The following is a 288,358-nucleotide window of genomic DNA, read 5'->3' as shown; positions in this document are numbered from 1 at the left end:
TAGGCCAGGATTTTACAAGCCTTCATGGTTGCTCTTGCTCTGCCCTCTGCCTACCGCTCTTCCTTTCTGCCCTCAGCTCACTCTCCAAACTCAGCTTAGATTACACCTCCTGAGAAACCCTCGCTTGTCTGATCTGAGGTTAACCCATCTCTGTTAACCCATAAAGTCCTCTCTCTGCTCTAGCCTGGCTTTTGCCAGAGTTATCAATGTAGTGGACTGTGTCATTTCTCAGACCATGAGTTCATGGTGGGCAGATATTCTGACTCATTGGCCTTTGTATCCCCAAGTCCTAGCACACAGATCACAATAAGTCTGTGTTGATCAACTGATTTCTGTGCCTTTCTGATCCCTCTTGGTAGTTGTCAATTCTTCCAGTTTGTGGATAACCACTTGGTTTTTGCTGGCCTCCATTATCTCTAGCACAAGTCTTTATTTATTCAGTAAACATTCTTGAGTGTTTACACACTACGTGGACCTAACATAGATGGTGAGGTGTGGTGATCCATAATTTAGAAGAAGCAATTCTTTGGCCCTTCTCTCCGCGCCAGTCATGTCTAATGTAACTCTTCAGCTCTCATCCCCTTCCAGGCATTGGGAAAGGTGAAAGGGGCAGGATTGTATACAGCCACTTCTTTTGTGTAGCACACATTATTTTTACTCACATACTAATGACTAGTATTTAATCCCTTGGTCATAACAGGTTGTAAGGTGAGCTATGATATGTAGCCTATAGTTCATTGGTCATACGCTGTGTGAAAATTTAGGATTTCTCTAATCAAATAGGGGAGAACAGGCATTGGTGAACAATTAGTAATCTCTGCCTTAGGAACTATACTTGACAGCCAACATTGTAAAAGACAGACATGGCCCCTGCCCTCCTGAATTCTTATGGTCCAGTTGGAAGATGGGCCATGGACAATTAATGTTGCTATGTGTAGGGGTCAATGACGAAGCAAGGTCAATAACAAGACATGAAGAACAGGTGAGGTGAGACAAGTGAAAGCTGTGGGGAGGGGAAGTAATAGTTCCCACAAATGGAACTGCACAAATGCCTGGAAAGAATAAATAATATGATATATTTCCGGAACTGAAAGATGTTCAAAATGAAGGGGTGAGGATGAAAGGGAATGTGAGGCTGAAAGAGCAAACGAGCGGTAGGAAACAGGGGCTTGTGCCATATCAAAATGTTTGGGGTTTAGCCCATGATTGATAGCCAGTGGCACAATTTTTTTTTTTTTTTTGTGGTACGCAGGCCTCTCACTGTTGTGGCCTCTCCCGTTGCAGAGCACAGGCTCCGGACGCGCAGGCTCCGTGACATGTGGGATCTTCCCAGACCGGGGCACGAACCTGTGTCCCCTGCATCGGCAGGCAGATTCTCAACCACTGCACCACCAGGGAAGCCCTGTGGCACAATGTTTTAAACGAGGAAATAAAGGAAATCACAGGGGCCACACAAAACTGAGAAAAGAAGAATTGGATGACCCATAAAGTTGCACAGGCAAGGAGTGTGCTTCAAAAATGTATCCTTGGGCTTCCCTGGTGGTGCAGTGGTTGAGAATCTGCCTGCTAATGCAGGGGACACGGGTTCGAGCCCTGGTCTGAGAGGATCCCACATGTTGCGGAGCAACTAGGCCCGTGAGCCATGGCCACTGAGCCTGCGCATCCGGAGCCTGTGCTCCGCAACAAGAGAGGCCGCGATGGTGAGAGGCCCGCGCACCGCGATGAAGAGTGGCCCCCGCTCGCCGCAACTAGAGAAAGCCCTCGCACAGAAACGAAGACCCAACACAGGCAAAAATAAATAAGTAAACAAATGTGGGGTTTAAAAAAAAATGTTTAAAAAAATGTATCCTTTGTCTGGGGGAAGGGGCTGGGGAGAGAAGAGAAGTAGAGCAGGGGAGGGAGGCACAACATTTGGAGAAGCTGTGACTAAGTTTAGCTGCTTGAAGGAGATTTGCCAGAGGCCTAAATCCAATGCACGGAAGCCCCAGGGCACCCAGCAGCACCTCACATCCTGTGCTGCTTCCCAACCCAACTACCTCGAAAGATGCAAGAAGGGTGAGGAGGGGAAAGAGGAGGAAAAAAGCTAATAGCTGAACTCCCCTACTTTCCAACTGTCCTCCGCCATTTGAAAAGTGAACTAATAGAGGGTTAGGGACGAGTGGAGACAGATCTGTGCTTGCATCCTGCCAAGCAGAGGAAAGAGCAGTAACGTTGCAGAGGTATTATTATGCTGCCTCGCCGGCATCCTTAGAATAAACCCCCAAAGAGTTCAGGTTGAAGTGGAACAGTCACAGTGCAGCTAACCCATCCTGCACTTAGAATGAGCTATGGCAGCACTTTACCTAAAGACACAAGTGCAGCAGCTCTTACAATCACGAGGATTCTTGCTTGTTTACATCTTCTGTTGGGGTTCGGGGACACTCTGTTCATGGCTCCACAGATCCCCCAAAGAATGAACACATCCCTTTCTTTCACTATCTTTCTGCCAATGCTTAAGAAAGAAAAAATTCGCTTACAGATGGCCCATGTGTGCACGTGTGTGTGTGAGTGTACGTGTGTGTGTGCATGCGCGCCAGCCCTTCCTTAGCTAGTCTTTTTTGCTAGTCTTTTTTGCTCCTTTTTCTCTTCCTGTAGCCCCAGAGGGCTAAAGAGAGCCTCTTGTCCCATCCTTGAGAGGACCTGTCAGCCAGCAAAGTATCAATCCCTTTAAGGAGTTTAAAAATAATTTGCCTTCCTGGGGCTTCCTGATCAGAATTGGGTTTGGGAATTTGGGGGGATTGCAAAGGGAAAACTACTCTGGACTGGAATTCTTGAGTCCTGAGTGTCTAAGAGTCACCGGGTGTGACCTTTAGGGGTCATGATGTGGACTGAAGGAATGCTAGGTGTTGAACCACAGACCTTCCATCCAGCATTTCCACTTCTGAGAATTTCTCCTGAAGAAATGATCACAAAAGTGTACAGAGATTACTAGAAGGCCAGTAGTAACATCATATGTAAAATTTAAAAAAAAAAGAAAAGAAACAAAACCAAAAAAATTTGGAGAAACCAAATTGTCAACTGTAGGGAATAGATTATGCTAATTATAAGGCATCTTATCTCTGCAACAGAAACACACACACACACACACACAAAGAAAAAGAAAGACTAAATTGATAAACAGCAAGAAATGTCTGGTCAGGAACATGGCATTTACCAAAGAAATAGTTTTTAGAAGTCTAATAAAATGCCTACAAGCATATTAGTTTGGCAAATCTGTATTGAATGCCTACTCTGTGCCAATGCTGGCAATACATTGCTTAATAAATACAGGCCTGGATCTTGCCTTCAGGGAGCTTATGGTCTGGCCTAGGTAAGAGCTGTTATATTTGAATAATAGTATTAAACATGATTTCGTATCTTCATTCTTCTTTTCTCCTGGGAATTGAGAAATATCTATGTTTTTGTAATTTTGAAAAGTTTGAAAATAAGTCACCTTGTATTTGGACAACACTTTCACAGTCACTATGTATCTGCTTCTCACAGCTGTTGATGCAGAGGGAGAGATGGGGGGAAAGGGAGAAGGCAGGAGGGACATGTGTCACTGGGCAGGAATCTGCTGTGGGACAGGCGTACCTACTTTACCCTATTCAGTCCCCAGGACACCTCAGGGAGCCATGCACTCACCGTTAGTGCTGCTTTGCAGTTAAGAAACCTCTCAGATCAGGATTTTAATATTCAGGGCTGTATTGGACCTGACCCAAGTTCACCAGTTCACACTTCCTTCAACTGCATGAAACTGCACAGAAACAGGTGGCTTAGGGAACTCCAACCGGAAGTTATACCATCCCCTGGAATTCCAACACAGAACTAGTTTCTGGATAAGTTTCCCTTTTTAATTCTCTACCCCCTGCCAGTAGCTTCACTTCCTATGATTCCGTTTTTACAACTGTTAAATGAAGAGGGTAATAACTTTCTCCAAAGGGTTAGTGAAGCATTAAATTAGTTAATACAGTAAAGCTCTCCAAATAGGGCCTGACAGTGCAGTAAGCTCTGGGTCAATGTTATCTGTCATCATCATCATTATCATTGTTGGTATTAATTACACTGTTTTTTGTCCCAGTAGTGCATAGACAAAACCACACCCAGTCCCCGTAGGCTCTTCCTTTTTCCTCAGTGTCTCCCTTACCCTCTAATCAGGTACCAAGTCCTGTGGATTCTGGCCTTCATTGTATCTCCCGTGGTGATAGCCTTCTCTTTGATAACTGGGGGCAAAAAAATAACAGTAGGGATTTTATCAATATGGCAGCTATCTCTAAGGGCTTAAGCTGAAGAATCAATGGATATGAGGCTCAGGAAGACAAGATGGGCCTCAGGGGGCGAGATACCAAAAGGGAAGGCTGATTAAAAGGCAAGATAAGTGATCACTTTGACAACTAAAGATGTCCCACTTCCCCGGGTTTAACAGGCTAAGCAAGAAAAGAGGATTCTCTATCTGCAGAGGTCTTTGCAGAATCTAAGCCAAGTCTGTTCTGCTAGCTTATCCAGATTAATGGAGAGCAATCGAGCTACTTAGGCTGAGCCTCTGAATGTAGGAGCCACAAGGAGCATATTTTCAAAGAGGTGGTAAAACAATTACACCATTAAAAATTATGAAAATACTGGCTCTGTGATTTTGGAATATGTAACTTCACCCCTCTGAGACTTGTTTCCCTCCCTGGTAGTTAAAGATCATAAAGTTTATCTCATGGGACTTTTATGAAGATGAAATATATATAATCGATCTGGCACATAGGAGGGAATCAATAAATGGTAGCTATTATCATTACTATCGTGGGTGATAAAATGAGGAAGACACAGCTGTTTTTTTCTGGTAAGGAAGCGAGAAGCAAATGGACATTTATTGAATAATATCTAATGAATTACACTATATGTCATATAGTATGAGTGTATATATACACATATAATCGATGCTTATTGTTAATAATTAACAGTTGTTGAAAGTTAACGATTGTTAATTGGTAATGGTTGTTAATAATATCTTAGCTTTGACAGTAGTATCTCATATTAAGACGATAAAATTAAATACCAATAAAAACTCTGGACACAAAGTACAGGGGGCTTTCTCATTGGTGAACACATTGACATGCTTAGAAGGGTGATGTGCTCTGATTCCCAAGACAGGGCACAGAAGCTCTGTTCAGGACTTGACCTCATCCTATGTGCCTTTTCACTTGGATGTTCCTGAGTTGTATTATTTATAATAAAACTGTAATCATAGGTATAGATCTTTCCTAAGTTCTGTGAGTCATGCTATCAAATTATTGAACTTGAAGAGGTCATGGGAAGCCTGGAATTGGTAGCCAGTCAGTTGGAAGCATGAGTGGCTTGGGGGCCCCATGAACATGTGGCTGGCATTCAAAGTGAAGTCAGCCTTGTGAATCCTTGTGGGGGGTTGTGATAACTCTTGGGAGCTAGTGCCAAAATTAAATTATAGTACACCAGTTAGTGTTAGAATAGTTAGGGTTGAAACCGAGCAGTGGATCTCCAAATAGCAATCCACCATTTAACAAGCTAAAGAGAAAATTGCAGGGTCATATCAACCAGTGCATAAAAGAAGATTCACAAAATTCAACATTCATGATAAAAACTCTCAGAAAATGGGAACAGAGAACTTTCTTAGCTCTATAAGGAGTATTTATTAAACCAAACCAAAACAAGACAAAACAAAAACACTATAGCGAACATTACACTTAATAGTGTAAGACTGAGTGTGTTTGCCCTAAGGTTGGTAACAAGGTAAGGATATCTCACCACTCTTACTCAACATAGTACTGGAAGTTCTAGCCAGTGCAGTAAGGTAAGAAAATGAAATAAAAGGCATGCAAATTAGAAAAGAATAAATAACATTTTCCTTATTTGAAGATGGTATGACTGTCTACATAGAAAATCCCGGGAAATTAAGGGGAAAAAAAAAGAAAGAAAAAACTGTAGAGCTAATAAATGAACTCAACACAGTCACAGAATGTAAGATAAATGTAAGAAAATAAATTTATTTCTTTATACTAACAATGAACATTGTGGACACCAAAATTAATAATATAATACCGTTTCCAATTTTTTTTTAAATAAAAAAAACACTGAAAAAATTTGTAAATCTAGTGAAACAAGTGTAGGACTTGTTTGCTGAACAGTATGTGATACAGAAGAAAGAAAGAAAAGAAGATCTAACTAAATGGAAGGACATATTGTTCTCACGAACTGAAAGACTCAACATAGTAAAAATGTCAATTCTTCTGAACTGGTATAAAGTTTTAACTCCATTTCTATCAAAATCCCACCAAGATTATTTTGTAGATATAGACAAGATTACTCTAAAATTCAGGAAAAGAAGAATAAAGTGGTAGAATGAATCTGCTTAATCTCCAGACTGCTTATAATAAGCCACATCAATTAAGATGGTGTGGTATTGCCATAGAGATAGACGCATTGATCAATGGAACAGAATAGAGAACTCAGAAATAGAATTACACAGATGTGCCCAACTGATTTTTGGCAAAGGTTTTGCTTTAGGCCAGTAAGTGTTTGGTAATTTGTTATGGCCAAAATTGAAAACTAATACAGGGTCTTCACTAGTCAGAATATGAATGAGTTCCGAGACCAAAAATTTGAGGACCACTTTACTAAGAATTTAGGCAAATATTTTAACCTTTACGAGCCTCAGTTTCTATGTCTGTAAAATAAGGATAACAATTTTCCCAATATAATAGGGCTGTTTTGAGTATCAAATGAGGTAATTCATTTAAAGTAGAATTGGTTAGTGCTAGCTAACGTGTTAGCTATTATTATTGCAGAACTATAGTTGGTTAGATCAAAGTCACAGAGGAAAGAGGATAGTAAAGAAAAGTACTAAAAATGAATAAACACTGTGAATAAAAGTCCTAAAAGTATCTTTCTCTTTAATGAACCAGATGTGACTGGAGTAAAAATGCACTCCGTTGGGTGCCCCTTCTCCTGAATCACTTTTTATTGTTCTGAAAATATTGATCTTTTGAGGTAGATTCTTCCCAAAGTTTTATAAAGTACTATAATTCTCAAACAACAACAACAGCAAAACTCACGCTAGCTCTCACTGATTTGAAATACAAAGGCTGTACTTAACGTTTGTAATTTTATTTTATTTCTGCATACTTCAGCAAATTGCTTGTGCAAGAAAGGCCTGGCATTTTCACAAATTATCTTGGTGTTCACGAGCACATTTTTCTGAGCCTGGGCTTCTATTCATGTGTCTTAGGAAGGATGGGCATAAAAAGATCTCCTTTCTTTGAACCACTGGCTAGATCAACTGCCATCATAGGCAGGGGTGGGGTACCTGCTGAGAGCATGTTATTGTTTAGAGACCAGACTGAACTTCACAACCCCCCACCAAAAAAAACTAACAAAAACAAGAATTAACATTTTTAGCCTTCAAACTATGTCTTTTAATCTTAAAACCAAGGTTCATAAATGGTTGCTCTTCCTTTATTTATGTGACCAACAATTAAATATATATTGAGCAGGTACTAGAAGCAAGACAGGGTCCTAGGCCCTGGGAATATGTCTCTTGTTTGTATAGGGATTAGAGTCTAATGTTCACTACAGTCTCGAGTTTATCACACACCAGAAATTCACACAACAGAAGTATTTCATATAGCACTTTCCACCACCTAGGTCCTAACATGGTTTATATTTGGTTGTTATGATAATGAAAAGTAGATGAATGTGTTCTTCTCATTCAGATTTTTGTTCTGTGATGCTTCCTTTATAATTTGATCTAATCCATTCCTCTCCTCTCTCTGGGTTACTCACTATCATATCAGCCTGTTGTGGTTTTTTTTTTCCTTCTTCATACTCTTTATTATGAAATTATTTTGCCTATTTATTCCTCTACTTGCTTATTGTCTGTCACTCCTATTTGATTATAAATTCCAGGAGAACATAGATGTCAAATGGCTTTTATCTCTGTAGCCTGGTGCCCAGAACTACATGTGCCATAGCCAGTGGTCAAAACACATTTGAATGAATGGATAAGGGAATCGTTAGTTTCACTTGTACTGGTCTGGAACTGCACTGTCCAATGTGGTGGCCACACATGTTATGAACTACTTGAAATGTGGCCAGTCCAGAGTAAAAGATGCTTTAAGTATAACGTACACTTTGGATTTCAATGACCAGGTCCCCCAAAAAGGTACAATATCACATTAATAAATTTTTACATCAATTTTATGTTGAAATGATAATATTTTGAATATATTGGGTTAAATAAAATATATTATTAAATATTTTAAAAGGTAATTTCACTTTTTTTTTTTTTTTTTTTTTTTTTTTTTATGTGGCACGCGGGCCTCTCACTGCTGTGGCCTCTCCCGTTTCGGAGCACAGGCTCCGGACGCACAGGCTCAGCGGCCATGGCTCACGGGCCCAGCTGCTCCGCGGCATGTGGGATCCTCCCAGACAGGGGCACGAACCCCCATCCCCCGCATTGGCAGGTGGACTCTCAACCACTGCGCCACCAGGGAAGCCCTCACTTGTTTGTTTTTTTTTACTTTTTAAAATGTGGCTACTAGAAAATTTAGAGTTTTATATGTAGTTCACCTCTGTGGCTCACATTATGTTTCCATTGGACGGTGCTGGTCTACAATGATAGCCATGAAAAACAAAACTGCAAGAAATACACAGATGTGGATAGGTTAATTAATACGAGGACCCAGGCAGAAGCAGGAAACACTTGGAATAAATTTAGATTCTGGCCCTAGGCAGCTTGGAAAGTGAACATTCCAACTTAAAAGCAGTGAAGCCAGCATTTCAGGGAGTTGTCTGACAGAAGCTAGATGCCACACCCACACTGAGAATCCGGGAAAACATGGACAAGGATTAAGGTTGTCACAGCCTCATACTAGACTCTCTCAGAAACCGCATCTCTCCCTTTGATGTGTGACCCAAATGCTATCAGGATGGTGGGCAGCGATTAATGGTGACAGCTTTACAAGCACAGTGGTGCGCAGGGATACAGACAAGGAGCTCCCCAGCAGCCCAGGAGGGACTTTTAAAGACCATTAAATCAATGCTGTGATATTTTATGTTTCACTCCAACAGTCCTGGCTTCAGATGGGCAATTCAGAGAGGCATCTGTGTATGCGTCCTAAAGCTTCTCTGGAATTACAGTGGAAGGCTGGGATAACAGGTCTGGTTCTGCTTTGCCTTAGATGTGGGGCTTGGAGACTTACACAGGTGGAGAGCTTCATCTTAGGAGGTTTGCCTAGTGAGGAGGGGCCACTTTTTGTCTGAGCCTCCTGACCTCTAATTTTTTCTTTGGATACCTTGCTTCAGGTGTGTGAATGTAAAGAAAGCCAAGGATGTTAGTGTTGGTGTGGCTCTGAAATTTTTCTTGACCGCTGCTTTTTTTCTTTTTAGTGGGTATGAAATTCCCCACAGAGGAAACATCTGACAATGCAGCTATTCTGCTTCTGTCTGAGGTCTGGGGCTCAGGAATCTGTGTCTTCAAACCCAAGTGATGCTGACACTGATGGTCTGTGTGGCAAATCTGGGACATTTGCCTCAAAGGACAGATGAGGAAACTGAAGTCCTCATAAGAAAAGAAACTTGGCCGAATGTCCACTGAATCCTGATTTCTGTAGTTGCAGCCATGATGTTTTTAATGGCTCACTGAGCCAAACCAGGACCAGGCTTTGGCAAAACTGTCAAGCAAAATATTTGGCGACACTGGAAGTTGGGGTTGCTTTATGATCTTTAATGCATTTCCTCACTTGGGTGCCAATTGCACTGGTCTATGTTCAGTTGTCTGCCAAAATAGAAGTTCTTTTTATGACCTTGCGTCCCTCAAAACACACGAAATGAAATGTTAAGTGGTGCTTCTCGGAGACTGAGTTCAAGGGTAAAATTAGATTTTTTTTATTAGTTTCTGCTTTATAACAAAGTGAATCAGTTATACATATACATCTGTTCCCATATCCCTTCCCTCTTGCGTCTCCCTCCCTCCCACCCTCCCTATCCCACCCCTCCAGGCGGTCACAAAACACCAAGCTGATCTCCCTGTGCTATGCGGCTGCTTCCCACTAGCTATCTACCTTACGTTTGGTAGTATATATATGTCCATGCCTCTCTCTCGCTTTGTCACAGCTTACCCTTCCCCCTCCCCATATCCTCAAGTCCATTCTCAAGTAGGTCTGTGTCTTTATTCCTGTTTTACCCCTAGGATCTTCATGACTTTTTTTTTTTTCTTAAATTCCATATACATGTGTTAGCATACGGTATTTGTCTTTCTCTTTCTGACTTACTTCACTCTGTATGACAGACTCTAGGTCTATCCACCTCATTACAAATAGCTCAATTTCATTTCTTTTTATGGCTGAGTAATATTGCATTGTATATATGTTTGAAACTACTAGGTTTCAAAGCTAAATGAGGTTTTTGTCTCTTTATATTTACTTTGTGTTTATTTACAACAGGGCTCATCAGGGCCTTTAATATGTTAATGTCATACAATTTATTTGACCCCAGAAATCTCACAAAACTCTAGATCGGAAAACAACAAGGACTCCAGTGTATTAAATATTACAGTATTTTACTATCCATTATTTCCTGCAATTACAACCACTATGTCTGAGGGAAGGGCTGTTATAACCTTCCCAGGTTATTGGATGAAGCCACCAAGGGGCAGGTGGTTTAAATGAATTATCCGAAAGCACAGAACTAGTAAGTGATAAAGTCCTTTCTCAAACCCAAGTCTTCAGCCACCAAATCTGAGGCTCTTTCCCACTATTCTATAGGTTGAATTAATGGGAAATTAACAAAGGAGTCTTATTCAGGAAAGGGACAGTTTCCATTTTGTACCTTTCTTCAAATTACTTTGCACATTTTTTCCCCCAGACCCAACTTGAAGCCTGCAAACAAAGGCATGACAGTATTAACACCTCAGATGGAGAATCTGTGAATAATTTGATTTGCCACCTGCATTCTCTCTAACCCTTCACCACTGACTATGGATCCTGTGCTCTCTCTATTGCTAATTATTATTTAACTAAAAAAAAAACTAAGAACGTGGAAAATGCATGTTGGATTTTAATGTCCACATGCTGGTAACCATTGTGGAATCCAAGAACAAAGTAAAATCAGGAATGAAAGGGCCCTTCTCTGTGACCCACATGAGCCCCAGGCCTTTCCATCCCTGTGAGGCCGGCAGGCTTCCCTCATCTCCAAATCCGGTTCCATGAGAGCTGGATATGACCAGGAAAGAAAGTCCTTCTGGAGCTTACTAATTTAGTGGCACCCAGAATCAAGCATGAGTTTCTGAAAGTAGATTGACAAACACCAGCTCCTTTGGGATAATATGTGATGATGGATGATCACCTCCCCTGGTCTCTAACCCAGCTGGCCTCCACATTTCTGGCCACCATATCACACAGTGGGGTTCCCAATCGTCTGTCTCCTTTGCATGCCCCTGGATGGTGGGCCTGAGCATTGTGAAGATCGTAACTTGGCAGTCTCTCTGAATCTAGAGTCTGTTTTTCCTTTTAATAGTTTCTACTTATTGTTATTCCTGTATTTACTCCAAGAGGGCTATGAGTCTCAGGCACATTTTAATAAACAAGATGAAAGAATGGCCTCCTTGAGCACTTGTGTGAGCATTGCACATGTGCATGCATGCCTGTGTGCCCCACTGAGTGCACTTACAGGAAGGAAAGGCATTCATTAGTTCCTTAGAGCCACATCGGAAGCGCGTGTTCTCTATATAAACACACCTCTGCAAATGACAAACACAATCATGAGTTGTGCAAGACCACAGCTATCCTGGCATTCAGCACTGTGGGAGCTCTTGCAGAAGAAAGTGACAGGATTTGCACAGGTGAAGCAGGACCCAGGGATATTCCCAAACTCTCTCCACAATTGCATCTTTCATTTTTACATCAAAGCAAGCCACCCAGTGCTAGAAGTACAGAGTAGTGGTTAATGCACCATGGCTTGGACACCTCTTGTGATGAAGAGCTTACTGCCTCAGGGGAACTGCCTCTGCCATTTCAGGGTTGAAATGTTTCCTTGTAACATATTCTGCTGGTCTTAAGTGGCTCTGTAGAGCTTCAAGGAACTTACCTGTCCCTTCTTCCACCTAGTGGTATTTTCTATCTTTCCTCAGGTCTCTGTAGGAAAAAGAAAATGAGTTTTAGAAGATTAATAAACAACATTCCCTTTCCTTTACAATATTCAGAACTTATTGAGAAATAAGATTCAAGAAACACACCAATGAAAATCAAACATGCCAGATCTGTTACCAACAAAAGCTTATTTGGAGGATAAATCAGGTCAGCCACTATCAAGGGCTTCCTTTCACTTCACCCTTGAAGTAAATGTACCCACCCATTCCCAGGCAGCACTGAGCCACTGCACAGCCCACCCTGCCACCATCTGGGCTGAGACTGCCTCTGTAAGCACACGAGTGAAAAACATGGAGATGTGTGGGTTCTGGGGACAGGCTGCCTCTAAAAATGGTAGCTCAGAAGGGCTGAGATGTGCACACCTAGATCCTTCTCTCAAACTCACCCACTGTGTAAGTGAATAGTCATCCTCTGGGGAAGAGAAAGAGTGAAACCAGAAAGAAACAGAAAGTCTCTCCTCTTGGGCATTAGAACAGGAATTTCCCTCCCTTCGTGGATACTTGAGTTGGGGGGAAGAGGATCATCGTTGCCCCCCGCCACCGGCAATTGCTATCTCTTGTTCAGCTGTCCTCGTTAACTCATAATCTTGGGTGGCCTTCCCTGAAAGTCATTGGTGGTTCAAATTACCCTCTTACTTGTGAGCCTGAGCATAGGTAAAACTATGATGTCTAGGCAGAGGGGAGAAAACAGGTCCAGAGAGGTTAAGTGGCTCCTTCGAGATCACACCCGGACATCAAACCCAGGCTTCCTCCCCATCTGTCTTTGCTACATCACCCTTGGCTGCCATGCTGGCTCCCCAGGTGAGGACCATTAGCAGTGCAGGCTATTGTTACAGTAGTATCTGTCAAATGAAATGACGATTCTGAGATCCTGGCGGCCTGACCCAGATGGAAACTGGCAGCCCCAGGAGGAGAGAGAGCGTTTGACTCAGCACAGTCCCTTAATCCGTCCTGCCTTCTTGCAGGGCACAGGGAGAGTCGCCATGCGTCCCTATTGCCTTAGCGAGTAAGCAGCTGTTGAAAGCACACCGAGAGCAGTCCACCAGAAAAACAACATGGAGGATTCTGTTTTCTAAAGGAAGCGGTAGATCAAAGGGGAGAAAAACGAGAACAAAGGGATAAAGATGAGACAAAATAGTTAAGGGGGAAAAAAAACCATTTCACTGTGCTAGAGCCTGAGACGGTGAGAAAAGGAAGAGGGAGCCAGCCTTCATTAATGGAACCCCACACCCTGCACACCCTTGGCGGCTGACATCCAGGAGAATCCTGCTCAGTTGGCCTGGTTTCACAGCCAACTGAAAGTATGGCACTAAACGTGATCTGTTTTAAATGTATTGCAGTTGAATTATTTAATTTGAAATTTAGCTGGTGCCACAGGCGCTGGAGCGGGAGCAAGAAGAATGAACGAAATAATTTCATTGGAAAACGGTTTAATTTTTAATTATAAGATGGGGCACTTTGAGGGAATGAGGTGATTGGTCCACGAAGCTCTGTCTCCTGGATCCGTGTGGAGTCATGACAGGCACTTGAGCATATTTAATTATCCCGTCCCGATGTCTGTCCACTGACTCTGAGAACTGACAGGGAGCAGAGGCACAGACAGCGTAATTATAATAATAACAATGATCACTGCAGCTCGTGTTTGTGTCAAGGAAATTTCCACTGATTTTCTTCATTGTTACAGATACCATAAGGTAACCTTGAAGCCTTTTTGTCTTTTTGTATAAAAGAAAAGATACGAAGCCCTTAGGGCTGTAGAAGAGAGACTTGGACTGGGAATGAGGAGAAGGGGATGCTACTTCTGTTGTTGCTATGGTAACAATAATCCTGTCACCTTGAGCAAGTCACTTTACCTCCCTAGGCCTTAACTTCCTTAATATATCATAAGGCCATTTGGGTCTGAAGACCTTTTTGATCCCTTCCAACTTTAAAATCTACCTCTCCTCTGTGATCCTAAACCAGATTCTGTTCCCTGCAGATGAGGCTCTTTTGGGAATCCAAATGAACACTTCATTCTACTAAATATCATTCTATTTATTAATGGTCATTCAATAACTCTATTGAGCAGTATTGCACTGTGATCGCTTATGATCACTGGGAATCAGGAAGACTTGGATAACTCAAGTGATGCTAACTCCTAGCCTGATAGCATTGGATGGGTTAATTGATTTCTCTAAGCCATATCTCCCTAAAATGGGGAAAATGGTAGTAGTTACCTAAGGTTTGTGGTGAAAATTCAATGAAGTGATGAGGATCCTCATGATGAGGATTACCGTTTTCTTGTCATAACTCAATTTGGAATCTATAACAAATGGTGCAAAAAAAATACACATTTATTTATGCATATGTGTATATTCATGTGAATGTTTAAGCACGGATGTGCAGAAATGTGTGCCTCTATAAGCACATGTGGCCACATAGAGGGAGACACACTTTGTCCGTATGCACACGCATTAGTGTATGCTTAAGCACATGGGCATGCACATAACCACGTGCACATCCATATGTGGCCATGCATATATTTATCCACAGGCATGCATGTGTTCAAACACACATCCGCACAGATACATATGCACAGAGGGTATTTTGACAACACTGTGAACAGCTCCAGCAGCAAACACTGTGGTAGTTCCTATAATTTAATTCAGCAGTTGTCACGAAACTTCAGTCCTGGTTTGGGAGGAGCTGGGATCTCCAGCTGCACTGGGCTTTAGCTCTTAATCATTGTAAGTCAATTAAAACAATGCTTTAAAACATCAGTTTTCTGCATCATCTGTACAATCTGAAATATAGAGTATGTACTTCATTCCAAGTGAATCAGAGGATGCTAAATCAAGAGCAGAACTTGACAATGGTTCTCCAACTTCAGGACCATAGAAACTCCCAGAGCATGCTTCAGATGCCAGTCATTCATCCTCAGCCCCAGAGATGCTTAGGCTGGCGCGAGGCCTGGGAACCTGCATTTAACAAGCCCCATCAATGATATAGATGCTGATAGTTCATGGAATACCTTTTAAGAAGCACTAAATTAGAGACTATCTGAGCCTCCTTATTTTGCAACAGAATAAGTAGAGGTCCCAAATGGTGAAGTGAGTTTCCAGAGTTCCACTGTTGCTAACAGCAGGATAGGATTTGAAGCACAGAGCTCGTCCCTCTTTCTTAACAAGGTGGAATATGGAGTTATTATTTTGCCTGTGTAGGTCTCTCAACTTCCAACAGGATTTTTAAGCTTCCCAGAGTCATTCTTCTCCCTCTCTCTCTGTCTCTGTCTCTCTGTCTCTGTCTCTGTCTCTCCAATTTTGCCCCCTTTCTTTCTCTCTTCTCTTTCTGTGTCCAGTATTTGAATAAGCATAATCAGCTAAATAAAGAGGGTCAAAAGTGGATAAATGTATCAGAAAAATATCTTGGTGGAAAGGGGATTGACTGAATTGGGAAGAGTGTAAATACATCTTGTGTTCCTATTTTGTGCTAGGTACTGTCTTGGAGTTTTGTACCAATTAGAGCTGTGATTGGCTGCAAAAAAAAAATACAGAACAACTGACTAGAGTGGCTAAAACTAATAAAAGTCCATGATTTATTTATTTATTTTTGGTTAAATAAGGATCCAGGGTGAGGGATTGTTTTGACTGCTTAACAATATTGAGACTGATGTCTGTATATTAATAGTTCTTTTTGTCATTCCCTCACGTTTGTCAACACACTGTCACAAGTCACTTGCTACAGCTCCAGGCATTGCATTAGAATTGAATTGAAGGTGAGAAGAAAGTTGGCGATACATAAGAGCTTCATCTGTCCCTTTTATTAAGGAACAAAAGCTTTCTTAGGAAATTTCAGCAGGCTTTGGCTTATGTATCATTGGGGAAGTATTTAGCTAGAAATTTGCTCTCAGAAATAAAATGGATTACATCAGCAAAGAGGAAGAGGGGATGGCTTTGGAATATTTTGCACCTTCACACTTGTGTCATAATGGAGAATAATCCATGTAGTATAAAGACAAAAGAATAGGTGCTTCTTTGCTAATATTTTGTAGGTGATGGTGGGAAGGTCATCTTTTCATGTAGCAAGCAGTGTTCAAGCTTATATACCAAGAACTGGACTAAAAGCTGTAAACATAAAGTACAAATAGTAACGGTTCAAGTACTCATTTTTACAGTTAAGATTACAGCCAGGAAAGCAATAGTGCAATTCAACATAATGTGTGCTACAATGGAGACACAGCGTTCTATTTTTGCCTGTCGTTTCCATGCTCCTTAAAGTGTTTATTCGCTCTCTGTGGGTCTTCCAATAAAGAACTAAGACCCACAAAGTTTGATATGAGCAAAACCACCTTACTAGACTCATCTTGTATTACTTTCTCCCTCATTCTGTGCACACATCCATGATAACCTTCTTTCCTTCCTATAACTGGCCTACGCTACCTTAGGGCCTTTGCACACGCTCTTCCCTCTGTCTAGAATATGTTTTACCTACCTTTTCAACATACTTCATCCATCAATCCCTATTCATCATTTGGATTTCAGCTCACAAATGATATCTAGCCCCCCTGATGAGATCATATCCCTTGTTGTCAACCATAACGCTCATACTGCCTATCATATCCTGCTGGGAGATAATTGTGGCACAATTTCATTCGTATATGTCTCTCACTCTATACTTTAGACACCAGGAGGGAAGGGGCTGTGTGTACTTGGATAACCATTTTTTTCTTCAGCACCTAGCGCATAGTAGGTACTAAATAAACACCTATTAGATAGTACATGAGTGGGTAGAATGAAGCCACAGGTTCTACTTAGGGGTTCCAGCCTCCACAAAGGATTTAGCATTTGAACTTGCCCTCTTTGATGCTCAGTTTTCCCATCTTTTAAATGGGATACAGCACAATGATTGCTAGGGGTTTTTCCAGCCTTATTTTTCGCTAAGATCTACTCTTAAGCCCTGACTCCATCTCTGTCTTTCTGTGTGCCCCTGGGCAATATGCTTAACTGCCCTCAGCCTCAGTCTCCTTCTCAATAAAAACAAGTAGAGATGATCTCTAAGGCTCCTTCCAAGGCTGAAGCATCAGTGAGTTTTTGAAACTCCAGAAGGAGCATGAAAACCACAGGATGGGAGCCAGAGGGATTCTGCTGAGTTGTGGGTTTGCAGGTGTATCTCAGCAGGTTCCCAGAAGCTGTTCTTGAAGGGACTCAGCATGTTACCTGGACTAATTTGTAAAGGAAATGAAAAGGAAATGGACTCGTTATAATGAGCACCATTAATTCACCACTCCAGACTTCACTGTTTGAACAGCAAGTATCAAGTGATGCAATTGTCATTTGTCGATTGAATTCTGCTATTTTGCCTGTTGGAAATGACCAGCCAACACCACAGCGTGCAGACAACGACATGACTACTAATTAGCATATATATTGTTTGTCCTGGTATAAATTTATGGCAAACAGCAATATTTTACACTCCAGTAAAGTTAATAAATGAAGCTTTGGGCTATAAAAATTTCATGTTCCTTTGTGCAAAGGTCAATTATAAATAGTTAAGCACATATTCATTCAAAAGCTGGAGGCCTTGCAGCCAGGAGAATGAAACATATTCTGGTCAATTTACACTCTGGCTGGACTTGCCTTTCATTTTATAGCCTTCATGACATCCTTCTTTTCTGGTCTGCACAGTCTGGTTCCCAAAGAACTTCTCTGGCTGGAGGGACTGAATGAAATGAGTATGTAAATGTTCCCAGGTCTACAGTTTGGTACCCAGAATGTGTTCAATACATGTCCATTTAAACTCATGGGGGTAGCCCATGTGAGGGAAGGGGACACAGGGATTCAGAGCAACTCCTGAATCTCTTTGCTCATGGAAAGAATACTGGACTAGAGTCAGATGATGTGGGTTCGAGTCTCAGGTCTGCTGTGAACTAGTAAGAGAACTCAGGCAAGTGACACTCTTCTCTCCAGGCCTTAGTTTTCTCATTGGAAAAAATGAAGAGCATGTATTACATTAGTATTCCAGTTACCTATTGCTGAATAACAAAATATCCAGGACATAGACTGGTTCAAGGTGTTTCAAAAATTCAGTCATTTTATTACATAGCATAAGTGGGTCAGGAAATTGGGCAGAGCTTGGTGGCAGATCTTCTGTTCCATGTGATGTCATTGGTTATCATTCAGTGGCATTTGGCTGGTGGATAGCTGGTCTACAGAATGCAAGGTACCCTCTCCCACATAGCTGGTGCTTTGGGGGGGATGGCTGGAAGGCTGGGCTCTGCTGAGACTGTTGACTGGATTTTCTATGTGTGGCCTCTCCAGCATGGCATTGTCAGGATAACTGGACTTGTATATGGCAGCTAAGGGCTCCAGAGAGGGTTTTTCAAGGGACAGGAGGTAGATGCCACCACTTTCTTAAGGCCTGGGCCCAGAAACTGGCAAAACACCATTTCCGCCACACTTTATTGTACAAAGTAGTCACAGGGACCATCTGAATTAAAATGAGGCAACATAGGTCTTGCCTCTTGACATGAGCACAAGATCAAAGATTTTTCAGCCATTTTTAATCTGCCCCTACCCATGTGTTCTGACTTTGTTGCATATTAAAACATGTTGCATGGAAAAGGATTTGGTGGGCGAGTAAGTGAGAACTAGTGGGCCAGAAGGTTGAGCAATGTTTTTTTAAACAACAACACTCCTAGAGTCTTTGACTAATTCCTTCATTCTCTTTATACTTAAATGTTTACTTTATACCAGAATCCTGCCAGGCTACAAAAATGAAACAGTGTACAAAATGGAACTTACATTCTAGTGAGGGAGAGATTTAAACAATAATAAAATAAATGCATAAAGTCAGATGCCAATATGCATTATGAAAACAAGTTGCAGTGATAGAGAATGACAAGATTTACTCTTTCAGATGGGACAATTAGATGGATTGAGAAAGCATGTGTCACACGTAGCTCAATAGTGAGAATGGAAGCTTATGGAGGGTTTACACAGTAGCATGAACAGGGTGCAAGGCCCCCAGGGTAGGAGCATTTTTGGCCAAAATGGCTGGGATGGAGTGAGGAAGCACCTAAGTGGCAGAGTTGAGATCAGAGAATTAGGCAGGGCCTTGGGAACCATAGCAGGGTTTGGAATTTGTTGAGAGCATAATGGAAAGCCACTCATGAACAAAGATGGGATGGAATCTCACTTTTAAAAAATCTCTCTCGGGCTTCCCTGGTGGCGCGGTGGTTGAGAGTCCGCCTGCCGAGGCGGGGGACACGGGTTTGTGCCCCGGTCCGGGAAGATCCCACATGCCGCGGAGCGGCTGGGCCCGTGAGCCATGGCCGTTGAGCCTGCGCGTCCGGAGCCTGTGCTCCGCAACGGGAGAGGCCACAGCAGTGAGAGGCCCGCGTACCACAAAAAAAAAAAAAAAAAAAAAAAAAAAAAAAAAAAAGATCTCTCTCTCTCTCTGCCTGCTCTAATAAACAATAAGAGGCGAGTAAGTGGGGAACCAGTTAGGAAGCCATTGCAATACTCCAAGTGAGTGAAGATGATGATGACGTTACCCCTGCAGAGGTGAAAGTGGAGAAAGGAGTCTAGGATTGGGAGATATGGTAGTAGAGATGACAGATTTTGCTGATGGATGGAATATGGGATGTGAAGAAAGAGTGAGAAATGCCTTTGAGAGTTTGGATATATGGAAACTGTGGGGAAGTAGTCTTAAATAAGTTAGTGCATGTTATGGCTATCAAGGTGAACACCTGCAGACAAAGTCTGAGGACCAAAATTCTAAGGGACACATTTAGGGGAATGCCAAGCAACTCCTCTTGTCAAAGAAAAATTACACAATACAGAGTTAAACAGGCAAGGAAGGCTTTATTGAGGACTACTGCAAGAGGGGAGAGAGACTTCATTAAACTCTGCTGAAACAAAAGACAGGAGGTTAAGAGCTGCGTGGGCTACTGGAAAGGGGCTGGAGGATGATTTGGAGAGGAGGGCGTTGGTCAATGGGATTAAGTCATCTGCATTTGCTAATTGGCCTCCATTGAAGTTAGGCTCCTACCCTCCCACAGAATCTAGGAGGTAGGGGTAGTTACCTAGATGATTACATTTTAAAGGGATGGCTCCCAGTTCCTTGAGAAAGGCATTCCTGAGTTGTTGAAGTTGCAAGAGTCTGGGAGAAGATTTATAATACATCTCAAAGAGGCAGAGGAAAAATGTAAGGCTGTACATTTTCTGAAATAAATGCTCTAAGGTAAGGGAGATCAGGGGCCTATAGTCAGGAAGAAACCTGTCCAAAGTTTAGTCAAGCTGAGGGGATGCTAATACCATTCTGGTCACTCTATCATCTGATGCTTCCAGGTCTGAAAATTTAGTCACACTTGATGGAATCCTAGCAACCTGGGTCTGTTCTGCCACAGACCATCTGCTTGACCCTGGGCAATAATATCAAATTATCTTAGTCTCTACTTCCTAATTCTTCTGCCTCAAAGCCTTTTCATTTTCTATTCCTTCTTCCTGGAAGGATCTTCTCTCAAATATCTGCTTGACTGACTTCCTCATCTCCTTCTAGTCTTTGGTTTCAGTGGGGCTGCCCTTACCACCATATAGAAAGGGGCAAATGTCACTCTGTTGCTTCTTATCCCCTTTATCCCTAATGTACTACATCATTTGTTTATTATGTTTCTTATTGATGACCTGTTGCCTCCGCTGGAATGGCAGATTTATGGGCAAAGTAGCTCATCACAAAATTACTTACGATAAGAAGAGATTTTAAAGAAAAAACCTAAGTGTACAACATTAGAGGAATAGTTAAGAAAGTCAACTCCTCTACTCAGGGGAATAGTATGCAGCCATTTAAATTATGTTTATGGAGAGAGTCTAATAATGAAAACATGTGTGTGGAAAGGATAATTTAAAAGAATCTGAATATAAGATTACAAATAAGTATATTATGAAAACAAAAATTTTAAAAATAAAGAGAAAAAATATTAGAAGAAAATACGCCATGGCACTCATAATGATGACCTATACATGTTATTATATCTATATCTGTATTTATATCTAGATAGATGTCCATTTATATATGTATATGTAATGTTTTATTCTTTTTCTTAATTTCAATATTTTTCTATTTTTAAATAATGATCAGGTTTAAGAGTGGAAAAACAGAATCTTTTAAAAAATAAAGACTCTATGAGACTCCAAGATTATAAAGTTGCTAGACCCCAATTTGTGACACATCCATGGAGTTCAAACTGCTTTGGCGCTTACAAGGGGACATGTGTAAAGTGAGTACCAAGAGCAGAGAAAGCCAGAGCCTATCTTTTGGAAAAACTCCCATGGAATTTTGAAGGGGAGTGGAGAAATAGAAGCCTGGGCAGAAGGAACTAGAGGAAGGCAAACCACAGCGAGTGTTTTGGGGCAGAAGCATGCCCATGGAGAGCTCTGGGGATCCTCCATGCTGCAGAGTAGAGCTGGGGAAGCAGTGCAGCAGGTATTATCAATACCAGCCCAGTAACTAGGCAACTAAAAGATCTGTAAAGAAAGCACAGCTTCATGAGAAATGTGGGGATGTGTTTTAAGAAGACGAGGTGGGGATTAACAGCCCTGTGATTCATGGAAACGGCAATTTGTCATCGGTGCTATCTACCGAGCGTAGGGGACAAAAGTATAGAGACAACACAGGAGAAATGTGGCAATGAACTGAGCGATGAGCACAGATGGGCGAAGCACCAGAATCACTTCACTTTAATTATTTTGAGCTCTGCTTTCACCTAGGCAATGTCCGGGGGCATTGTTCTCCCATTTTTTGTTTTGTTTTGTTTTACTCTGGTTTGTTTTTTAAATGCTGAAATCAGTTTCTTTAGGATATCTCCTTGGACCAGAGGGAAGGCTCTGTTTTACTGAATACCTACTAGGTGTCAATCATTACCAGCTGTGGTATCTTTTAAACCTCTCCATGACCAACAGTGTAGGCATTACTATTATTCTCATTTCAGAGAGCGGTAAATTAAGACTTAAAAGAGGTGGTGCAATTTTGTTACAAAATCACAAATCAGTTACTGTAGAATCCTTGCATAGAATCCGTGCCTGGCTAGCTTTTCTTACCATCCCTTTCTACATTGCCAATCAAATTATATGTATGTGAATTTTTCCCCTTGGGCTGACTTCAGAGAATCCGCAAAACCTGTTGCTCAGAATTCAGGGTATTAAGGCTGATTGCAAAACGAGGCTTTAGTGTTGAGTCTGTTGATTTTCCAGGCTGTGCACTAACTTGACAACTTCACATGCTTCTCAGCATTCAATTTTCTAGCAAAATGGAAAATGCAATTACAGTTTTCAGCAAAATATTGTTGTTGGTTCAAAAATAATTAAGCATCTTATTAAATTGCTATTTTACCAAGTGGGATGTAATGGCTCTACAGCGCTTCGTCAGGGAAAAGCAAGGGCTTTTCAGAAATGGTGTGTATGTGTCTGTCGGGGGAATGCATCTCCACTTAGTTAATAACCTGAGTTCTTAGGAGAAAGGGTGGCAAGGCGGCTCCTTTATAGGGCGGACTCTCTTATTAGGAGTTTAATGCTAAGGTTGACTGAAGCTCTTTCCATTGCAGTAGCTTTGGAATTTATTTCTCCAGGATCCATTTTCACTGCTTGACCTTAAGGGAGTTGGCTGCGGGAGAAATCCTAGGAGGTGAAACACCAGTTCTGAAAGTACTTAGTCTGTCAAAAAGAATAAAAGAAACCTTTATTAGAAAGCACAAAAAGAACTGAGCATTGATTGTGCACCTACTATGCTCCGGGCATTGGATAAAGATATTCTCTCTTTTATTTAGAGAGAAAGAGAATGCTTCATTAATATCAAAGACAAACTCACAGTTTACTAAGCATCTATGCTGTGCCAGGCGCTGTGCAAAAGTACTTAACATGCAGTTTCTCACTGATTGCCATAACTACCTTAATAGGCATTTAGCAGAGATGAGGAGCTATAAGCACAAAGAGATCAATAAATTGCCTAAGCCACAGAGCGAGTAAATAGGAGAGGTGGCTTGATTTCTAGAATCTTCATCTTGGCCACTTTTTTAATCGGTAGCTTAAAAAACTAATACTCGGATACTAAAGAATTTACTCTATGTGGATAAAAACCTTGTATAACATTACATGTTTAAAGGAAGACAAGCCTCATTTCAGAGCCTAGCTCTGTTTTGGGAATGTGGGCAACTTACTTTGTGTTTCTGAGGCTCTATCTCTTCACCAATGTTACTGAAACCAGAGTAGACATTAGAATCACCCAGAGGTGCTTTGTGACCACCTAGAGGTGTGGGATAGGGAGGGTGGGAGGGAGACACAAGAGGGAGGAGATATGGGGATATATGTATATGCATAGCTGATTCACTTTGTTATAAAGCAGAAACTAACACACCATTGTAAAGTAATTATACTCCAATAAAGATGTTAAACAATAATAAAATTTAAAAAATAATTAAAAAAAAAAGAATCACCTGGAGGGCTTGCTAAAATCCAGATTGCTGGGTCTTGCCCCCAGGGTTATTGACTCAGGTTGTCTGGAGTGGGCCTGAGGATTTGCATTTCTCCCAGGTGATGCTGATGCCACAGATTTAGGACATCACCTGGACAAACTCTATTATCCATACTCTAAATCCAAACTCTGGTTTTCCCTGGACTGAAAGAGAGAGTTTGCTCTCTATAGAGCATTAGCTTTGGGGACTTGGTCTGATTCTTCCCTCTTTATTTGCTAGCTATGTGGTCTTAGATAAGTTGATTAATCCTTTTGAGCCTCAATATCTTCATCTGTAAAATAGGGCTATTGTTTTCTTTGTCACCACCCTGTTGGGGAGAATTATAGAAGTCTCTTATGGATGGCATCTAGCCTATTTTCTGGCTCAAATACTCAACAGATGTTGATTCTCAACATTGGAAAGTTATCAAGATTATTTTCATGATGCCTGGCTTCATGTTCATTTATTTTTTTTATTCACTGAATCTACCAAGCACTGCAGCATTTTCTTGGGAGTATTTTTATTTCTTAGGTCTTTGCAGTTTCCATTATAAAAATATGCTGTATATACTGTAGAACTCCCAGATTAGAGCAAGGGCTGCACCCACACTACACATCATTATTTTTGGAAAATATTACGTGTATAGTTTTAGTTCAGAAGTCAGATTCACGGAATTCCCCAGAAGAAAGAATTCTGAGTGGTTTTGGATTTAAGGCTTCTATAACCTTCAAGGACCAGGAATCACCAGGGAAGAACCCCAGGGAGGTAAAGATCAAGTTGAAGAATGGTTAACCCCTTGATGCCAGAGGGACTGTGTCTCAAATTGAGAAATTTCCTACCCTATCCTATCAAGAAGGCATCGCTAGTGAATTTATATTAATAACTATCCATCAAACTAGTTAGAAACTTAAATGAATTAAATATGTTTTATTATTTTAAATAAAACCTTACATCTCCCACCCCCTTCAACTCCAAGCAGAAGTCCCTGAATACTATTTTCCCTCTCATCTTTGTCCAGGTTGAAAATCAATGCATCTGGTTCACCTTGAATCTCGAGCTGCATATTTTTAGCAGCAGAAAAGCCTATGTTGCCAGCATCCCTGGGAAAAAGGCAGATAACCCCCCAGTGTCCTCCAGCCAAGGAGGAGGCAGAGGGTTCAGAGGAGCAGAGTGCCTGCAGCTTGGATAATTCACCAGCCTCCATTGTTAACCAAGGAGCTTGCTGGGTGGTGCCAGGGACTAAAGGACCATGGATCAGGAGTTAGAATTTTCAGAAAAGGTCTCTGATCTCAGGCCACCAGTTCCTTTAACTATTGAGATCAAGGTGGGAAGAAGGTTTAGAGTAATTTTTAAAAAGCTCTCATGCATTATTATTGTTATGGATACCAAGCAGTATCTATTAAGGAATGGATGTAATAGGCAGTAGGAATTATAATAGTTAAAGCTCCTATATGCTTACTATGTGCTTGTTACTCACTGTTCTGTGTTCACCTTTGTTGACTCATTTTATTATAACATTTTATAGATGAGAGAAAAAAAACAAAAACAAGGAACTGAGAGGTTGATGAACTACCAGGTGCTATGTCATTAATTATACTATGATTTTGAGGGAAGGGTTTTCTTAAAACCTTAATTTAGCAGATGAAAAAAAATGAAGGTGACTTCCCTGAGATTCCAAAGCTTGCTTGAGAAAGAGCTATAGACTCTGAGCCCACAGGGCAGAAATCTTTGCTAGATTAATCTGAAGCCTTCCTGGAGGTGATGAGACTTGATCAAGCTTTGCGGTATAGAACAAACCATATTGAGGAGTGCATCTCGTTAAGATTCAGGAAGACCAGGTTCTCACCATACCTTCCCTAAAGATTTTCATTATGACCCACAACCTCTGCCCTGTTTATATGCCCAGAGTGATTGGAAAGGTCAAATGTTAAAATGGATATAAACTCTGCCTGGACTTCCATGTGATAGATCCACATGGCAAACTCCTATTCATCCGTCCAACCCTCATATCAAGGTTCAGCACAGATCTACATGGCAAACTCCTATTCATCCGTCCAACCCTCATATCAAGGTTCAGCACAGCGAGAGCGAGAGCGAGAGCGAGAGCGAGAGCGAGAGCGAGAGCGAGAGCGAGAGCGAGAGCGAGAGCGAGAGCGAGAGCGAGAGCGAGAGCGAGAGCGAGAGCGAGAGCGAGAGCGAGAGCGAGAGCGAGAGCGAGAGCGAGAGCGAGAGCGAGAGCGAGAGCGAGAGCGAGAGCGAGAGCGAGAGCGAGAGCGAGAGCGAGAGCGAGAGCGAGAGCGAGAGCGCCCAGAAATTCATCTGCGCGTGGAACAACTACAGAACACCTGCTGAACGCTGGCAGAAGACCTCAGACCCCTCAAAAGGCAAGAAACTCCACACGTACCTGGGTAGGGCAAAAGAAAAAAGATTAAAGAGAGACAAAAGGATAGGGACGGGACCTGCAGAAGTGGGAGGGAGCCGTGAGGGAGGAAAGGTTTCCACACACTAGGAAGCCCCTTCAAGGGCGGAGACTGCGGGTGGCGGAGGGGGAAAGCTTCGGAGTAGCGGAGGAGAGCACAGCAACAGGGGTGCAGAGGGCAAAGTGGAGAGATATCCGCACAGGGGATCGGTGCCGACCGGCACTCACCAGCCCGAGAGGCTTGTTTGCTCGGCCGCGGGGCGGGTGGGGCTGGGAGCTGAAGCTCGGGTTTCGGGTTTCGGTCGGAGCGCAGGGAGAGGACTGGGTTTGGCGGTGTGAACACAGCCTGAAGGGGTTAGTGCGCCACGGCTAGCCGGGAGGGAGTCCGGGAAAAAGTCTGGACCTGCCGAAGAGGCAAGAGACATTTTCTTGCCTCTTTGTTTCCTGGTGCTCAAGGAGAGGAGATTAAGAGCGCTGCTTAAAGGAGCCCCAGAGACAGGCGCGAGCCGCGGCTAAAAGCGCGGACCCCAGAGACGGGCGTGGGACGCTGGGGCTGCTGGTGCCGCCACCAAGAGGCCTGTGTGCGAGCGCAGGTCACTGTCCACGCCCCCTGGTCACTGTCCACGCTCCCTTTCCGGGGAGCCTGTGCAGCCCGCCACTGCCGGGTCCCGGGACCCAGGACGGCTTCCCCGGGAGAGCGCACTGCGCGCCTTGGGCTGGTGCAACGTCACGCCGGCCTCTACCGCCTCAGGCTCGCCCTGCACTCCGTACCCCTCCCTCCCCCCGGGCCTGAGTGAGCCAAAGTCCCCGAATCAGCTGCTCCTTTAACCCCGTCCTGTCTGAGCAAAGAACAGACGCCCTCCAGCGATCTACACGCAGAGGCGGGGCCAAATCCAAAGCTGAGACCCGGGAGCTGTGAGAATAAAGAAGAGAAAGGGAAATCTCTCCCAGCAGTCTCAGGAGCAGCGGATTAAACCTCCACAATCAACTTGATATACCCTGCATCTGTGGAACATATGCATAGACAACGAATCATCCCAAATTGAGGAGCCGTGTGGATGAAAGGCTCTTGTTACTGCAGCCAGGAGTCAGTGCTGTGCCTCTGAGGTGGGAGAGCCGACTTCAGGACACTGGTCCACAAGAGACCTCCCAGCTCCACATAATATCAAATGGCGAAAATCTCCCAGAGATCTCCATCTCAACACCAGCACGCAGCTTCACTCAATGACCAGCAAGCTACAGTGCTGGACACCCTATGCCAAACAACTAGCAAGACAGGAACACAACCCCACGCATTAGCAGAGAGGCTGCCTAAAATCATAATAAGGCCACAGACACCCCAAAACACACCACCAGACGTGGACCTGTCCACCAGAAAGACAAGATCCAGCCTCATCCACCAGAACACAGGCACTAGTCCCCTCCACCAGGAAGCCTACACAACCCACTGAACCAACCTTAGCCACTGGGGACAGACACCAAAAACAACATGAACTACGAACCTGCAGCCTGCAAAAAGGAGACCCCAAACACAGTAAGATAAGCAAAATGAGAAGACACGAAAACACACAGCAGGTAAAGGAGCAAGATAAAAACCCACCAGACCTAACTAATGAAGAGGAAATAGGCAGTCTACCTGAAAACAAATTCAGAATAATGATAGTAAAGATGATCCAAAATCTTGGAAATAGACAAAATGCAAGAAACAGTTAACAAGGACCTAGAAGAACTAAAGATGAATCAAGCAACGATGAGCAACACAATAAATGAAATTAAATATACTCTAGATGGGATCAATAGCAGAATAACTGAGGCAGAAGAACGGATAAGTGACATGGAATATAAAATAGTGGAAATAACTACTGCAGAGCAGAATAAAGAAAAAAGAATGAAAAGAACTGAGGACAGTCTCAGACACCTCTGGGACAACATTAAATGCACCAACATTCGAATTATAGGGGTTCCAGAAGAAGAAGAGAAAAAGAAAGGGACTGAGAAAATATTTGAAAAGATTATAGTTGTAAACTTCCCTAATATGGGAAAGGAAATAGTTAATCAAGTCCAGGAGGCACAGAGAGTCCCATACAGAATAAATCCAAGGAGAAATACGCCAAGACACATATTAATCAAACTTTCAAAAATTAGACAGAAAGAAAACATATTAAAAGCAGCAAGGGAAAAATAACACACAAGGGAATCCCCATCAGGATAACAGCTGATCTTTCAGCAGAAACTCTACAAGCCAGAAGGGACTGGCAGGACATATTTAAAGTGATGAAGGAGAAAAACCTGCAACCAAGATTACTCTACCCAGCAAGGATCTCATTCAGATTTGATGGAGAAATTAAAATTTTTTCAGACAAGCAGAAGCTGAGAGAGTTTAGCACCACCAAACCAGCTTTACAACAAATGCTAAAGAAACTTCTCTAGGCAAGAAACACAACGGAAGGAAAAGACCTACAATAACGATCCCAAAACAATTAAGAAAATGGGAATAGGAACATACATATCGATAATTACCTTAAATGTAAACGGACTAAATGCTCCCGCCAAAAGACACAGGTTGGCTGAATGGATACAAAAACAAGACTCATATATATGCTGTCTACAAGAGACCCACTTCAGACCTAGAGACACATACAGACTGAAAGTAAGGGGATGGAAAAAGATATTCCATGCAAATGGAAATCAAAAGAAAGCTGGAGTAGCAATTCTCATATCAGACAAAATAGACCTTAAAACAAACACTATTACAAGAGACAAAGAAGGACACTACATAATGATCAAGGGATCGATCCAAGAAGAAGATATAACTATTGTAAATATTTATGCACCCAACATAGGAGCACCTCAATACATAAGGCAAATACTAACAGCCATAAAAGGGGAAATTGACAGTAACACATTCATAGTAGGGGACTTCAACACCCCACTTTCACCAATGGGCAGATCATCCAAAATGAAAATAAATAAGGAAACACAAGGTTTAAGTGACACATTAAACAAGATGGACTTAACTGGTATTTATAGGACATTCCATCCAAAAACAACAGAATACACATTTTTCTCAAGTGCTCATGGAACATTCTCCAGGATAGATCATATCTTGGGTCACAAATCAAGCCTTGGTAAATTTAAGAAAATTGAAATTGTATCAAGTATCTTTTCCGACCACAACGCTGTGAGACTAGATATCAATTACAGGAAAAGATCTGTAAAAAATACAAACACATGGAGCCTAAACAATACACTACTTAATAACGAAGTGATCACTGAAGAAATCAAAGAGGAAATTAAAAAATGCCTAGAAACAAATGACGATGGAGACACGATGACCCAAAACCTATGGGATGCAGCAAAAGCAGTTCTAAGAGGGAAGTTTATAGCAATACAGTCCCACCTTAAGAAACAGGAAACATCTCAAGTAAACAACCTGACCTTGCACCTAAAGCAATTAGAGAAGAACAAAAACACCCCAAAGTTAGCAGGAGGAAGGAAATCATAAAAATCAGATCAGAAATAAATGAAAAAGAAATGAAGGAAACGATAGCAAAGATCAATAAAACTAAAAGCTGGTTCTTTGAGAGGATAAACAAAATTGATAAACCATTATCCAGACTCATCAAGAAAAAAAGGGAGAAGACTGAAATCAATAGAATTAGAAATGAAAAAGGAGAAGTAACAACTGACACTGCAGAAATACAAAAGATCATGAGAGATTACTACAAGCAACTCTATGCCAATAAAATGGACAACCTGGAAGAAATGGACAAATTCTTAGAAATGCACAACCTGCTGAAACTGAATCAGGAAGAAATAGAAAATATGAGCAGACCAATCACAAGCACTGAAATTGAAACTGTGATTAAAAATCTTCCAACAAACAAAAGCCCAGGACCAGATGGCTTCACAGGCGAATTCTATCAAACATTTAGAGAAGAGCTAAGACCTATCCTTCTCAAACTCTTCCAAAATATAGCAGAGGGAGGGACACTCCCAAACTCATTCTACAAGGCCACCATCACCTTGATACCAAAACCAGACAAGGATGTCACAAAGAAAGAAATTGAGCTATTTGTAATGAGGTGGATAGACCTAGAGTCTGTCATGCAGAGTGAAATAAGTCAGAAACAGAAAAACAAATACAGTATGCTAACACTTATATATGGAATTTAAGGAAAAAAATGTCATGAAGAACCTAGGGGTAAGACAGGAATAAAGACACAGACCTACTTGAGAATGGACTTGAGGATATGGGGAGGGGGAAGGGTAAGCTGTGACAAAGTGAGAGAGTGGCATGGACATACATACACTACCAAACGTAAGATAGGTAGCTAGTGGGAAGCAGCCGCATAGCACAGGCAGATCAGCTTGGTGCTTTGTGACCGCCTGGAGGGGTGGGATAGGGAGGGTGGGAGGGAGGGAGACGCAAGAGGGAAGGGATATGGGAACAGATGTATATATATAACTGGTTCACTTTGTTATAAAGCAGAAACTAATACACCATTGTGAAGCAATTATACTCCAATAAATTTGTTAAAAAAAAAAAAAAAAAAGGTTCACCACTCCAAGCAGTCATCTTTTCCTCTCCCTCTCTTTTCTGGGGAAGATTTCCTCTCTTTTTTATTTGCCCTCATGATATCTTCACTCACAGGGCACTTGAGATCCTCTGTGGGAAGAAGAATAGCAGAGTCTTGCCTTATTGGTGTCCTCATTACAGTCACGTGGACAACACTCAGGAAGTGTTTAATTAGTTATCTGAGTGGTCTTTTCTCAATTCTACAGCATTTTCCTCTCCCTGTGTAAAAGAAGGCTAGGTCATTAATTGCACAAATAATTATTAGGGAACTCTGAGCAGGGCACTGTTGTAAATGCAGGTGATACAGTTGTAAATATGATGGAATATATATTATTTAATAGAGGATGCAGCCAACGGACAGGAACATACGAGAGTGTGGGAAGAGAGAGAGAGAAAGGCAGAGGGATGAAGAAAGCAACTTAGGTAGTTTATTCACTTGTGTCTCCTTAAAATTTGTATGTTGAGGTCCTAACCCTCAGTGTGATGGTGTTAGGAGACAGATCCTTTGGGTGGTAATTAGGATGTGAGGGCAGAGCCCTCATGAGTGAGATTAGTGCCTTTATAGAATTGGCCCAAGAGAACTCCCTTGCCCCTTCCACCATGTGAACGTACAGTGAAAAAAGATGGCTGTCTGTTTAAGTGGGCTCTTGTTGGACATGAAATCTGCCAGAGCCATAATCTTGGATTTCCCAGTTGTCAGAACTGTGTGACATAAATGTGTGTTGTTTATAAGTCCTCCAGTTTATGGCATTTTTGTTACAGCAGCTCACGTGGACTAAGACATACATATACCCATCCAATCATTCATGAAAAATCAGAAGCATATATTATATGCCATGGGCTGTGCTAAGTACTGAAATATAACCATGAACAAGATCTAATACTTGCCATTAAAATACTTACACCCTAGCCAAATCCCCAGTTCTAATCATAATCATTGCCCTGGGATTTGGGCCATAAATATAGAATGGAAGCAAATAATCTTGCCTGTTATGGGCACAGCCTGGCTTGCAAGATTTCCTCATGGCTCCGGGTTTTCTCCTGGGAAAGGGAGCCATGGTTCCAGGGGCCCCATGCAGCAGTGACATTTCCTCTGGCTATTAATCAGCACCTTTACAGGTGCAGCAGCACTGTGGGGACAGGAGGATAGAGGATGTCTCAGATGCTATTTACTATCTCTCTAGAGAAAGTCTCTGACCTCAATTTCATTTATTGACCCATTTCACACTAGTGGAGTGAATTTTCAAGGCCCTTTAGGGACAAATCAGCTCCTCTTGTCTTTGTTAAATGGACATACTCCATGTAGTCATGGATGGACACAACCTTATCATTGGGAAGATAAGGTCTGAAGTGCATGATTTGGCTGCAGTGACCCACACTGCACCTAAGTTTAGAAATCAGGCTCTAGTGGCAGCATTTCATGAGCAGGACTTAGGATTGGTTCCACATTCTTATCCTAATTTGAAACAGAAGGAGGGCAGACAGAGTGACTTTGCCCCTAACTTAAATTATACTTAGGCTTCCCCAGGGAAACACCACTGCCACACGCCCCCCACATCATGGAGGACTGCAGAAAGGAATTGTATAGGACAGAAAGAAAGAATTGAAGGTAGAAAGAGAGAGAAAGTAAAAGAGGAGGAGAAAACAGGCATAGGGGATTGAGAGTATGATCAAACAGGGAAGATTTCCAGAGAGAAAAAGTAAAAGATTAAAATTAACTAATAGGATGGATGCATCAGTCAGGATGGACTAAGTTATGCTGTAGTAACAAATAACTCTAAAATTTCAGCAACTTAAATCAATGAGTTTATTTCTCATTTAAGCTGCATGTCTATTGTGAGTCAGAAGGATTATTGTGATCATTGCAGTCACTCCAGAATTCAGGTAGTGGAACAGGCAGCCTCTCATCTGTTTCTGGTCACCACGTCAAAGGGAAACTGAGTTCAGAAGGATCTCTAGCAATTAAATGCTCTGAACCCAATAGTAACACACATAATTTTTGCCTGTACTGTATTGGATGACCAAGTCACATGGCCCCACTCCCCCAGGAGGTACCAGAGCTATGCACTCAGGAATCAGAGAGTGCTGGTGTCTACCCCAAGGGGCCTGGGAATCGAAGGAGATTCCTCAGAGGTGCTCCTGCCAGTATATTGTTTGCAGAAGTGGTCAGGTCTCCAAACTCTCTCTGATGAAGATCCTGGTCCTGGTAGGAGTGTGACTACACTTCCTGAGAGTTGAAAAGGAAACTGATAACAAAGCATAGGAAGGAACAGTAAAGTTAGATAAGACCATGTTTAATGAGATAATATTCTACTTTTTCTTTCCATTTCTGCCTTTCTGTGCAAGTTTGAATTCTGGCTCCATCTTTTATGAACTCTGTGACTTGGAGGAAGTTCCCACTCTGTGACACAGATTCCTCACTTTATAAAAATGAGCATAGCAACATTACAAAAAAATATTAGACTTTTGTGGATATTTATTGAGTTAATACAGGTGAAGGGCTTAGGACAGTTTCTGACACACACTAATAAGTATTCCATGGTATTTAGCATCCTTCTTCTTAACAACTCGGTGAGGTAGGCTATGAGTCATGTTGAACGGGCTGGGAAGTGAGACCTGGGAGGCTAAGAATAATCAATATCATGTATATGGTCACTAGTGGAGCCAAGGTTCACTCACATTTAGGGACTTTGATTCCAGAGACTGAAGTTTACATTTCACATCAATATCATCATTCCAGTTGATCCCTTCAGTAGCCCTGTGGGCTAGAGTCAACAACATTTTGGCTATTACTGCCATCACTACAACTTCCAGGTATCATTCATAAAATACCTGTGTCTGCTTTACATAAAATATAGCTAAGCCTCCTAACAGTACCCTGGGGTTAAGTATTGTCACCTCTCTTTTTTAAATTGAAGTATAGTTGATTTATAATATTGTGTTAATTTCAGGCATATGGCAAAATGATTCAATTATGTCTTTTTTTTCAGATTATAATCTGTTACAGGTTATTACAAGATACTGAATATAATTCCCTCAAAGAAATTAAATAGTGCATTAGTCTGCCAGGGCTGCAATAACAAAGTAACACAGACGGTGTGGGTTAAACAACATGAATGTATCTTCTCACAGTTCTGGAGGCTAGAAGTCCAAGATCAAGGTCTTGGCAGGGTTGGTTTCTTCTGAGCCCTCTCTCCTTGGCTTGTAGATGGCCATCTTCTCCCTGTGTCTTCACGTCATCTTCCCTCTGTGTGTCTGTGTCCTAGTCTCCTCTTTTTATAAGGACACTAGTCATATTGGATTAAGGTCCAGCTGTGCGATCTCATTTTACCTTACTTCTTTAAAAGCCATGTCTCCAAATACAGTCACGTACTGGGGTACTGGAGCTAAAACTTCAAGATGTGGATTGGGGGGAACACAATTCAGCCTGTAACAAGCAGCCTGCACCCAGATGGAGCCAGGATTTAAACATAGACTATTCTGATCCCAAGTCCACATGATGCCTCCACCTTCGAGCCATTAGTAAATCCCTCCTGTATGCTTAGCACAGTGCTTGGTGTTTTCCCTTCCTTTTTTTTACATATAGTTCTCAGAGGAAATGTTGGACCCTTTGGGTAGATGAGAAAATTAGGGACTCATAGTAGGGAGGAATTTCTTCCAGTTTGGTCACTGTTGGTCACCTTGGGGTGCGTTCAGATCTTCTTACTCTTGACTAAGAAGAAACTTTCTCCCTCCTTTAGTTTGCTCCTTTGGAAATGAGGCAACCCTTTTAAAATAATGCCATATCCATTACATCACCAATAGTTAACATTTTTTACAGTACCCACTATGTGCAAACATGAGGAAAGGCACTTAACACATAGAAAGCGAAGACACAATGCCAGATTTTTTAGGAAATTGCAACCCAGCAGAAAAGGCAAGTAATAGGGAGTAAAATAAAAATACCACTCGATGTTCAATGGGAAGTACTGTCAATAAATCATGTAAAAAACATCAGAGGAAGACAAAACAACTATAGACTATGTATTCAGGGAAGACATTTTGCCAGGGCGTAAGGAATGCACTGGGGGTAGGGGTGGCTAGAATGCCAGCAATGACAGAGACAGAGGTTCTCAAGAGGTGTTTGGGGGACAATTTCTGGTCATACTCGTGCTTATCTATTAATGGTTCACCGTTGTCTGCAAAGTAAAATCCAAGTTTCGTAGGTTGCACTTTGCATCAACTAGCTGATGCTTCAGCCCTATCATCCACCCCCCACACCCATTGTGTAATGATGGACTAAAAGCCAGTCCCTAAAATGTCTTTCATTTCTGGCTCTGGTCCTTCACTTGTGGACAGGAATAGTGGCAGAAAGGAAGATGCAGGGGGCTCAGTCATGCAGGTCCAAATTCTGGCTCTGCTACTTACTAACTAGTGGGACATTTGGCAAGTTATTCAAGCTCTCATTTTGTTGGCCCATAAAATAAGAATAGTAATAACTACCTGGCAAGGGATAGGGGGAGATGTAATGAAATGAAGCAAATAAAGTACCTAACTTACCACCTACTCTATTATATATGCTCAGGAAATGGTAGTTATCAGTATAATAATGATGTCTTCCTTGTGCCAGCAACTCGCTTCTACTGCTTCTTAGCCTAAACAATTCCCACAGCACTTTTTCATGTTTACACCTGAGCGTTGTATAACTGTATCCTATTACTTACAGAGAGAAGCAATGCCATGTGGTGTTTAGGAGCTCAGTCCTGCAGTCAGTCTGCTTACCATTTATTAACTGTGTGACTTTGGGAAAGTTATTTGGTCTCTCTGTGTCTCAGCTTTTTTACGTATATGATGGAGAATAGAGCATTATCTCATTCACAGAGACAATTTGAAGATTAAATGAGTTTACACTATAGTGCCTGGAATATAGTAGCTACTCAGTAAATGGTGGTTCTTGTTATCTCCACTTCATAGAGGAAGAAGGACGTTACGTAATTTGACCAACGTTGAATGACTAGTGGGACAACAAATTTCAGCATCAGAATTTTGTGTTAGATGACTGTGCTCTTAATCACCAGGCATTTGGCTTCCTGCATAAATAAGAAACACTTCCATCTCCAAGTCCTTCCTCACTGTCATTATCTGATACACATACTTGACAACTCTGCAGGCCAGGCAACAATCAGCCTATCAGACTAGAGATAGGAAGATCTGCCTCGACTTCCGTTCCCCTTATAAAGAAATCTGCCTGGGTACCACCCATTTCCTCCCTCTACCCTCAACACAGATGCATTTTGCATATGGAAACAGAAGGCTCACTGGTAAAGTACCATGTGCAGGGTCAAATGATCAAGACCAAAATCCGGCTCACATTTAGATGACTGCTGATTTTTTGAGTTCCTGCTGATTACCATATCCTGTTAGGCACTGGTGAGGGAGATTGGAAAATGTGTGTGTTTGATTATTTTAGGAATTGGATCATGGTTCTCTCTGGCACATGGTAGGTACTCACTGAATATTTGCTGAATGAATGAATTCACAATTAACACACTTATCTACTCGTCTCTCTCCCTCTCCCTCTCCATCCATCCATCCATCCATCCTTCCATCCGTCCACCCACCTAACAGGGCCCCTGCCTCATCTTCATAATGCTCCCTCAAATGGGGGAGAAATTGATGAAAGCAACTACTTACTGTATGGTGTGTCAAGAGCTGTGATAGAAGGGGGTGCTGTAGGCAACAAGGAAAGTTCTCATGACTTGCAAAATTGTTCATTCTGTGCCACTCAAGGTGCCATCCTGCCCACACCTATATTTTCCATACTAGCACAAAAAAGTCACAATTTCAGTGAAAGCTTATATAATGCTATAGTTATGCTATTAGCAAGCAGCAACAATCATGAAAAGAACTTTAATACAAATGGAACAAAGAATGGAAGAAATCAGGTTGCATTCTCCAATAAGAAAAAGCAATATATATATACATATATATATATATATATATATATATATATATATATATATATGTATATATATATATTTGGGGCGGTGGGGAAAGGTGGTTCTGCATGAAGAACATAATCTATATCACACAAACACTGCCCTTTCTTAATACTCTGAATCATAGATTCACCAATATTTTTCTCTTGACCAAAAGGTCTTGTTACCTAAACAAGCTTGAACTATTTTTTAAAATTTTTCTTTGTTAATTTTGCGTTTCTTAGTTCTTCTCATTTCTCTCTCTATTTGCCTTAAGTATTTTTTGTTATTTTGGTTTGGTTTCGTTAAAGACACATCAACGTTTTTAATTAACTGTGTGTTAATTAAATACATATATATTTTTTCGTATCTATTTAATAAGTAGAAAGCATATAGGCAAAATAAAGCAAAATGGCTTCATCTATACACCTTTGTGTCATACGTTCAAAATAACATATTAGGGGTTCCTTGATGTTTTTCTTACTTTCACTTTACACATCTTGATAGTCGCCAAGGCCTGTTAATTTTACGCCCTAAATTTCTCCCAAACTCACCTCCCTTTGACTACCCTTAGTCGCTGCCGTATTTCCAGTCCTCACCGGTGCCTGAACCATTGCAATGGCATCTTAAGTATCTGATCTCCATTTGCTGTCCAGCAGTGCCATGCATCCCCTACAATGTTGCCAGAGGGACGATTCTAACACCCAGATCTGATCTTGCTCTCTACTAATTCAGTGGTTCTCCATCTGTTACAGGTTTAAGTCTGAGCTCCTTAGTATGATGTGATGGACTGACCTAGCATGATCTGACTTCTGCTTATGGCTCCAACTTCACCTACCACCAGACCAACTAATAGGTAGGGATCTAACAACTCTCCATATTTAATTTTTGTCCATTGTCTGCAAAATGGCTTAAAACTCCTTCTCCTTTTAATATGCTGTTTCCCTTGTCTGCTGTTTAGAGTCTTCACGATTTTTGTATGCCTCTTGTTTTTTTTCTTAACTGCCAAAACTCAAAGATAACTTTTATCCTTGCAAAGAGCCTTTATGACTCCCTTTTTACTACTAGGGCACCTTATGGGTACTGTTATCTTTATATATTGATAGATTGCATTGAAATATTTTAACTTCCTTTTTTTCTTGTAAAGTAATATATACACCTTGTAAAACCTTTAGAAAACATCTGAAAAAGCAGAATGGAAAAAAAAATAAAATTATCCATAATTTTGGCACTCCAATGCAGCTATCGTTGACACTTTGGCAGACTCTACCTATACTCTTTTCTCTAAATGTATATGTGTTTATTTTGCAAAAATATATTCATGCTCTCCATATTGTTTTGAAATTGGCTTTTTGAAATGGAAGAGTATATTGCAAAAATTATCTCCTGCCTTTAAAATTATTTCCTAATATTATTGCCAATGCTGAAACGTATTTCCTTGGATGAATGAGATAATTTCCTATTATTCGAACTACAGTTATGTCCCAAAGTTTCACATTACAAATAAGAAGGCAATTACTCTCTTTATAACTAAATCTTTGAGTATGATCACCATTACTTCTGTTTGATAAATTTCAACGGGAGGAATTTCTGGATCAATGAGGACACTCAAGTTTAAGCCTTTTGATACGCCTTTCCAAATGGCTTTCCAAAAAGGTCCTATTCATTTGCACTCCCAAAAAACTTATAGGGGTTTGCACTCCCTATAATTATATAGGATATTTGATATGCAATTAAATAAGCAAAAAGTATCTTGTTGATTTAGCATAATTCTTTCTGACGTATATTTTCCTTTACATATTAAACTTATATATATATATGTATATTAATTTTATTAATTGGGTTCTCGATTCACTTTCCAGTTCAGTATTTATCTTTTGTTTCTCATTGGTTCATAAAAGGTTCTTTATATTGCCCTTTGTCTGTCATGTATGCCTCATAAAAATTTCATTTCTTTTTGCTGTCTGCCTTTGAATCTGAAAATGATTTATGATGCAATCCCGATTGATTTGAAATGCTACCAGTACTATATATTGATTCATATATAAACTCAGATCAGTTTAAGAACATTTAAAAATAATTCGTCAGCCTGCTCCTCTACCACTACTCTATTTTTAAATTATTTTGGTTCATATCAATATTACTCTTTTTGTTTTTTTGCTTTGTTTTGTTTTTTGGCTGCATTGGGTCTTCGTTGCTGTGCATCAGCTTTCTCTAGTTGTGGTGAGCAGGGGCTACTCTTGGTTGTGGTGCACGGGATTCTCATTGCGGCGCCCGGGCTTCAGTAGTTGTGATGCATGGGCCTAGTTGCTCCGCGGCATGTGGGATCTTCCCGGACCAGGGAACAAACCTGTGTCCCCTGCATTGGCAGGTGGATTCTTAATCAATGTGCCACCAGGGAAGTCCCTCAATATTATTCTTATTGTTATTATTAAAATTAAAACTATATTATTGTAAAGTGGTGCTGGGAAAACTGGACAGCTACATGTAAAAGAATGCAATTAGAACACTTCCTAACACCATACACAAAAATAAACTCAAAATGGATTAAAGACCTAAATGTAAGGCCAGATACTATAAAACTCTTAAAGGAAAACATAGGCAGAACACTCTATGACATATATCACAGCAATATCCTTTTTGACCCACCTCCTAGAGAAATGGAAATAAAAACAAAAATAAACAAATGGGACCTAATGAAACTTAAAAGCTTCTGCACAGCAAAGGAAAACATAAACAAGATGAAAAGACAACCCCCAGAATGGGAGAAATGAAGCAACTGACAAAGGATTAATCTCCAAAATTTACAAGCAGTTCATGCAGCTCAATATCAAACAAACAAACAAATCCAAAAATGGGCAGAAGACCTAAATTGACATTTCTGCAAAGATATACAGAGTGCCAACAAACACATGAAAAGATGCTCAACATCACTAATCATTCGAGAAATGCAAATCAAAACTACAATGAGGTATCACCTCTCACCAGTCAGAATGGCCATCATCAAAAAATCTACAAACAATAAATGCTGGAGAGGGTGTGGAGAAAAGGGAACCCTCTTGCACTGTCGGTAGGAATGTAAATTGGAATATTTACATTCCAGTTGGAATGGAATATTACCTCAGCCATAAAAAGAAACGAAATTGAGTTATTTGTAGTGAGGTGGATGGACCTAGAGTCTGTCATACAAAGTGAAGTAAGTCCGAAAGAGAAAAACAAATACCGTATGCTAACACATACATATAGAATCTAAAAAAAGAAATGGTTCTGAAGAACCTAGGGGCAGGACAGGAATAAAGACACAGACGTAGAGAATGGACTTGAGGACACGGGGAGGGGGAAGGGTAAGCTGGGACGAAGTGAGAGAGTGGCGTGGACATATACACACTACCAAATGTAAAATAGATAGCTAGTGGGAAGCAGCCGCATAGCACAGGGAGATCAGCTCGGTGCTTTGTGACCACCTAGAGGGGTGGGATAGGGAGGGTGAGAGGGAGATGCAAGAGAGAGGAGATATGGGGATATATGTATATGTATAACTGATTCACTTTGTTATAAAGCAGAAACTAACACCCATTGTAAAGCAATTATACTTCAATAAAGATGATAAAAAATACAATTAAACAAAAAACTATTATTATTGTAATAGACAGCACTTACTGATCATGACCAACATAATATTTCAACATAAAATGCTTCAGAAAATATATCTGATTTGTTCTTTCAAACAACTTTGTGAAATAGGTACAATTATTATATATTTTTCAGTTAAGAAAACTGAGACATGTATTATTTACTGTCCAGTAGAACTGATATTAAAACTCAAGTTGGCCTAACACCAAACCTACAAACTCAAATCTGTACAAATAATTTCTCTTTATTAATCTTCAAAATGTTTTTTGTGTCTGTTCTCAGACGGTTTACTGTTGGAGATAAACTTTAAAATAACTTTATTAACTTTATAAAACCAGCCTTTGAATTTTTTAATAAACTTTTGATTGTGGTGTACTATACATATGTACATAAACCATAAATGAACCTGTGTGTAACCTATACACAGACCAAGAAATTTTCCCTCTTCCACTCATCACTATTCCCCAGTTAAACACTATCCTGACTTCTACACCATAAATTAGTTTTGAATCTTAAAGAAACACATACATTTACATTTATGTTATTGATTGTCTTTTCATGTGCTTTTTGGCTATTTGTATATCTTCTATTATGAAATGTCCATTTGTTACTTTGTTTTTAAATTCTTTATTTGTCTTACTATTGGAATAAAGAGTATTTTATATATTCTTGACATTCGTCCTTTCTCAGAATACATATATGTGTGTGTGTGTGTGTGTGTGTGTGTGTGTGTGTGCATTTTTCCTGTGCTTCCTATTTTTCAACCCTTTTTTTCTGAAAAGAATACCATATGCTTAATCCATTTTTCCCATTATGGTAAATACTTACTCCACAATTGTAATCTTTTAAATGTTTCTTCTCAAACTTTTATTTTTTAGCTTTTTTGTTTAGGTATATATGATCCATTTCGATCACATAATTTTGTGACTATTATGGTCAAGGTTTATGTTTTCTAGAGATAGACAGTTGTTCAGAGCATCATTTATTGAAAATACTGTCTCCAGTAAATTACTTTGAAAATTTTCTCTAACTTCAATTGAACATATATAAGTGTGGGCCTATTTCTTAACCCTTTCTCCTATTGTCTGATCTATAAATCTACTCTTTTGCTAATAGCACACTGCCTTAATTATTTGAAGCTACATAGTAAGGCTTGGAATCAGGTAAAGTATACGTTTTTAACTTCTTCTTTGCTTTCAAAATTGTTGTAACTACTCTAGGTCTTTCGGATTGCCACATACATTTAGAATTAATTTGCCAATTTCTATTTAAAAAGACTGCTGGGATTTTGATTGGGATTGCAATGAACCTATAGATCAATATGAGAAGAATATTGAATCCTATTGTTCGTGAATATGGTATATATCTCTGTATTTAGGTTTCATTCAACTTCTCTCAGTAGTACAGAAATCTTAGGTATCCAGTTTACTAAACTTTTATATCTGAATAAAACCCAAAGACTTCTCAGAAAGTAGCTCTTTTTAATTCTATTTCTGATACCTCTAAATATGAGTCAGTAATAGGTTTCTTCCTTTTGTATGTTTTCTTTCGCTTCCCTCTCTTAGCATACCAGGCAACTTTTAGTTGAATGCTACCGTGTCCTTTTCTTTCAGACTTCCACCATATCCTTTGGTAGAACATAGACTGGTGGTAAAGCACTTTAATCTGACCAGAAACTGGGCTGACATGAAGTAGAGTTGCGGTTCTTATAAAGTTTCATCTACCTGGTTTGCACACTCCTTGACTACAGCTCTTCCAGGGGTTCCCAGCTGAGATCCCTCGGTGTTTATTAGGGCCCCTCCCTGTTGTGGTTTCTGATCACCAATTTTTGTCTGGTCAGCTCTGAGAGACTTGGAATACTCTGTTCTACACTTAAAAAGGCTGCTGCCTTGCTGGCTATTCTCCTGACCTCTACAGTTCAAGAATTCAGCACATATTTCAAGAAGAAACCAGCAATAGTGCTCGCTTCTGTGAACTCTCCTTTTTATGAGAATCTTGGCTTCCTAGGTCTTGGTTACCTTGACAGTCATAAAATATTTTTTTCTCCTCAGATTTGTGAGTTCACCAAAAATTCTGCTGTTTTCTTTACCTCTTAGCAATGGCCATCTGCCTCCTTCTTCCAATAATAATAATAATAATAGGCAAATGCCCTGAGGAATAATGTGGGTAGATGCTGTATGGTACCTAAACTTTCTATGATTCTCTTCACTCTGGATTCCTGGAATCTCAAGACACATTTCCCTCAATAGTTATGTCTTTTAAACAATTATTTAAAACTTTTTTGTCTTTTTTTTTTCTTTTTGTTCTCAGTGGGAGACTGGTCTTACACAAGCTACTACATCATGGCCTGAGAATTGTCCTTTTTGTATGTGATTTATCTTTCAGGACATTTGCCCATTTCATTTATACCATCAAATTTATTGGCTTTAAGTAGTTCATATTATTCACTTATTTTTTTCAATATCTGTAGCATCTAAATGATGCCCTTCTTTCATTCCTGATATTGGTAATTAGAACGTTCTCTTTTTTTCTTGATCAGTCAAGATAGAAGTTTGTCAGTTTTAGTAGTCTTTCCAAAAAACCAACTTTTGATTTCAGTGATTTCCTATATTTTGTTCATTTAAAAAATATTACCACTCTTTATTATTCTTTATTTTTACTTCCCTTGGGTTTATTTTTCCTCTCTTCCTCTAGTTTCCTAACGCAGAAGATTAGATGATATTTTTAGAACTATATTTAAAACTATAAATTTCCCATATAAGCACTGATTTCTCATATGTCATATCTTCACAACTTTTGATATTTTGTATTTTCATGTATATTTGAATTCAAAATATTTTCAAATTTTCTGTGTAATTTCCTCTGTCATCCGTTGTTTTTTAGAAGTATGTTATTTAAATTTCAAGTGTTTGGAGAGCTTTCAAATTTTTCTCTGTTATTGATCTCAGGTTTTATTATCAGAAAACATACTTTGTATAAATTGATTTATTTTAAACTTATTGAGACCTTTTATGGTCTAGAAAATGATCTATCTTGGTGAATGTTCCATGTGTGCTTGAACAGATTGTAATCTCTTGTTTTGGGACTGAATACTCTAGAAACATCAAGTAAGTTCAAATGATTAGTAATGTTCAATTCTTCTATATCCTGGGCACATTTCTTTCTGATTGTTCTGTCAGTTAATGAGAGACAGGTATTGAAATCTCAAGTATACTTTTTGTCTATTTCTCCTTTCAATTCTGTCAGTTTTTGCTTTGTAAATTTTGTGCTTTGCTTTGTTGTTAAACATATGTAAATGATGATTTTATATTTTCCTATTATAGTCACCCTTTTATTATTATGAAATTTCCCTCTTTTCTCTAGAAATACACTTGTTTTAATGTCTGTTTTGTCTGATATTAATACAATCACTATAGGTTTCTTATACTTACTGTATGCATGATTCCTGTTTCCAGAAACTTAATTTCCACCTATATGTTTCTTTGTATTTAAAGTATGTCTCCTGTAGGCAGCGTATAGTTGAATCTCACTTTTGTATTGAGTTTGAGAATCTCTGCCTTTTGATTGGAGTATTTAATTCATTTACATTTAAGGTAATTATTAAATAAATTTAGATCTAACAATCTAATTGTTTTCCAATTTCCCCTTTTTTTTGTTTTATTATTTATTTATTATTTGTACTGTTTTATTCCTTTTGTGTTAAGCAAACTTTTTTTAGTATGTCATTTGAATTCCACAGCTGAATTTTCGGCTACATTTTCTTGCATTGTTATTTTTGTTTGATCTGGGAATTACAATATGCATATTTAAATTATTACCTTCTATTTAAAATCAGTCCTGAATTTCTTCTGGTTAAAACAAAAATAGATGATTCTGGCTGCAGTAAATTTCCAATTACTCCACTTCCATCCTTTGTAATATTTTGCCATATATGTTATCTTATACATAGATAAATAGATCACTTGATAGATAGAGATAGGTACTATAGGTATAGATAGGTACTATCTATCTATCCATAGATATCTACATAAGTATATCTATCTATACCTATATCTACATCTATATCTGTATATTACACAGATATGTTATACACAGCACTTGTTGCATAATTTTTGCTTTAAATAGCCATATTTTTTTTTCTTTTTTTTTATTAGTTTCTGCTTTATAACAAAGTGAATCAGTCATACATATACATCTGTTCCCACATCCCTTCCCTCATGCATCTCCCTCCCTCCCACCCTCCCCATCCCACCCCTCCAGGCGGTCACAAAGCACCGAGCTGATAGCCATATATTTTTAAAGAATCAAGCACGATGACTGTGGAGATGCACTGATTGGATCTCCTTTAACGTACATGCTGAGGGTAGCGTAGTTAACTGACACTTCCAGGTGCTGTTCCCATAAACAATGAGGTCATGCTTCCCCCAGACTACTCATAGCCAATGACTGAGCAAGCTGGAGATACTACATTCCTCCTCAATGTGGGATTACTGACAGGCCCTGTGGCTGAGATTTTCTTAGACATGTCCTATGGGCTGAAGACTTTCCTATTCAATCCATCTTTTGTTCTCTCTATTCACCAGCGTTGGACCTGCACTTTAGTCTGAATGCTCTCTGCCTGCTCAAATTCTCTCCCCAATAATTCTTCACATACATTTCCTTAAAGTAATCTATCACATTTAAACCCATCTAAGTGTCTCATTCTTGGATGACTTAAACTGACTTAAAAAAAACTTATATACATATAGTTGACCCTTTAACAACATGGGTTTGAACTGAGTGGGTCAACTTGTATGTGGAATTTTTTTTTTTCTTTGCAGTACGCGGGCCTCTCACTGTTGTGGCCTCTCCCATTGTGGAGCACAGGCTCCGGACACGCAGGCTCAGCGGCCATGGCTCACGGGCCCAGCCGCTCCACGGCATGTGGGATCCTCCCAGACCAGGGCATGAACCCGTGTCCCCTGCATCGGCAGGCGGACTCTCAGCCACTGCACCACCAGGGAAGCCCTGTATGTGGAATTTTTATAAAAATATTTTAAAGTAAATATGTACAGTACTATATGGTCCGTGTCTGAATCCAGGGCTGGTTGAATCTGTGTCTGTGGAACAACAGATATGGAGGGCCAACCATGGGACTTGAGTATCTGCAGATTTTGGTATTTATGGGGGTTCCTGGAACAAATCCCCTGCTGATACCAAGGGACCAGATGACTGTGTATATGATTTACAGTGTTCTTTATCCCTTCCTGTATATACAAGTCACTATCTGATTTTACTTCTTTTCAGCCTAAAAGATTTCCTTTAACATTTCTTTAAATTGTGTCTAGTAGCAATGGATTCTGTCAGTTTTGTTTCTCTGAAAATGTCTTTATGACACCTTTAGTTTTTTCTTTTTTAATTCTTTCAGTACTTTAAATATCTAAATCCAATATCTGGCTTTCATTCAGATGTTAATTATATTATTGTGCTCCTCCTTGTAGTGTGTTGTTTTATGTTGATGCTTTTAATTTGTTTGTATTATTTTTGGCTCTCAGCAGGTTTACGAGCTTATGTGGTTTTTTTGTTTGTTTTTGGTTTTTAAATTTTTTACAGTTTTATTGAGATTTTTTTGGTTTTCATCCATATCCTCCTTGGGGGTTGTTGAGCTTCTTGAATCTGTAAATCAACAAATTTAGGGGAAATTTGACAATTATATCTTTAAATATTTTTTGTTCCATTCTATCTTCTCATTCTGGGAATCCAACTATTGGACTACTTGACCTTGACCATGGGTCTCTGTGGCCCTTTATGTATTTTTTCAACATCTCTCCTTTCTGTTATTTGACTAGAAAATTTCTAGAAATCTTTCTTCAAATTCACCAATTATTTCTTCTGCCATCTCAAATCTATTGTTGAACCCATCTAGTAATTTTTTTTTCATCTCAGTTGTTACGCTTTTCAAACCTAGAATTTTAAAAATTCCTTTTCAAAGCTTCTGTTTCTGTTAACATTTCATTTCTATTCACTCATGTATACCATCTTAATTTTTCAAATTTATTTTCCTTTAAATCTTTGGAAACATTTGTGTTAGCTGCTTTGATATCTTTGCCTGCTAAATCCAATAGCTAGACATACTCAGAGTCAGTTTCTATTGACTGGGCTTTTCTAGCTTGTTTTCTTGCATAAGGGTCATACTTTCTTGTTCTTTGTATGTTTGGTAATTTGGGGTTAAAAACTGAACATTGCAGATAATATGTTATAGGCTTCTGGAATCTGTTGTGTCAGTTCTAATAGGTGGTTAACTTGGCTGTACTCACACTGAATTCCCTCTCGCTGTGGTGTACAGCAGCTGATATTTCTTTGTTCAGTTTTTTGGCTTCAAGCTGTTGCTTTTTGAGACATGTGTTCTGGATATCTCCATATCTGCATAATTTAGTGGTCAGCCAAAGTTTGGTGCAGACTTTATACTTAGATTTTATTTGAGGGTCACTCCCTGTGATTCCCATGGATTAAGCTTTCTTCCTTAATCTTCTGGTTCTTTTAATAGCTCTCATGCCTGCCCTCTAATACCTTGAGAGGCTTCCACTTCTCTGCCATCAGAGATCTGTGTGGGGTGGGCAGCTGTCTTAGGTAAGAGAGTCCCAACATCACAGTTCTTTTTGGTGCGGTAGCAGTCTTTGAAATATAGCCTCTTCTCCAGTTTTGACCTGCCTGCTCTTTGTTATTTTGCAGTGTCTTCAAATGTTTTTAAAATAATTTTGTCCAGTTTTTATCATTGTTATCTGTGTAAGAAATCACCTGTTCTCATCATGTGGCCATTACCAGAAGTCATGGTCCTGATTTAATAGTATTTTCCTCATGCTAGTTTCCATTTATGTGTAGGTAAAATTATATGCTATATTTGTCACATTTTGGAATATAGTGTTCATTACAAATTAGACAAATAAATTAAAAAGCATCCCTTCTTTTTATGTGCTTAAGAACTATTAAAGTTACTTAGAAACTGTTTCTTAAAGATTTAAAAATCTCTCCATGTCCTGGCTATTGTAAATAGTGCTGCAATAAATATTGGGGTACATGTGTCTTTTTGAATTATGGTTTTCTCAGGGTATATGCCCAGTAGTGGGATTGCTGGATCATATGTTAGTTCTATTTTTAGTTTTTTAAGGAACTTCCATACTGTTCTCCACAGTGGCTGTATCAATTTACATTCCTACCAACAGTGCAAGAGGGTTCCCTTTTGTGTTTGGAGGTTGTACCTCACTGCATAGCCTCCAGGTTTTACTCTTTCCTCCTCAACAGAGTTTGTGAGCTTACAGTTACTTTTAAAATATAAATTCCTTTTTTCTATTTAAAAAAATCTTTCCATTAAACATTCTGGGCTCTGTATTATTTCTGTATTATTATATAATAGTTGGATGATTTTCACATCACATTCATGATCACTGTGCATTTTAGACTTTCAACATATGCTTATATCAATCTTGATAATTTATATTTATTTAGAAAGTAATTTTCTACATATTTTAAAGTTTATTGGCAAAAGTGTACATCATATTCTTTCATCTGTTTAAATGACTCCTCTCAGAAAATGAAACTCTCATGCACTGTTGAATGAATGTAAATGGGTGAATGAATGTAAATGGGTGCAGCCACTATGGGAAGCAGGATGGAGGTTCCTCAGAAAACTAAAAATAGAACTACCATATGAACCAGCAATTCCACCCTTGGGTATATTTCCAAAGAAAACAAAATCACTAATTTGAGAAGATACATGCACCCTAGTGTTCATGGCAGCATTATTTACAATTGTCAAGATGTGGAAGCAACCCAAGTACCCATGGACAGATGAATGAAGAAGACATTATATACACATACACACACACACACACACACACATTACTTAACCATAAAAAAAGAATGAAATTTTGCCATTTGCAACAATATGGATGGAACTGGAGGGTATTATTCTTAGTGAAATAAGTCAGACAGAGAAAGAAAAATACTGCATGTTTTCACTTTTATGTGGAATCTGAAAAATAAAACGAATGAATATAATGAAATGGAAACAGACTCACAGATACAGAGAGCAAACAACTGGTTACCAGTGGGGAGAGGGAAGAGGAGAGGGGCAAAATATGGGTATGGGATTAAGAGGTACAAACTATTGATACTATGTATAAAATAGATAAGCTGCAGGGATATACTGTACAGCAGAGGGAATATCACCTATTTTATAATAAGTTTAAATGGATTATAATCTGTAAAATATAAATCACTATGTTGTACACCTGAAACTAATACATTGTAAATCAACTATACATCAGTAAAAAATTAATTAATTAAAATAAATTAATTAAAAAATAAATGACTCCTCTCTGTCCATAGTCGTAAGTTCTTTTTCTTTTCTAATGTGGCTTATTTGGGTTTTCCCTAGTTTTCTGTTACACTCACTTAAGTTGGCTCTTTATGTATCAACCCTGCTCTTTAGGCTCTGACCACCTTGAAGTCAAGAATCCTGCTTTGCTCACCTTTGTGTTTAAAACACCTAGTATACCTTGTAGGTCTTTTCTGATTGTGTACTTAAATGAACTGCAAAGACTCTACGTTATTTATGAAGAAACTACCGATTAAACCGATCTAAGAATTTCATTTTCACCAATGGTGAAGCTAAGAGGAAAGTGGACTTGCCCAAGGTTACATAGCAAGTTTGTGGTAGAGCAGAAGTTTCTTCTTCCCAACAAAGGATGCTGTCTTGCTAAAATGGATTAAACCGAAGACAGCTTCAATTACCACCTTTTCCACACACATATATTCAAGTAAAATATGTACTTATTCCAAAGCAATTTAAGCTCTAAAATTGTGAAAGTCTTTCCATTAATATTCTGCTTCGTAAAATCATTTTTGGTTATTAATGACACCTAAATTCGGGGCTTCTTGTTCTTGGTGTTGTGTCATCCCAGGAACATGTCAGTGTGTGATGGATGTTGCTAATTTAGTGATTCTTTGCAACTTTGTAGAGAATCACCCTGCCAGTTTTTGGCAAGAAGATTTGGTTTATTAAACTTGGAATGCACCATCCAGGGTAAATAATGTCTAGGTCTGTCCTACTTTAGGAATGTGTTCCAACTGAGGAAAATAAACAAGCTTTCTCTTTTCTCTCAGCTATATCTATTCATTTTCATATGACGATAAACATAGAATATTGAAGGAAGGATTAAGCTGGCAGTCAGGGGACCTGGGTTCTTTTTTTTTTTTTTTTTTTTTTTTTTTTTGCGGTACGCAGGCCTCTCACTGCTGTGGCCTCTCCCGTTGCGGAGCACAGGCTCCAGACATGCAGGCTCAGTGGCCATGGCTCACGGGCCCAGCCGCTCCGTGGCATGTGGGATCTTCCTGGACCGGGGCACGAACCCGTGTCCCCTGCATCAGCAGGCGGACTCAACCACTGCACCACCAGGGAAACCCGAGACCTGCGTTCTTAACCAAACTCTACCATTAACTTTCTGATGACTTATTTCCTTTCTAGGGATCACAGATCCCTTATCTTTAAATTGAAGCACTTAAATGTGTACACAGAGTCTGAGCATACCTCAGAGATGCCTTAGAGATCTCTTTTTAATGCATAAGGACAGAAAAGCTTTCAGAAGCCAAATCTTTGTCTAACCCCTGAATATAAAAAGAAAGCCCAGTTTTTTTAGAGAAGCATTTCCTTTATTTTCTGCCATTAATCAGGAATTCAAAAACTTGCACCCTTATTGTGATGGAAGCCAGCCTCTAAAACTTTCACAAGGGAGATACAGAAACTATGTTCTAAATAGTCAAAAGACTGAGAAATCACTTTCAGCACTTTTGTTTTAAAGTTGTGGGTTAAAGGAAGCAGAAGACAAAGACTTTATAGGGGCGGTGGCATTAGAGATGAACCTCGAGGAATGAATAAGATTTTCACATTCATTCATTAATCCTTTTATTCCTCTAGTACTCTGTTTATTCAGTGTGTAATTCTTGGGATCCTACTGTGGACCAGGCACTGTGCTAGTCATTGAGGAGACAATGGTGAGCATTAGGGGGGTTATTGTCTAGGGAGGAGGTAGACATTAACCTGATGATAATCGCATGAATGTATCATTACAACTTACTGTAGTTGTTATGCAATAAGAAAGTACAGTGTGACTTGATATAATTCAGTGAGGGTAGTGAAGGATGTCCAGAAAAGGCCTGCTTCTTGGATGCAGTGACCCTTGGGCTGATATCTGCATTATAACTAGGTTAAGGGGAGGTGTGGGAGGGGTAGAGGAAAGGTTCTGAAGAGGGAGGGAGACTGGTGTCCTTATAGAATGGAAACGAGGTCGGTGAGGCTGGTGCTGAGAGTCAGGAGGGGACGTAGGGAAAGGATATTCTGGGCTAAGAGCAGATATGGAAAAAAGCACAGCCTGTCCTGAGAATTACAGGTAATTGCATTTGGTACGAGCTTTCCATACCTGAGGAAAGGAAGTGGAAGTTTTTGAGGGAAAAGTAGGTTGAGTTTGTATTATAGAGAGGTTTAGTTGACAGGTTAAATAATCCCTGCTTAGGTTTAGTTGACAGGTTAAATAATCCCTGCTTAGGTACAATGTGTTAAAGAAAGTCAGAAAAGTTACTGTCCTTGGAGCATGCTTTTACAAATGTATATTTTTTGCTAGGTGAGGAGATTTAAAAAAAAAAAAAAAAGAAAAAAAAACTCACTCTAAGAAAGTGGGGGGTCTGCGAGGGACACCATGTGTGTAGACAACGGGATGAGTGTCTGCACTGATATTACCACACATCTTGCGGGCCCTTTTATGTGACTAGCTGCAAAAATGTGTGAGGAATGGAAGCCGCGCCTCTCCCTTTTCATCACCGATGCCGTTTGTTGTTGCTTTCTGCCTTTTTTCTTCCTTGAGGTGTCACCCAAACTGTACATAATGACGGGGAAAAATAAAAGCATTTCTTTTTCATAGTTGGGTTATAGTAACAGATGGTCATGTTCACTCTGCAAAGACAAATAGCTCAAGTGAAAATCACAACAGGGTTGAGAGGTGCAGGAGGAAGATTTTTGCCAGGATCCCCATTCACAGCTGACTCTGGAAAGAGGACAATGTGCTTTGACAGCTTTTTAGCCCCCGCAAGGAAGAAACACTTAAATACCTGCACTGGAAGACATAGAGGGCTGAGGAGCAGGCTAGGATACAGGAGTCATCGCACCGTGGGGGGGCAGCACGCACTCACACCCCCTCAGCTTCTACACCAAACTCTCACCAAGTCCTGTCAAGTTTGTTTCTTTTTTTTTTTTTTTTTTTTTTTTTTTTTTGCGGTACTCAGGCCTCTCACCATTGTGGCCTCTCCCACTGCGGAGCACAGGCTCTGGACACGCAGGCTCAGCAGCCATGGCTCACGGGCCCAGCCGCTCTGCGGCATGTGGGATACTCCCAGACTGGGGCACGAACCCGTGTCCCCTGCATAGGCAGGCGGACTCTCAGCCACTGCACCACCAGGGAAGCCCCAAGTTTGTTTCTTAAATTGCTGTCTGTTTCTCCCATCTTCTACCAGTTTATTCAGGTCTCTATTATCTCTTGTCTGTGCTATTTATTTTTTAAATTTTGAATCTATTGTTTATTATCTTCTTTTAAAAAATGTATTTATCTATACAGCAGGTTCTTATTAGTTATCTATTTTATACATATTAGTGTATATATGTCAATCCCAATCTCCCAATTCATCCCACCCCCACCCCCTTTGCTTTTCCCCCTTGGTGTCCATACGTTTGTTCTCTACATCTGTGTCTCTATTTCTGCCTTGCAAACCAGTTCATCTATACCATTTTTCTAGATTCCACATACATGCGTTAATATATGGTACTTGATTTTCTCTTTCTGACTTATTTCACTCTGTATGACAGACTCTAGGTCCATCCACGTCTCTGCAAATGACCCAATTTTACTCTTTTTTATGGCTGAGTAATATTCCATTGTATATATGTGCCACATCTTCTTTATCCATTCATCTGTTGATGGACACTTAGGTTGCTTCCATGACCTGGCTATTGTAAATAGTGCTGCAATGAACACTGGGGTGCATATGTCTTTTTGAATTATGGTTTTCTCTGGGTATATGCCTGGTAGTGGGATTGCTGGGTCATATGGTAGTTCTATTTTTAGCTTTTTAAGGAACCTCCATACTGTTCTTCATAGTGGCTGCATCAATGTACATTCCCACCAACAGTGCAAGAGGGTTCCCTTTTCTCCACGCCCTTTCCAGCATTTGTTGTTTGTAGATTTTCTGATGATGCCCATTCTAACTGGTGTGAGGTGATACTTCACTGTAGTTTTGATTTGCATTTCTCTAATAATTAGTGGTGTTGAGCAACTTTTCATGTGCTTCCTGGCCATCTGTATGTCTTCTTTGGAGAAATATCCATTTAGGTCTTCTGCCCTTTTTTTTTTTTTTTGCGGTACGCGGGCCTCTCTCACTGTTGTGGCCTCTCCCGTTGTGGAGAGCAGGCTCCGGACGCGCAGGCTCAGCGGCCATGGCTCACGGGCCCAGCTGCTCTGCAGCATGTGGGATCTTCCCAGACCAGGGCACAAACCCGTGTCCCCTGCATCGGCAGGCGGACTCTCAACCACTGTGCCACCAGGGAAGCCCCTTCTGCCCATTTTTTGATTGGGTGGTTTGTTTTTTTTAATATTGAGTTGCATGAGCTGTTTATATACTTTGGAGATTAATCCTTTGTCCATTGATTCATTTGTAAATATTTTCTCCCATTCTGAGGGTTGTCTTTTCATCTTGTTTAGAGTTTCCTTTGCTGTGCAAAAGCTTTTAAGTTTCATTAGGTCCCATTTGTTTATTTTTGTTTTTATTTCCATTACTCTAGGAGGTGGGTCAAAAAAGATGTTGCTGTGATTTATGTGAAAGACTGTTCTTCATATGATTTCCTCTAAGAGTTTTATAGTATCCGGTCTTATATGTAGGTCTTTAATCCATTTTGAGTTTATTTTTGTGTATGGTGTTAGGGAGTGTTCTAATTTCATTCTTTTACATGTAGCTGTCCTTTGATTTCTTTCATCAGTGTCTTATAGTTCTCTGAGTACAGGTGTTTTACCTCCTTAGGTAGGTTTATTCCTAGATATTTTATTCTTTTTGTTGCAATGGTGAATGGGATTGTTTCCTTAATTTCTCCTTCTGATCTTTCGTTGTTAGTGTATAGGAATTCAAGAGATTTCTATGCATTACTTTTCTATCCTGCAACTTTACCAAATTCATTGATTAGCTCTAGTAGTTTTCTGGTGGCATCTTTAGGATTTTCTATGTATAGTATCATGTCATCTGCACACAGTGACAGTTTTACTTCTTCTTTTCCAATTTTTATTCCTTTTATTTCTTTTTCATCTCTGACTGCCATGGCTAGTACTTCCAAAACTACATTGAATAAGAGTGGCGAGAGTGGACATCCTTGTCTTGTTCCTGATCTTAGAGGAAATGCTTTCAGTTTTTCACCATTGAGAATGATGTTTGCTGTGGGTTTGTTGTATATGGTCTTTATTATGTTGATTTGTGACCCAAGATGTGATCTATCCTGGAGAATGTTCCGTGTGCACTTGAGAAGAAAGTGTAATCTGCTTTTTCCAGATGGAATGTCCTATAAATATCAATTAAATCTATCTGGTCTATTGTGTCATTTAAAGCTTGTGTTTCCTTATTAACTTTCTGTCTGGATGATCTGTCCATTGGTGTAAGTGAGGTGTTAAAGTCCCCCACTATTATTGTGTTACTCTCAATTTCCCCTTTTATGGCTGTTAGCATTTGCCTTATGTATTGAGGTGCTCCTTTGTTGGATGCATATATATTTATAATTGTTATATCTTCTTCTTGGATTGATCCCTTGATCATTATGTAGTGTCCTTCCTTGTCTCTTGTAACATTCTTTTTTTAAAGTATATTTTATCTGATATGAGTATTGCCACTCCAGCTTTCTTTTGATTTCCATTTGCATGGAATATCTTTTTCCATCCCCTCACTTTCAGTCTGTATGTGTCCCTCGGTCTGAAGTGTGTATCTTGTAGACAGCATATATATGCGTCTTGTTTTTGTATCCATTCAGCAAACCTGTGTTTTTTGGTTGGAGCATTTAATCTGTTCACATTTAAGGTAATTATTGATATGTATGTTTCTACTACCATTTTCTTAATTATTTTGGGTTTGTTTTTGTAGGTCCTTTTCTTCTCTTCTATTTCCCACTTAGAGAAATTCCTTTAGCATTTGTTGTAGAGCTGGTTTGGTGGTGCTGAATTCTCTTAGCTTTTGCTTTTCTGTAAAGCTTTTGATTTTTGCATCGAATCTGAATGAGATCCTTGCCAGGTAGAGTAATCTTGGTTATAGGCTCTTCCCTTTCATCACTTTAAGTATATCGTGCCACTCCCCTCTGGCTTGTAGAGTTTCTGCTGAGAAATCAGCTCTTAACCGTATGGGAGTTCCCTTGTATGTTATTTGTCATTTTTCCATTGTTGCTTTTAATAATTTGTCTTGGTCTTTAATTTTTGTCACTTTGATTACTATGTGTCTCAGCATGTTTCTCCTTGGGTTTACCCTGCCTGGGACTCCCTGCACTTCCTGGACTTGGGTGGCTATTTCCTTTCCCATGTTAGGGAAATTTTTGACTATAATCTTTTCAAATATTTTCTCAGGTCCTTTCTCTCTCTCTTCTCCTTCTGGGACCTCTATAATGCTAATGTTGGTGTGTTTCATGCTGTCCCAGAGGTCTCTTAGGCTGTCTTCATTTCTTTTCATTCTTTTTTCTTTATTCTGTTCCATGACAGTGAATCCCACCATTCTGTCTTCCAGGTCACTTATCCATTCTTCTCCCTTAGTTATTCTGCTATTGATTCCTTCTAGTGTATTTCTCATTTCAGTTATTGTATTGTTCATCTCTGTTTGTTTGTTCTTTAATTCTTCTAGGTGTTTGTTCTTTAATTCTTCTAGGTCTTTGTTAAACATTTCTTGCATCTTCTCGATCTTTGCCTCCATTCTTTTTCCGAGGTCCTGGATCATCTTCACTATCATTATTCTGAATTCTTTTTCTGGAAGGTTGCTTACCTCCACTTAATTTAGTTGTTTTTCTGGGGTTTTATCTTGTTTCTTCATCTGGTACATAGTCCTCTGCCTTTTCATTTTGTCTATCTGTCTGTGAATGTGGTTTTTGTTCCACAGGCTGCAGGATTGTAGTTCTTCTTGCTTCTGCTGTCTTCCCTCTCGTGGATGAGGCTATCTAAAAGGTTTGTGCAAGCTTCCTGATGGGAGGGACTGGTGGTGTGTAGAGCTGGGTGTTGCTCTGGTGGGCAGAGCTCGGTAAAACTTTAATCCACTTGTCTGCTGATGGATGGGGCTGAGTTCCCTCCTTTCTGGTTGTTTGACCTGAGGTGACCCAGCACTGGAGGCTGCAGGTTCTTTGGTGGGGTTAATGGCAGACTCCAGGAGGGCTCATGCCAAGGAATACTTCCCAGAACTTCTGCTGCCAGTGTCCTTGTCCCCACAGTGAGCCACAGCCATCCCCTACCTCTGCAGGAGACTCTCCAACACTAGCAGGTAGGTCTGGTTCAGTTTCCTGTGGGGTCACTGCTCCTTCCCCCTGGGTCCTGATGAGCACACTACTTTATGTGTGCCCTCCAAGAGTAGAGTCTCTGTTTCCGCCATTCCTGTCAAAGTCCTGCAATCAAATCCCACTAGCCTTCAAAGTCTGATTCTCTGAGAATTCCTCCTCCTGTTTCTGGACCCCCAGGTTGGGAAGTTTGACATGGGGCACAGAATCTTCACTCCGGTGGGTGGACTTCTGTGGTATAATTGTTCTCCAGTTTGTGAGTCACCCATCCAGTGTTTATGGGATTTTATTTTATTGTGATTGTGCCCCTCCTACCGTCTCGTTGCTGCTTCTCCTTTGTCTTCGGATGTGCTGTATCTTTTTTGGTGTGTTCCAGAGTCTTCCTGTTGATGACTGTTCAACAGTTAGTTGTGATTCCAGTGCTCTTGCAAGAGGGAGTGAGTGCACATCCTTCTACGCCACCATCTTGAACCAGTCTCTCTGTTTATTATCTTTTGATTTCATAGTTAAAAGTTCAAGACAATATCCAACACATTCATGGGAGCACAGATAAACTGTTAAACCTAAATTACTTCTTTTCCTAAGTCTGTTCTAAAGACAGTTCCTTTAAGTTTCAGCTTTATTGAGGTATAATTGACAAATAAAATTGTAAGATATTTAAAGTGTGCATCATGATGATTTGATAGATCTATATGTTATGAAAGGATCCCCCCCATCTAGTTAATTAACACATCCATCTCTTCACATATTTATCTCTTTTTTGTGAGAACATTTAAGTTCCACTCTCTTAGCAAATTTCAATTATATAATACAGTGTTACCGGGCTTCCCTGGTGGCACAAGTGGTTGAGAGTCTGCCTGCCAATGCAGGGGACACACGTTCGTGCCCCGGTCTGGGAAGATCCCACATGCCGCGGAGCGGCTGGGCCTGTGAGCCATGGCCACTGAGCCTGCGCATCCGGAGCCTGTGCTTCGCAACGGGAGAGGCCACAACAGTGAGAGGCCTGTGTACCGCAGAACAAAAACAAAAACAATACAGTGGGACTTCCGGGTAAGATGGCGCAAGAGTAAGACGCGGAGATCACCTTCCTCCCCACGGATACACCAGAAATACAGCTACACGTGGAACAACTCCTACAGAACACCTACTGAACGCTGGCAGAAGACCCCAGACCTCCCAAAAGGCAAGAAACCCCCCACATACCTGGGTAGGGCAAAGCGGAGAGATCCCCACACAGAGGATCGGTGCCGAGCGGCACTCACCAGCCTGAGAGGCTTGTCTGCTCGCCTGCCGGGGCGCGCAGCACTGGAAGCTGAGGCTCGGGCTTCGGTCAGAGCGCAGGGAGAGGACTGGGGCTGGCGGCGAGAACTCAGCCTGAAGGGGGCTAATGTGCCACAGCTAGCCGGGAGGGAGTCCGGGAAAACTCTGGAGCTGCCGAAGAGGCAAGAGACTTTTTCTTCCCTCTTGGTTTCCTGGTGCGCGAGGAGAGGGGATTAAGAGCGCTGCTTAAAGGGGCTCCACAGACGGGCGCAAGTCGCGACTGAAAGCGCGGAGCCCAGTGACGGGCGTGGGACGCTGGGACTGCTGCTGCCGCCGCCAAGAAGCCTGTGTGCGAGCGCAGGTCACTGCCCACACCGCCCTTCCAGGAGCCTGTGCAGCCCGCCACTGCCGGGGTCCCGGGATCCAGGGGCGGCTTCCCTGGGAGAACGCACGGCGCGCCTCGGGCTGGTGCAACGTCACGCCGACCTCTGCCGCTGCAGCCTCGCCCCGCACTCCGTGCCCCTTCCTCCCGCCCGGACTGAGTGAGCCATAGTCCCCGAAGAGGCTGCTCCTTTAACCCTGTCCTGTCTGAGCGAAGAACAGACGCCCTCCGGCGACCTACACGCAGAGGCGGGGCCAAATCCAAAGCTGAGACCCAGGAGCTGTGAGAACAAAGAAGAGAAAGGGAAACCTCTCCCACCAGCCTCAGAAGCAGCGGATTAAAGCTCCACAATCAACTTGATGTACCCTGCATCTGTGGAATACATGAATAGACAACACATCATCCCAAATTGAGGAGCCCGGAGTCAGTGCTGTGCCTCTGAGGTGGGAGAGCCAACTTCAGGACACTGGTCCACAAGAGACCTCCCAGCTCCACATAATATCAAACGGCAAAAATCTTCCAGAGATCTCCATCTCAACACCAGCACCCAGCTTCACTCAACGACCAGCAAGCTACAGTGCTGGACACCCTAAGCCAAACAACTAGCAAGACAGGAACACAACGCCACCCATTAGCAGAGAGGTGGCCTAAAATCATAAAAAGTCTGCAGACACCCCAAAACACACCACCAGACGTGGACCTGCCCACCAGAAAGACAAGATCCAGCCTCATCCACCAGAACACAGGCACTAGTCCCCTCCACCAGGAAGCTTACACAACCCACTAAACCAACCTTAGCCACTGGGGACAGACACCAAAAACAACGGGAACTACGAACCTGCAGCCTGCAAAAAGGAGACCCCAAACACAGTAACATAAGCAAAATGAGAAGACAGAAAAACACACAGCAGGAGAAGGAGCAAGATAAAAACCCACCAGATCTAACAAATGAAGAGGTAATAGGCAGTCTACCTGAAAAAGAATTCAGAATAATGATGGTAAAGATGATCCAAGATTCTATTTCCCAGATCCAAAATCTTGGAAATAGAATAGACAAAATGCAAGAAACAGTTAACAAGGATCTAGAAGAACTAAAGATGAATCAAGCATCGATTAAAAACACAATACATGAAATAAAAAATACTCTAGATGGGATCAATAGCAGAATAACTGAGGCAGAAGAACGGATAAGTGACATGGAAGATAAAATAGTGGAAATAACTGCTGCAGAGCAAAATAAAGAAAAAAGAATGAAAAGAACAGAGGACAGTCTCAGAGACCTCTGGGACAACATTAAACGCACCAACATTCGAATTATAGGGGTTCCAGAAGAAGAAGAGAAAAAGAAAGGGACTGAGAAAATATTTGAAGAGATTATAGTTGAAAACTTCCCTAATATGGGAAAGGAAATAGTTAATCAAGTCCAGGAGGCACAGAGAGTCCCATACAGAATAAATCCAAGGAGAAATACGCCAAGACACATATTAATCAAACTGTCAAAAATTAAACACAAAGAAATCATATTAAAAGCAGCAAGGCAAAAACAACAAATAACACACAAGGGAATCCCCATCAGGATAACAGCTGATCTCTCAGCAGAAACTCTACAAGCCAGAAGGGAGTGGCAGGACATAATTAAAGTGATGAAGGAGAAAAACCTGCAACCAAGATTACTCTACCCAGCAAGGATCTCATTCAGATTTGATGGAGAAATTAAAACCTTTACAGACAAGCAAAAGCTGAGAGAGTTCAGCACCACCAAACCAGCTTTACAACAAATGCTAAAGGAACTTCTCTAGGCAAGAAACACAACAGAAGTAAAAGACCTACAATAACGAACCCAAAACAATTAAGAAAATGGGAACAGGAACATACATATCGATAATTACCTTAAATGTAAATGGACTAAATGCTCCCACCAAAAGATACAGATTGGCTGAATGGATACAAAAACAAGACCCATATATATGCTGTCTACAAGAGACCCACTTCAGACCTAGAGACACATACAGACTGAAAGTAAGGGGATGGAAAAAGATATTCCATGCAAATGGAAACCAAAAGAAAGCTGGAGTAGCAATTCTCATATCAGACAAAATAGACTTTAAAATAAAGACTACTAGAAGAGACAAAGAAGGACACTACCTAATGATCAAGGGATCGATCCAAGAAGAAGATATAACAATTATAAATATTTATGCACCAAACATAGGAGCACCTCAATACATAAGGCAAATACTAACAGCCATAAAAGGAGAAATCGACAGTAACACAATCATAGTAGGGGACTTTAACACCCCACTTTCACCAATGGACAGATCATCCAAAATGAAAATAAATAAGGAAACACAAGCTTTAAATGATACATTAAACAAGATGGACTTAATTGATATTTATAGGACATTCCATCCAAAAACAACAGAATACACATTTTTCTCAAGTGCTCATGGAACATTCTCCAGGATAGATCATATCTTGGGTCACAAATCAAGCCTTGGTAAATTTAAGAAAATTGAACTTGTATCAAGTATCTTTTCCGACCACAATGCTATGAGACTAGATATCAATTACAGGAAAAGAGCTGTAAAAAATACAAACACATGGAGGCTAAACAATACACTACTTAATAACGAAGTGATCACTGAAGAAATCAAAGAGGAAATTAAAAAATACCTAGAAACAAATGACAATGGAGACACGACGACCCAAAACCTATGGGATGCAGCAAAAGCAGTTCTAAGAGGGAAGTTTATAGCAATACAATCCCACCTTAAGAAACAAGAAACATCTCGAATAAACAACCTAACCTTGCACCTAAAGCAATTAGAGAAAGAAGAACAAAAACATCCCAAAGTTAGCAGAAGGAAAGAAATCATAAAAATCAGATCAGAAATAAATGAAAAAGAAATGAAGGAAACGATAGCAAAGATCAATAAAACTAAAAGCTGGTTCTTTGAGAAGATAAACAAAATTGATAAACCATTAGCCAGACTCATCAAGAAAAAAAGGGAGAAGACTCAAATCAATAGAATTAGAAATGAAAAAGGAGAAGTAACAACTGACACTGCAGAGATACAAAAGATCATGAGAGATTACTATAAGCAACTCTATGCCAATAAAATGGACAACCTGGAAGAAATGGACAAATTCTTAGAAATGCACAACCTGCCGAGACTGAACCAGGAAGAAATAGAAAATATGAACAGACCAATCACAAGCACTGAAATTGAAACTGTGATAAAAAACCTTCCAACAAACAAAAGCCCAGGACCAGATGGCTTCACAGGCGAATTCTATCAAGCATTTAGAGAAGAGCTAACACCTATCCTTCTGAAACTCTTCCAAAATATAGCACAGGGAGGAACACTCCCAAACTCATTCTACGAGGCCACCATCACCTTGATACCAAAACCAGACAAGGATGTCACAAAGAAAGAAAACTACAGGCCAATATCACTGATGAACATAGATGCAAAAATCCTCAACAAAATACTAGCAAACAGAATCCAACAGCACATTAAAAGGATCATACACCATGATCAAGTGGGGTTTATTCCAGGAATGCAAGGATTCTTCAATATACGCAAATCAATCAACGTGATACACCATATTAACAAATTGAAGGAGAAAAACCATATGATCATCTCAATAGATGCAGAGAAGGCTTTCGACAAAATTCAACACCCATTTATGATAAAAACCCTGCAGAAAGTAGGCATAGAGGGAACTTTCCTCAACATAATAAAGGCCATATATGACAAACCCACAGCCAGCATCGTCCTCAATGGTGAAAAACTGAAACCATTTCCACTAAGATCAGGAACAAGACAAGGTTGCCCACTCTCACCACTCTTATTCAACCTAGTTTTGGAAGTTTTAGCCACAGCAATCAGAGAAGAAAAGGAAATAAAAGGAATCCAAATTGGAAAAGAAGAAGTAAAGCTGTCACTGTTTGCAGATGACATGATACTATACATAGAGAATCCTAAAGACGCTACCAGAAAACTACTAGAGCTAATCAATGAATTTGGTAAAGTTGCAGGATACAAAATTAATGCACAGAAATCTCTGGCATTCCTATATACTAATGATGAAAAATCTGAAAGTGAAATCAAGGAAACACTCCCATTTACCATTGCAACAAAAAGAATAAAATATCTAGGAATAAACCTACCTAAGGAGACAAAAGACCTGTATGCAGAAAATTATAAGACCCTGATGAAAGAAATTAAAGATGATACAAATAGATGGAGAGATGTACCATGTTCTTGGATTGGAAGAATCAACATTGTGAAAATGACTCTACTACCCAAAGCAATCTACAGATTCAATGCAATCCCTATCAAACTACCACTGGCATTTTTCACAGAACTAGAACAAAAAATTTCACAATTTGTATGGAAACACAAAAGACCCCGAATAGCCAAAGCAATCTTGAGAACGAAAAACGGAGCTGGAGGAATCAGGCTCCCTGACTTCAGACTATACTACAAAGCTACAGTAATCAAGACAGTATGGTACTGGCACAAAAACAGAAAGATAGATCAGTGGAACAGGATAGAAAGCCCAGAGTTAAACCCACGGACATATGGTCACCTTATCTTTGATAAAGGAGGCAGGAATGTACAGTGGAGAAAGGACAGTCTCTTCAATAAGTGGTGCTGGGAAAACTGGATAGGGACATGTAAAAGTATGAGATTAGATCACTCCCTAACACCATACACAAAAATAAGCTCAAAATGGATTAAAGACCTAAATGTAAGTCCAGACACTATCAAACTCTTAGAGGAAAACATAGGCAGAACACTCTATGACATAAATCACAGCAAGATCCTTTTTGACCCACCTCCTAGAGAAATGGAAATAAAGACAAAAATAAACACATGGGACCTAATGAGACTTAAAAGCTTTTGCACAGCAAAGGAAACCATAAACAAGACCAAAAGACAACCCTCAGAATGGGAGAAAATATTTGCAAATGAAGCAACTGACAAAGGATTAATCTCCAAAATTTATAAGCAGCTCATGTAGCTCAATAACAAAAAAACAAACAACCCAATCCAAAAATGGGCAGAAGACCTAAATAGACATTTCTCCACAGAAGATATACAGACTGCCAACAAACACATGAAAGGATGCTCAACATCTTTACTCATTAGAGAAATGCAAATCAAAACTACAATGAGATATCATCTCACACCAGTCAGAATGGCCATCATCAAAAAATCTAGAAACAATAAATGCTGGAGAGGGTGTGGAAAAAAGGGAACCCTCTTGCACTGCTGGTGGGAATGTGAATTGGTACAGCCGCTATGGAGAACGGTATGGAGGTTCCTTAAAAAACTACAAATAGAACTACCATATGACCCAGCAATCCCACTACTGGGCATATACCCTGAGAAAACCATAATTCAAAAAGAGACATGTACCAAAATGTTCATAGCAGCCCTAGTTACAATAGCCCGGAGATGGAAACAACCTAAGTGTCCATCATCGGATGAATGGATAAAGAAGATGTGGCACATATATACAATGGAATATTACTCAGCCATAAAAAGAAATGAAATTGAGCTATTTGTAATGAGGTGGATAGACCTAGAGTCTGTCATACAGAGTGAAGTAAGTCAGCAAGAGAAAGACAAATACTGTATGCTAACACATATATATGGAATTTAAGAAAAAAAAAATGTCATGAAGAACATAGGGGTAAAACAGGAATAAAGACACAGACCTACTAGAGAATGGACTTGAGGATATGGGGAGGGGGAAGGGTAAGCTGTGACAAAGTGAAAGAGCGGCATGGACATATATACACTACCAAACGTAAGGTAGATAGCTAGTGGGAAGCAGCCGCATAGCACAGGGAGATCAGCTCGGTGCTTTGTGACCGCCTGGAGGGGTGGGATAGGGAGGGTGGGAGGGAGACGCAAAAGGGAGGGGATATGGAAACATATGTATATGTATAACTGATTAAATTTGTTATAAAGCAAAAAATTAAAAAAAAAACTGTAAAAAAACAAAAAAAAACAAAAAAAAAACAATACAGTGTTATCAAGTGCAGTCACCATGTTTTACATCAGAACCTCAGACCTTATTCATCTTGTAACTGCAAATTTGTATACTTTTACCGGCTTCTCCCTATTTCCCCCACCTCCAACCCCTGGCAACCACTTTGTACTATTTTCTACTGTTTCTATGTGTTTGACTTTTCTCTTTAGATTCCACATATAAGTGATGCCATGCAGTATTTGTTTTTCCTCTCTGACTTATCTCACTTAGCATAATGCCCTCAAGGTCCATCCATGTTGTCACAAAGGATTTCCTTCTTTCTCATGGCTAATTAATATTCCATTGTAAAAAATACCCCACATCCTCTTTATCCATTCATCTGATAATGAACACTTAGGTTGTTTTCATATCTTGGCTATATTGTAAATAATGTTGCAGTGAACATGGGAGTGCAGCTATCTCTTTGATATCCTGCTTTTATTTCCTTTGGATGTATACCCAGAAGTGGGATTGCTGGATCATATCTATGTTATTTCAATAGCCTCCTAATACTTCCTTCTCCTTTCTATTATCTGTGCTGCTAAAAAGTTATCTTTCTAAAATACCAATTTGACCATTTTACTTTACCATTTAAAACCCAGTGAGGATTCCCTGTTGGTTTCGATCTATTGTACAAGCCAAGTTCGTGAATTTGGTGAAAAATAACCTCTAGGAATCAGCCCCTTCCTAACTTGGAGCCTCATCTCTGCTCAACACCTCTCCATCACAAGCACATTTTTACACTTCTGTCCAATGGCCTTATTTTCAGTTCCATGGATGTTCTGAACAATCCAAGCCCCATGTTTTCCCTTTCCAGTTTGCTCTTACTGGAGTAGTTTTCCTTGCTCCTACTCACCCATCAAAACCCTATTCAGCATTTCCTCTCTATGAGGTGTGCTTAAAGCTTGCCTTCAACAGCACTGAATAATTAACTAACTACTCTCTTTTAGCATCTACATATCTTTTACAGATCTCTGTGATTTCACCATTAATAATTGTCATATGTTATAATTACCTATTAATGTGACAATCTCCCTATTATTTGGGGGCTTCCTGGAGAAAATGGGGATTCTTCATTAGTCATCATTTGTCCTCAAAGGCCGTTATGAACTCTCCAAGCAGCAATACTTGCTAATGTTTATAGAAGGTTGCTATGAGCCAGGAATTGTGCTAAATCATCCTTTCAACAGCAGGGTAGTAGGGGCTCAATACAGTCTTTTGGATTCCAAGTTCCTCATCAGATAGAGTTTGATCCATTTGCTGATTCACAAATAATGGGGTAAAGAAATTACGTCCTTAAAGCACAAACTCAGCTAAGGACCTGAGATGGAAGAGACCATTAGGTGATGAATAAAAGAGTCATACGTCTGCTATCCAGGATGTGCAGGCGGACTCAGAAAGCATTGATTAAATATCTGCTGCGTACCCAACCCTGTACTGAGCAATTTACCACGTGTTTTCTTCAATAGAGGTGCTCTACCTTATTCCAAGTCAAGTTTTCTAATCTGTACATGAAAATATATTAGTATTTTGATCATCGTGTTTAAGTTCCATGTGCATAAAAGATCTCACCAGGGACTCAACGCTGAGCACGTAGTGGAAAGAGCGAGCACTGGCTAGGAGTCAGCAGGGCTCGGGCCCTGCTGTGTGAGCTCAGGCCAGATGCCCCCTCCCTGTGTCTCAGTTTCACCACCTTGAAATTGAGAGAAGTGATCTGGTTGGGCTCTTTTGTCTCTTCCATGTTTGATGCAATCTGTGGCTTTATGGCTCCCTCCTCAGAAGCTTCTCTAAAAATGCTGTTTTCTTTACCTCCAGTTGAAGAAATTCCCCTTCTAGCCTTGTAGGTATAAATATCAAGAGAATCTGCCAATGGCATTAGGGCTTCTCTCCTCAAGCTATCGTAAGGGTTTTTTGGAGGTTAAGATATATCCCTCGAACTAAGAAACAGACCAGCAAATAGCGTGTTTCTGGGCCCCATATTATTCTGATGCCGTGTGTTACTAGGTAAGATCCTAGAGAAGGTAGAGAGGCAGCCCTGAAGTTGCAATGTCTGATATCACATCTCAGCTCTGCCAGCGGTGTAATCTGGGATGAAAACCTCAAAATGGGGACAGTGTTGTACTTATTGCATCAGCTAGTTTTTTAGTAAACCCATGTATAATGTTTAGAATGGTTTGGGCATATAGTGAGATCTCCTTAAATATTATTATTATTGTTCATATCATTAATCAAAGTGCTACTTCATTTTACACAGAAGAAAACTAGGACCCAGGGAGGTGATGTGACATTTCTATGGTCACAGAGCAACTCCTTCAGTAAGAAGAAACTAATACCAAATATAAAAGAAGGATCACTATCACAGCAACTGATATTTGTATATAGCATTTTAGGTTTGCAAGGGTCATCAGATAGGAACACTTATCCTCACTCTGCAAGAGAAGAACCAGACGCAGAGAGGTTAAGTGATTTGGTTACAGGGGTAATTCATAGCAAAACTGGGATACGAACCTGGATAATTCACCGCCAAAGCTTCTTCCCGTTGCATTAAATTCACAAGGTTGATAATCAGTTTAAGCCCCTAGCCCCTTGTGCCTCCCTAAATTCTCGGCACTTGAGTCAGTAACATAAGAAAAATTCTGGAAGTTTGGAGATGAGAATATACCAAGGTCAGTGTATCTGTCAAAGTGTCTGTTCAACTGCCTATCAATCATCTGTCTTCTGGTTACTCCCAGTGGATGGGAAGGAGGAGGGAGAGGGGATGTTAAGCCCTCATTGGACTTGACTTTGCAGACATGCCTGCTCTTTCTCTCCAGAGTCCTGCCAGAGTCTGCCTCCCCAAGTGCTCCTTTGAGACCAGTGGGAAACCTTGAAGTTTCCTTTGACACTCCAAGCCCCAGACCCCCAAGCAGGTGGGCAAGGACGTTTGTTCACTTACTTAATGGCCCGCTCAAGACGTTTGAGCATCCGCACTATCTTCCGATATATCAGCCTCTCCAAAACATGCATTATCCATCCGTCCTTGAAGCAGGTCCCTTGGTGCATTGATTAAAACAGTCCTGTGTTGGATAAACCCGATGCAGTTTTCCAAAAGTCATCATCTTGGCATTTCCCCTGCCACTGTGGAGCACCGCACCTCCAATTTGGGGGCTTGCTCATTTGTTTTCCTTCAGACTATCTTGGAGACACTCTTTCCAGTGACCTCTGCTAAAGGAAGAGAACAGTACACTCTTATCCTGATATTATGCAGACACAGTGACAAATTGGTATATTTTGTATGCTTGACAGAAATGGTAGAGGTAGGAAACAGGAGAGAGGTATGAACTCACTGTATCTTTGACCACTTGTAGATAGGGTTTGGAAAAACTTGCTTTTTCTTTTTTTTTTCTTATGTTTCTCTCCTTATGTCTGTTCTCATATATTCTCCCTTCAATTAATCCTGGAATGTGACAACATTTCCAAAGTAGGCTGCAATTTGAGTAGATTTTTGAAGGCACTATGACCATGAACAAATTTGTCATGATTTTCTTGAAACAGCTCCCCCTAACCTCTCTCCCCTGCCCATCCTTCTTAGAGACACACTCTCCCAACTTCTCTGCTAGTCAAATGCTGGATTTGTTTTTACTCTGCCCTCTTTTTCATTGTTCATGTCATTAAATCTTATCAAATCTCCCTTAAAAATATTTAGTTTGTTCACCTCTCTTTGCATTTCTATCGTGTGTCCCTTGTATGGGTCTATGAGAGGGTGACTTTCCTACGTCTGCGTTTGTGTAATTTTTGTTAATTCCACCGCATTTTCTTACACTGCATCATCTATTGTTTTGCATTGAATTGTAATGAATGTAAAGCATGGTTGCTTCACCCATGTGGGTGTTGTATTGGTGTTCTCCCCTGAGCATTCCCTGGCACTCAGGGGGTCGTTGTCTATCTACTGTGTCTCTCAAAATAGAAAGCAACAAATGAATGAAGGATGGAATGAGGAGAAATTATCTCTTGATCATGGAGGGGGTCCAGGTGGCTGGGAGATAATTCTACAAGGTGAATTGTAAGATGGAACTCTTCACTTAGAAACAGATCGGGAGACGCAGGGAGAGAAACCAGGAGACTGACCTGCTGAAGCTCTCCTTCCCCCCAGCTGCTTCTCTTCTTTACCACCTATACTATTCCTGGACCCATCCCTCTGTACTCTCATGACCTCCTTACTCATCTATCACCTACACAAGACTGTAATCTCCTTATGAAGAAAGAATTCTGCCTTTACTCTGAATGCACCTTCAGCCCCCAGCAGAGTTCTCAGTGTTTCTTAATAGATGCTTAATATGTTTGAGTTGAATTATGACAACCTTTGGGGCTAGAGACTTTAGAAAAACTTTCATTTGAAAATATAACTTTTTCTCTTCTGTGTTGATTTTCCTTTCATTCTTGCTTGGTATTTTTAAGTTTCGTTTGTTTGCTTTTGGATTGTCGTTGTTGTTTTTAATCCTAATCTCTGTTAATAAAAAGCTGAAGGAAGGAGCACTGTCTGTCCCCTGGTAGGCCAGAGAATTAAATTGGAGGAGAATATTGCTTGGTAACTATTGCATTCCAAGCAAGAGAACCCATAAAAGAAGGTCAAACTTCTGGATAATTGTGAGATCACTTGTTTAGGGTTTTAGTTGGTATGAATTATGTTGGCAAGTGAAAAAGAAAACAATCTAATGTAAACTGACATACACAAAGATGGTATTTATTACTTCACATCATGAAATTTCCAGAACTGGGGTAGATTTGAGGGTAAATAGATTCACTGTCTTCAAGAACCTAAGTTATTTTCATCACTCTTCTCTGTTATCTTTGAAATATATGCATTGTCCTCAGATTCATTCTTCTAAAGTTCACAACATCGTGGCGGCAGCAAATGGGACATTGTGTTTCCTTATTCACGTTGAGCAGGAAAATGAGATTCCCAATCCTGAAATTTGTTCTTCCTTTTAGCCAATTTAGAATGTATGAATAATAGGATGAATAATAGGCACCAACAGAATGTGATACACTCATTGGCTTGTGGCTAGATTCCTGGACCCATCAGTGGCTAAAAGGGAAGAGTTACCATGGTTGGCTTAGACAAAGGTTTCCTAACCTTTGCATTATTGACATTTTTGAGGCCAGATATTTCCATGTCCTGAGAATGTTATCTTGTGCATTGAAGGAGCAGCATCCCTGGCTCACTATATGTCAGTAGCATCCCTCCCCAGTTGTGGCAACCAATAATACCTGGACACATTGCCATTTGTTTCCTTGGGGGTAAAGTCACCCCCAGGTTGAAAACCAGTGGCTTAGAACAATAGATTTGAATATTTAAGAATCAACCACAATGTCTGCATTAATCAGTTACCCCTTCCTTCGCAGATTTTTCCTTTGAGAAATAAACCTTTGAAGTTGTTTTATTTTTAAATATATACTTTACTTACAAGATCTTCATCATACTATGCCCAGACTATTACACATTCTAACAAGTCTCTCTCGTATTTGCTTCTTAAGAGTCAGAAAGTATGGTAATTCCCTGGCAGTCCTGTAGTTAGGACTCTGCTCTTTCAGTGCCAAGGGTGAGGAAACTAAGATCTCACAGGCCACGTGGCCAGAAAAAAAAAAGAATCAGAAAGTAGAATCTGCACCCGCTATGTGTTAGCTGTCTCCCTTCATAATAACCATGCCATTTCTTTTCTTTTTTTTTTTTAACATCTTTATTGGAGTATAATTGTTTACACTGATGTGTTAGTTTCTGCTGTATAACAAAGTGAATCAGCTATACATATACATACATCCCCATATCTCCTCCCTCTTACGTCTCCCTCCCACCTTCCCAGGTGGTCACAAAGCACTGAGCTGATTTCCCTGTGTGATGCGGCTGCTTCCCACTAGCTATCTGTTTTACACTTGGTAGTGTATATATGTCCATGCCACTCTCTCACTTCATCCCAGCTTACCCTTCTCCCTCCCCGTGTCCTTAAGTCCACTCTCTACATCTGTGTCTTTATTCCTGTCAGTATCCAAATTGGATAGGTAAGATTTAAGGAGGGAAACCTGATTTAAGGTAGTTGATATCATTGTAAGAGAGAGAAAGGAGAGGGGAGAAATGTGAAGTGTGGTAGCAAGCAAAGTTCTCCACACTCAGAATAGCTACATTTGCTTGTCTTTCATTCTGTGAACAGGCATTGTGCTGAATCCATTATGTGCATTATCCTATTTAATCCACAATAATACATGAAATGTATGCACTTGTCTATGTATTTTACAAGTGGGGAAACTGAAACTAAGAGACATTTTATTCTTGCCTAAGGTTGCATACTATGGCTTTCATGCAGCAGCTGGGACATAAAAACACAATTTGAACCCAACCCCTTGCCACTCGGAACTCACTATTTTCTAGCCCAATGTCCGCCAATATCTATGTCACTCTTCTTTTATGAGCCCATGCCTTGGATCGCCAGGCTTCCAGGATTTTTTCCTTCATGAGGACAAGCATACTGGACACAGGAAGCAGGAGGAGGTGGGGCATAGGGGGTGTGAAAGGAAAAGGAGGTTATTGAAGGAAAGCCTGAATCTGCCTTGCAAACTCATTCCACAAGGCTGCCTTCTGACTCATATGATAAATCCTACTCCCTCAAGTCACTTTCTTCAGCCACAGCTGCACACAACACAGCAATCACCATCAGAGGGGTCATCTCCAAATTGCAAAGGACAGCCCAGCAGAGGAAATTATAACAGATAACAAACACCGCCTGTATATATCCATCACGCAGACAAGGGCTGCATGCAGAATTCTACTCCATCCCCTGTAGCTCTCCACTGCCTTCCGTTTCTTTCGCAATTGCACTGATTTGAACCACATTTTTCAAAAGTCTCCCTACTGGTCTCCCTGCTTTTTCTCCCCCACCTTCCAATCTATTTTACTTAATTGGATTACTTTTATTTTCTTAAGCCACTTCTCTGCTCCTAAAAATGAACAAACCAACTACTAAAGAACTACAATAAAAAGAAACTAAGCCAAAGCTTCTTGCTCATTGTTGCCCTGGCACGGCATCCCAGTCCTTCTGTGATCTGGTCCCAGCCTAGATCTCACTGCTGGTCTTCGTACCTACCAGATTCTACCCTACTGAGCCTCTGCATCATTCACATCGGGACTGTCCCCTGCTGTGTGTTTGCTCATGCTCTTCCTCCTGCTTAGAATGCTCTCTGGTAACTCTTTGTGTCCAGCTTGCCCTGTGTTGGCAATACCACTAAATTCCGTGTTACTCAGAGAGGCTAAAGCCATTGTACCCATTTTATAGGTGACCAAAAGGAGAACCAAAGATGTAAGAGATGAAAGTCCAAGTCATGAAGTTTGTAGATTGTAGAGCAGGGACTGAAATCTTTGTCTTCTGATCTTCTAATTCTTTGCCTAATGTAATAGTATTCACTATTTTTCACACACAATCCAAGAGCGAATTTGTATAGCCAAAACTGCACCCAGCCCCCTTTCTCACAGCTACTTTATCTTCCAATTTCAGCTGGTAACATCAGCACAGCCCATTTAAGAACATTATCAAGGAAACTACTCTCCTGTTTCCTTTGTCCTAAACTCAAAGGAGCCATCTCCATGAGATTAATTCTGAAGCTGCTGTAACATTTGTATAGGTAATGCCATCTCCAGTTATCTTAATTGCATATTTGGGAAACCCGCCCTGTGCCTGTTTCATATGGCATGCATTTGGTGTTTATGACCATCATACTGGAGTTAACAGCATATGGGGAGCTCACCCACTCTGAATACTAAGCTGATCCAATCTCTCTCCCAGAACTGACATGAGAAATAACTAATAAAAATGATTACAATAATAGAGGGTCATATAAATGCCAAATGCAATAGCTATTCTTCATTATAAAGTTCCTTAATATCTCTTCTCCACCAACATCATAAAAGTAGGGGAGGGAGAAGGCAAGATATACATAAATCATGAGAAATAGTTCCTCAAGCTTTACTTCAAATTTGTCCATTTAGGGTTAAGATTCAATGTTAGGGTCAACTTGAAGGTGAGGCAAAGTTTCAGGGATAATTGAACTAGAAATTGTGTGACCTTTCCAAGGAGCTCTCTTTGTATTTATGCATTTTTCTCCAACCAGCAATAATAATAATATAAAAATATACAAGAATAACACTTAACTAAATCAGATGCAGATGGCTGTTTTATCAAGCAGAGGCAATTTTTATCATTTTAAAAGCTTTTGTTTTTGTAAAGGAAAGAAAATGGGCCATGTTCCCTTGCTTTTTTTTAAGGGAAGAAAAAGCATATGTTTCTTAGTTTGAAATGGAGTATTAATGGTGTTATCTGCTGAGAATTGCTGCACTAGAGTGAATTGTAGAAAATGTATTTACTTGCAAGCTTCTTGGTAAATTCTTCTCTGACTTAGAGAGTTAGTGGTATATTACATCAGCCTACCTTTCCAAGATAATACTGTACATGCAGTACTGAGAGTCAGTTTTCTGAGCCTTTTTTTAATAGATCATCTTGTTTTCCTTGTTAATATTATTGATTTAGGGAAAATCATTTGGTGAATATTGAGAGTTCACCTAAATGAGAAGATGGTAATATGCAGCAAGTAGACAGAAAGGGCTATAATCTAACTGGGAAATAAAAACCTTGCTTCTGCACTGCAGTTTATGGTTTGCATTATCCTATTTGAACCTCACTGTACCCCCTGAGAGTTATGGGGACAGAGACTATTGCTCTAATTTTATTTTTTGGAAGTCAAGGAGTGAAGGGTTTAAGTGGCTTTCCTGTGGCCCCCTCCCCACATGCAGCTGGCAATCAAACCAGGACTAGAACCTTTGCCAGTAAATGTGATGTTCCCTCTTCTGCACAAAACTGCCTCTAGATTAAAAATCAACCAATCTATGCAGAAGCATTTATGGAGCACCTATTTTTAAGCTGGTACTAGAGTTGAATCAGCGACAGACATAACAGTGTTTTTAGGTGCTGTCCCAGCACACAAGGTGCTTACTATTGAGTCTAAAAGACAAGAAAGAAATGTCAGAACTATTTAGTGAGTAAAATATGAGTATGAACAACTGCAAGATCAGTATAGGCTGGTAATGGGGAAGGCCTCATTTGGGAATGAATAGAAAATTAATGATGTTATTAGCTAACGTTTATGGAACATTTACTATGTTCCAGTCACTTGAGTGGTAACTTCCTTCACTCATTCTAAAAACATTTTCCAGTTTTGACCCAAAGAAGGTGTTTTGGAGACTTGCAGGAAAGAAAGTCTAGTTCTTATACTTTTAACTAGGAGGACCAGGAGGATGTGACTTCACCTCTTTGGGCCTCATTTTAATCTAAAAAAAAATCTGTTTAAAAAAAGTACCCAATTTTAATATTTCTATAAATAGATTGTAAAATAAAATATTGGGCAATAATAATGACCTTACAACAATTTGGGGGGTTTTGTAATTAGTATAGTTATTTTTATTATTATTACTCTGTGGTAAGGACTGGAGATACAGAAATGAATAAGAAAATGTCCCTAGTCTTAAGAAACTCTATCTAGTAAGAAAGATTTCCATATCCCTCCCTCCCTCCCTCCCTCCCTTCTTTCCTTCCACTTCTTTTTCATTTGTCATTTCTTCTTTTCCCCCTTCTATCATTATTTACTGAGTGCCTCTTCTGTGCCAGACAAAGCACTAGGTCCTTGATTTTCAAGAATGTGTTAGGTGCTGACCAAGCCCTGAAGTAGGTCTCTGTCTAGAGGGGGAAATAATTCACAATAGATAGTTACAATGAAGGATTGGAAACCCTGAGATGGAGTACGCCAAGATGCCAGTGGAGTACAAATCAGTGGCAGAGAGGTTAGAAAAAAGTTATAGAAAGCTTCTCCGGGAGTAGGAGAACTGTACTGAATCCTAAAATGCAATTGGGAATTGGCCAACCAAGTGAGCATTTGCTATTTTACTAGGTTTGAGCATTGCTATTTCACTAGGAGGATGAGGCTCAGAGCAGCTTCATGCTATTCAGGGTCCTGCAGTGACTAGATGACCAGACAGTATTGCTCTGACTCTACATCCTCTCTGTCTAATCCAAGGGTTATGTTCCTTTGCCAGTTTAGACCTCAGTTTCTCTAGCTGTAAAATCACAGGATTAGTCTAGAGTTTTCTAAGGTATGTTTTACTGTGAATATTAACATTTTTATCGACTGTAGCAGTCACATAGAGGTCTCCATTTGGGGGGGGGGTCTCTTCACTATTTGTATCGCTTCCTTGGGGATTGCATTTTTATCCCAAGGTTTCAAAGATTACTGAAGACTCCTCAATTAGGTACTCAGTCATAAAACTTCTTGAGTTTGAGACTCATCTATTAGACTCAATAAATCAACCTGAATATTTAGCAGACATCTCATATGTAACACCTCCAAAAACAAAATCTTTATTTTTTTTCCCTCAAAGCCCTGTCATCCCCTTATCAGTTAATGGTGCCAAAATTCACCTAGTGGCTCCACTTAGAAGTCTCTGCTCCTGCTCTCCTCTCCCGTCTAACATCCAGTCCATCTGTTCTCCAGAATGTCCTCTACTCTAATGAAACAGTATGGATCAAGGCAGAACACAACTGTGGTAAGACGTTGGTAGGAAACTTCACAAAGAATGAGTCAGAAAAATAGCACCAGAGTGCAAGGATCAATCTTACTATCATTTAAAGAGTGACAACCAAACCATGTGTCCTCTGGGATGCAATAGGAAGTCCCAATCACCATCTATGAAACTGAAAATAATCAACCCTCTAGTATAACTTTCAGATCTTAGGAAATACAGGGGATAGAGGAACATGCATGATGACACTCTGAATATACAATCAGGCAAATACAGAATGTGGAAGTCTACATGACAAAAGACCCAGTTTAAAAAAATAATGTTAATTTCATTAGAGATGGAAGAGTTTCCTTTTATAAGTAATTCAAAGTCAGGCAAAACCAGTCTATACTACAAAGGGTTGAATTGTGGTTACTTGTGAAGGATACTGACCAGGAAGGGACGTGTGGCTCAAAATTATCTGGTTTATAATCTGTGAGGTTTTTATATGAGTAGGTAAGATTTATTGAGCTGTACACTTAGGATTTGTGTAAATGATACCTCAAACAAAAATATTTTATTAACTAATTTACATAAAGAGAGACAGAAAAATGTTATAAAGTAGACTTAAGAAACATATTAACCTCAATGTGAAAATCTTATTTGGATTCTGAATTGGGAAAAGAAAACATGTAAACAGGAACTTTTTTTTTAAATTGAAGTACAGTTGATTTACAATGCTGTGTTAATTTCTGCTGTACAGCAAAGTGATTTGGTTATACATATATGTACATTCTTTTTTTTAAAGAATATTTTTTTAAAGAATATTCTTTTCCATTATGGTTTAGCACAGATAGTGAATATAGTTCCCTGTGCTATACAGTAGGACCTTGTTATCCATTCTATGTATAATAGTTTACATCCACTAAACCCAAACTCCCACTCCATCTCTCCCCCAGCCCCCTGCCACTTGGCAGCCACAGGTCTGTTCTCTATGTTAAACAGGAACATTTTAGATACAATGGGGAAATATTGAACACAGATTAGACATTAAATAACAATAAGAAGTTCATAATTCTGTTATGTGTGATAATAGTAATAGTAACAAAAATAACAATGAGGAGAGGGAGGGAGAAGAGGAAGAGATGGTCCTGATGTGGTAGAGATACTGAATTAATTGCTGGTAAACATGATAAGATGTTTGATATCAGCCTCATAAGACTCTAGGCAGGAGTCAACAAACTGTGGCCCACAAGTTAAATCCAACTACCACCTGTTTTTGTAAATAAAGTTTTATTAGAACTCATTCCCATTCATTTACATATTGTCTAGGGATGCTTTTGTATCACAATGGCAGAATTGAATAATTGTAACAGTAATCCCTGCCTTCAAAGCTGAAAATATTTACTATGTGGCTTTTACAGGAAAAGTTTAGCAACCCCTGAAGGGAGTGAGAGAGGAGAAAGAAAGAAGGAAGGAAAGAAAGAAAGAAAGAAAGAGAGAGGAAGGAAGGAAGGGAGAAAGAGAAAGGAAGAAAGAAAGAAAGTAGAAAGGGAAAGAAAGAAGGGATGGAGGGAGAGAGGGAGGGAAGGAAGGGAAGGAAGGGCAGGAAGGGAAGGAAAAAAAAAAACCCCTAGAATGCTGCTCAACTGTGTGATGGCTATCTACAAATTTATTTTTCTAGTCTCTCTACTTTTATTAATATTTGAAGAGTTCTATAATATTTTAAAATATATCTTAAATGTGGACATGTCCCACCATGAGTCAAACCATCACCATCACCTAGAATTGTTCAGTAGCTTCTAACTGTTCTTCCAGCATCCTCTCCTGTCCTCCCACCCTCTTTTCACTATACTTAAACCAAAATGATCCCTTTAAAATGTAAATTGAATCATTTCACTGAGTGTATTAAAATCTCTAGTGGAAACATTAAAGTCTGAAAAAATTCCACATTTCAGTCTATAACATGGCCATGAATGAACTGGCATCCCCTAACCTCATGGGCTTCATTTACTAACACTGTCTGCAACAGCCTACTCTTAATATTCTTGGTAAACTCCAAACTTATTTCAAATTCAGGACTTTTTATAGGCTATTTATTTTACCTGGAAACACTCTTGCCTGGCTCTTTGATTGATTTCTTCCATCATACAGGTCTCATCAGAGAAAACTTGTACCTTATTAAAATGGCATCTCCCCCAATTAATCTATATCCCCTATTATCTTATAGTGTTTGAATTTTTCAGAGTATATGTATTTATTGTAGCTTTGTATATTGTTTACTCATGTACTAGAAAATAAGCTACATATAAATGGAAACTAACCTCTTATTTACTACTTTGTTTTTACCCCTTAGAGTAGAAGCAGAGCAGAGAGAGTTAAAGAAAAGGGGAAAAAAAAAAGAATAAGCTGAAAAAATAGTAGGCTCATAGTAAGTAGACAGTGATACTATAAAACAAAAAATTCTAAAACATAGAGATTCATGTGAGGTCAAAGAAACAGAATGCTGATAAACACAGGAAGCTCTGCAGAACAGAAGTCCAAGAGAGGTGGAAGAAACAGCAGTTCACATGATGCGGCTCACCAGACACCTATGGGAAACTTACTGGGTAAAAGATGTGGTCCTAGGAACTGGGAATATAGAAATGTCTAATGTAAATTCCTTTATACTCAGTCAAATGGGATTCCTGGTGAGGATAATAATAGCTCACCTGCTAACCAGGGTGGATCATTTCCTGTATTCCAGGCCCTATTCTAAGGTTTGTGGATGTATTATCCCATGGGCATTTCTTTCTCACAACAACACTCTGGGATAAGTACTATTAGAATCTGCATTTTATGAAAAGGAAATTGAGATGCAAAGAAATAGAGTCACTAAGAGCCAGTAGGTGAAATAAACAGCTACCAATGTAAAAGACAGTATTATGGCAATATTGAATATTTGCCAAATCCCTCTATTGTAGGACTAGGAATGATCTATCAGGACATGTGAGAGAAGGCTTCATAGATGAAGCAGGCAGCATTCAGCCTGTGCCTGGTGGTATTAGAAAGGCTTCTTACCTAGAGACTAGGGTGATGGCTCTCCAGCTTGACCAAAGGCCATGAGTAACACTATAGAGATGTCAAAATACAGTTGAGTGCTTAACTCCAGAATCTGACAGTGCTCAGAGTTGGAATCCCATTCTGCTAGGTACCAGCTCTATGACCGTATGATCAAGATCATAGTTCTAATTTCTTATTCTGTAAAATGCCACCTGTCTCGTTGGGTTATATTGAGAACTAAAGTAAGGCTTCCATTTGAAGCACACTACCAGATGCATAGCGGTGATCAGAAACTTTTTCAGCTCTTACTCATTCCAGTTTAGAAACAGTAAGTATAGGAAGCATATCACCAAAGAAATCTGGTGTGATATGTCTGTAAAGAGTATTCTGAGATCAGTTCACTGACAGCTAGGAATGTGCGAAGCTTGCAAGTTGATCCACCCGAGGCTTCAGACTCACATAAAGGGGTCTGAGTGCTCTAGGCAGGAAATTCTAGGAGTTGTGGTTTTGAGGTGAACTCAACAGGGCATCTTAAAGTATCTTTATTTTTATGATTATTAATAAGCACAGTTCATGACTAAATAAGACAAAACCTCATTAAAAGTCAAAAGCAGCCCTCTGGCAACTAATTTGAGACCTGTGTCTTCCATGGAAGCATTTATTGAAACAATTCTTCCCAAAAAGTGCATTGAGCACTATTGTGCAAATGGTTATACTCTGGGCAGTGTGGGTGATTTCAAGGAGAACAAGGTCCAGGCCTTTTAACCTACATGGTCTAGTCCTGCATTGTCCAATAATGATAACCGTTAGTTACATGGGGCTGGTGAGAACTTGAAATGTGACTAGTCCAAATTGAGAAGTGCTGTAAATTCAAAATACACTCCAGAATTCAAAGACTTAGAGTGAAAAATGTAAAATGTCATTAATATTTTTATATTTATTTATTATATGTTGAAATAATAGTATTTTGGATATATTGAGTTAAAATATATTGTTAAAATTAGTTTTACCGGGCCTCCCTGGTGGCGCAGTGGTTGAGAGTCCGCCTGCCGATGCAGCGGATACGGGTTCGTGCCCCGGTCTGGGAGGATCCCATATGCCGCGGAGCGGCTGGGCCCGTGAGCCATGGCCGCTGGGCCTGCGCATCCGGAGCCTGTGCTCCGCAACGGGAGAGGCCACAACAGTGAGAGGCCCGCATACCGCAAAAAGAAAAAAAAAAAAAAATTAGTTTTACCTGTTTTTTTTTACTTTTCTAATGGGGCTACTTGAAAAACTAAAATTTGCAACTGGCTTTCATTTGTAGCTCACTGTATTTCTACTGCATGGTGCTGCTCTAGACCCTGACCGATTAGACTTCTGGTTGCCCCCTAGAATAGCTGGCATTTAATGGCCTCATTCCTCAGCCTATGGTCAGCTTTCAAAATCTTGCCCACTCCTGAAACCCACCTGAAAGGACATTGCTTCAATTCATCCTTTTCTGAAGTCTCTTCAGAATTCTGAATTTCTGAATTCTCTCTTGAACTTCTAAGGAATTTATTTACAGGCATACCTCATTTTCTTGATATTGCATTTTATTGATATCTGCTTTACAGGTATTGCATTTATTATTATTATTTTTTTAATAAACTGAAGGTCTGTGGTAGCCCTGCATGGAGCAAGTCTATCAGTGCCCCTTTTCCAACAGTATTGGCTCACTTAGTGTCTCTGTGTCACATTGTGGTAATTCTCACAATATTTCAAACATTTTCTCTATTATTATATTTATTGTAAATATAAAACTTTGATGCATGAGGAATTGCTTCTTATGGATGAGCACAGAAAGTGGTTTCTTGAGATGGAATCTATATCTGGTAGAGACACTGTGAAGATTGTTGAAATGACAACAACAAACTTAGAATATTACATAAACTTGGTTGATAAAGCAATGGCAAGATTTGACAGGATTGACTTCATTTTGTTTTTTATTTATTTTTTATTTTTAAAAAATATTTATTTATTTATTTATTTTGGCTGCGCCAGGTCTTAGTTGCAACACGCGGGATCTTTGTTGCTGCTTGTGGGATCTTTAGTTGTGGCATACAGACTTTTTAGTTGTGGCATGTATGCGGGATCTAGTTCCCCAACCAGGGATTGAACCTGGGCCCCCTGCATTGGGAGCATAGAGTCTCACCCACTGGAGCACCAGGGAAGTCCCTTCAATTTTGAAAGAATGTCTACTGTGGGTAAAATGCCATCAAACAACATTGCATGCTACAGAGAGATTGTTCTTGAAAGGAAGAGTCAATTGATGAGGCAAACTGCACAGTTGTCTTATTTTAAGAAATTGCCACAACTACCCCAAACTTCAGCAACCACCACCCAGATCAGTCAGCAGCTATCAACACGGAGGCAATACGCTCCACCAGCAAAAGGATTACAATTTACTGAAGGCTCAGATGATTGTTAGCATTTTTAAGTGATCAAATATTTTAATTAAGATTTGTACATTGTTTTATAGACAATGATATTGCATATTTAATAGACTACAGTGCATATAGTGTAAGCATAACTTATATGCTCTGGGAAACCAGAAAAATTGTGTGACTCGCTTTATTGCAATATTCACTTTGTTCAGTGGTCTGGAACCAAACCTGCAGTATTTCCAAAGTATGCCTGTATTCATATAATGTATTTATCTTATCTTCATCTGTATTTTTTAATTTATTTTTTCCAGAATATAAATTTTTTTGAAGACAAGCATTTTATATAACACACTTTATGACCCATAGATCCTAGCATAATGCTTTATATATTTTTTTCTTCTTAATTTAAAATAATTCAAGGATCCTGTAATCTGTTATGGAGTCATGATGCTTCAGGGATCCCATAAACTCTTCTATATATAAAAGGGAGACACATCCCCTTGCTCCTGCTTTTGTGATATTGTGGCTACTAATGTAGATGGTCAACAGCTTTGGACAGGGAAAAAATAGGTAAAAATGAGTTTCTAAGTTTAGGGAAGCTGAAACATGAAATAGAGGCCATAAGAGAGAGGTTGATAAAACATCTAATCATGTACAAGACAGTTGAGAGAGTAAGAGATGGAGAGACAAAGAGACAGATAAACAGACAGAGATTGGAAAATCTTGATCTGCTTTTCTGGCTAGGGAATAGCACATAGTCCAAGTAGTCAGATTTCAGATGTATAATCCAAAGTAGGCTAATTCCTGTAAAATGCAACCCTCAACTTTCAATGGCTTAATGAAATAAAAGGTTAAAGTTACTTTTCCTTCACAGTAGGATCTGATGTGGAGAATCAGGATTCTAGGGTATGCTGTACTCTGAACAGTCATTTGGGGACCCAGACTCCCCTCATTTTGTGTCTTCTTCCCCCTCTAGTTCATAAGAGAGCTCTCCATTCAGCTAATACAAGAGGAAAAATAAAGATAGGGAAGTTTATTCATGTATTAGTCCCAGAAGTGTCAGATGTACCTTCCATTCACATCCCATTGAGACAAACTTAGTCACTTGACCACACCTGAATTTAAAGGAAGGGGAGGAATCATGGTCTAGGTATGGGTTAGAGAAAAAGGGGAGCGCAAATATGTTGGTGAACACTGGAGTCTCCAGCCCCAGAGGGTACATGTAGGATGGGGCTTTTGATCATTTGTTCTTCCATTCATTCCTTTAATACAGGATTTCTCAACTTTGGCACTATTGACATCTTGGGCTGGACAAGTCTCTGTTATACAGGGATATCCTGTGCCTTTGTAGGATGTTTACCAGCATTTCTGGTTTCTACCTTCTAGGTGTCAGTAACACCCCCCCAGTCATGTCAATCAAAAATGTCTCCGAATATTTCCATATATTCTGAGGGGAAGGAGATTGCCCCTAGTTTGATTTACTATTCCTTCCTTTATTGAGTATTTTCTGTATGCCATGAAATAGCTCCTATTTGCTAACATGGTAAAATTATAGAATTCTTGATTCAAAGACATCAGGAGTTTATTTTTTTTTCCTGATCCCTTATTCATAGAAGTCCCTCAAGCATCACATCAGGGAGAAACGAATCAGAGACAACAGATCTTATCTCAATTTTCAGCCCATTTATATGCCTGCACATAATATTTACCTCTATGTTCATCTCCCTGGCTCTCTAGTCTTATGATCAAAAATTTGTCTCTAGATTATCTTCTATTAATCTCTATTCAGTCATCTTATTCTGTAATACTGAATTCACCTTCCCACAACTCTTGAATCTGCAGGCTTATTCCAAGATTCAGTCTTTCTTCTCTTTTGTAACAGGGAACAAGAATCATACAAGAACTAAAAGTATCATATCCCAGAAATATCAAAAAAAAATATGGCACTCATGCTGTAGTTACCACATCCTGCACTCTTGGTAGACATCACTAGTCAATCATGCTAATCTTTCTTCCTGAGCCTGAGGTCCACCTCAGAATCCAGAAAGCACTTAAAGGCAGTTACTATCGATTGAACAGGATTGTAACAAGAGATTAATATTATTTGGTGTACAAGATCTGGTCATTTTTAAAGACATAGAAACTGAGAACCAGGTGACGAAGTGAAGTGCTCAGGCCACACACAGTTTTGGTCTTCTGGCCTCATGCAGTTTCTTCTGCACCTGTGGTATGACTTAAGGAGGCTTGCCCAAGCCTGGTGGGACTTGCTTGAAAGCGGAGCCTTAAAAAGGGTGCTAAAAGCAAGCGTATTTCTTGGAACGGTGGTTGGGTGAACTTGAGTTTAACCAGATTCTCTTTTCTTTGCTTTTTGAGCAACAAAGAATACTCCAGTTTATTGCACAGAAATTGAAGGGCTGTAATAACCCCCACCACCATGATTTTTAAGAGATCAAAGAAAAAAAGAAGATTCTGAATGGTACCTAAATGCCTGAATTTAAAATTCAAGAAAAAATAAAAAGTATCACATAAAAAATTAGGTTAACTGCAGCAGAATTCATGGTGAATGTGGCATGTATATTTGCATGATAGAATTTGACATTCAGTCTTAGCCAGCCTTTTTTAGAAAAAAAATTATCAGAGTCTGGTGGGAAATCAGAAGCTGTTTATGCTTTATTGTTTGTATACAACAAAATACACTGGGAAGAAAAATTGATCCTGGCTTCATTTTCTCATCTGGGTTTTATTTCTCTACCCTCAGCTTTCCTGACTGCGGCTCATACTGTCCATGTTTATGTGAAATGGGCTTATGCTCTCGTCTTGCCTTTTGATAATTATAGGTCTCCCCAGGAAAATGGCTTTATAGAGAAATTTTATAAATGTTTTAAAGATTTTATTATGAAGAATTCAGCCCTTCCACAATTATTAGTTTTAAAAGGTGCTGTTGTAGCCATTGCTAGTAGAACAGCTATTGATCCTTTCATAAAGGGAAGACCAACTCTCATACACCTATGTGAGTGCTGTACCTTGGCATCTTTTTTTTTTTTTTTTTTTGTGGTACACGGGCCTCCCACTGTTGTGGCCTCTCCCATTGCGGAGCACAGGCTCCGGACGCGCAGGCTCAGCGGCCATGGCTCACGGGCCCAGCCGCTCTGCGGCATGTGGGATCTTCCCAGACCGGGGCACGAACCCGTGTCCCCTGCATCGGCAGGCGGACCCTCAACCACTGCGCCACCAGGGAAGCCCTGTACCTTGGCATCTTTTAAACTCATACAATAATGTGGTAAAGCAAAACAATCATTTTTCTTGTTGGAGGACCTCTCATTCCCACTAATGGGAACACAGTCAACTTTAGGCCTATGGGGAATAATAACCGCAAATTTCACTTTTGTTTTAACAGTTATATTGGAGGCTGTAATGAACTTCACCTTGTTTCATGAAGTTTGCTCAAGAGGCAGTTGCTAACCTTGTTAAAGAGACAACCTTCCAAATATCTCTTGACTCAGTCACCCCTCTCCATCCTCTTTGCCTTAGCCATCAGCTCCTTTCACTACTGGACACTTCCCAACGGCTATCACTCTGACTTGCGTGTCCTCCTGCTGTAATTATTGAATGCCTCTCCCTTGACTGTAGGAGTAAGTCCGAAGTGTACTATAGGCGTGCTAAGCCCCTGGGGACCTGGTTCTTACATACTTTGTCTCTTCACTTGCTCTTACACGAACCTCATGAAGCAGGCTAACAAATCAGTGATCATATCATATCTCACTTGGTGGAATGGAGAATTATGGCATGTCTTCCAAGGCAGCTGTATAGTCTAATCTATGGCAGAGAAGTTTTACTTTTTATTTTTTTATTAATTTTTCTTGGAGTATAGTTGCTTTACAGTGTTGCACTAGTTTCTGCTGTACAGCAAAGTGAGTCAGTTATATGTATACATATATCCCCTTTTTGGGGGGTTTCCTTCCCATTTAGGTCACCACAGAGCATTGAGTAGAGTTCCCTGTGCTATACAGCAGGTTCTCATTAGTGATCTATTTTATACATAGTAGTGTATGTATGTCAGTCCCAATCTCATGGACCTAGAGATTGTCATACAGAGTGAAGTAAGTCAGAAGGAGAAAAACAAATATTGTATAATATCACATATATGTGAATCTAGAAAAATGGTACAGAAGAGCTTATTTGCAAAGCAGAAATAGAGACACAGATGTAGAGAACAAACTTATGGACACCAAGGGGGAAAGTGGGGAGGTGAGTTGAACTGGGAAATTGGCAGAGAAGTTTTAGAGCCAGACAGATACGAGCTTTAATTTTCTTTTCTTCAGTTAGTAAATGTCTGTGAGAAAATCATTTAACCCCTGGAATCTTGTGTCTTAAAATGGGCATGATGATAAGAAGAAACAGATGTAAGGGGCCAGGCACAGTTGCTGTCCTATCATTGTTACGCCAAAAGAAAAGGAACTATATTTCCATAGGTTATATAATATAATGGGAAAACATAGAGGTGTCAGAGGCAAGCAGATCAGGTTTTAGTTTTGCTGAATCTCAGTTTTATCATCTGTAAAACAGAGATCAGGAAATGGGGCTAGCTGGGTTATTAAGATGAAATATGACAGTAGATATAAAATGTCAAGTACATTGCCCAGCACAAAGTCAGTGTTTCAAAAGATGGTATATATGATTACTATTATGCCCTCTATACAATAAAATAGCACTAAGATCATTATTAAACTGCATTCCAACCACACAATGTTAGTAGTGAGTTAGAGGTGAATTCATGCTTGTAGCCCATTTATTCACTCACTTTATTTAATGAGCATTCTTTTAAATTACCATCTTGTTCCAACTATGGTTCCAGGTGACAGAAGTACAAAGATGAATGTTATAGCTCTTGTTCACAAGGAGCTCCCAATCTACTGGAGGAAAGAAGATTTTACAAAAGGCACGATGCAATATATACATGTGAGAAATATCCAAATAGTGTTCTGCAAAAAAGTGAAAACCAATTGCATCAAAGAGAGTTTTAGGGAAGTACTGGCAATTTGAGCATGAAGGAGGAAGTGATATCTCAAAAGGCAGTGTTTAGAAGAAGGACATTCTGGAAGCAAGTAACACTTTGAGCACAGCCACAGGGATGGGAAAGGTCTGGAGAATGCTGGAGCTCATTAGGGAAATGTAGGGGACTCGGATGCCACGGGACTGGAGGAATGCTGGCAGGAGATAGGAGCTTAGCTTGGGGGTAATGGGAGATAACCCCCATTCAATGGAAGATTTTTTTGAATGGCAAAGTGACCTGGTTAGAAAAATGCTTAGAAAGATGATCAAATGGAGATTTGGAGACCAGTGAGGAGGCTGCTGTAATAATCCAGTTAAGAGTTAACAAGGGAACTAAGGTGCTTATAACAGAAATATAACAGACGTGAGAAAGACTGCGGCTGTTTTAAGGAGAAAAATATTTAGTTAATTATTACCCTGTGGGGAACATTGTACTTTCTGTTAATTATTGCTGTGTTCTGGCTTGTAAACCCAATGGTTATTCTGATGTTTAAGCAAGAAAATATTGTCTCATCAAAAGCAAATTTCATTAGCAAATAAGGTCAAGTGTATTTGCTATGGCCACACCACAGTGGGCGCTGGAACCCAGATTAGAATGTAGGTCAGTCTGGGTCCAAAGTTTACGTGCTTTCCATGCCTATGTTCTACCATACTGCCTTCTGAAGGCATGTGCTTGGGTACTTTGCTCTGCTGGGAAAGGTGTGAAGAGAGCATAAAGTTCATGGAGGAGTGTGATGGGAGATAAAGCCACACAAAGAAACAAGGATTAGTTTACACAAAGCCTAGTGAGCCAGATGGAGTCAGATCCTGGGGGCAAAAGGGAATGTTTGAAGAACTGTGTGAAGTTAAGAAACATGAATATGGGAAAGAATCATGGCAGGGAGATAGGTTAGGGGTGTTGCAAAGATTCAGGCAAGAGAATATAGTAGCTTGAACTAAGGCATGGCCATGGGGATGGAAGTCTACTTATTGATATAGACGGTATTAGCAATGCACTGCCAAGGAGTAAAAGCAGGTTTCCAAATAATATGAATCTCACGTTGTGTTTAGAAGATAAATAGATGTCTGTATTTTTACATGGGTCTGTATCTTTCTCTCCCATTCTCTTTCTCATCCGCTCTCTCTCTCATTCTCTCTCTCATCTCCCCATACACCACTCTCTCTCTGTAATGTCTTCATGGATAATCTCAGAGTGAGAGGATTGCACGCATTTTTCGGCTCTTTTCTATTATAGCTAATATACTTTTAAGCAGTTACTTGTGTCAGAAATTGTGCTAAGAGGTTTATGGTCATTTGCTTATTTAATCCTTATGATAGTTTTATGAGATAGGTATTAATGTAATTATCACTATTACTGCTGCTACTATTATTATTATTATCCCCATCCTAAAGTGAAATTGAGACTCATGGTGAAAAGTAAGCAGCCTGCCTAGAGCGTAGTTGCTTTGTTGAGTGGATGAATAAATACTGATCTTGCATATTTTAGTAACAGGGTAAGAATCCCAACTAATACTTGCATGCTTCCATGGATTAATATTTTAACCACCATGAAATATTTTATATTTCATCTATTAGTTCCCTTTTTTTGGGGGGGTGCCTCTCACTGTTGTGGCCTCTCCCGTTGCGGAGCACAGGCTCTGGACTTGCAGGCTCAGCGGCCGTGGCTCACAGGCCCAGCTGCTCCGCGGCATGTGGGATCTTCCCAGACCGGGGCACGAACCGGCGTCCCCTGCATCGGCAGGCGGACTCTCAACCACTGCGCCACGAGGGAAGCCCTATTAGTTCCTTTTATTAAAGATAAAGTATATTTAATATATTTATAAATTGATTCACATAGGCTATAAAACATTCTTCACAAATAATATTGTTGTCTAGCTCTCACTTACTCATAGGAAAAAATGACCATTTTGTCTCTTTTAAAACTTGTATTATAAAAGAGATACATGGGGCTTCCCTGGTGGTGCAGTGGTTGAGAGTCCGCCTGCCGATGCAAGGGACACAGGTTCGTGTCCCGGTCCGGGAAGATCCCACATGCCGCGGAGCGGCTGGGCCCGTGAGCCATGGCCGCTGAGCCTGCGCGTCCGGAGCCTGTGCTCCGCAGCAGGAGAGGCCACAACAGTGAGAGGCCCGCGTACCACACACACAAAAAAGATACATGTATATGGTAAAAATCTTAATAGTTTAAATGGTACAGTAACAAAAACCAGTCTCCCTGAAAAGTCAACCTCACCTCCACACCCCAAAGAACACTACTGTGAACTGTTTGTGTGTGTGTGAACCTTTCCAGAAATGTTGAAACCACAAGCAAGCATATGTGTGTATCCTTTATTTAATTTGTTAAAAACAGATGAGGTCATACTATATACTGCTCTGTGCACTGATTTTTTAAATTTTTCTCTAAATCTGTATTAAAAATTCTTCCATAAGTGCACATAAGAAAATTTTCAATCTTTTGAAGAGCTATAAAGTATCCCATTGCATGGATATGTATACCTTAATTCATTTGAGTTGTCCTTTTTGGACATTCAGAGAAAATTCTTACACATATGTGACCAATAATATGTATAGAATAAATTCTTAGAGGTCACATTGCTGGATAAAAGAATCTATACGTGTTTAATTTGAATTGAGGTAGCCAAATTGAATACATATATCCATCAGTAGTTCATGAGAATGTCTGTTTCCGTATATACTTGCTAATGCTTTTTGATCTTTGGCAAAAGGATAAATAAAAATAATATGTAATTATTTTAATTTGCTTTCCTTTAATTATGAGAAATTTTGGTAATCTTTCTCTCATATATGTTTACTGGCTATTTGTGTGTGTATATGAGTACATTTTTCTCTAAGCAGCTTTTTTATGTCCTTTCCAGTTTCATATTGGGCAATAGTTATATTTTCTTACTGATTGGTAAAGAGCACCTTATATATTTTAGGGATTAGCTATTCTCCCTGTGTGTTGCATATCAAATTCTCATTTTTTGAAAATTTTGATTGTGATTCTAAAGATTGCACAGGAGTATTTCAGTATGTATATTAATAATCTATATTTTGGTAGTTTGTGGTTTTAGGTCAAATATATTAAGGCCTTCCCACTTCAAGATTTTTTTAAATTATTTTTTTGTCCTTATGTTTAGAGTTTCAAACTTCAGCTTAAATCTTTGATCAATCTAGAATTTACGTGGGTGTGAAAAATGAGATTGGAATTTAGTTTTCACTCATTTGCTCATACCAAATGGCTAGCCTGTTGTCCAAGAAAATGTATTCAATAAACTATTCTTCTCCCTCGCATTTGAAACTGTAATAATCCATTTGTTCAATATACATTTGGGCCTACTTGGAGAAGTTTTATGATGTTCCATTAATGCCATTAATGTGTTAATCTATTCTTGCTACAGCAACACATAGTTTTAAATACTATATCTTTGTAATATAGTTTAACATCTGATGATGCTAGGCCTCTCATTTTCTCTTTTTGTTCAAATTGTCCTGGCAATGTCTTCATGCTTATTTTCCAGATAAATTTTGGAGTCATATTTTCAAGTTCCAAAGTGACATATTATATTGATATGTTGGTTGGGATGGTTGGGATTATATTTGTTTGACATAAGGTTAAAGAAGAATCCTTTATATCTATTTCATATTTTGTTAAGCATCATAAAAATCAGGTATAGATAAATTTTATCATTCATCTGTTTGGGTATTAAGATAACCACTTTCTAAGTCTTTTTTCCTTTGATTTATTAAGATATTAAATAATGTGAATTAAATAGTTAATCTTGAATAGTCCTTTCCTTCCTAAAGGGAAAAAATCCACTTCATTATAATGTGTTAATCTATTAAGTCACATAAAGATGTATTATCTTTGCTAAGACTTTAGAGTTTTTATATCAAAAACCAGAGATGGGATATATCTGCATTTTTCTATTTTACCCGAATTTTCTCATTTTGATATCAATATTGTCTTTTCCCAGTCACCTGCTCCCCAGCCCCTGCCTCAACACAAACGAACACAAATACACTTTTTTGAAGTATAGCGTTAATGTAGAGTCAATTTTTGTTTCTGAAGCAACTGTGTTTCATTTTATTCATTAATTTTATTGTGTTCTGTTTTCAAAATTGCTAATTTTGGTTTTTACTCATTAATTCCCATCTTTTGCCTTCCTTTTATTTAATTTTTCACTTTCTAACCTTTTTAGTTGGATGTTTAATTCACTTATATTCGTGCTTTTCTATATAGTAATGTGCATACATCTATGAATGGTTCTGTGAGCATAACTGCATCACATAAGACCCAATCTATGGCATTTTCACTATTGTTATTTTCTAAGTATTCAGCAATTTTAGCTATTATTTTCTCTTTGTTCTAGGGGTCATTCAAAGAAGAGGGTGGTGTGGGTACTCTTTCTGATTCTGTTCCTGTCCTTGCAACCTTATTATGATTTTATTGTGATCAGAAAATATCTTTCAATATCTACATTGGATGAATTATTGAAGCTTTATAATAGTAAACAAATAAAAGATTGAGATATGTATATGTTCCATGGACACTTGTAAATAATAAGTATTTGTTGCCCTCTGGTATAGAATTAATACCTATCATGGGTTATGTTATTTAGGTACTATCTCATCTATTTTTTTTCTTCTACTTGATATGTCTTTTTTACGCTGAGAGTTCAATTAAAAAAACCCGCCAATGTTGTTTAAAATCCATGGCCATGAGATCTCCATTAATGTATCACTAGAAAGTACCCTTCTTTGTCGTATTTATTTACTCTGATTTTAGTTTTATCTTATGCTTACAACTTACTCCCTGATTTACTTTTGTTTTAACAATATGACTTTATTCAGCATTTTACAATCTTTCGAAGGCACTTGTTTCAATTGCTTCTAACTCCATGTTTTCTTCTGAGTCAATACGATGGACTTTTTGAATAATCTGTGGGTTTATCCCATTGCAATTAAATAATATGTCTGATTTCCATTTTAATTCTATTTCTTTATTTTATATTAATTTCTTATTTTTATGCCCTTTTAGATTTTCTTTGTTCTGCTTTTGGATACATGCTTCTTTGATTCATTCTGTAGTTCTGATTTCTTTCTGATAAGCAAAAAACAAACAAATAAAAAGCAACCTATTTGTTACATTTACAGTTAGTAATAACATATCCAAATATATTTTTCTCAATCTAACAATATAAGTAATATTTATAGAATCCTCCCACCACCGTGAAAGCTAAGAAGATAGCATGCACATGGGCACGTGGACACACACTCACTTCCTTCCTATGTCCCTACTTCCAGTTTCTGTTAGTTTCATTTTCATATATATATATATACTTTCATAGTTTATAGCAGTTACATTTTGCATAATAACCAACATTCTCACCATTCCTTAACCTTAGTTCTGCATTAAAATAAAGTCAGTGCATAAGAACTTTGTTTTCATAGTTCCTCTTTCTATGCATTTTATCTTGCTTCATTTCTTGGTTGACTGGATTTTATGACCAGGCTATTTTTTTTTTTTTTTCCAAGAAGGGCTCATGGGTGACATTTCGTCTGAGTTCTACCATGTATAAAAATGGCTTTCGGGGACATGTGTATATGTATAACTGATTCACTTTGTTATAAAACAGAAACTAACACACCATTGTAAAGCAATTATACTCCAATAAGGATGTTAAAAAAAAAAATGGCTTTCGGTTTCCTTTATGCTTGAACACTGATTTGGCATGGTGGAAAATCCTTGAGTCACACTTCCTTTCCTTTGGATCATTGCTTGTACACATTGCTTCACTGTCTGCTAGCCCTGCACCTTGCCTAGGCAGAAACAGAAGCCTGTCTGCTCCTTGTCCCCCTCTTTGGAGGGAATCGTGTGTGTCAGGAGTCATTCTTTGCCTCTAAAATTGAATAACCTACACAGTTACGTCTCACACTTGATATGATTTTGTCTATCTGTTAAATCAACTTTCCCAGGACTTGTCGCACCCTTTCACTTTGCATGTGTAGGTATTTCTTTAATTCAGCATTTTTTGTTACATTATAAGAAATATTATTCTCTTGTCTAATTTGTTCTCTTTTTTTCAGGAACATTAATCATCCATATGTTTGCTTTCTTCTGTATTTCGTAGCTGTATTTTTTTCAATCTCTTTTACTGTTTATCCTTTTTCAGGTTATTTTATATTATTCCTCTAAACCTGTCCTCCCTAACTTTGTTTTGATGTTCAGTGAAGTCTTAACTCTACTTTTTTTTTTATACTTCTCACGATTTAATTTCTATCATGGTTTGTTTATTCTTGTCTAATTATTTGCTAAGTCCTCTTCCCTGGGGTCATTCCCCTCCTTAGTGATCGATTTCTCTGTTTATGCAAGAATAAGTCTCTTGTGCTTCCCTGGAAGCCCTATATGGTCATGGTTTTCTAGGTGATGATTTAGACCTGCTTAGCTTTCTTCAGGTAATTATGCCATGTGTAGATCACAGAGATGATCCAGCAGCAAACCTATGTTCTAAAGAGGTATGCAGGAGATGAATTCAGAAAAGACCACTGTAAAGGGCAGGGTTGCAGGTGCCTAAGAGATGGATCAGGTTGGAGTTTTCACCAGGTGATCTCTCAGACTCTAAAGAGTGAGGATTTTATAGCCTAACTCTGTGCACTGTATGATGTACTTTCTCTGAGTTTAAAGATATGTATCAGTCTCAAAGGGAGTTATCTGGTCTATCCAAAGCCATGCTTATCTCAGGAATTAAACACTGAAATTCAAGAATAACCAGCAAACACTAAAGGTTCTTCAGAGCGCCCACTGCACTGCCTGGAAAGATATTTGAGATAATCCGAATGCAGTCTGGCTTTTAGGCTTGTGGCAGACAGTGCTGCATGGTATTCAGGGCAGGAGATTTGTGTTGGTTGACTGGGCTTGAATATTACCTGTATCACGTGTCAGCTGTGGGAACCTGGGCAACTTATTTGATATCCCTGAACATCCATCTGTGATTATCTGTAGCAAAAAAAGTAAATTATGTCTGGAAAATCCATGGAAAATTACCTGGCACAAATGAAATATTCAGTACAGCTGCAATGATTGTAATGTAGCCAGAAGTAGATGGTGGAGTTTTATTGGAGGTAGTTAGCACTTGTTTTGGCTTATAAGGCATTGGTCACAACGTCTGCTGTGCTACGTGTGAGCTGCCTCTGTTTGAACATGACACCTGTGAGCTCCTGGAGAACACACACAAAGGCCGCATCCACTTCTCCTTCTCACCCAGCACAGTCCTGCCCACAGAATAATAGATGGCTGCTGATACATATTCTAACCAGATTTCAGGACCCAGTGGCCTCCAACAAAGGTGGCAAAAGATAAACTTTGGCCTTGTGGTAGGTGAGCTTCTCACTCCACCCACCAAGTGTTTTTATCCGTATGGATATGATTCCACTTTATTCTGTATAAACCATTTGGGGAAAACGACCTGTTAACTATTATAAAATGTTAATGATATTTTTAACATTTTGATGTTCGTGATAAAAATGAGTTCATTAAAGAAAATACTTATAAATATGAAGCAGAAAATAAAAATCACCTTTCATCCTACCATCCAACCATAATACGCCACTTTATTTTAAGATGTTTCCATTGTATTTTTAATGCATACACACATATATTTATGTCTAGGTACAATATGTCTATAATATATTTAGCGTTATGGAGGGGAGTGAATTAGGGAATATTTTAAAAGATGTTTAGCCATATTATTTCCCAACTCGACAGATGAAAAAAACTAAAAGAAGCATTTGCCAAACAGTAAATTATTTCTTGAAGAAACAGTCTTTAGCTTTAATGAACAAACACAAAGGCAATTGTTTATATGTTGATGGCCCTTCTAGAATCCCCGAAGGGGTTTGGAAACGCTGCCTTTAAACAGGTGAAACCTTCTCCTCTCCCCGCAGTCTTATTCCCACCGTTAATTTATTTAGAAAATCTTTTTACTTCTAGATAACACAAAGTTACGTTTCAGTCCAGCCTGAATTAGTGGAGTCTGAATTAATGAGATTTGCCTGTATTTAATTCAGCTTCTTCAAACATGTGTTCCTCCTGATAAAATCACCTCAGGATGCAAGAACAAAACAGTAACAGTTAAAATATGCAGTGGCAGAACGCCAACTCTGAGTGTACCTTAAGAAATCAATGAGACACCATTGAGGCTTTAAATCTTGCCCCGCGACGGTGAAGGGTGAGCTGGGACAAAGTGAGAGAGTGGCATAGACATATATACACTACCAAACGTAAAATAGATAGCTAGTGGGAAGCAGCCGCATAGCACAGGGGGATCAGCTCGGTGCTCTGTGACCACCTAGAGGGGTGGGATAGGGAGGGAGACACAAGAGGGAGGGGATATGGGGATATATGTATATGCACAGCTGATTCACTTTGTTATACAGCAGAAACTAACACCATTGTAAAGCAATTATATTCCAACAAAGGTGTTAAAAATAAATAAATAAATAAATAAATAATTCTTGCCCAGGAGGTGAGTGGCTTGTGTTACAGTTTGGATAAACTATTCCAGGGCACAGGCTTGCCATAGAAAGTACTCCACAGGCTCAGGGTCTCTGGAGGTACAGTTTGGGTTTTGTTAGCAAGAACCTTGCAGCAAAAGATGCTAAAGCAAGCTGCAAAGCAGGCCCAGCTCAAATCTGAATGGCACTTGAATTTGGTACAGATTGAGCACCAGACCAGTCTTGAGTGGAGCATCTGGCTCAAGCCATCATGGTTGGTGAGGGACCTAGATACTGACCATAGTGGCCAAATCACGAGAGGATGTTAGGAATAGTTGGGGAGAAGAGCAAAAAAGAAGCAAATGAACGTTAGGGAGAAAAAGGGGTCTGGATGGGAAGGCAGACCAACAGTAGATGCTTTTGCATGCAAATCAGGATGACTGACCCAGAAATAGACCACGCCCTCGTTTCTACCTGACCTTATCCTGAAGATGCTTCTCTCGGATCCATATTTGCATTACTTTTAAACATGCCCCACTTCCTAAACTGAGACTAAACCCTTTGAGGCAAATACTTAGTTGTATCCCCAGTAAACACGACACATAGCTAAGGCTTAATGAATGTTCATTTAATGAACAAATGAAGGAATAAAACTGAGACACAGACCCGTGTGTCTCAGAACAGCTTTTTTTGGTCCATAAAAGGGGAGAGAGATGAAATAGGTTTAGGAAGTGTGTGACATAGCCAGGCCTGAATATCTGGCTGCATTCTGTTGTGACATGGAGCAGTTTGAGCTTATGCTTACCTTAAGCATCTGGCTTTGGGAAATAGTCCTGGGTCTGAAGGGAGGGGAGTTGCTTTCCTTAAATAGGTGCTGTTAACTAAGTCCAACAAGGTTACTTAGGGCGTTGTGCATTTTAAACATCTGCAGGACCTTACACCATTGAGACCCTGAGAGCTGGAAGTCAACAATCAAAAGCACAGTGTTTGCAGTGACGTCAATGTAAGATGGTGTTGGGAGGATGTGTCCTGCGCTCCAGGACCACTGGGAATTCCAGCCTTGGTAGCATCATTTACTTCCTGCAACCTGCAGGACACTTTCTTTCCCTGACTCACTGATTCTAGACAGACAGACATTCATTAACTAGAAGCATGCTCCAGACCACAGGCCACTCCTCACTCCTCACCTGGAAGTAGAGTGAGGGCTCCAACAGTTGTGTTTGGAAGAGTGAGTGACCTTTCTTCTCTAGGATCTGCCTACTTGCAAAGTAGTGCGCTGGTCTCGTCCCTGATGTAGGGGAGCAAAATTTGCCACCCCAAAATATGTCCTTGGCATGAGGATTGTTTGGAGCTGGCTATTTTTGAGAAACAGATGACTCAGGAAGTTTTTCTTTTCATCTCCCTGTTAACTGCCTAAAAGAATTTAGATAGGGAGCCTGTACCAGAAAAGAGAGCTATTACCAAAGATAACTTCTTTTTATATCAGAAAGATTTCTCTGAATGGCAGGGCAAACATCTGTTTTCTAAACAGTTGTTCTTCCCCTCACCCTGTGAACTCTCTGTCTCTCTTTTGAAGCCCCAGACCCCTATCTCATTCTCCCTAGCTCAGGATGGCATATAAGCCTCAGTTGCCTGTTTATGTATGGTTTCATATTCTTATGGGGTCCTTGGACGTACATGATTAAATTTGTTTTTCTCTCATGAACCTGTCCCATGTTGATTTAATTCTTAGACCAGCAGGAAGAACCTAGAAGGGCAAATGAAAGCTTTTTTCTCCCCAACACTGATATGCCAGGAGGGAAGTTTTATCTTCAAGGGGAGAGACCTATAGTTGTCTAGTGCTGTCTATGATTGGGTGGGCATATCTGTAATTTGGGGGTTTATATTGTCATGCACACCTAAACCACATCCTCCAATCTCTCCTTTATCAGTGTGACAGGTGATATTTAGATTTTTTTTTTTTTAAAGAAGATCTTGGGGGTAGGAGTTTATTAACTAATTTATTTATTTTGCTGTGTTGGGTCTTCGTTTCTGTGTGAGGGCTTTCTCTAGTTGTGGCAAGCGGGGGCCACTCTTCATCGCGGTGCGCAGGCCTCTCACTATCACGGCCTCTCGTTGCGGAGCACAGGCTCCAGATGCGCAGGCTCAGTAGTTGTGGCTCACGGGCCTAGTTGCTCCGCGGCATGTGGGATCCTCCCAGACCAGGGCTCGAACCCGTGTCCCCTGCATTGGCAGGCAGATTCTCAACCACTGCGCCACCAGGGCAGCCCCAATATTTAGATTTTTAATGCCCTAACCACTCTCACTCTCCACTGGTTTAGAATGCAGGTGACATGGGGTCCTCAAAACATAATCCAGGAAGGCACTTGACCTCAGGGAATCTGAGATTTCTCATTCACACAATGGATATGCCAGTGCAGGGGGTCTCCCAGGTGTGATGAGGAATAAAAAAGATGATCAGTAGAAAAGTGGATGGTTGTTTCAGGGTTGCCCAAGATGACCCCAAGCCTCAGTGATTCACTAGAAGAACTCACAGGACTCAGAAGTTGTTACACTCACGTTATAGTTTATTACAGCAAAAGGGTGCAGATTAAAATCAGCATTAAAATCCTAAATGTGCATAGGATGAAGTCCAAGAGAATCAAATGCAAGCTTCCAGGTATCTGCTTCCTATGGAGTTGCAGGGACACTTAATTCTCCCAGCAATGATGTGTGACAGTATAGGTGAACTGTTGCCACCCAGGGAAGCTCACCTAAGCGCTGGTACCCAGGATCTTCCTGGGATCAGTTATGTAGACATAATGCAGCGTCCACGTGACTGACCTCAAGTACTCTGACTCCGGGTCCGCAGAGCAAAAACAGATAAAAGCCCTACATCACATTTGTTAGCACGATCTGTCTGATCAAACTGGCAGCATGGCCCAAGGCCCCAGGCATATAAAAACACTCTTCTCAGGCAGAATATTCCAAGGACTTAGAGCTCATCTCTCAGCAGTTGGCCAAGAGCCGGTCCTGAAGACAAGTCTTGGAAATTTGCAAGGTTTGAGCAACCCAAGTAGCTAAGTTAATCCTTTCTTGCATAAAGGTCAATCATAAAGTACTATATTCATCTATAACATTAGGTTTCTTAGTGTAAAGGAAGCGTACTGATAAGAATGAGGTCTATATTTCAACTAGAAGATTGCTACACTAAAGAATACTGTGAAAGCTTTCTGATTGGGGAGGGTCCACCTTTTCCTTTTGAGGCAGCTAAGTACAGTACCAAGTACAATAGTAGGTGCTCAAGGTTTGCTAGATGAAAGAAGGAATGAATGATTTCAATAACACGAGCTTGGCTATGAGACGTGATGTGAATCCAGCTCTTCCAAAGTCCCAAAGCCAAAGACATTTTCTTAGGCTCAATTTCCTCTTCTGTAAAATGAGGATGGCTATGCCTATCTTTCTTTCAGAGTCTTTTGGAGATTTAGAGGTTTGAACAGCTCGATGCCAGGCACATAAGTAATAAAATGGTCCTGCTTCATTGACGCACAGTCAGAAGTCAAGCCATCCTAGGGAGACCCACTGCTTACCCATAACTTTATCCCTCATATGCTCAACTGGCATAAAAACAAACCAAGGAAAGGTTTAAATGAGAAGATCATCACTCCAGACCTTTGCTCTGGCAACCATGAGAAATGTGCCACGATCAAAGCATAAGCATCTTCTAATACAACAGGATTTCCGCTTTCTATACTCAGCGTGATGTTTCTGTTTACGTTGCTTCTTATCAGATGTCTGAAAAGTACATATTACGGCTTCAAAAAATTTTATTTTTTAATCAGCTTATTAGAGAGTTCCATGTACAATAAAGCTGTTATATGGCAGCAAATCCCAGCTGCCATGAAGGGTTCCTTGCAGTGTGACAGATTTAGGTCAGTGTCATTAACAAACATCCAGACTGACGTTGCCAGCTTGATGATCACAGAAGATGGCAAATTCCCCTCGCAAGAGGACAGAGGGAAAGAGGATTTGTCATACTAGATCATTCTGCCCATCCGTTGGCCTGTCCCAGGGAGAATCCTGAACCAGATGCTCTGGAAAAAGGATGTTAAATATCGACATAGTCTTTGAGCAGAACACGGGAGTGAAAGTCAAATGTTTTCATTCCTGCCCTGTATTATGGACTAAATGTTTATATCTCCACCCCCACCCAACCCCTCTGACCTCAATTCATATATTGAAACCCTACGTGAAACTCCAGTGTGATGGTATTGAGGGCCGAGGCTTTTGGGAGGTAATCAAGTTTAGATAAGGTCATGAGATGGAGCCCCCAGATGGGATTAGTGTCCTTATAAAAAGAGAAGTCTGGAGCTCTCACTCTCTTTCGTGTGAAAAGACCCAACAAGAAGACAGCCATCTGCAAACCAAGAGCAAGTTCCCACCAGGCACTGAATCTCTGGCACATTGATCTTGGACTTCTCAGCCTCCAGAACTGTAAGAAATAAGTGTTTGCTATTTAAGCTGCCCAGCTTAAGATACGCTGTTACAGAAGCCCAAACCGATTAAGACACCTTGTGTCTGCTGATGACTGTGTGACCTTGGTTAGGCCTCTTTAACCTCTCTGGGCCTCTGTCTGTGCATGTCTGAAATAAAGAAAGCAGCACATGGGTAGTCCATCTTTTTCATTCAACAAGTACTGAACACATACCTGATGTCAGGTGCTGTACTAGGATTAGGGATACAACAGAGACCAAGATAAATACAGTGTCTTCATAGCTGTTCTGCCTACTTATATATAATGGATATTAGTTTATTTCATTACGTACAGATGTGAGAAATTTTACCTATTTTTTTTCTTTTTAAATTATATGTTTCTGAGTTATCGTCTACCTGCTTAGCAGAATGACCATCACACTCATTAATGAAATTCCCTCCAGCCCTCTCTTGGAAGCTGCTTTAATCCTGCACACATATGGCCAGAAAGAAAATGAGGCAGAGGCCTGGTCCTTGGTCTCTACTGACCACTAGCTTGCAGCTATTACCTGGAGATGTGTGCAAGGAAATCCTGCACGCTTCTTCTACACAGAGCATGCTGAGGTCACTCATGGTACAGTCTCATGCCTCGGGGTCTTCACAAGGCAACCTGGATACTTCCCTCAAGGCCACACACCAGGTGTCCATTCTCCAAGGCATCTAGGCCAGCAGTTGCATCAAAGGTCCTCCTCCCCATGGGGAAGAAAGGTATAGTCTCATTCTCAGAAAATCCAAGCTACCATGCCATCTCCCAAAGAACCTGTTCTCTCTTCTGATTCAAGTACCTGTCTCTCTCCACCTACTCCATAGTGACTACAGCCTAATTCTTTGATGGACCACTGTATTAGTCTGCTCAGGCCACCAGAACTAAATATCACAGACTAGGTAGCTTAAACCACAGACATTTATTTTCTCACAGTTCTGGAGGCTAGAAGTCCAAGATCAAGGAGTCGGCAGATTTGGTTTTCTTCTAAGGCCTCTCTCCTTGGTGTACAGAAGGCCACTTCTCCCTGTGTTCTCACAAGGTCTTTCTTTGCATACACACATCACTGGTGCCTTTTTGTGTGCCCAGATGTTTCCTTTTTATAGAGACACCAGTCAGATTGGATGAGGCCCACCCTAACAGCCTCATTTTAACTGAATCACCTCTTTATTTCCAAATACGTTCACATACTGAAGTGCTGAGGTTTAGATCATCAACATATGAATTTGGGGGGACATAATTCAGCATGTAACAGCCATCAACACTATCAACGACTCCACAAGATGCCATTCTTAGGCTACGATGAGAATGGTCCCCATGCAGCTGTGCAAAGCAACCAGTCTACTGACCTCCCCAGAGGGCGTCTTCTGCAGGATAGTCTCTGAAACCAAAGGAGCTGCTGGCCTTTCCCAAGGGTTCAGAATTGTCTTGAAGGAAAAAAGCTGCATTTTGTGGGTGGTATGTGTGAATTCTCGAAAGGACAGTCACGATGGATGGTGACTTCTCTTCTTTTGGATGATCCCGTATTCAAGAAAACAAGACACAGTTAATCTCTTAATCAGGATATTCTGCTTCATTAATGATAATAATTAATAATAATAGCTAATACTTATCTTGTGTTTGCTATATACCTGGTGCTTTATACACATAAGCTCCTTTAATCCTCCAATCTTAGGAATCATTGTAAGGATCAAAAACAGAAATGTAAGCAGATAATGCACTTTTCAGAGGAAAAATAGAGAGGAATACATATTTATTTTGCTTCTACTATGTGCAAGGTGCTATTCTGGATATTTTATCTCCATAGTCTTTTTTAATCCTCATAACAGCCCCATAGGTGGGTGTTAAGATCTTCATGTAAGGATGATGAAACCAGCCTGAGAGAGATGAACTGACTTGCCACACAGCTAAGTCTTGGCCTGGGCCAGGATTCGCTCTCAAGGGAAGTTGACTCCAGAGTGTGTGCCCTTAAGCACTATTCTAAAGAGGCAGGTGGGTCAGATGAATTTCTTGCATCATCACTAAGGCTGACGAGAACTTTATATGAGACCAGTTCTTGGAGTGGGTCAGTTCCTGGGCAAGTAGTTGGTTCAGCCACAGCTGCTGCAGGCTATGGGATGATGACTATTTAGTTGAACTTCACCTGGTAGCAGTGGGATAAAGAAAACAAAAGTGAGTGGTAGAGTCCAACCAAACAGCATCAGGTCAGCCGTAATGACATGAGGAGGGGCAGGAGGGCAGGCCCTGTGTCTGAGAGTCAAAACAGGCAAAGTCAAAAGGGGGGGGCAGGGAAATGGATGATACATGAATTCAGGTTCAAGAGCAAGACTCTGTGCATTAAGGAAGGGGTGGTGATGTATCCCCCTGCCTCCCCACCTCCCCACCTCCCCACCCCCAGAGAATGCAGCCTCTCCTTTCTTCAGGGACAGGGGAAACTATGCAGAAGATCAAGCCAGTAGTTCAAGAGGCTAGACCAGGGACCCAGGCACTGGGTTACAAGCATAAAGTGGGGAAGCCGAAGGGCTGACGGGCTGCTAGTACACTTGATCACATGTCATGCTTGAAATTCTGCAAGTGCTGCTAGTTGCTCTTAGGATAAAGTCCAGAATCCCCCTATGAGTTGCAGGACCCTTCATCACATGACTATATAATACTTTTACCTTCTGCTACTCCTTCGCACCCCCATCCCCAATTCATTCCTCTCTCCTCTCTCTTCTTTCCCTCCCTCTCCCCTTTTCTCTCTCTCATCTCCAGCTGAACTGGACCATTGCATGAACTGCCACTCCACGTGGAACAAATTTCCCTTCCTCTTTGTTCAACTCTTACTTATCATTCAAGACTCTCATTAAACATCAGATCTTCTGGTGCTTTCCACGACTTTCCCCCCTTCCCTGTCCGATCTAGGTTAGGGGTTCATGTTGTAGACTCCCATAGCCTCTTATACTTCCCACTCCCTAACACGTATCACACTTCAAAACGAATGTCTATCTTTCTCTCTAAGCTGCAAACTTCAAGAAATATTTGTTGAATGAATGAATATAGAGTTGAACTCTGACACCTTCAATTTCGACTGACTAAGAACAATATTCTCTCCAGATCTGACTTTGAGACTGAACTTGTAGGTGGTAATCAAGTGGCTGCAGCTATAGGGAGAGGTGGCCCACATGAGCCGGGAACCTCGCATGTCCTGCTGGCCACAATTGCCACATCAACATGCAGTGAAGCTCACTCACCAAGTCCTTAGCTTGGCAAATCTTTCTCAGCACGTTGTTTCTGCAGTATTTGAAAGAAATTTTTTAAAATATTCACTCTGGGGGCTTCCCTGGTGGCGCAGCGGTTGAGAGTCCGCCTGCCGATGCAGGGGACACGGGTTCGTGCCCCGCGGTCCGGGAAGATCCCACATGCCGTGGAGCAGCTGGGCCGTGAGCCATGGCCACTGAGCCTGCGCGTCTGGAGCCTGTGCTCCGCAACGGGAGAGGCCACAACAGTGAGAGGCCTGCGTACTGCAAAAAAAAAAAAAAAATTCGCTATTTTTTCCACTAACTTAGACTCTTTTCCCCTTTGCCAGCCTTCTGTTCAACGGAACCTCCCAGAAAACTCTCCTCCCAGGTGCTTCCAATTCGCAGGTGTCCCTTGTGCTATAGGTGGGATTTTTAAGCAAAAGTTTGGTCCTTTTCAGGACGACAGTAGCAGCCCTTAATGCACCAGCACAGAGCTCTCTCTGCTGTTTCTGACTGGGTTGCTAAGCAACATACCTGCTTGCTTGGAAATGGGGTGAGGCTGTACCAAGCTTTGCCAGAGAGGACTCTGGGAACAGTCACTGCTCTTCTTCATTACTTCTCTTACAAACTCAGTCTTTCATTCTCTTTTTCCCCGATTCCATTTTTATCATTGAAAAATGATGTCTTCTTCCACTCTACCCTCCCCCTGTGTAAACTGTTGGAAGCTAGGAATTTGTCTACCTCTTCCGCTTAGTTTCTGTGCTATAGATGATAGCCAGGGGGCCACATACTCAACAGGGGAAGCCAAAGGGCATAATGGGGCCATGACTTCAAGCTCCAGTCTTGATCCATGCCTTGCCCAAAGGAATTATGAAAGCTAACTTTGATTGAGTGCTTCCCATGTACCAAGGGAGTTCTAGGCAGGCCCTTAACCTGCACTAAAGGGTATAAATCTGTAAAGGGTGTAATGGGTGTAATGTAAAGGGTGGAAATCTGGCAAGAGAAACATCCTCATGGCAACTGGATCAACTGGGAGTTTTTATTCTCCCCAAGCGACAGATGAAGAAACTCCACAGAGGTTAAGTAACTTTCCGAGGTCACAGAGTTTATAAGCATTGAACCTCTTCAGGCCCCAGATCCCATGCTGCTAACCACTCCATCTTACTGTTTAATTTTGTGCTAAAAAAGTAAATTGTGAAACTGAACTTAAGTTACCAACCTTTTTGGTGCCTAAATTCCTCACCTGCATGATGTCAATAATAACATCTCTCTCCTAGCCATTTATGAGGATTGGATTAGATACATGCTAAGTACCTAGGGCATCATAGAGGAGCAGTAAACATTACATGCCTTCTTTTCCTCTTCTGTAAATGTATGCTGAATCCCATTTCATAAGACCTGATTGACCTTACAAGGCTAGAAGGTGAAATAGGCATTTATATTCCCCTTTCCATAGACATTGCTTGAAAAAGCACATGTAGAAGTAATTTTTTGGTAAACATCTAAAATTTTTTTTTTTTTTTTTTTTTTTTTTTTTGCAGTACGCGGGCCTCTCACTGTTGTGGCCTCTCCCGTTGTGGAGCACAGGCTCCGGACGCGCAGGCTCAGCGGCCATGGCTCACGGGTCCAGCTGCTCCGCGGCATGTGGGATCTTCCCGGACCGGGGCGCGAACCCGTGTCCCCTGCACCGGCAGGCGGACTCTCAACCACTGCGCCACCAGGGAAGCCCAACATCTAAAATTCTGTAATCACAATATAGTTTATTCATTCTGCCTTTCTGTCTTTGTGTCACTGTAAGAGAAAGAAAAATTGGTTTGCATGTTATGGTCAAGAACGACAATTCTGGGACTTCTAGGATAGGCGAGATACAAATAGCTTGAGAAAGTGGGGTGACAGCAGGAAGCCGAACGAGGAACAAGGAAAACATCTTTCCACAACCCCGTCCACTGTGTACAGGTCATTCTCCATCCTCCCCAATTATCCCAAAGATCCCATCCAGCTCTGTGGGGGGATGGGCCAGGGATAGATTTCAGGAGCCTTGGATCAGACTGCTTCCAGCCCATGTTGAAACGTAGGAATAGGCCCAGCTGGAGATCAAAGGCCTCCTCTTTGTATGCTAGGCATGGAGAACAGACTATGGCGTTCATCTCCCGCTCACCACCTGCATATTTCACTCCCTCAGCACTGCTTTCCCAGAGAAGAGCAATGCACAAATCCATAGCACTTTGCCCAAAGAGATGGTGGACCTACCTGGAGCCAGTAGGCTTCCCTGAGGTGTGTGAGCAGGAGTGTGAAACGTTATCTGGGCTCTGCACCAGATCCTGCTCTTCCGGATGGAAAATCTGTCCTAGACAGCCCATTCCTCCTGGGTCCCTGCTGAAGCTCTGATTCCAGGAGTCAGTACATTTAAAGCTATCTGGGTACCCTTGACTCTGGCTCACAGAGGAACTGAATGGTTCTGTAATAAAATAGTGGTGCCAGATGCCTCTTAAGATCTGGATTATGTTTATAAATAACTGTTAGGCCACTTATTTTCACTAATTGGGGAAATCGTGCAGCATACTTAAGAGACCTATTTTTGGAGACCGGCAAATCATAATTCCATCACTAGCTGTGTGACCACAGACAAGTTATTTCATCTTTCTAAGACTCAGTTTCTTCATGTGTAAGCTGAACTGATAATTCGACCCCCCTCATTGGGTTGCAGTGAAGTTAAATGAGTAACTTGCATCAAATTATTACTGTAGTGTTTGGCTTGTAAAATGAGCCCAATTGATGTTGGCTAGTATTATGAAGAATATTATTTTGCATATCTATCTATCTAAAGTATATTTTTATTTATGTCACCTATTTAACTAACAGATAGGCTTCCTATATGCCAGTCACAGTCTTAGGCTCTCAAACATATGTAATTCTCATAACCAACCATGTTAGAGGGAACCTGTTAAGAACCTCATTTTCACAGAATAAGAAATTGAAGCACAGAGAGGTTAAATATCTCAGTCAAGCAGCACAAGTAGTTAAGTGGATGAGCTCTACTTTCTCTTGTCTCCAGGCTGTACTCTTAGCTACAGCTCTATGCTGCTAGTTATTTTCTCATGTCAGGAATAATGTTGACTATAATGGTTAAATCACTCACCTGGAAGTTGGGGGATCTGAGTTTTAATCTGACTTCTAATCCGAGGTGTCTAATAATTCAGGAAAACCCAGCTCCTGGGTCCAGGCTTTAAGCACAGCATCCTTTTGCACACTAACAAAATGCTAGGTGATGTTATTATTAATTTATAATTATACATTATGCAATTAACACCATATAATTAACGATCCCCTGGCAGGGTTTATAATCACCCTCTAATTTGTAAGAACATTACAATTTCCTCACTGATGCAAGCCTGTGGCAGAGTCGGACCAATCTTGGGTCCCTGGTTAAGGTTTGCAGGGATCACTTGACAGGGCGAGCACAGCCATCCCCGGTGACATCAATAGGAAAATTTATACCAGTAGCTTAGGAATCCCTTCTTTCCCTTATCAATCAGCTCTGAAGCTTTTATTTAAAACTTTTCTCAAAGCCATTTTCTTCTTGGCATAAATGGCTCCATGTAGAAGTTTTATGGAGACTGTGAAATCTTGACCGTGGACAGGCTCCTTGTTCATTCTTAGGATTCTTAGGGAAATATTGGCCCTGGGGTGGAGCCAGTGCAGTTTCGGTGTGGACACTTACCAAGCAAGGAAGTTTGGGAGTGGAGGTCAGATACTCAAATGAGAGAAAGTCAACTTGTGACTCATGAAGCTCATTTGTTTATTCCAAGCTATTTAATGGAGGTTTTCACTTAAACTGATTAAACACTGTTACAGAGTAAATATCTGTGTCCTCCTAATATTGATACATTGAAATCCTAAACCCTCAAGGTGCTGGTATTAGGAGATAGGGAGGTGATTAGGTCATGAGGGTGAAACCCTCATTAGTGGAATTTGTGCCTTTATAAAAAAAAAGACCCCCCGGGCTTCCCTGGTGGCGCAGTGGTTGAGAGTCCGCCTGCCGATGCAGGGGAAACGGGTTCGTGCCCCGGTCCAGGAAGATCCCACATGCCACGGAGCAGCTGGGCCCGTAAGCCATGGCCGCTGAGCCTGCGCGTCTGGAGCCTGTGCTCCGCAACGGGAGAGGCCGCAACAGTGAGAGGCCCGCGTACCGCAAAAAAAAAAAAAGAACCCCAGAGAGCTTTCTTGCCCCTACTGCCACGTGAGGACACAGCGGGGACACAGCCCTTTATGACCAGGAAGTGGATCCTCACCAGACAGTGAATCTCCGGGTGCATTGATCTTGGAATCCCTAGCCTCCAGAAATGTAAGAAATAAATGTTTGCTATCTGAGCCACTCCATCTGTGGTATTGTTGGAATAGACTGAATTGAGTAGGACAAACCCTCTCTCTTTCAAACTTCATGTACTATTGTACCAGGTTCAGTGAACCAGACTCTCTCTCCACTGATGCAATACTTACCAGTGCATGCCTGCTCATCCTGTAACCAACCTCATTAGTTTCTGGTTTAGAGACCTCTTCCTTTTAGTCAGTGCTTATACAGAATGTATCTACTTAATACATTTGGGATTTTGTATATTTTGGGTTTTATTAATGTGACCATAACTGTCATTTCCATTAAGGTGTTTACCTGTATGTTAAAACCTGCCTTCCCTAAGGGCAGGATTCAGCTATCTGAACTACATTACCTTGATATGAGATCCTAGGCCAAAATATGCTTGAGATAGGGTAAAGGGAACTAAACCCATGCTCAGTGTTCAAGACTTTTAGGATAACTTTGGGTGCAACTCCTCATCTCTGAAAGCTGAAGTGTTAAATCTCGTAAAATAAAGGGTTTAGGCGAGATCAGAGGCACTTACTGAAGGTTTGTAGTATTCTAGAATGTTCAAGAAAGATCATTAAGGGATCTGTGAAATATTATTCAAAAGTGTATGTGAAGGTACATTTTTATTGGGAAAGAGTCCAGAGCTTTCACATTTCTCAAAAAGATCCGCAATTCCCCCAAAAGTAACTATGACTTTTGAGTTGATTTCCTCCCCATTGGTTCAAAACTGTCCCATCCCATTCCCTGCATCTGTCTTGATCTGTGAGTTATTGAGAGGAAAGAGGGTCCCAAGCCAGTCAGAGAAGGTACCATATGCCTTGATGCAGAGTGCTTACCATTAGATCCAATACTGAAAAGTGAGGGATGACCTTACACTTGTAACTTCAGGCCCTGATAATGATTTGGAAAGACAGGGATATTGAGAAAGGAGAGTTCATTCAGGTAACTTCTTCCATCTGTAGGTTCTCAGGTTGGCAGAGCTGGAGCCACTGGTATTACTCTGTTCTTAGGAAGAGAGTACTCTCTGCTCAGCCTGAGCTCATTATAACCAACCAAAGATTTGAATTGATCTCCAATTGGAAAAATGCCTATATAGAAGATTTTGGTGACGTAGAAAAGAAAGATAGAGGAGAGAGAATATTTGCATATGAGTTTCTGTACATTGTTAGCTTATTAGTTTAAATGTCATGGAACTGATTCTTGTCTTGGTTAGGAGGTTGGACTGGACAGTCTTTTACTTGGAGGTAGTGAAAAGAGAACTGTAATCATGATCAGTGTTCAAAACTTGTAGAATAACTTCGAGTGTAACTCTTCATCTCTGAAAGTTGAAGTTTTACAGATTCTTAATGACCCCTTTAGCCTAAAGAGTCTATGGTTCTATGTGTCCACTCTTCTCTCCACTTTCCCTGCTGAATTGACCATCTTTAATCCTAATAATGTGTTTTGCCTTAAAGTCCACTTTGCTATTAACAGTACTATATCAGCTTCCTTTTAGCTAATATTTGTCTAGGATACATTTACGCATCTTTTTATTTTCAAACTTTTTTCCCATTTTTTTTTTTGTGGTACACAGGCCTCTCACTGTGTGGCCTCTCCCGTTGTGGAGCACAGGCTCTGGACGCGCAGGCTCAGCGGCCATGGCTCATGGGCCTAGCCGCTCCACGGCATGTGGGATCTTCCCGGACCGGGGCACGAACCCGTGTCCCCTGCATCGGCAGGCAGACTCTCAACCACTGCGCCACCAGGGAAGCCCTTTTCCCATTACTTTTAAAAGTTATAACTTGTAGTCTGACCACCTCTGTCTCTTTACTGGCAAGTTTTGTCCAAGTACATTTATTGTGATTATTTGTGTGGCAAGTTTTGTTATGTCTGTTTATGTATTCAGCTATTTTAATGATTCTTTCATCCTCCTTTTCTGCCTTCTTTTTAATTAAAAAAATTCCCCCTATTAATTTCAAAGTTACACAATCTCCATCTATTATTTTAGGGGTTAATTGCTTCTCATGCTTTGACTCTCTGATAGCTTCCCCCAATCATTTATCACCATCTAGTGGATACATATTATTATTCTCACTTTCTTTCCACAAACAGAGAATAGGAGAAAATGTTTGTCATTGAGATAAGTTTATCAACATAGACAACCCAATAAGATACTCTACATTTAAAATAAATCCTTGGAATCGGATAATCCCAAAGACTCTTTCCTTCTTTTGTGTCAATTTGTTTTACTTCCTAATCTTTCTTCCACTTTGTGACATGTAGTGCCTGTGAAGCTATGATTTTAATCAATGAAGGGAGACTTTGCTATTAGTGTGAACTCTTCTTGTCCTCCTCTTTGAAGGGGGCAGATATGCCAGAGTCCAGAATTTTCCAGTGATTTTATGTGATAGCTAATTAATGGCCTCCTGTGGTTTCCATGGCAATGCCATGCTTTGCTGCCAGGCTTATCCAAATGGGTACTCTGTTCACTATTTTACCTTAGCATCAGCCTATTAATCATACACCATAGGTCCTTGGTTGCTGCATCAAATTGGTAAACACTAACTGAATTAAAATCTCACTTGAGGGCTTCAGGCTTCTCTTCCTTCCAGCTGGAGGGGAACCTTGTTAGCTCAAAGAGCTGGACCCAAGCAAGAGATACTTGGAAATCCACATAACTTTGTGTGTCCTTTTATAGAAAAGTATTTTCATTTCACCTTTGAACAAATATTTCGATGTTTGAATCTCTGAATCTCTGTGTCCTTGAAAATTTATATATTTCCCTGATCTTTCCAATCATTTGATATTGCTGTATTCTCTTTGTAATATAAAGTGATGTAATTACTATTGTTAGGGTAATGGGAAGAAACCTTTCTTACACACACACAAGCACACACACACACACAGTTGGTGAAGTCTGGGGAAGAACTCGGGTTGAACGCTGTAATTGAATTCGGATGAGGATTAGGTAGCACACAGTGCGTATGGAGATTGCCCCGTTATCTGTACAGGGCTGTGTAAATATAAGGCGTTATTGCATTCTGAGTATTTGGAACTTCTTGGAAGGTAGAGATGAGAGTGAAAGGAAGAGAGACAATTGAATTCATTCTTTAGGTTATAAGGACTATGGGTGGTTATTTCAACTTCTCATTAGAGTCGAAATCCTCACTTTCCTTGGAAGGGTTACCATTTAAAAGGATACCCTTTAACACTATTATTTTTACTATTTTAACTGACCCTCAAATACCCATGCATATTTATTCCTTTGTGCTTTTGCATTCTCTGTTCCTTTGGCCCTTCCGCTCCTTGTTATTTGCCCAAGTCCTATTCATTTTCACCACTCAGGATGAACATGTCCATATAAAGCCTGTACCAACTGCATGAACAGAATTCATAACTTCTTCACGTCTCCTCTGTGTGTGACCCCACAATAGCACTCATCATAGTGTACTGTAATTACTGTTTACTTTTTAATTGGTTTCATATGTCTTTTTCATTAATGTGTGAATGGCACAAAAGCATGGACCATTTCCTTCCAGATCTCATTTTTCTGGCATGCCTCATTCCTACTAGGTGTTGAAGCCATGTTTAATAATTTACTGACTTTCTGCAAAATCTTGTGCTTGATAAATAGCTGCTATGTTGACCTCTGGCATGAAGAATTTCCAACCTAAATGAACACCGAATCCTCTCAAAATCTGAGGTCAAACAACTATGTTGGTGTGAAGTGCACATTAAGTGTTAAAGTTCGTATCAAAATATATGCTAATTCATACTAAAAACTGGAACATTACATTTGGAATTTCACTATGCAAAAAACAGGATATATCTTCCCCTCCACTCCCCCCTGCGCACACACACTTAAATAAGCTAGATAATTCTTTACCTCTTCTGCACTGAAGCCCTCTCCTTTCATCTTAAAATAAACTATAAGGGGGGGGTATTCTCTTTGAGTCATATTATTACAGACTCTGGTGACCCCTGAGATAGTTTTTGTATTTTATCTACAAAAGCACTGACATGAGGAAAAAATGCACATTCTAGAACTGGAACCAGTGAATGGAAGGTACACAGAAACTGGTAAAGGTACAGAAAAACCATCTAATAATTAGATCTATTTTATAACACAAGCTGGAATGAGCACTATTGCTCCCTCCCACAGTGAAAGGGGAATTCAAGGAATGTGGGAGATAGATCTAATGAGCTTCCTGTTCCTGGAATGGTCCAGTTAGCAAACAGGGGTATCTCCCAAAGACGGTAAAGAGATTTGCACTGGGCAGACGTCGAGACCAGAAGAGTCCTATTTTCTCTTCCAACCCTGAAGTGTGTGGTCCTGTTTCTCTGCCAATATGGAAATGAAGATTCGAAGCACCTCTAGCTAGTACCACCTTAGCAAAAAGATAAACGCAGAGTTCCTGGAGAACTGGTAAGAAACGGTATTTGCCCAAATCCTCTAAAGAAGTGCTTTGAAATGAGTTTTCTTTCTTGCATCTCTCCTTTCAGTTTAAACCCCGAGTCCCAGACAAGGCTTCTCAGTTTTCAGCGATGCCCAAGAAGTGGCAGTGTTTGTTAGTGTATTTGTGTGTATGTGTGTGTACTGAGTTAAAGGACCGTTTTTTAGATACCTACTTGGGGAAGTCAGCCTGGCAGACCCATGCAATATTAAAACCTACCCTATTTTATTTTGGTGATTGATTTTTAGTCAAACTAAAGTTTAATCTGCAAAGCATTTCTAGGAAATCTGACACCATTTCTTTTTGGAGACGGTAGGTAAAAGGGGTTTCTTGATTAAAAGAAAAAGAACTATCAAAACAACCTGAGACTGAAAAACACTCATCCCTTTGCAGTTTAGTTGGAGTAAACACAAAAGTGGCCAGCATGATTTAGAAGGAGTCAGAAGGCAGGGCTCAAATCGCTATGCAGGCAGTAGCCAAGGGCATGCCATTTCTCTCTGAGGCTATTTCCCAAACTGAATCAAGGAGGTCACTAAGCTGATATCTAAGGTTCCTTACTGTTTTAAACACCCTATGACTATGTGAATGTCTCTCCCCTACAATGCCACCTATTGTCCAGCTTCAATTAGCTTCAGTTTATTCAGCGTGAAAGAAGCTACCTGGGTGAGACAGAACTGTCATTGCATCCCCACCCTTGTGTGCAAATGAATCAAAAGAACCACAGGAATTAAGGATAAAGAGGGAAGAAATCATAACCGAAGAAATATCTTCTTTATCTATGTCCATTTCCTCCCACAAGGAAAAATGGCAGTGTCGGTTGTACATTACATATATCTTTCTTTTTAGTGTTTAATCTTAGCACCTGCACAGCAGAGATCTTTACAGTTCATTGCATATGCTCTCTCTCATCTCCCCCCTCAATACAGCACCTGAGGCCTAAGAAGCAGCTCCCTCCAAGCTCCTCCCAAGGCTGAGACCCTTCTTCACGACAGAGTATAGAAATAACAAACATGCCCAACGGTTTGATACAGTTGCTAGAATGTTTTCGTTTCCAACGAATGAAGATTTTTCCTCCTTTCCTTTGAATATTAATTACATTTTACAAATTTGTGTCTGTTTTGCTTTGCTTGGTTCTGTTCTGTTTGTACAACAAAAGGGAACGTCCATGGCAAAGAGTCCAGGTTAACAGAGCTTGGCTGTCATCTGGTCCGACTGTTTGAGGATCTCGGTGTTGTAGAGGTCCAGCGCGTGGTTCACCCTGATGATCTCGCTGTTGGTCAGTTTCAGGCGGTGTTTCAGCATACACGAGAACAAGTCCAGCTGGGGCTTCCCCGGGGCCACAGGAGGGGCCAGGCGATTGATTCGGTCCCGAATATCTAACAAGAGGAGCATCACAGACGAAGAGGAGTAGAACTGGCCGCCCTGTGTGTAGGACTGGTTGACCTGCTGCACGGCGCTGCGAAGGAGGTCGGCGTTGAACCTCAGGCTGTACCCGAACACCTGCACATCCGAGATCTTGATGTAGAACTGCCTCTTGGAGGGATCGGACAGGTCCACAGGGCCCTGGCCAGTCTCATTCCGCAGGAGGGTAGGTAGCCGAGTCCGACTACGTAGGTAGATGTGGACCGTCTCAAAAAACGTTTTCCACCGATTGCCCAGCAGGAGAGTCCAGTTGTAGCACTGGCTGTTCTGGAGACGGATCTTCTCCCAGCGCGGGTAGCCGAACTCCCCGAAGGGCATGTTCCAGCCCTCCGAGTGGCTCCCGCTGAAGGGGTTGACGTAGACGAAGAACATGGGGTCCAGGCTGCTGTTGCGCATCTGGCAGATGCGCATGGACATGCCGATCACCATGTGGATGAAGTCCATGCGGTTCTTGTTGCTCTTCAGAGTGAGGGACATGCGCTTGCGCCACCGGGGGTCAAAGAAGGTGTCGAGACGGATCTCGTTGCTGATGAAGGTGGTGTGGACGTAGAGGCGCGAGTCCATCTTCTGCAACAGGTACTTTAGCTCCAGGTCCTGGAAGTCCAGGTCGGTCTCGAAGCTGATGAACTGCTCGCTCCGCTCCGAGTCCACATTCTGTGGTTCGCAGCGGCCTCGATATAGCTTGTAGCCCTTGTTGCAGGAGCCGCAGAGCGAGATGTTGGCCAGGCTGCACATGGCACAGCTGTTGTTCCCTCCGATGATGCAGGGGATGGGGCGCTGGCACAGCGTGGTGCTGCCGTGGCACACGCAGCTCCTCTGGCTCTCCAGGAAGGTTCCCCAAAACCCGTTCTCATTGCAGTAGAGAAGCGACTGGACCCTTGCAAGCCACTGCTGAATTGTCCTGAGGGGTAGAGGTGAGATAGAGAATGTTAACCATCATGGGTGGGCTTGTGGTTATCCAGCTATTAATGCAAAGTGGGGTTATGGTTATCCAACTGCTAATGCAAAGTGGAGCTGCCCCAAGACTGAAAGGACTGGGTAGAACAGTTATCTTAGGAAGGGCACTGAATATCAATTACAAGAACTACACTGTAGTTCCTGGTAATGCCACAGAGCAGCTACTTGACCTTGTACTCTACCCTTTTTTTTGGTTTTTTTTTTTTTTGTGGTACGCGGGCCTCTCACTGTTGTGGCCTCTCCCGTTGCGCAGCACAGGCTCCGGACGTGCAGGCTCAGCGACCATGGCTCACGGGCCCAGCCGCTCCGCGGCATGTGGGATCTTCCCGGACCAGGGCACGAACCCGTGTCCCCTGCATCGGCAGGCGGACTCTCAACCACTGCGCCACCAGGGAAGCCCTGTAATCTACCCTTCTAATGTTCAGTGTCCTCATCTGTAAAGGGAAGGAGTTGGACTGAATGTTCTTTGAAGCCCTTGCAGCTCTATAATCGTATTATTCATTCGTCCCGTGGAAGTTTGATTCAGAAAATTAAAGCGTATGAACTCAAAAACCCCTGCCAGATGACAACAGATTGTAAAAGATCGTCAATAAGAAGAATTTAGGGGTTACTTCTTTTAACCTGCACCAGATGTTTCAACTCTCTTCACAGATTCCTCCCATGAGGTTATATAACATCCAAAAACTTCAACAAAAACAAATTATATTTTACATTACTCTGGAGATCAGGAAGTGCTTCCATATTTATGATCTTATGTGATCCTCCTACTGGCTTTTCAGAACAGGTAAGAAAGATGTTATTTCCCCCATTTTTTCCAGAGCTCCAAACTCTCAGGTCAGTGAAATTTCCATCACAACATGTACCTCTAGGCCCCCCTCTCCACAGCCCCTCAACACGTTTAGAAACAAACCCAAGCCTGTCCCCAGATTCCAGCCTCTGAAACATTCCAGTGAAGGTACATACTAGATCAGATAAGAAGCAACAGAAGAATAGGTAAAAAGATGTAAGACAGTCGGCTTAGTGGCCTCTCATCTTTCCTCATTTCTGTGCAAGTCCCCTCTTGGCTGCCTTCCATGCTTCGAATAAGCCCTTACATGTGTCTAGCACTTTTTACCCTGCACAGGGTACATTCACTCCCATTTTCTCACTTGAGCTTCACAACCACATCCCCAAAATAGCTTGGGACTTGAGGTCAGTCCGAGATTGCTTCAAATCCTGGCAACTCCACTCCTGAGCCAAGGGAATGCCGGCAGTTTCCTTCACCTTCCTAATCATTCCCCCCTACACTGGGCTGTGGTGAGGATGACATGAATTTTTTTGTGAAGTCTTGGCCCCTAACTTGGTAGGTATTAGGGACTCCATAAAAGTTAGTTCTTGTTATTCCTGCCAAGGGACTCTCAGCTCCATTTTCTGGACACGGCAAGAGAAGCTCAGAGGGGAACTCATACAGTGAGTGAGTAAGGACTCTCCTGGCTCATAGCTCTTCAAACAAGAGTCAGTCAAGGGGGCCTTTCTTAAAGCTCTCGTGTGCTGTGGTGATGTTGACGATGATGACCACGGTGGCAGTGGTTCCTGATCCGCATTTTCGAAAACTGGAAATGGAAGCCCTTTTGCATTGTACTGCGTCTGGTAGGAAATGCTAGCGATCTATCTATTCTGTCATTTCCACTGCCAAGCCACAATCACCAAGCCCAAGAACCATGAGGTGTAGGCAGTACAGCCTGATTCTGAAAAGCATGTGCGCTGGCCCAAGCAGAACTGAGTTCGAGGCTCAGTTCTGTAACCAGGAACAAGATACTTCATGTCTTTGAGCCTCAGTATTCATATCTAAAAAGAGAATAATAAAGCCCATCTTAGGCACTGAGGGAGAGGATTAAACAAGACGGTGTATTTAAAGCATTGAGCACAGAGCCTGGCATAGACCAATTATTAAGAAGGTAATAAGTACTCTCATCCCAGAGAATAAGCTCTTCCTTTGAAGGTACTGAGACACACTCTCAGAGATTTCACCATCCCTCTGGGGTTGGAGGGAAACCATTTGGTTGCTTGGGACATTTGAAAATGGATACTGTTGAAACGGCTTCCCAGGATGCTGTGCTTTAAAGGAGGTGCTTATCAGCTAAGAGAAAATGGAGGAATAATTAGAGCGCTCTTTGAAACAGCTCCGCCTTTTAACTCCACAGAACGATTCTGGCTTTGGCAATGAAACCTCCCTCACAACATTCAAAACACCGTATTGAAACCCCTGGTTTTTTGGTCAGTTTCCCTTCCAGGCTCTAAGGCTGGAGAGAGGGGACCCCTCCTTCCCTGAGCATCTAGCCCAGAGCCTGGCTCTAAATAAATGTTTGCTGAATGAATGAACAGACAAAAATTAATATTTTTCTTACAAACAAACTCCTCTTCTCTCTCCCGAACTGCAGAATTAGTTTTCAATACCTTCCACCCGCACAGCTCCAGGCCTCCCTGGTCTCTGCTTCGTGGGACCAATCCCATTACAGCCTGGAGAACAGCAGCGGGCCCAGCCTTCAGGAGACGAAGCTGGAATGCTAATGAGCCATGCGGCTCCCAGCTCCCCAACCAGAACATTGACTGAATATCGGCTATGAGTCATCTGATATTTCTGTGAGCCGTGGGGGCACGCCACACGTCTCTGATTGCGTGTGGTTCCATCTGACGAGAGCGTCCTTTCAAAATGCCTCTTTCAAATGGCCCCCACTTGCCCCGTCGCTCCCTCTCCAAGTGACAGGACAGAACCCCATTCAGAGCGCCTCTGTTCCCGTCTGCAAGGCAGTCTATAAGCCCGTAGAGCGCCCCCTTTCTCGTGTCTCATCATTGGGACCCTTTGTCAGGACCGCATCCCCCACTCCTTGAATCAATGCCTCATTGTGGCTGAGCTCTCAGCATCCTCAGTGAGGGAAAGAGGAAGATGAAAGTTCCCGGTGAGGCTGCCACAAGCAAAGGGGCGAGTGGCCAATTAGGATGCCAGCCCTGTCGAGCAGGAGGGACTGGGGACAGAGGCCCTCTGAGGCGCAGCAGAGAGCTGCCTGGCACCTGCATCTCCTGACCTCCGGATAATCGTGAGGTTGTGGGCTGTATCAAAGAAGGCATTAATGACACTGCGAGAGGACTGAGAAGAGGCGGGGCACGGGGAGGGGGCTGGGAGCGCGAGGCCCAGGGAGAGAAGAGAGAATGGAGGAGAGAGGTGGGGACTGGGGAAGCGTGTGGAGAGGAGGAACGGCCTCAGTGATGGAGGTGGAGGGGGAAACAGGGAGCCCGACCCAGGTGAGCAGACGGGGGCTGTGGAGGAGGAGGGCTGGAGAGGGCAAAGGTGATGGGATGAAGTTAGCGTGGGTAGGATGGAAACGAAGACACTCAGCCAAGCCTTCATGTGTCGTAACTCCCAGAATCAGGGAATGTGGACCCCAGATGGGCCATGGGAGGGCAAAGCATCCTTTTCTGAAAGAGGGGTGGGGGGTCAGGCGGAGAGCAATGTTACTGGTGAGCCCCGATTCCCAAGGTCAGTGAACGTTCCTGAGATTTCAGTCCTTCATTTTGAAGAGAACAAAACCAGAAAAAGCAAGCTCATCCCAGTTTTTTGCATGCTTGTCCTTAGCACAAGCAACTTCTGATAATGAGGAGTCCAGCTCAATCAGATCAATCTCCAACACATTCTCCATCTCCAGCCAGTGCTCTGGGTAGTAATTGCTGATACTCAGAAACCCTGCCATGCTGGGAGGCATGCAGCACCTTAAACCAGCCAAAGGAATCAACGGCTCACAACCACCGAGCACTCACTGTATACCAGGCGTTGTGCCAGAGCTCTCCCAGAGCAGCATGGATAACCGTCCACAGCACAGGTGAAGAGAGTGAGGCCTTGAGAAGTGGGATAACTTGTCTGACATCACAGAGTCAGTCCACGTTCAAATACCAAGTTCTGTAACTGCAACACCAGCGCACTTTCCGACGTACCATAATGTAAAATTATAATGACAAAGCCAGCAAGAAGAAGGAAGCAGGCCACAAGAAGAGAAATATATTGAAATAATGGAAAAATACTGAAACTTTGAATGTGTGAAGGGCCTATTATCACATTCCTTGCTTCCCCTGGACCTGCCAGGATCCCTCTCCTCCATTCACAGATAATTGGAGCTCACCGACAAGTGCTCAGGGAGAGGCTGGGGACCAGGGGTAAGAGGGAATGCGATCTATAAATACCATTTCCCAGGCTAGCCGGTGACAGCCCACCTCAACTCTGGCAACAGAGGAGCGGCTTAATAGGCCAGCTCCAGAGAGATGGGATGGGGCAGTTTTCACAAAGGGCTGACACAGACCCACTGCAAGGCATTCAGTGTGTGGCAGTGAGGACCAAGATTTAAGATGCTTTTCTCTGTTTCTGGGGATCAAAAGCATCTTCTCTTTGCAGCCAAAGCTGAACTCCAATACATCCAAATCAGCATTTTTCTGCTGGATGGGATTTCAGTTCATTATGATGGGAGGGGCGGGGGGAGCAGGGATGAGGGGAGGGCAGGAAGCTGCATTTTTATTCCTAAAGCTGGAAAACCCTGGGGCCTGGTAAGTAGGCTCCCACAGAGGCTACACGTAAAGCTACTTGGACCACAGAAGCAGAAAACCTTCAAGAAGAAGCCTTGGAAATATCCAGCCCATCTCCCTCATGTTTAGACCTGAACATTGAGATTTAGTTGCTTAGGTGGAGGATTAATGTTTCTTGAGTGCTTTCTATATCATGGCAGTCAGCCTTTATCCTTACGTCAGCCCTATGAGAATAGGACTCCTTTGAGAGGAGGAGAAGGCATGAAAGACCAGAGAGGGACTGTGACTTTCCCATGGTCACACAGCATGGACATGGAAGATCAGAGCTCAGGATTTCTGGATCCAAACCCCGTGTTCCCTCCATTCCCCGCTGTACTTTTCCTACCTTCTCAAACCCAGGCTGGAGGAGAAGCTAGGCTCCGGGCCATGGGGACACCTCCGCTGCTCCCCTGCAGGCTCTGTCTTTGCCTCAGCCAGGATTTTCTGGCGACCTGACAGGCCTCCTGGTGACACAGCTGGAGTCGCTCATCATTTGGAGGACAGAGGCTATGCCACCCAGGGCTTCCCATCAGTGCTTTCAACAGGGCACGCCTCCCTTTCGGAACCACCTGGTGGGAAGCCCAGGCTGGGATTCCTAATTCAAGCAAACTTCCTGCTGATTTTAATTGGAGGTTTTGCCCAAGACAGGAATGCAGTGCCAGGCCAGTGGCATTTTAGGGAAGATCATACAAATCGAGTGCCAAGGAAAAGGGGGGAACAGATTTAGGCTAAAATAGAAAACTATAATCCATAAGTCCCATTTGCCTACCAGGAGTGTTTATTTAAAAGGGAGAGGAAAGTTTAAAAAATGAAATCAGAGTTCTGAATCAACCATTCTTGTATTTATGCCCTGTGCTTCTTCGAGATTGTAATGGGTGTGTAAGTAATTCCGTGAGACTCTACAAATTGTGTACTCTATAGACCAGAGACTAGTACTAGACTGGGAAGACAAACAGTTGTTTTTAGGTTTCTGATGATGCACTGTTTAGGGGGTGTGCTGTGTATGACTCTGTGTGTGTGTGTGTTACAGGAATAGTGCTGATAAAAGATGAATATATCAATGGTGTCAGAATGTTTGGGGCTCTACTGAAAGAAGCCTCGGTTTATGGATGTGCTAGGGTACATTATAACTGGCCATCAGACCCAGTCTGTGTTCATCATTTTCCCCAGATTCATATTTAGCTTTAATCATTCCCCTCTTTGAGTTTCTATCATTGACTTAATAGTTTGTTTTCCTTCCTTCTGTCAGTTCTTCACATGATGTCAAAGAGCCTCATGGAACAGCTCACGGCAATGGAAGAAAAAACCCAAAGAAGATCTTGTGGTCCCTTGCCACGATGAAGATGCTTTCTGGTTTGGAACTGTGGAATGAAGGCAATAGGTCTTATTGGTGGAGGGCAGAGGCAGAGGGTAGAAGGGGGGAGGGGAAGAGCAGCAAAGAGAAAACCCGATGGAGTCTTTAAATTTAGGTTGGCAGGAGTTTAACTGGGGAGGATTATGAAACAATTTTTGCAAATTGCATAGTTCTGTGTCTGGAAGGAGGTGACAGGCAACATCAGCTACATGTTCAAATTCAGCATTTTGCTTTGGGGCATGGATTGCTGAGGGTAAGGAGGAAGGATCCAGAAGCTTCTTTAGGGCTGACAGAAATGCTAAAAGCAGCAGGAAGCTCCCAGGTGGAGAGCTGCCAGAGGGTTTTATTCTTCCTGGGCGGAAGTCAGGCAGGAGAATGACACACAGACCAAAGGCGAGAGAGTGAGAAGGGGCTAACCAGGTGTAATGGACTTCACCCTGAAGGACAGTGATGGTCATCTAGATCAATGATCTGGGCAGTGACGGGGGTGGTGAGCCAGTTAATAGACATGGGAGTCAGTTAAGGAAATGCTGGATCTGCCCTACCACTATTTTGTTGTGGATATTTGACCTTGCTATTTGACCTTGGATAAATCACTTCACCTCTTTGATCCTCAGTTTCTTTATCTGTCAAATGGGAAAGGTTATATACCTGCCTTACACTTTATCTTCAGAAGGAGAATCAGATACGTGAAGCTTGTGGGAGGTTCGCAGTGAAAGGAAGCTATCTATGATTGACCATTAACTATAATTATTACTGAAGGCAAAGGAAAACTGTGTTTTATATTCCTCTCAGGTAAAAATATTCCTCTCAGTTACTACAACAGCCCAGTTGATTATACCTTAATGTCCTAGTCTCCCTGGTCACTCACCCTCCACAGTTCTAATGAATGCTGTCACCATGATGCTTGAAGAAAGAGCTAGATGTGGGCTTTGGAGTCAGAAAAGAAAGATGAGGTATTGAATCATAGCTCCGCTCCTCATTACTTAACCTTGAGCTAATTGCTTGTCCTTTCTAAGCTTCAGTTTCCTCAACTACAGAATGGAATAATGATACATTACTTGCAGGATTGTTTTGAAGATCAGATAAGATAATGTATGTAGAGCTTCTAACATAGGTAGGTACACACTGTCTCTCATGAGAACGAACTATTGTGTTCCTCTTGAGCTCCCAAAGAAAATGGTCCCTTTGAAATAAGTATAGATTTAAAAATCCAGGGAAAGAATTCAATAAATATTGTTGGGTCCATTGAATATTGATATTAAAACAGCAACAACAACAAAATCTCTCATTGATACTTAATCTCTTCTATACCCCAGAATCATTAACAGGTGGATTGCAGATCTAAGTGTGAAAAGTAAAATAATAACATCAACAAAACACCTTTTAGAAGAAAACACAGAAGAGCATCATTATGACATTGGAGTAGGCAAAGATTTCTTAACACAGTTCACCATAAAGGAAAAAAACATGTTGATTAATAGGGATATATTAGGATTAAAACACATGAATCAAAAGACACCAAAGAGTGAAAAGACAACCCTTAGTTAGAAAATATATTTGCAAAATCTTTACCCAAAGACTATATTTATAGTACATAAATAACTCCTCCACTGGCTGGATGCTGGGCTAGTCAAAGGCATTTCACGCTGCCTGAGTTTGCCACTCCTTCCTGGGTCTCTTTAAACCAGAGTAGATGCGATTATCACAATTTATAGTTTTCTTCAGAAGGTTCTCACTAAACTGTTTAATAAATGTGATTTGTCCCAGAAAAAAAAAAAAATGACCAAACGGGAAAGTAGGCAACTGATACGATGATGTGAACGGACATGTCATAAAAGAGGATATTCAATAGGCCAACAAGCACATGAAACTCCCCGCCATCAGTCATCAGGACCGCGCCAATTAAAATTGCAATAGGATGCTTCTGCAGCAGGATGACTAAAATAAAAATAAAAATAAAAAGGATGAGAAACACTAAGTATGGGCAAGGATGTGGAACAATCAAAACTCTTCTATGCTACCTGCAAGAGAGATCATTCGTTCAGCAAGTTTGGGAAGGTGGAATTATCTACTACTGAAGTATCTGTAAAGCTGAGCAATCCCACCCCTAGTAGATACTCAACAAAAATGCACATAGAGGTTCACTCCAAGGCGTGTGGAAGACAGCAGCACTCTCTTGTCACAGCCCCAACCTGAAGACTGTGCAAATGACCACCGCAGTAGAATGGATGTCTAGAAACACAGTGGAGTACGCTTGAGAATGAATGTGCCAAAACCACACAGAACAATATGAAGGAATCTCACAGAAGAATGAAAGGTGAAACAAGCCAGATACCAAAGGGTCCACACTGCACAAAGAGAGGAAAAACTGAGCTACAGTGTGTGCAGCCATGAGAGGCATAACTCCCTGGGAGAGGAGGCTGATGGCATCAGAAGAGGTCACGGCGGGTTTCCGCACTGCTGACAACGCCCTGCTCTTTGACCTAAGTGCTGGTTACACGTGGGAATTCATTCTGTGAAAATGTGTACACTTAACGATATTTGCACTTGCTGTATATTTCTAACACTTCCATAAAACATTTACCCCCCCAAAACCGTCCTTTAAAACAACCCGAAAAACACTATTAAGGCAGCAATATGTTACTTTTTTTTTTTTTTTTTTTTTGCGGTACGCGGGCCTCTCACTGTTGTGGCGTCTCCCACTGCGGAGCACAGGCTCCGGACGCGCAGGCTCAGCGGCCATGGCTCATTGGCCCAGCCGCTCCGCGGCATGTGGGATCCTCCCGGACCGGGGCACGAACCCGTGTCCCCTGCATCGGCAGGCGGACTCCCAACCACTGCGCCACCAGGGAAGCCCTATGTTACATTTATATCTCACTCTTTTAAACCTTCTAAAGCTCTTCTGTTTGGTTCTCTGATTTAGATCTTCACGACTTTCCTGTGTCATGGTTTGGGTTGAGGGGTATCAAGGATTTTTAAGGACATGACAAACTGGGCTCAGAGAGGTGACGTGACTTCCTGAAGGTCACCGGTGAGCTGTCACATCGCCAAGATTACAGCTCACCCGGGTGTGGGCTTGTTGGTCGATTCGGAGGGTGGAGGTGGGTAGGAGCGTAGGGAGATGGTGCTGAGGAGGAAAAAGCTACAGAAATTGTAAGAAGTTAGTTCTATTTCTGACTCAATCCTCTAAGCCTCTAGATTCTATTTTGAACCGGAAGCCACTTCTGAGCCCCAGGGAAGGGAAAAAAAACCCTGAAAAACTAAACACAACAAAAAGACTCTGGAGATACTTATTTTCTTGCCTTACATCAACCAAGGGAGTCAATTCCCTACTTGCTACAAATGTACAACGGCAAACAGGGATGGGCATGGAGACATCCCTGGTAGTGCGGACTTGAACAAACCCTGCATATCACTCATGGTGAAGCTCAGCTGCTGACACGAACTCCCTGCCCCTCACCCTTATTGTGCATCCTTGGGTTGCCACGGGGTTGGGCCTTACTACCTTCTTTATCTCCGTAAATAGAAAAGAAATGCACAAGATATTCTTAGTTAAAAGCTTCATTGCCCCATGGTTGGGAGGGTACTTCGAGGCTTCTGTGACTGACAGCGAGATGCCCCGAGCTAGCCTAGGTTATCTGTTGGCTTGTACCTCTTCCTCAATAGGACAATTTAGTACACACTCAGAGTAGGTCCTTGCCACGAATGTGCCACCTCCTCCCAGGGTGCGGGCACCCGTGCGTGCACGTGCACACACACACACACACATCAGTAGGTCAGGGACTGTCAAAGTAGCAATTAACTCTGGTAGGTGGAGCTGTCTGTGTGTTTAGTGTGGCAGATTTTCAGAATTCTGGAGTGGAATGATGCCTAGACAAGGCTTAGTCCACGGGAAACAGAGAGGTTATGTGACTTGCCTGAGGTCACACAAACAGTACCTGGAAACCCAGAGGCAGAATCTTTCCCTTGAGGGAGGAAGGACCCTGCACACAGCCACAAATGTAGACAGTTCATCTTTCCCCAACCTCTCCCAAGGGGACCGGCAGCCTTTTACCTAGGTGACTGTGCACTGGGGGAAAGGAAATATTCATACTTTTCAAGGATTACTGGACACTGGCTTTGCCCTGATAGTATTTCTAGGAGACACAAAATGTCACTGTGGTCTACTAATCAGCATAGGTGTTTATGGGGGGGGTCAGGTGATCAATGGGACTTCGGTTCAGGTTCTTCTCACAGTGGGTCTGATGGTTATTTCCCCATTCCAGAGTGCATGCTTGAGATTAATCCATAATTGGAATACTCTGCAACTGGCAGAAACCCCTTCCTTCCCACTTCTGGTATCCCCACCAAATAATAAAACTTATATTATGGACTGTTCTCTCCCTTTAACCAGCTTCCAAGAAAACAAAACCAGACAATAAGAACAACAACAAAACATGTACCTAGGCCGAAGCATGTTGCAAGGGGCATAAACCATAGGATAAATCCACTAAAACAAACTTTGTCTTGGTTGACAAAGGTTCAAAAGGGCAATTTTGTATTATGAGATATATCTTCATAAGGTCTCTGAAGAGTGCACTAACCTCTGTACTAAAATGTATCACAATGGAAAAATAAACAAATGGCAAACCCACAATGTACGGCAGGTGGCCACGGAGCCTTTGACACGCCTCCCATAGACAGGAGATCTCTGTTCCCCTCCCTTGAATCTGGGCAGATTCCACCACTTCTTTGACCAATATAGTAAGACAGAAGTGATTCACTTAGTTTATGGACTCAGCAGCAGCTTCTACTTCTTGTCTCTTGGAAAACTCCCCCTTAGAGCTCTGAGGCCGCTTATAAGCAGGCTGACCACCCTGCTGGAGAGACCACATGAAGAGACCCTGAAGAGAGAGAGCTGCCCAGCTGAGCCCAGCCTTTTGGTCATCTCTGCTAAGGAAACCAGATATGCGAGTGAAGCTCTCTCAGAACCTCCAGCTCAGCCCAGCTGCTACCTAAATACCAATGAGTGACTTCGAGTAACCTCATGTGGAACAGAAGAATTGCCCAGCCAATTCTGGCACAAATTTCCGACTCATAGATCATGGGCATAGTATAATGATTGGTGCTTTAAGGCCCTAAATTTGGGTCAATTTGTTAAACAGCAATAGATATTCAGACTATTATATACCATGAGCCCCCAGAGAGAACTCAGGATCTCTCTTCCTCCTTCCATTACTACCAAGCTATGTAACTGTACCAGGCAGAACTTGAAAAATGTTCTCCCTCCCCAAGATTCCAGGCTCTAACCCCCAGGACCTGTGGATGTGGTGAGATATCACTCCCAAGACTATGTCCTGTTATTCGGCACAGTTGATGTAAAGATACTGAGATTATCTAGGTGAACCTAATTTAATTAAGAGGTGCCCCTTTGAAAGCTGAGAGTTTTCTCTGGCCATTGGCAGAAAGAGAATTCAGAGAGATCCAAAGCCTGAGAAAGACTTGCTGCACCTTTGTTCCTTTGAAGATGGAGTGGTCCATGTACCAGGGCTGGAGAATAGCCTCTAGGAGCTAAGAGTGCACTCTGGCCAATGACAAGCAAGGAAAAAGTGACCTCAGTCCTATAACTATAAAGAAGTGAATTCTGCCAACAACCAGACTGAGCTTTGAAGTGGGTTCTCGACATCTTCATTTCTGCTTATGAGACATCAGCAGAAGATCCAGCTATACCAGGCCCAGCCTCCCGACCCATGGAAACTGAAAGATAATAAATGCATATTGCTTTCAGCCTCTAAATGTGTGGTACTGTGTTACAGAACAATATAAAACCAATACAGTTACTCTGGCCAAGACACACTCTGTTCTATTTTATTCTTTAATAAAATGACAGGAATCGATTAGATGATCTTTTAGGTTCCCTGACAGCCATGACATTTTATGATTTTGTAATTTTAGGCCATTTAACCTTCCTGAGCTTCAGATTCCTAAGGTAAAGCACAGGTGCAGGCCCAGTCCTATGCCGGTTTTATTTTACCTGCTAGAGCTCAAGATCTCTCTGTAAACGGAGGCGCCCCTGTCTTATTCACCATCTACCAAGACCTCATGCATGATGCCTGGCACTTAGTAGGTGATCACTAAATATCTGCTGGATGAAGGAATGCATGGATAAATGAATGAAGATGCAGTATAAATATTAATGTACATATTCTTTGACAAGAACAAAGGGCTATGCCTATATAGGATGGCAACAGAAGGAGGAGTATTATTTCATAATGTTGGACCAGTCATTAATTTCTGTAAGCCTTAGTTTTCTCACCTGTACATGGGGAGTCTAACCCTTGTTCTAGCTCCGCCCAACCCCCAGGTTATTATAAGAATCAGCCCTGGGCTTCCCTGGTGGCGCAGTGGTTGAGAGTCCGCCTGCCGATGCAGGGGACACGGGTTCGTGCCCTGGTCCGGGAAGATCCCACATGCCGTGGAGCCTGCGGGTCCGGAGCCTGTGCTCCGCAACGGGAGAGGCCACAACAGTGAGAGGCCCGTGTACCGCAAAAAAAAAAAAAAAAAAGAATCAGCCCTTTGCAAAGTAAAATAATCTATACGTAAGGTATCTGTCTTATACATAAGGTATTTGTCTTAGTAATAGTTTACTTTTTAGAATTGGGAATATATCTAAGCCAAATGGGGTAAATTTATTCCCTAATTATACCAGAGACTTAGTACCTTCCTGCTGTTATTTTGGCCGCTGCTGGTTAGCAGTCTTGCCACCTCTCAGCAGGAGTTCTACCTGCTGGGATACAGAGCCATTAGCATCTGTTTAAGCAGAGGTGTTAGAAACTCAACTGGAAGAAGTCTGGCTGAAGGATGAGGATCTCTACTGTCAGGAAATCACAACCTGTGGTAGCACACCAAATAATCTGGGTCATTCCCTCTTAACCTGGAGTAAATCATTCTTTTCCAAGGCTGTGTGCTGAGGAACCCAATCCCTTAAAAGGAATTCAAAAAGAATGGTTCTATGGCCAAACAACTTAAAAAAAATGCATATGACCCCTTCTCTATTTAATTTTTTTTTAATTCAACATTTCCTAAACTTATTCAATCAAAGACACCACTTCCTCCCCTCCCCACATCCCTTCACCCTTTCCCAATATCCTATCAGTTCCCTCAAGGGAACTAACTTTTGCCTGGTTTTGACCAAGTGCACATATTGTGAGATGAGACCATATTTATGGCAGTGAAGAGAGGCTTCTAATCCAAGGTTAGTTCGGTCCCCAGACCCGCCCTATCAGTGTCACCTGGGACCTGGGACCCATCCCAGACCTACATAAGGAATCAGAAACCTTGGGGTGGGGTCCAGCCATCTGTGTTCAAAAGGCCCTCCTGGTGACTGTGATGCCCGCGCCAGTTTGAGAACCACTGCCCTAACCCATAGATCTGTGGTAAAGCTCATGTCAACACAAGAAAGAGACACTGAATCCTTTTACACCTGGGAGAGCGAGTCCATTGATTCTCTAGTTCATATTTGGAATGGCTACCAGAGAGCACTCCCTAAGTGCATTCCTTACATATTTTTTCCAATGGCTACTCATCACCTAAATGATAATATACAAACTCCACAGCTAGGTATTCAATCCCTCCATGATTCCACTTCAAAATACTGGTCTAATCTTATTCAACAACAATAAGGACAATTATTTAATATCTGTTGACCATTTACTATATGCTAAGAACACTGTATATCTTTTTCTTGGGTAATCCTCCCAATAACTCTGGGGAGAAAGCACTGTTATTATCCTCATTTTACAGATGAACCAACAGCTCTAGCATACAACTCACCAAGATTTTACCCCAGACTGTCTGGTTCCCCAAGCCCATGTACTCAGTCTTGATTTATGTGCTTTCTCTGATCTTCTGATTTCTCATTTCTGGATGAAATTAGTCTCACATTCAATTCATCCTAAGTATCTGTTGCTTTCTTAAATGGAAAACCATTCTCTCTACCCCAAGTTCAAAGCAGCATCATCCCTCCACTTCCATCTCAAATGGTCCCTCACTTCAGTTCAGCAAATGCTGTGTCATTCTATGCCAGGCACTTTAGCTGTTACTGGGGCGGGGGGGGGGATACACTGGTGAACAAGAAAAACAGAATCCCTGCCCTCACAGAATCTGTCGTCAAGTAGGAGAAGTCTAGGATTAAACACACAATTGCAAACGTGCCAGGTGGTGGAAAAAACTTCCATGTAGGATGCAGTAAAGACATACTGTTGACAGTGCAACCTGGTCCAGTGTGTCAGGACAAGCATCACTAAGAAATGGGGGTTTGATCTGAAAGTTAAAGGATGAATAGAATAATCCAGGCAAAGAGAAAAGGGGATTCTTATAGTCTTCCCGACAGGAATACATTTCTCTCCTTTCTTACCTTTACTGCTATTCAAATTCCATGTTTATACAATGGGAAGCATAACAGCATCTATTTTACAGGGTTGTTGAAGGATGCAGTGAGTAACTTATGTAAGGCGTTTAAAGCTGTGCCTGGTACATAATAAACAGTCATTATACGTTAACTATTATTATCATTATTTATTATTATCGTGGCGAGTTAGTAGGAATAACAGCTGCTGTCTCAGGACAAGCTCCTGAAATTGACCTGCCTGCAAGTGACTTGGCACACAACTGACACTCTCCCTTCCATCTGATCAGAGTGATGTGTGATGCTCCTGGCACACTGAATAGTCATGGCGGGTCGGTTACCCTCCTACAAAGCCCACATGCTTCTGGTCCCTCCAAGTAACAAGCACATTTACCAAGAGTCGTTTTGCTTGTTCCCAAACCTGCTTATGCCAGTTGTATTTGCTATTATGTTCCTGAGACCAAAGTATTCTAGGAATGTGTCTTATACTTTATGAAAAGTATGTTTAGACCTCTATTTTTTTTTTTTTTTTTTTTTTTTGCGGTACGTGGGCCTCTCACTGTTGTGGCCTCTCCCGCTGCGGAGCACAGGCTCCGGACGTGCAGGCTCAGTGGCCATGGCTCACGGGCCCAGCCGCTCCGCGGCATGCGGGATCTTCCCAGACCGGGGCACGAACCCGTGTCCCCTGCATCGGCAGGCGGACTCTCAACCACGGCACCACCACAGAAGCCCTAGACCTCTATTTCTGTGTTTGGACAATGATTGTAAAACACAACACAAAAGCATAAAAATGTCTAGGGTGAGAAATATTAGCTTATAAATTGTATTTGCTTAAACACTAAAGATGTAAGCAAATTAGCTTTAAGTATGCCATTTAACTATTGCTCTCCTTTTTTCCAAAGCGATTAAAAAATTAAACTTTTTGAAATAAAAAAAAAGTCAAATCAATGAAATGCGAGCTTTTTTCTGTGGGAACTCATTTGAATTCTGTGGGAAAATTCTATAAAGACCAGTTGATGAAAGAATTGCCATCAATTTAAATAAAGGAGAAGTACCTGAAAAAGATTGGGAGGGCTCCTAAAAATCTACAAACATTTAGGTTGCTTCTTAAGAGTCTTTAAACTATTGCTCCACTTTGAATAAACCAAAGTTGGAAATACTATACAATTACCAGTGTGGTTTATGCAAGAAAGCCAGGAAAACATCAAATGGAATATATTATACAAACAGCCTCAAAAAAGATTTTGGCCCTACCTCAAAAGGCTGGCCAAGAAATATATATTTATATATTTTAAGTTAAAATAAATTGTGTTTATACATGTGCAGCATTGCATACATTTTAGCGTTCCTTATTTTAACTTTTTCTATTAATTGAGAAATCATTGGTTTCGAAATTTGTCTGATAAGGAGCCTGTGCTTGACTTCTTACTATGTGCTAAAAGTGCTAAAATCTTTTATTGATTTTCTGATGGTAGGTATCATTTTTATCTCCACCATGTCAATTGGAAAAATGAAGTTCAGATAACTTAATACTGTACCAACGTTCCATTGTTAGTAAATGGCAGTCTACACCTTGGTCTGTCAGATTCCAGAGTCTAAAGCCTTAAGTATCTGAAATTTCATTGCCTCTCTACTACGTTATTACATTTTGTTGGGCTCATGAATTATTTTCTCCAATGGAAAGATCTGTCTCTTAGAAGCAGAAACAGTGTCTTCATCAAAAATCTAGCATCTACTACAACTGTGCTCTTGATTATATTAACATTGCATCTGTGCATTTCTTTATAGGTTATGAAGAGTTTTCACATATAGCATCCAAATTGACTGAGACATCAACTCCATAGGGTAGCTTTTCTTATTATCCTGACCATACAGATGAGGAAACACAGGGCTCAGGTAGGTTTCGAGATTTTTTGAGGTCACACATCTAATAAGTGGGAGAGCAGGGACTGTCAGCCTAATAAACTGACACTGACTTCAGCTCAATAAAAGATAAGAAGTCACAGCCTTCTGCCCCCCAGCAGGAGTCTGTGGAGATTAAATCCAGAGGCAAGTAAGTATAGGGTTCAGAGAGAAGAATCAAAATCAGTGTGGATACTGAGGGTTCTCATAATAGAACGATTATCCTGGTAGCTGGACTCTTTCCATAGACGCCAATTAAACGCTGTCTGGAGCAGGAAGTTTGTAAAAAGCTGACATGGGCTCAGAAGCTATGGCCCCACGATTGAAGCCTGAGGTGGATGCCCCCAAGAGATCTTCATCTGAACAGTGCATAATTACATTGTGCCTGGCTAAAGCCCGGGTGCTGGGTCAAGTCCGTGTGAATATGAGAAGTAAAAATAAACCGAAGACCAGGAGTCATTGGAAAAATGCCAATAGTTATACTGCCTGCCCTCAAGTTAAAGTTCCATGAATCTCCTTTGTCTTACAATACTATAACCTCTCCAAAAATCGGGACAGGGTGTGGGGAAAAATATCAGATCACACTGTCCTTAAGCACCTAGTTGGTGCTAGGAATTTTTTTTCATCTCACTGAATTTAGTAAACTCTTGGAAGTGTCTATTTTTGTCCTTTGTTTTTCACTAGGGTGCATTTCCCAAAGTAGTGGACTTAACAACAGATACTTGCAGAAATTGGATACAGGTCAATTAAAGACAATCTCAATTTGCAGTTTCCATTTTACTGCCTGGACTGTCACAGTCAGAGAGCCTGAATTTTAATCAGGCTCTGTTCACACATTCCCAGAGTGACCTTGAACACGTCACTTAACTCCCTTTGGCCTTAGTTTCTTCCTTTGTAAATGAAGAAGACAATTTAAACTACATACAATGTAGTATGTGAAAAATCTGTAGGTTATTTTATGGCAATGCATACAATTTTAAAATATTGTGTCAACATGTTTTTGGGACCCCATTCCAAGTAGAAAATAATTTATTTGCCCATTCATTGAGCACATTTTAAAAAATGTGTGCCAATTACCATGCTAGGAAGTTATACTGCTAAAGTGATAAAAAACATGGGTCCAGATGCGTACCTGGGGCTGACGGTCTCACAGGAGAGACAGGTGTTAGTAACTGGGTAAACAAAGGTACAGTGGTAAACTGAGACTTGGGCTTCATTTGGGAAATCAGATTGCTAGGAAAACATATTAAACAAGTCCTGATACAGCCTTTCAATGCAAGGAGCACAGGCTTTTGAGCTGAGATCTGAAGGCTGCATAGATACTATTGCAGACAAGGAAGAAGGAAGAAAGCTTCAGGGAAGAGCCTGTGTGAAGCCTATGGGGTGGGAGGAGTGTGCACACCTAGTGAACTGAAAGATTAGTGAGTTGGCTGAGCGAGCCAAGAAGAGGGGTGAAACACAGAGTAAGAGGCAGACAGAGGCCAGATCACAACAGACCTGTAGGTCATCTTAAGAGTGTGCCCGTTCTCCTAAGAGCAGGGATTAGTCACCAAAGGCTGTCAAGATCAAATGTGCTTCTTAAGTAATAATTCTGACGGCCTCCTGGAACACAGATTGGAAAGTGATTTGAGTAGATTTTGGGAGGCTTAAGCTAAAAGGCTACTGTCACTTGGGGCAAAAGAAGATCTTAGTTTGAACTGTAGGCTACTCATGAAAATTGACTAGCATCATCAGAAAGCAATATGGTTCAAAGATTCAATTACCATTCTTGTATCAATATTTTGGAGTTGAACAGTTACTCTCTCATTCTCTGGGAGTGATATTTCTCCTAGGAGTTGGGAAGGACCTCAGAGATAACTGAGCCCAGTTGTTTTCAAATTGTTTTAGCAAAAATTTTAAAATCGGGCTTCCCTGGTGGCGCAGTGGTTGAAAGTCTGCCTGCCAATGAAGGGGACACGGGTTCGTACCCCGGTCCGGGAAGATCCCACATGCCGCGGAGCGGCTGGGCCCGTGAGCCATGGCCGCTGAGCCTGCGCGTCCGGAGCCTGTGCTCCGCAATGGGAGAGGCCACAATAGTGAGAGGCCCATGTACCGCAAAAAAAAAAATTTTTAAACCACCTTACTTTCCCAAATGAGTTTTAATGCAGAATTCTCATAAAGAAAACGGCTAAAGAGCTGCTCTGGTTAAAGGTGAGGTGCAACTGTTCTCTGCTCAGCCTGTACCCACCCCTGCAAGGTTCCTTTTTTTGCACTCAGTGTTCTCATTCTGGAATATATGCTACAGACCCAGTGTGGACTTAGTTGGGCTCACACAGAGCCCAGCCGGGGGGACCTGAACTCAGGTCTTCTGGTTCAAACAAGTGTCCTTCTCAAAAGCACATCCTGATGCTAGATAATGATGCTTTGAAGACAAAGACCCCTTCGCTTGTATCTTTAAGTGTCTTACAGTGTCTGGCATAGGATGGGAGACCAGGTAGTCAGTAAACATTTACGGAATTGCACAGAAGCCAGCAGAATTCACTGCTCAAGCTGATTTTGTACTTCTTTTTCTCTCCCTCTCTCCCTTTTTGTTTTCCTTTCTCCCTCTCTCTTTTCTTTCCTCCCTCCCTCCCTGCTTCCTTCCCTCCTTTGCAATGAGAGGTGATTTCCATCACATTGCAGTTTGCAGTTTAGGCAGGTAATCTGAACACCCTGGATCATCCTGCCTCGGGGGCAGGTAGAAGAGCATAGAGGTTACAGGAAAGGACTCTGCCAGGGTTTGAATCCTCCCTCTTATTTGATGTATAATCTTCAGCGAGTCAATTAACATCTCTGCATCTTAACTTCCCCATTCATAACATGGGATGAGCTGATGCTGCCAGATGAGTTGTCATGAAGATTAAACGAGGTGCAAGTGTGTAGGACAGTGCCGGGGGCAATAGAAATGCCTTACAGTGTTACCTTGAACCTAAACTCAGCCCCATTCTCTTCCTGATGAATTTAATTCCAATTTCACCATGCTTGCAGAGCCCCCTTTCACACAGCACTCAGAGTTTACACAGTGCTGGCAGACATACCATCTCAGGTGAGCCAGAGACCCTCTGAGGCAGGAAGAAGAAATTATGCTGCCTGTTTCACAGATGAGAAAACCAAGGTTCAGAAAGTCTAGTAATAGTGACCAAACTCAAAGCCCACTTCCCAGTCTTTCCGCCTTTTTAACTGCAAAACATAAGGATATCCTGGTAGCGAAACAATCCACAGGAAACTTCGCTGTGGGTCCTGCCTTTCCTTGACCTGTCTAACTGAAGTACTGTGGTCTGACTCTAGGGCCAGCTCCTGCACAAGCTAAAAGAAATCCACCACAGTATCCCTGGGACCCCCCAAATTACCTAATACGTGATGGAAACCCAATCTGGTTGGGTGTTGAATTCCCCATTGGCAGGTGTGGTCTGGAATTAATCCTGCTACCATCATCCCAACAAGCACTGACCCTTGGGGGTGGGATGGTCTTATTTATCTTAATGCTTCCAGGGCCCCACACAGAGTAAGTTCTCAGGGACTCCTTGCTAAGTTGACCTGCACTGAACCTGACCTCTTCTCTGTACTTACAGGGCTGTGTCTGATGTGTCTGCCTGGGCTCCAGAGTTGATTCAGGGTTCTACAACTGGTGCCGTTTCTTGAATCTCAGCACACTACATTAGGGTCTATAAAACTCTACTCCTGGTCTGCCATCACCCACATGACCTTGAGGGGCTCACCCTGCCTGTGACATCATCCTACACTCAAACCAAGGTGCCCCAACCCGGCGCAGCCGCCTCTCCTGCTTCTGCTCACCTCCTAGAGCCTGCACGGGGCTCCTGACCGCCACACCCACCCGTGGAGTCAGCAAGACCCTTCCAATCTTGCTGCTTATCTGCCCTATGACCTTGGACAAGTTAATTCCATCTCTGCCTCATCTGTTTCCTTACCTGTAAAACAAATCCAATCGCATCCACTTCACAGAGATAATGTGAAGATTAGATGAAAAAAATATACGTCATCAATATCATGAACACTCAGACTCACTGAATATTACGGTGGGCTAAGCAATTTGTATGCAAAATCAGTGCCTGGTAAAAATAAGAAAAATAGCTTAACATGTATTGAGTGTTTTCTATGCGCCAGGCCCTGTTCTAAACAGTTTATGTGGGTTCAAGCATTTAATCCTCAGAACAACCTTATGAGATTGGCACATTAGCCTCATTTTATAGATGAGAAAATTGAGGCTCAAAGGTGGTAGTAACTTCCCCAGGGTTATAAGGTGAGCAGGCAATAAATCTAGGATTTGAACCCAGGCAGTGTGACTCTAGAATCTTTATACGTAGCCAGCTCGATTGCCTATTATAATAGCTGCTCAGTTAAGTGTTTGTTATTGCTCTGTGATTGTTATTATTATCATTCATCTTATTTGCCCTACATATAGGATAGTCACCTCTACCTCCAATTATACTCAATTTATCCTGTGGTGCTTAATCTCCAAAAAGATTCCCTCTGCCCCCAGTGACCCACACCTCCCAGTATTCACCCGCTTGAATCTGGGCTGGGCTTTTGGCCAATAGAATATGGTGGAAGTGATACTCTCTGACTTCCAAAGCTAAGCTGTAAGAAGCCTTACCATTTCCTTTTAGTCTCAAGGAGGCTGTCATGTTTCAAGAAGCCCAGGCCACCTGGAGAAGGTACGTGTAGAGCCAGCATCCTGCCAGCCCTGGGAGTGAGCCATCTTGGACGTCCGGTCAAGGCCCCCTGTGACCCCAGCCCCAGTCAACCTGAGGAAGCCCCAGCTGTGGCCAGTCAGTCTACAGAATCCTGAGAGTTGATAATAAGTGTTGTTTTGAGCCCAGAAGTCTTGGGTGAATTGTTTGGCAACAACTGATAACCAGAACCCCCCTTTTGCCGTCCAGCTCAATATTAAAGTTCCAGTATGCCTTCAAACCAATTATCTGTATTTGACTTCTCACTAGATTTTATAGGTAAACACCTCTCTAAAGTAACAATAAAATAATATTTATTGAAGATGGCGGAAGAGTAAGATGCGGAGATCACCTTCCTCCCCACAGATACACCAGAAATACATCTACACGTGGAACAACTCCTACAGAACACCTACTGAACGCTGGCAGAAGACCTCAGACCTCCCAAAAGGCAAGAAACTCCCCACGTACCTGGGTAGGACAAAAGAAAAAAGGATAAACAGAGACAAAAGGATAGGGACGGGACCTGCCCCAGTGGGAGGGAGCTGTGAAGGAGGAAAGGTTTCCACATACCAGAAGCCCCTTCACGGGCGGAGACTGCGGGTGGCCGAGGGGGAAAGCTTCCAAGTCGCCGAGGAGAGCACAGCAATAGGGGTGTGGAGGACAAAGCGGAGAGATTCCCGCACAGAGGATCGGTGCCAACCGGCACTCACCAGCCCGAGAGGCATGTCTGCTCGGCCGCTGGGGCGGGCGGGGCTGGGAGCTGAGGCTCGGGCTTCAGTCGGAGCGCAGGGAGAGGACTGGGATTGACGGCGTGAACACAGCCTGAAGGGGCTAATGCGCCAGAGCTAGCTGGGAGGGAGTCCGGGATAAAGTCTGGACCTGCTGGAGAGGCAAGAGACTTTTTCTTGCCTCTTTGTTTCCTGGTGCGCGAGGAGAGGGGATTAAGAGCGCTGCTTAAAGGAGCTCTAGAGACAGGCGCGAGCCGCGGCCATCAGCGTGGACCCAGGAGACGGGCGTGGGACGCTGCGGCTGCTGCTGCCGCCGCCAAGAGGCCTGTGTGCGAGCGCAGGTCACTGTCCACGCCCCCGTTCCGGGGAGCCTGTGCAGCCCACCACTGCCGGGGGCCCCGGATCCAGGGACGGCTTCCCCGGGAGAGCACACAGCACGCCTCGGGCTGGTGCAACGTCACGCAGGCCTCTGCCGCCGCAGGCTCGCCCCGCCTCCTTGCCGCTCCCTCCCCCCCGGCCTGAGTGAGCCAGAGCGCCCGACTCAGCTGCTCCTTTAACCCCGTCCTATCTGAGCGAACAACAGACGCCCTCCAGCGACCTACACGCAGAGGCGGAGCCAAATCCGAAGCTGAGACCCGGGAGCTGTGAGAACAAAGAAGAGAAAGGGAAATCTCTCCCAGCAGCCTCAGAAGCAGCGGATTAAAGCTCCACAATCAACTTGATGTACGCTGCATCTGTGGAATACATGCATAGACAACGAATCATCCCAAATTGAGGAGCCAGGAGTCAGTGTTGTGCCTCTGAGGTGGGAGAGCCAACCTCAGGACACTGGTCCACAAGAGACCTCCCAGCTCCACATAATATCAAACGGCGAAAATCTTCCAGAGATCTCCATCTCAACACCAGCACCCAGCTTCACTCAACGACCAGCAAGCTACAGTGCTGGACACCCTATGCCAAACAACTAGCAAGACAAGAACACAATGCCACCCATTACCAGAGAGGCGGCCTAAAATCATAAGAAGTCCACAGACACCCCAAAACACACCACCAGACGTGGACCTGCCCACCAGAAAGACAAAATCCAGCCTCATCCACTAAAACACAGGTACTACTCCCCTCCACCACGAACCCTACACAACCCACTGAACCAACCTTAGCCACTGGGGACAGACACCAAAAACAATGGGAACTACGAACCTGCAGCCTGCAAAAAGGAGACCCCAAACACAGTAACATAAGCAAAATGAGAAGACAGAAAAACACACAGCAGGTGAAGGAGCAAGATAAAAACCCACCAGACCTAACAAATGAAGAGGAAATAGGCAGTCTACCTGAAAAAGAATTCAGAATAATGAGAGTAAAGATGATCCAAAATCTTGTAAATAGAATAGACAAAATGCAAGAAACAGTTAACAAGGACCTAGAAGAACTAACGATGAAACAAGCAACGATAAACAACACAATAAATGAAATTAAATATACCCTAGATGGGATCAATAGCAGAATAACTGAGGCAGAAGAACGGATAAGTGATGTGGAAGCTAAAATAGTGGAAATAACTGCTGCAGAGCAGAAGAAAGAAGAAAGAATGAAAAGAACTGAGGACAGTCTCAGAGACCTCTGGGACAACATTAAACACACCAACATTCGAATTATAGGGGTTCCAGAAGAAGAAGAGAAAAAGAAAGGGACTGAGAAAATATTTGAAGAGATTATAGTTGAAAACTTCCCTAATATGGGAAAGGAAATAGTTAATCAAGTCCAGGAAGCACAGAGAGTCCCATACAGGATAAATCCAAGGACAAATATGCCAAGACAAATATTAATCAAACTATCAAAAATTAAATATAAAGAAAACATATTAAAAGCAGCAAGGGAAAAACAACAAATAACACACAAGGGAATCCCCATAAGGTTAACAGCTGATCCTTCAGCAGAAACTCTGCAAGCCAGAAGGGACTGGCAGGACATATTTAAAGTGATGAAGGAGAAAAACCTGCAACCAAGATTACTCTACCCAGCAAGGATCTCATTCAGATTTGATGGAGAAATTAAAAACTTTACAGACGAGGAAAATCTGAGAGAGTTCAGCACCACCAAATGAGCTTTACAACAAATACTAAAGGAACTTCTCTAGACAAGAAACACAACAGAAGGAAAAGACCTACAATAACGAACCCAAAACAATTAAGAAAATGGGAAGAGGAACATACATATCAATAATTACCTTAAATGTAAATGGACTAAATGCTCCCACCAAAAGACACAGATTGACTGAATGGATACAAAAACAAGACCCATATATATGCTGTCTACAAGAGACCCACTTCAGACCTAGAGACACATACAGACTGAAAGTAAGGGGATGGAAAAAGATATTCCATGCAAATGGAAACCAAAAGAAAGCTGGAGTAGCAATTCTCATATCAGACAAAATAGACTTTAAAATAAAGACTACTAGAAGAGACAAAGAAGGACACTACATAATGATCAAGGGATCGATCCAAGAAGAAGATATAACAATTGTAAATATTTATGCACCCAACATAGGAGCACCTCAATACATAAGGCAAATACTAACAGCCAGAAAAGGGGAAATTGACAGTAACACATTCATAGTAGGGGACTCTAACACCCTACTTTCACCAATGGACAGATCATCCGAAATGAAAATAAATAAGGAAACACAAGCTTTAAATGATACATTAAACAAGATGGACTTAATTGATATTTATAGGACATTCCATCCAAAAACAACAGAATACACATTTTTCTCAAGTGCTCATGGAACATTCTCCAGGATAGATCATATCTTGGGTCACAAATCAAGCCTTGGTAAATTTAAGAAAATTGAAATTGTATCAAGTATCTTTTCCGACCACAACGCTGTGAGACTAGATATCAATTACAGGAAAAGATCTGTAAAAAATACAAACACATGGAGGCTAAACAATACACTACTTAATAACGAAGTGATCACTGAAGAAATCAAAGAGGAAATAAAAAAATACCTAGAAACTAATGACAGTGGAGACACGACGACCCAAAACCTATGGGATGCAGCAAAAGCAGTTCTAAGAGGGAAGTTTATAGCAATACAGTCCCACCTTAAGAAACAGGAAACATCTCGAAAAAACAACCTAACCTTGCACCTAAAGCAATTAGAAAACGAAGAACAAAAACACCCCAAAGTTAGCAGAAGGAAAGAAATCATAAAGATCAGATCAGAAATAAATGAAAAAGAAATGAAGGAAACGATAGCAAAGATCAATAAAACTAAAAGCTGGTTCTTTGAGAAGATAAACAAAATTGATAAACCATTAGCCAGACTCATGAAGAAAAAAAGGGAGAAGACTGAAATCAATAGAATTAGAAATGAAAAAGGAGAAGTAACAACTGACACTGCAGAAATACAAAAGATCATGAGAGATTACTACAAGCAACTCTATGCCAATAAAATGGACAACCTGGAAGAAATGGACAAATTCTTAGAAATGCACAACCTGCCAAGACTGAATCAGGAAGAAATAGAAAATATGAACAGACCAATCACAAGCACTAAAATTCAAACTATGATAGAAAATCTTCCAACAAACAAAAGACCAGGACCAGATGGCTTCACAGGCGAATTCTATCAAACATTTAGAGAAGAGCTAACACCTATCCTTCTCAAACTCTTCCAAAATATAGCAGAGGGAGGGACACTCCCAAACTCATTCTACAAGGCCACCATCACCTTGATACCAAAACCAGACAAGGATGTCACAGAGAAAGAAAACTACAAGCCAATATCACTGATGAACATAGATGCAAAAATCCTCAACAAAATACCAGCAAACAGAATCCAACAGCACATTAAAAGGATCATACACCATGATCAAGTGGGGTTTATTCCAGGAATGCAAGGATTCTTCAATATATGCAAACCAATCAACGTGATACACCATATTAACAAATTGAAGGAGAAAAACCATATGATCATCTCGATAGACGCAGAGAAAGCTTTCGACAAAATTCAACACCCATTTATGATAAAAACCCTGCAGAAAGTAGGCATAGAGGGAACTTGCCTCAACATAATAAAGGCCATATATGACAAACCCACAGCCAACATCATCCACAATGGTGAAAAACTGAAACCATTTCCACTAAGATCAGGAATAAGACAAGGTTGCCCACTCTCACCACTCTTATTCAACATAGTTTTGGAAGTTTTAGCCACAGCCATCAGAGATGAAAAGGAAATAAAAGGAATCCAAATCAGAAAAGAAGAAGTAAAGCTGTCACTGTTTGCAGATGACATGCTACTATACATAGAGAATCCTAAAGATGCTACCAGAAAACTACTAGAGCTAATCAATGAATTTGGTAAAGTAGCAGGATACAAAATTAATGCACAGAAATCTCTGGCATTCCTGTATACTAAAGATGAAAAATCTGAAAGTGAAATCAAGAAAACACTCCCATTTACCACTGCAACAAAAAGAATAAAATATCTAGGAATAAATCTACCTAAGGAGACAAAAGACCTGTATACAGAAAATTATAAGACACTGATGAAAGAAATTAAAGATGATACAAATAGATGGAGAGATATACCATGTTCTTGGACTGGAAGTATCAACATTGTGAAAATGACTCTACTACCCAAAGCAATCTACAGATTCAATGCAATCTCTACCAAACTACCACTGGCATTTTTCACAGAATTAGAACAAAAAATTTCACAATTTGTATGGAAACACAAAAGACCCCAAATAGCCAAAGCAATCTTGAGATCGAAAAATGGAGCTGGAGGAATCAGGCTCCCTGACTTCAGACTATACTACAAAGCTACAGTAATCAAGACAGTATGGTACTGGCATAAAAACAGAAAGATAGATCAATGGAACAGGATAGAAAGCCCAGAGATAAACCCACGCACATATGGTCACCTTATCTTTGATAAAGGAGGCAGGAATGTACAGTGGAGAAAGGACAGCCTCTTCAATAAGTGGTGCTGGGAAAACTGGACAGGGACATGTAGAAGTATGAGATTAGATCACTCCCTAACACCATACACAAAAATAAGCTCAAAATGGATTAAAGACCTAAATGTAAGGCCAGAAACTATCAAACTCTTAGAGGAAAATATAGGCAGAACACTCTATGACATAAATCACAGCAAGATCCTTTTTGACCCACCTCCTAGAGAAATGGAAGTAAAAACAAAAATAAACAAATGGGACCTAATGAAACTTCAAAGCTTTTGCACAGCAAAGGAAACCATAAACAAGACCAAAAGACAACCCTCAGAATGGGAGAAAGTATTTGCAAATGAAGCAACTGACAAAGGATTAATCTCCAAAATTTACCAGCAGCTCATGCAGCTCAATAACAAAAAAACAAACAACCCAATCCAAAAATGGGCAGAAGACCTAAATAGACATTTCTCCACAGAAGATATACAGACTGCCAACAAACACATGAAAGAATGCTCAACATCATTAATCATTAGAGAAATGCAAATCGAAACGACAATGAGACATCATCTCACACCAGTCAGAATGGCCATCATCAAAAAATCTAGAAACAATAAATGCTGGAGAGGGTGTGGAAAAAAGGGAACACTCTTGCACTGCTGGTGGGAATGTGAATTGGTACAGCCACTATGGAGAACAGTATGGAGGTTCCTTAAAAAACTACAAATAGAACTACCATATGACCCAGCAATCCCACTACTGGGCATATACCCTCAGAAAACTGTAATTCAAAAAGAGTCATGTACCAAAATGTTCATTGCAGCCCTATTTACAATAGCCCGGAGATGGAAACAACCTAAGTGTCCATCGTCGGATGAATGGATAAAGAAGATGTGGCACATATATACAATAGAATATTACTCAGCCATAAAAAGAAATGAAATTGAGCTATTTGTAATGAGGTGGATAGACCTAGAGTCTGTCATGCAGTGTGAAGTAAGTCAGAAAGAGAAAGACAAATACCATATGCTAACACATATATATGGAATTTAAGAAGAAAAAAAAATGCCATGAAGAACCTAGGGGTAAGACAGGAATAAAGACACAGACCTACTAGAGAATGGACTTGAGGATATGGGGAGGGGGAAGGGTAAGCTGTGACAAAGCGAAAGAGAGGCATGGAGGACATATATACACTACCAAACGTAAGGTAGGTAGCTAGTGGGAAGCAACCGCATAGCACAGGGAGGTCAGCTCGGTGCTTTGTGACCGCCTGGAGGGGTGGGATAGGGAGGGTGGGAGGGATACGCAAGAGGGAGGGATATGGGAACATATGTATAAGTATAACTGATTCACTTTGTTATAAAGCAGAAACTAACACACCATTGTTAAGCAATTATACTGCAATAAAAAAAAATATATATATATAAATTAAAAAAATATTTATTCCCCTTGGGTACATTATTAAACTGTCTGTGCCTCAGTTCCCTTATCTGTAGAGTAGAAATAGTAAGATAGTAAGAGTACCTAGTTTGTAACATTGCAGTGAGGGGGAAGTGAGTTAATTCATAAGAGATGCTTAGAACAGTGCCTGATGTTTAGAATCCATATACAGGCGTCCCCTGCTTTTCAAAAGTCTGCTTTATGCCACTTCGCTTTTACAAAAGATCTTACAAGAGACATGTTTTCACTAACCTAAAGAAATCCAAAGATTTTAGCTTTTATGAAAAAAGGTAATTGCTTCTTTGCTTTATGGCATTTCAGCTTATGAAAGGTTTCACAGAAAAGCTCTACTTTCGGATAGCGGGGGAAACCTGCACTAAGTGACAACTCTCTATTAACTGAGTCAGGCTTTTTGAATTTTAAAATCTTAATCCTCATACTTAATCTGACGGCTAGCGTAATTATCCCACGTTGCAAATGAAGTGCAGGGACTTACATAAAGCCCTGTGGCTAGTAAACGGAGCCAGAATTTGGATCCAGTCCGTGTGCTGCTAAAGACCCGGGCTCTTTCCCTCTCCCACCCCCGCCCAACAAGGCCACCCTTCTTGACACAAGTGATGGCATCTGCTTGGTGGACTCAGCCCCCATGGAGCCCAGGACACAGACAAATCGCAGCAGAGCAAGTGGTTCATTTGCAAATTCCAGCTTGCTCAGCTCAGGTGGCCCAAGGTCCCCAGTGTTAGCACCTCTGTCTGACACTGCTTCGTGGCAGGGAGGTGCCCTGTCTGGTGTGAGAGACGCTCATTAAAGCCTCTGGTTCAGATGGCAGGAAGCAGCCCACAGCCAGCAGGGAGGTTCAGTTCTCCTGGGAGGGCTTCAGACGAATCAGCACAGAGCTGCATTTCTATGTCCCCTGTCCATCCCAGTATCCAATACATGCTAAATGAACATAACTGAGTGACATGCCAAAGTGGAATTCCAGGCACCCTCTCCAGGTGAGTGAAGGAGGGATGTAATGATCAGGGCAAGTTTTCTCATCTCAGGAGGAGAGATGGCAGCACCGTGAGTTCTTTCTCCGCAGGTCCCAGGTGGCAGGGTATGTCTAGCTGTCGTGCCTTGCAGAGGAAGAGCAGATTACAGATGTGGGCAGATTTTGCACTCAGAATAGTGAAGCGACCTGCTCAAGGTCCACAGCTTGCTAAGGTTAGGGTGCAATCTCATCCAACCCCTGATTCTGTTCCGTGTTCTTCCCGTTACCCCATCTTGTCCCTCCTTCCTCCCTTCTAAGGCCTGTCCAGCTCCTCTCTCCTCTGGAGCCCTCCTGAGCCTTCCCTAGACCCAGTGTGCCCAGTGGTGCTCTATACTCTGTGCCCTGGACACTCTGCTCACCTTTAATAAATGTGTCTTCCCTGTGTCTTTGGGCTTCTGGACTTTCCACTTCATTCTCTGGAGTGACAACCAGCCACACTGATAGGTGCTTTTGTTTAAAGTCTGGTAATGGTTAAGTGTTAACTCCTTTGCCCAGGTGCACAGCCAGTGTGGTCAGCCTGGGGATGCGCCATTTCTTCACTTAGGGATCTGATCAAAAGCCACCTCTTGTGGTGTCTAGGCTCAATTATATCCCCCCAAAATCCATACATTCAAGTCCTCACCCGCAGTATCTCCGAATGTGACTCTATTTGGAGATAAGGTCTTTAAAGAGGTAATTAAGTTAAAATGAGGTCATTGAGGTGAGCCCTACCCCAATAGGACTGGTGTCCTTATAAGAAAGGAGGATTAGAACACAGATTCACAGAGAGCAAAGACCCTGTGAAGACACAGGGAGAAGATGTCCAGCTACAAGCCAAGGAGAGCAGCCTCAGGAATAACCAATACTTCAGTCTCAGACTTCCAGGCACCAGAACTGGGAAAAAATGCATTTCTGTTGTTTAAACCACTCAGTCAGGGGTAGTTAGCTATGGCAGCCCTAGTAAGCTAATATATGTGGGGAGTTCCTCCTGACTGCCAACAGAACTCCTCCTTTAAGAGACATCTTTCATGGCACTGTTACCATGTTCACTTCTGAATCTCCCCCAATGCCTGATGCAGGTCACGTGACTGATGCTCAGTGGGTCTAAATGGAAGCCACTTCAGACCCTCACTCATGGTGGCAGTTTGGGCAACTGTCACAGATGACAAGGGAGCTATTTGGTGACTGGATCCCCTTCCTAGTCCCTGGTTCTACAGCATTTCAACAAGTAAGCCACTGCCAGCCAAAATTCCATTTGTTTCACAATGATCACAAGCTAGATGAAAAGAAAGGGGCTCCAAGTTGGGGGGAATGGGGAGAACAGAGATGAGCATGGACGAGTGCAAAAGGAGAAGGTTTTATTAAGGGAAATAGAAGAAAATCTGCTGACTAATGTGTGGGTTTTAGGTTAATGGGAACTTAAAAAAGGGGCCCTCCATATTGGCTGGTGTAATCAGGAAAGACTTCCTGAAGAAGGAAGCATTTGATCTGAGCCTGGAAAATGAGTGCTTGGGTGAGGGTGGTTGGGATAGAGGAGGACTTTTTAAAGAGTTTGGTGCTTTTAAAATTTTGAGTGCATGTAGAGCAAGCAGGGTGATTAAGAACACAGTACTTAGAGTCAAAGAGTCGGGATATCTTGTCTCTTCTTATATCAGCATCATTGACTTTTGGGGCCAGATCACTGTTTGTTGTGGGGACTGTAGTAGCACTCACATGTGTTATGACACTCAGAAATGTCTTCAGACCTTTCTAAATGTTCCCTGGAGACAAAGCCACCTCCATTGAAAACTACTGACTTACACTGCTGTTTTGGACCAATTCCTTGCCCTCTCTGAGCTTCAGTTTTCTAATCTGTACAATGCGGGTAGCAATTGTGGATAAAATATGTGGCTGACACAGAATCTGTTAAGTGAAGGTGACTTAGCCTCAGTCTTTTTAAGAGTGGATCTATTTTCATTGAATAAAGTTGAATGTGGAATCCCCAAATATGAAACAGATGAAAGCATCACTGCTCTGGCAGAAGCAGGGTGGAGAGACCCCAAGCCTGCCTTCTTGCTCTTCCATGATGCCTTCATGGAAACCCTGGAGACACAAATACAGAAAACCCCCAGATGTAGCTCATGAATGCCCTGGGAGAGTGGAGTCTGAGAGACTTGGATTTGAATTCTAGCTCCTTCTCTGTGGGTCCCTGAGAGAGTTGATAAACCCTAGGTGCTATGAAGGCATGAGCCCTGTCTGGCTTGTTCACCCCTGTGTTCTCCATCATTCTTCAGAATACCTGGTACATCGACAGCAGGGTTGGGACTAGGATGAGGCCAGCGAGGCAGGTAGGCATTTGAGGAGGCACTCCCTCTCAGATGAGGACCCTGTCCTCGCGTGACCGGGGAGGGAGTGCTTCTTTCATGGTAGGTGCCTCCTTTGCTTCACTCTACTCCAGCCCCTGAGCAAAGGCCCTCAGTCAATAAATTGTTTGATTCGTCAGTTAACCCAGTTTCTTCACTGTTAAGATGGGGATGCTAAAATCTGCTTTGCCAAGTAATTTTAAAGTTAGATAATACATTTAAGCAACCAGAATAATGTCACATAGCAGTCAGGGCTACTACTAATTTCCTTCATCTGTCAGATGGATCAGACAGACTACAGAGGCTGAAAGTTCAGGGTATTTTCAGGAAACAGAAATCCAGTGCAGCCAGAGCCAGTAGGGGAGAAGCCAGAGACAATCCAGAAAACTGTGGGTCTGGACCATGCAAGGCCATGAGCTCCAGATACATCTTCTGTAGTACATGTGCCCCTGCACCAGGTCTGAGCCTGTGGAGGTGGTAGGTGGGCCAGCACTTACCTCTCTCTAGGCAGCTGGTGGTTGGGATTGTGGCGGCAGCGGACGCTGAGGCCGAAGAGCTTGCGGGCGGTGCGCTGGATCTTCTGCCTCTGGGCCTCCGTGGCGCTCTGCAGGAGCTTGTAGCGGTTCTGCAGGTCCCAGTCGTTGCCCCAGTGCTGATGGATGCTCCCAATGGTCAAGAAGTGGTTGCTAGGGAGACGCTTCATGAACGATTTAAACTCATCTAGCAAGAGACAAAGGCCAAGAAGGCGGGCTGAGCATGACACAGCCCCCATCTGAGGCTCAAGTGCTTAGCCCCATCCACAAGCAAAGCAGGCGCACAATAAAGCCAACTTGTTGGTGGCCTATAAACATGGCACTAGCCTGCTCCACTCCTAGCAGGCAGTGAAGAGGCCACTGTGTTTTCACTGACGGGTCTTTTACTTTGCTACCGCAGGAGTGAACCTGCATCCCGCATCCTTGCTTCAGACAGGGCTGCCCAAACTCGTCATTGGAATGCCAACTTTATGACATTCACATATCACTTGTACTTATATTTACTTGCACTTATCTTTGAATCAATTAAAACAATTTTTTATCCAATGCAAGTAAAGAATCACTATCAAATGCCCTCGGTAGAACGGGAGCTATAAAAATAAAGCTGTAAAAATAAATATAATGAAAATGATATTAATAAATTCTAGCCAAACGCTGTGGCCTGCTAAATGACCAAACCCCTGTGCCTGCTCTCACTTTGAAATTTAGGGAAGGAGCAAGTGATAGATGTGAAAGGATATTAGCAGCAACTGAGACATTCTCTTTGATGTAATCTTCAGGATCGACAGAGAACTGACATCGATCACCCTCCCCACCGTGTGCCCCACTGTCATGGAAGCTGCATGTGTGGACCACCTTACATCAAGTCACATTTTGGGAAACTCAAGCTGCACGTGTGGACCACCTTACGTCAAGTCACATTTTGGGAAACTCAAGCTGCACGTGTGGACCACCTTACGTCAAGTCACATTTTGGGAAACTCCAGATGGGGACGAACTCTTGGGTCTCCCGGGTGAAGATTTCTGCCTCAGTTGGTGATGCTGAGTTTCAGTGTGTCAGCATGTGCTACAAGGTGACACAGCCTTAGAAATTATCTAGGTCAGCTTTCTTGTTCTACATTTGGAGAAACTGAAGCCTCGAGTGGGAATACCATTTTCTGAAGGTAGAACAGTCCATGAGTAACAAGAGGCAGGACTAAAACCTGAGCTGCTGTTTTCTCATCTAATACCTCCTACTCAATCCCCCACTCAACTACTGGGAAAATTAAAAAATTAAGGGGTTGATCATTTTGCAGGAAAAAAAAGGCTAAATGGTTGGGATATCTATCTATCATTTATCTGTCATCTGTCTATCTAGCTAGCTAGCTAGCTATCATCTGTCTATAGATATCTGAAGCTTGATATTTTCCATAAAACCGACAAGGAAATTTCAGGTATATTAGGCATTCTTTTCTTTCTAAAAAATGCCTTCAAAGCTCTCGATAAGCACCCGGGTCAGTCTTAAACATCTACAATATATAAGTGAATTTATAGCAAACGTACGAGGTGGGTGCTTTTAGTGCCCCCTTTTATAGAAACTAAGACACAGTGAAGTTAATTAACTTGCCAAGGTCACACAGCCAGCAAATGGTAGAATTAGAACTCTAGACTGGCTCCGAATGTTATGCTCTTATGTAGCACATTACACTTACTCTCAACACATAAAGAGGATCAGTGAATTGAGAGGAAAAAAACTATATATTTTTAATATATTAGTATCTTTTCTGTGAAGGTGCTGAAACAGGAGTCTCTGACTCCTCAGGAACCTCGTTATAGACAGTCAGACATGCGTGAGTTCAGACTGATTCCTGACCCTTGGATGGCTGTATAAGCATTATTCTCTCAATGCCTCAGTTTCCCCATCTGTCAGTAAGAGCATCTAATTCAAATCTTGAGAGACGCTGTCTGCCTAAATAGTTTTCGATATCCAGAAGGTGCTGAGTGGATGGCTGTGTAAGATTGGGAGGATACACACGACGGTACTGATGGATTTACTCAGTGGGCTGGTGGGGGCAGGGGACTGGCCCTAATGACGCTGCTGCCTTGGCCAGTCCAGCTCTCCTCGCCACACAGCTCATCCTGCAGAGGGCTCTGCTGACCTCGGAGGAGATAACAGTCCTTTCAAAGAACCAGAATTTGGGTCAGATACGAACACCTAATTAAAAAGTGAAAACGATTTCATTTTCTTGACTAAAAGTAGAAGGGTTCCCTCCCAGTAAAGGAAGCGTAGACCCCCATTTATGTGTGTAAACTAGGTCCTATGTGACCACTAACTCTCGAGCCATGAAGGAATCAATGGCTTTGACCTTTGGCCAGTCATTAATTCCTCCAAATTACTTGGGGCTGAGTCATTAAGGTTATGGGTTGCAAAGGAAAAGGAGGAAAGTACACATGTACAAGCCACATACACGTGTGGATGGATGGCTTTGTTTTCATGGGTACAAACATTTCAAATGGATGAGTGCAGGATCTAGAGGAAAGGCGTGCTTTTGTGGAGAGACAATCGTGACACAGAAATCATTTCTGTGGCCTTTTCAGCTTACCCTGTAGCATCTCAGCTTTCTGCATTTCCTCCCACACCCACCCACTCAGAGTGGCTTCTCTTCCTTGGGAATAAGGATTCTGTGCTAGGGATCCCTACTACTTGTGCACACAGCCTACATCCCCCTCTGCTTTTTAGCAATCAGTAGAATCTCTTTTCAAAAGCATTTTATCAAATGCTTCTTTTGTTTGAGGCCAAATAATCATAATACATTTCCATCATGAACCTCTCCTCTTTCATGGATTCCCAGGATTTTAAATGGACTAATGGGTGCAGGTTCCTAAGGCCTCACAGCTCCACTTGATGACCCCATGAGAGCAGAATCATGGATGCATTCTGCGCTCCCAGAACTGGTGAGAGGTCTAGAGATCATGGAAACCAGTGGTTTTCAAACACAGCGCTCTACAGCTCAGCTTTTTTTTTTTTTTTTTTTTTTTTTGCGGTATGCGGGCCTGTCACTGTTGTGGCCTCTCCCGTTGTGGAGCACAGGCTCCGGACGCGCAGGCTCAGCGGCCATGGCTCACAGGCCCAGCCGCTCCGCAGCATGTGGGATCCTCCCAGACGGGGGCACGAACCCATGTCCCCTGCATCGGCAGGCGGACTCTCAACCACTGCGCCACCAGGGAAGCCCCTACAGCTCAGTTTTTATCTGTGGTACACAGTGGCTCCAAGGTAAGATTTTGTTTGATCAAAGGGTTTCTTGGCTAAAGATTTAAATAAATTCAAATATTAAAAACACAAACATGTCCTCTCATTTATCAGATGAGGGAACTGAGGCCTGGGGGTGGGTAAAGCAGAATTAATAAGTTACAAAAGCTGCTATGAGCAGTGGATTTGGAATCAGGCATTCCATTACCAGCGCAGTCATTTACTAACTACGTAACCCAGGGGAAGACACTGGGTCTTGACACCCTCCCTCCTCTAGAACACAGGAATATCACTACTCACTTTAACTCAATCTATTAATGTTGTAATAGATTTAAGGGATATAAGGTTGTGTTAAAAACAGAACGCTCTCTACATACGTCCATTTATTTAACAGATCTCTGAGCACATATTAAATGCCAAATATCTACTTGGCATCTCTTTTTGGAAGTCTCAAGAGTTCCCAAGCTTTTCATGTCCAAAACTGAGTACAGTCTTCTTTCCAAACCTTCCAGGGTGTTCTAGCTCTATGAATGGTACCAGCATCCATCAGATTGTCTAGCAAGCATACCTAAAAAAGGTCCTTGGAGCTCACCTCAAAACCCTTCCCTTGAACTCTCAGAGTCAATCTACCATCAAGCCCTGCTAATTGTTCCTTCTAAATACCTCAGCATCTCTGCACATTTCCCATTTTTACTACATATACAACCCCTGTAACTCACATGGCAACCATCTCTCTCCCAGGCGCCTCCCACTGGCCCACCTGCGCTCACCCTCTGGTGTCTCCACACACTCAGGTACTGAGACTCTCCCTCGAGGCGGCCTCTCCCGACTCCCTGGCCATACTGCCCTCCAACGCCATGAGATTTGTTCACAGGAGCCCCTCGCTCCTTACACACATATGATTAGCATGTCACTATTCTCTGCAGAGTTACATGTTAGGTGCTGGGATTGCCCATTAACTACAAGCTCCATGAGGCAAAAATCCAACTTTGCACCTCACCTACTTTATGGCCTCGGGTGACTGATGTTCCTCCCCTGAAATTCATTTTTCTCAACCACAAAAACAGGAAATAGCTAAGTTACCTGAAAAGTGACTTCCAGCTATGAAAGTCTGTGAATTCGTTGGATATCTATAGCAATATCTACCTATGTATGAACATATATATAGATATATACATACCCATATTTACACATATATGTGTGTTCACTTATTCAGGGAGACAGGTACACACACGTGCACACACACACACACACACACAGACTCAGGAACCAGTACAACTAGCTTTGACTCCCCTCTCCAGAGGCTTCCTATGTACTAGCACGCATTATTCTCTCTGTCGTCTGGATACCACAGAAGCAATACATCATAGGACCACACACTTGATTATGTTATTCAGTATTCCACTTGCTGGAGATTTACTGAGTGCCTACTCTTTGATGGCTACTAGGATGGCTCTGGACCCTCCAACGTGAATGACTTGGGGGTCACTGAATGTTCCCCTCAGCCATACTAGTTCCAGTGAGATCATTTTCTCGACTTGGCATGGTACCATTCATGCAGTAGTAGCATTAGGCTCTCTACCTGAATTCTCCAGGTCCTTGTAAGCTTCGGCCCAAGACTTGGCCATGTTGGCCAGCGTGTACTCTATGATCTGGATGTCGGTGATGGGGCAGTTGCACTGCGGGAACTCCTCGGCACACTGGCATCTACACTGGCTGTTCTGGCACACGTACTCCCCCTCACCGTTGCACATGATGTAGCTCAAGGCTGATTGGACAAATTTCTCTTGCAGATACTGAGGGAAGATGATCTGAAGACCTATTTGAAAATAGCAAGGAGGGGAAAAGGAAAGGTTAGAAAAGGTGTTTCATTAACAATTTCGAGAGGTGATGCGTAGGACTCTGAAGCTGCTAGCTTTCTCTTTGTGTAACCAAACTATTTCTGGGCCTGCCTAGATCCACACAGGGCATAATTGGCGAGGCCTCCAGTTGCCTTGCTTCTAGTTAAACTTCTCAGGTCATGACCTTGGCCATCTCTGCACTGCATACTCTATTCTGTGATATTAGGACTGAAGCTAGAGCCAGATCTGTTAATATACCTTTTCCATTTTGGGAGAAAACCCTTATTGAAAGCACAAGACTGCTGTTTATTTTTCCTTATTTCCTTCTTTTCTTTCCTTTTCCTTTAATCTAATATTTATGAACCCTATTTATGAAGCACAAGTCCTGAGCTAGGCACTAGGTCTATAGAGATAAAAAAGACATGATCTTTGCCCTTGGGGAGTTTATAATATAATCAGCAGGGGTAGACATGGACACACATCATCATAACATAGCTTTATAGACCCAGAGCAGAGCCGGCCATATGAGGTAACTGGACAGCAGAAGGCTGCAAATAGCATTGCTGGGATAGCAGGGAAACTTTTGCAGAGGAGATGATATTTGGGCTGGTTGAAAAGTGAATAAGAGATCATTATGTAAAAAAGAACAGGACGCACACTCTAAAGAGAGGGGTAGCAAGAACTAAGACTTAACATGTCTGGGAGTTGCTGGTGAATGAAATGAATTTGATGGGTGGGGTTGCAGTGCTGGAGGAGAACGGATTTTAGAAAAGGGCAGATGCCAGAGTGCAAAGGTCGTTATTATATGCTAAGGAACTTGGACTCCATCCTGTGAATAATGGGAATACTTTGGTAGTTTCCTGGGTAAGGATGATATAAATAGAGTTATATAATTTAACAGGACCACAGTATCACTCACACATACACATAAATATCAGTGGAGAATGGCATCAAATTAAATTAATTATCTGTTCTTTGGTTAAAAATGAAGAAGGCAAAGCCCACCAAGAGGAAATGAGTAGCTCATGGTTATAAGATGAGAACTGTTGACCACATCTCATGATTTTTTTCTCTATACTTGACTAATCAAAGTCCTAAGCCAGAGGGCCAGTGATGGAGAAGGATTTATCTGGGCATGAGCACTACTCTTGTACCTATGAAATGTCAGCACAGCAGGCCATCGCCTATGGTGCCCAGAAAAAAGGACAACTCTGGGCTCAATTAATTAATTCAAGCACTTTTGCCTGGGACATTTCTCTCCACCTCATTTGGAGCTGCCAACAGTTTGTGCCACCAATGCATCCTGGGGGAATGGTTTTACTACCCACTGTGTAAAAGAGAACTGTGCTGTTTGGATTAAATTTTTTTCTCATTCCTGCTTCAGGGACATCCCTAATCCTACTCATCAGGGATCTGCTGAATAAACTCAGCATTTCTTTCACTCTCGACTTCAAAGTTGTGTTTCTAGATTTTTATCTTTGTTTCTCTTGCTTTCAAATTATTAAAAAAAAAACGAAGCCCATCATTTCAACCTGTCTTCATATGACAGCTAAAAAAAGACTATTTTCAGCAGGGCCTTGTGAAAAAGAAGACTGTGCTTCTAGTATGCCTTCTGGTAGGAAATCATTAACACAGTAGTTAAGAGCTGGGCATGACTAGAGTCAGGTTTCTCTACTGACTACCTAAGTCATCTCAAGTTAGTTAGTCAACCTCTCAAAGGCTCCACTTTCTCTTCTCTAAAATGGAGATACCGGGCTTCCCTGGTGGCGCGGTGGTTGAGAGTCCGCCTGCCGATGCAGGGGACATGGGTTCGTGCCCCGGTCTGGGAGGATCCCACATGCCGCGGAGCGGCTGGTCACGTGAACCATGGCCGCTGAGCCTGCGCATCCGGAGCCTGTGCTCCGCAACGGGAGAGGCCACAACAGTGAGAGGCCCGCGTACCGCAAAAAAAAAAAAAAAAAAAAAAGTAATAAAATGGAGATACCTTTAGTACCTATATCAGAGGGTTATTGAGAGAGCTAAGTGAAATCATTCTTTAGACTTGTCTAGAACAAGTCCCTGATGCATAGCAAACAAACAAATGTGATTTATTCCTATTTTTGATGATGATGATGACAGAGATGCCATTTCTCTGATTAAAGTTTTTTTAAAAGTTTCAACAGAAACTTCAGGATAAACAAAGGAACAATAGCTGTGAGTATCTAATCAGAAGAAGAAAATATCCAGAAGGCAGTGTTTGAGTATTTGGAGAGCTTCCACAAAAAAGTGGGGTTTAGAATTATGTGTTTGTTGAACCAGCATTGGTGGGAGGGCTATCCGGAAAGGTGGATCCTTTGTCAACATGCACGGAAGACGTTCTAACAGACAGAGCTGAACAGCCCCGGGGCGATGATCCACCACAAGGCTGGGTGGGTGAGTGCCACCCCAATGAGCAGAGGGTCCAAATGAGTGAGTCACTGCTCAGAAGGGCTCCTGTACGGAGGGGTATGATGCAAATACCAAAAGGTAGAGCAAACCAAATCAAGCAGTAAAGTCCTTCTAAACCAAGTCTCTAATTCTTCAGAGTATGCATTATTGAGTCACTTTATCTGTATCACCATTTTCACTTCCAAAGCAAAATTTATTTTTAGCTGATCCCAATCCCCTATAGGCATCTAAGTCTATGGATTGGGGTTAAGTTTCTGTTGCTTAAAGAAATTCTACAGACTATACTCTCAGTCCTACTTTTCTAGCTTGCTCATCATTTTCTTTCTCCCCCTTTGTAGGGGATAAAATATTCTATTCTTAGTCCCAGCCCAAAAGGAATTTGGGGAGAGCATTTTTCAAAAATTGCATTAAATCATTTCTCTGTCTGGCAAGGATACAAAAGGCAGTATTACCTATCCCATTTAATGCAACTGAAAACAGATGAAGTTTGGGATCGGGGGGTTTCTGGGAGCAGCTGAAACACAAAACTGGTTGCTCTTTAAAAATGGAAACCCAGAACCTGCCAAGCTGTCTCTGAGGCGGAATCTCCTGGGCAAATTTGAAAGAGAATAATGAAGACATAGCAATTAAAAAGCACTTTTCTGCAAAATGTCATTACTATTTAAAGTTACATAACCATTTCTCCAGCAGCGGAGGTTCACATAGCAGTCACCGGCAGTGTCGTCTCCCAATGACCTGTGTCCAACAAAGAGGCCCATTGCTGAGCACCTCCTACATGGGCGCCTGAGTCCTGCTGGCTTCAATAGGAGCCATAAATAATTTGGAGGGGGATTTGGCCTGGGGAACCACAGTTTGAAAGATATACAGCTGCCGGCTGGGGTGGAATCTTCTGTCCCCAGAGTTCCCAAAGATACACACACACACACACACACACACACACACAAAGGAAAACTGAGAAAATGAGAGAGAGAAAAAGGCCACCCTTGGTGCCAAGCATATAAATTTGGCCTCACAAAACCCAGGAAGGCAAGAGTTGAAAGTTCTATTTGCACAGCGACTCACCCGTGCTAAACATATGGAATCTTCTCCCCCCACCCAAGTCTTGTTATACTTAAAAAAAAAAATCTTGTTGGACTTTAAAATGGAATGTCGATGTGGGAACCCCCATGTCCTCTGCCTTCTCTTCTCCTGATTTCTGCCCCATCTTCCTCAGTCCCCCCTCCTGCCTCACCTTCAACACGCCTGTCGCACGATATCTTTTGTATTTTACGTACAGTCTCTGTGTGCTATCACACGAGAGGGTGCCTCTATTTCATTGACCGCCTCCTTCCTCTTCTCTCCTGATCCTCTCTTCTTTTTTTTCAGGACACACGGGCATCCTGCCCTTTTTCAGTCCCTCTTTTGTGCCAGTCTTATTCTTTCTACAGTCTCTGCACTTGTCCTCCCCTGTGCCTAGAATATTCCTTTCCCAGATCTCTGCCTGGCCCCCTTGTCCTGCCATCCAGACTTGCCCAGACCACCCGAGTTAAAATGTCTCTTCTATTTGCTTCACAGAATTAGTTTCTGAATGAAATTACCTTATTCATTTGTCTTTATTTTTGTTCCATCTCCCCCATTAGACAGTGGGCTTAAGGGGGACAGCCCACTGTCTAATGGGGGAGATGGGCTTTAGGGGGGCAGAGGCTTATCTGTCGACAAGCCCCCAGAGTGTAACTTAAGGCCAAGCCCAGTGGAGGTTTCAGACTCTCATTTGTTGAATGAAAGAAGCATCCCCTTTCTCGTCCCAACTGAAGAGAAAGTTGTCCCTAAAACCTTTGAGGCCGTTAGAATTGAGGACATGTCCATAGCTCCACAACTATAGTAAAAGACTCAGGACTTGAATCTGGGAATTAGGACTGAATTCTGAAACACTCACAGTTCCTTCCGCGTCTCCAGTGGGTAAGTGCGGAAACTGAGACGAATGCCTGGCTTGGGGCCTCTGTGGTACCTATGGCACAGAGTGGCCTCTGGGAATGTCTTAGCCCCTCTGAAACTCAGTTTTCTTGCCTGTGAAGTTAAAAAATCCCAATAACCACCTTCCAGGGCCATTGAAAAGGGTAAACAAGGGGAGAAAAGGCATAAACAGCACTTTAGCAAACACCTGACTCTTACGGGCTGAATGTTTGTGCCCCTCCCACCCCAATTTCATATACTGAAACCTTAACCCTGCCCCCCTTGTGATGGCATTAAGAGGTGGGGCCTTTGAAAGATGATTACATTTAGATGAGGTCATGAAAGTTGGGTCTCCATGATGGGATTAGTGCCCTTACAGGAAGAGGAAGAGACGGGAAGGCATGCACGCTTGCGCGCTCTCTTCCTCCCTCTCTCCCTCTCCCTCTCCATCTCTCCCTCTCTCTCTCCCTCTCCCCCTCCTTCTCTCCTTCCCTCCCTGAGCACACACTAAGAAAAGGCCATGTGAGCACACAGTGAGAAAGCAGCTGTCTACAAGCCAGGAATGTGCCTTAATTGGACACCAAATCTGTTGGCACCTTGACCTTAGACTTCCCAGCCTCCAGAATGGTAAGAAATAATGTCTCTTGTTCAAACAACCCAATCTATGGTATTTTGTTATAATTAAGTGTTCAATAAATGTTAGGTTCCTCCATTTACACCCTATTAGAACATAATCCATTACCTGGACCTAACTTGAGCCCTTCTTAGAAAAAGCCTTCTTGAGTAGCCCCATTTGGGCTAGTAGGAAACATGCCAAGAGTGCATTTTGTCTTAATAGCATTATAGTAATTATTGTAGGTGCTCATTATTATTGTTCCATTGTTTGTACTTCAATGAATTTTCCTTCCTTCCCTCCTTCCTTCCTTCCCTCCCTCCCTCCCTCCTTTCCTTCCTTGCCTTCTCCCTTCCATCTATCTTCTTCTTCTCTCCATCTCTCTTCCCTTCTTTCCACACATATTGCTTAAGCGCTACTGGGTGGCAGGCACTGTGCCATGGATACCAGGGTGAATAAAGCAGGCAACTCCCTGCCCTCGCTGACCTCACAGTTAAGGAAGGAGACAGATCTGTAAATAAACAAGCTGCTTGGATGCAGTGAGACCAGTGCTTTAGCAGAAGCACAAGATTGCTCGGGGAACACACGGGAAGAATACCTAGCCCAGCATGGAGTAGGGGTGGTCAAAGACTCTCTTCTAGAGGAAGCAGCATTTTTAGGCTGAGACCCAACGGATTAACAGGAGTTAGGGGAGTTAGGGGATGGGAGATCCACAGGAAGAGTGTTCTAGAAAGTGGAAACGGCATGTGTAAAGGCCTCAGGAAATACTACTCTTTCCAACTAAGAACCAACTTAGCCATCACCTTTCTTTCTGATTTAAGGTTCATCTTTTTTTGTTTGTTCATTTACTTCCAAGTTCCCTAGAGAAGAACAACTTCCGGCACCTCAAAGAAGATCACAGCTCTGAAGGGAAGAATGACACAGAGCAGAGATCTGCCGGCTCATTAGAGGAACAGCACTTCTTACAATAACAAAGGTCAAGGATCCTGGTCTCTTACAGGCAGGGAGTGAACCTGAGGTTCAGAAAAAGAAAAGGCGGCTCACTGTGCTGCTGAGTTTCAACCATTGGGGGGCGCTAAAGTAACATAACTTTCAGGGTGACCTTACATTGGATCCCTGGAGACCTTTGAGGACATTGTCAATATTGCTGTGTAAAGCAGGCACCTGGTTCAGGTGACTGTGCTCAGTGAGCTAAGGTACACTTAAATGTCTGGAAAAGAGGACACTATCAACAAAAGCCAAGGTACTCCTGAGATCTGGAGATTATAATCCAACCTTCATCCCTGACCCTGCTCCTGCTCCTCTGCTGATAGGACCTCTTAGCCACTTTCTCCTTCCTTCAACAAGCAGTACCTGAGGAACTGCTGGACGAGATGTTTCCTTCCTTCTAAGAACACAGAAGTGCTACCTGGAGATTCAAAACTCAAGTTCAGAATCCAAGAGACAAAAGCCTTAACTGATGATTAAAACATAAAGTTGCATCATGTCTGGTTAATAGTAAGTGTTCAATAGATATATTTCAAATATTGAATAAGCCAGTGATCTATTATGAAGACGAAAGAAAATAAGCCTGGGCGTGATAATTATGGAAGACTTTGTGATGTGCTAGGATGTGGGTAGAGTCTTGAGACACGAGCCTGGTCTCAGTGGATAAAGAAGGGCATCCCCAGCGTCCCATGGAGAAGGCATACGCTGCACAGAGTTGGGTCAGTGTGTGCATACCTTGTATCAATCTAAGTCTTGTTCAAGGCAAGAGCTCTATATCTTCCTTTTGTTTCCCTCAGCTTTGTTTTATTTTATTCTATATCCTAATTACCTAATATAGTAATATTTTTGATGGATTTGCTCTTTTCTGACCTATTTCATTAAACATTAAATGTACAATCTCTTACAGTGCTAAGAGGAAGAGGGAAAAATACAGGTTCTGTTTTGGTTGAGTATAAATATTTTTCTATCCTGTTCTTGCATCAGAATGTGGCCCCCTGTAGATCTCTCGGAGCCCTATAGGAGTCCTCCACCTGTTGTCTTGTACCTGCTAAGTTCTGCTTGTCAAATTCTGTCCATTTCTGAAGAGCACGAGGTGAGGAGAACCACAACAAGGACTGTACCTTTTGCAAAAAGTCAGCCTGACCCCCTTCCTGTGAAAGCCTAGGGATTTCAGACTCTGGCAGATAAAGGACTTGATGGTTCCAGCAGTCACTCTGAACCTCAGTGTAATGAAGGCATGCAGGTCAATTACCCATCTGTTTGTGTTTCTATTGCCGTGAATTACAGTATCTATCGCTGACAGCTCACTGGAGTGGAATGGAAATAAGATGATAATTCACAGGGTGAAACTGTGCAGAAAGGGCAAAAAGGCTATGATCTCATTCAGAAGCTCAGCCCTGTCTCCATGACGGGTCATTTGCACTCCAGGAAATGAAGAAAGGCAGCTACCTGGGGGGAAAAGTGGGTGGGTTCTGGCTCCCCCTTCTGGATATAATAACCTTTTGTTTTCCCAGGTATCATCATCTATCCTGCGGGATCTTGAGGAGTAGACATGGAACTCTTGGAGGAAAAATACAGGTAAACGATATTCTGCACAATAAAATGAAAACCTTTTTAACGAGCAGAAGTTTTGAGGGGTGAAACAGGTTGCCTTAGTAGGTAGAGGGCTCCTCATCACTGGCAGTATAGAAAGGTGACCCTGTAGGGATGCTCCAAAGAACCTATTAATGCATATTCAGTGCCCCTCCCTGCAGTGTCCTGCCTTTGAAAAAATTACACACTCCCACCCTCTGAACTCAGATAGGTTCCCATGACATGTTTTGGTTAATGAAATGTGCAAGTGATGTTTGCAACTTCCAAAACGAAGCTATGAGAACCAACATATGGATCCGTCAGATTCTCTTTTCCCATCACCACAAGAACAACAATGTTCCATCTAGAGGCCATGGCTGTTCTCCAGATAAGTGCCTTCTTCATTCTGTGAAGCAGAATCACAAATGACTTGTGACCATGATGTAGCATCAGTAAGAAATGAGTATTTACATTTGCCAACCACTGAGATTCAGGGATTGTTTGTTAGCACAACATAACCTAGCCTATACTGATGGATACAGGAAGTGGCAAACTGGGGCCCGTGGGCCTATTTTCACAAATTAATTCTATTGGAATGCAACCACACAGATTGAAGTATTGTTTACAGCTGCTTTCACATTACAATGGAAGAGCTGGATAGTTGCAACAGAGACTGTGTGTGACCCACAAAGCCTAAAATATTTACCATCTGGCTCTTTACAGAAAAAGTTGGCCAGCCAGTGTACTAGTTGATCATGAAGATTCTTTCAACCTTGATTTTCTGAGTCTATTCTGTGCTGGTCTTATTTCAATTATTAAGCAAATAGGCATCTATTAGGTGCCAGGTATTCTTTCAAGCACTGGCGAAAAGGCAAGGAACTAGAAACAAAATCCTTGCTCTCATGGAACTTAAGTGAGGCAGACAATCAGAGGAGGATTTAAACTGGCAAAAGGGATTGGGGGCAGGGAGACTTCTAAATGACAATTTTTTTTTTTTTTTTTTATTTTTTTTTATTTTTTTTATTTTGCGGTACGCGGGCCTCTCACTGTTGTGGCCTCTCCCCTTGCGGAGCACAGGCTCCGGATGCGCAGGCTCAGCGGCCATGGCTCACGGGCCCAGCCGCTCCGCGGCATATGCGATCCTCCCGGACCGGGGCACGAACCCGTATCCCCTGCATCGGCAGGCGGACTCTCAACCACTGCGCCACCAGGGAGGCCCCTAAATGACAATTTTAACTTTGAAAAAGAGAATATGGTCTAAACTATGAAATCGCTAACGATAAGGAGGCCAAAATACTTTTTTTCTCCAACATAATTTTAAAATTCAATTTCATAAAATTGCAACATGAAGATGCCCTTGAAGCTTTAAGAAGAGGTTGAGTCAATTTAAGCCTAAGCTTCTTCATAGAATTCATGATAAAAACCAAATGACACCTCTAAGACTCTCTGTCACCTGATCCCTAGATCAGCTGATGTCAGCAGATTCTTTTCTCACCTAACTCCCTTTTTTTGCTACATCCTGTACCACGACCACCGCTGTCCCCCAAATGCTCCAAATTCTCTTTGTTCAAATTTTGGCTCCAGCTCTTATTAACGGCATGACCTTGGGAAGTTAAAACTAAGAGGCTTAACTTCTCTGATTTTCAGTTTCCTCATTAAAGCTTCCTGTGTAGGGTTTTTGTAAAAGTTAAATGAACAATTTTATACCTTGATTGTGGTGGTATCTTGATTACATGATTGGATATGTTTGACATATTCATAGAACTGTTCACCTCAAAAGGGTGAATTTTTCTGGATGTAACTTACATCTCCATGAATGGGAAAACAAAATCAATTATGTAACCCATGTGAAGCTCTTAGTACATGATAGTTATCCAACTAATGTCATTTCCTGTCCTCACCCTGTTTTCTATTGCTTTCTCTGGAAGCTTTTGACAATCTGAGGCATTCTCTCTGTGGGCAACCCAAGCACCTTGCACATAACTCAAATTCTAAGAGAACACGTATTGCATCATACTATGTGTGTCTATATTCATGTTCCTCCTGTTCTGTGAGCTCCTTGAACGCAAGAGGCAGTACCTCATTCACCTCCCACTTCCTTGTTATCTGGCACATTAGTGGGTACCCAGTAAATGAGTTTGAATGAAGGTGAATTTAGAGAGGATGTGTTTCAAAGAGGACTGTGTTTCTCTGTTCTGGGCTTAGCACAGCCCACCTCTCTAGAGCCATCCCTCATGAGCAGGACCTGTATCATCTTTCCCAACATCATAGCTTGAAACCTGAAGCCACTTTAACTTCAGCTCAATAGTGAAGGGGACAGGTGCTCAGAAACATCTGAGTGAAAAAATGCACAAATTGAAAAAACATCCTAGGAGAACAAGGATGCTAAAGGCCTTGACCACTAATTTCAGCACATGTTTTGTTTGGGATCCATTGCTACAAATTATGATTCTTGAGAACTATAACTGCCTTTTCATTCTTTCCATGCATCAAGCACAACACTAGATCACAGTAGGTGTGTAAAAATAAAACTGTTCAATTCAGCCACTCTTAGGAAAGTCCTTTCACTCACCATGTTATTGAGGCAGGCACTGTACTAGATGCTAGAGATACAGAAATGAATAAGACGGTTTCTGACCTCAGGGGGCTCCAGTTGGGTAGGAGAACAAAATTCATAAATGTACAATTAAAATAAAATATGCACACATTTCAGCAAAAAAGGAATAAAGAAAAGACCTCTACTTTTGTAAGAGTAGAGGAGTTTGGAACAGTTACTGTGGACAGGATTGAACCCAAGTGAAATTATAGTCCAGCATTTGCCAAGTTGTGTAACACAGAATCATAGACCTGCAGATGTAACCAAGATCAAGTACATTCAGGAAACTCTGTACATTTAATCCAGCTCGTGAGACTCCTAATACACATTAGCCCAGTTAAGGCGCTGAGAAGTCCTGCAGTAAATAAGTGTGGTTTATGTTATTTAATCCAGTGTTTCAGTATTATTGAGCTTTTGCTGCATTTCTGTTTCCTAACAAACAGCCTCCGAATCCCAGTGGTCTACAACCACAAAGGTTTATTCCTGCTCATGTTTCATGCTGGCTGGGCTCTGGCTCTGCATCAGATGTCTTCTTCTTTTGGATCTATACTGAAGGAGTGGCCTCTCTCAGGTATATGGCATTCTCATAACAGAGGGAAACAAAAGCCAAGCCAGGCAATGTCTCCTCAAGGGCCTGCTAAAATGAGGCATGCATTATATTCTCTTACATTCCATTGGCCAAAGCAAATCATATGTCCCAGTGCAATGTCAACTAAGTGGGGTGTATACATCTCCCACAGGACAGCATTGCCTGTCACATGCAATGCACTGGTATGTATAATTCTCTCAGGGAAGAGAGAGATGCAATCATGCAATCTACCACAAAATAAACTTATTTTTCCACCAAAGCTTATTTTTTTAAATTTAATTGCCATATGATTGAGCAACTCCACTCTTAAGGTATATACTCAAAAGAATTGCACAGAAGTATTCAAATAAAAACTTGAACACACTGTTCATAGAAGCAATATTAACAAAAAGGTGAAGACAACCTAAATGTCCATCAACTTATGAATGGGTAAACAAAATGTGGTCTATCCACACAATGGAATCTTAACTCAGACATAAAAGAATGAAGTACTGTTACATGCTACAACATAGATGAACCCTGAAAACATTCTGTTACATCAAAGATGCCAGAGGGCTTCCCTGGTGGCGCAGTGGTTGAGAGTCCGCCTGCCGATGCAGGGGACACGGGTTCGTGCCCCAGTCCAGGAAGAGCCCACATGCTGCAGAGCGGCTGGGCCCCTGAGCCATGGCCGCTGAGCCTGAGCGTCTGGAGCCTGTGCTCCCCAACGGGAGAGGCCACAACAGTGAGAGGCCCACGTACCGCAAAAAAAAAAAAAAAAAAAAAATGCCAGAAACACACACAAAAAAACATATTGTATGATTCCAATTATATGAAATGTCCAGAATAGGCAAGTCCATAGAGACAGAAAGCAGATTAGTAGTTGTCTGGGGCTGGAGGGAGTGGGGAATGGGAAATTACTGCTTAATGAATATGGAATTTCCATTTGGGATGGTGAGAAAGTTCTGGAAGTAGATAGTGATGACATGACACTTGCACAACTCTGTGAATATACTCAATGCTCCTGAATTGTGGATTTTAAAATGTTTAAAACATTAAACTTTGTGTGATATATATTTTATCACAGTAAAAAATTAAGATTCAAAGCAAACTCATTTGACAGTTCAAATAAATTTAAATCAGTAAATATTTATTGAGCGTATACTACAATCTAAACACTGAAATAAGAAGTGAATAATGAACACATTAAAAAGGATATGATTCTAATTTCGGGGAATTTAATTGCAATTTAGTAGAAATATGAACAATTGTGCACATGAAACAAGGTAGAATGTATCTAGAACACAGTAGAAGTGCATTGAAAGTGCTACATTTGCAGTGCCAAAGAAGAGCTTAATTCTGCCTAAGATGTATTGTGAGGGAAAAAAATAAAGATTGACTTAATAATCTTAAAAAATAAACAGGTACCGTGTTTGAAGAGAGTCAATGTATAAATTTCCATGGGTGATTTATTTAGGTTTTGGCCATCCTGACGCCTGATTTGTGTACAATCAGAGACCAACAAGGAATCAAGTGGGATGTGGTGGTTAAAGTAGGTCAAACTGTCACATTGATCACTGATCAGTCAGGAGTTCCATGATGCACACTCGGACACAAGTTTATTGAAAGGTATAGCCCCACGTGACAACATACCAAATGATAAATCTTCTGATATTCCCTCCCCTCAACACCAGCTTATGCTCCATTAGCATTTCCACCTCTTTCTGTACAAGTCTGAGTCTTTTTTTTTTTTGCTGTACGCGGGCCTCTCACTGTTGTGGCCTCTCCCGTTGCGGAGCACAGGCTCCAGACGCGCAGGCTCAGCGGCCATAGCTCACGGGCCCAGCCGCTTCGTGGCATGTGGGATCTTCCCTGACCGGGGCACGAACCCATGTCCCCTGCATCGGCAGGCGGACTCTCAACCACTGTGCCACCAGGGAAGCCCCAAGTCTGAGTCTTGAGTCACCAAATTATTCCAGATTTCCCCTGGTCAGAGGCAGCCCTTTTTATAGTCATCTATACCTGGAATGTTGCGAGGCTTTCATAATCGTCTGTTATAAAGGTATTTGATCTTTTCTGGTTCTGGATTCTTTTGAGAGTATGAGAATAGCTATGGAAATGGCACACCTACGCACATCCACAAGTTGGCAAGTAATTTTAGGAAAATCACAGACTTTCTAAAGTAAATAGCAGAACCTATCAGCACATAGAAAGCACTATACAACTACTTGCTCCAATAAAAACCATGATTATATGTTCCAGGTTGAGACACAATATGCTACACACTTTTAAGAGCACTGGCATTGAGTGGACCTGTGTTCAAATTCTTGCTCTGCTGGCTACAAGAGCGTTACTTAACTTTTGTGAGCCTCAATCTGCAAATCTGGAAAATGGGTCTGTGTTGAGGTTTCTGACAGATTAATATAAAGGAATAAGCTCTATACCTGGCACATGAGAACTATCCAGGAAATCATAGCTATTATTTTGTATCAGCCCTCTTGGGTTTTAGGTCAGGTGCTTTCAACATATTTTTCAAATAAATGCAGAACCATGACTCCGAGGCAGTGGTGTTTTTATTCCCATTTATTAGAAGACTTAAAGAAGCTCAGAAACTTAATTAGCTAGTCCAAGGACTTATCACTATCACATGTGCTCTCAGACACTCCCTATTTGTCCTCTGATTGAGTTTTAATTGATATCTTCAATCCACTTCTTAAGAGGAACTTCACTTCTCACAAGGCAGAGAACATGGTGCTCCTTGGCTCATAAAGGAAAACCAATATTTGGAGTCAAGCAGTTGGGTGGAAGTCAGCAATCCCATTTGTCACGAAGGTGCTGCTCTTTTATTCAACAGGCTTTACAGACAGAGCCACAGGAAGACGGAAACACGGATTCCCATCAGTGCCTCCTAGGCCCCTGCTAATCGACAAGAAGGCCCTTTAGTCGCAAGCCGTTGCCGGTGACCCCGGGCTAATTCTTAATGAGGATTCAGCCCGAACTGCTGACTAGAGCAGGCTCTGGCAACAATCACTCCGCCTTCCACTGGGGTCACAAGGCCATGAGGGGTGATGGGGCTTCATGAAAAGAAGGCCTGATGACGTTCCTTCCCCTCTTCCTCGACTACTGCAGCTGGGCAGGGACTTATTCCCATTCTACCCACATCCAGAATGTGCTGTGCTGACTCAAGGCTCCCTGAGAAAAGTAATCATGGATCCCAGGCGGCTAGGAACCAAAAACCAGGGGATCTTGGGAAAGTGACTTCACCTCTTGGGGCCTCAGTTTCTTCATCTATGTAATGGGGAGCATGATCCCTATCTCTTAGTTGGTGGGAGGGATAAACTGGCTCATGGATATAAGCACAATATGCCTAAGAAGGAAAAACAGCTCAAAATAACGTTAATTTTAAACAGTTCAAATACTCTGTTCCCCTCTATTACTTGTTGCAAGATGATTTTAAAAATCATTATCTTCAGGCTTCCCTGGTGGTGCAGTGGTTGAGAGTCTGCCTGCCAATGCAGGGGACACGGGTTCGTGCCCTGGTCCGGGAAGATCCCACATGCCGCGGAGCGGCTGGGCCTGTGAGCCATGGCCGCTGGGCCTGCGCGACCAGAGCCTGTGCTCCGCAACGGATGAGGCCACGACAGTGAGAGGCCCGCGTACCGCAAAAAAAAAAAAATTACATTACTAAGACTTCCAGAAACCTCTCTCATCTCTCTTCAGTCACTTCCCCATTCCTCCTCCACAAAGGTTAATGCTCTTTGGAATTCTAAAGCAATGTATTTGTTTTACTGTTTCTGAGCTGTGTAAGAATGGAATCATACAGCATTTCCTCTTTCGTGTCTGGCTTCTGTTATTTAATGTTGCATTCATGAGATTCTTCTATATTTTTGCATGAAAGTGTAGTTGATTCTTTCTCATTTCTGTATTGTAGCCCATCATGTGAATGTATGACAAGTTATTTACCCATTTTTTTGTTGATGGGCATTTGGGGCTATTTCCATTTGGGGGACTATTTTGAACAAAACTCCTATGAACATTCATGGTTTTTGGTGAACAAAGGTAACATTTCGTTGGGCATAGTCCTAGGAGTTGTAATTGTTAGGTCATAAGGTGAGGACATATTGAGTTTTCAGTAGAAGCTGCCAAAAAGAGTTTTCCAAAGTGATTGTACTAATTTATTCTCCCAGGAGCAATGCATGCAAGTTCCCAGTGTTCAACATTGTCACTCCTTGATACTGTCAGATTTTTCAGTTGAGCCAGACTGATCAGTGTGTTATGACACTGTTTTAATTTACATTTTCTGAGGACTAGTAAAGTTAATCACCGTTTCAAATATTTATTAGCCATTTTGATATTCTTGTTTGCAAAGCGCCTGTTCATGCCTTTTACCCATTTTCTTGTCTTTCTGGATTGTCTGCCTTTCTCTTATTGGTTTTAGGGGTTATTTATATATTTTATACATGAGTTCTTTGTCAGATACATTTATCACCAATATTGCCTTCCACTCTGTAACTTGCATTTTCATTCCATGAATAGCATCTTCTGATAAACAGGAATTCTTAATTTTAAAGTAGTCCAATTTATCAATCTTTTTCTTTTACTTCGTGCTTTATGTATGCTACTGAATAAATATCAGCCTACCCAAAACTCATGAGATATTCTTCTGTTTAAGAAGTATTTTTGTTTTACCTTCCACCAGGAGAATATTTTTCCTCCTTTCTATGATTCCTCTACCTAGACAGATAGAAGGGGTTGCCTCCTTTTCCACATCTCTGTAATAGTACGCATTACTTTTACTAGCTCTACTATATTACACACTACCTTGAATCATATGTATTTTCCTGTCTGTCAGCTCTATCTTATTCCCACTCTCCATTCACTCAAATACCTAAATCTTTCATGGTCTTTTCACTAAATCCTGGTAGTGACACCTCCTAAGTAACTCCAAAATTGGTCTATTTCTCTCCATCCCAAGTGTTGCTTCCATGGTTTCAGTCTGCGACATCTCATCTTCAATACTGCAGTAGCCCTTAACTAACCGGTCACCAACCTCCAAACTACTCCTCTCTAATTAATTGACCACACAGTAGCCAGAGTGATCTTCCAAAACATTAATCTCTTCCTGCTACTTTGTTTTTTAAAACCCTTTTATGGTTCCCATTACTCTCAAATTAATATTCAACTCATTAATGTGCTACAGAGGCCTTCTAGGATATGACATATTATTTTGCCTTTCTCACCACTGACATCTCTGCTTGAATCTCTTAAGATCTTTTCAATTTCCTTGAATGCCATTCACGAGGACTCTGCTCCAGAGCTATGTCCCTGCCCCCTTCTTCACTCTTCAGGTCTCATTCTGTGCATCCTTTTATCAAGAAAGCTTCCCTGATTCTCTAGTAGGTGAAATCTCCATACTACTGGGTATCAAAGAACCCTCACAATTTTTTTCCATCCAAACTCATTGCACATTATTATTTGTCTAAACCCATGTTTTTTGATAGAGTGTATATTTCCTTGGGGCAAAAAGTATGTCTGTCTTGTTCACCACTGTTTTCTGTGCCTAGCTCAATGACAACATGAGTTCTTGAAAAATATTTGCTGAATTGAGTTGAACTGATTTGTGCTCATAGGCCCAGGATCTAGCACTGAATTTGGCACATAGTCAGTCTTGATAAAGGTTTGGTGATTCAGCATCTTCCTAAGCATCAGTATCGATTCAATCACCAACACAGTGGAATGATGATTAAATAGTTTCTATAACATCCCTACCAAACGTCACCAACATATAACCCTAATAACAAGAGAGCCACTAGGGCTTCCCCGGTGGCACAGTGGTTGAGAGTCCGCCTGCCGATGCAGGGGACACGGGTTCGTGCCCCGGTCTGGGAAGATCCCACATGCTGCGGAGCGGCTGGGCACGTGAGCCATGGCCGCTGAGCCTGTGCATCCGGAGCCTGTGCTCCGCAACGGGAGAAGCCACAGCAGTGAGAGGCCCGCGTACGGCAAAAAAAAAAAAAAAAAGAGAGCCACTATATGCTTCAGCGGGACATTCCAGGTTTGGACATGAATGTGCATTAGAAGATCTATTTTATACTGAGTTTAAACTGAGATCTAGTTTAAACCTGGGATCCTTGTAGTTTCCCACATGTAGATCAGGTTTGGCCCATTTTATCCGTATTATTGAATTTGACTAACTTTTCTGCAAGACAGCCCTTTAGGTACCCACAGACACATCCTTTTGCTCTAAGTCCACCTTCACCAGTTATGTATTATAAGACACTCTCCTTCAGTTTCTTGATGTCCCTCCTGAAATGTGTTGCCCACACTTGGACCCAATGCTCTGACCAACCTAGAACAGAACAAAGCTGTCATCTCCTTCTTTTGTGTGAATAACATACTCTGCTAATAATGTAACCAATGGCAGATCTGGGTTTTAGGACTGAGGCTTAGGCTACAGGTGCTTACTGAGAAAAGGAATTCAAAATTACATGTGAATATGAATATGCAGAATGAGAAAATTTAGGGACTTAGAAGGTGAGGGAGCCCTGGATCTTAAGCTTCCTTAGCTTCACTGTAAATCAGCTTCCAAATGGCCCTAAGATCTTAATAAATTCCTAGTGAGATCCTGTTAATCCAACTAAATTTACTCTGATTATAACTCACCTCCTACATGCACAGCAGGGTCATCAGACACAGACCGGAGCCGTACTTCCTGGATTCAAACCCTGCTCTCACTCCACAAGCTCACTGTAGGCATCACAGGAGCTAATATGGAAAATCCTGGCGCACCCAAGGTAGGTCTGTCTTCCTTATTCATTTCTTATCAGGCATTACCAAACTCATCTGTCTACTCTTTTGTCTACCAAAGGGGTGTAGGATTATTCTTCATGTATTTGAGGTTTTGCTTTGTTGGCTTTTGTTTTAACGCTAAACCACTCTCTTGGCCTGAATTTTCCTGATGGATTTTCATTCATTGCTCCCAAGTGACACTATCAAGCTTGCTCTGTACCACTTTCCAACCATCTTCTATAACAGGAGCATGAATCAAAGAGTTGCCAAGAAATCAGAATATAAAAGTCATATTAGGCTCTGTTTAGCTCGATCTGCCAATCTCAACCCAACTTTCCTCCCACTGACATTCAGAATCACCTTTATCAGATACCTTTCTAAAAGGTCACATTCTTAGTTTGCTCAAAGTTAAAGCATATGCCTTTTTTTATGACTATAAAGTTAATACACGATCATTGTAGAAAAGTTAGAAAAGGAATTGGAAGACTAAAATAAATCATCTCTAACCTAATCATCCAGAAGTAACCTCTTTTAACATCTCACATAATTCCTTGCAATGTTATTTTTCCTTAACCTTTTACATTAAGATCATGCCATACATTCACTCAGAACCCATCCACTTCTTAATTAACATTATAGTAAATCATTTTCACGTATCCTGAAAATTCTTTATAAACAACATTTTAGCACCTGCCTAATATTATGTTGTATGGATGCTACATAATTAATTTAGTCTCCTCATGTGGAAAATTGAGATCTTTACATTGTTTTTTCTTTGCTATTATAAATCATGCTTTTTAAAACAGCACTATCTATACTTAAAGTTTTATCATTTTTCCCCCTACAATCTCCCCTCCTCTTTATGATGAATTAATCAGGATAAAATGACTATTTTAAAGAGTATATTTTCTTCAAGGTCTTGAGTATATATGGAGCACATAACATGTACCTGACATGTAATAGATAATAAACAAATACAAATATGTATGTATTTCAACAAATTAATCCTTAGAATTGTTGCAATTTCACTAGCCATGCCTAAGAGGATCCGTCTTTCTATATTCCAGCTGGCATTGAATGTTCTCATTTGTAAACTCTGCTAAAAGCACACACATATATACACAAATACATATGGGTGTATGAATATACTGAAGACCACTAATGATGAACAAATAAGAAGAAAGAAGTTTACATAGAACCAAAAATTCTATAAAATGCCCTATAGTTCTTGGAATTCAAATAATATCTGCCAAAATACATTGAGAATCAAACACAATAATGTAGGAAATTCAGAGGCTATGAAATGAAACTTTAATATATATTAGATCTGGAACATCTATAAATAACACTGTTTAGACATTTTCATCAAAATAATCAGATAAAGCTCACATTTCCATACTTTATATCTGAAAACTAATTAATAACCATGAATTTAATGTCCCATATATGTTAAAATTTTTAAAAAGACATCATATCACAACTGTCTTAATTTGCATATTTTTATTTTTTGTTGGTTTCTCTGCCTTTCATCTTAGTTTTCATTCTCCCTCCACATCATGCCTCCTGATACCCTCTCATCCCTCCTCCCCCAGGCTGCTCTCCCCTCCCCCCTCTCTGTTCCCATCATTTCCACTGACATCCTACCTTGAAGGTGCAGTTTGCTCTCCGTGCTTTGCAGAAGGACGGAACTCACAGAGTCCAGATTGTCATAGCTGTTACAGCCCAGAGGCCCAGTGCGTGTCTCTGTGACCTGGAGTGGACATCAAGGGCGACAGATGTGAGACAGATGCCCTTGTCTGGGACAGATCCTGCAGAGTCAGCCCCCAGCAGAGCTCAGGCAGCAGAGAAAGCCTGACCTGAGCCAGTGGCCACTTCTTGAGCTCCTTGCCTGTGTCAAGGACCATGCCTGACTGTTGCCAAGCAGACAACGGGATAGCAGGGCAATCCAGCAGACTGGAGCCAGGACGCCCACGTTCTATCCTTGGTTCTCACTGCACAAAGCCATTTTAAGTATTATATGAACTAAAAATAAGTGGAAACACTATAGTGTATTTCAAAAGCATGGGCTTTGGAGTTAGGAGAGTCACTGTTAAATCCTGGCTGCGCCCTTTATTTGCTGTGTGCCCTCAGGCAGTCACTTCTCTAAGCTCCTGCAACCTGAAGCTAGTAAATCCTTCCAGGAAGGTGGTGGGACTAAACCTGATGGGTGTAAGTGCCTGACACATGGCATATGTTCAATAATTGACATCTTATTACCAAGAGTCTCTATAAATTGTAACGTGCATTATTGATGAGTACATATGCATCATCATTAGGCAAGAACAATGAAATTATTCCCATTTTTGAAAAAAAAATTAGCAAAGAGCACAATCAGTTCCAATGCAGAATGATCATCCCAGTCCTCCGGTAGTGTGTTTCTAAAACACTGTCTTAGAATAATTGAGGTGGTGGACAAGAGGGAAACAGCTATTCTAAAAGATAACCTTGAAATATGAATGGTTTAGTATGTAAAGTGGTTTCTTCATGTCTTTAGCCTTTCCTTTCCATTATTTAACACAATCACTTGTAGGCTTGTTTTGAGGTTTGCATCCAGCCGTAAGGACACAGCACTGACCGTTGTCAGGAATGATGACCTGGGAAACAGTCACACGGATCTCCCAGTGCCAGCTCTGCCCCCGTCCAGCAGCAGAGCCTTGCATCACTAACTCCTCCTTCTAAGCCTCAATTTCTGCATCTACACAATGTCAGTAATACTGTTACCCACCCTAACGGTAAAGGGATCATATTTTTGAAGTATCTAGCACTTAGGAAACAGTACAAAAATGGAAGGTTATTAGGCTTTGCTTTTAAAAAATAATTTATTCTTTTTTGTGTACGGAATAATGACATCGTTACTGATAAACGAGATTCAAAACTACCAATCCATCTTGCTAACGATGCTCAGGAAGAGAAACCACGGGCAAAACGTCCCCACCTGGGTCAGCTGCTCATCTTAGACAAAGCTGGCAGGGAGACCAATTCTAGCCAGCTGGGTCGTGAGGTAGCGTCAAGAAATGGCTAGAAAAATCCAAGTGCCAGACTGAGTGTCGAGGATGGTGCTATTGCAAGAATGGCTTCTTGAGTGGCCTGTGTGCAATTTCTCTAAGAAATTCCTCGTGCTTCGTGCCCTCAGGGATGGCGGGGAGCTAGCGCTGACTGCCTTGGCGACAACCCCCTGCCTCGTTGCTGCTCCTCATTCTCAAGGGGACGGCAGGCGGTCGCTGGGCTGAGAAGCAGGGTGTCCGTGGCCAGCCGAGGGAGCCCCGGTGGTCACCCGGCCGTCGCCGCGGTTTCTTGTACCCCTGGGTCGTCATTTGGAGCTTGATGGCCTCACTTCTCGAAGAGAGAAAACTCACCGGGCAGACTGAGGACACACGGACCAGAGAGCCAGAGCCGGCGAATAACTGAGGGGCCTAGAAGGCGGAGCGCCTTTTGGATGCCGCCCAGGCCTGTTGAGTCAGGCCCTGGCTCCGAGCAATTCGCCCCGCGGCCTTCCCAGCAGAGGCTGCCGTTCCTCTAGTTGACCGTGGCTCTTACCATAGCAACAGCGGAAGCGTTTGCTGGGGCACAGTCCCCCCTGGACCAGCCAGCAGGGAATCAGGAGCAATGCGGGGGTTGACTGTCTTGTGGGCCAGAGAGTCCAGTGAAGCTTTGCCTTCTGAAGTCGGAACCGGGCCCTCCAGTTACCCAGGCCACTGTCGAGGGCCTTCCCGCCAGGCTCACCTGGGCACCTACAGGGGCGACCACGCCTGCGGCCTCCAGCCCAGCTCTCCTCCTGCCCCGAAGAGTGGCTCTGCAGCCGGGCGGAGTGCACGTGCACGCGGTTACACACTTGAACAGCACTAAGAGCACAGGAGAAGGCCTCCAGACCCTGTCTACTCCTGCCCCTCCGCCGCATGCGGGCGCCGCATCCACAGCACATCCGCTCCTCCAGCCGCTGGTTCTGCTCCCCTGTCCCTGTGCCTAGAACAGTGCCTGCCGGGCAGCGGGCCTTCCAGGACCGTGAGATGGACTCTGACTTGGTCAGTGTTTGCAAACAGCAGGCGTCCAGGACTGCGGCTCGGGGAGAAGGTCCGTCACGTTAGGCAAGGGTCTAGTCCTCACCGGTGACTCCCACCTCTCCCTCACCCCTGACCTTCCAATACAGGAAGCGCAAAATTTGGGTAAAATCAATAATCGGTTATAAACTGAAGAGCCTATCATGACTGTGCATCACTAGGCACTGTAGAGACACAGTAGGACATTGTGAGTTTTCTTCCTGATCCAATTCTTCGTTATTCTTAGAGTTAGTTTTTAAAATGTGTTCAATGTCAATGTATGGGTCTTTATTTTTTATTTTTCTGAAATGCCCCATCAGGCCTATCACACGCATAGCGATGTTCTTTCTTTCGTGCTTCTCCTAATGTAGAATCTGTGGGCGACCGTCCCAGCCCCTCTCTGCGGACGCTTGTCCGGCCTGGCCGGCCATCCTGAGATTGTCCTTTTTTATTTCCTGTGCTGCACCCTGTTGCCTTCCTCCAAATCCTGCTGTCTCTGGGTTTATTTTGTTGTTTTTCTGGATCACATGCTCCAGTGGCCTCTCAGAAAGAATGGTGTGTGTGTGTGTGTGTGTGTGTGTGTGTGTGTGTGTGTGTGTGTGTGTGTGTGTGTGTGTGTGTGTGTGTGTGTGTGTGTGTGTGTGTGTGTGTGTGTGTGTGTGTGTGTGTGTGTGTGTGTGTGTGTGTGTGTGTGTGTGTGTGTGTGTGTGTGTGTGTGTGTGTGTGTGTGTGTGTGTGTGTCTGGGTGTAACTTTCAGTACTAGCTTGTCTTCAAAGTGTTCCTTATGCTCCCTCTGTGTCTCACTTTGAGTTGGGAATAAAATATTTGAAAGTAATTTTCCCTCATAAAAAAAAAAAAAAAAAAAGAAATTCCTCGTAAGGAGGCACACTGCACTTCCGGGATGCACAAAAGAGGATTACCTTCTGACAGAGCTTCAATATCTCAATTCCGCATCCCATCCCGCGGGGAGGGAACCATTTGGTGATAATGAAAACCAGGCCTTTGCTTCACTCAGACTCCGATGGCTTCATCAAGCTCCATCTCTCTGTGCTGAGTTCCCTAACACCATAATCCCCCCAACATAGGCGATTCTTCTCGGATCAGCTGGCTCTTTGTTGATCTGATTTACTTCTCCCCTCCTCAGCAAGTCTCTCCCCTCCCACATTTTTTCTCTTCCCTTGGTCCGTTTCTGACTCATCTGCCTGACTTCTACCAACACTCCCTGGCAACCTCTCATCCCTTCACACACACACACTTTTTCCCTAGAGATACCTTTTAAAGTCTTGATATAAGACTAGGTCTGCATTTTATTCAGAAGAAAGATGCTCAGGAAGAGAAAATAGATTGAATAATGAGGCAAAATGCAGGTATAATCTGGTTTAAGAAACTTTGAGATGCAAAAAAATCTTCATTGAAACCCTCCAAAGAACTAATCCTTTATCAAAAATGTCCTCCTTTATTCTTTTTATAAAGGTAATCCTTGAATTTACTGCATTTAAAGTGGAATTTTTTTAAGTACCTATGCTCTAAGGCATTGAGCTGAAAAGTCTCCACAGCTGCTCTTACCAATGTGGCTATTTAAACTTAAATTAAAAAAAAAACAAAAACCTTCCAAATTTAGTGTCTAAGTAGCCACAGGTCACATGCTCCATAACCCCATATGACTAGTGGCTCCTGTCTTGGCCAGCACAGACACAGTCTCTCCATTATCTTGGAAGGGTCTATCGGATGGCGCTGGGGTAGACGAGCATGGGTCGGCACAGGACAGACTCTGCCTGATTTATAAATGAAGTTTTATTGGAACACAGCCATGCCCATTTTTTACACACTGATTGTATAGCTAATTTTGTGCTACAGCAGCACAGTTGAGTTGTAGTAATACCGATCATATGACCTGCAAATCTTAAAATATTTATTATTGACCCTTTACAAACAATCCTCATGGATCCCTGGTCTAGAGAGTAGAGTTCCAGTCCCTGTTAATGTACTGGCTAGGTGTGTAACCCTGAGCAGAAGTCTTTAACCCTTGGACCTGAGTGTTCCCATCTGTAAAATGGGGAGGGAGGATGAAAAACACAGGTGTTAACCAATTACTGACCTAGGCATAATCTGACTCTTGAGAGCTCTGTGACCTTTCGAAAATGATTTACCCACTGTAGCCTGTTTCTTCACCTAGAAAGGGAGTCTGGAAATCATCCACACAGAGCTTTAAGAGTGAAGGAGAGTAAGCTGGGACAAAGTGAGAGAGTGGCATGGACATATATACACTACCAAATGTAAAATAGATAGCTAGTGGGAAGCAGCCACATCGCACAGGGAGATGAGCTTGGTGCTTTGTGACCACCTAGAGGGGTGGGATAGGGAGGGTGGGAGGGAGATGCAAGAGGGAGGGGATATGGGGACAGATGTATATGTATAACTGATTCAGTTTGTTATAAAGCAGAAACTAACACACCATTGTTAAGCAATTATACTCCAATAAAGATGTTAAAAAAAAAAAAAGAGTGAAGGAAAGTACTATGGAAAATTCTGCCATGACTACAGCCAGGGCTGCCCCAGGAAATCAGTACATGTGGTCACCTTAACGACAATGCTCGGGATATTATGGGGCACTTGACAACCTCAGGCAGAGTGGTTGGCAGGGGGGCACTGTTAGCTCCCTGGGTAAGAAACCAGGGATTTCATCTGCCCGTTGACTCTCAGACTACCTTTGTGCAGTGCTGTTGTCTTAAGAGCCTGCCACCCGAAGCCACCCTTGAGCCGTACCTTGATTGCTCCAGTTGATATCTGGATCTCATGGAGCCTCCTCATGGTGCCATCACGGTCGACAAAGTAGGATGATGCCAGCTGGTGCAGAGCTTCAACACTTTGGGTGGCATTCCCTGACTTCCTGTCCAGGTGACTTTTGTCCATGTACATGGTCAAGGCCTCCTCCCCTGCACAGAAAAGGAAAGAAGCTCAGGCAGCCTGTTGAGCTTTGGGATGGGTAGAAAGCCTTCATGGCTTGGATGCCGAAAATAGCTTCAGACCTCTCATTAATTTTGCCCAAATTTCCTTCTGCCTCTGAAAATCAAGAGCACAATGAAAGCAAGACAGTCCAGAGGTGTCTGTAAGCACCAAACTCCATCAGGACGAAGACCATGAAAAGACTCTTAGTCATCAAGTCCAGCTCTTACTAATCCACTTCATTGTTCTCACCAGCATCATCTCGCAACACAACTCACTTCCTCTCTTCAAGGCTCAGCCTTTTCTGTAAAATGATGGATTTGCCATAGATGGGCCCTTCCCATTCCTTTCTTCTCCTCCTCTGTTTCCTCATCATCATCCAATTCCACCTATTCCTCCTCTCATTTCTCCCCTCTTCTTCCCTCGTTCCTTCCTCCTTTCCTTTCTCTCTTTCTCCTTCTGCTACCCCTTCCCAGACAGATAGATGGATGTACAGATGGATGGGTAGATACATAGAGATATAGATAGAGAGAGGGAGAGAGACAGAGAGATAAGATATAGTTTAAACATAGATACAGACAGATAGATAGGAAAAACTAAACTGTCAGCCCTGTGAAGTCAGACACTATCTATATTAGCCACTGCTGTATCCCTTGTACAAAGCCCAGTGCTTGGCATATAGTAGGTAGTAAATAGTTAATCCACCAATTTTTTTCATTCACTCAATAAACATTTCTTAAGTTACATCTTGGGGAGAGAGGAGATGACATGAAAGTTAGGCACAGGGTGGAAGAGACAGAGAGAGAGAGAGAGAGAGAGAGAGAGAGAGAGAAATAGAAAACCTTATATAATTTACCATGTAGTTTTCCTTAGAAATACATGCATGGATTACTAACAGTACTAACTAATGGTGCATTTTATTTTGGATAAAAAGATGTTTCACCAGAACTTCATAAAGGAAGCTCCAGATATGCCACCTAAATAGATCTGATCATTGTACCACTGGTTTCACTCTCAACTAACTGTGAACTTGGGGACATTTCTTAACCTCTCTGATTCTCAGTTTATTCATGAACAAAATTAGGAGAAGAATAGCACCTACTGCATAGAATAATTAAGAAGAATAAATTAATTAACACACGTAAAGTCCTAATATCATTGTCTGTTCGTTGTAGCAATCAAAAATCATTTGGAGTAGTAGTAGAGAGCAGTCTCTAGAACTAGACTGCCTGGACTTGAACTAGCTATGGGAACAACTTACCTGCACTCTTTATACCAGGGGTTGCCAACCCCGGTCTGCGGCCTGTTAGGAACCAGGCCACACAGCAGGAGGTGAGTGGTCGCGAGCTCCCCATAAATTAGGAGTATGGGATTAACAGATACAAATTACTGTACATAAAATAGATAAGCAATAAGGATTTACTGTATAACACAGGGAACAATATTCAATATTTTGTAATAACCTATTGAATCTAATGGAAAAGAACCTGAAAAAAAGTATATATGACTGAATCACTTTGCTATACACCTAAAACTAACACAATATTGTAAATCAACTATATTTCAATTAAAAAAATAAAAACAGAACTGTAACGGAAAAAAGAAATAAAAATATCATTAATAGTTTATTCGTTACATGTTGAAATGATGCAGGGTGCCTGCATCCCTATAGATGTGGGACCCAAGACACTGATGATCTGGTCTCTCCAGCTGCATCCCGTGCTGCTCTCTAGCTGTGCTCTATCCTGCACAAATGTGCCCTATTTTCTCTTATGGCTGGGACTCTGCTTTTCTGTTTTTCTCCTGGCTAACTTCTACTCATCCCTCAGGTATCACTTAAGACACCTCCTCTAGGTAGCCTTCCCTGAATCCCCCACTGTTTACTTAAACTAAAGTAAGCACTCTAACCACGGGCTCCCACGATCTCTTTTTATTTCTCCAATATGTTACCTGTCACATTTCCTGGTGATTTCTTGTTTAATAGCCTCTCTCTTTTACTAGAGGAGAAGCACTGTGAAGTCAGTGAGTATGTAGGAGTCTTTCTTCATTTCACTGTCTTTGCCTAGCACAATATGGGCATATATTATGTGCTTAACAAATGATCAGGGTATGTGTGGGTAAATGGATAAATGTGGAAGTGGTCCAACTCTACGGTGTTTGTTGATTGACTGAAATCTTCCAGTAAGAAGATTCATCATTTTCAAAATTAATCTCTGGGTTCCACATGCCTAGACTCAAGTTGAGTTCAGAATAAAAAACTCATATTTGCACCTTCCCATGAAGTCTTTGCCAGTTATGCAGGAGGACACGATTGTCCATCCTTTGGACTCTGCAGCAAGCTGAATAGACTTGGCTTAAAAACGGCTTTATATACAATTAAACATTGAGTTCCAGGTGTGATGAGTGGTGGCCTGGGGCAGGAAGGACTCTGATTCTTCTTTATAATGTTCCCAATGCTTTCCCCAGGTCAAACAAAGAGCAAATGTTCAGTTATCATTTGATGGATAGATAGATGGATGGGGAGATAGATGATTAAATGAATAGGTGAATAGATAGGTGGGTGGAGAGGTAAATGATTAAATAAGTGAATATATGCTAGAAGTTAGAGCCAGGAAGCAGAGGATATAAATATTACAAGTGTCAGCTCAGGCTCGCCAAGGGGCCTGTGAAAGAGAAGGTGAAACAGCTCAGTTCCCTCCGGACTGAGAACTGGCAGAAGCAAACCTTAGATCAAGAGGGGTTAATGGACTTCTTGCTGCATTATTAAGACTTAATTTCTTGTTTATTAAGAGAACATTCTGTTTAGAGTCACTTTCCCACTTGGGCATTCCTGCAAATTGCCTCTTCACCCCTTTCCTCAATCTTTCTGTCTCTGGGGGCTTTGTCTCACTCTCTGTAGCACTTCTTTCAGAGGGGAACAAAGTGGGACACACAGGAAATGGGGGATGCGGGGGCAAGTCAATCATCTTATCTTTTGAGTCACCTGGGGACACTGTTCCCAGAAGAAGGAAGGGGATGTCTGGATTTCAGGCCTCTGGGGCATCCCTCATCCTTTCCTTCTGAGCCCCTGTGACTTTATTCTTAGCCTTCCTCTTAGCCAAGGGGAGCTCTCCCAAAATACAGGGTGGGGAACGAGTATACACACAAACATACCTTTACACAAGCAGAAAAACGTGAGTGTTCACACATCAACAGACATTCATGCAATATACATACATTCACATACATGTGCAAGCTTACATATACACATATGTGTACATTGTACCCATATACATGGGTGTAAGATGTATGCATGTGTGCATTGCATATGTATGTATGTATGTCTGCATATAGATTAACTTTCACACGAGCGTAGGCAGGCGTCTGTGCACATCCATCTGTGCAGGGAGACATGCGCTCCCATGCACGTGTGCAAGCTTAGTTGTATATATCACACAGACACCCACCTCCAAGGTGTTTCCTTTAATCCAAAATATGATCTTCAGAGGGACTAAGGGAAATTGAGATCCCTGTATTTATATGGGTCAATCCAGACCCTAATTTTTTCCCTTTACCACCATCCATAAAAAAATCACTCATGGGCTTCCCTGGTGGCGCAGTGGTTGAGAGTCCACCTGCCGAGGCAGAGGACACGGGTTCGTGCCCCGGTCCGGGAAGATCCCACATGCCACAGAGCGGCTGGGCCCATGAGCCATGGCCGCTGAGCCTGCGCATCCGGAGCCTGTGCTCTGCAGCAGGAGAGGCCACAACAGTGAGAGGCCTGCGTACCGCAAAAAAAAAAAAAAAAGAAAAGAAAAAATCACTCATACCAATTATTTTGAGTTTAACAGATTTCACCCCAAGAGTGAGGATCCCATGGAAATGTCTTAGATGTCAGCCCTCCTGCCACCTCCACTTCCTCCTCCTCACTCCGCTTCCTTCCTCTTCCCTAAAGGCATGTACTTGTCCTCTCTCTACGTGACAGTTTAAGAATCATCTGTTGTTTGAGCATGTCCTCAGGAACTCACCTGACACCTCAAACAGCTTATCAAAGCATTTCCTCTAAGTGAATATGGTGTTCTCCTTAGGAAAAATTACAGTGAATACAATTCTCTGCACCTCCTTATATTTAGATGGAAAAACTGATAGCCAGACAGGAAAGTGAATTTCTCAATGTCTTCCATTCATCTCGTGAGTGGTAGGAATGGGTTTTAATTCCAAGTTCCCCAATTTTTTAGTCTCACTAAATGATAACAGTAACAATAGTTATAATAAAACAATAATAATAATAATAGCTAGAACAACAATAGCAATGACTTGTTAGGTGCCAAACACTGCACTAAGCACTTTCAATGCATCATTTTATTTAATCTTCACAATATGCATGAAGTACTAGTATTATTTCTATTCATAAAAGAGGAAACCAAGGCTGAAAGTACTGAGTAACCTGCCAAGGTGACCCAAAACTGGTGAGAAACAGGCAATCAAACTCCAGAGCCTGCCTTTGCATGCCCTACAACCTACCGCCTCCATTCTCTCCCATTGCATGGGAAGGCTCTTAAGAAATACCTTTCCACAAATGAGTGAATGAAGTGATGATGTAAGAAGGACCTCACACAGTTGCTGGGTTGCTGCCACACTGTGTCCATCAACAGTAAATCCCCCACCGTCACCCACGCTGAGGATTCAGGGAAAATTTAGGGCTTGCTGTCCAATACTGGAACTCAATCCAAAGCTTTGCATATTTAAAAATATTGTGCTGTTGTAACAGGAAAGGACCAAGGCTCTGTGAAGAATTAACCACCTCGCCTCAGAGAAATTAAAAATATATTTCACTGCAAAAGAAAAGTCTGTTATTTGGGACTTCCGGGGACTTGGACAGAACACAGTTCCTAATGGAAGTACTGCATTGATCTCAATAATTGTTTTTTTCAAGTGAAATGCGAGATGGGGGAAATTTGAAGAAAAGGGTACAGGTTAATGCCACACTCAGTGTAGAAGTGATTTCATTTTCACTTTACAATAGAGTAGAATTTATACTACATGATTTAACACTCAAATGTTAAAGAATACATGCTGGCTGGTTGGTTGTTGGATTGGGTGGGTTGGCAGGTGAGTGACTTGGTTAAAGAGATGACAGATGTTGGGTCAAAAAAATAACGCAGGCTTTGTGGACAGAAAACCCTAAGTTCAACACTTATTTTTGTCACTTAGCTATACCTCTCGTAAGTCTCAGCTTCCTTATCTATACAATGGAGATACTATAACTTAGCTTGCCATTTTTGAGGACTAAAGACTATGTACAATGCCTGCTATGAGCAAATACTCAAGAAAGTGTAATAGGAGTAGCTAAGTAGTGGATACGAATGAATGAATGAATTTGCCCAACCAATTTCTCCACCCAAATTCTCCACATCATTGGTCTTCCTTGAAATGCATACCTAGAAAGCTTCACCACCCTCCTCTACCCAGCCAACTCCTACTGAGCTAAACTGCCACTTCCTCCAGGAACTTTATACTGACTGCTCCAGCTTGGAGCACTCACCCTCCTCTAAAAAAGATCACTTGTTATAAGCATGCCTCAGTCTACCCACCTGCCTTTGTCAGTACACCTATCTTGTTCAGCTGACATGGGCCTTATCTAAATGCATAACTTTGCAGCTCTCTGAGCAGGTGGCATGGTGCTCCACCACCAAACGGGCTTTCTCAAAATTCAGTGGACTTAAGTCATTGTGGCAGAAAACTGATGGCCAAAGGATTGTAGCTCATTATATAAAAGGATGCATGCAGGCGAGACCCATAGCATCTAAGTGCACTAGTCTCTACCATTTCCCATTTTCTTTGCATTTCTTTCCTTCCTTTTATCCTCCCCTCTTATCTTCACTCCCTTAAAGACAAACTGGACATGATGGGGAGGGATGGGTAAAGCTGAGCAGGTGGAGCAATTAGTCTGCTTTCCTACTAATCTACTCCAAACCCATATAAGATACAAATGATATCCCATATGTAAAAAGACAACCTCAAGTTATCAACCCCTAAAGCAGACTTCAATAAGCAAAGGCACTTCTCTAAACATCATCTGAAGTTATTTCCCCAGATTAGACTGCATTCCAAAGGAACTAATAATACGATTAAACATTCCCAACGAATTGAGCTAATTCCAAGGTGAAGCCATATTTCCACACAAGTTAGTAAACTCTCAAGTTAGACTGTCCTAGAGAACGGAATCAACCAAGACAATGTGGCTTATCTGGCAACATATACTTCTGAGTGACATACGATGGCAGAGATGTCAAGATGGCTTTGATCCTAGGCCACCCCACCATCCCCTCCATCTCAGACTCAAACTCATGACAAGGCTATGGCCCAGTGATTGTTGACCTACCTCCCAAGGTAGCGGAGATGAGGAGGTGGGTGCCGTACTTTTTGATGATGGTATCGATGAACTGCTGAGTGGTGGGTCTCCTGCCAAGCAGGCGGATGCTCCTTTGAAACTCCGGCATGAGGGGCACTGGATGACGGACCAGGTCTCTCCTCTCAATGGCTGTGTTCCTCACCTTCCAACGGGCAAACTCCCTGGGCAGGAGAGATGAGTGAGACTTTCCACCTACCACCTCTACCCCCAAGCCAAAGCCCACCCAACCATCCCATCCAGGCATCTATACTTAGGCGAGAGAGTGCTCACAACTATTTTTAATATTTGTGAACTGATACTTGGATCTGGAGCCCTCAGTCTAGATCTAAGTATTGGGTAGTATTCTAATCACTGGGATACTGCAGTGAACCAGACAGATGCAGTCACGTTCTCACGATGCTTACAGATCATCAGAGATACAAAAATCATTGTCATCTAGTTGCTTATTTATCTCCCTCACTAGACTGTGAATGAAACCAGAGAGATGGGATCTTCTTAGGTACATGTTACATGGTGCGAGTCACAAGTATGCTTGCTGGATGAATAAATAAGCAAAAGAATGAAAGGAAGGAAGGCTGTGTACCAATGGACAAGACGTTAAGGCACAATGCAACTTGAAACCTGTTCTAAGACAATTCCACAACCCAATCATTTAGTCCAGAGCTCAGTTTCATTCAAAATTTTCACATGCATTCACTGAGCAAATACTGTTTGCAAGAAATTAAGCTTTGTTCTGACCATGTAAGGGAATTTCCACTCTTCCCTTCACTAATGACAGAGAAAATCAAGACAGAAGAACATTGAACTTGGGAGTCTAAGCTCAGGGTCTCACTCTGCCTCTTGTAAACTATGTGGTGTGATCTTGGGCAGAGGATGTCACTTCTCTGGATCTACATTTCCTTATTTATAAAATCCAATTAATATTATCTATTTCCTATTGCTGGTGCCCAGATTACATGAAACATAGGGTGTGAAAACACCACTGGAAAATGCCAGGCACTAATCCAATGTGAGAGTTTTATAACTTTTATTTCCTCACACATTCACAGATATATAAATCATTAAAGGTTCACGTGTAATGAATGAGGAGAATGCAAACCAAATATAAGTAGACATTTAAAGGGCCTTGGTTCAGGTTGTTTTTGCTTTAATAATGACCTCTGCTCCTACCAAAGATGGAGCTCCCCCTGAAACAACCAGTTCTCCAACCTGTCTGAGTTACAAGCCCCAGGTCCCTTGAGAAAAACAGACTAGCCAAGAGGACTGTAAGGTCAGCCCAGATAAATGATGGGAACGAGAGTTTAATGAAAAGGTCTCTCACTCCTGCCACAGATGAGAGAGATGAATAAAGGAAGGGGCACAGAGCAAGAAGAAGCAGAACAGGGTGGGAATCGGGCTGGAATATGTCTCGGTAATTCAGTGGTGGAGTCTGACTCCTGATGCAGAGAAAACTGTGTCTGAAGAAAAAGCTTTCAAATTGGAATGCATTTCCAAGCCTCAGAGCTTATAGTCTGTGGCTGCTTAGCAAATCTCTGTCCATAATTCATAACATAGTTTGAATTCTAAATAAAATCTCAGTAATGTGCATATCTTAGATATATATTAAGTCAATCAACTGAACTCAGTGAACCTTGCAGGGCACCTACTAAATGCAGAATATCATGTGTACAGAGGTGAGTGGACACATCCCAGTCTCAGAAGCTCATAGTCTGGCAGGAAAGGCAAGACATGTCCAGCTTGTTGTAAACCAAAGACTACAGGATGCAGAAGAAGGAACACAGACTTCTGAGGTCTCTAGGGGAAGCTTCAGTGAGGTCATATCTTAACTATAGTTTGAAGTTCACATATGATTTAAATAAACAGAAATGTTGTTTAACATTGAAACAAAACCCAACAATCCACATGGATGAAAGGGCAGGAGCAGAGTGAGTGAGAGGGGGATACATAACACATTATGGGAAGAGCTGAACAGGAGGGGAAGTGTATGAAGAGGGTGTGAAAGGGGACAAAATTGAGCAAGTGGGGTGACCAGACAGGAGGAGAGAGTGGGGAATGCGAGAGCCAGCTCTGAGGGGAATCTTATAGGTGAGGTGGCTGGTGACACGACTCCCCAAGGTTACTGCTCCCTGATGCTCACACCCTGTGTAATCTCCTCCCCTTTAGTATGGGCTGGACAGGAGCCAGTGGTTTGCTTCTAATGGACAGAATTTGGAGGTGATAGCATGTTGGTTTTGTGATTAGTTTACTTCTTACTCAGCCGTAAAAAAGAATGGAATAAGGCCATTTGCCGCAACATGGATGGACCTAGAGATTTTATCATATTAATCGAAGTAAGTCAGAAAGAGAAAGACAAATACCAGATGATATCACTTATATATGGAATCTAAAACACAGCACAAAAGAATAGGTCTATGAAACAGAAAAAGACTCACAGACATAGAGAACAGACTTGTGGTTGCCAAGAAGGGGGTGTGGGGGAAGGATGGACTGGGAGTTTGGGATGAGCAGATGCAAACTAGTATGTATAGGATCGATAAACAGCAAGGTCCTACTGTATAGCACAGGGAACTATTGATATATTCAATATCCTGTGATAAACCATAATGGAGAAGAATATGAAAAAGAATATCTATATCTATAACTGAGTCGCTTTGTTGTACAGCAGAAATTAACACAACATTGTAAATCAACTATACTTCAATTAAAAAAAAAAAAACCCATAACCCCAAAGTATGGCAACTTCCGTTTTGCCCCTCCCCTCTGTCTCTCTGTCTCTCTTTGTCTTTGTCTTGCTCTGGCTGCCATGTTGTGAGATGCACTGTTGAGAGATCTATACTGGGAGGAGCTGAGGGAAGCCTCTGGCCAATAGCTTCTGAGGAACTGAGACCACACAAGGGACTGAGTTCTAACAGTAACTATGTTCATGAGCTGGCAAGCAGACCCTTCCGAGTGGAACCTTCAAATGACAATAGCATGGCAAGAGCAAGGGCACCCCATTGAGCCACAGCCAAATTCCCTACCCACAGAAACTTTTGAGATAATACACAGTGTTATATTAAGCTACTAACTTGTGGGGTAATTTGTTACTCAGCATTAGATGACCAATAAAAGGCAATAAGAATCATTAGATACTTCTGAGGAAAGAGTGTTTCCTCATCAGCTTATCCCTGAAATTTATAAAGCTATGTACGTATAGTTATGAAAAAAATATATGTATATGTACATAGAAACATACACATATTTCAGTATAATAGACATACAGTTCTATGCTATTATGTTATAAATTATAGTTATGTTATATACAGGGATATATATAGAGAGATAGATATATAGATATAGAAATATATAACATTTATTTATAGCTTACAACCTTGGGTTACTGTTTTTTTCATGTGAATATGTCTACAGTCCTCAAAACTGACATGCATTACACTCAGAGAGGTTAAGTAACATGTCAAAAGTCACACAGCTCATTAGTGGTAGAACTGGGGGTAGAAAACTTGTATCCTGACTCTTGAATCACACTTTTAATGTAGATATTGAAAAGTAGACTATGAAAACCATAGTAAAACCAGTACTGACACAAAGGAACAATACCATCCCCACCATCAAATTATAAGCCTATGACTTAATTCCTTTTTCTTTCTTTCTTTTTTTTGTTTTTTTAAACAGCCTCTACATTCTTTCTGATGTTCACTAGCTATACACCCAGGGCCTGCCATCTGTGTTGCTTCCTTGAAAAAACTAAGGAGGAAGCCAGTGCTGGGTTCCCGGTTCCTGCCTCACAGGATGGAATGCAAGACCTATGTAAGGGGATGCACGTGACCCACTGAGCACAGTGCTGGGCACTTGGGAAAAGCTCAATAACTGAGGGATGTTATTATGAAGTGCTGACTCTGCCAGGCACTGCCTGTTCAGCACCACAGACAGCTCCCAATCCTAAGGAATTTCCATCTTACTGAATGATGTGCTATTTGCAACAGTCATCTTAGTCACAGAGGAATCAGACAGGAGGATCCCTGACCTAGTCTGGAGGAGCAGCTGGGGTGGGAGCGGGGACGTCAAAAAATTCTTCTGTACAAGTTGAATCTTGACGAGAGCATAGCATTTGGCCAAAGATAGGGGAAGGATATTTCAGGAAGAATAAGCTCCACGTGCAAACATGGAGAAAAATAAGAGAGAATAAGACAGTTGGAGAGAGAGGGATGTGTGTGTGTGCAGTATTCATGTGTATTGAGTGCATGTGATATATAAATGATAAGAAGTAAAGATAGAGAGGTTGTCAGGGACCACATGATGAAGGGTCTTGTGTGTTGAACTGTGTTATTAGATTTCTATCTATAAACTCTGTTCTTAATGGCCAACAGTCCAGACTAAAAATGTTCTAAAAATGAGTCTATGTGACTCTGTGACGATCATGAGAATGTTGGAGTTAATACTGTAATAGCCACAAGATTCTATAATTTTATTCTCTTTACCAAAATACACTTCAGTAAAAAGTCTTCACAGTACCCAGATCTATTCAGAAGTAGATTTAAACAACATTAGAACTAAAACAGTTCATTTATGCTTTCAAAATACGAATGCTTATTATTTTTCCAGATCTGAGTATACAGCAATAAACAAACTAGATAAAATTCTTGCTATCAAGGAGCTTACATTCTCGTGAGAGTGGACAGATAATGAAAGGACAAATGTGTAACATGTCAGAAGGAGAGAAGTGCTATGAAGATAAATAAAGCAGAGGAAGGAGGTAGGGATGCCCTGGGGTGGGGTGAGGGCATAGTTCTATATAGGTGGTCAGAAAACGCCTTCCTAATTTGATGACATTTAAGGAGACGTGAAGGAAATAAGGAAGAGACCATGCAGCCACCTGGTGGAAGAGTAATCTAGGAAGAAGGAACAGCAGGTGCAAATGTCCTGAGGTAAGAATATGTTTGCCAGGTTTGGGGAAGATGAAGGAGGCAGGATGAGATGAGTAGATGAGTAGAAGAGACGTTATGAAAGGAAGGGCAAAAATAAAAAAAAATAACATCAAAACATGGGATGGAGTTGGCACCAATCTCAAAAGGCCATTCTAGATTTGGTAAAGACTTTTTATTGTTAAATTCTAAGTAATATGGAAAGTCAAATGAAGGTTTTGAGTAATGACACCATCTGATTTATGTTCTAAAAGAGGAGTAGGCAATCTGTTTCTGTAAAGGGACAGATAATATTTTAGGCTTTGCAGCCATAAGGTACCTGTTACAGCTACTCAATTCTGTCCTTGTAGTGCGAGTAGCCACAGACAATAAACGAGTGAGTGTGGCTGTGTTACAATAAAACTTTGTTTATGAAAGCAGGTTTCAGGCCTGATTTGGCCCATGGTGAGTATGACTCCTGTTCTATAAGCATCACTATGACTCCTTTCATAGAAGTCATCCAATCCAACCCACTCAGTTCATAGATGGCAAAATTGAATTTCAAAGACATTAACTTATTTCCCCAAGATCGCACAGCAAAATGATTGGCAGGGCTGAAATCAGAGCCTAGGGCTTGTGACTCCAAGTGCAGTGCCCTTTCCACTGCAACATGCCACCTTAAAAAGATAGTAGAAGAAAATAAAAGAGAGAAAAAGCCTGCTTTTCATGTTGTCTAACTGCTCTGCTGACCCAGGAACAATTTTATGTAAGTTCTCAGTGAATTGAGCACAACATAAAATATATCTTTCCTTCTGAGCCCACAGAACAAGCAAATTCCCCTTGGAGGAGAAGGCAGAACTCACAATGGCATAGGATATGTTTATGCCCAATTAAGCATCCCAGCAGGGCGGGCAAACCAATTAGACTGAGATTAAAAAAGGATCCTGGATGGAAGGCATGGGGTGGCTGCAGCAAGGCTCATCCCACCAGGGGAGCGGAGGGTGGGAGGGCGGGTGAAGACAGAGGCAGGGGATGGATGGAGACTGGATCCAGGGTCACAGGACTTAGGATGAGGGTACAGAGAAAACCACAAGCCCAAGGCTCGCATTTCAGAGCACTGCTTTTATTGTAATACTCCCTTGTCCCCTTTGCTAACCCTCTGTTTCCTAGACACACACACACACACACACACACACTCACTCAATGACACATGGAGAATGAGGATGCACTGAAGAAAAGATTGTGAGACAGGCAGGAGAACTGGCTCTGTGCCCTTGTGGAGGTGTGTGTTTACTCTCCTGGGAAATAAGTTGATAGTATTAGATGATCTTCAGCTTTGTATCTCTCAGCCAGGGCCCCGGAGACAGAAATCTTGGGTTAAAACCTGACCCTTCCATCAATTAGCTGTGAAATCATGGTGAGTTTGCTTATACTCCAAAAAAATGTAGATGTAATCTAGGGGAAGCATATCTACCTTAGAGGGATGGGTTTAGGTTTATATTAAATCATGGAGCACAGTATCTAGAACATAAAAACCCTGAATAAAGGTAGTGTTAAATTTATTATCAATATTACCATTGTTGTCATGGTCACAGGAGGGGCTCCAATGGGAAGGTGGGGAATAGTGGATGATGGATGGTGGGTAGAAGACAAGAGGAAACAATCCTGCTCTTTTTAATGTTTTTTTTTTCCCCCGGTACGCGGGCCTCTCACTGTTGTGGCCTCTCCCATTGCGGAGCACAGGCTCCGGACGCGCAGGCTCAGCGGTCATGGCTCACGGGCCCAGCCGCTCCGCGGCATGTGGGATCCTCCCGGACAGGGGCACGGACCCGTGTCCCCTGCATCGGCAGGCAGGCTCTCAACCACTGCGCCACCAGGGAAGCCCAATCCTGCTCTTTTTAAAGCTATTAGTAGGTAGAACTTTTGTGGAGGGATTTGATTCCTGATTCCCACGAAGTATGATAAAAGTACTGACTGCATTTAAGAAATGGACTAACAGTTTATAAACCTCCTCCTACTCTATCTCCTCATATATGGGATGAAGACTAAAAACATGCATCTCCCAGATTGTTCCGAGAGTTAAATGAAATAATGGCTAGAAAACCTCTCTGTAAACTGCAGCAGGGTATGGACAATTGTAAGTTTTTCTTGATATTTATTATTATTATTATTATTTATTATTATTATATCTATAGTTAATATATTTAATATTATTATCATATGTATATATTAATAATATAAATAATATATATTATTTAATATTATGATGATGATGATATTTAATAATAATATTATTATTATTTGCATAGGGCACAGTTACAACGATATTATTATTCCTTAAAATGTTCGCTTTTGTTTCATCATGTGTAAAATGGGGGATCACAATTTCTACTTCTCAGGGTTATGAGGAGAACATCTCCAGTAGTGTTGGGTGCTTAGTAAGTGCTGGATAAATGTGAGTTTCCTCCATTGTTTTCTAGATAATCAAAGTAACTAATTACCTCTAAGGAAGTGAAGGGTTGCTTTACTCTTCTTTATGAAACATGTTTTGCAGCCTTTTTTTTTAATTGAATCTGATTGCATAGCAGAACCAACTGGAAGTGGTTTTCAAAAACACACCTATTGTATAGACTTCAAAAAATAGAACAATGGAAAAATAAAGGGAGGAAAACAAAATGAATTTGGAGTTAAAATTAGCATGCAAAAGCAATCCTATAAAGTCCTGAACACTTGACAGAAGTGGATAACAAATGCCTCTGAGCTTCCTTGCAGCCAAAGGAAAAAGGGAATTACAGACCAAAGGGCCACACAATCAAGAAGAAAACAGAGCAGCTGTTGTTCAAAGTTGTTGGAGATACAGAGAGTTCCTGGATGCTGCGATAAGATACAAACATCTCCTATGGTTTCTCATAAAGAGATGGATGTAGTTGATGCTGGTGGGGAATGTCCTCACTGACAATGTTTGATTGGCTCAGTGTAGCCTAAGGCATATGATGAAGCACCACTTGGTAATGCAACTCCATGAGAGACAAACATTACTGTTTAAACAGGAAGGACTATAGTGATCTGACTTAATCCAAGGATACATTTTAGAATATTTTATAGACATTGTATCCTCAATAAATGTTTGCCAAAAGCATAACTGATTAAGGTTACAGGATGTTTGCATTTGTTTATTTCTGGGTGGCTTATTCCGTTGGTTGCATTTATTTGCAAGTGAAATAAAAATAAGCCTCTGAATGTCTGGGGCTGGGGGCTGAGGAGGATCTGGGACCACTTCCATTACTGTTAGCAGAAGATTATCCCCAGAGACGAACAAGGGAAATTACATAGAGGAGGGGACTGAGGAGGTGAAGTCACTGAGCTGAGAGCGAGAGAGAGAGACAGAGAGAGAGACAGAGAGAGAGAGAGAGAGAGACAGAGAGAGAGAGAGAGAAGAGAAAGAGAGAGAGAGCATTTCTCTTGCCTGCTGTTCCCAGCCTCTCCCCACATGTTCCCCAGCCAGCTAAGGGAAAGGTGAACCCAAGGGCACATGTGAAGTGGAAATGATGCATCTTAACAAGTATGGTGTCCTCAACAAATCCCCTGCCTGTCTCCATGCCTCAGAACATAAGTGAGAAAGCAGTTGAGGAATCCCAGCATCCAAGTGGTTCTCCAGGGTAATTTAGCTCTAGAAGGGTAAGGAGAGGAAAAGCAGAAAACAAATAAACGAACAACCAACCAAAAAGAGCTGTCCCTGAAAATGTGATTATGAATAGTGTTGTTTTAATTACAAGTAAAGACACTGACTTAACTATAGAGAAAATAATCTTTGCTTACAATTTGTATATAAGTCTTTCTGTTTTCCAAAGTGTGTTCATTTAAGTAATGGCCTTTTTATTTTTCTACTAACCCTAGTAGCAGTTCTAAAGGCTCCTACGGGAATAAAGTTCAGAGAAATGGGGGCAACTAATCCAGGGTAAGCATCCTGGAATTGGGCTACATGCTTCTCATTGAGTGGAAACTTGAAAGGGAAAAATAGAAACACAGCAAGCACACTTGAATGGCCCAGGTTTGATAGAAATGGACCATCTCCAGAAAAGCAAGTGGGATTCTTCGTGGAGCACTGTTACTGAGGACAGGGACCACCATGGGGGTTATGGGAATTCATCATGGGGAAAGCAGCTTAGAATGTTCTTGCTTTATTTTACTCGGAGCAGACAGAGTTTCCTTAGATACCCTCAGTCACCTGAGCTACCTCGCTGCCATACAGAATCCAAAACATCAGGATGAGGATGAAAGGGGTTTTGGAACAACCATCCAAGGACGTTGCTGTCATTTCACAAATGAGGAAATTGAGACTCAGAGAGAGAAATGGACTTGCCCAAGGCCTCAGAACCTTTGATAGCAAGGGGGACTAAAATCTGGGTTCCTGATCTCAGGTTCAGTGTCCTCTATGCTGATCCGCTGTCCCATCCCATTATCTCAACACTGTGGGGTCTGTACTGCACTTGGTCCTTTACAAAGCTCTGTCATCATATACATTATCCTCTCGATAACCTGGAAGTGGGGGGCATTTCCATCCCCATCACAAGTGGGGGAAACTGAGGTCCAGGGCAGTGAAGACCACATGACACATCCATGTCAGAGCTGGGACAGAAACTCAGCTTCCAGGATTCTCTGCCTGGGCTCTTCCCTGCTTCTTCCTGCCCCCTCATCCTCTGACTACTCTGGTGTCACCAGGCCAGTGGAGGACAGGTGTTAACTGTCCCAAACTGCCTTGTCGGAAGCACCCGCGACGTTCTGCAGAAGAACGAAATATGGCGTATCGAGAAAAAGCAAATGATACACTGAGCACCTGAAAAAGCGGCACCAAACAGGTCCTTTCCTGACATTGTGGCAGTGTGGGAGGAGCTCAGAGTTTACAGCCAGAAAGGCCTGGCTTTGAATCCCAGCAGAAAGCCACTCATTAGCTGAGTGATCCTTTGCAGATTGCTCAGCCTCTCTGAGCTTTCTTTATCAGTACAATAGGAATCCTAGTACTTACCTTGCAGGGTTACTGGAAGGATTCAGCATAATGAATGCAATTAATCTGGCAGTAGTAGCTACTCAATAAATGTGAGTTATTTATCCTTTGGCAAGGCATTCTAAAAGGGGAGTTTGTCTCATAACACATAACTTTTAATGGATATTTTAAATGATCTTAATATGCCCATAGGCTCTAGGGATCACACAAACTGCATATAAATAAAATATTTAAAATTCTGTTTACTCAATTTGTCTCTCTGCTTATTTCCAAAACATCTATTGTGAAAGCATGAGTCATAACTAAATATAGATTAATAAAAATTTGGAGCAGCAATTATTTTCCAATTGTCATAAATCCCATTAAACATTGCAGTTAGATGAATTTTCTTTTTCAGATCACAAAATTTGAGAGCTCCAAGGGACCACAGAGAACATCTTGATATTGCCTTCGATCTTTAGATGGAAATATGGAAACTCTGAGAGGGGAGATCATTTTCCCAGGGACACACAGCTATCAGCAGCGCTGCTGGTTTTAAAATCCAAGTCTTGCACATGCAGACCTCTGCTCATTTCCCTCTGCCACAGCACATCCTTCTAGGAGAAAAACAAGCAAACTTCTTCCCTAGAAAGTAATGTTGCATTTACTTGCCAATTTTTTTCTCGTTAAAATATTTTAGGATTAGCAAGTGTGCTGTCATCTGAGAGCCTCCCCCGAATCCGCATTCCCAGCTAGGTCCTCCTTTTGTTTCCCTATAGAGAAAGCTTTCCTGTCCCTGCTTTAACCTTATTAAGAAATACCTTTTCCTTCAATCCAATCAACACACATTCATTGAATTTCTGGTCTTATACCAGGAATTGGGGGGTCTAAAGCCATCCTTTACTTATATGTATCCAAGTTCTTAAGAGTGATTTAACTCAGGGGTCGACAAACTATGGCCCACAGACCAATTTTGTCCCTCTGACTGTTGTGGAAATAAATTTTTATTGGAACATAGTCTCACTCATTTGTTTACGTATTATCTATGGCTGCTTCTGCACTATAATCTCAGGGTTTAATAGTTGCAACAGAGACCATAGGGCCCATGAAGGATAAAATATGTACTATCTGGCCCTATACAGAAAAAGTTGGCTGATTCTGATTTAACCCATTGAGCTGGCCAGTCAAATAATGTATTTTAAGGAAATAATAAAAAATGCCAGATCAAAGATTTATAGATTGAGCTACTCAATAGAGATAGATAGATCATTAAATTCTGTGTGTTTTTAAAAATTCCTTTGCCCTAAAATTATTTTAAAAACACTGGGCAAAAGAAAATTAGAAAATGAGGATGTTTCCCACACAGCCTGCTTGAATCTCCTTTAAAGCCTAAATAACAAAGTCATTATTTACATACAAATTAGAAGGAATTGATTTTCTTAAAAACGCCGGGATCACACCTGAGTTAAGAAAATAAACACGCTTCAAGTGGAATTTATGATTTGATGATTAAACAAGGTAATTGACTTAATATACACAATGATGAAAAAAATACCTTCTGGGGGGTCTAAGGCATTCTCAGAGGTATTTGATTGCCCAAGCACTGAAGGAAGAAGGAAGATACTGCCAATTTTCCTAGTTGGTGGAATGTGATGAGTTGTAATGCCATGAAAACCTGGCTCCAATGGCTAGAACTGCAATGACCAGGAAGAACTGACAGCAAGATAAAGTCCCACTCAGTACAGCAAGCTTTTTCTGATTGTCAGAATGAATCAGGGTAGAACAGGGAAGAAGGGGGCCCTTGTCTAAAGATATCAAAGCAGAGTCTGAGTAGCTGATTGACAGAGATGCTTACAGAAGGGATTCAGAACCCGCACCGTCATTGCAGAGTGTTGCTGTTGCTGTCTTTACCCACTCGGAGACCCTACGTGTTTCAGGAAAGAACATGAGCTGTCTTCTGAGTGCCCAGGTGAACTGAAAATGTTTCCTTGCAATCACTGACAGCTATACTGGTCTCACACAGACACCAAGATGAACTAAAGTTATGGAAGACCTTACCTATTTAATTTTTTTTTTTTTTTTTTTTTTACCCCTGAGTTAGTTGGATGATACTCCAAAACACAATGAGAGACGTCAGCCCCGTTGTCTATCCCATGGCTACCCCCAGACTCTGAATTTTAATTTTATTTTTTCTCCTACAGCACCTAAATACGGTTCCTCTCCATCACATGATCCTTCAGTTCCTCTTTTTTGTGTGTCCATAAACGACTAGCAAGTGTTATTTTTCTTGGGCATAAAGGTATTTTAATGGCCATAGGCTACGAAAGTCACTGCCAATCAACCACTCTCCTGCAAGTTCACTTTACTTTCCAGAAGAGCCTAGCTCCCTCTCTCTCCTACACAGATGCTTATCCATCTAAATCCATAGACTCAGCCACAAACAATATCTCTCTTCTAACACTGGACAGGCTTGATTTTTCAGATCCATATGCCTAAGCATAAATATATATTGGGCACCGAATATGGACCAGGTGCTTTGCATTAAAGCACAAGCCCCCTGGGAGGTGGTTATAATCATCCCCATTTTACAGATGAGAAAGCTCAGATTCAAAAACCCACCCAGGTTTAACTCTGTCACACTATGTGCACACCAGATGTGACTTATGATTACTTGCAACCCAATATTCTGTCTAGCAAGCTAATTGCTTGTTATGATTTTATATGAACTATTCTTAAACTAGCTTGTATTTCTTACTTACCTCTTGCATTTTCAGTGAGGGACTGCCAACATTTTGGCCTCCTTAAAGGCTAACATTGGGTCTAGAAGAATGAGCACTGGCCTTCGAGCAAAAGCATCATAAACCTACCATCTACTCTACCATAATAAGCTGGGCTACCTTAGACAAGCCATGATTCATCTTTGGATTTCACTTTTCCCATCCGTAAAATGGACAGTTGGGTTGGACGACTGGCTTTCAGACTTTGGTTTAGACATGAAACATTTGATTCACAAATTCATTCTTTCAAATAAGTTTTTGTTTGTTTGTTTTAGAGGATTTACCATGACTCTGTCTCTATTTTAGGTGCTAGGGCTCCAGAAGTGAACAATACAAAGAATTGCATTTTTCTGGGGAAAACACAAATAATAATTTTCCAATAAATGTTTTGCAAAATAGGTAAATTTGATATAAGCAGAGCTTCTCCAGGAATGGGGATGATTGCAGAATCCTGTCTCTCCCTTCACCACCACCCCCCTTCAGGCTAAGCTCAGAGCCCAATTTGAAAACTCAGACTCAGATTCTATCTGTGCTTTGTGAAATGGGATCCATAAGCCAGCTGCACCAGGATTTGGTGGGAATCCATGTTAAAATACAGAAACAACAGCTCACTCAAACTTAGCAAAGAGTCTCAGCCTCTGCCTTTCTAACAAGCTCCCAGGGGACCCCTCTATAGAGCAAAATTGAGAACCTCAGGAGCAAAGGGCTCTGATGTTTCCCCTTCTCTGGACAATCTTCCCATCATTCCCTCCTAGTAAACTCTTTCCCTACCTACTAGGTCTCAGCTGAAGGTCATTTCTACAGGAAACTTTCCCCATCTCCCCAGCCAGCTCTGGTCCCCCCGACCACCGAACTCAAGTGGCAATCGTGGACATATGTGATGATTTATTGTCATCCCCTCCTCTCGACAGTAACCTACATGGGGCGGGGACTATATTCTATATTCTACTGGAACCATAAAGTGCCCAAGTAAATAATTCTTAAATAAGTCAAGGCAGTACAAGTTTGTGAATATATTTTCTCTCCTTTCCAGCATTAAGAAACTCATGTCTTTGAAGTACCCTCAGCAATCAGATTGTTTCACTGCCGATGCTTAGCCCCTGGAGTTTGGCACGTTACCTTAGGACCCTGTTTCCAAATTGCCCAAGTCTTCTGTGACTTCCTGTTTCTATTTCTTACTGCACCCTGTTCCACGCGTAGGCAGAGGTGGCAATTTAAACCCCAGAAGTGAGGAATTTTGGAATTAATCTTCAACACCTTAGTGGTTTCATTTTTCCCTTTTCCAATCAGTAGCACATCTACTAAGTCCAGAGATCTGCAGGAAAGGACTCTTATGGGATTAAATAAAATGAGGTTCTTAGACAAAACACATGGAAGTGCAAACGCCGCCCACCTGACTCCCCTGCTTCCACCTCGACAACTCTGTGATTCTTGCTCAAGATCACAGCCAGAATTCTCTTCTCAAGGTGTGGACTGGCTCATGATGCCGCCTCCACGTTGTTGGGAAGCCATCAGTGAGCCCTCACTGTCTACAAAATAAACAGGAAACTCTCTGAATTCCTATTCAAGAGTCCTCATGACCAGAGTTAAACCTGAAAGTCTCAGCTCCTTCTATTACCCTATCCTTACTCCAGTCAAACTGAACTGCTCTGTGGACCCATTCCTAACTAATATCATTTCCTTACATTTTTCTTTTCTTTCAAAATTTTTTCATTTTTTATTGAAATATAGTTCATTTACAATGATTTAGGTGTGCAACAAAGTGATTCAGTTATACATACATATATATATATACATACATATACATATATATACACTCTTTTTCAGATTCTTTTCCATTTTATGTTATTAAAAGATATTGAGTATAGTTCCCTGTGCTATGCAGTAGATCCTTGTTGTCTATCTATTTTATATATAGTAGCGTGTATCTGTTAATCCCACATTCCTAATTTATCCCTCCCCACCCCTTACATTTTTATGAACATTCCAGACACCAGACACCACCTAAACATAGCCCAGACCTCTTAATTCTGAGCGGAATGCCTTCCACGCCTACTTAATTCACCAGCTTCTTCTTGATTCCTAACCTCCCCCTGGCCCTGGCCAGTACACAGCTTTATTTTTTTATTTTTTATTTTTTTGCAGTACGTGGGCCTCTCACTGCTGTGGCCTCTCCCGCTGCGGAGCACAGGCTCCGGACGCACAGGCTCAGTGGCCATGGCTCACGGGCCCAGCCGCTCTGCGGCATGTGGGATCTTCCCGGACCGGGGCACAAACCCGTGTCCCCTGCATCGGCAGGTGGACTCTCAACCACTGAGCCACCAGGGAAGCCCTACACAGCTTTATTTTTTATTAAGCTCCATCAAGTATACAACCCACTCTTACATCCAGGCTTTCCTACCTTCATGTACTATTTTCTGCTGGAAAAACAATTCCCCTACTTTACCTGGTTCCTTCTTACTCACCAATAGAGAGCACTTTGCACTTCTCAATATATATTACCCTGTACTACAATTACCTGTTTACTTCTTTCTGTCCCTGCTCCATGATGCATTCTGCCTGAGAGTGGGAAGAAGCTAGCTTGTTCAGGCTATTCTTAGCACTTATCTTAAGACCTGGTGTATGGTAGGTTCTGAAATAATTGAGGTGATTCCATGAATTCCCATCTATTCATTCACTCAACCAATATTTTTTGAGCACCTATATGTTCGATGTAGTTTCTAAATGCAGGAGATAAAGCAGTGAAAAGAACAGGCAAACTATTAAGCTCACATTCTAGTAGGAGAGTCAATCAATAAATGAAGCAATGCATATGCAATAAAATGCCAGACCACAGTGTCTCACAGAAAAATGAAACAAGGTAAGAGGACAGAAAATGACACAGGTAAAGGGGGCTCACTTTTGTATGGGGGCACTGGAAACTCCTCTAATGAAGAGAAATAGGACCAGAGACCCAAATGAGGTAAAGAAGAGTTAGATTGGTTTCGGGCAAAGCGAAAAGCAATGGCAAAATATCCAGTGCTGAGAGTGAACATAGAGTATTTGAAAAATGACAAGAAGGCCAGTTTGGAGAGGGAGGGACAGGTGGCAGGGCGTGCATAGAGTCAGTCCTAGTGGACCATGATGAGGGTTTTGGATTTTCCATTAGGAGTAATGAAAAGCCACTGGACAAGTCTGAGAAGGGTGATAGGATTCGAGTTAAGTTTCAGAAAGATCACTCTGGCTGCTTTGTGGATGAGAGCTGAAGATGGAAAATGACACAGCTGGAAGCAGGGGTGCCACCAGGTGGCCACTGCAGTGGTCTAATGGAAGCTGACAGTGGCCTGGATGAAGGTAGCAGTGGTCTAGATACAATAAAACTGGAGATGTATTTTGTAAGTAAAATCTATAGGATTGGGCTTCCCTGGTGGCGCAGTGGTTGAGAGTCTGCCTGCTGATGCAGGGAACGTGGGTTTGTGCCCCGGTCCGGGAGGGTGCCACGTGCCGCAGAGCGGCAGGGCCCCTGGGCCATGGCCCCTGGGCCTGCGCGTCCGGAGCCTGTGTTCCACAGCGGGAGAGGCCGCAGCGGTGAGAGGCCCGCGTACCGAAAAAAAAAAAAAATCTATAGGATTTGCTGATATAGGGGTGTGAAGAAAAGAACCATGGATGCTTTGGGTTTGGAGTAGAAATAATGGGGTTGATAGTGACGTCATTAGACAAAAATGGAAACATTGGTAGAGGAGCACATTTGAAAAGGGAAACCAAGAATTCTGACTTTGATGGGATGCATTTAAGAAGGCTATTAAACGGTTGGGTATATGAGTCTGAGTTCAGGGAGAGGTCTAGGCTGGGAATATAAATGTGAATCATCGGGAGAGATTCTATAAAGCCTCAAGAACAGAAAAGAACAGATGAGATCATCAGAACATGGACACAGGAAAGGAGGTCCAAAGGCTGAGACCCCAAGTGCTCTAATATCTAGAGACTGTAAAGAGAAGGATCCAGCAAAGGCACTGAGAAGGTGATCCAAGCAAATAAGGAGGAGCAATGGGAGAGAAGTTGAGTAAGCACAGTGATTTAATTAACGTAAAATTGAATCTCTCTACCATAGCTCACATGACCTGGAATCTGCTTACCTCTCTAACTTCACCTTCTACCACTCTTCTCCCATTAACTGCACCGCTGACCTCCGTGGCCTTCCTCAGATAGGCCTGGATGCTTTGGCCCTCAGTGTCTCTATAGCCTGCACGGGGCACACTTCCCTCAGATGTCCACAGTGCTGCCCTAGCCACCAGCTCAGAGAGGCAATCTCTGACCACCAAAGCTAAACTAGCCCCCATCCCATTACCTGATTTTCATTTATTTAGGATAAGTATGTCACTATCTGCAATTATTTTATCCATTTGTTTACACTTTGTTATCTTCCTCTATATACTGTCCAGGTCCAGCCCTTTTCCCCACTACAACATAAACTCCAGGAGGACAAAGACATTGTCTTATTCATCGGATGCTTCACTGCATGAGCCTATTAACCCTGCCCAGCACTTATAAGGTGCTCAATAAATATTTGTTAAACCCAAAGAATTCACCTGTCCAAATGCCATCCATCAAGATCAAAATAAAATCCTACTTCACGTATGGAAACTTCCCTAACACCTCCATCTCAGAGCAGAATGTGAGAGACGGTTAACATACAGCAGAAAGAGGACAGGCCTGGAAATCAAGTCAGAATGGGGTTCAAGTTCCAGTTCTGCTTCGAATCAGCTGGGTGGCTTTTCACCCATCACGTAAATTCTCTGGGCTAATTTCCTGCACAGTGGGGATGATAAAGGCCCTTCTTCCCCAAGTTTCCTGTTGGAGATAATAGATGTAAAGGGTTGGCCATATAGAGGGCTCATAAATGGTGAGTATTATCTTATAATCATTGTCCTTCCCTCCCCTGGTTTCCCAATGCAGGTACCTAAACCTCTCATGACCCTGGATTACAATTCTTTTGCATTTGGGGCTTGTCCCCATAAAACACTGTGTGATTATCAATACCAGTGCAACTCTGTCTGAATGCAGTGGCTTGCCATTTTCTAGATTCCTTGTAAATGCTTGCGGAATGATTCACCCTCCCCTTCCTTAGGGGCATGAAGCATTTTTAGCCTGAGTTTCTTCCACTTCATATTTACCAGTGTCTTATCCCGTCCAGTACTTGCATTGGGATTGTGGGAGTTTGCCCATATAATCCCCTGCTGGATACTCTTACTTCATGCTTTCTTTCCAATTTTTTAAATTCTTTCTCCCTTCCCCCTTTTTAAGCTAACATTTATACAGTGCCTTCCAGTTTGCAAAGTACGTTTCAAATACCTGAGTTTAATCCTCAAGGCCACCCTATGTGTTGCGATTTTTATTTACTCCATTTTTTAAATGCTGAACCTGAAGCTCCATAGGTATGTGACTTGGAACACTCTGCTCTCTACACTTCGTCACACTATCCACTCATCCATCCAATTTTTCATTCACTCATGCATGCATACATTCACTCAGCAAATATTTAAGTCCCAGACACTGTTCTAAGCACCTGAGATCTATCAATGGACAAAACATTCACAGATCTTTCCCTTTTGAAACTTCTTTTCTAGTAGGAGGAGACAGACCAAAAAATGTAAATGGTTTAAGCAAGTAAAATAAAAAATGATAAATACTATGGAAAAAAAAAAGGTAAGGTGGAACAGGGTAAGGGAGAGGGGAAGTGCTGGCAGAAGGGGGCTCCGTTTCAAATAGGACGGTCAAGGTCAAGGTCACTGATAAAAGACCTGCAGGAGGTGGGGAGTGAACTATGTAGATTTCCAAGCAGAGGAGACACCAGGAGAGCTGGTGACTGCAGAGGCATGAGTGAGGGGCAGGGCGTAGCAGCAGGTAATGTCAGGGAGAGAGGGTCTGACCATGGAAGACCTTGGTGAGTTACCGTGATGTGATGACGTTGGGTTTTATCCTGAAATAAGTGGGGAGCTATTGCAGGTCACTGAGCTAAATAATTGGCATCATCTAACTTACATTTCACTCAGTGTTAATAGGAACATGGTAGAGCAAGAGGAGAAGCATGGGGATCATACAGGAGGCTTCTGCCATCATCCAGAAGAGAGAGAACAACAGCTTGAACCAGGGAGGAACAGGAAAGGGGACAAGCAATGGTCAGGCTCTGGGTTTATATTTTCAAGTTAGCAAACATAGGGTTTCCTAAGAAATTAGATGAGAGGTGTTAGAGAACAAGGGGAATCAAGGAAGAGCAAATGGCTTTTGGCTTGGGCCACTGGAACTATGGATTTTTCATGAACTGATATGGGAAAGGCTATGGGTAAGACAGATTTGGCTAGTGATGGGGAGGGGCAGTCAGAAGTACAGGTTTGGACCCGATATATTTGAGATATCTACCCGAAATAAAGGTGAGAGGTCCAGTGTGCAGCTGTGTATACACATCTGCATTTGAGAGGGAGTTGAGCAGGAAATATTAGTGATTCGCCCCACTCACCTTCAGAAATAATCTGAGTGAAGATTTATTCAACTAACCAATGTGTGCCCACTATTCACTAGGAACCACGCTAGAGATGCGTGTTCATATGTCTGGGAGAAAATGGACATAGTTCCTGCCTTGCAGTGTTTACAGTCAATCTGGAAGACAGAGTCAGTATAAGAAATAAATAATTATGATAATTAATTACATTACGATATGATAAGGTCTTTGGCGAAGCGAGTACAGGAAGTAATGGTATTACGTAGCTGTGGCATCTGACCTAATCGAGGGGTTTTCCTGAAAGCTTCTTGGAGGAAGTGAAAAGTAAGATGATACCTGCAGAAATATTTAGGCCGAAGCACAGGAACAAGAGGAGTGTTTCAGGCAGAGGGAAGAGCCCAGAGGTGAGAGAGAACATGGAGTATATGAAGGAATAAGAAAAATTTTAAGGGAATCAGGTAGGTGGAGGGTGGAGGGGTTGATGGACATGGTGAAAGAAGATGCTAGAAAAATGGATGATGGGCAGATTATAAAGGGATTCATCTAGAGGATGATGAAGAGGAGAATCACATAATAAGAGGGCAGATTTAGAAAGTTTAGCAAGAGCTTTCTCTGGCTACAGATCCCCCTTTAAAGGGAAAGTCTGGGAGATGTTTAGCAAAAGGATTTTGTTCGTGCCAGTTGTTGGCAGAAGCTCTCTGATGGCTACTCAAGACTCCATTTACCTAGGGAAGGGAGGAACGGAGGGAGGGAGAACAAGAGATCCCTCTGGAAGGCCAGGATGTGGAGTTACTGTGGGAAGCTCAGGACCAGTCTTTCTTATGCATTAACTGAAGCTAAACCCAAGCCTCCTGGGTTTGAGCAGAATGTGAGCAGGCAGACTAGGCACAATGGGAACTGGGAGGACTGCCACCACCAGAAGCCTCATGCCTGGCAGGAGGGGACGGGTGCTGGGACAACCTCCATATGAGCCACGTCACTGAAAACCTGCGAGGGAGAGAAGAGGGACTACTCACTGATGAGACAGATTCCAGGAGAAATCATGAGGTGAGACTTACGGATTTTCACCCATTCATTCAACCTGTGGACACCAGCTGCTGAGGGTGACATGAAGCAGGTGATATTAAGATAGTATTTGCCAGGAACACAAGGGCCTACAAACCCTGCCTTAGATCAGGATCTCTTCCCAGAGACACAGCCTCTGTCACCAGTGGTGCTTCTATTCTCAACGCAACTAAATTCACCTGGTCCCCCATGTTGAAAGTTGTTTCTGAGCCAGAACAACGTCAACAGCCTTGAACCAAAGCTGATCTGAGGGCCTCCTTCCCCACCTCTACTCCACAGCTGAACGCAGTCTAGAGCTTCCCATTCCATTTCAAGAACAGGATGTACGTGCCAGGGCAAAGCAGAAGGGAGTACAAGAGGCCATTTCCCAGAACAGGCTGATCTCTCCTCTGAGGCTCCACCCTGGAACACACCAATCAAAGTCCAATCAAAGTCCATGACTTTGACCAATCCTGGGTAAAGGGAAGGGGACAGGTGGGAACTTCTCAGGCTGGTCCAGCTGGTGCCCAATGTGACTCGCCCAGCAAGTTCTTTGCTGGGTGCTGGGGACCTAATGGTTAACAAGATGAACCCTCCCTTTCAAGGAATTCGATCCAGTGGAGAAAACTTAAACTCTAAGCTCTGTAACATCAGGGACCACCAGGAGTTCTCTATTTACTGCATCATCCCCAGAGCTTAGCCTGTGCAGACCCTCAGTATTAGTACTTACGGAATATGGCGCACTCTAAACTGGGGAGAAGGGTGAATGGGAATTCATACTGGGAATTCATATGGTGTCTTCTGGAGGTGGTGGCAGTGGAGATGGTACCTTCAGCAGATATGAATGTGTAGCACTGGTGGGTGAGCAAAGGGAGGGATGGGTGGTTAGGGTCACAGAGATGCCCCAAATTATTTACAGTCTGGGAACTCAAGTGCCTCGTGTTCTGGGATAGAAATCACTCAGTTCACTCTTTGAGAGCTGCTGAGGGATACCCAAATGCCTGAAGCATTTGTGTCCAGAAGTCCACACACTGTAGGAGAGGTGACGTCATGAGATGAAACGGAAGAGCCCTTACCATGCATGCTGGACACTCACAGCATCACCTATGAAGTATTATGGCCAAAAAAAAAGTATTCTGTATCTAATCAAGAGTCTAGACCCAACCTCCAGTTTATAGGAAATACAGGGGACAGGGGGTAGGTTAAAGAACACCACATAAAAACAATCAGACAAATCCAGAATGGAAACACTCTGTAAGTATTGCTCTGGAGTCTTCACAAAGTCAGTGTCATGAAAAATAATAAATAAAGGCTGGGATGGATGGTTTTGGATTAAAAAAAAAAAAGAGCAATGTATGAACTTTGATTGGATCCTAGAAAGGAAAGAAAAAAATAGCAATGAAAGAGTCTTAGAGAATATTGAGACTATTTGAATAAATATATATGATTTATTAGATTGTATTATGGAACTATTGTTAATTTTCTATGGGGTTTTAATAGTATAATTCTTTATTTGCTATGAAATGTATGCATTTATTATTTATAGGAGGATGTATTATTTATATGAATAGATTTATTTATTTATTATTTATGCACATGCTTATTCCTAGAAGAAGCGTGCCAAAATATTGCGGTGGGGGGATGTGATGGCTGCATTTCTGTTATTTCAGAGAAGGAGAGAGAGAACAAAGAGAGAGAAAGCAGATGCAGCCAACGCGAATGATTTTCAAATCTAGGTAAGAAGTAGGTACAAAACAGAAACAGATTCACACACACAGAAAACAAACTTCCGGTTACCAGAGGGGAAGGGAGAGAAGGATAAATTAGGAGTATGGGATTAACAGATACACATCACTATATGCAAAACAGGTAAACAACAAGGACTTACTGTAGAGCACAGGGAACTATAGTCAATATGTTGTAATAACCTATAATGGAAAAGTCTGAAAGAGAATATATATATATATACACATATATAAAACTGAATCACTGTGCTGTACACCTGAAACTGCCACATTGTAAATCAACTCTTGCCCAATAAAAAAATTTAAAAATAATTTTAAAATGCATATATAGCTGTTGATTTTCCTTTCCATTATTAAAAATTTTCAAAATTTACTTTTTTTTGAAATATTTCAAAAATATATATTAAAATTAAAATTTGAGGGAAGTTATTTTTGAAGACAATTATATAGAATATTACACTTTGCTACATATTAAATATACATGTATACATGTGTATATGTGTATGCATGTGTGTGTGCAGATAGATAGGGAGAGTACTTCAAAGTGGCATCTTGCTGGGTGTGCTGATCTGGGGCATCCATGTTGAACTGAGTGTGTCAATGCTGAATTCTTAGAAGCAGATGAAAGCACTCTCTCCCAGAATACTGTGGAACACGCCTCAAGGGTCTCACCTGCAAGTCCCAACAGGCCAGCTCCCAGGATAAGGAAAGCCAGCTACCCAGACACAACCTAGGTTGTAGGGGCAGCCCGGAGGGGACACAGGCCCTGTGTGTGCTGAACTTGCTACTCCCAGGCATTTTCTTTCCACACCTTTTCCTGCTCTAGCGATAAACATCAAAGACCAGCCTCCCTCAGGGCCAAAAGGGTCTCGGCGGCCACAATGTAGAAGTAGACGCTTCTCTGTGACAGCTGTTTCTGTACCAGTGCCCTCTCTTTTTCACTGAATAACTCAGGGTAATCTGCATTTATGTTGTATTTACTCATGTTTATAAGTAAAAATGAGAGCAGTCTGAACTAAGCCTTGTTGTGTAAGCTCTCTGTCCTTAGAGGCGGTTGTCAGGTCAGAGAATGCGGACCTGGGAGAGAAGTGCGTACAGAATCCCTGGTCCCCTCATACATGCAGGTGCTGGAAGCACACCAGCAGCAGGGGGCTTCAGGGTGGCTTCCTGAGCACAGTTCTAGCAGTTGTCAGCACCCACTGACTGGGGAGTAGAAAATAATGGTCACTCTAGACATTAATAACCTACACAGGAGATAAAACTCAGAGAACTCTGGAAAACAGAATGAATGTAGGATCCTATTTCTGGCTCTATCATCAGAGTTCTGTGAACTTGGGCAAGCTGTTTCTCTTCCCTGGACCTCAGTTTCCACATCTATAAAATGGAAGGTTTGGATAGTCCGTGTCATTACATACTATGATTCTCTGCAACAATTAGAGGGCAAATGAGTGTAAAGCCTGGCTAATTTTTTTTTTTTTTTTTACTGAAGTGTTTAAAGCGATTTACAATGTCATGTTAGTTTCTGCTATACAGCAAAGTGATTCGATTACTTATATATACATATTCTTTTTCAGATTCTTTTCCATTATAGTTTATTACAGATATTGAATGTTGTTCTCTGTGCTATACAGGAGGTCCTTGTTGGTTATCTATTTTATTTATATAGTGTGTATCTGTTAATCCCAAACTCCTAATTTATCCCCCCCCAACCTGCTTTCCCTTTTGGTAACCATGTTTGTTTTCTATGTCTGTGAGTCTATTTTTGTTTTTGTAAATAAGTTCATTTATATCATTTTTTTAAGATTCCACATATAAGTGATATCATGTATTTGTCTTTCTCTGTCTGACTTACTTCACTTAGTATGGTAATCTCTAGGTCCATCCATATTGTTGCAAATGGCATTACTTCATGTTTTTTAAATGGCTGAGTAGCATTCCACCATGTATATATACCACATCTTCTTTATCCATTCATCTGTCAATGGGCATTTAGGTTGCTTTCATATCTTGGTTATTGTAAATAGTTCTGCTATGAACACTGGGGTGCATGTATCTTTTCAAATTAGAGTTTTCTCCAGATACATGCCCAGGAGTGGGATTGCTGGATCATATGGCAACTCTGTTTTTAGTTTTTTGAGGAACCTCCATACTGTTTTCTATAGGAACCCTGGCTGATTCTTAATCTGAATCCAAAATGAGGCCAGAGAAGCTGGGCAAATGGAAGGGCAGGACTTTGCTGGGGTTGTGGGGGTGGTGAGGATTTGAGTGAGAAGGAAAAGGGATAAAGGAATTCCAGGGGTGAGGATCCCTGTGAGCAGGGGAGGGAGGCTGGACTGAAAACAGCATGAAGGAGGGGTGGAGGGGGAGAAGGGCACGCAAGCATTGGCCCACTGAGTCCAACTTATCCTGCAAGGCCCAGTGCCAGCACTACTTCCTCCAGGAACCTTCCAGATCTCCAATATCCACCCTGCCTCTCCTGCCTGAATTGGTTGGTCCTTTATAATGATCTCCTTAGTACTCATTAATAGATACCAATTACTGACCACTTATGCTGAACTACGTGTTTCAAATACTGTCTCACTCAGCTGTTTCATCCAAAGGCCAAGGTGAAGATGCAAAAATATCAGGCGCAGAGAGGTTATGTTACTTGCCCAAGGGCGCCCAGCTAGACCAAATCTCTTTGCCACTATTTCATTCTATTTGTCCATTGCTTATATTCCCTCTGGATGAAGACAAGGACAAGTCACCTCTACCTCTGTATTCTCAGGTCCTGACACAGAGCTGAAGCTGACTATCAAAATGCAAACTCGAATGCCTTGGCCTAGATACAGACGGTAGTGGGCCAGGAAGCTAAAAGTGGAGAGTGAATGCCATTGGCAACCTTACCCTCTGAGTATTCTATTCTATCATATTCTATTTCTCCTGAGTCATCCCCCAGATCACCCAGCCAAGGAAACCTCTGCCCTCCTCTCTCCTCCCACCCACCAGCTGTGTTCTCTAAATGTCAAGTGTTTCCCAGCTCAGAGGAACAGAGAGCACATCACAGGAAATGAGGACGTCCTCTCACAAACTTCCACCCTTTTCTCTTTTCCTCTTCACCCCTCCTACTACCCTCTAGTTTCTCTGTTTCTTCTCTCTTTTTCTTTATTGCTTATCTCCTTTATTTGCTTATCTGTTATCTTTTCTTCCTCACTCTCTTCTTCTTCCCTTCTCTTCTACGTTTTCTCCCTCCTGGCAGCCAGACAAAACATCTTTACTTGAGGACTCATTTTCCTGAAATATCTGCAGCAATAATCTTAATTGGGTACTTTCCTAAACACATCTAAAACAAGGTCCATAAGTTTCCGTCATAATATTTCCTAATGACAGTTCATTTATGTTTAACTATCCAAGCAACGCATGAACGCAGTTTGTTTTTTTAAAAAAAGATTTTAATTAAAGATAATCACCATTATCAGGGTAAAACCTTCCTTATTTTTCTTTTTACATTTATAACTGTATAAATATACTCTTGGAAAATGTAAGTATTGCTTTGTGTGTTGTGTGTGTGTGTGTGTGTGTGTGTGTGTGTTTAATGTATGTGGGAACACTACCCTGTGGATAGTTCTCTAACTTGTATTTTTGTCCCCACAAGTCCCCTATAGAACTTTTTTTATGTCAATGAAAAATATGCTTTATTGTTTTTAATTGCTTCAGAGCATTCTACACTATGAATAAACTGCAATGTATTTAAGCATTAACCTCCTAGTGGATATCTAGGCCACTTCTAATATTTTCACTATTATTTTACAAATCATCTGGCAATGAACACCTTGATCCACACCTCCCAGTATAGGGGGAGCATGTTTTCTCTAGGGAAGATACTAAGAGAAACATTGCTGGATCAGAGGACTTGTGCATTTTAAATGATATAGATACAGCCCAATTCTTTCCGAAGCAGCTGTATAAACATATATTTTTTCCTTCTTAATTTCCTTTAAAATTATCTGTGGAGGGCCCACAGTTCACTTATCCATTCACCTGTTGAAGGACATTTGAGTTGTGCCCTGTCTTTACGTTTCCCTTCTTTCTATATCACTTCCTCTTTTCCTTCCTTCTTCCTTCTCCCAATACATTAACTTCTGCAACGAACTAGAAGCAATGAAATGTCCATAAATGAAACTGAGAAAGCATTTCCAGACACTGATTTGCAAAAGTCAGCTCCTAGTGACTGAAAGCTGATTCTGTGGCCCTCTTCTTAATGCCACATGTAGGGACATCGAGCTGGTAGCTTGATGGGGAGAATATTTCCACCAGGGAAAATGGCAAATACTAATCATCGAGCTTTTGTAGTGCAGGAAGGGTACACATTGTTAATGGTTGTTAAACACTGGGAACAGTTGTTAAACATCTACCAGCGTACCACTGATTCCAAGAGAAGAGCTCGCCATGACAGACTAGAGAAAAAACCCAAAGCCAGTTTAAAGGTCCCAACTGAGTGGTACAGCTTAATACAGATGAATGATGAGTGCCGGATGGTCAGAATTAGGTGCCTTTCATATTGAGCTAGGACAAAAAGGTTATAACTTTTCAGGAAAAGAGAAATGTTCTCAGAAGTTTAAGTGTCATGAGAATCTCTCAAGGCAGGAAGTATGGCATCTATGATAAAGGCCTTGAAGATCACTGTGAAGACAGCTCACCCTACTTCCCTCACTCCCCAATCCCCTTGTTGGGTGTATTTTCAAAAGAGGTCACCAACCTCTGCTTAAAGATCTTTCATAGAAGCAGAGAGTAAAATGGTGGTTGCCTGAGGCTGAGAGATGGGGAAAATGGGGAGATGTTGGCCAAAAGGTATAAAATTTCAGTTATTTATGATGAATAAATTCTGTAGACCTAATGTACAGCCTGATGACTACATTTAATAATACTGTGTTGTATACTTGAAATCTGCTAGGACAGTAAGTCTTAATTGTCAAACAAACAAAACATGGAAACTATATGGGGTGACAGATATGTTAATTACCTTGACTGTGTAATCATTTCATAATGTACACATATATCAAAACATCACGTTGTAGACCTTAAATATATACAATTTTTGCTGTTAATTCTGTCTTAATAAAGCTGCGGGGGAAGAACCTTCCAGTAGCTGGCAACTCACCACCTCCTCAGGACTAATCCTTGTCTGTAAGGAATCTAGCTGCACCCCATGGCCTTTGCCTACTGCTCCTCTTCCCAGTGCTTGGGCAAGGTAGACAAATCTTGCCCCTTGTTCCTCACCTTCTCTGGGATGTACTTCTGTATTTACAATTCAGGGTTTGTACTGGATGATGCCTCACGTCTCTTCCAGGACCCCTGACTCCTCTGATCCCCACACCTCTCCTTTCACAGACCCCTCTCGACCTCCCTGCATCCCCTTCTGCAGCCCTGCTGCACCCAGGGCACTGGCTGTATTTAGAGCCTAACTTTCCTGAACTATTTCCCACACTGTTAGAGGCAGCGTTTCCTCCCTGACTGATTGTTTGGTGATTTTGTTTGGCATTTTTTTTTCTGGCCTCATATAGAGCTTATTAGGGGACCATTACACATTCCATAGATTATATTCGTGACTCCGCTCCAGTGGGGAGCTTCAAACTAAGAGACGGATGAGGGACCCCTGAAGAGCTAAGGGAGGCCCTGTATGAACTGAGTAAATAAGACAAATTCATCCACTTCCCTTTTTTTTTTAAATTTAAAGCATTTTTCTGTCAGTTGACTTTTATACACTCGTAACACCCCAAATAAGGAAACAGATATAACTCTTTATTTCCATTTCACTGATGAGACAACTGAGGTTCAGATACATACACTGATTTGCTAGGGCTCAAAGCGAATCAATAACAGAGCAAAGCTTATCTCTGATCTTCGTAGGTACTCTCCAAAGTTCTTTGTAGAGAAGAGAAATAAAGCAACAACTTCAGGCTACTTGGGGAAAGTTCAGTCTGCCTTAATGAAAAGGCTGAGTAATTTAATATTTGAAAACAACCCAATACCATTTAGTACATGTAGTAACTAGAACACCTGTCCTTATTTAAAGTCTTGGGTTGGTAAACTTCCACTCCTTTGCAACTGAACTCAGCTCTATGATTAAACCACTGGAATTCTGCCCTGGCCCCTGGCTGTGCTAGGTGCCCCCCGAGGGGCTGCCCGCATCTTATGAGACTTGAAAGCCTAGAGAGAAGGGGCTTGTGTCATATACATTGTCTTCAGCACCTAAAATAGTATACAGCAAATAATAGGTGATTAAAACATATGTATCAAATGAAACTAGTGGGGGACTCTTCACAGGTAACCAGTGCTGATTCACATCAATTGTGCAGAAAAAGGTGGACATTAGTTAAACAAGTGTTGATCATTGAAACCTGTACTAATGAACTGATGAGAATAAATTATAATTAACAAATCAATTCTGTATACAAGAAAATGATGCCTCTAAAAATGCTTAAAATGTTTGCATGGAAGATTGTCAACGGCACTCTGGAAATGGTGTTCGTGCCAATTTATTATTTAGCAAATTTCCTTTCAACAAGTAAATAAAAGAAAGCTCGCAATCTGTATATTTTCTTTGGAGAAATGTCTATTTAGGTCTTCTGCCCATTTTTGTATTGGGTTGTTTGTTTTTTTGTTATTGAGCTGCTTGTAAATCTTGGAGATTAATCCTTTGTCAGTTGCTTCATTTGCAAATATTTTCTCCCATTCTGAGGGTTGTCTTTTGGTCTTGTTTATGGTTTCCTTTGCTGTGCAAAAGCTTTTAAGTTTCATTAGCTCCCATTTGTTTATTTTTGTTTTTATTTCCATTTTTCTAGAAGGTGGATCAAAAAGTATCTTGCTGTGATTTATATCATAGAGTGTTCTGCCTATGTTTTCCTCTAAGAGTTTGATAGTGTCTGGCCTTACATTTAGGTCTTTAGCTGGAGAGGGTGTGGAGAAAAGGGAACCCTCTTGCACTGTTGGTGGGAATGTAAATTGATACAGCCACTATGGAGAACAGTATGAAGGTTCCTTAAAAAACTAAAAATAGAACTACCATACAACCCAGCAATCCCACGACTGGACATATACCCTGAGAAAACCATAATTCAAAAAGAGTCATGTACCAAAATGTTCAATGCAGCTCTATTTACAATAGTTAAGACATGGAAGCAACCTAAGTGTCCATCGACAGATGAATGGATAAAGAAGATGTGGCACATATATACAATGGAATATTACTCAGCCATAAAAAGAGATGAAATTGAGTTACTTGTAGTGAGGTGGATGGACCTGGAGTCTATCATACAGAGTGAAGTAAGTCAGAAGGAGAAAAACAAATACCGTATGCTAACACATATATATGGAATCTAAGAAAAAAAATGTCATGAAAACCTAGGGGTAGGACAGGAATAAAGACACAGACCTACTAGAGCATGGACTTGAGGATATGGGGAGGGGGAAGGGTAAGCTGTGACAAACTGAGAGAGTGGCATGGACATATATACACTACCAAACGTAGGGTGGATAGCTAGTGGGAAGCAGCCACATGGCACAGGGAGATCAGCTAGGTGGTTTGTGACCACCTAGAGGGGTGGGATAGGAAGGGTGGGAGGGAGGGAGATGCCAGAGGGAAGAGATATGGGAACATATGTATATGTATAACTGATTCACTTTGTTGTAAAGCAGAAACTAACACACCATTGTAAAGCAATTATACTCCAATAAAGATGTTAAAAAAAAACACAGGGGCTTCCCTGGTGGCGCAGTGGTTGAGAATCTGCCTGCTAATGCAGGGGACACGGGTTCGAGCCCTGGTCTGGTAGGATCCCACATGCCGCAGAGCAACTAGGCCCGTGAGCCACAACTACTGAGCCTGCGCGTCTGGAACCTGTGCTCTGCAACAAGAGAGGCCGCGATAGTGAGAGGCCTGCACACCGCGATGAAGAGTGGCCCCTGCTTGCCCCAACTAGAGAAAGCCCTCGCACAGAAACGAAGACCCAACACAGCAAAAATAAAAAATAAATTAATTAATAAACTCCTACCCCCAACATCTTCTTAAAAAAAAACAAAAAAGCAAAAACATTAGTGGGAAGGGAGGAATAAATAAACCAAAAAAAAAAAAAAAAAAGAAAGAAAAGAAAGCTCGCTACCTGCTCAAATCAGCACAAATTCTGAATTACTGGGGTCAAAATTAATGAGGCTTATAAGAATATTCATATGCTTTGACCTAATAATCCTTCTCCTGGGAATCTATCCTAAGGAAATAATTCAAAAGAAGAAACGTTTTATGTGCACAAAGAGGATCCTAGCAGCTTTGGATATAATTTTGAAAAGATGGCAGTAAAATAAAACGTCCAACATAAGGAAAATGGTAGATGATCTCGGGAGAGACTTCTTGGGACCCAGGCAGGTGTTGAACATAGAAAGAGAGGGGAAGGATGCAGTGTTTTAGATCATGAGAACATGAGTAAAGTATCTCATCTTTGAGATGCAGTTGAATTAAACCCAATTGAGATTTAATAGTAATCATTTAGGAAGCCTAACTGAATCAGGAATCTCACTACTCAATTTATTGCCTAATCATTCCCCTCACCCCAGTCATCCTTTATGTCATTTACTGAACATCTACTATGTATGAGGAGGAACTTAGGAGACCAAGGAGACATGATTCCTGTCTTCAAGGACAATCTGGCGTGAAGTATCGGCCCCAACTGAGTGTAGTACAATGCAACATCTAATAACTCTTCCAATAACAGAGTAACTGAAGGTTGATTAATTCTGAAAGAGCAGAGATGTATGAAAGAAGATTTTTCAGAGGGGGAAGCATTCAGCCAGGTCTTGAAGACTGCTTAGGAGTTTAACTGATGGCAGAAACATAAGTAAAGCCACAGAATGTGTGTCTAGGAAATGGTGACACACTCAGAGCCTCCAGCACAAAGGTACAGGAAAGGGAGGTGATGGGGATAATTGTGGTTTGGGGATGGATGATGGAGAGACCTTGAGTGCCAAGCCAAGGAACCCAGCCAGCACCGCTTACACTGGTTCCCTGAGTGTAGAAATGAGACAGGCTACCGATAGGTCAGGAATTACATACAATTCTCATTGCTCATGCCTTTCATGCCTGGCCTGGCAGAGATACTTCTCCTCATATGGGATGTTTTATTCTGTTTTTAAGAGCTCTTCATTTGTCATTTGGGACAGAAAGTTGGAGCTGGTTGCAATCTGCAATCAATCAGCCTGCCTTTGTGGAAGAACTACCAGGAAAGGAGCATTCTTCCTCTGCAGGTCTTTTAGTGTTGATGTAAGCATTCAAAACTCACTTAAGCAGTGTGTATGAGGAGAAAAGGGGGGAAGGAAGAGGCAGGGAGAAACAGAGAGATACAGAGAGAGAAAGAGAGATTAAGGATGAATGGGATTTTCTATGAGCATGTGGGAATAAATCACCATTAACAGGGAATATGAAGACTGGGGGAGGGGCATTCCTTTTTGAAAAATATTAAAATCACTCATTGTTCTACTAGTTTACTATATATCTTTGTACTTTTATTTCTTTTACTTCTGCTAATATAAATCTAGCATCACTGCCTACAGACACATAAAATTTTTTTAAGGCAAAAATTGGGTCATGTGAGTATCTGCAACTTGCTGTATTTTTCACGTGATGATATATTATTTTTTTTCCAGATGAGTTCACAAAGATTGCCTCTATTCTTTTTAGTGGCTTTGTGGTATTATAAGGATGTTCCCTAATTTATCTGACCAATCCTTATTGTTAGATATTAAGGTTGTTTCCATTTTTTGGTTCTTTTTTGGCTAGTACAAACAGTGCTGCAGAAAATGCCATTGAAATGAACCTCTGTACACATTGTATTTCTTGAAGATGATTGCTAAAGTGGAATTACAGAGCCATAGGGCATAGACATACTGAGTTCTCAAAAAGACAGATTTAAGCTTCTATCAGTCAGGTCTGGAAGTGCTGGCTTCTCCACATTCTCTAAGGGTTTGAAGAGTTTGGTCAAAGCCTTTTGCTCCCTTGCCTCCTTCCCACCCCATCCCTTGCCTGAGAATTATTATGCACAGCAGAGACACTGCTGCGGAATAGAGTGCTAAACTCGAGGACCGTGTTGAGATGGAAAGTGGTTGAGATTCACTCCCGAGAAGAGGCACCATGACACTTGGGTCCAGCGTGGCCCTGCACTTAGCAGTGCCCAGACGCTGGCCACAGCCCCTCCTATAAGACCCAGCAACACAGGGCTGAGGCGCTCTGGACCTTGGTCTTCCACCTGAGAGACAAGCAACTTGGTCTTGATGATTGAGGGTCTCTTTTGACATCCAGTGATTCCAGGAAAGGAGGAATGGAGGGAAGGAAGGATACAGGGACAGAGGGAAGAACATAAAAGTAATGAGGAAGAAGAAGAAAAATGGGGAACAAAAGAAAAAGAAAGAAACCGAAGAAAGGATGCAATGAAGAATAAGCCCATCTCCACTCACTGTTACAGAAAAGCCTTTTAAAAACTCAATATTTAGCAACACCAGGAAGAAAGAGGAAGGGATTACAAAAGGCAAGTGAGGAACAAGAATGCTGTTTTTTTATTTTCAAAACCCCCAAATTTAAATTTGTCCAGAATTTTTTTTTTTTCATGTTGAGTGAGAGAGAGAGCACAGGGGAGAGAGCGACGTGACAGATGACCTCTCAGGTTGTGTGTTTCCGTGTGCACCACAGACACAAAAGCTCTCTGCCCCTGGGAGGAAGGCACGGTCTTTTCTCTTTAATAGTATATTAATCACAACTGCCCAAGGCATCATCCTCACTCACCGCCACTTCTTAGATTCCTCTTAAACCTTTTTCAGGACAGAAACTGATGCTAGGACCTGACCCATGATGCAGAGCTATGGAGAAGTAGAAAAGGAACTGGACTAGAGGTTAACAGAGATTGGGGCCTAAATCTGCCCCTCAATGGTTCTATAACTGAAAATGAAGTCATTTCGTCTCTCTGGGCCTCCTGTGACGTTTCCTAAAATGAAGAGGTTGAAACAATCGCCCTCCAAGTCCCTGGATGGACCAGCAGCATCACCTGGGAATCTGCTAGAAATGCAAAATTCTTGACCCTACCTCAGACCTACTGACTCAGAAACTCTGTGAGTGGGGTAAAGCAATCTCAGCAAGCCCACCAAGTGATTATGATGCAGGTTTAAGTTTGAGAATCACTGAATCAAAAAATCACAAAGGTACCTGCTACTTTCACGGGACACAAGCTTATCTCTAAGGATTAAAAAAAGGGGGGTGAGGACTTCCCTGGTGGCGCAGTGGTTGAGAGTCCGCCTGCCGATGCAGGGGACACGGGTTCGTGCCCCGGTCCGGGAAGATCCCATATGCCGTGGAGCGGCTGGGCCCATGAGCCATGGCCGCTGAGCCTGCGCGTCCGGAGCCTGTGCTCCACAACGGGAGAGGCCACAACAGTGAGTGGCCCACGTACCGCAAAAAAAAAAAAAAAAAAGGGGAGGTGTGAAATTAAAAATCCCTTTTCCTAGTTTTCAGATCCCCCAGGTCAAGGGCTACACAGACACGTGATACTACCACCCCTCCTAGTCCCCCTTAGGCTGTTCCTTACCACCTTGCTGCTTAAACTGTAGTCCTTGGATCAATAGCATCAGTGACATCTGGGAGCTTGCTAGAAATTCACAGTCCCAAGTCCCACTCCACACCTGCTGAGTCCAGATGGGTATGTTAAATAGGATGTTGAGCTGCTCTGAATGCACCTTAACATTTTCAAAGTCTGCCACCAGATCTCCTTTTTCTCTCCTTCCTTCCCTTTCTTGATGCTTCCACTCACTCATTTTGCATCCATCTTCTTTGTCTTTTAATTACCCTTGGAAATGCCCTTGCTTTCTAGAGGCACGGCTTAGACCTAGGCTGACCATCAGGTTTAACAAATTGCCAGCTACCCAGACACTTGAATATCAAATTTCATATTCAGAGCCAATGGCTAATGAAGCTGCACTTTCCTTCTCTCCCTGTGGGAGGCAGTGTGGGACAGGCAAGGGTCTTGAACTCAGCCATCAGATATCTGATCAGAGTTCCAGTCCCAGCTCACCTCTGTGTTTGACAAAAACATTTAACCTTTGGAGACTCGTTTCTAAAATGGAGATACTCATCCTTTTTTCTTGGGTTGTTTGTGAGGATCAAATGAGATCATGGAAATGAACGTAAAAGACACAATTCAAATGCAAGGAACTGTAATGCTGATTACCAAAGCCACACTTTCCCTCCCCCTTTCCCCAGAGCTTTCTCAAGAACAGATCTCAAACTCTTGCCCCCTCACCAGATGCTGCTGAAAAACAGGCACCAATTTCCACATCCTCTGTCCCTAGGTTTTTATTAGGAAAGCAAATACTGGATTGTTCCTCCCCCTCCTTCTCAATAAAAGTGTTTATCACCCTGTAAATTCCAACATATCCGTAGCTTGTTACAGAGAGAAAAGGTCGCCGCCAAGAAAGATGTGTCATTCCACAGGAAATTTGGGTTTAATATGTACAAGGGAGCCGGCACATGGAAATCTCTTTGAAAATGATAAAGTCCTATAATGAAAAATACCACTACAATACTGGGCTCATTTCAGCAGATAAATATTTAATATAGATCAGCCAAGATTAATTGCCTACTGAAACGCTCCCGTCCTCTGGCTGGTGAGGAAAAAGAGCATCTTTACGTTAATTTATGACAGACTTTTTGAAACAAGCAAAGCTTAGCTTGTTCCAGGTTCATTTCACCTGCCATTGAGAAATGCATTGCCCAGTTCCCAAGGCCTTCTGCTCTGCGCTGGGCTCCAGCTGCAGTGTGGAGTGTACCGGCCACTCCTTCGCATACTAATCAAGTTCTTGCAGGCATGGGAAAAAAAAAAAAAGTTCTAGAGAATCACTGAAATCAGGACATGGAACAAACCAGTGAGAAAGACTGTCTTGGTGTTCATGGGACTGGTGCTGAATGGATCTGCATGTTCAAAATAGATCAGGGACCGCAAAGGGAATCGAGCAAATGAGGAAAGTGCATGCATGTGTCAGGAACTGAGGAATTTGGCTTTAAGCACTTACGTGCATTGAACCCTTACCAGCTGGAAAAGGTAAATCAGAATGTCCCCATTTTACAGATAGGGGAGCACTGAAGCTCAGAGAAGTTCAATGGTTTACCCAAGGTCCACACAGCTAAGTGGAAGAGGTACAATTTCAATTCAGAGCTTTCGGACTCTAAATTTAGAGCTTTCTGTGTCTAGTTACTCATCTGACTGCCAAAGTTTTGTACTTTGGGATTAATACCTCCCAGGAAACTTCAAGTTCAGACTTTTGGCTCCAAGACTCTTTTTATACCTCGCCCTTCTTAGTTTCTTTCTATTTATCCATCCTCTCTCTCTTTACTTTTTCCTCCTCTCCTATCCATCATCTTTTGGCAAAAGGTGAGCAAACTAGAAACAGAGTAAGACTTCTCCTCCTCCTCCAATTAGCAGCACCTTCAAAATCATCATCCCTATATCTTTGTTATCATTAAAACATCAGCATTGGAACCAACTGCAGATACTGTTATCACCAACAGAATTGTTCTCACTGACCTTTGTCATTGCCAACATCACTATGATCAGCAACTTTTTTCACCATAAATTATATACCCTCTACAGAGCTGAAGACACCAAGAGTGTCATCACCATCATCATTTTTAACAAAGAGCAACGAATTTAATGTGTACCTACTATGTGCTGGAAATACAAAGAATAAAGGGTACAGCCTTTGCATATATGAACTTTTGATGTAGCTGGGTAGACAAGATAATTGACAATACAAGGCTCTGATTTTAAATGCCAAAAGAGTGTCATTTGGTATTCTGAAGGATCAGAGACAGTCATACATGCTCCAAGAGGCCACATACAAGAGGACAAGGGAAACTCACTGGGCAGGGAATTCTAGCCTTCTGTCCATCATTCATACATGCATAATTTTGACCAAGTCAACTAATCATTCTTATGTCAGTTTATTCAATAGAAAGTGAGAAGCAAGTGCTAGATAGATTTTCAAACCCTTTTCTAGGCTTAAAGATTCTTTGAACACTTGAATTGTACTACCATGTGGTTGCCTGTATTTTTTTTTTCCAAATAGCTAAATAGTCTGGTTGATTTCACCTTGAGGAAATCGAAGGCAGTGAGAAAATTGAGATGGGGCGGGGCAAACCTACCTTGCAAACCTCATCTGATTTCTCTCTCCTCTCTGCGGACCCCATCTTGGATTATTCTAAAGGCTCATTTACAGGGGTCCAGAGCACTTGAGTTTTAAATAGTTCACGTGGTGCTTTAAGCTTTCCCTTTTGAGAGTATTCCATCATGAGAGAGACCTGGTTCTTGAATAGCATCCTTAATACACCATTGCAAGATGAAGTTTCCTCATTATCCCTACTCAGAGACAGTTCACATTGTTTACTTTTGTTCTACATAGTCTTCTGGGAGTAGATGACTCTCAGTTTGAATCCCAGCTCTTCTCATCATTGTCTGTGTTACCTGGGGCAAGTTCATTAACTTCTCTGAACCACATACACTTCACAGTAGAAACGGAATAGTCACATCTTTATGTTGGAGTAGTTATGATAATCTGACTGGTGACATACATCAAAACACTGAGCCTTCTACACTGAATTTGTTCCCTGAAGATCAGAGAAACAGGCATATAAATAAGGCAATATAAATGACCCAGGGAATCAAAATCTCAAAGGTTTCCAGGGTCATGGAAGTAATGTCTTAGTGGTGATGTTTGAACAGCATCCACATCTGACGACAGCAGCTGTGACATAGTTCCAGCCCACTGCTGATCTATACAAATGACGACAAAAGTTTACCAGACTTATCTATTTTTCAAGAAAAAAACAGATACTTGGATTTTTCTCTGAAATCTTCCTTATTTGTTTATTTATTTTTAAAGACAAAGGCCTAAACTTCTGTTTAAAAACTCACTATAGGCCAAGTAAAAACACGTCTTGTCTTTGGACCAAGATTTATATATCACATATCCATACACAGAACAGATGGTAGGGGTAGTTGTTAAATGTCTGTTCTATTTGCATGCAAGGACTTCTTTCTTCCTACCATCCTTTTTTCTTCTCATCTCCCCTGAAGAGACTCATTTCAGGAGGACAAATAACTTCAACCTCATAGTCACTTTCTGTAAATAATTCACTGTGAATGATGCTGTCAGTACGTGACTCTTGGAGCCCGGATATATGAGGCAACAGTCACCACTCAGTCCTTTTTCTTCCCTTTTTTGGGAGTAACTTTGCTGTATCTCAGACATAAAAACTGGTGACCTGATGCATGCAAAATATAGTGCTGAATGCTTTGGAGACAGAATGGATGACTAGAACTTGGGCCTTGACTTCATCAACCCATAGACTCCTTGTGATGAGAAAAAGTGGGGAAGAGTGGCAGAAACACAATATAGAAAGCAAAAGGATGTCTTTCAGCAGTCATTGAATTAAGTAACATCCAATGAATGCCTACTATGTGTTATGCGTCAAGGGTAAAAGAAAGGCTGGGAGTAATAGGTTTGGAGGAGAAAACTGGTAAGTCTTAACAGGATCACACCATTTGTTGGTGATATCTTTAGTAAGGGGTGGGAAAGGCTTCTTACTCAATCTCATAGCCTTAGGATGTAAGACAGTGCCTGGCACCCAGTAAGTGCTCAATAAAAAATATTTGAATCAATGAAAAGAGGTGAATGCACCAAAGAGGAGGTATCATTTAAACAAAATCCTGAAGCCTGAACATAGTTTCAGAAGGCAGAGGATGGAGAGGAAGGAGAGAGCAACAGGATGAGAAGCAGCACAGAGGCAGGGCCGTGTGGATGAAATGCAGGGACTGATATAATTGGGTGTGGCCTTGCCCTTGTGAAGAAATACATAGTAAGGAAAAAACTGGAAAAAGAAGCTAACATATCTGGATTTTAAATCTGCAAGTACTGGAAGCCATTGAAGATAGAGAAGAGGAAAAAGTATGGTCTGATTTTTATTTTAGGAAATCAGTTATGTCTGGCTGTTCTCTGTAAGGGAGAGATCTAATTAGGAGACAACCGCAATTACGGGATTGAGAGAAGCCGATGGTGTGTATTAGGGAATGGAAATAAGAGGGCAGAAAGGATAAATCAGAAACAGTAGTGTTTGATGACCCATTTGATATGTGGAGAGTGAGAAGAGACACATCTCAGATCCTCCATTAAGCTGGCTGAGAAATCTCCTTAGGGATTTAACCTCATCCAGAGCCCCAACCACTACAGATTATGTCTGAAGAGGGCTGAGGAGCCCAACAGTTACTCATTCTAAGTTCTCATCAGCTTAGACACCTAGGAGAACCCATGCATTGGCCAATAACTCACTGACATGACCCAGAAGACTACGGTGTTCTCCACCCTTGACTGACCACATGGCTTGGCACAATCCTTCCATCTTCAACCTCCTGAACTGGATGATTTCTCACAAACTCCATAACAAGCCATTACTATCTCTTGCCTGGGGAATTCTGATAGCCTCTTTATTGGTCCAAGCTTTGCATTCTAGTGTCCCCTACTGGTCAATCCTACAGTGATCTTTAACAAGTAAAACGAGAATTTCTGGTAAAGGTATCAGAAGATTGTGGTCAAGCAAAACCTCCTACAGATAACAATTATAAAATCCAGATAAGTTTGAAAAGAAAAACAACAACAACAACAATTTAAAGATAATGAAAAGCACCTCAAAGCAAAGAGAGACCAAAGGTTGAGACTTTAACCATGAAAAACTACAGTTGAAAAATGTAAGAACTACAAGTCTATAGCTTTCTAGCCCGAGGGTGCTTCCCAACCCCAAGGCAATAAACAGTGGTGGAAATCTACAAACTCACAGGCTTGGAGCAGCAGAGAACAGAGGTCAGGAATAGAAAAACAGAAGAAAATCATAAGGGAGAGTCTTGGTAGCAGGAGAACTGCAAAAAGAGTGAAAACTAAATTCCTGAGTTAAAAACTCTGCCCAAATCACTTGCTGGTGGCTAAACTACATATGGGTAGGAGAAACTTGGAGAAGTTTCCTACCCAAAGAGAAGGCAGAGGAAAGAAAAAAAATCTACCCATCAGCTATAGAACTGTATAGGAAAAAAGCTCTGTGTTTGCTACTTTAAAAAAACTGAGTGAAGGGAACTCCCTGGCGGTGCAGTGATTAGGACTCTGTGCTTTCACTGACGAGGGCCTGGGTTCAATCCCTGGTCAGGGAACTAAGATCCTGCAAGCCCCATGGCACAGCCAGAAAACCAAAACCAAAATAAAAACAAAACAAAATAAAAACAACAACAACAAAAAACTGGACTGCATACCCTAAACGTGCATACTTCAGGTGCCAAAGGTTGAATCCTTATGGGATTGAAGTTTTAGAAGACAAAACTCAAGGTAGGAAGGTTAGGTGAAAGTTAAAGGGGTAGGGGGAATCCTTAGACATAAGAAAACCAAAGAAAGAGATACTCGAAATTGAATTATAATCTCTCCCCAAATGTTTGGCTGACCACAAAATTGCATAGGCACAGAAAAGACCTGCATGGGCCAAGCTGAAAAAGCAGCAGCTGGAAGTCATGAAAACAAAGCAGAGATATCAGTGCCTGCATCATATGGCTGAGACAAATTTAGCAGCAATAAGTTCAGGCAAGTTAAGTGCATACTAAGACAGCAGCAACAGTAAATATTCAAAAAAATACAGCATACTCCAAAGACACTGTGTCACATCATTTACAATGTCCAGTTTTCAACCAAAAATTACTATACTTGCAAAGAAAAAAGGAAATCCATAAAAAGGGGAAAAAAGGCAGACAATAGAAACTGACTTCAAATAAACTCTGATGTTGGATTTACCAGACAAAAACTACAAAACAGCTGTTATAAATATGTTCAAAATACTATATATATATATATATATTAATTAAATATAAATTAAGTATATATATTAAAGGAAATAAGAAAACATGAATAAACAGGAAAACACAACAGATGAGTGGAAAGTATATATAAAAATTTAAAGTTCTGGAGGTGAAAAATATAACAATTAACATTTTAAAGTTCATAACACAGGATCAACAGCATAATTGAGAGAGCAAAAAACCCCAGTAAATTTGAAGATAGAGCATAAGAAATTATACAACCAAATGAATAGAGAGAAAAAAGGCTGAAGAAAATGAACTGCACCTTAGAGACATGTCTGACAACAAGCAGTGCAACACATATGTAACAACAGTCCCAAAAGAAAATAAGAGAAAGAATAGGGAAGGAAAATATCTAGTGAAGTAATAGCTGAAAATTCCCCTAATTTGGTTAAAAACATTAACTTACATGAAGCAGGTAAAGCTCAAGCAGGATAAAAACAAAGGCCTCAATTAAAAAACCCACAGCTAACATCACAGATTAAATATTTTCCCTTCTCTAAATCAGTAACAAGGCAAGGATTTACATTTTCAACGCTTCTCCTTAACATTTTACCAGAGGTTCTTGCCAGTGCAATAAGGCAAGACAAAGAAATAAAGGGCACACAGATTGGAAAAGGAGAAGTAACACTCTTCACAGATGGTGTGATAGTGTATGTAGAAAAACCTGAGGAGTCTACAAAAAAGCTACCGTAAGTAATCAGTGAAGGTGGCAAGGAGAATACAATACGCAAAGTTCAATTATATTTCTAACACAGCAACAAAAATATTTAAAAGTAAAATAAAAATTAGATTTTAACTTGCAATACCTTTCAAAAACATGAAATACTAAGAGACACGCTTAATGAAGTATTATGCACAATACTTACACACTGGTAACTGCAATTTATTACTGAATAAAGTTAAATATCTAAATAAATGGAGCAATAAACCATGTCCATAAGTTAGAAGACTTGATGTTGTTAAGATGCCAGTACTCTCCAAATTTATATATAGATTCAACGAAGTCCCAATCAAAATTCCAACCAGTAATTGGTAAAGTGTAATATTAGCATAACGAATATAATACAGTGTTCACACAGAAATGGTCAATTGATTTTGAAAAAATTTTTAAATTAATTTTTATTGGAGTATAGTTGACTTACAATGTTGTGTTAGTTTCTGGTCAATTGATTTTTAAGAAAGATGTCAGTGCCATTTAATGGGAAAAGAAATGTATTTTCAACAAATAGAAATGGAAAAAAATGGATATTTATATTGGGAAAAAATAAACATTAACCCCTACCTCACACCATACACAAAATTTAACTTGAAATGAATCATCTCAGGTACCATGGGTCTACAAGTAAGTATCTGATATTGGAAAAGACAGATCTCAGAGGCTCTTCTTACATATCTGACCAAGAGGGGTGGGCAGTGACACCTTGGCTCACCTTTCTGTTTTCAGCTCATTGCAAGCTATTGCAGTTTACCTGTGCATGGTCAAGTGGGATCTGTGAATTCTTTACCTAGTATTAACTAAGCCAATACTCCTAAAATGGACAATTAGCTTTGAAAGTTTCCTGCAAAGAAATTACCAACTGAAGATAAGACCAATAACACAAGCAAAAGAAAATGGCAGAGGTGGTATTTCTCCTATCGTTGGGGAAAGTACTTCAACAATCATGGCACAAAGTAAAAAAATCATAATGAAGCTAACATGTCTGTCAATTTCCTTCCCCAAATTTAAAATAATTAGAAAGACTATTTGACATTAAAGTTTCCATCTATCCACAGTTGCTAATAATACACTGTTAAGTAACAACGAAAATAAATTTTTTAAAAAACTTAACTGTTCTTATTTATCCCTTCATATCTTTTAAAATGTCTATAATAGTATAACAGTGAACATTACATAATAGTTCTTGTTTATAATACGTAAATGAACATAGGAAATAAGATAGAAAAAAGGAAGCTCAAACAGGGAAAAGTACACAAATTGGAAGACATATACAAGTTGAGAGAGAGGGAGAATGGTGAGTAATTAGATATGAAAGTAGTATATCAAGGAGATTAAGAACACAGATTCTGGAGTCCTGAATCCTAGCCCCTCCACCTACTAACTGTAACCTTGGGTAAGTTACTAATTCCCCCCATTTATGATATGAGGCAAGAGTCATAGGGTAGTAGAAGGATTACATGATATCATCCATGTAATGTGAATCTGAAACATGGCAAGCACTCAAATATTAGCAGTTACTATATTATTATTGTTTTCTTATTTTTACTATTACTGTTACTGGATAAGAAAGAGAAATGACTCAAGAATACTGTCCAACCTTCCTTCTCACTTGGACCTCTGACTGATGCTGGTGTCATTATTTGAGACAGAGAACACAGGAAGAGAAGTAGATTGGTAAAGAAGGAGAAAAGTAAGGATTCTGAGATTTCATGAAAAAATCCAATGGAACTGTCCATTTGGCAGTTGCGTGAAAGAATTTTTGAGTCTGGAGCAGAGATGAAAGCTGAAAACAGGTATTTTGGAGTTGCCAGAATGGAGGATAATGAAAGACAGGGGAGTGAGTGTGACTACCCAGGAGGAGTGGAAGGAAAAGCAGCAGTTGATTGACATCTGGAAGAGGAGCGGCTTAGAGCAAAGATCCATAACACAGTAGGAGTGTCCCCTAGCCTGTTGATCAGACACGCAGCCCCTCTATTCGTGCAACAGACTCCACACGAAAATCAGAAAAAGTGCTCTCTCCAGACAGGCAAATGTCAGGAAAGCATTCCTTGCAGGTGTAATTACGCAACCTTGGGTTGCCAAGGGTATCAAAGGTCGCTGAAGCCAAGGTCCCACCTGTGTTTACATTCTCTTTAGGTCAGACTATGCTAAGTAGGATCGCTTTGGTGATGGAGAGTAGCTGCCCCCCTCAGTTCTATCAAGGTAGTCCCTCCCATCTTCTAGCAACTCTGACCATTAGAAACTTCCCAACTGCAAGATTGTGCTCTAGTAACCACTACTAATTCTCTCTCTGGTGCTAACCCATGAGGAACTTCTGATCCCCAGTGCAGCCTCTGTAGGCATAAGTTCACAAGCTTCCTGCACATAACAGATATTTGTCCAGTGTCAGGGGCCACTTTCTCTAGTTTTCTTTGAGAGATAGGCTTCCAAGTTAGTACTGAAAATCCAGCACCCAGTGAGTGACAAGCAGATGAGGAAGTTGAGACATCTGAAGATGCCTTTCACCTGGCCTTGTCTCCCAGAAGTAGGTGGGTGGTACTTAGCAAAAGAATAAGATCCAAAAAAAGGAAGTGAATTATAGAGTAGACTGAAATAGAACAGCATAATAGGTACAGCTATGTCTCTTCTCTCTACCATCCTCCATCAGCAGAAGACAAAAGGATCTCTACACTGAAGTGTGGTGAGTTGGTTGTTTTTAATGATACCACATCAATCTGCTAATTTTAAGAAAACAATCTTTAAAAAGTACTTTGTTCCCAGAGTCAGGAAATAATACTCAATGAGAGTTAATTTTCTGAAATCTTTAAGAAGCCGAGGGACCCACGGAACCACACCATGTAAGAACTGCATATACTTCATTTCTCCTTTCAAATATCACCTCTGGAATCCTTATGCATGTATAAGATGGAGTACTGCATGTTTGCAAAAATCTTCTCCATTCTCTCTTAAAAAGTATTGCCATCAACAGGAATGATGTTCCTAAACTGAGTCCCAGTGATAAGGGGCTCATGAAACAAAAAGGAGCCGTGGGCGGGCTTCCCTGGTGGCGCGGTGGTTAAGAATCCGCCTGCCAATGCAGGGGACACGGGTTCAAGCCCTGGTGTGGGAAGATCCCACATGCCGCAGGGCAACTAAGCCCGTGCGCCACAACTACTGAGCCGGCGTGCAACAACTACTGAAGCCCGCGGGCCTAGAGCCCATGCTTTGCAACAAGAGAAGCCACCGCAATGAGAAGCCCCCGCTCGCCGCAACTAGAGAAAGCCCGCATACAGCAACGAAGACTCAACGCAGCCAAAAATAAATAAATAAATTTAAAAAAAGGAGCTGTGGGACAGTTAAAATGAGCATTGAAAGATGTGTCGGAGGCTCAGAAGCAAGTCAGTGTCCCATCATCTACCAGGTATATCACACTAGACAAACTAGTTACCTGCTCAAAGTTTTGCCTACCTCATCTTTAAAATGGGATATTACTACTTACTTGTTATGGGAAAGTGTCTTATGACTTTTAAAGCATTACACAGGGAAGGTATATTTCAAAAGGAAGAAGAAGAGCAGGAAAAAGAAGAATGGAAAAAGGAAAGAAAAAAAGGACATGAAGAAGGAGGAGAAGTGAAATTGTGGAGTATTAGAAAAGGAATGGCACATATATACAATGGAATATTACTCAGCCATAAAAAGAAATGAAATTGAGCTATTTGTACTGAGGTGGATGGACCTAGAGTCTGTCATACAGAGTGAAGTAAGTCAGAAAGAGAAAGACAAATACTGTATGCTGACACATATATATGGAATTTAAGAAAAAAAATGTCATGAAGAACATAGGGGTAAGACAGGAATAAAGACACAGACCTACTAGAGAATGGACTTGAGGATATGGGGAGGGGGAAGGGTAAGTTGGGATGAAGTGAGAGAGCGGCGTGGATATATATACACTACCAAACGTAAAATAGATAGCTAGTGGGAAGCAGCCGCATAGCACAGGGAGATCAGCTCGGTGCTTTGTGACCACCTAGAGGGGTGGGATAGGGAGGGTGGGAGGGAGACGCAAAAGGGAGGGGATATGGGAACATATGTATATGTATAACTGATTAAAAAAAAAAAAAAGGAAAGGAAAATTTGCTCCAGTCACAAGGTGATTCAATGTCAACAATGGAGTAGGACACAGGCTCCTTGAGTCCCAGGGCTGAGGTCACTTCACCCCCGCCTAGCACTCTGTAGAGCCAGGGATTACAAGCACAGAGTCTGGAATCAGATTGTCTGGGTTTGAATCACAGTTATGTGACTTCCCAACGGTGTGACCTTGGGCAAAATACTTCTGTGAGCCTCCATTTCCTCATCTGTAACATGGGACGAAAGGTAGTAGCTGTCACATAGGATTGTTGTGAGGATCAAATTACTTATTAAGGTTGTTAGGCTATTCAGCTATTAATATATTCAGTATCATGTCACACTAGTTCAGTAGTTCCATTTTGTGTGTGCTTTGTTTTTCAACATTGTTCTTGGTTCTGGAATGAACTCCAACTGGATTCTGTTTTGGAATTCCTCCCATTATCTTATTCACTTCAGCTCACCTTGAAACAGCAAGGGTGGGAGAGTTACATGGTAAGGAGGTGCCCCTTCCTGAACATTCTATCTTTAGAAGCCCCTGCTCCCCAGTAGTCCCTTCCCTTGCCCTTACTACTGCTGCTGCTACTACTACTATTAAATTTAAAAGCAGGTTGAGGGACTTCCCTGGTGGTCCAGTGGTTAATACTCCGAGCTGCCACTGCAGGGGGCATGGGTTCGATCCCTGGTCGGGGGACTAAGATCCTGCAGGCTGTGCAACATGGCCAAAAATTTAAAAATCAAAATTAAAAAGAAGATAAAAGCAGGTTGAGCCGAAGCTGTTAGTGAGAACTCAGTGCTGTCTAAGGGAAATGCAATACAATCTACATTTCCCTTTTGCTGACAAGCATCCCAGGCCTGAGTGCCTCAGTGCTTTTTTTGTAAATCAAAAGAATATTGAACTCATTATGTTGAAGCACAAGTTATCCTTTCATCGGTCAATTTGTCTGGGTCAACTGTACTCGCGCATTTATTCTAAACATCTAAAAGATAGTACATCTAACAGTCCGTCTCCAGTACTACAGCTGCCGTTCACTCTGTTATCCTAGAATGATATTCTGAAATCAGGCTATTCCAATGCACTGATTAGGTACCGAAGCACAATCTTGCATCAGAGCAGTGAAAGGTATCATACCAAAGTCAATCTCTCGGTGCCAGTAAACAGAAACAATAGGGCCCATATTTACACGAAGGTGCAGGGTTTACTAAGCACATTTACTTCCTCTTCCCCTTTTGAGCATCACACTCTACATCTCTGTCAGGGATGTAAAGATTGTAAGTTCCTCTTTAAGAAGGAGGAAATCGAGGCTCAGAGAGGCTAGACATTATTCAAAGATCTAATGGAGAAGGGACAAAGAATTGAATGCAAATCTTCTGTTACAGATTTTCTCCTCCACCCCATCCTCTGCGTTCATTTCTTCCTTGTGTTCAATAACCAAATTCCGAGGTATTCTCTCATGTTAATTGAACAGCATCTGATTTTCAAACTATGTCTTCACCCCAACTCCTGTCTTTATCCCTAACATCCAATACCCTCAGCCTCTTGACCTACTTCGTCTCAATGATCTTCACCCCTGCTCTCTTCCAGCATCCTACTTCCTCCCATGATGACTACTAAAATGTGTCAGCTCCCAAAGTTCCTCTAACTCTGACGCATTATGTTAAAACCTTCTAGTCTCCGACTTGCCTATCACAACACCTGCTCCCTACCTCTTTAAGACTGCTTGGCCCATGACCATCTTCTTTCCCTTTATCCGCTATCAACTCTCTTCACTTCCTTTTGGATTGACTGAGATCCAATGATCCATCCCTATATTTACCTTTGACCCATACCTGTAACTCCTTTACCCAATTGTCTTCCATCTCATCCACTTGGCAAACCCTACCCTGTCTGAACCCACATCCACTATCCATGATCTTACCTCAAATTTTCAGTTCTTTGGAAGAATAATATCCCAGCTACACAGACTACAACTGTTATAAAATGTGATCACAAACATGGTCAGAACCCTAACTGCTTCCTGGTGATCCTTTTGTATTTCTTTAATCAGATCTTTCTACCATTCTTCAGATTAACTATTTCATAACATTGCTTTTTTTTTTTTTTTTTTTTTTTTGCACTCCCAAGTACCCCCTTCCTCAGCAACTGGTTTCACATCCTACTTCACAAAGAGAACAGAAGCCATTGGAAGTCCCTTCAAATCACCAGGAGTGAAATCAACAGATCTATCTGCATCCACACCTCTTTCCCTTCTTTCTTCCTATTTCAGCTTAAAGGCATCCCTTCTTTTACCTCAATCTAAGCTCTTACCCTTTCCCTCCCTTCCCCTTCAGGAATCGCCTCAGCAAAAATAACCCCACTCTGCCCCTCAGCATCAGTCTCTCCCTCTTTTCACCGTCACCTTCCCTCTTAGAAACCAAACAAAAACAACAAAAAAGCCTTCTTTTTATTTCACATCCCTGCTGCCTTTCAGAGCCATGCTTCTTTAAAAAAATATATCTACTCTCTTGCTTCTCCCTTATTTTTCAACCCACTGCAATCTGTCTTCTGTCCCCAACATTCCACTTAAATAGTTCTTGCCAAGGTCAAGATTTTAAGTATAAAAGACTACTTTCAGTTTTACCTTAAGTAATATATCAGAAACCATGGCCTCTGATTACCTTCTCTCTTAAACATTCATTTATTTTAGCTTCCATGGTACCAACTGTCCCTGATTTTGCTCCTTTCTACTGGCCATTCCTCAACTTCTCAATGTTTTTCTCGGCACATGTTAAACAGGCTCTTCCATAAGTGAAGACTCCCAAGGGATGTTTTCAATTACCATTGGTAACCTGATGACTGTATTTTTTTTTTCAAGCACTCTCTTTTGAGGGTTAGAACCATTTATAAAACAACTACCTACCAAGTCTCTATTTGGATGTTCCAGGTAGTTTAAATTCAACATTTCCAAAGCCGCCTCATCATCTTCAGACACAAACAACGCCCCCAAACCCTCCTGGCCTTCCAAGGCTCCCTATTGTAATAAAAAGTAAAACCACCCACCAGTTGACCAAGTTAAAAATGTTCCCCCATTCTTTTTCCTATTTAACCTAGATCAAGTGATTCATCACTTAAAGTATGACCTTGCTAAGTCCTTTGCATCTTGAGCCTTCCCTCTCTTTCAACATTCACATCCAAATACTGAGTCTTCGGTCTCCTTAAAGTATCTCAAGTTATGATTTTGTTTATATGACATTCTTGAAATGATGCAATTACAGAGATGGGAAACAAATTAGTGGCTGCCAGGGCTTAGGGATGATAGGGAAAAAGGAGACTTGTGACTCTAAGCAGATAGCACTAGGGAAATCTTTGACGTGATGAAACTGTTCTGTATCTTGACTGTGGTGGTGGTTACATGAATCTACACATGCAATAAAACAGCATAGACTATACACACACAGTGTACCAATGTCAGTGTCCTGGTTTTGATATTGTACTATAGTTATATAAGATGTAACCCTTGGGGGAAACTGGGTGAAGGGTACATGGGATCTCTCTATACTGTCTCTCCAACTTCTTGCCAATCTATAATAATTTTAAATTTTAAAAAATTAAGAAAAACATATCTCAAATCCCCATCAATGCTACTTTATTCCAAGATACTCTCCTTTCTCACGTGGGTCACTGCCATAGCATTCTATTTTCTTGCCATACATTTTTGCACCTTCTCCCAATGTTCCCCCATCAGTGCATTCTCTCCATTTTAGCAGAAGTGATCTTTCTAAGATGACAACCTGAACATGCTTTGCCACTGGGCAAAATCCTCTAAATCTCTTTTGTCCTTAGAACCTGGTTCCTAAATTGTGTGCTGAGATGCTGCGAAGTACCATAGCAAGCCACAGGAGCACAGTGGAATATTTTTAATGTTTAAGCGAAATGAGGGATACTTGATATTTACTGGGTATCACAAAAACTACTACCCTGAGGTAGTTCACAGTTTCAACATGAAAACACACTACATTTCTTTCAATAATGGCATATCTTTGTTAAGGTAGGTTTTTGGCAGTTGGTATAATTATAAAACTGCAGAAAAATTAACAAGGGACAGGAAAGGAAGGTGGCTGTATCGAATTGCAAGGGTTGAGCAGTAGTAACTGTGGTTATTTAAGGATAAAATAAAGATACTGTTTTTTCCTTAGATTCACATGTATCATTTTCCAAACGGCTACTAAACTTTTGGGGACATAAATACTTCATTAAGTTGTTTGTACTTACGTACTTAATAAACAGAATTATTAGTATTTCTCTGACCTAGGGAAATAAAAACACTGAGACTTTAAGAGCATCTTGAAATGAGAAAATGTGGGAGCCATCACCTTAGGGTAAAGTTCAAAGCCTTTTATATAACATTCATAGGGCTTCGTGACCTGAACCCCTTCTGATTTCTCTGGCCTGCATGCTAACATTTTCTCTGCCTATCACTCAAAATGAGTTATCTGCAGGTCCCCAAACAAGTCTACCCCTTTACAGATACCCCCTCAAAACACACACACACACACACAGCGCTAACGTCCTTTGCCTAACTCCCACCATCCAGATCTCAGAAAAAGGTTTTCTTCTTTAAAGGCTTTCTTAATCTTGCAAGGTCAACTTCAGCACCCTTCCTTCGCACTAATACTGCATTTTATACTTCTTTCCCTGCACTCCTTATACGAGGTAGCAATGTGGTTGCTTATTGTCTGCTTCTCCCCAGCTACATTTGGTGCGCTTGAGGTCACAGATCAGTAAACTCTGGTGTCAGCAGAGGCTCGCACAGTCCCTGCACATGGTAGGGATTCAACAAATCCTTGCCGAATTCATGCACAGGTGAGCAGCTCCTTCCCAAATCAGACAATCCCAAACGATTTAGCAGTGCAGAGACTTCCATATCATTTATATTCACCTCTTTTTTTCTCACACAAACCATCCTCCCCCATCAACGTGGTATAAAGCCGGGTGTCATACTAGAGTCACAGAGAGCTTGTCACAAGCACTCAGGGATGGAGGCTGCTGGCCTTCTGTCAAAAACAAGGCTGCAATTTGAAAAAAAGCAGAGTTACCCTCACCACTGTACACACCCCATCTTGAAATGCTCTGATTACTGTGAAGGTGCTGAGGTGGGAAGCCACCTCTGGGGGCCCAATGTATCCTGAGCAATACACATCAAAGACAACCTGGCAGGCACCGAGAAGATGAGAGGTCGCAGACTGCTCCTGTCACCTGGGCTGATTAATAAATTAGACGCTTGCAAATCATGAGACGTGTACTGTTTACAGGAATCAATGCGTGCTGATTGCTTAAGGATGCTTTGCCAGTGTGTAGATCTCTGGATTCCTGCCACATGTGTCACAGGGCATCAGCAATCTTCCTCTCTTTTGTCCTCTTTCTGTGTTTTCCTCCAGATAAGTGTCCTCTTAATATGAGACTGGAGTTATGCTGTCTTCCTAGAGCACCTGGGCTACAGTGCACACCGGTCAAGCACCCCTCTTGTGGTTGGAGGTCTCCTGAAAGCTTTCGCAGAGTTCTTAGGGATGAATTTGCAGGTAGGGGTGTTTCAAATACAAATGGGTAACTTGTTTTAGTTACTGGTCCTCAAGCACTTGCTCTCTGCTAAATGGGATCATACCTGGCAGAGCCAGGATTCAAACCAAGGTCTGCCTGAGCCTAAAGACTTGCTCTTCATCGCTAAACTTCAGCGGCTGTGTTAGGGTTCACATCAGCTTAGATACTGACTTGCGGCTGGAAGTTTCCATCAAGGTTTGCAGAGACAAGTCAGGTGCAGATAAAGGGTGGGATGCAAAGCCTTCCTCCAAGCTAGTCTGGGAATCCACTGCTACTGATACCTAGTAATTCTCATGCCCAGAAGGAAGGCCTTGAGAGATAAGGAAATAGCCTGGAGGCAGAAGCCTGGGCATTCTGGTTCCTTTCCTTAAGAGACACAAAAGTATCCAGTGGCTGTAGAACTCTCCATAAAAGAATGCATCCTGGGCTTCCCTGGTGGCGCAGTGGTTGAGAGTCCGCCTGCCGATGCAGGGGACACGGGTTCGTGCCCCGGTCCGGGAAGATCCCACATGCTGCGGAGCAGCTAGGCCGGTGAGCCATGGCCGCTGGGCCTGCGCGTCCGGAGCCTGTGCTCCGCAACGGGAGAGGCCACAACAGTGAGAGGCCCTCGTACTGCAAAAAAAAAAAAAAGAATGCATCCTGCCACAGGGTGCCTAGAAGGGAACTAGGGCAGGTAAGCCTGGATGCAGCCCAGGAAGGGAGTTGCCTGACAGGTAGGTCCCAAGCTTTGTTGGTGGACCTGAGTGGTACTTGGGAGTTAATGAATTCCATCTTTATAGCCTTTGTCTTGGCTCCAGTGTCCCCTTCCTCTCCCTTGAATTACTGCCACAGCTTTCTAACCCTTCTCTCTCATTCCCTTCCACGCATTCCTCACGCTGCAGCCAGAGCAATATTTCTAAAGGTATATCGGACCATGCCAGTCTCACGTTTCAAACCCTTCACTGTTTTCCTGTCGCCTCTATCAGACAAGGAACAGGTTCTAACCTGAACCCACAGCAAACTCTGCTTCTCAAACATGGCACAATTTTCCTCTGAGCCAAAACGTAACCACAATGTAAACTCAAAGTCAGTGTTTTTCAAACTGCAAGGTCTACCCCGTTAGTGGAGGCTGAAATCAATGAAGTTAGGAGACACCAGTATTTTAAAAAATAAATGAATCAGAAAGGAATAGGTTATATTAGAACGGTATAGAGTAGAAAATATCAAGATGCATCACATGGAGTAAGGTTAAGTATTTTTTTCATGAGTTTTCATTTCAATTACATATCTTCTTATCACTAGGTTTACTGAGTGTCAATGTGAAATGTATTTCTTAGCATGAGTGAGGTCAAGAAATGTAAAAATGAAACAAACAAAAAAACCCCACTGCTCTAAAGAGATATGTACTAGTACTCTGACAATTAACTGGAGTTTGAAGGTTGTTTGAAATCAATTTGCCATCCTAAATGCCTTTCACTGTTGGCTCCAAGCTGCCATCCAGCCTTATTTCCTAACATCACTACAGTAGGACCACCCCATTGGTGGAGGAAACGTTCCAAGATGCCCAGTGGATGCCTAAAACCATGGATAGTACATAGAACGCTATGTATACCATATGTTTTTCCTATATATACATACCTTTGATAAAGTTTGATACATAACTTAGACACAGTAAGAATTTAACAACAGTGACTAATAATAAAATAGAATTATAACAATATACTGTAAAAAAGTTATGTGAATGTGGTCTCTCCCCCTCACCTTTCTTTCTCTATAAATACCTTATGATAAAAATGTAATGCCTGGGCTTCCCTGGTGGCACAGTGGTTGAGAGTCCACCTGCCGATGCCGGGGACACGGGTTCGTGACCCGGTCCGGGAGGATCCCACATGCCGCGGAGCGGCTGGGCCCGTGAGCCATGGCCGCTGAGCCTGAATGTCTGGAGCCTGTGCTCCGCAACGGGAGAGGCCACAACAGTGAGAGGCCCCCACGTACCGCAAAAAAAAAAAAGTAATGCCTTTTCCACCTTATCTAAGCCCTTATCATGCACTTTGGCCATAACTTTTGCAGTCTGAGGTGTGACAGCAAAGCTAGCATGAATTTCTGTTTCCTTCTTCACAATCTCGCAGATAGAAGATTCATTCTCACCACAGATCTTAGCTACCTCAGCATATAAGTGTTTTTCTTTCCTTATTGAGAACTTTCACCTTTTCACTTAAAGGAAGCACTTTACCGTTTCTCTATGGCCTATTTGAACTGCCAGCGCCACTACTCCTTTGGGGCTATTATTAAGTAAAATAAGAGCTACTTGAACATAAGCATTGAGATCCCAAGACAGTTGATCTGAAAACCAAAACCGAGATGGCTACTGATTAACGGGAGGGGATACACTGGACAAAGGGATGATTCGGGTCCTGGGAGGGGCGGAGCTGGACAGTACAGGATTTCATCACACTACTCAGAATGGTGTGCAATTTAAAACTTTTGAGCTGTTTATTTCTGGAATTTTCCATTTAATATTTTTGGACAGCAGTTGATTGTAACTGAAACCACAGAACATGAAACCTTGGCTAAGAGGGGACTACTATACTACTCAAAATACACACACACACACACACACACACAGTTCCAGGCTTTCTTCTGCCTCTTTGCCTTTGCAGGCCCTACCTCCCTTTATCTGGGCTGCTTTTTCCCCCACTGCCTTCTCATAAAATCCTAATCCGCATTCATTGTTGAGACTTCCGGGGAACACGGCGGAAGAGTAAGACGCGGAGATCACCTTCCTCCCCACAAACACACCAGAAATACAGCTACACGTGGAACAACTCCTACAGAACACCTACTGAACACTGGCAGAAGACCTCGACCTCCCAAAAGGCAAGAAACTCCCCACATACCTGGGTAGGGCAAAGCGGAGAGATTCCCGCACAGAGGATCGGTGCAGACCGGCACTCACCAGGCCGAGACGCTTGTCTGCTCGCCCGCCGGGGTGGGCGGGGCTGGGAGCTGAGGCTCAGGCTTCGGTCGGAGCGCAGGGAGAGGACTGGGGCTGGCGGCGTGAACACAGCCTGAAGTGGCTAATGCGCCACAGCTAGCCAGGAGGGAGTCAGGGAGAAAGTCTGGACCTGCCGAAGAGGCAAGAGACTTTTTCTTGCCTCTTTGTTTTCCTGGTGCGCGAGGAGAGGGGATTAAGAGCGCTGCTTAAAGGAGCTCCAGAGACCGGCGCGAGCGCGGCTGAAAGCGCGGACCCCAGAGACGGGCTTGGGACGCTGGAGAGGCTGCTGCCGCCGCCAAGAGGCCTGTGTGCGAACGCAGGTCACCGTCCACGCCCCCCTTCCGGGGAGCCTGTGCAGCACATCACTGCCGGGGCCCCGGGATCCAGGGACGTCTTCCCCGGAAGAGCGTACGACGCGCCTCGGGCTGGTGCAACGTCACGCAGGCCTCTGCCGCCGCAAGCTCGCCCCGCCTCCTTGCCCCTCCCTCTCCCCGGCCTGAGTGAGCCAGAGCGCCCGACTCAGCTGCTCCTTTAACCCCGTCCTGTCTGAGCGAAGAACAGACGCCCTCCAGCGACCTACACGCAGAGGCTGAGCCAAATCTGAAGCTGAGACCCGGGAGCTGTGAGAACAAAGAAGAGAAAGGGAAATCTCTCCCAGCAGCCTCAGAAGCAGCGGATTAAAGATCCACAATCAACTTGATGTACCCTGCATCTGTGGAATACATGCATAGACAACGAATCATCCCAAATTGAGGAATCAGGAGTCAGTGCTGTGCCTCTGAGGTGGGAGAGCCAACCTCAGGACACTGGTCCACAAGAGACCTCCCAGCTCCACATAATATCAAACGGCGAAAATCTTCCAGAGATCTCCATCTCAACACCAGCACCCAGCTTCACTCAACGACCAGCAAGCTATAGTGCTGGACACCCTATGCCAAACAACTAGCAAGACAGGAACACAATGCCACCCATTAGCAGAGAGGTGGCCTAAAATCATAAAAAGTACACAGACACCCCAAAACACACCACCAGCCGTAGACCTGCCACCAGAAAGACAAGATCCAGCCTCATCCACCAGAACACAGGCACGAGTCCCCTCCACCAGGAAGCCTACACAACCCACTGAACCAACCTTAGCCACTGGGGACAGACACAGAAAACAACGGGAACTACGAACCTGCAGCCTGCAAAAAAGGAGACCCCAAACACAGTAAGATAAGCAAAATGAGAAGACAGAAAAACACACAGCAGGAGAAGCAGCAAGATAAAAACCCACCAGACCTAACAAATGAAGAGGAAATAGGCAGTCTACCTGAAAAAGAATTAATAATGATAGTAAAGATGATCCAAAATCTTGGAAATAGAATAGACAAAATGCAAGAAACAGTTAACAAGGACCTAGAAGAACTAAAGATGAATCAAGCAATGATTAGAAACACAATAAATGAAATTAAAAATACTCTAGATGGGATCAATAGCAGAATAACTGAGGCAGAAGAACGGATAAGTGACATGGAAGATAAAATAGTGGAAATAACTACTGCAGAGCAGAAGAAAGAAAAAAGAATGAAAAGAACTGAGGACAGTCTCAGAGACCTCTGGGACAACATTAAACGCACCAACATTCAAATTATAGGGGTTCCAGAAGAAGAAGAGAAAAAGAAAAGGACTGAGAAAATATTTGAAGAGATTATAGTTGAAAACTTCCCTAATATGGGAAAGGAAATAGTTAATCAAGTCCAGGAGGCACAGAGAGTCCCATACAGGATAAAACCAAGGACAAATATGCCAAGACACATATTAATCAAACTGTCAAAAATTAAATACAAAGAAAACATATTAAAAGCAGCAAGGGAAAAACAACAAATAACACACAAGGGAATCCCCATAAGGTGAACAGCTGATCTTTCAGCAGAAACTCTGCAAGCCAGAAGGGACTGTTAAAGTGATGAAGGAGAAAAAACTGCAACCAAGATTACTCTACCCAGCAAGGATCTCATTCAGATTTGATGGAGAAATTAAAACCTTTACAGACCAGCAAAGGCTGAGAGAGTTCAGCACCACCAAACCAGCTTTACAACAAATGCTAAAGAAACTTCTCTAGGAAAGAAACAAAACAGAAGGAAAAGACCTACAATAATGAACCCAAAACAATTAAGAAAATGGGAATAGCAACATACATATCGATAACTACCTTAAATGTAAATGGACTAAATGCTCCCACCAAAAAACACAGATTGCCTGAATGGATACAAAAACAAGACCCATATATATGCTGTCTACAAGAGACCCACTTCAGACCTAGAGACACATACAGACTGAAAGTAAGGGGATGGAAAAAGATATTCCATGCAAATGGAAACCAAAAGAAAGCTGGAGTAGCAATTCTCATATCAGACAAAATAGACTTTAAAATAAAGACTATTAGAAGAGACAAAGAAGGATACTACATAATGATCAAGGGGTCGATCCAAGAAGAAGATATAACAATTGTAAATATTTATGCACCCAACATAGGAGCACCTCAATACATAAGGCAAATACTAACAGCCAGAAAAGGGGAAATCGACAGTAACACATTCATGGTAGGGGACTTTAACACCCCACTTTCACCAATGGACAGATCATCCAAAATAAAAATAAATAAGGAAACACAAGCTTTAAATGACACATTAAACAAGATGGACTGAATTGATATTTAAAGGACATTCCATCCAAAAACAACAGAATACACATTTTTCTCAAGTGCTCACGGAACAGTCTCCAGGATAGATCATATCTTGGGTCACAAATCAAGCCTTGGTAAATTTAAGAAAATTGAAATTGTATCAAGTATCTTTTCTGACCACAACGCTATGAGACTAGATATCAATTACAGGAAAAGATCTGTAAAAAATACAAACACATGGAGGCTAAACAATACACTACTTAATAACGAAGTGATCACTGAAGAAATCAAAGAGGAAATAAAAAAATACCTAGAAACAAATGACAGTGGAGACACGACGACCCAAAACCTATGGGATGAAGCAAAAGCAGTTCTAAGAGGGAAGTTTATAGCAATACAATCGCACCTTAAGAAACAGGAAACCTCTTGAATAAACAACCTAACCTTGCACCTAAAGCAATTAGAGAAAGAAGAACAAAAACACCCCAAAGTTAGCAGAAGGAAAGAAAACATAAAAATCAGATCAGAAATAAATGAAAAAGAAATGAAGGAAACGATAGCAAAGATCAATAAAAAAAGCTGGTTCTTTGAGAAGATAAACAAAATTGATAAACCATTAGCCACACTCATGAAGAAAAAAAGGGAGAAGACTGAAATCAATAGAATTAGAAATGAAAAAGGAGAACTAACAATGGACACTGCAGAAATACAAAAGATCATGAGAGATTACTACAAGCAACTCTATGCCAATAAAATGGACAACCTGGAAGAAATGGACAAATTCTTAGAAATGCACAACCTGCCAAGACTGAATCAGGAAGAAACAGAAAATATGAACAGACCAATCACAAGCACTGAAATTGAAACTGTGATAAAAATCTTCCAACAAACAAAAGCCCAGGACCAGATGGCTTCACAGGCGAATTCTATCAAACATTTAGAGAAGAGCTAACACCTATCCTTCTGAAACTCTTCCAAAATATAGCAGAGGGAGGAACACTCCCAAACTCATTCTACGAGGCCACCATCACCTTGATACCAAAACCAGACAAGGATGTCACAGAGAAAGAAAACTACAGGCTAATATCACTGATGAACATAGATGCAAAAATCCTCAACAAAATACTAGCAAACAGAATCCAACAGCACATTAAAAGGATGATCAAGTGGGGTTTATTCCAGGAATGCAAGGATTCTTCAATATACGCAAATCAATCAACGTGATATACCATATTAACAAATTGAAGGAGAAAAACCATATGATCATCTCAATAGATGCAGAAAAAGCTTTCAACAAAATTCAACACCCATTTATGATAAAAACCCTGCAGAAAGTAGGCATAGAGGGAAATTTCCTCAACATAATAAAGGCCATATATGACAAACCCACAGCCAACATCGTCCTCAATGGTGAAAAACTGAAACCATTTCCACTAAGATCAGGAATAAGACAAGGTTGCCCACTCTCACCACTCTTATTCAACATAGTTTTGGAAGTTTTAGCCACAGCCATCAGAGAAGAAAAGGAAATAAAAGGAATCCAAATCAGAAAAGAAGAAGTAAAGCTGTCACTGTTTGCAGATGACATGATACTATACATAGAGAATCCTAAAGATGCTACCAGAAAACTACTAGAGCTAAGCAATGAATTTGGTAAAGTAGCAGGATACAAAATTAATGCACAGAAATCTCTGGCATTCCTGTATACTAAAGATGAAAAATCTGAAAGTGAAATCAAGAAAACACTCCCATTTACCATTGCAATAAAAAGAATAAAATATCTAGGAATAAATCTACCTAAGGAGACAAAAGACCTGTATACAGAAAATTATAAGACACTGATGAAAGAAATTAAAGATGATACAAATAGATGGAGAGATATACCATGTTCTTGGACTGGAAGTATCAACATTGTGAAAATGACTCTACTACCCAAAGCAATCTACAGATTCAATGCAATCTCTACCAAACTACCACTGGCATTTTTCACAGAATTAGAACAAAAAATTTCACAATTTGTATGGAAACACAAAAGACCCCGAATAGCCAAAGCAATCTTGAGATCGAAAAATGGAGCTGGAGGAATCAGGCTCCCTGACTTCAGACTATACTACAAAGCTACAGTAATCAAGACAGTATGGTACTGGCATAAAAACAGAAAGATAGATCAATGGAACAGGATAGAAAGCCCAGAGATAAACCCACGCACATATGGTCACCTTATCTTTGATAAAGGAGGCAGGAATGTACAGTGGAGAAAGGACAGCCTCTTCAATAAGTGGTGCTGGGAAAACTGGACAGGGACATGTAGAAGTATGAGATTAGATCACTCCCTAACACCATACACAAAAATAAGCTCAAAATGGATTAAAGACCTAAATGTAAGGCCAGAAACTATCAAACTCTTAGAGGAAAATATAGGCAGAACACTCTATGACATAAATCACAGCAAGATCCTTTTTGACCCACCTCCTAGAGAAATGGAAGTAAAGACAAAAATAATCACATGGGACCTAAAGAAACTCAAAAGTTTTTGCACAGCAAAGGAAACCATAAACAAGACCAAAAGACAACCCTCAGAATGGGAGAAAATATTTGCAAATGAAGCAACTGACAAAGGATTAAGCTCCAAAATTTACAAGCAGCTCATGCAGCTCAATAACAAAAAAAAACCCAATCCAAAAATGGGCAGAAGACCTAAATAGACATTTCTCCACAGAAGATATACAGACTGCCAACAAACACATGAAAGAATGCTCAACATCTTTAATCATCAGAGAAATGCAAATCAAAACTATAATGAGATATCATCTCACACCAGTCAGAATGGCCATCATCAAAAAATCTAGAAACAATAAATGCTGGAGAGGGTGTGGAAAAAACGGAACACTCTTGCACTGCTGGTGGGAATGTGAATTGGTACAGCCACTATGGAGAACAGTATGGAGGTTCCTTAAAAAACTACAAATAGAACTACCATATGACCCATCAATCCCACTACTGGGCATATACCCTGAGAAAACCATAATTCAAAAAGAGTCATGTACCAAAATGTTCATAGCAGCCCTATTTACAATAGCCCGGAGATGGAAACAACCTAAGTGTCCATCATCAGATGAATGGATAAAGAAGATGTGGCTCATATATACAAAGGAATATTACTCAGCCATAAAAAGAAATGAAATTGAGCTATTTGTAATGAGGTGGATAGACCTAGAGTCTGTCATACAGAGTGAAGTAAGTCAGAAGGAGAAAGAGAAATACCGTATGCTAACACATATATATGGAATTTAAGAAGAAAAAAAATGTCACGAAGAACCTAGGGGTAAGACAGGAATAAAGACACAGACCTACTAGAGAATGGACTTGAGGATATGGGGAGGGGGAAGGGTAAGCTGTGACAAATTGAAAGAGAGGCATTGACATATATACACTACCAAACGTAAGGTAGATAGCTAGTGGGAAGCAGCCGCATAGCACAGGGAGATCAGCTCAGTGCTTTGTGACTGCCTGGAGGGGTGGGATAGGGAGGGTGGGAGGGAGACGCAAGAGGGAGGGGATATGGGAACAGATGTATATGTATAACTGATTCAGTTTGTTATAAAGCAGAAACTAACACACCATTGTTAAGCAATTATACTTCAATAAAGATGTAAAAATAAATAAATAATTATAAATTAAAAACTAAAGAAAAAACAATCCTAATCCTCCTTGAAGACTGAGTCAAATACCCCTTCCTCTAGGATGCCTCCCTAGATTTGTCTTTCCCCCCCATCGTTCCCCACATTCATGATCCCAATGCCAAGGGTAGTTCCCATTCCCACCACAAACACTGCACCCAGCCAGCGTACTGATCAATCAGCGAACTGAGCCTATGGCATTGTGGTTATCTGCCCATCAGTCAGTTTTCCCCAAGACACTTTGAATTCCTTGAGGTCAGGGATCCAGTCTTTCCTCTCCCTATCTCCAGGGAACTGTCGTAGAGACTGGTCCGTAGGAATTCGGAGATCAGTAAACATTTTTCAAATGAATGAATGAGTGGCACGTGCTCCAGATCACAGATTGGATCCCTTTCTTTCTTCCTTAGCCAAGATTTGGGGCATAGAGTCTGAAGCTCCAAGGGCTTGTCTTCATTCTCCTCTTAATTTCCCCAGTCATAACAATCACCATATCTTATTATGTCAGTTTTAAGACCCCGTGTCAGTCTGTCCTTTGGAGGGAGGTGTGCAAAAGCCAGTCCATTTTCAGACATGGCTCCTGACTAAAGCTGAACAATTGCTCTGCAGAGATTGCAGCAAACTAAGCTTTAGCAGCTCACAGAAGTCAGTTTGGTAATGGAATGGGAGCAGAGAGGTAAAGTACTGCAAAGGTACCAATTTGGTAGCAATAAAGCTATTGGGCTTAGAAGTGGAAGATCAATTTTAAATAATCAACACAGAAGATTATCTCTGAATTGATGCCAAGTGGCCCGGGAGATGTTTGCTGACTATCCCTCCCCATCCCTCTCTATTCAGGGAGAGCTTGATCCAAAATTTGGATTGAATGAGGGATAAGGTAGGGGCAAGGGCACAGGGTATTGATTCTCAGAGGTTGGTTAGTGATGCCAACCTCTAAGTGGCTGAAATTGACAATGACAAACGTGGGACACCGTCCCAGTCTCATCTTCTTTTGAGCCCACTTAAAGAGAAAAAAAAAAGTATCCCTTAATGCACTTTGCCCAAGCTGGTTTTTTATGACTCAGGTTTTTTATGACTGTTTTTTTATGTGTATCTGAACCTAACAGTGGGTGCCTAAACATCTTACCTCCTATAGAATACCACAGTCAGATGAGAAACTCACCAAATCTCCCAGAACTCCTGGAGGAATGGAGGCTGGTTACTTCTGGGGTAGAAAACTAGTTTCCCTTAAATGCTACTTCTCTGCAGCAGGAAGCAAAAATCAATTCACCTTCCTTAATGCATCAACTGCCACCCTGATCTGAGGGCATATCTAAAAACATGGAAAATCCCTTCCCCTTTGGTCTACAGCCAGATTTTTTTGGGGAACCCAGCACTGCACTGGCACCTATACTTCATTCCAACTCAAACTCATGATGACCAAAATCTAAAACCATTTTTTCTAATATCCTTCCCACCATCCCTTTTCCTTTTTTCCTAAAATCCTTGCTTTAGAGCAAAGGTGCTCAACCTCTATGCTACTGGCATTGTGAGCCAGATAATTCTTTGCTGCAGAGGGCTGTCTCTGCATTGTAGGGTGTTCAGCTGTATCCCTGATCCCTGGCTTCTACCCACCAGATGCCAGTAGCAAACCATCTCCCCACAACCAACTGTGACAACCAAAAATGCCCCCCTGACATTTCTACATGTCCCATTAGGAAGCAAAATCACCCCTAGGTTGGTGGTTCTCATGTCTATCCTAGACCAATTACAAATCCAAATATCTGAGGAAGGACCCAGGCATCGGAATTTTTTAAAAGCTTTGCAGGTGATTCTGATGTACAGCCACTTCTTTGCATATTAAACCAAGGTTTCACCTTCCTCTGTAACTGTGGCTCTGGCCTCTGTTGAAGTTTTCATCCCCATACCCACAGGGTGAAATGCCAAATTTAGGAATAAGAAATAGTAGTGCAGAAATTTAAGAAATGAGGAGGAGGAAAAAAAGATAAGATTATTACTGGTGATAGGAAAACGGAAGCTGTTAATTCCATTTCTTTGAATTATAAACCAGGAAGTAGATTTAGATCAAGGTGTTCCAAGCAAAATCCCAACAGGTAGGGTGGCTTCCTCAGCCAGGGGCCAGCTCCCCAAGTGGAAGCGGTGTCTTTTCAGATCGCTTTGACACAGGCTGGCATCCAAAGAAGCAACTCAAGCTGCCAAAGCCAGGTAGAGCCAGTGCCTCCTGAAGCCTGCTCACCTGAATTCCGATCTCTCTGAGAAAAAGAGGTTGTAGGGTCAAAGAGGTTTGCTTAAACATTGTTAAACAGTCTAGGAAAGACCTTGAAAAGCCCTGCGGTAAGGAAGCCTGTATAACTTTGCTTGGTTTTCCAAACAAATTTATGTATGTCATTTGGGAGGCAATATAGCATGGTTAAACATGCAGACTCTGGAATCTGCTCGTTTATGATACATTCTACTCTACCATGAAGTAGCTCTCTTTCCTTGGGCAAGTTATGCAAATGGTGATGATAACAATACCTAAGCACAGGATTATTATAAGGACCAATCTGCTGCAGTAATTTAGACACTGTGTGTCCACGCTAGACGCTTGGTAATCTTTCAACCTTACCAACTGACTTATCCTTATTACTGTTTTTACTATTATTATTTGACTACGGGATATTTTTTTCTAGAAATGCCTTTTAACATTGCATTAACTCCAGCTCCATGTGAGATACTTTAAGAAATGCTGATTTAGACTAATTTGAGCCACACTAATAGAAATACAACCCTTGCACCATGTGATATCAAGATTCTATCTGGAATCCAGAGGTTGGGGGGGTCTCCTTTCAAGTTCAACCACAGCATCCTGAATGGTGCAGTGGTGGACTTCACCCTCACCACCCCATGTCTGTAAGCTCCTCGAAGCAGGGACCTGTCTACCTTATATATCATCAATTCCCCAGTGCACAGCATCTGACAAACCTAAGCACCCAATATACACTCTTTTTTTTAAATTAATTATTTTTAACATCTTTATTGGAGTATAATTGCTTTACATTGTTGTGTTAGTTGCCGCTGTATAACAAAGTGAATCAGTTATACGTATACATATATCCCCATATCCCCTCCCTCTTGCGTCTCCCTCCCACCCTCTCTATCCCACCCCTCTAGGTGGTCACAAAGCACTGAGCTGATCTCCCTGTGCTATGCGGCTGCTTCCCACTAGCTATCTATTTTACATTTGGTAGTATATGTATGACAATGTTACTCTCTCACTTCGTCCCAGCTTACCTTTCCCCCTCCCCGTGTCCTCAAGTCCATTCTCTACATCTGTGTCTTTATTCCTGTCCTGACCCTAGGTTCTTCAGACCCTTTGTTTTTTTTTTGGATTCCATATATATGTGTTAGCATATGGTATTTGTTTTTCTCTTTCTGACTTACTTCACTCTGTATGACATACTCTAGGTCCATCCACCTCACTACAAATAACTTAATTTTGTTTCTTTTCATGGCTGAGTAATATTCCATTGTATATATGTGCCACGTCTTCTTTATCCATTCATCTGTCGATGGACACTTAGGTTGCTTCCATGTCCTGGCTATTGTAAATAGTGCTGCAATGAACATTTCGGTACATGACTCTTTTTGAATTATGGTTTTCTCAGGGTATATGCCCAGTAGTGGGACTGCTGAGTCATATGGTAGTTCTGTTTTTAGTTTTTTAAGGAAACTCAATACTGTTCTCCATAGTGGCTGTATCAATTTACATTCGCCCCAACAGTGCAAGAGGGGTCCCTTTTCTCCACACCCTCTCCAGCATTTGCAATATATACTCCTGAATGATTTCTGGACAAGGGCCACATCTCATTCATTTCAGCAGAATCATCCACCTAGCCCCATTCATTTAGCGAAGTATCTTTGCCACAAAACCTACAAAAGATATTTTTGTGAAACACACGAAGGAACCATCAAGATGGTGGATTAGAACAAAGATTTATGCAACTGTGATAAATGTGCAAGATGGTTAGGCAATCAGACCTGGTTTACCAAGATTTGATTTACAGTCAACTTTTAGGTACTTATTTAAGGCTCAAAGGAAGGTGCACCATAAGCCACAAACCACTTGCTCTGAAACCAGTAGGGAAAACCACTCAATATGAAACCACATCTTGTGGCATAGTGACCACCATTATCAGTGACCGCCCCCCCCCGCCCTGACTCTCCAAAACCAAAGCTTACAAAGGGTACCACAATCCTCCTTTTAAATCCACCTCTGAAATAACTGCCAAATTTATGGCAACTACTGATCTCAAAGTCAGGAAAAGAGAAACAGAAAAATAAAACACAGAAAGGCAGCGGGAACACAGGAAACACCCTTTGGACCAAACTGACTTTTAAAATACCACGAGAAGAAAAGAAATCATTTCTAGCAATAGCATCAGCTGTCTGAGGTCAAGGAGGGAACAGCTCCTGCAAAATTCCAAGCTCTCCATGACTGATAGCTAAACTATTTCTTGCCACAGCTACACAAGGCATTTAATATTATCTCCATTTTACAGATGAGAAAACTAAGTCACAGAGAGGTTGCAACTTGTCCATGGTCAGCGGAAGTCTCTGGGTATTTGGTCATACACTAGGTAACTAAGAACTAAGAGAGGGTTATGACAACATAGAGTTAAGGGCTCACATTGTGGAATCGCAGAGGCCTGCTTTTATTCCTAGCTCTGCCACATCCCAGACGTGTGATGTGGACAATCTCCTTCACCTCTTGATGCCTGAGTTTTCTCATTCGTAATATGGACAATACTAGTATTTCCCTCACAGACTATTTAACGACTAATGTATGTATGGGCTTACCAGAAAGTGAAACTAAATGATTTTATTAGAATGATGATTTCGAACCTTAATGAAAAAAATTTTCCAGATATAAGAAAATTTAAATTTTACAAAGCATCTCACACCACGTTAATCTCATTTGACCTTGTAGGTAGGACAGACATCACTGTCCCTTTCTAGAGAAGAGAATATTGAGTATCTGAGCGGTTACTTATTCATACCTCTCTGCGGAATAATTGTTTGCTTATTCACTCTTTTTTCCCTCCATCTTCCACCCCACCTCTGAGCTTGGTGAAAGAGGGGATAGACCTTGCAGGGTGTGGGGTGTGTGTGTGTATATGTGTGCGAGCTTTGTTGTTTTCTTTTGGTCATCTCTATATTACCGAATCATAGCACAGCTTACAGTACATGATTGGTGTTAAATTCTAAAGCACTGGATGTACGCTTGAGTGAATGATGCATGAATACATTTGCCCAGGATAAGGAAGCTAGTAAGCAGCTCCAAAATAAACACCTGAGTCTGCAGACTCGAAGTCCAGAGTCCTCTCTGATGTCGCATGCTGTATTTCCAAATGACAATATTTCATGGAATCATAGACTTTCAGAGAAGGGAAGGACCTTGGAGACCATCTTAGCGAACATTCCCCTTCCACAGATGAGAAAACAGGAGCTCAGAGAAGTCCCACTACTTGGCCTAAATCACACAGCGGGGAGGTGGGCGGATTGAGCCAGGACCCTGGTTCTCTGCCTCCAGGATCAAGGATGCTGTCCCTGTACCCAGGCAGATTCAAGTTCAGAAAACTCCCCCAGACTCCACACATCAGCTCAGACTTAGGAGTGACAGAGCACGAACCTCGTGCACCCAGACGACTGTTTGTGCACAGTTTATTGCTCAGCATGGGAAGCAACAGGAGAGAGGACTTCTGCTGGGATTTAATTTGAAAGGTTCTCATCATTGCCAGTGGCACAAACTCCCCACCACGACTCTATGAGCTGAAGCCAGCCTCTGCCTGCATATGAATGAGGACAGAGATGGCCTTAACCCACTTAAGTGAGGAGAGCAGACTTCTTCCCAGTTTCTGAAGCTCCCAGGTCACCCTGGGCTCTAGCCTGGATTCTAGGGTTGGGGGGACTGGCCAAAGCTTGAGGCCTAGGACATTTCAGAAAGGCTGGCTCTGTAGCCTCAGATAATACGGCACATGGTGGTAGTAAAGCCTTTCTTTCATGATGCAAATGTCAAGTTTCTAATGTGCTATGTCCATGTTAGCACACAGGAAGACACACTTCGAATCACCTGCGGACATGCTTTAGTGTTTCAACAAAGTAGTGAAGAGAAAACGTCAATTGACAGCAGCCCTGGAGAGCACATCCTTGTTGGCTTTTGCTCTGGTCTGAACCTGGCCTAGATGAGCACGCACACCTCTGGGTACCTATTTGCATGTGTGTCCAGGTGAAGATTACAACAGGAGCCCCACCTAATCTTTCACACAACAGGTCCCAAATCAATGTTTATGATCTTCCAATTACGCCTATCCTGCACTTTCTCTTTTGTAGCACTTATACTCTGTGTGTGTGTGTGTGTGTGTGTGTGTGTTTAATTAATGTACTGCTATGAGAACAAGGACCATGTTTGTTTTACTCGCCATTGTGTCATCTGCCTTAAACACAGTGCTGGGCCTCTAGCTGGTGCTTAATAATTATTTGAGGATTAAATAAAGGAAGGAAGGAATAACTAGATGACCAGGGGCCTGACTTCTGGATTAAACTCCATCATTTAATTAACCATGTGACCTTGGTTAAATCTTATATTTAATTTTAGAGCTAGAAAGGATCTTAGAAATCAGCTTGTTGGATGACTGCAAACTTTCGTTTTAGCAGTGGAATCCAAGGAAAAGCATAGGTGAAATATGAACACAGAAGCAGATGCAAACTTTCTTTTGTATAAGGGCCAACTTTCAAACTCGGATTTGACTATTCAGCACAGAATCACAGGCATCTGCAGCTGGTAGCAAATTCATGAATCATCCATCCCTAGTCCACAATGCCACACAACGTGCAAAGGAGATATGCGCATTTTCATGTCAAATATACAGAAGATGTAAGACCTGAATTCACGGCTTCCTAGCTGCAGGTTAGGACTTTTTCCTCCACCATGCTTCCTCGTCTCCTATTTCAATTGGCCCAGAAGTGTTCCTTGACCTTAAGACAAAGCTTAAGCTGTCTTAGAGAGAGCTCTAGAGAGTTTTTTGCATTCTCCAATTTATTTAAGTCCACATTTTTTGTGTCCTTATGGTACAAGGCAGAACAAAAATCACTCTGGGGATCCAGAAATGAATTATATATAAGTCCTGGCCTCATAGAGTTTCCAGTAAGGTGAAAGAGAAATACAAGAATGGTATTTCTCCAAATGGTTGACAACTAAAGAGGTGTAAGTGTAGAGAGCCGTGGAAATATCAAAGAAAGGTGATCAGGTGGAGTGGGGAGAGTCCAAGATGGTTTCTTAGACTCTCAAAGAGGAAGAATTTGGGGTTAAGTCCTTTTGGGATGAGTAGGATTCCAAAAGGCCAAAGACCAGTTCAGACTTGCTCAAGAAAGAGGCATTCATTAAGTGTCCCTACTTGTTTCCAAATGTGTGAATATGTCTGGGTAGGATATTTGCTATATTACTAGCGTCTGCAAAACAACACAGCCTACACCTGATGCAACTGACTAAAAATACTGTCTGTGACTATGGATGCAGATAAACCAGGGTCCCACCACTCACAGACTGTGTGACTTTGGACAAGTTATTTCACCTAGCAGAAGCCCAGTCCCACCACTCACAGACTGTGTGACTTTGGACAAGTTATTTCACCTAGCAGAAGCCCAGTTACCCCTTCTATAAAGTGGAGAAAACAAATAGATGCTATCTCTGATGTTATTGTAAGGTTTAATGAGATAGTGTACAAAGTACTAAGCACCATGCCCAGCACACAGTAGTAAGTACTCAAAAAATATTAGCTATTCTCACTCACCATTGCTAATCTCTTGCACAGTGTAACAAATTAAATAGATGAATAAATGAATCAATAGATAAATTAATAATGAAAAAGTACATAACAGCCTTGTCTCAGACACTCCTCCATACAGCAAGGCCCATGCCAATGTGTGACCCCCAAAAGCACTCAGTGAATGAAAAGCAAAGGCAAGCTTAGCCCAGCTCTTACCTGTATATTTTATATCTGGTTGTAAATCCTTGACGGTGTCTTTCCACAAAGGATAGGTAGCTCCTGGAGTGGTGGAAAGGCCCCCTGTCTGAAATAAGCCAATCAAATTCCTTGGAGACATGTTGGTCTGTCCCAGCTGGTTCCTGGTGGGAGGGCTGCACTGAGATACGGCCCCATACAAACAGGAAGTAGAGGAGCTCAACAAACCTCCAGTTCATGCTTTTCTGCCGGCCTTTTTCCTCTCATTCTTGCTCCATTCTGTGGAGTCCTATGAAGAAAAGAATAAAAAGGAGAGAGAAAGAAAGAGGAAACAAAAGAGGGAGAGAGGAAAGGGGGGAGGGTGAAGCAAAATAAAAGGAAGAGAGAGAGAGACAAAGGAAAATTTTTTAAAATGCTCTTAACACATCATCATAATCCTTTACATCAGTAGAGTGTGTCAGGGTTTACAAAAATCAGTGCAGTTTCTGGTTAAGAGCGTGGCATCTATGGACATCTGGGCTTGCATTCCTGCTTTTGTTGTTCACGTGTTCTGTGAACATGCATGAACACGTACAAACTGCTGAATCTCTTAGGGATGCAGTTTCCTCATCCGTAAAACAGAGGACGGGCTTAAGCGCCTGTATCTTGGCACCTGGCACATCATAGGTATTCAAGGCATAAGTGTTGAAAGAGTGAAATGAATGAATGCAGAAACAGAGTCTCCTACAGCCAGGAAGGAACTTGGAGATAGAACTACAGTATCCATCACACCCGCTATCGTCACAAACAACCTGAATCTCACAGCAGGGACTCGGTGAACGAGAATCCCTTTCTCTCCTCCTCTCCCACAGACATGCACCAACTGAACACAGGCTTTGCTTCTGCATCATCAGGTGAGTACAAAAAGTCTTGGGATGCATCATGATCACGACTATCCGGGTTGAATACCTTACAGATGGAGAGTTTATGGAGTTCATTTGAATGCACTTCTACAACCCTTAGTGGACTGTCTCCTTCACCCCAAGGAAATGTTAACTAGAGGATCCACCCATCAGTGACTCTGAGCCTCGAGATTCTCTCGTACTCAGAAGGGGAACTAAAAGCCAAGGAACTAGTGGGGTCTTGCCCGCCTCTTTTTTCGGTGGTAGCACAGCACAGGGGTGCCATGTTGGAGAAATGCTTAAGACTAAGGGAGAGCTTAAGTGGGGGCTCCTTGGAAAATTTACAAGTTTTGTTTTTATCATCACAGCATCATTCTACTTGCTAGTTTAACACTGTGCTGTCTGTGTCCACCACCCCACTTAGTCTAGAAGAGCTTATCTTACTCTACATTGAAAGGTAGCTGGGAATGCAGGTTCCATCGATTATAAACTGTATTATTTCAGGCAAGTGATTTCACTTCTCTGGGCCTCAGTTTCCTGGTCTGCAAAGTGTAGTTAACAATAGCACCTACACCCAGAACCAGCATGAGAATGAAATGACACCATTTATGTCAAGTGTCCCATGAAGCACCTGACATTTTTAGGAAGTGCTCAATAAATGGCATCAATGATGATGAGGATACAGATAATGATAAATCTTGATGCTGATGATGTCCACCCAGTCCCTGCTGGGGGCGTCTTTGCTCCTACAGTCCCCACTGCCCCACCAAATCCTGTTTATCCTTCAGTAGCCGGTTGAGGTCAGGTCCTCAAAGGTCATTTCCTTTTTCTATTCCTCTCAAAAATTGTTAGTTGTTCCTTTCTTTCAGCTCTCGTTGCTCCTTTATATAACTGTATGTTAGTACTTACTATCTTTTATTGTACTTATTTGTGTCCATTTTGCTCATGGGGCTGTGAGTCTTTAACTGGCAAGAATCTTTAAAAGACTGTTTCTATATACTGCTGGCTGTGTGACTCTGGACAGTCATGGCCTCTGTCTAGATCTCAGATTTTTATGTCTAACATTTAAAAACATGGCGAGGACAAAAGCAATTTGTCGAGTGGAAAACCACATAGAAACATGAAGAAATATGATCCCTTACTTGTCTACTCTTCCAGCTGAAAATGGGAAGAAAGTCAAGCTAAGAAAGAGAGAAAATCAAAAAAAGACAGGGCTTTCCTGGTGGTACAGTGGTTGAGAGTCCACCTGCCAATGCAGGGGACACGGGTTCGTGCCCCAGTCCGGGAAGATCCCACGTGCCGCGGAGCGGCTGGGCCCGTAAGCCATGGCCGCTGAGCCTGCGTGTCCGGAGCTTGTGCTCTACAACGGGAGAGGCCACAACAGTGAGAGGCCTGCGTACCGCAAAAAAAAAAAAAAAAAAAAAGAGATGTGAATTTCCGACCCAACTGGCGATTTCTCTCCGTGGTCCGACTGCACCATTTTATTATGAGTAGCTACAAAAATCTACTTGGCACTGCAGGCCCCAGCTGTCAGGGGCAAAGGAAAAAGGCATGTGAGCAGAGGAGTGGGCTGGCAGAAGCTGTGGCCTCAGGTTTTGTTCAGAGCCTAAAACAAAGACGTACATGTGGAGTGCAGAACTATAACAGCTCCTGCTGCCAAAACTGTCTGCCGGAGCCCACCTGAGCGGCAAGCAGGGGGTGGAGGCAATTGTTCAGAGATCCCGGCGGGGAGCTACAGCACACTGAAATCACAGCGTGTCACCCATCCAGCCCTTCTGCGTGGCTTCTGCTGTAAGTGGGTGCAGGGTGGGAGCCTAGGAGAGAATGCCTGGCTGTTAGACTGTTTGCAAGGAAACAGGATTCGGAACACTGCAGCTTTCAAAAGTGAAACAAGGCTAGACATGGAACAGCAGCGTGTGTGTGTGTGTCTGTGTGCCCGAGAGTAAGACCTCAGCCCCGAGTCCCAGAATTTGCTGAAATTTGAAAGATGGAATCCAGTGCTTTCATTCTGGCAGCCATTTTGCCACCTAAGGGACATCTTTGCTTGTCACAATGGAGGGGATGCTACTGGCATCTAGCGGGTAGAGGCCAGGGATGCTGCTGCACATCCTACAGTGTACGGGATGGCCCCTCCCCCCCCACGACAAAGACTATTGGACCTAAAATGTCAGTGGAGCAAAAGTTAAATCCTGCTCTAATCCAACTCCTTCTTACAAGATCAGGACCTGAGTGGCTGACTGGGCTAGACTCCTGTCTTCCAGCCTCAGCAAGTACACATGAGTGCTTCACAGAAGAAGTCTGAATACATCTCTGTTGGCTCAGAAAATCACAATAATCCACAGAACACTAAAAATGAACATGGAAGTTTCTATGAGGCGCATTTGAATAGAAATGGACATTTTGTTGGGCAAGAGCAAGGATTAGTATGTATGTTACCTAAATATTGTCATATCATGACAGACACAGTGATTCCCATTCTGTAAACAAGCCCAAATTAGCACTAACTGTACTAGAGACTTGGGTTAATATAAGGGTCCCATGACTGATATTTATGGAGCACCTATTGTGTACTTGGATCGAAAAATGTCTGTTCTCTTGGCAGTAGCCAAAGCATCCAATTCAGACTAGATGTTAACAAAGGTTTCTTCCTCGAGGTGGGTACGGCTCTCCCATTTAATAGATGAGCACGTTGGAACTTGAAGACATTAAATAACTTTCCCAAGCTTGCAGGTCCTAAGTATTCAAGAATCTAACCCATGTATATCTCATTAAGGGTACAGTTTCCACTATATCCCCACCCTCACCCCACCCAGCTGAAATTAGATCCTGCCCTCTAGAGATTCAAAATATTGTGGAGGAGTCACACCGAGGCCTGAGGAATTCTAGTATGAAATAAGCTGTCATAAATACTATAAGCAAAGAAAAATGTCCCGTGGAAGAATAGAGGCCCGAGATAATGTTTCCAACCAAGAGACCTGGAAAGGATCCTTACAAGAGGTAGTATTTGAGCAGGGCCTTCATAGCATGTAAGCTTTTGGTGAGTAGAGATGAGCAAAAGGGAATTTCAGCAGAGCAAGTGCCATACAACACGTCTTGGGGGTGGGAGAGGGCAGAGTGATGGAGTGTGTGCCCAGAGTAGCACCCAGGTGGCAGAGGCTTTAGTGAGATTTTAGGACCCATGTAGGGCCTTCAAGCACCTGTATCTCCCTCTGAATCCCTCATCAAGCAAGGACTGTATATTTCATTTCCGTGCTATCCACCAAGGGCAAAGCACTGTATATTTCATTTCCGTGCTATCCACCAAGGGCAAAGCACTGTAGATGTTCAATAAATTCATTCATTCATCCATTAACATGTTTAGCTGGAAATTAAACAGTGAGCAGGGCTTCTTTTCTGTTGGGCTGGGAGAAGTAAACAAATGAGCAGTAAATGTACATGTGATGATGAGCAGTGCTCTAAAGAAAACCAAAGCAGATAAGACGGGATTGAGAGTGAGTCTGCTGCTTTACATACAAGGTGTTGAGGAAAAGCTGTTCTGATGAGGTCACCTTTGAGAGGCGACCTGAAGAAAGTGAAGGAGTGAGCAATGCAGAGCTTCAGGGAAAAAGAAATGTCAGTGGAAGGAAAGGAAAGAGAGGGTCAGCAACGGTTTGCATTTTGATATAGTCAGAGGCCAAGTTGTATTTCAGTCTCCTGCAGGGAGCTTACAGTTTAGTTGCAATGCAGGTGAGTTTGAGGAGGGAATCACCGATCAATTAACTGAGCATTTACTATGTGCTGCTTTATACAAGTGACCTTGTCGCAATACGGAGAGGTTATGGTCCCCATTTACATGTAGGGGGAGGGGACACTAAGGTCCGGAAAGGATAAGTAACTGGTCCAACATCACAAAGCTGGCAAATGGCAGAGTTAGAATCGGAGGCTGGGGCTTCCCTGGTGGCGCAGTGGTTGGGAGTCCGCCTGCCAATGCAGGAGACAAGGGTTCATGCCCCGGTCCGGTAGGATCCTGCATGCCGCGGAGCACCTGGGCCCGTGGGCTGTGGCCGCTGGCCTGCGCGTCCAGCGCCTGTGCTCCGCAGTGGGAGAGGCCGCGACAGTGAGAGGCCCGTGTACCGCAAAAAAAAAAAGAATTGGAGGCTGTGCTGTCCACGTTGGGAGCTGCTGACCACGTGTGGCTATTGAGCACTCGAAATATGGCTCGTCCAAATCGAGACGTGCTGAAAGTATGAAATACACACCCACCAGATCTCAAACACTTAGAGGAACAGGATGTAAAATATCTCACTGATATTTTATATTGGTTACATGTTGAAATAGTACTATTTTGGATGTACTGGAGTAAATACAATATATTATTAAAATTCGTTTCACCTGTTTCTTTTTAATTGTTTTAATGTAGCTGCTAAAACTTTAAAATTACGCATATGGATGGTATTCTATTTTCACTGGGCAAGACAGGGCTCAAACGAACCTTTTCTACTCTGTGACACCACCTGAAAAGGTCATTCATCCATCTCCTTTCGTTTTGTTTTTTATCTTGTTTTTCAAGTATAGTTTATTTACAATGTTGTGTTAGTTTCAGGTGTACAGCAAAGTGATTCAGTTACACATACATGTATATCTAGTTTTCTCAGATTCTTTTCCCTTATAGGTTATTACAAAATATTGGGTGTAGTTCCGTTCCCTGTGCTATACAGGAGGTCCTTGCTGGTTATCTATTTTATATATAGTAGTATTATATGTTAATCAAAAACTCCTAATTTATCCCACCCCCCTTCCCCTTTGGTAAGCATAAGTTTGTTTTCTATGTCTGTGGGTCTATTTCTGTTTTGTATATAAGTTCTTTTGTATCATTTTTTTAGATTCCTTCTCCTTGCTTTTATTAACACTTGGAGAACCCAATTCACTCCCCACTATGACTGATTGAGCACTTGCCCCCTGTCTTCAAAATCAACAAACAAACAGACAATAAGTACATTTCAAATAAAAACTCCCATGCTCACGGCCACCTCTCTCCATCCCCATATCCCAGAGACAGCCCTGGATATCCACCACCATGCATTTCAGAACTGTTGTTTTCCCAACATTCATAAAGGGCACATCCTGCCACTGGGTTTTAAAAGCCTGTGAAAGAGAGGCTGGTTCTATTTCCGAGCACCATCCTTGACCTGACTGTGACCTTCCGTGAGTCACTGGCCGGCTGCTGTGAGGGGCTCTGGTTGGCGTGGAGCTGCGGACGTGGGCTGAAGCACGGAGAGCATGTCGGCTGAACCGTGCTATATATACGCCTGCAGTGTCATTAAGGGAATGGGTTCATCCCACACGGAGCACATTCTCTAATTGTTGCCATTGTAAATTATTTACATCCGCGGAGCACACAGCAGGAGACAGAGAGGAGAGAAGGGCCTTCCAATAGCAGTATCACCAGCTCCTCCTCTGAAGTTTCCTACAGGGATTGCTGGGCCGCAGCCCACATTCAGGCCAGAGAGCGGAAGGGGATGCTTGCTCTGTCCCCATCCCTGGGGCCCTGAGGCTGATGCCCGATCTGAGATCACCCACAGGGCCTGCATCCTAAGCCTGGGTCAACCTGAGGAGCTCTCCAGGCTTCCAGATAAGACATCTCCCAGGAGATACAAAGCTACAAAGCTGGGTGACCTTGAGCACATTAATAAACCCCTTTGCCTCAGTTTCCTCATCTGTAAAATTCAGGCAGTAACAGGAGGATGAGTACCTCCTAGGGTTCAGATAAGAATTCAATAGGACTTCAAATACAATTATTTTAGTCTAGGTTTGAGCCAAGACCAAGACAATAGTTATTATATTCTAAAGAGGGGTGCCTGACCACTATACAGGACGCATAAAAAAGGGAGCCAAAAGGCACTTTTTGAGATTCTTAACCTCTCACCCACAGGATAACACAGAGTGAGATGTCGGGATCTCCAGTGGAGTCTGAGGGACAACAGCCTGCCTGCTCTGAATCCCACTGCCCACTCCCACACAGCTCCAGGGGAGAGTCAGGGGAGTAGCCCTGCACCTCAAGCTTCAACAAGACCCCACAAAGAACATGATAAATGTCCCAGAAGCTTGGAGGAATATGGCAGATTGGTGTCTGACTCACACGGCAGAAATCTAAAAAAAGAATTCTAAAGAGGGAATTCTACAGAGGGCTGAAACCTGGCGGCGGAGAAGAGGCTGCAAATTGGGAAGTAAGTGCTGAGCTCCTGTGTAAAAGGAATGTTTCCCTCATGGATCGGAGGTGGGCCACATGCAAGAGAAAGCTCAAGTGGAGGGAAAGGGGACGCCAGTGTGAATGAAAAATGCTGCCTGCCACGTTAGTAAACAAAGGATGTTGTGGCCATCAAGCCACTATGGCCCCCTCAACTGAAGGTGCACCCTGAGGGACTCAGGATGGGAGAGCACAGGATACTGGCCCTAGACAGCTAAGGTGCATATCAAAGGAATGATTCCGATGAGCCCAGGCTCTTGCACCTTGAGACACCTCAAGTCAGATTCATTAACTTGAGGTATCTGGTTTTCTTTGGTCATCAGTAATCTTTCGAAGTTCCAACCACCTGTTCTCTGTTGCAAAAATTCTTATATAACCTGGTTCCTCCCTTACCTCTTTGGAGCAATCTCTCAGAGCTCTCTGAGGGGCTGGGTTCCACGCTCAAGTCCTCAGTTTTGTCCGCCAAATGAAATATGATTCTCAAACTTTTAGGTTGTGCATTTTTTTTTCAGGTGACACCAGTGAGGGGAAAGTGGGATTGGCCTGACATTGATCAAGGGTCCAAGGAATGAGTGGTCAGCAAGCAGTGGGAAAGACGTGTATTTTCCTTCATCAAAAGAATCACAAGTGGGAGATCTCAGGGAAGAACGAAAGCTCCAAAGATACCCACCAAATGTTGTAAGTTAAAAAGGTTGGAACTAAACGCCTGCTAAGCCCACAGAGAACTGATGCACAGTTGTCAAAAAAGTACTAGTCAAGGAAGATTCTTGCTACCTCCTATCTCTCCATCCTTCACCAAATCCCGCACCCTGAAGAAATCAAGATGAAGGTTAGCAAGAAGGAGGAGATAGGACAAAATCATTGGGAGAAGACAGGAGAGACTGGAGGAAAGATAACTTTCCACTTTAAATGAAATTTGATTTATTTTGTAACACACTGAACTGGAAACTTTAACTACTGAACTGAGACTATATGTGAGAAGTAGAGGTGAATAGAAAATTGTTGAACATAATTTTGAAAAATCATGGACTTGCCTTAACTTTCATCCAAATGCCAGAGGAAACCCAATAAAAGTAAGTTTAAACAGAGTGAGAGAAGAATTAAGCTTTTTTATTTGTCTTTGTTTTTGTTTATTTCCTGATCTTACTCTATGAATCCTATTTGGTCAAAGAAAAGATTTCACATATTAAAATGCTTAACTCAGTGTCCAGCTCAATGTAAAAGTTCAATGAATTCCAATTAGTATTTACTAATCAGGGCACAGAAGCAGGAAAAAATATCAGAACTTCTAGTGACGTGTTTATTATCTACTTTCAATGTCAGCCCAAATATCAGACAGTCACAAGTCACCAATGATACTGGAATAAAGAATGCGAGCCCTACAGCATGAAGAAGCTGGGCTCCATCTTTCCTTCACTTTCAGTGTCCTGTGATGCCCTGGCATTTATTTGTGCCTAGTGATATGCAGTTTACAATTATGTTATCTGATTTTAACTAAACCAACTCTCACAAAATAAGTAAGTGGCTTAAAAACTAAACCAACTCTCATAAAATAAGTGGCTTAAAAAGAATCTGTGGATGACGTTAATGATAATAATTCAACCCAGCGTGAGCAAGAAAATGGCAGAGGACCAGCCACATCACAATGCCAAACCAAAACAATAAGGATCAAATCATATTTTTCAAGAATTGTCCAGAAAACTCTAATTTGAAAAGATACATGCATCCCAATATTCACAGTAGCACTATTTACGATAGCCAAGGCATGGACACAACCCAAATGTCCATTGACAGATGAATGGATAAAGAAGATGTGGTATGTGTGTGTATATATATATATACATACATACACACACTGGACATACACACACATATATGTGTATATATGTACATATTGACACATATATATAATGGAATATTACTCAGCCATAAAAAAGAATGAAATAATGCCATTTGCAGTAACATGGATGGACACAGAGATTATCATATTAAGTAAATCAGAAGGAGAAAGATAAGTATCATATGATATCACTTATATGTGGAATCTAAAAAAATGACACAAATGAACTTACTTACAAAACAGAAATAACCTCACAGACACAGAAAACAAACTTATGGTTACCAAAGGGGATAGCAGCATGGTAGAGGGATAAATTAGGAGTATGGGATTAACATATACACACTACTATACATAAAATAGGTAAACAACAAGGACCTACTGTATAGCACAGGGAACTATACTCAATATCTTGTAATAACCTATAATGGAAAAAAATCTGAAAAAGAATATATATATGTGAATATATATATATGTATAACTGAATCACTTTACTGTACACTTGGAACTAACACAACATTGTAAATTAACTATACTTCAATTTTTAAAAAGTCATTGACAGGGCTTCCCTGGTGGTGCAGTGGTTGAGAGTCCGCCTGTCGATGCAAGGGATACAGGTTTGTGCCCCGGTCCAGGAAGATCCCACATGCTGCGAAGCGGCTGGGCCCGTGAGCCATGGCCGCTGAGCCTGCACGTCCGGAGCCTGTGCTCCGCAATGGGAGAGGCCACAACAGTGAGAGGCCCGTGTACCGCAAAAAAAAAAAAAAAAAAAAGTCATTGACAAATTAAAATATTCACTGAAAAAACACCAAAAGAACTGGCCAAAACAATTTGAGATGATCAAGAGGACTAATTAAAATATGGACTTACATATACAATGATTAATGCTGATCCTTGCTCTAAGGGACCACTGAGCACTGAGGAGCTGTGATATTAGCTAGTGATGGTAACATACATAAATAATTCAGGTACATACATTAATAGGGAGGTACGTAGTCAAAAAATTTTACTGGGTATATGTGTGTGGTTAAAAACAAGCCTAGAAACCACTGGAATGAGTGTTCATTATAACATGCATATTTTATATTATCATTTTCAACCACATAATCAATTTCTCTAGGAAATCACATAGGCTTTTCAAAATCAAAGTATCCCAAATGAAAGCCATCATCACTCTCTCAAATTTCCTCTTCTCATGGTCCACATTCAAGTGAATCACACAGTCTCCCAAATCATGCCTGTGATAAACCTGAGACTTTTCCCAAATTCCTCCTCTACCCTATTCAACCATCTCCACCACCGAGACCACCATCACCACCATCTCCGCAACCTGTCAATTTCCTTTGTTTTCATATTCATCCACTTCTCTTGACAACTTTATCCTTCTCCTGTCTTCCCTGTAAACCTCAGTGTGGTCCTTTACTTCTCCTCCCTCCCCTTATATACTTTGCTTCAGAAATCCATTCTCTCTTGCTATCTGCCATTCAAACATAGCACTCTGACTTGGACTATCACAATCATCTTCCTGCTGGTCTTCCTGTTTCATGTATCAATATCTCTGCCAACCCCATCCTAAACACCACTCTAGTTGCCAGAGTGATCTTTCTAGATACAGATGTGACCATGACACTCCCCTAGTTAGACAGATTTTAACAATTCCTTACTGATCGCCTTGCCTCTTAGTCTTGCATTCAATGTTCATGAGCTGGATCCTCTGTATACTAAGCTTTTCTACTGAACTTTTCCACCTCCCACCCTCAAGTCACCCTGTTCTCTAGATTCTCTTCCCAAGTGCACTGACTGAATACACTACAAATCATCATACTTTACTACCTCTGCACATTCTGTTCCCGATTCTTACAATGCCCATTCCCAGTGCCCACCTTTACAATGGGTTATTCATAATTTATATTATATTTAAATGCCCGAGTAAGAGTGAGTGAATGACTACCCTGCACCTACTATATGATAACGTGCCAGACTGTTTCATATGCTCCATGGCATTAAATCCACAGAACATCCTTTGAGACATAACATTATTTCTACTTTGCAGATGATAAAATGGAGACTCTTCTTAAAATATATACTTATTTTTGCAATGTCAAATTATTTAAAATGGCAGAACTGGACTTCAAACTTAGCCAGTGCTAAGTTCTATGACTCAGTGCTTTAATATACTAAGCTAAAGACCCACATCATCCTTAGCTGTAGTTTTCCTGTTTTGACAATCATGAACAACCACAAATTAACTGTAAGTATATTAATAAAGAGAATGGCTGATAAGTCAAACTGAGGCATAAAACTTCTGGAAATGTTGAATCTAAGGAAGAGCATGACAATCTGAAAGACAACAGAAATATGTGGAATACTTAGTTTAGTGATTTTGGGGGATCCTAAATACCATTTTTTTCGTAATTAATAACGTAAGTTATGTATAGCATCTTTTTCTTCATAAATATTTCATTTGGAGCCAAATGAAATATTTGGAAATGTGAAGATCTAAATTCAGTGAAGCTGCCTTTTAAGTGTTCCTTCAAAATTGTCAACAGTCTCTGCAGGAGATATTTCAAAAAGGAAAGTGAAATTAACATTTTAGAATGTCTTTTCTTAGCCAGTTTGGAAAAATCCAAGAAATATTTGTTGAGTCCTTACTATTTTAATTAGCTCTCACAGCCCAGTGTAGGAGGTGGGCACAAAAATGGATAAATTAGACATAATGGGTGGTAGCAGAGAGTTGGCACCACATGAAACACCTTGGGGGGAGACCTTCAAGATGGCGAAGGAGTAAGACATGGAGATCACCTTCCTCCCCACAAATACAACAGAAATACATCTAAATGTGGAACAACTCCTACAGAACACCTACTGAACGCTGGCAGAAGACCTCAGACTTTCCGAAAGACAAGAAACTCCCCACTTACCTGGCCGTGTGGCTGACAGGGTCTTGGTGCTCCAGCCGGGTGTCAGGCCTGTGCCTCTGAGGTGGGAGAGCCAAGTTCAGGACATTAGTCCACCAGAGACCTCCGGCTCCGTGTAATATCAAATGGTGAAAGCTCTCCCAGAGATCTCCATCTCAACACTAAGACCCAGCTCCACTCAACGACCAGCAAGCTACAGTGCTGGACACTCTATGCCAAACAACAAGAAAGACAGGAACACAACCCCACCCATTAGAGAGAGGCTGCCTAAAATCATAATAAGATTACAAGCACCCCAAAATACACAAGCAGATGTGGTCCTGCCCACCAGAGAGAAAAGATCCAGCCTCATCCACCAGAACACAGGCACCAGTCCCCTACACCAGGAAGCCTACACAACCCACTGAACCAACCTTAGCCACTGGGAGCAGACACCAAAAACAACAGGAACTACGAACCTGCAGCCTGCAAAAAGGAGACCCAAAACACAGTAAGTGAAGAAAAATCATAAGACAGAAAACACACAGCAGATGAAGAGTCAAGTTAAAAACCCATCAGACCAAACAAATGAAGAGGAAATAGGCAATCTACCTGAAAAAGAATTCAGAGGAAAGATAGTAAAGATGATCCAAAATCTTGGAAATAGAATGGAGAAAATACAAGAAACGTTTAACAAGGACCTAGAAGAACTAAAGAGGAAACAAACAATGATGAACAACACAATAAATGAAACTAAAAATCCTCTAGAAGGAACCAATAGCAGAATAACTGAGGCAGAAGAGCGGATAAGTGACCTGGAAGATAAAATAGTGGAAATAACTACCACAGAGCAGAATAAACAGAATGAAAAGAATTGAGGACAGTCTCAGAGACCTCAGGGACAACATTAAACACACCCACATTCGAATTATAGGGGTCCCAGAAGAAGAAGAGAAAAAGAAAGGGACTGAGAAAATATTTGAAGAGGTTATAGTTGAAAACTTCCCTAATATGGGAAAGGAAATAGTCAATCAAGTCGAGGAAGGGCAGAGAGTTCCATACAGGATAAATCCAAGGAGAAACACACCAAGACATTATTGATCAAACTATCAAAAATTAAATACAAAGAACAAATATTAAAAGCAGCAAGGGAAAAGCAACAATTAACATACAAGGGAATCCCCATAAGGTTAACAGCTGATCTTTCAGCAGAAACTCTGCAAGCCAGAGGGGAGTGGCAGGACATATTTAAAGTGATGAAAGTGAAAAACTACAACCAAGATGACTCTACCCAGCAAGGATCTCATTCAGATTCAACGGAGAAATTAAAACCTTTACAGACAAGCAATAGCTAAGAGAATTCAGCACCACCAAACCAGCTTTACAACAAATGCTAAAGGAACTTCTCTAGGCAGGAAACACAAGAGAAGGAAAAGACCTATAATAACAAACCCAAAACAATTAAGAAAACAGGAATAGGAATATACATATCAATAACTACCTTAAATGTAAATGGATTAAATGCTCCAACCAAAAGACATAGACTGGCTGAATGGATACAAAAACAAGACCCTTATAGCTGTCTACAAGAGACCCATTTCAGACCTAAGACATATCCAGACCAAAAGTGAGGGGATGGAAAAAAATATTCCATGCAAATGGAAATCAAAAGAAAGCTGGAGTAGCAATTCTCATATCAGACAAAATAGACTTTAAAATAAAGACTATTACAAGAGACACAGAAAGACACTACATAAGGATCAATCCAAGAAGAAGATATAACAATTGTAAATACTTATGCACCCAACACAGGAGCACCTCAGTACATAAGGCAAACGCAAACAGCCATAAAAGGGGAAATCGAGAGGAACACAATCATAGTAGGGGACTTTAACACCCCACTTTCACCAATGGACAGATCATCCAAAATGAAAATAAATAAGGAAACCCAAGCTTTAAATGATAGATTAAACAAGATGGACTTAACTGATATTTACAGAACATTCCATCCAAAAACAACAGAATACACTTTCTTCTCAAGTGCTCATAGAACATTCTCCAGGACAGAACATATCTTGGGTCAAAAATCAAGCCTTGGTAAATTTAAGAAAAGTGAAATCGTATCAAGTATCTTTTCAGACCACAACGTTATGAGACTAGATATCAATTACAGCAAAATATCTGTAAAATATACAAACACATGGAGGCTAAACAATACACTACTAAATAACCAAGAGATCACTGAAGAAATCAAAGAGGAAATCAAAAAGTACCTAGAAACAAATGACAATGAAAACACGACGACCCAAGATCTATGGGATGCAGCAAAAGCAGTTCTAAGAGGGAAGTTTACAGCAATACAATCCTACCTCATGAAACAAGAAACATCTCAAATAAACAACCTAACCCTACACCTGAAACAATTAGAGAAAGAAGAACAAAGAAACCCCAAAGTCAGCAGAAGAAAAGAAATCATAAAGACCAGATCAGAAATAAATGAAAAAGAAATGAAGGAAATGATAGCAAAGATTGATAAAACTAAAAGCTGGTTCTTTGAGAAGATAAACAAAATTGCTAAACCATTAGCCAGACTCATCAAGAAAAGAAGGGAGAAGACTCAAATCAATAGAATTAGAAATGAAAAAGGAGAAGTAACAACTGACACTGCAGAAATACAAAGGATCATGAGAGACTACTACAAGCAACTCCATGCTGATAAAATGGACAACCTGGAAGAAATGGACAAATTCTTAGAAAAGCACAAACTTCTGAGACTGAACCAGGAACAAATAGAAAATATAAACAGACCAATCACAAGCACTAAAATTGAGACTATGATTAAAAATCTTCCAACAAACAAAAGCCCAGGACCAGATGGTTTCACAGAAGAATTCTATCATTTAGAGAAGAGCTAACACCTATCCTTCTCAAACTCCTCCGAAATATAGCAGAGGGAGGAACACTCCCAAACTTATTCTACAAGGTCACCAAAACCAGACAAAGACGTCACAAAGAAAGAAAACTACAGGTCAATATCACTGATAAACATAGATGCAAAAATCCTCAACAAAACACTAGCAAACAGACTCTAACAGCATATTAAAAGATCATACACCATGATCAAGTGGGGTTTATCACAGAAATGCAAGGATTCTTCAATATACGCAAATCAATCAATGTGATAAACTATATTAACAAACTGAAGGAGAAAATCCATATGGTCATCTCAATAGATGCAGAAAAAGCTTTCAACAAAATTCAACACCCATTTATGATAAAAACTCTCCAGACAGTAGGCATAGAGGGAACTTACCTCAATGTAATAAAGGCTATATATGACAAACACACAGCCAACATCATTCGCAATGGTGAAAAACTGAAACCATTTCCTCTAAGATCAGGAACAAGACAAGGTTGCCCACTCTCACCACTATTATTCAATGCAGTTTTGGAAGTTTTAGCCACAGCAATTAGAGAAAAAAAAGAAATAAAAGGAATCCAAATTGGAAAAGAAGAAGTAAAGCTGTCACTGTTTGCAGATGACATGATACTATACATAGAGAATCCTAAAGATGCTACCAGAAAACTACTAGAGCTAACCAATGAATTTGGTAAAGTAGAAGGATACAAAATTAATGCACAGAAATCTCTGGCATTCCTATATACTAATGATGAAAAATCTGAAAGTGAAATTAAGGAAACACTCCCATTTACCATTGCAATAAAAAGAATAAAATACCTAGGAATAAACCTACCTAAGGAGACAAAAGACCTGCATGCAGAAAACTATAAGACACTGATGAAAGAAATTAAAGATGATACAAACAGATGGAGAGATATACCATGTTCTTGGATTGCAAGAATCAACATTGTGAAAATGACTCTACTACCCAAAGCAATCTACAGATTCAATGCAATCTCTACCAAACTACCACTGGCATTTTTCATAGAACTAGAACCAAAAATTTCACAATTTGTATGGAAACATAAAAGACCCCGAATAGTCAAAGCAATCTTGAGAAAGAAAAACGGAGCTGGAGGAATCAGGCTCCCTGACTTCAGACTATACTACAAAGCTACAGTAATCAAGACAGTATTGTACTGGCACAAAAACAGAAAGATAGATAAATGGAACAGGATAGAAAGCCCAGAGATAAACCCACACACATATGGTCACCTTATTTTTGATAAAGGAGGCAAGAATGTACAATGGAGAAAAGATAGCCTCTTCAATAAGTGGTGCTGGGAAAACTGGACAGCTACGTGTGAAAGAATGAAATTAGAACACTCCGTAACACCATACAAAAAACAAAACTCAAAATGGATTAAAGACCTAAATGTAAGGCCAGATACTATAAAACTCTTTGAGGAAAACATAGGCAGAACACTCACAACATAAATCACAGCAAGGTCCTTTTTGACCCACCTCCTACAGAAATGGAAATACAAACAAAAATAAACAAATGGGACCTAATGAAACTTAAAAGCTTTTGCACAGCACAGGAAACCATAAACAAGATTAAAAGACAACCCTCTGAATGGGAGAAAATACTTGCAAATGAAGCAATTGACAAAGGATTAATCTCCAAAATTTATAAGCAGCTCATGCAGCTCAATATCAAAAAAATAAACAACCCAATCCAAAAATGGGCAGAAGGCTTAAGTAAACATTTCTCCACAGAAGATATCCAGATTGCCAACAAACACATGAAAGGATGCTCAACATCACTAATCATTAGAGAAATGCAAATCAAAACTACAAGGAGGTTTCACCTCACACCAGTCAGCATGGCCATTATCAAAAAATCTACAAACAATAAATGTTGGAGAGGGTGTGGAAAAAAGGGAACCCTCCTGCACTGTTGATGGGAATATAAATTGATACAGCCACTACGGAGAACAGTATGGAGGTTCCTTAAAAAACTAAAAATAGAACTACCATATGACCCAGCAATTACTGCGTATACAAATAAAAAAATTATATGCCCATTACTCGGCATATACCCTGAGAAAACCATAATTTGAAAACAGTCATGTACCACAATGTTCACTGCAGCTCTATTTACAATAGCCAGGACATGGAAGCAACCTAAGTGTCCATCGACAGATGAATGGATAAAGAAGATGTGGCACATATATACAATGGAATATCACTCAGCCATAAAAAGGAACAAAATTCAGTTATTTGTAGTGAGGTGGATGGACCTAGAGTCTGTCATACAGAGTGAGGTAAGTCAGAAAGAGAAAAACAAATACCATATGCTAACATATATATATGGAATGTAAAAAATAAATAAATAAAAGGTTCTGAAGAACCTAGGGGCAGGACAGGAATAAAGACACAGACGTAGAGAATGGACTTGAGGATATGGGGAGGGGGAAGGGTAAGCTGGGACAAAGTGAGAGAGTGGCATGGACATATATACACTACCAAATTTAAAATAGATATCCAGTGGGAAGCAGCCACATAACACAGGGTGAGCTCAGTGCTTTGTGACCATCTAGAGGGGTGGGATAGGGAGGGTGGGAGGGAGACGCAAGAAGGAGGAGATATGGGGATATATGTATATGTATAGCTGATTCACTTTGTTATACAGCAGAAACTAACACACCATTGTAAAGCAATTATACTTCAATAAAAACGTTAAAAATAAATAAATAAATATTATGTAACAGGGCAAAAATAGGGTATACCCAGTGTTCTGTGGAGCACGGAGCCCCAAGCTAGGGTCTCGAAGAATGTTTCCTGGAGATGACATCCAGGAGAGGACTTAGAAGATAGAGGGGCATCTGTGAGGTGGATAAATGCAGGGCCTCCATTTCAGGCCAAGAGAGAAGCATATAAAAGGAATGAAGGATTCTGTTGTGAGTATAAAATCTACAAACATTTCAAAGTTACTGCAGTGGCAACTTTGAAGCATAGAATAACAGGAGATGAAGCAGAAGAGCTAAATGATGTTCTTTTTTTATAATCATATCTTTATGCACAACCAGTTTCTTGAAGACATACACTCTTCTCCCATCCCCCCATGTATGCCCAGGAACTGGAACCAATCATATTGTAGGCACTAAATTCAGTATTTACTGAATGAATGAACTGAACAAATCAAGAGGTAGGGTTAGCCCTACAGGATCACAGTGAACCAATGAAAGCTTTTAAACAGAGCAGTTCTATGTTAGAGTTTCATTTTCAGTGGGGTAGTAGATAGATTTAAGAAAGGACAAGGATAAAATTGAGGAGGCTATTATAATAGTCTAGGCCAGATGTGGTCTAAAGAAGATATATTTGGGCTTCCCTGGTGGCGCAGTGGTTGAGTGTCCGCCTGCCAATGCAGGGGACGCGGGTTCGTGCCCCGGTCGGGGAGGATCCCACATGCCGCAAAGCGGCTGGGCCCGTGAGCCATGGCCGCTGAGCCTGCGCGTCCGGAGCCTGTGCTCCGCAACGGGAGAGGCCACAACAGTGAGAGGCCCGCGTACCGCAAAAAAAAAAAAAGAAGATATATTTGAGAGACAAAAAGTTAAAAAAAAAATTGAAAGGCAAAGTTAGCAAGATTTGGTGACTATCTGGGAGAGTGGGGTGAAGAAGGAACAATGTCTCTGATGACTTCTACGTCTGGTTTGATGATTAGGCTGATAACAGTGTCATTCACGATAATAAATGCTAGTGAAAAATCAACGGATTTAGAGTGAATAATGACAAGTTTCCTGTTGGACCTGTTGAGTTTGAGGTGTCTGTTGAACATTCAAATCAGAATTTTCAGTAGGCTATAGAATCCTTCAGTACAGATCAGAAGAGAGGCCAGGACTAGAGGTAGAGGTTTGTAAATCAACGTGAACTAGTGGTAGTTAGAGCTCTGGAATTGGCTGAGAATACCCAGTGAACACATGAGAGACAACAGTCATGGAGACAGATATGGAGCCGTGCTCACAGTTAGGCGGACTGAAGAGGGAAGGCCCCTATGAAGTACAGTGAGAAGGGATGGTAAGGGGGGAGGGGAAGAATCATGAGAGGGTAATGTCAACAAAGTCAGGGGAGCAGAAATATTTAAGAAGAGTCTCAAGTTTCGAAAAGCTACAGAGTGGTCCAACATAAGGAATGAAAATGCCTCTTGGGCTTCAGAATACAGGGGTGGTTGGCAGTTTTCATCGTCCTGATGGGAATGGAAGATTCACTGAAAGAGATGAAGGCATGCAGGGACATGAATAAATGGAGCCATAACGCGTAGGGTACTTTTGGCAGAGGAGGAAAGATCAAAAAGGCAGTAGTCAATGCTTCTCCTTTCACTCCACCAAGGAGGGAAGCAAACAGTCAACGAAAGGATGAGAATTTTTAAAATTTATTTTGTTGAAGTACAGTTGATTTGCAATGCTGTGTTAATTTCTACTGTGCAGCAAAGTGATTCAGTTATACATATAGACACACACACACACACACACACACATATACACACACATTCTTTTTTTCATATTCTTTTCCACTATGGTTTATCACAGGATATTGACTATAGTTCCCTGTGCTATACATTAGGACCTTGCTGTTTATCCATTCTATATTTACAAACTCAGAGGACAGATACAGAATTAAAGAAGAAAAGAAAAGTATGGGAGGGAAAGGAAATTAGTACTGATTGAAAGAACAGCATGAGGGCTGGAACTGGGGTGGAATGCCAAACTCTGCACTGGCCATTGGGAGTCAAAAATAAAAATAAAAACGTGTCTATGGCTTTAGGGGGCCATATGCTGGTGAGGGACCCCAAATTGCAAAACAGTGTACCGAGTTTTATCAGACGCCTGAATAAAGGGTTGTTGGAACAAAGGGAGGGGACAAGTTAACTCAAACACAACCAGTTCAAGAAGACTTCCCAGGGGTGGTGAGATTTTTCTTGGGCTCTGATGGTTCAAGGTTTTCCAGCTGAAGGGAGAAAAAAGGACTTAATAGAAGAAAGTATTTCAGGTAGTGGGCCTAGTATGAGCAAAAGGCATGGAATCATCCAAACCCACCTACTGGGTGCAAATCACTAAACTAGATGCTGCGTGGGATACAGAGATGAGTAAGAAAAGGTTGCTCTCCTACAGAGGAGTACTGAAGATCCTGGAGTCAGACAGGGATACCAATGATGGGAACCGGCACTACACAGGTGCTCAAAATATAATTGTTCAATAAATAGTGTTCTGCTGAGTTGATGGCTGAATTCTTCCCTGTGGCTAATCTATTCTGAATACTCAGTGGAGCAAATAAATAAAACACATTTCCATCTGAACCTAAATTTCAGCACTTACTCTTCAAAAGCTCTGACCCCTTGGCTTCATGTTTCCAACAGGTCACTAATAAAAGCAGATGAAAGGTTCCTGTTTGGATCCATTTGGATAGAAGCTCCTGGGGCTCTGCTAGTTCTTGTGCAATGGCTTCATTCCTGTACGTGGTGCTTTTAAAAGAATGAACTAAAAGGACTGTTACAACTCCTGCTTGTCCATGACAATCATGGAACCCAAAGAAGAAGGCAGGGTACACGCATCTGAGGGTTTAAGCAGGTGCTGGGTTGGCAATCACGGATTTTAAAAAGCATGGTCAGTTTGGAGACTGTAAGTACCTTCTCTCTTAAGGTACCCCTCATTCCATCCTTGCATTCCAGCAAGACCTCATGCTGCAAAGGGACAGAGCTTCCCTTTGATCTCAGAGGCACTTTTAACATATGTAGGGCAGAGATTTATACCTCCCATTCCAGAAATGAGAAATTAACATTCAGCAAGGGAACATCAGTAAATCACTTTAATACAACATACATAATTCACTTAGCCCTCAAAACAAACCTCTGAAGAAGGTATGATTATTATTCCCTGATTAATAGTCCCATTTAATGGGAGAGGAAACCGAGGCCAGAAAGGTCCAGTAATTTCCCATGGTCTCAAAGCTAGTGTGTTATTTTGTTTTGCTTTTTTTGTTTATCTTGTTAACCTTAATCCAGGGTGAGTTTGGCTCCCTACCGCTAGCAACACATGAAGCCTTACCAGATAACAGCAATTTCTCAACACAAAATGCATTTTTAATAAATGTTCCAGGTGAATATTATGCATACCAAAGACCCACTGTATTGGCAGGGGAGTGGGGTAGGTAGGGTCCTCTGAGGCCATCGCTTAACCCAAGGAAATGCCTTACTATTGCTGGAATGTCAAGTATCACCATGAGCTAGAATCAGGGTAATTCCTATTGTCCTTCAAATCCCAAATAAAAAAAACATTGCACTGTCTCACTTTTAAGGGCCCAACTAGTCCCATCTGTGTGATTTCGAGAAAGCTTCATTACCATTCTGAGCATCTGTCTTCCTATCTGTGTTGCTATATTTAGGAAGTCTGGATTTAATCATTTTAGCCACCATTTCTGATTCCTTCCTATACTGGTGATCATGATGAAAATAATTTACAAACATCTAGTATATGACGGGAGCTGTGTCAAGAACTTTACAAACATTATTTCAGTTGACATCCACAATCCCAATGGGATAGATGTGGTAGATTATTTTAATGGTCCCAAATCACCCCTCCCTATAATCAGGTGCTTCCTCATGGAGTTTTCCAGCTATTCTGCTAAAGGGGTGGAGTCTACTCCCCATTCCTTGAATCTGGGCTCATCTTTGGAAGTCCCTTTGGTCATGAGAATGAGGCAGAAGTGATGCTGTGCCTCAAGAGACCCTGTGGGTTTCTGCTTAACTTCCTGTACTTCTGTTACTGCCACAAAACAGATGTGACAGGTGTTTCAGAAGGAGGATGAAAGACAGTCCAGCTAACATCCCTCAGCCAAGCCAAGCTTAGAGCAGAGCCCCAGCTGAACTGCAAGAGCAAGAAGAGGTCAGCCTAGATCAGTGAGCCTGGGTTAGATGAGTGGGCCCCTAGCTGACCCACAGATACATAAGCTTTTCCATTATGGTTTATTACAAGATACTGAATATAGTTCCCTGTAGATGCGTGAGCTTAATAATAAATGCCAGTTATTTAAAGCCACTGAATTGGTAATGAGTAGGGGGAGGGGTGAAGGGGAGGGTAGCTAACAGGCACACAAGGTAATATTACTATTCCTATTTTGTAGATAAGGAAACTGAAGGTCGGTGAAGTTCAGTGACCTGTTCAAGGTCACATCATGGATAGTAGGAGTCAGAGTTGAGATGTGATTCAAGGTGTCTCCAAAGTCTAGGCTCTTAACCCCACACTGCACTGTCAGCTACTGGGCTGAGAAATCTGGTCCCCAAGCCAGTCATCTTTAAGCTAGTGTAGACTGTGAGTCCTGAGCAGTCTTTTTAAAATGCACTTTCCCTTCCAGACTTCATCATAAATTCTGAAGGTGAAATCCCAGAAGCCTTAGTCTTAAAAAAAAAAAGCCAGATGATTTTAATGTGTTTCTATGGATGATTGGCCCATATAGGGAGTAAGACAGGAGGGCTAGTCCTGAAAGACGGGGGCACTAAATATTCACTGAGATTCCCTCCTTCTCAGAGGCTGTGAATGTGTAGTGTAACTTAATCCATCTATGCATAAGAAAGGAGGCTTGCAGGGCTTAAGCCAGAAAGGAACAAGGTGTTTCATTGGCAGCTTGAGGCAAGAAGAAAAAAAAATGCATCTTTTGGATGAAAGGACCCTTAATCTTCAAAACACAAACCAGTTTTCCATACCAAAGCCCCTTCAAACCTAGGAAGTCTGCTGAGGCCTCAAGTCAGGCAAACAGCTTGTGTCTTGCAGATTAAGGAGCCTTTGACCCAAAGGATCCATTTGTGTGAAACTCTAAAGGAAACTCATGGTTTGTTTCTAGCTGGCACACTCCCTGACAGAGGCGGCTTTAAATGCGGTCCCAGAAGACATCTGGCTGCCGCCCTGCTGGCCCTGGGGCCTAGCACACAGTAGGCAGATAGTCGAATGGGAAAGCTCCTAAAAGAGATCCTTTGCCCCTAAGTACCATACCTGCTTCCTTGCCAGGATGCCCCAAATGTTCACTATAGAATAAACACAACTTTGACATATTGAAAGTCCCCGTTCAAGGAAGAAGGCCAATAATAGCAAGCAGCAGGAATGGGCATATATCTAACACTCTCGAACTGAGGGGGCACATTACCTTATCTGAGACTCACCTGCAGGATGTGGAACTGAGTCCTCACTTCATAGATGAGGAAACTGGGTTCCAGGGAGTTGAAGAGGTGAACCTAAGATTACCCAAACATGGTGTCCCGCTCCTTCCAAGATCCAGCCTCAGGCCCGGAACCATCAGCCCAGATCAAGCCTGAAGCAGGTGTATTTATGGAGGCTAAATTAGAGGATGCTATGAGGTTTAACTGACCCTGGCTGAGACTCTAGGCTGTCAGGATGCCTGAATTCTAGCCCCACTCCTAATACCACTGCAGAGGCAACACAGGGTAACTGGTATCCCCATGTCTCTGGAATCTGGTCTCTGCACCTATAGAATCAGGAAGTTTGGCTTGGGTGTTTTCTTAGATGTCTTCCAAATTTAGTATTGTCTTGGGCTATGATTCTATGCTAGTGAAATGAAGAAGAAAATTACACAGAGAGAGAGAGAAAGAAGAAGAAAAAGGAGGAGGAGGAGGAAGGGGAGGAAAGAGAGGGAAGGAGGGAAGAAATGAGGGAGAGATGAAGGAAAAGAGGGAAAGGAGAGAGAGAGAGAGAGAGAGCACCATGTTAAACTCTGGCTTGCCTTGGATGAGGAGAAATTATGCCAGACAAGAGGGATAGAGTCTGAGGAAGTGAATGGATTTGATTTGTGTAAGCCTTAGGAAAGCAAATATTACTGAAATGTTGGCTGACCGCCACTGACTTCCAAACAGAAAATGGCTTCCAGATATACTGTGGGTGCTCAGCAGGGTCTGTTAGAATGAGTGATGGGGTAGTCATGCGTTGCTGGGGAACAGGGAGAAAATTATAATGGTCTCCTGACAGAGACCAACAGGAAGAGCCAGCCCAGGAGGAGGAGAGAAATCTCCATCTGGGCCTCCCTCAGAAGGCTCAGATAATTTACACAAAACCCACAGAGCACTCTGGAAATGGTTAACCTAAGATTGTTTGAGCCAAGTCACCATTCTGGATGCCATGAGAGTTGGTCGGTACAAAAGCACTGGTTTGGGGATCAGGATGCCCGGCCTCCAATCCCAGCTTGGCTTCTGATTCATCGTGTGATCTGGGTCAAGGCTCATCCTAACCATGGACCTCAGTTTGTCCGTGTAGGAAACAAGTGGGGCTTTCAAATGATCCCTAAGGGCCTTTCTGACTCAGGCATGCTATGATCTATGATGATCAAATACCAGTGACTTTCCCTCATTCAACAGGTCCTTACTGGACACTTTTCATGTGCCGGGCATCATGCTTGAGGATGAGGCAACTGACATCCATAAACCTAAAACTGGCTTTCTGTGAGGTCATCAACACTCTGCTAAGGCAGGGAGGGACCCAAATGTGTCATCGGATCTAGCCTTCTGTCTCCGGGGAGTACAGAATCTTAATGCTGCACGGTCTGATGTTCATCTTATTCCTGATGATCCACAGGGAAGGGAAAGAGCTTTCCTTAAGACCCACTAGGATCTCACATAATCAGGAAGTTCTTCCACTGAGTCTTACCTGAGCCTTGCCTGCCCTCCAGGAAGGTAGTTCTTACTAAGGCTGAAACATATGGGTAAAAATCTCCTGGTTTGCATATCAATATGTCATGTACATGTTGAAAAGAATACCCATCAGAAATGTCCTCCTAATCCTCTGAACTATTTTAGGTTGAATGGTCCTTAAAAAGAATCAAGTCCAGCTGCTTCCTTTTATGAAAAAGGAAACCAAGGCTTGCCCAAGGTCCCATAGCCAGTTAATGGCAGAAACCAAGAATAAAGACCAAGTCTTCTTGCCTCCTCCTGCATATACTTTTTACTACCCCAAGCATCCTCTCCTATGCCTACAGGCACTGATCTTTTTGGTAAGGTTTTGTTTTGCTTTGTTTCAGTGTAAGGACCATTTCCAGTGAAGCCAACTTCCCAAATTCCGCTCCTCATTACTCTGAGAGCAATCATCCTGTAATGTGTGTGAGGGATGCAAAGACATTTGAGCCTTTGGGGAACACACTGGGGAAGGGATGGAAAGGGTGGGCTCTGAGGGTGGGAGCGAAATGCAAGAGAGAGCATGCATGCTGTACTGGGGAGCAGAGGGAACAAGAATGCCGCAGTCAAGTGCAGAGGTGGGGGCTTCCCTGGTGGCGCAGTGGTTGAGAGTCCACCTGCCGATGCAGGGGACACGGGTTCGTGCCCCGGTCGGGGAAGATCCCACATGCCGCAGAGCGGCTGGGCCCATGAGCCATGGCCACTGAGCCTGCGCATCCGGAGCCTGTGCTCCACAACGGGAGAGGCCACAGCAGTGAGAGGCCCGCGTACCGCAAAAAAAAAAAAAAAAAAAATTGCAGAGGTGGAAACAAAGCAGTTGTAATGATTTGAAAAGGCAGCTCACTGAGGTTGATGCTGCCTGCCTGGCTCTTCCTGGTCTGCCCTCTGCCAGGCAGATCTCTGAAGGCTCGTGCCCACCCTCAGAGGATCAGAACTATCTACTCAGTATGCAGGGGGTGAATTGCAGGCAGTCAGGACCAGATGAGATGTGTACATTTGACAAGATGAGAAAGGGAGGGAGACAGAGTATGAGAAGGAAAGAGGATGGATCCCTTTTCTCGGATGAATGTAATATGAAAGAAACCAGGTGAAAAAGTCTAAGAGGACAGGTACCTGACTCTATGGAAATGAGATGGGGCAGCTTTCTCTTTAAAAGGAGGACTATGAAGACTGAGGAAGAAGGGTCCAACCTCTTTCCCATCACGATGGATGGCTCTGTTCCTAAGTAGTTTTAATATTCTCTCATCTGAACCACTTGACCAGCCTCCTAATTCATCTCCTGAACTCAATCTTTCCCTTCCAGAGCCTTGTAGGAAATAGATGCTCAATAAATGTTTGATGAGCAAATAAATACCCTCTAACATTGATCTCATCATATCTGTGATGACGAATTTTTAGTGTATCACCACTTCTTCAGGGAATGTAAACTCAACAGCCTACAGAGTCCAGACCGTAAACGTGAGGGAATGAAGTGGTCTGGTACAAAGTTTAAGAAGGAAGCATAGTGACAAATGGTAGGCACATTACCCAGGCTAGGACAGCAGACTGCTTCCATGTAGCAATGGTATTCCTAAGCTGCCATGTCACCTGATTTCTCAGAAGTCAGATGGAAATCCAGATTTTTATGTGAAATCTCTCCATTTTAAGCACTGACAAAAGATCTCTCCCCTACCCTCTACCTGTGAGGGTCAAATACAATGCATCCCTGTGCTAACAGATGCATCTGGGTTTACAGGATCAAGTCCAAATATCTTAATTAATCTCTCCCTTAACTAGATCTAACCTAATTCCCAAATCTTGTTATCCCTTTCTATACAACTGTATAGATCCTGAAACCACAATAAGTCCAATTACTGGACACTTTGGGAAATGTCCTGCTGTCTTTATCAGTGCAGAACATTTTCTCTGCCCATTTTGTTCCACCTAAGCCTTGCTTCCTCCAGAAAGTCTTTCCTGACTGCATCAGCCCCTTTGCAAATCCTAAAACTTGCAGGGGAGATAATTGTTCTTTGTCCTTTAAAACATATGCCACTATTCCATGTTTACTTAACAAAATCCTGCAGTGGAAAGAGAGTTTGGGAACCTAGGATACGTGGGTTCCAATCCTGGCTGTCCCCCAACCTTACTCTGTGGCTTTGAGCAAGTTAACTTCTCTCTGAGTTACCCAACTTCCTCCACTTTTGAAATAAGGACACTGGCTTAAGGCAGCCATTTTTAAAATGGATTCAGAGGTGGCCATGATGCAGGGAGGGATGGTGGGGTTCAGGAAGCTCTCCAGGCCGATCTTGCTGGTGCCTTTAAAAACACCAGTTTCTAAGGCTCTGACCAGTTGCTGGCATTTGGATTGTGAGCATATGATTTTTGCCTCTGCAATTAGACCGGGCTTTTCTTGAAATCAGCTAAGCCTCACTGATCATTTATTATGTGCCAAGCACTGTGCTAAATGCTTCTTCTATATTTTTATATCTCTTGTCTCCTCTTAGCTCCTAACCATGTTCTGTATACACAGTGAAGGACGCTGGGAAAAAAACACCAGCTGAGAAGTGGTTGTCCCTTCACGGCCACTCTCGGGCCACCTTATCTGGGCAGTCACTTCCAGTCTCTAGAGTTCAGTGTCCTCTTCATTAACAGAGAGGAATGGACTAGAAGGAATCTTTTGGCTCAAAATAGGAGGAGAGGAAGGAAAGAAGGTAGGCAGGCAGTCAGGAAGGAAGGGAGGGAGGGAAGGAGGGAGGGAGAGAAAGGAAAGGTAAGGAAGAAGAAATTAAGGAGGAAAGGAAAAATGAGGCACTAAATGAAGGGGGGAGATAAAGAAAACTTTAGCTTCTTTTTTTATACCTGGACAGTGGCTTCTACTAATCTTGTTTTCCTCTAGATAGGGAATACAAAACTTTCTCTTTAAAGGGTCAGGTAGTAAATATTTCAGTTTTAGGGGCCATATTGTCTATGCTTCAGTTACTCAACTCTACCATTATAGTATGAAAGCTGTCATAGACAATAAATTTAAAAAATGGGCACACCTGTGTGCCAATAAAACTTTATTGGCAAAACAAGTAGTGGGCCAGATTTGGCCCCTTCCCTAGTGCCTTTGTGCTCCAGAAAATGTTCACCTCTCCAAGTCACATTCTCAGAGACAACCTCAGCTTCTCCATCCAGAAGAGGACCCAAGAGCCATTCTCCCTCTACAGAGATGACACTAAAGCGATTTTACTGATTTATCTAGAATTCATACCCCACCTACCTCCAGACACAGCTAAAGTAACATTACAAAGTTAAATAAGATATAAATCAGGATAATTAAAAATAAAAGTGGAACAAAGAACAGTTAAAATGAGTGAAGGAAGAGATGCTACCAGGCACCTGGGAAGAGTTAATTGATCTGGATTTAGTTCTGAGGTTCCTGGCAGCTGAAGTAAAGTGAAGTTAATTGGCCCCCAAGGGGCTCACATCCATGAGTAGGGTCTCATTAGCATCATCAGTCTATCAGTGAATAAAGAAAGGCTGAGCGGAGAGGTGTGACAGGGTGCCCTACCCCCAGGGTGCAGGGACAGTCCAGAAATGGCCCCCAATCCAAGTACCCCCTCTTCCCCAACCCAGGAAAACCTTCAGCACCTCACCACCACAGAAAGAAAGCACAGGATGTGAGACAGTCGGACTCTACAGGCCTCAGAAGCTGAGGGACTTAACTGAGTTACCAGTATTCTCCGTATCTCATCTTCTGATGTGCCAGATGAGACACTAACTCTCGCTGCTTTCACTGAGCTGTTGAGGGAAGTGAAGGCACATTTGCCAAATGCTCAACCATTGATGAGGGCAGAGCAAATTCAGGGTTCTTGTTAATTGCCCCTACAGAACTGTTAAGAGGCAAGGGAGTTATAAATTAGGAGTTTGGGATTCACATATACACACTACTATGTATAAAATAGATAACCAACAAGGGTCTACTGTGTAGCACAGGGAACTCTACTCAATATTTTGTAATAACCTATAAGGGAAAAGAATCTGAAAAGATATATATAACTGAATCACTTTGCTATATACGTGAAACTAACACAACATTATAAATCAACTATACTTCAATTAAAAAAAGGAGATTTTATTTTAAAAAAGCAAATCCTCATTAGACATAGCTCTTTACATTGAAACCAGTCCTTTCCATTCTCGGGCAAACAAGGGAGAGGCAAGGAGGTGTGACTCATGGGAAGGGCCATAGAGTAGGGAGCTAATGGGCATCAAGATGAAACAATAAATGAGTGAAAAGGTTAGAATGTGGCTCTGGAAACAAGTTTCCAGCACTGAGCTTTTTATGTACTCTAATCCCTGCCTCCCTTCAAGATGTTTCAGGATAACTATAGTATAACAACAGCTCTCTTTTTACTTCCTTCTTCCGCAACTCAGTCTAGATTCATACCTCCCACTTAACCATCCAATCAAGTCTCTCAAGCTGGGTCTCAAACTATTGGAGGAGCCTTTGAACATTCTTAGAATTAAAGAATGCAAGAGCTGGAAAGATGCTACAGATTCCCAGGTAAAGCATTTCATGCTGGCCAGAAGAGACACGGCTTTAAGTAGAGACCCAATTTTTCATAAAGTAACTTTAACTCATACAGTGAAAAAAATTTCCATTTTTAACTCTCTCTCAATCTTGGTTAAGTTGTGGAGAAAGACTCATTTTGGTGCTACTATGTCTTTAGCTTCTCTCTAACATTTTTTTTTAAACATCTTTTTGGAGTATTATTGCTTTACAAATGTGTGTTAGTTTCTGCCTTATAACAAGTGAAAAAAGAGTATTATTGCTTTACAAATGTGTGTTAGTTTCTGCTTTATAACAAAGTGAATCAGTTATACATATACATATGTTCCCGCATCTCTTCCCTCTTGCGTCTCCCTCCCTCCCACCCTCCCTATCCCACCCCCTAGGTGGTCACAAACTACCGAGCTGATCTCCCTGTGCTATGCGGCTGCTTCCCACTAGCTAGCTATTGTACATTTGGTAGTGTATATATGTCCATGCCACTCTCTCACTTCGTCACAGCCTACCCTTCCCCCTCCCCATATCCTCAAGTCCATGCTCTAGTAGGTCTGTGTCTTTATATCCGTCTGACCCTTAGGTTCTTCATGACCTTTTTTTTTTTTAGATTCCATATATATGTGTTAGCATACGGTATTTGTTTTTCTCTTTCTGACTTACTTCACTCTGTATGGACAGACTCTAGGTCCATCCACCTCACTACAAATAGCTCAATTTCGTTTCTTTTTATGGCTTAGTAATAGTCCATTGTATATATGTGCCACATCTTCTTTATCCATTCATCTATCCATGGACACTTAGGTTGCTTCCATGTCCTGGCTATAGTAAATAGAGCTGCAATGAACATTTTGGTACATGACTCTTTTTGAATTATGGTTTTCTCAGGGTATATGCCCAGTAGTGGAATTGCTGGGTCGTATGGTAGTTCTATTTTTAGTTTTTTAAGGAACCTCCATACTGTTCTCCATAGTGGCTGTACCAATTTACATTCCCACTAACAGTGCAAGAGGGTTCCCTTTTCTCCACACCCTCTCCAGCTAAAGACCCAAATGTAAGGCCAGACACTATCAAACTCTTAGAGGAAAACATAGGCAGGACACTCTATGACATAAATCACAGCAAGATCCTTTTTGACCCACCTCCTAGAGAAATGGAAATAAAAACAAAAGTAAACAAATGGGACCTAATGAAACTTAAAAGCTTTTGCACAGCAAAGGAAACCATAAACAAGACCAAAAGACAACCCTCAGAATGGGAGAAAATATTTGCAAATGAAGCAACTGACAAAGGATTAATCTCCAAGATTTACATGCAGTTCAATAGCAAAAAAAACAAACAACCCAATCCAAAAATGGGCAGAAGGCCTAAATAGACATTTCTCCAAAGAAGATATACAGATTGCCAACAAACACATGAAAGAATGCTCAACATCACTAATCATTAGAGAAATGCAAATCAAAACTACATTGAGGTATCACCTCACACCGGTCAGAATAGCCATCATCAGAAAATCTCTAACATTTTAAAATATTCCTTTTTCACACAAAGAAAGCAGGCCTACAGATTAGAGATTTGGGCTGGCAAGAACACAGCTGAATATAATATAAACTAGAATATAAACTAGAATATCTTTACACCGTTTTTGTTTTCATTGTATTATTTGTACAGTTACCATCTATTTAGTGGACGTAATGCTTTTTACAAAAGAAATTCGTGAGAGTGATAGGGCATTTCCTCTGTGAATGTATGCATTTATATAAGAAGTGGATTAATTTAAGGAAAGATACTAAGTAGCATAAATGGAACAAAAATAGCAGAAATTGTTAAGGTGGTACTGACATTTCAGAAACATTGATCTAATTCAATTCCTTTGTTTTAGGACAAAGAAACAGAAACAAAGAGAAGGGAAATGGCCCACACAAAATCTCCTGTAAGAACAAGGACTTTGGTGCCAGATGAGCCTCAATTTGAGCCCCAAATCTGCCAACTACTACAAATCCCTTGGGAATATTACATCACTGTCTGAGCCTCCATTCATGTATCCACCAAATGGGAACCTTACTTGCGTTTGCATCATGGCCTGAACTAGACCCAGAGTTCATATGTTCAGCACCTGGGAGAGCTCCAGACATGAAACCAATAAGAATCCCCCACCGGTGACTGGTGATTTGTGAGCAAAATTAGCCCAATGGTGTTAGTGATGGCCTGATATTACTTTCCTTCCTATTCCTAAGACGTAACTATTATTATAGCACTGCCTCCTAACGCCCCCATGCTTGTGCTGGAAAATCTATGCACAGCAGCCAGCATACAATATAGTAGAGAGATTAAGCACAAGGCTCTAGAACTGAGACATCGACAGTTCAAATCTTAGGTTTTCCATTAATTACCTGCATAACTCTGGCAACTTGCTTGATTTCCTTTTGCCTCAATTTACAAATCTATAAGACAGATTAACATAATATATTGGGCTGTTGCCTGGATCAAACCAATGAATGCACGTAAAGAAGTTAGCAGCCAGCGTGTCTGGAACATAGGAAGTGTGCACTAAATGCTTCCGACAGTTATTAGAGCATGGTGTCAAGCTGAGCTTCCTCCAGGTCATTCAGCGAAATGTTACTTTGGCTGTTGCACTGTGTCCAAGGTGTGACCCACCAGGTGTGACGAGAGAAGGACCCACAGCTGTACAAAGTACAGTGAAGGGTGAATTTTGGAAGAACATCCGATTAAAAAGACATCAGTAAGAGAAAGCTGGCTATATGGGTCACGTTCTTTAAGTCATAAACCCTGAGCTTAACAACCGCTCCACTCCCTGCCTGGCAACAGGCAGGCTTTCTCCCTACTTATCTACTCGCATTTACACATTCACTGCATTTACATTGAACTCCATGGATCTGGCTTTTCTGCAATGTTTACTCTGCCTACACAGCAACCGGTCTGAAGGCTGCCCATGCCCCTCAGAGGAGTTCTTAAACCTGGAAGCCCATCTTTCTACACTTAATACGTGCTTCCTCCTTTATCTCTGTAGGGTGGGTCCTAATCAGGTCAGTGAATTAATTCTTCCTCTCTCACTCAGTCCCTGAGAAGTAAGTGATCTTTGGCAGATACAGTCGTTGTCCCTTGGTATCTGTGGGGGATGGGTTCTAGGACCCCCCCAGGGATACCAAAATCTGCGGATGCTCAACTCCCTTATGTGAAATGGCACAGTATAGTCGACCCTCAGGACCCATGGGCTCCAAATCCTTGGATACAGAGGGCCAACTGTACCAAAATCCAAGACATGTTCCCTGCCCAAGGCTGTGCCGTGTGAAAGGATGGGACTGTCCTTCTGCTTTTACTCTTGGCTGTCCCCAACCCATCTACTCAGAGCTAATTATTCTTCCTCAACAGTCCACGATGGTTCAGACCACTTTGTTCTCACACCCTGAGATGCTCTTCCTGAATGTGTCCTCCTAATGGATTCTCACTAGACCCACAGCTTAAGCATTTTTCCTGCCCCCACCCCATCTCTCCAACCCAACTGTGTTAGTTACTTTTTCCTCCAGAGCCCCTGTCATGTGTCAGGGAAGATGGGACAGATGGAAAGAAGCTAAGAGGAAGGGCACTGAGGTCAAAAGACATCAGTTTGTTTCCCATTCTGTTGCTATTCTTTTGTTTCCTTGGGCAACTTATCTAACATCCCTGAATCCATTTTCCTTTTGGTAAAATTTGGATAGTAGCTGTACTCTACCTATTTCAGAGGTTATCAGGGAAAATCATTTGAGAAGTACATATAATAAAATGTTTCAGTACTGTGCCTTGCACAGAGTAAATGCTCAATAAATATACATTGTTGTTATTATTTGGAACACACACACACACACGCACGAGTGTTCCAGCACACTCATATCATACTCTATTTGCTTAATAGTAATCTTTCTCCTAAATGATAATCCCTTTAAAAGTAAAGTCCATACTGTCTAGTTCATTTTTGTATCATATTTAGCACAGAGTAGGTGTTTATCAGTTGATTAAACTCCTCCAGAGCAGAGGCATATCTATTTTATCATTTTAACCCGCAGCCTTTAGTACAAAGAGGAGCCCTTTCACACATGCTCACTGCGTGAATAGATGAATGGGTAAGTGGATAGGAGGACTGCCAAGACGCTCTAGTTAAAATGCTTACCCAGTGCTGAGGTTATGCCTTTACCTCCAACCTCCCAGTTTTTGGCCATGCAGTCAACCTCAAATGCCACAGCTCCCATCCAGTTGTGCAAACACCTTTGTTTTACTAAGAGGGACACTCAAACAGATTATCCATTCAGCATCCTCTGCTCATGCCTGATTTTTTTTTTTTAAACTCAGCCCCTGCTGTGGCTTACCAAGATCCCCCAAGCACTGAAAAAATTGAGCTTCAGACTTCCTGTCCTCACCCCACATGACCAGTCTCTTCTCCTAACCTTAATGTTCTAGCGTTTTTTTTGGTCTGCACGAAAATAAACAAAAGGCATTGTTGACAAACTTCTGAAAATCAGCAAGAATCCATGCAACATCTTGGATGCAGGTATTATCCAGATGGCAGCCTAATCTCTGGCAACAAGCAAAACCCAGAGAGCCGGAAGCACCAACAACCTCTGCCTCATCGAATATTCACAAACACACATCTGATTCCACTCACGTCACACAGAAAACCTTTCCAAATTGATCCCATCTTAAGTATACTTGATAACAATTCCAGTCCCTGAACACCAGTCTAACAACTTGAGTGCCCTTAATTCCATTTTCAACTTTATTTTCATCATTTCATTAACTCCCTTGTAACAAGCAGGGTCTTCATCAAGGTAGTGAATTTGCAGAGGAGAATGGAAATTCTACCTCAAGGTGGCTCCATGAAAAACAATGTCCCGTCAGCTGCAATAGTTTCAATATCCCCCACCCTAAGGAAAAACAATAATCTTACAAATGCTTCAAAGAACTTTCCAGAAAGAGGAAAGTAGTTGGCTCCAAATCTTTTCCATAGGCTACTTCACCTTTTCAGCCACCCATCTCACTACCTTCTTCATAGCAATATCCTGCTCATCCTTTAAGGTCCCTCTTCATGGAGGCTTTTGCAACTTCTCCATCCTACACTCATTAGCTAACTAAAGTCTTACTGACTATTCTGAATTTGGATTTATACAAAGAGGTTAAGCGACTCTTCCAAGTTTACTCAACTAATAAGCTATGGAGCAGGACCATGTATCCCGGTCTGCTGAATCAAGGTCAACCTGGGCTCCCTACTCCATCATTTCTGACAATGTAAGCCTCAATGATGAGAGTTAACATCTACTGAGCAATTCTTATGTATCAGGCACTGCTCTAAAACCTTTACCTGGATAAACTCATGCAATCTTCACAACAACTCTATGAGGCTTTTATTATACCCACTTTACAGATAGGGTAAGTAAGGCAGTACACTGTCAAGTACACTGCCTAAGGTTATACAGCTAGTGAGTGGGCTCACACCCAGGCAGAACCTGAGTCCTTAACCACTAAGCTTACCCAACTCCTGTAAGCTTTGTATCAGACTGAAATGTATTTATACTATTGTGTATGCTTCTACTTTAAGCAGCCCTGAACATAGAAAAGATACTCAATATATTTTTGATTACCTGAAGATTCACGTACTTATCCCACATTTAATGATGACCCACTAGGCGCAAGACATTATCAAGGTATTACAGGAGATGATGAAATATACAAAGATATGATAACAGTATACTGTAGTCAAATGTGGAATGAGAAACAGACTTATTCTGTGTGACCTACAGCATCAACATCAATTTTTCAGACTCCATGGCCGAGTCAAATTTGTAAAACCAATTTTGGGGACCAACATGAAATTATCAACATGTTCTTGTTCAAGGAAAGAACATTTAGCTAAACAGATATCACAAGTACTACTAACAGCATTTTATAAGAGAGAGTACATTTTAACAGAAAATAGGGAGGGCATAATCTCAAAATAAAAGATGGCCCTTCATATTTAGACACCAAATTTTAGATCAGCATTTGAAAGACATCAACCTATAAGTTTTGACCAAAGTAAAATGGCACAGAAAGTCATATACATGAAAGAAAAGCCCGACAGGCAGAGATTTCAGCAATAGAAAGAGGTCAAATTCAGGGGAGTGGGCGCTGGCATTCACAGATGGAGAAAGAGGCTAAAAATCTCAGAGACATTTCAGACCACAGTTTGTGATACTATGGCTCTTTCTTCAAGGAATTTTAAAATGCTATAAAAATGTAATTATAGAAGGAGAAAAAAATAAAGTTTATGGGTTGTTTTATGGTCTTTTCACTTTGGGGCTCTGTCTCTGGTAGATTGCCAAGGAAGGCAGCTTCCATGACATTATCCAGAATGTTAGGTGTTTCCTAAGAACCCACTAGAGTTGATGTGAAGGATGTTAATTAACAGAAGCCAGAGGGCCCGACTTCCTCTCCTGTTCCCATCTCCACCCCTCGGTGCCCCACGAAGTTGCCCACATAGACTTTCCTCCTTGCTTCAGAGTTCCTCCCTGAAAAAGCTGGGAATTATGTCTGGAATTCCACCACCAGGGTGACTTCTTTTTAGAGTTCTAGGGATTTTTTTACCCGCAGGAGTAACCACAATTTGTTACTTGTTCAGCCTCTTCCTCTTTACCAGCTCCTTCCCAGAGCTAACCAGGTATTTCTAAAATGCCAATGTGGATAGTGAGGCGATCAAGAGTAGAAACTACAGGCAGACAGATCTGGCTTTGACTCAAGCTGTGGGGCCCTCTCTATGTGGGCAAGTCATGTCCACTCTCTTAACCTGTTTCTATATCAGTTGAGTTGTACCTCGTCCTTAGCATCTTAGTTTTCTGAGCATTCAATGAAATGAAGTGTTCAGTAAAAAGCCATCTTTCATTATTATTGGGTCTTTTGGTGTTCTGAGAACAAAAGATGAATGGGTAAGTGGATAGGAGGATTGCCAAGACGCTCTAGTTAAAATACTTACCCAGTGCTGAGGTTATGCCTTTACCTCCAACCTCCCAGTTTCTGGCCATGCAGTCAACCTCAAATGCCATAGTTCCCATCCAGTTGTGCAAACACCTTTGTTTTACTAAGAGGGACAATCAAACAGATTATCCATTCAGCATCCTCTGCTCATGCCTGATTTTTTTTTTTTTTTTTTTTAAACTCAGCCCCTGCTGTGGCTTACCAAGATCCCCCAAGCACTGAAAAAATTGAGCCTCAGACTTCCTGCCCTCACCCCACATGACCGGGCTTGGGGACAGGGAGTGTTTCCCACAACAAGAAGCAATGTTCAGACACCAGCTGGGTGTCCCACAGTTTAACTCAGTTCTGACACTATCTACCCAGACACTGTGCCCCCCGTCACACACACACACTTCAGATGCCAATCACAAGCCCAGGTCATCACTTGTGTTTCTGACCCATTGGCGATAGACTGGAGGTTCCAATGACCTTGGACTTCAGATGCCTAGCTAAAGCCCAGGTTGTTACCTGTGCTTCTGAGCAACTGGCTACAGACTAAAGGTTCCAATGAACCCCTCTAACTCAGAGTGTCAATAGCAAGCCTAGGTTATTACCTATACTTCTGATCCACTGGCTGTAGATCAGAGGTCCCAACGACCCCCTCTTGGGGTTTAATTTGTTAGGGCATCTCAAAGAACTCAGGAAAACCGTTTACCCACTAGATCATCAGTTTATTATAAGAAAATATAACTACAGGAACAGCCAGATGGAAGAGATGCAAAGGGCAAGGAAGGGGAAAGGGCACAGCGCTTCCATGTCCTCTTTGAGTGCCACTCTCTCCAAAACTCCACGTGTTCACCAATCCCAAAGCTCACCAAACCCTCCTTTTGGGGGTTTTTATAGAGGTTTCATTTACATAAGCATGCTTGATGAAATCATTGGCCATTGGTGATTGATGCAGCTTCTACCCTCTCTCTCCCTTCCCCAGAGGTTGGGGGATGGGACCGAAAGTTCCAACCCTCTAATCACTTGGTTGACTCCACTGGCATCCAGCCCCCGCCCTTAGGCGCTTTTCAAAAGGTACCTCATTAACATAACAAAAGACACCTACGTAGCTCTCATCACTTAGGAAATTCCAAGGGTTTTCAGAGCTCTGTTACCAGATGGGGGATGAAGACCAAATTTATACTCCTTATTATAAATCACAATGTCACACTGGGCTACTTCCTTGATTACATCTATCAATGGCTTCCTCCCACCTCTAGATGTCAACTATCAGCTATTGTCACTTTACCTCATTATTCGCCGTATCTTACTCTCCGTGTCTCTTCCCAGAATCTCTGCCTTTACTTTCTAGATTCCCTGCAGATATTTTCAGCACGTCCCAATCTGTTTTACCCCTCTGTTACTTTTTCCGAAGCCAATTCCTCTGCCAAGAATGCTCTCTTTACCCTATTCCCATCCCAAACCTAACGCACCCCTTATTCGTTAATATTCAGTTCAAGGTCATCCCCTCTTTGAAGAATCCCGACTCCCCAGGAAGAGGAAACCACAGCCTATTCATAACCATGCGCCGACACTTATGCTGCCATACATGTGGGCTTCGGAGGGTGTGGCTTTTGCCTTATTCATGTCAGTATCACCCACACCAAAGCAAGACCTGGTGTACAGCATTCATTCAGCAAATGTCCCATAAATAAGTAAATGAAAGAATGAACAAGCAAAATAAGCTGACAAATTACTGGCATGACTGGGTATGTATAGCATGAGTGCAGCATTTCACAATCTGCAGAGCATTTGGGCATTAATTAAACCGTTTGATACTTACAACGTACCAGGGCTTTCCCAGGAAATCCAGGCTCAAAGTTTGAGTGATTTTCTGGGTTAAAACATGGAAAAGTAGGGACTTGAACTCAATCTACCGATGTGAGTCCAAAACCCCTTCTACACCAAGCATAGTTCTTATTATTAAGAACTAAGGATAGTTTATTAGAAAAACCCCAATGTTGGATCTAGCTTGGAATAAGGAACAAAGATGAGAACAGAACTGATGGTTCCATTGTAAATGTGAGTGGAAAAACCTAACTGTGGGGTGCCCAGCCACCCCCAGATGCATACAGGGGAACATGATGGCACTGGCTGGGCTCATGGGAGAACCTTTAGTTTGGGGAAATGATCATCCAGAAGATACTGGAAATAGATGCTGCCAATTTCCTGATTTCGCCGATGGCCAACTCCATTTCCTGCACTGCACTCCTTGCTACAACTGAAGTTTCAGCCCTTGGAGAGAAGCCGAGAAATTTCTGCAAATGTTTTCTCTTCAACAGATAGAGCAGAAACTGAGAAGCATTACAAGGAAGATGGATGAGTGCATTACAAGGAAGATGGATCAGTGCATCACATTTGCAACAATAAAAATACAGCAACAGTTAAAAGCAGTCGCAGTTAAATAGAACTGGGAACCCAGGGTTGGCCTAAATCTTTTTTAAATTAAAAGTGAAGGAGAATTTCAAAATTTTATTTCAGCCCCTTGGAGCATCAGTGCAATGAATTTGGAATGTTTATGTGGCTTGACTGGGTGTCAGACAGCTTGAGATTTATGTGGGTTGAGGTCGGGGTCTGAGAAAAACCCCAACAGAGGAAACAGTGACGGGAAGTGCGGGGGTGGGGGGAGGCTGCACTTGGCAGGAAAACCTGGGTTCCAATCCCAGCTCTGTTCCTGTGTGACTTCAAAACAATCACTTAAGGGCTTCCCTGGTGGCGCAGTGGTTGAGAGTCCGCCTGCGATGCAGGGGACACGGGTTCGTGCCCCGGTCCGGGAAGATCCCACATGCCACGGAGCGGCTGGGCCCATGAGCCATGGCCGCTGAGCCTGCGTGTCCGGAGCCTGTGCTCCGCAACAGGAGAGGCCACAACAGTGAGAGGCCCGCGTACCACAAAAACAGCAACAACAACAAAAAACCAATCACTTAAGCCCGAACCTCAGTCCCATCATCTGTAAAACAGAGAAATACGGCCTGCCTCAGAGTTCCTGCAGGCTCTTGCTGAAATAACATTAGTGGAACGTGGGGCTTTTACCTTTCCTGCCCCTTCCAAAGTGACCACACAAGAGCATCCTGATACCTTTCCCAAGTTCTGCATTCCTTTCCTCCCAATTCTTTCTGTCTTTCTCCTCCTTCAGTTTCTGTATCATGAATACCCGCTGATATCTGCTTCCTTTGGCTCCCTCTTCTTCTATCTTTAAAGCCTACCTTAATATTTCACTAACTGTGATCTCGGGATCACCTGAAATGGACACACCTGATGCTTTTCAAAAGCATCTTGGGTCCAGACCATGAACTTCTGAGTCAGGCTCCAGGACTGTGGAGGCTGGGATCCTGCCTGTCAACAACCTCCCCAAAGATGGTGACACATACCAGCCTTTGGGTACCGCTGTTGGATGAAGGCTGCCAGAGAACAGAGGTTGTCAGTCAAGGATGCTCTTCAGAACTGGCGGGGGAACTTGTTAAATACATTCAAATGAGAGCACTACCAAAGAAAATCTGATTCAGTGGGTCTGGGTTGGGCCTGGGTATACTTATTTTGAAAAAAAGATCTCAGGGATTAATAACTTGTAGTGAAAAATCCCTGCAAAGCACATAGTCATGTCAGCACTGTGGATGAATTTATACTAAGCTGTCTATCCTCTGCCTCTTGGATGTGCTTCCCCAGACTCCTTCGACCCCCAAAACCAAAGATACAGATTTGCTCTGTTGGATGATTATGGTTTCAGCCGGTGCATACATATTTACTACATACATATTCATGTATATATACATATATATATATGAATATATATGAACATTTTTTCATATATATATGAACTTTTTTTAACATGTATTTCTTAATACCTGTGGATGCCTATGTATATATATAGGCATCCACAGGTATTAAGAAATGCATGCAAAAAATGTAAATTACCTACATGCCCATGAACAAATGTGCGTGCGTGCGCACACACACACACACACACACACTCTTGTACTCACATACCAAGCACTCAAACACAAAAACATATAAACAAAAGTCTTTCATATAGAGACTCCATTTCAAATACCAGCCCTGATCACTTCAATTCTTCTTTTTTTATAATTAATTAATTAATTAATTAATTAATTAATTTTTGGCTGCTTTGGGTCTTCGTTGCTGCACGCGGGCTTTCTCTAGTTGCGGTGAGCGGGGGCTACTCTTCCTTGCAGCGTGTGGGCTTCTCACTGCGGTGGCTTCTCTTGTTGCGGAGCACGGGCTCTAGGCACGCGGGCTTCAGTAGTTGTGGCACGCAGGCTCAGGAGTTGTGGCTTGTGGGCTCTAGAGCGCAGGCTCAGTAGCTGTGGCACACGAGCTTAGTTGCTCCGCAGCATGTGGGATCTTTCCAGACCAGGGCTCAAACCCGTGTCCCTTGCATTGGCAGGTGGACTCTTAACCACTGCTCCACGAGGGAAGTCCCTCACTTCAATTCTAAAAACCTTAGTTGACAGATCTTCGAAACAGAAACTGTAATGCCTATTTCATAGTTGTAAATGCAATAGATTTGCATCTATGAAAGGACTTACTTCATTATCAGATATGCAGTAGATGCTCACCAAATAGACGTCAAGAACCACATAATCATTTACACATCTCACTTATTCAGAAGCACATTCATTTCACACAAGTTTAACCACATAGGAATGCATGCAGGAATCCATGAGCACATTCAAATACAATTGCACACTCACGTGAAAAGCAACCAAACTCACATTTTATGTGGGCAGCACATACGCACACGTGTGTGCGTGCGTGTGCGCACACA

The 288,358-nt window shown here is 41.8% G+C and overlaps 1 protein-coding gene across 1 annotated transcript; it reads right to left on the bottom strand.

The window, feature by feature from the left end:
• Positions 1-110,795: 110,795 nt before the first annotated feature.
• BRINP1 (BMP/retinoic acid inducible neural specific 1) lies at positions 110,796-247,781 on the bottom strand (the record flags this gene model as incomplete). The annotated part of the gene is made up of 7 exons (XM_081237717.1): positions 110,796-111,936; positions 143,923-144,145; positions 148,769-149,005; positions 168,156-168,261; positions 173,355-173,524; positions 179,899-180,089; positions 247,564-247,781. 7 exons carry the CDS (start codon positions 247,779-247,781, stop codon positions 110,796-110,798), a joined length of 2,286 nt encoding a protein of 761 aa, XP_081093843.1.
• Between the last annotated feature and the right edge of the window lie 40,577 nt (positions 247,782-288,358).

Source organism: Mesoplodon bidens (assembly GCF_964165515.1).
Source record: "Mesoplodon bidens genome assembly, chromosome: 6".
In the NCBI taxonomy this organism is placed as follows: Eukaryota; Metazoa; Chordata; class Mammalia; order Artiodactyla; family Ziphiidae; genus Mesoplodon; species Mesoplodon bidens.
This window is presented reverse-complemented; position numbering and strand designations above follow the sequence as displayed.